Source organism: Dendrobates tinctorius, unplaced genomic scaffold (assembly GCF_039654945.1).
Source record: "Dendrobates tinctorius isolate UK_male_01 unplaced genomic scaffold, ASM3965494v1 ptg000196l, whole genome shotgun sequence".
Taxonomy (NCBI): Eukaryota; Metazoa; Chordata; class Amphibia; order Anura; family Dendrobatidae; genus Dendrobates; species Dendrobates tinctorius.
Window position 1 is genome coordinate 199,075 of NW_027361863.1, and position 288,358 is coordinate 487,432.

At 44.6% G+C, this 288,358-nt stretch overlaps 1 protein-coding gene across 2 annotated transcripts; it reads left to right on the top strand.

Moving 5' to 3' along the window:
* Positions 1-38,163: 38,163 nt before the first annotated feature.
* CUNH10orf90 (chromosome unknown C10orf90 homolog) lies at positions 38,164-226,082 on the top strand. 2 transcript variants are annotated; one of them, XM_073552758.1, is made up of 9 exons: positions 38,164-38,383; positions 110,016-110,086; positions 119,503-120,445; positions 123,080-123,283; positions 135,602-135,723; positions 137,143-137,326; positions 217,698-217,761; positions 225,796-225,895; positions 225,984-226,082. In XM_073552758.1, exons 1-9 carry the CDS (start codon positions 38,311-38,313, stop codon positions 226,020-226,022), a joined length of 1,800 nt encoding a protein of 599 aa, XP_073408859.1. In that variant the 5' UTR covers positions 38,164-38,310; the 3' UTR covers positions 226,023-226,082. The 2 variants fall into 2 exon arrangements, with proteins under 2 accessions (XP_073408859.1, XP_073408860.1); XM_073552759.1 differs by lacking the exons at positions 135,602-135,723; positions 137,143-137,326.
* The last annotated feature ends 62,276 nt before the right edge of the window (positions 226,083-288,358 follow it).

Consider the following 288,358-nt stretch of genomic DNA (forward strand, 5'->3'; position numbering starts at 1 on the left):
TTTTTATGCTCTTTGACAAGGTGATGTGGTTGATGGATCTTCAGGGGCGTGTCGTTATGCTGATCTGCATAATTACCATATGAGCAACACCTCCTTGTAAAAACCATAGAAATTAACACTGAATAAAAAGGTCCTTATCTCTGGAACTGTATGGCAGATTTAAAAAAACAAACAAAAGAAAACCCCTGCATGCTCAAGGGAGCAGCGGGAATAAAATGAGAGCAAAAATCAGACACCTTTGACCTGGAGACAGGTCCTATTTAAATGATTTTCTGCCGAGCTCTACTGCCTGTTCCTGGCAGATATTTTTAGGAGAGTTTCTCTGCTGTATGGAATTTTTTTCTGGTTCTCAGATGCTGTTCTTAAAGGCATTGTCCACTTTTGGGGACATTCTTTTTGTATTTAAATGCATGTATTTTGGCTTAAACTCCTTTTTGTGCTGTAAATTGTTTTCATTAACATTTTAGAGCATTTCCCTTCTTTAGCGTCTCTGTTGCACTGTCTATTGCTGGCTGCAGAATGAGTGAAAGGGGAATCTCTCAGTGAGCTCATTCTGACAGTCCAATGTGAGTCTGTAAAACTTTTATCTGAGCTCCCCTCGACTTGTTTATGAACTCAGACCACAACTAAGTTGAATGTTGTTGGAAATATGAAAAACTGTAAATGCCAAGCAGTGAAAAAAAATTATGAACTCAATTGCAAAAATGATTTTTAGCCAAAAATTCATGCAATTATGTAAACAAAAAAAAAAGTTTCCAAAAGGTGGACAACCCATTTAAGGCTGGTTTCACATTAGCGTTTGTTTAAGCAGCGTTTGATCTGCATAGGTCCGCATGCATCATGCGTACATATATTTAACATGGTGTACGCATGTACATACTGTACGTTTGCATGCGTTCACATGCTTTTGCGTACGTATGCGTCGTGTCGCAGTGTCCGGCGAATGCAACATGTTGCATTTTTTTGGGAGTAAAAAATGTGTCAAATATGTGCAGGCACGCGCATGCGGATGAGTGCGTCTAAAAAACGCATTACTGTCTATGGGAACACATTGGTACACAAGTACATGCGTACGCATGCGTTCGATACGCATGCATTATTCAAAACACATATAGAAATCACGCCCATTTTTGTCTGGTGTCATATCGAACGCATGCGCATGAACAACGCAAATGCATGCAAAAATGCATGCAAACGCATGCGCAAGCAGCGTTTTTCCCGTCATGCGTAAGATGATGCGCATAAAAACGCTGCGTAAGCATGTGTGTTGCATGCGTTTTTGCATGCGCTTGCGCATGTGGATGATACGCTGTGGACTCAAACGCTAATGTGAACCTAGCCTAAAAAAGTTATTCGTGCTAGAAAACAGATCTGTATTATGCCAATTGAAGTCTGTACTACGCTGTGTATCGGTCTATTATTTGTCATTTTAACTTATGGGAATATTATCCAAAACCTCAGAGACTGAAAATGTGAGTGCAGACTCTCCTCCAACAACAGGGTATGATCTCACAAATGCTCTTCTGGGTGATTGAGAGAATATTCCCACAAACATCACCAAAATGTTGTATAAATTCATCCTAGAACAGTGGAATCTAGAAAGAGAGGATCAGTGCCAGGTCGGTGCCGTCATACTGATTACATTGATACCTGGTGATGAAATCCGTCTTTTGGTTGTTGTTTAATCTGTGGGTGGGGCTGAGGGTGGGGCTGTGGGCAGGGCTTTATGTGGTGCTCTGCTTACATATGCATCTGTATGGCTTCTGACAGGTCACTGATCCCCCACTGACCTGCCCCTAGTTTACATACTGTATATCTTATTTTTTGGAAAACAGAAATGACATTCATCATGCAGGCTGCGCTACATGATCAGATCCATAATATCTAAATATTAATTTTATTTAGCGATCTAAATTTGTTGAGAAAAAAATGTCTTCCTCAAAATGGCGCCGGCTGCGCCTGTGCAGTAGCATATATCAGCAAACCGATTTGGTGAAGTCAATTTTTTTTTCCTCTAGCAAAATGGTGCCGGTGCTGGCACCTGCGCTTTAGCATCTATTACATTCCAAATTATGCTACTGCGCAAGTGTGGCTGGCGCCATTTTGAGGAAGACATTTTTTTTTCTCAACAAATTGATATAACTTTTTTTCCCCCCAAACAATAAGATATACAGTATGTAAAATAGGGGGCTGGTCACAGTGGGATCAATGACCTGTTATAAGCCAGAAGGATGACTATGTAAACAGAGCACCAGTTAAAGCCCCATCCACAGACCCACCCTCAGCCCCACCCACAGGCCACCCCAGAGCACCAGAATCTCATTAAATGAAAATAAAGATTAAACAACAATCACAAGATGGATTTCATCACCGATATCATTGTAATCAGTTTAACGGCGCCAACCTGACACTGCCTGTAGGTTACTGTGCACAATCCTGCTGACAGGTTCCCTTTAAATGGGATCTGTCACCCTTTTTATCCCCTATTAGCTGCCGGCATAGACATCGGGGGCTTATCTACAGCATTCTGTAATGCTGTAGATAAGCCCCCGATGTAACCTGAAAGAGAAGAAAAACACGTTATATTATACTCACCGAGGTGGGCGGTCCGGTCCGATGGGTGTTGCTGTCCGGTCCGGCGCCTCCCTTCTTCATGTGATGACGTCCTCTTCTCCTGTCCTGAAATGGCTCTGGCGCAGGCGCATTGCTCTGCCCTGTTGAGGGCAGAGCAGAATTCTGCAGTGCGCAAGCGCCAGACCTCTCCCGACGCCTGCGCACTACAGGACTCTGCTCTGCCCTCAACAGGGCAAAGCAGTGCGCCTGCGCCGGAGCCATTACAGGATGGGAGAAGAGGACGTCATCGCATGAAGAAGGGAGGCGCCGGACGGGACGGCGACACCCATCGGACCGGACCGCCCACCTCGGTGAGAATAATATAACATGTTTTTCTTCTCTTTCAGGTTACATCGGGGGCTTATCTACAGCATTACAGAATGCTGTAGATAAGCCCCCAGTGTCTATGCCAGCAGCTGCAAAGCCAAAAAAGGGTGACAGATTCCCTTTAATGTCTATAGATGTCGAATTGGATGTCCTAGAAGCTCCTCTAAGTGTAATGTGAAGGGGGTACATACTTGTCTTTTACTTTTTAGCTTATATTATTTTTTCCTCATCGTTTCAGAACCTATTCATCCAACGAAACAATCACACTTTGCAGTATTTCTTCCATTTTGCACTTGGCAGATTTTGCTAAATAATTCTTCCAGGGTTTTTAATAGACGGTTAGTTAAAATTCAGTTCAAGCAACTGTGTTAAAATATCTGTATTTGTGGAATAAGCCAAGAAAGAAGAATTTACAAAACAGAGATGCTGATTTCTATTCCTCTCATGCTCGTGTCCTTGAAGAAATGGATTTGGAGAATCATCTGTGCGCTTTGGTAACTGTTTAGAAGAGATGTTTTTTAATTAGTAATTTGGTGGTCCAGATAGCTGGGAAATATGATTTCCTATGATGCATCCAAAGTATTATAGGTTTATAATCTTATTCTGATGTTTATTTAATTGAAATATAGGAGACGAGCAGCGATGGGAGACAAAGCTGATAGTATCGCTGGGGACCTCGCAGACACTTTACAAAGTATTTAAACTATAGAATAACTCATGTAATATATGCTTTTTCAAATTTTGAGGTTCTAGACAAATTATACTGTACGTGTTTCCAAAAAGATACACTCTTTGTTTCTACAGCAATGACATGGCAACACTTTGGGTTCCAGGGATATTCTATACTCTTAAGGTGGTTCTAGATTAAAGGAGTGGGCCAGGCTTGAGGTTAACGTCTGCAGACACTCTGTGTGTGTGTGTGCGCTCTGTGAGGATTCACCGATGCCGGGATCTGGAGGGAGCGTGACTGCAAGTGTGCGATTTGCATACACGTGGTCACATGCCGACTAGACGTGTGCATCTTCGATGAATACAAGAGAATTGAGTGGGACTGGACACTTTGGATTTATTTGTCTATCTTGACTCCATTTTAGTTTTGTCTACGTGCATCCCCTCCCTTGTGAGATGGAGAAGATAGTGTATGTTTGTGTATGATAGTGTATGTTGTACACTTTTAGGGGTTTTAAGACAAGAGGGGTGCACGGTGACATGTGTCGTTTTGACAGAGATTCTTAAGAAAGTTGCACAACAAAATCATCTATGCGACTTGCTGTTGCCCGAATAATTTAGAACTTTGATTTTGTTGCAAAATTGCAGACAAGTCACATGGAATTTGCATGCTGAGTGCGATTTGCATTGAAGTCTATGGCAAGTACGTTATGTGAGACTTGCCACCAGCGACAGAAAGTCCAAACCATTTGGAAACATTTGCGTTGTCATATGGCGTAGGTCACAGCCGACACCATAAGAACTCATGACATGCCATGTTGCAATGTGTCACACAACACATGTCACCGTGCAGCCCAAGGCTAAAGGGGCTTCCAAGCTTAGAAATAATGATGATGATCTACTATAAGAATAGGTCATCAATATCAGATCCGTGGGGGTCTTATATATGGAACCCCATGATAATCTGTGATGCAAACACTAAACAGTGAACATCACAGCTCCATTCACCATGTAGTAGTATCCCATACGGAGTCACAGAGCAGCACCCGATTTTTATGGATATATTGCATATCACAAGCATAGGGAAAATGTAAATGGTCTTGTAAATGATTAATAGCTGCTGATGTAAAAACGGATAGCACAAGGATGACAAGTGAGAAAAAAAACTCCCACTTTTCTGGATCAAACTGAACTTTTTTGGGGGGTGAATCTACCCTAAGAGTTGCTGCACGGAATTACAATATTTCCTTTTGAGCTCGAGGACAAGTTTGCATGTTTATTAACATATTGTATGTCATTTTTGCAATTGGTTTTAATTAAATAAAAATTGTAACCATTTTTTCCTGCAGCTTGCATGTGTTACAAAACACCGCAAGCTGCTCAGTTACGTTCATTCTCCATCCTGATAGCTTGTTCCTTCTTGAGTTTCCAGCTGCTATCTCTACTTACCTGGATGCTTATCTAAGCTGAAATCTATTAAATATCATCAGTTGTGAGCTTAGATTTGTGCTTAGGAGAGGGGCTGCAGACTGATCCTAAAGGCAGAAACCTCGAAAAAACAGCAGTGAGACTGTTCATATAAATACTGCAAAATTTTATTGATACGACAAAGATACTACAACAATGGGGTAGACTAAAAAAGTGACAGGTACAAAAACCGCACATACTAGGCAGAAAAAAACACAAGAAGCATCCCAACTATGATAATGAGAGGACACCATATAGGGCAGATATGTAAATGACCAACATGAATAAGCATGATAATTCAAGTATCTCAGTCTTATGTGCACCACATGGATATCCAAGATACAAGACATAAGCATCACACCAACAATGGGCAATGATAGATGGTGGACATACCAGATGTAAGTATTCAGGATACCCCGCTGTCTCCTGCCAACCCCGACATGCGTTTCGGCACTTTCCTTCCTCATTGGGCGTGTTCCCTAAAAGGAACACGCTGTGAGGATTGAGTCTGAAAGGCATTGAGCAGCTTGAAGTGCATTGTAAGAAATAAAAGCTGCAGAAGATTTTTTTTTAAATTAAAATCAATTACTGATAATCACATAAGATATACAATGCATTAACGATTAAACATGCACTGGTGCTTCATAAGAAATCACTCTGTCTGCCTGTAGCCACCGCTAGAAGAAGCTCAGGAGTTTACTGCTCGGAATTATGAGGTTTGGCAATTGGTTTTAATTAAATAAAAATTGTAACCAATTTTTCCTGCAGCTTGCTTGTGTTACAAAACACCGCAAGCTGCTCAGTTACGTTCATTCTCCATCCTAGTAGCCTGTTCCTTCCTGAGTTTCCAGCCGCTATCTCTACTCACCTGGATGCTTATCTAAGCTGAAATCTAATACAATATTATCAGTTGTGAGCTTAGATGAGTGCCTAGGAGAGGGGCTGCAGACTGATCCTAAAGGGAGAAACCTTGAAAAAACCGCAGTGAGACTGTCCATATAAATACTGCAAAATTTTATTGATACTACAAAGATACTACAAAAATGGGGTAGACTAAAAAAGTGACAGGTGCAAAAATCGCATATACTAGGCAGAAAAAGACAAAAGAAGCATCTCGACTAGTATGTGTGTAACCACTCATATATCCCTAGCATGATAATGAGAGGACACCATATAGGGCACATATGTAAATGACCAACATAAATAAGCATGATAATTCAAGTATCTCAGTCTTATGTGCACCACATGGATATCCAAGATACAAGATATAAGCATCACACCAACAATGAGCAACGATAGATGGTGGACATGTCAGATGTAAGTATTCAGGATACCCTGCTGTCTCCTGCCAACCCCGATGCGCGTTTTGGCACTTTCCTTCCTCAGGATTGAGTCTGAAAGGCATTGAGCAGCTTGAAGTGCATTGTAAGAAATAAAAGCTGCAGAAGATTTTTTTTAATTAAAATCAATTACTGATAATCACATAAGATATACAATGCCTTAATGATTAAACATGCATTGGTGCTTCATAAGAAATCACTCCGTGTGCCTGTAGCCACCGCTAGAAGGAGCTCAGAAGTTTACCGCTCGGAATTATCAGGTTTGGCACAAACAAAATAAATAATTCTACATAATGAACACTTACATAAACTGTAATTGAAGCACAAAAACACAACCATGCACTGAATCAGAATGAGTTTATTTTTTTTTCCAGTGTTCCATATTTTTATTTGTAATGGACCTCCTATAGGTCTCCGGGTAGCAATATCCCTTGTGAGACAATTGCTTAGCACTTGGTCTTTCATGTACTGACAAGACAGTTTGAAGTTAATTATTAATAATCGAGTCACCAATTAATATTAACAACTTAAAGGAGATTAAACCAAATCCTTGATTAGCGGTTTCTTTAATCCAGCAATAATTATGTAGCAGGCTATCGCTGAACCACTTACCTCCCAAAAAGCTTCAGTTAAAAGCAGAAGGTAATTGTCTGACATTGAATATCAAGGTAATGGATGTGGACCCAGTCCAAGAGATGAGGCTTTTCTCCCTTACATTTTTCATCCTAATTATGACCATCCTTTAATTGACATTGTACCATGTACATTTTCCTTTCTTCTTTTTACAAAACAAGAGATCAATGCATTTTAAATACCATTGGGTTCCTCTGGGGCATTGAAATATAGTGCGGCCGCAGTAATGCTGTTTATGTAACTAAACCTTTAGTTTGTGCTTCCTCGGTCAGGGTTTTCCACTTTTAGGATTCTCTCCCCTATGGGCCAACCATTGTGTTAAAATAATAGAATCAGATGGTACTCTCCCACCGTGGGTGCAGCGCTTGCTCTCCACCATTGCTTCGGTTTCTGTGTATTGACTGCAACTGCGATGTTGCAAGATGACCAAGCGAGGTAGTCATGGGCAAGCTTCTATTCCCACTCGCTTTGGCATCCTACAGACATCTTGTGTCCCAATCCTGGTGTGCTGATCTGTGTGAGGTGCATCACACTTACTTTAGGGCCGCAGGCTTCTTCTGACTTCAGGAACCCCTCTTCTGGAACCAGGGCAGCAATTAATCCAGGAGAAACGAGGTTCATAAAAAACAACCAAACATTTACTTGGTGAATGGCAGTATTTACATGCAGGTGTACAGGATAAGGCCCAACGGGTTGTCATCATTCCAACAGGTACCAGACACAACATCAGCCCTGATTCTTGGTATAGGTAGAACATCCCTTTTACTCTCCCTTCCAGTTCTAGGGGATCTTCTCCTTTTCTAGCAGTATATCTGAATTCCATCTGATTCCTTCTCTAAAGATTTGAGTCCAATTTTTCCTCCAGCATTGCAGAAGGAGTGTGCCCTCAGGCTCCGACGTCTATCTCGAGGTTGCTAGGCTGGCAAAGGGGACTTGTGAGGGTGGGTTCTCTGGAAATCCACTGCCCTCAAGGTTCTGGGTTCACGCTGTCCCTAGCAACCCCTGTCTTCAGCCTGTCACTTGTCACTGCTCACCACTCACTGGTCCTGTCACTTCCTGTTCTTGACACTAACTCTCAGTTCGCCTTCCCAAACTGGGCTGACCATTACAGTTAACCCTGTCTAAGCTACCTGCAGCCCCAGAGAGTGTTACCCTTTTTTAACATACATGAACATTAAATACATTTAACCCTTTAGCGTGTCAGAGAGCAGACTGTCAGCTCCACCACTCCTACAATGTCACTAGTACAGCGCACATCACCCCTACAGACAATCACTGAGCTCAGCGGCTCGTATTGTCTACAATGGACCTAGAGAGCAGCAGTCTGATTTAATTATCTTAACACAATGCAAGCTAGAAAACAAAAAGTGGAAAACCCATTTATGCTGGCTACTATGCAGAATCTAAGGAAATCCATGGTTTTCGTCCTACAAGCATCTCCCAGGTTGTGTCTCCATCAATTATGATATCCCAAAGGTCTCAATATGACTGAAGCAGTATTGAGCATGTGCGACCAAGTGCTTCATTCTCTAGCTATTGGATAAGTGGTTGCACATGCTCACTACTAACTCTCCGTCTACACATTGGATTCTGGGCCCACCATTTTTGTGATTGCTGAAGGTTTTAGCAGCTGGATCCACAGTGATCATACATATGGTCTGCCCTGAATCCCTTCCAACTATCCAGCTCCACTCTTCCCTTCTGATCACTGCTCCTCTAGTATTCTTGCAGGTGATTGATTACCTCTGCAAATCATGGCTGGATATCTGGCAGGAAAGCTAGGCAAGTTGGGGCACCCATGCACAGTGAATTGCAGCAAAGTTTGTTCTTTACAACATATTTATATTTGCATTTATGAAATTTAAATGATTGGATGAGATTAAAAAAAAACATTGCTAGAAAAGTAAATTTTTCATTTCATCTGCATTCGTAAATTTTTCATTTCATCTACTTCTTTTCTTGCTAATCTGCAGAGAGTAGAGAGGGCAGAAAAAGGGAGTAAAACAAGACTGCCAGATCAGACTACACAGTGTTTCATTGTAGTCTGTACCCATGGAAACACACTGGTCTGCCTAGTAGGTGTCCACACAGAACGGCAGGAGACTTTTCATCAAAACTGTAGGCAAAGTAGCTATAAAGAACCTTGATATTTATTTCTCATTAGGTTTTCCAGGGCAACTTATGCTTCATAACTGGAGCAAGGGCTTCAATTAGAGCAGTAAAGGCGGCTCCTGCTGTCCGAGTCACAGGCACACTGTTATGTGCTCCTGGACAAGGTCAGCTGATTGCTCCTTTTTCACATTTTCTATTATTTGGCAATAATTTATGGTTGTGTGGTTGGCAAGTTTGTGTTATTCACTGTAGATTTCCCTTTTTTTGAACTGTAGAAACCAAATATCCAAATATGTGCTATGGAACTCACAGATTTATTGCCATGGTGTTTTGGAAAAGGGGACAACAATCAATAAAAATGATGAAAAAGTATTATGCAAAGTGTCACTCAAAAATAGATAATAGTGAGAGTAAACAATCGTCTATCCAGGGCCCAGAAAGTACTAAATACATCCCTGATTATGACAATATGAGGAATTGTCAGAGTGGCGCATTTCGCTATGCAGATACCAAAATATGGGTTAGACCTTTTTTTTATAAATTATTTATAGTTTCTATCTCTCAGCTTCTGCAAGAGGGAGCGGAGGAGGAGGAGTCGATTTATGTTATAGTCATGCTGTGACAGCATTACTCCCCTGTTTTGTGTCCGTGCTGGTGCTGCATCTTCCTACTGTCTCGGCTGGCCCATTCTACTCTTCTCTACTTTGGGTTGCAATGGCAACCAGATGCCCTCCTGTGATGTCACCTTATTATGCATTATAGGCTTGCTCATGGCAGCTGAAATCCACACTGCTCTCATGGACTTCTTCTCTGTCATAGAACCTGTCAAACTCAACCATGCCATAAAGCTGTGCCAACTCTACCTTGCACTCTGATACAAACTAAACTCAGCTATATCGCTGATTCAGTTCTGCCATACTGATTTTCCAGCACTGCATTGGACTCTGTCTGCAAATTTTGCTTTTCAATATTGCTAAGTCATTCTGCTGTGCAAGCTCTGCATTGGATTCTGTTGCAAACTCAGCTTTACCAGGCTGCTAAGACAACACTGCCATCACTGCCGTAACACAGCATTAGCTCTGCATTAGACTCGGTAGCAAAAATAGATTTGCTATAAAGCTAAGTTACTCTGCTACTTTGCTGGTCCAGTTCTGACTCTGAACCTCTTGTGCAACTCCACTCTGCTTCACCAGTTCCTTAAGGCTATGTGCACACGTTCTGGAATTGCAGCGGAAATTTCCGCGGGAATTCCGGAATTCCATTCCACGGTAAATATGCGAGAAAACCGCATTTTAATTCCCGCAAATTTCCCGCGGAAAAACTAGCGATTTGCAAGCGTAATTAGCTTGCAGAATGCTAGCGTTTTCCAAGCGATCTGTAGCATCGCTTGGAGAACTGATTGACAGGTTGGTCACACTCGTCAAACATAGTGTGACCAACTTTTTACTATTGAGGCCGCCTATGCAGCCTCAGTAGTAAAAAGATCTAACGTTAAAAATAATTAAAAAAATAAAAAATTGTGTTTTTCTCACCTTCAGACGTCCCACGCAGCGTTCCCGATCATCGCGATGCTCCCAGCAGGTCCCGTTCCCAGTGATGCCTTGCAACAATGACCTTTTAATGACGTCGCTGTCTCGCAAAACCGCTACGGTATCGCGAGACCGCAACGTTATCAAAGGTAATTATCGCAATGCATCACTGGGAACGGGACCTGCCGGGAACATCGCTGATGCCTGGTGATGCTGCGATGGACATCAGAAGGTGAGAATATGACGATTTTTTTATTTTAATTCTATTTTTTACAGGATTATGGTACCCAGAGCCTGGAGGAGAATCTCCTCTCCTCCGGACCGTGGGTACCATCCGCAAATGTTCTGCTTACTTTTCGCATGGTGTGCACAGCCACATGCGGGAAGTAAGCAGAACAATGCATTCCTATGTGTGCGGAATTTCGGGATTTTCCTGCAATTCCGCAAAATTAATGAACATGCTGCGTATTTTTCCACAATGCTATTCCGCCATGGAAAATTCCGCAGCATTAGCACAGCATTGTGGAATCCCATAGGATTGAATGGGATGCTTTTTTGGTTTTCGCGGTAAAATCGCACGTTTAAAAATGCTGTGAAAACGCAAAAAAAAGCTACATGTGAACGCAGCCTAACACTGAGTTAACGCTGCCAAACCAACTCTGCCTCTGAAGCTCCTGTGCAACTCAACTCTAATTTACTGGTTCCTCATTGCTGACACTTCTTTGCTTCCTTGTTGATTTTAACCCTGCTATGTCTGTTTCCCTACCTTTATCTCAATTTAATTGGCTCCTATGGTTCCAGTTTGACCCTCCAAATATCATCCTGCCTCATCAGCCTCCAAAGTACATATGGACTATAGGGCTCCAAGAATCTACCTCACCAGGTCCGACATAGTACTATACCAGTTCTAGTATACTGATGTGCCAGCTCTAGGACTCTTTCTGCACACTCAGCTTTTCTATATTGCTTAGTTATTATGCTATATTGCTGTGCAAATTCTGCATTGAACTCTATTGCAAACTCAGCTTTGCTGCATTGTAATATTCTGTGAGATACTGTGAGAGGGGAGAAGGAGGAGCAATTGCTTAGTTCATCATGATAGTTTTGCTTTAAGAAAAAGATAGCGCTGACATGCATATTCTAACACTGAGAAGGTCCTGACATCAGCACATGGTGTCACCCTATTGAAGCAAGTGTTGACAAACACAGATGAAATGTGAATTTCTGCCCATTTTTCATCATGACATCCCACAATATCACACATTAGCCTCATCTTGCCATTTCTGTCATGTTGTGAGGGTCTTCAGTAAGGAAGAGGGTACTCAAACTGTGCCTGGAGCTGGGATCCTGACTATCTCTGTCCTGGGGGTACTCTTAAAGGTAGAGAGGCCAGAGTCTATAACCTTACTATGCTACTCTAAAAACCCTAATCCGCCCCCTTCCCCCCATCTCATTTGGCATGGGACAGAAATGACAGGTAAACCAGACACAAAAACAAAACAGGCATAACAGAAAACATCTATCATACAAAAGCACTAACCAACAATAGGGAGGAGGATAGGGACAGGGAGGAATAAACTAAATGGGAAAAGGGAACAAGAGTTAAACACACATGTTTTGCAGCAACCTGCAGAACACCACAACTCCAACTCCAAACTTCAACTACTTAGCTTTAGCAAACAGCACAGGAAGAGGAATCTCCAATAGCAACAACAAACTCCTATTCAGCCCAGCGTCACCTAGGAGCAAGGAAGCAAAGCTTTCACAGGCTGGACAGAGAAGGTCTGGCCAGATTTGTAGGAAGAGCTGAGGACCAGATCAGAAGCAGCTAAAATGCAGCTACATGCTTCTGATCAGCATAAAAAGGGTCGTTAACCTCTTCAGCACCAAAGGAAACAAAATTTACTTAATATGGGATCCAAATACACAGGTTAAATGGAAGATCTGTGATTCACAATACAGAGTGCTCTTCTACCCCCAGATCTCCCAGGTTGGTGTGACACACTTGTGACAATTTCTAAGTGGATTAACAATTCAGAAAAAACAAGGTGGCTCAAAATCTTTTTAACACAGGCCGACATGTATATTTAGACCAGGACTGACATTTTCTGGGGTATACAACACATTACTGCTTTCCTGCCTGTTGTTAGTTTGGCCTGGCAATTTGTATATGTGATGCTGCTGAAGTTGCATCATACTTAATTAATTTCACTCAGTTTTGACAGTCTGGATAAATTTGCTGAGAAACGCTACAGCTCAATGAATCCATCTTAGAGTTTATGATTGCTCTTCTCCTCGGGCCCAATTCACTCGCCAAGAGAAACAGAGACTGAACGCTAGTGGCCGCCTAATTAAAAATCAACGAAGATGCTTCTCTATGAATAGAGTAGAAATCTACACGGGAATCTGAATGCTAACTATTTTATGCATCCTAAATGGAAAAACATTAACAAGTTGGCCTTCCGATGGAGTATGGCACCAAACCAAATTATCCAGAGTGAGAAGTTGTATGCTTACTAGACTTCTCTTTACCCAGGACAAAATTGGTTTTGCAGCCGTAGTCCTGTGTCCAAATACAATATAACAGTGCCAATATATCTTGCAGATGCTCCCCTGGTACCAAGCATATTTCCATCTAGTCCACCTCTTGCTATGTCCCTGTCCTTGCTCAAACCACTCTATCAATCCCATATAGGAGAGGAGGCCAACAAGAACAATCAGCAAGTCCATGTATGTTTGTTGGGATGAACCATGCCTAAATTCTAGAAGTATTGGGAAAAGACTAATATCATAATTTTCAAACCTCCAAAAATATGTGGAAGGCTCCAAATAAATAGTGAGACCTTATTGGTTCCCAGGTGCCACAAAACCTCCTGAGTTCCAGCATTTTTGGATGGTTTCTTGCACATGAACCTTGGATGTTCCATTACTAGACACAGCCCGATGTCAAAATGCACAGTATGTGGAGCATGGAGTGAAGGGTAGCTGAGGCAATGTGACCTAATAAAGGTGGCATAGGTGCCACTCTTAATATTCCGTCCAGACATGAATTCCAAAAAGTTGGTAAGTATGGATAACATGAATTGGGTCAGTCTCCTATGGCTTTACAGCAGTTCCAGTTTGCTATGTGCAAAAGGAAAGGCAGTGTATAAGCACCCACAAGAAATATTGCTCCCATGAAAAGATATTCCCAAGGTCCTGTGTCCTTTTATCTTGCATCCCTTGACAATGTATCAGAGAGTAATACACATCTGCCAAGGTTAAAATACAAGAATCTATCTGTATCAGGAAATGCATGGGAGAAGGGGAGAGTGAGGCCCGAAGCACTGAGAATAAACAGGGTGCTGTAGGGAAATGTATTTTTAGGAGATGAGAAAAGGACTGGCCATTCAGCTTTGTGAAGCTGGATGCACAAAGGGGCAGAAGAAGAAAAGACACACAGGTACAAGAAGGAAACTTCATGTTGGGCTTGTACAGGTAGTACCTGGCAACTGGACGAGAGGCTTTTGCTTAGCCAGGGCTGGTGGGACATCATCTGTGCATCATACTCATCTCTAATTGGGATCTATGGATTTATTTTTTGTTTATTCATTCATAGTCACAGCGGCCAGGAATTTCTCATTTTGATGCAATCTTCACTATATTGCTTTTTTGTGACTGTCAGGCCGTGTTCATATGTTGCATAATACTGTGTTTTTATATTCGCCTCGTTTTCTGCAAGTGTCTGCACCAAGCTGTTCAATAACAGTCTTCTCTGGTTATTGCATGGCCATGGGTTATAGATTCAGCTGCTGTCTGCAATAATATAGGTTGTGGGTTCAATTCTGGGAAAACCTGATCTCAAGAAAAAAAAAAAAGAGAACTGTTTATTTAATTAATGTAAGTGTGCACGGAGAGATGGCAATTCTGAGGAGGAGGAGATAAGGAGCGATGAAGATGCTGGAGAGCGTGAGTGGAAGTTGGGACAAATCCCTGACCTGCCAGGACAGTGGGACGTTCCTGTCAAGTTGAGACAGTTCGTGAAAATCCTGAATTTTTGGGAGCTATGTTGTATTGTAAATTAACAATAGTCACACAGCCACTGTGCATTATAAAATTTAATGCATTTGTGGGGATACTCTTTTCAATATCATATGTAATAATAAAATTAGAGTAAAATACAGCAACCAAATAACAGTTCATTAACGTGTCTAAATACTGTCATACGATGTCAAAATAATACTAACGTACAGTGGTCCAATTACAGCGGTGCAGAATTCCTAAAAAGTACTCTCTAAAGTTTCTAAAAGTTGCAAGCCATGAATGCCAGGTCATCTGTAACAACCCCCATTAGCAAATGATAGATCTGCGATCAATGATACATACCGTGGATAGAAAGATAGATAGATGCTACATGCTGTAGATAGACAGATATTGTTTTATAAGAACATCTACAAGAATCTAGGGAAGAATACAGAGACTTACAATACTCTTATGATTACTTTAGTATACTGTTCTTGTCCTGATCTTCTCAAAACCACATACAAGAACGGCCATTTTGGGGGGAGTCTCAAAAATGCTTTTTGGGGACATTGCTCTGTAATCATATATAAGGATTATAATTTACTATTAATCGCAGCTTATGACATATGCAGCTTACTTAGGCCCCCTTCACATGTCCTTATATTATCAGTACTGGAAAAACCAGTACCGATGCTCTCTGTGTCCATGTGTACCATACGTGTGGCATCCGTGTGCCTTCTGTGCGCTACATCAGTGTGACACATATCGGCGCCTAGGAAAAGCAGTACAGCCGCCAGATGCTGAATGCAGCATCATTGTCATCTGGTGTCCCTGCGATCAGCGCGTGTAGGCAATGCTGATGGTAGTTGGAGCACCCGTTGTGTCTGTATGTCATATATTAAAAAATAGCGTGGTGTGGCCCTTCATTTGCCCAACCAGCTGAGCTAAAGCCAACAGCCAACAGCTGGGGGGCTGATGTAAATATTCAAAGAAGGGGTCATTAGCGCTAAATGTTCCCAGCATATTAATAACAGCTCACAGCCATTTGCTTAGCCTTATTGGTTATTATAGGGGCACCCCAAAATAAATTATGTAGGTCGCCCCCTATACTTATTAACCAGCAAAGGCTAAACAGACAGCTGTAGGCTGATATTAATAGACTGGGACAAACCCTGTCTTATAAGGAAAGGTTGCAGGATTTGGGAATGTTTAGTTTGCAAAAGAGAAGACTGAGAGGAGACTTAATAGCTGTCTACAAATATCTAAAGGGCTGTCACATTGTAGAAGGATCAACTTTATTCTCATTTGCACAAGGAAAGACTAGAAGCAATGGGATGAAACTGAATGGGAGGAGACACAGATTAGATATTAGAAAAAACTTTTTGACAGTTAGAGTGATCAATGAGTGGAACAGGCTGCCACGAGAAGTGGTGAGTTCTCCTTCAATGGAAGTCTTCAAACAGAGGCTGGACAGACATCTGACTGGGATGATTTAGCGAATCCTGCTTTGAGCAGTGGGTTGGACCAGATGGCCCAGGAGGTCCCTTCCAACTCTACGATTCTATGATTCTATGACCATGGATATTGGCCTCTTCCCAGACTAAGAACATCAGCCCTCAGCCACCTCAGAAATTTTGCATCCATTAGATGTTTGCGGCACTTAGTCTCCATTCTTCACACTAACCCTGATGCAGTTGCAAGTGGGGTAATAGTTGTGGGGTTGATGTTGCCTTATGTAAGCTGACATCAAGCCTAGGAGTTAGTAATGGAGAGGTGTCTATCAGACACCCCTATTACTAACCCCATAGTCAAATGTAATAAAGACACAGACAGAGTATAGTCCTTTAATTGAAATAAACACTCCTTTTACCCATTGATAATCCAAAAAATAAAATAATCCTGACCTATGCTACAATCCAGATGGTTTGGTGAGCGGTGACATCAGTGATGCGACCATTCACCACTCCAGCCGAAACACACTGAGCTGAGCGTGAAAAAGAGGCTGCCTGTGAAAGTTGGTGACTAGGGATGAGCGAATAGCTTCAGATAAGTGCTTACCCAAATAGTTTTAGGGGGTTACCGAATAGCTGCATCGGGACATGGATACCTGGAGCGCTCCCGATAATCAGCGGCTCGGCGCCACAGCTGCATGTGTCACGGCTATGTGACAGTCACAACACATGCATGGAGAGCTTGTTTGTTGGGCTCTCTCTGCATGTGTTGTGACTGTCACAGAGCCGCGTCACATGCAGCTGTGGCGCCGAACCATTGATTATCGGGAGCGCTCCAGGTATCCGGGTTCCTGATGCAGCTATTTGGTAACCCCTAAAACTATCCGGATAAACTCTTATCCGAAGCTATTCGGTCATCACTAGTGGTGACATCATTAAAGTTACCGCTGGTCACAGGCAGCGCTTCTCACATTCAGTTCAATGTGTTCTGGTTGGAGTGGTGAGCGGTCGCATCACTGATGTCATTGCTCACCACACCATCTGGATGTAGCTGAGCTAGGGATCTTCGTGGGAAATGAGTATTATGGATTATTGGCGGAAGGGTGAGTATAACTTTGCTTTTTTATTTTTATTTCTGGTAAATAGATGGGTAAAAGAGGGTCGTAGAGTGTTTATTTCAATTAAAGGACTTTACTCTGTGTACTTATTAAATTTGACTATGGGGTAAGTAATAGGGGTGTCTTATAGATGCCTCTCCGTTACTAACCCCTGAGCTTAATGTCAGCAGACATAAAATAGCTGACATCAACCACACAACTATTACCCCACTTGCCATCGCAAAAGGGCAAGTGGGAAGAGCTGAGGCTAAGCTCCAGAACTGGTGCATCTAATAGATGCGCCATTTATGTGGCGACTGAGGGCTGATGTTCTTAGTCCAGGAATGGCCAATATCTATGGCCCCTTCCATGTCTATTAATATCAGCCCGCAGCTGTCTGTTTAGCCTTTTCAGGGGGGGGCTCCACACCATTTTTTTGGGGTGTCTCCCCTACAATAACCAGGAAAGGCTTTCCCTCATCTGGTTAGGGAAATGAAGGCGGACTTCACACTGTTTTTTTTAAATTATTTATTTCATATACGATATACAGATACATTGGGTGCTGACTCCGACTCCCATCAGCGTCTCCAGATATCACTGATCTCAGGGAGACCAGGAGACAATATTGAGTTTAATTCAGCACCCGGCACCTGGGAACAGCGATAACTGTGCTGCTTTTTCCCAGGCACAGGTATATGTCATAAGGATGTCACTGTATGTCATCAGCGTGCATGTGTGCAGCACGCATTTAGTCCGCAGTGTGTAAAAAAAACAGACATGTTTGTGGGATTTTGCACATGGACACCTGACATGCGTGTACCATCACTGGATATAATCGGTGTGCGTGTGTCCATATTTGTGGTCCTTAAAAACGGACCCCAAATGAAGATAAAAAACAAGCATGTGAATGGGGCCTTATAAAGTGCGGTCCTCGTATTTCAAAAAGAGCAAGAATACAAATCCCATAGAATGGACACATGAATAAGGAAATATACATTACATGTTAATGAGGCAGACAAATCCAAAGGCCTCGTAATTAATAAGTGAATCAGCCGGAGCCTGAACAGATGTTCAATCACAAGACTCGGATAATGGAGTTGGGCTGACACCAAAATGTGACTTGAATGCCGTTCACTGGCAAAGTGACCTTGTTTTTTTTATATTCATCATCTGTATCTATCATCAAATGGAAATTTCTATTAATGGAGAAAAAAAAATCCAAAAATTATTTCTGATAACAAAATTATAATAAAATGATTCTGCTGGACGAAGCTGCTGTCAGTATATGATATTTGGAGACAAAGGATCATCCCTGCCATGATGGGAATGAAGCTGGGGTTGTTAATGCAGCAGACAGAGGCACATACGAAACTCCATGGCCCCAATGCAAAATCTGTGATAGGACCCGACCGACCATGTGCTGTTTATACACACCAGCAATACCGGATTTCCAGAAACAGTCCCAGCAAATTTGAAAGTTTTGGGGTGGTTGGGGTTTACACAAACTCCGCCCGGGATGGATGGTCTCGGCCATGGAGTTGGGAAAATACTAACACTTTCCAAAATTGGCGACATCAATCATAGTATCTGAGCTTATATGACAGAGGGGCCTAAGGACCCCCTCAGGCCACAATAACTACTATTTCTGCATCCTCTAGAGCTACAGTTTTCCCTGGCTCACTTCAATAGCTAAGCCAGCCCCCTTCCCTATCATAACTAATGCAGAAACAGAGAAGAAGACTGGTTTTTCAACTGAAGACGGATATCCAGCTCCCTTCATCACCTGATAACAAAAAAAAAAGGGGGATCTTCTGATTATCTTGAGTCAAATGTAAAAATTGAACTGACAGGAGTGAAAAAAGATCAGAAGTTGGGACATCAGTGGTGATTTCATAATTAAAAAATATATTAAGTCCAATTAATTTCTATTTCCAAAAGATAAAAATGACTTTTTATGTCCCAAGATGATCCCTAAAAGTCAGATAAATGCTTAAAGGGAATGTATCCTTCTATAGGCAGCACTGAACGTCTGTTAGATATAGAGATAAAAATTAAGTTTTGTGTAATCCGCGAATGATCTGTTTTTCTTTTTGCTGATTTGAGATTGTGCACAAGTCTCTCTCCATGCTTGCTGGGTAGGTGAGCTCTCTTGGTGTATTTTGGGCTCGGATTCAATCACATTTTGTCCTGCTGCCCCTTCATGTTGTTTCACTGAAAAACAAACTGCAGCTGCATCCCCCTCCTTCCGCATCACCTATCTTCTGAGGATTCTACCTTACCATGTACTAATAACTTCTTTTAAAAATGTATAACTAATAGCATTGCTTTAAAGAAGACGATTTTTTTTCTATTTTTGTTTCCGCTGTTACCCTTGGTAATCCATTTTTTTAAAAAATCCACCATAAGATTCCAGATATATTGCATTTTTTAATATTTATGGGCTTTACAAACAGGATATAGCTGACAGGATCCTCTGGGGCGTGTTTTTAGGCTACATTGTATTGTTATCCTGGGAGTCACACCCACTTGGTAAATCCTAGCACTAAATAAAAAGGCCTGATATCTCTAGATCTATATTGGGGATTTTTAAAATAAAAAAGCGTAATACTCAGGGAAGCATGGGGAATAAAATAAGAGTAAAAACTAGAAATACCTCACCTGATGATAGGATAAAAAAATCAATCTGATCAAGGCTAAAACAGAATTAACATCAATCAAGTGCAAGCTACTGGACAAGAAACTGCAGCTGCATCCCCCTCCTTCCTCTGCCATCTGTCGATTAAGAAATACACTTTACCATGTATCATTGATTTATTGAAAAAAAATATAAATGATAGATATGCTTGAAAGGGTTATCCCATGATAATCAGATTCCAAGCACCAGTCACTGGATTAGAAACTGCACCTGCATCCCCCTCCTTACTTTTCCACCTATCTTCTAAGAATTACACTTTAAAATGTACCACTGATTTATGGGAAAATGTATAAAAGATTGATATGCTTTAAAGGGTTATTCCCATGACAGTTAAAACAGAAATAACAACATCCACAAGCCAGCCACAGTACAATAATCTGCAGCTGCATCCCCCTCCTCTCCATTTTACCTGTCTTTTAAGAATTTCACTTTACCAAGTACTACTGAATTATGCAAAAATGGATAAATGATAGGTGTGCTTTAATGATAATGGCTAAGATAGGAATACCAGTATCTAATCGTAAGTCACTGGATACAAAACTGCAGCTGCATCCCCCTCCTTCTTCTTCCCCCTGTCTACTAAGAATTACACTTTACCATGTACTTACTGATTTATGGTAAAAATGTGCAAATGATAGGTATGCTTTTAAAAAATATTTCTTATATCAGGAATAACAGCATCAACACGCTGGCCACTGGTTAAGAAACTCCAGCTGCATCCCCCTTCTCCCAATTTTACCTGTTTTCTAAGAATTACACTTTACCATGTACTTACTAATTTATGGTAAAAAAAGTATAAATGATAGGTATGCTTTTAAAGATTATTTCTTATAACAGGAATAATCGCACCCAGATGCTGACCACAGGATACAAAACTGCAGCTGCATCCCCCTCCTCCCCATTTTACATGTTTTCTAAGAATTACACTTTACATAGAATCATAGAATAGTAGAGTTGGAAGGGACCTCCTGGGTCATCTGGTCCAACCCCCGGCTCAAAGCAGGATTCACTAAATCATCCCAGACAGATGTCTGTCCAGCTTCTGCTTGAAGACTTCTCTTGAAGGAGAACTCAGAACCTCTCATGGCAGCCTGTTCCATTCATTGATCACCCTAACTGTCAAAAAGTTTTTTCTAATATCTAATCTGTGTCTCCTCCCATTCAGTTTCATCCCAATGCTTCTAGTCTTTCCTTGTGCAAATGAGAATAAAGTTGATCCTTCTACAATGTGACAGCCCTTTAGATATTTGTAGACAGCTATTAAGTCTCCTCTCAATCTTCTCTTTTGCAAGCTAAACATTCCCAAATCCTGTAACTGTTCCTCATAGGACATGGTTTGCAGACCGGTCACCATTCTGGTCGCTCTTTTCTGAACTTGCTCCAGTTTGCTGATGTCTTTTTTAAAATATGGTGCCCAAAACTGGACACAGTAATCCAGATGAGGTCTGACCAAAGAGGAGTAGAGGGCAATAATGACTTCACGTGATCTAGACTGCATGCTTCTGTTAATACATCCTAGAATTGTTTTTGCCTTTTTGCTGCTGCATCACACTGTTGACTCATATTCAGTCTGTGATCTATTAGTATACCCAAGTCTTTTTTCACATGTGCTGTTGCTTAGCCCTATTCCTCCCATTCTGTATATGCTTTTTTATTTTTATTGCCCTGATTTAGTACTTTGCATTTTTCCCTGTTAAAAACCATTCTGTTAGTTGATGCCCACTTCTCCAGTTTATTTATATCTTTTTGAATCCTCTCTCTCTCTTCTCCATTATTATCTATCTCTTCTAACTTTGTGTCATCAGCAAATTTAATCAGTTTACCCTCAATTCCTTCATTTAAATCATTGATTAAGATGTTGAACAATACAGGGCCCAGGACAGAGCCCTGTGGTACCCCACTTGAGACATTCTTCCTACTGGATGTGCAGCCATTTACGACCACTCTTTGGGTCCGATCACTAAGCCAGTTATGAATCCACCTAACAGTTGCCTTGTCCATTCCATACCTAGTCATTTTTTTCAATAAGGATTGTGTGAGATACTTTGCCAAATGCTTTGCTGGAGTCAAGATATACTATATCTACAGCATTTCCCTCATCCACCCAGTCAGTGATTCTGTCATAGAAAGAAATTAAGTTAGTCTGACATGAATTATTAATTCATTGTCAGCTTTAGATAATCTGATTCGTGCCCTGCAGGTTCTGGAGCATCTACTGTTAAGTTATGGGAGAAATGTATAACTGATAAATATGCTTTAAATGGTTATTCCCATCATGGCTAAAACAGAAAAAGTGTCCATGTACTGGCCACAGGACAAGAAGCTGTAACTGCATCTCCCTCCTCACCCTTCTGTCTACTAAAAATTACACTTACTGTATACTATGTATAAATAACAAGTATTTAGGCTTTAAAAAGTTGTTCCCATATTAACAGTTCATGGCAGGAATAACAACATCCAAGCGACACCCACAGGACATGGAGCTACGGAAGTAGCCAAGCACGGTTGAGCTACACAGTTTCCGTCACTACCATAGTAGTGAATGGGGCTAACAGATCCTGTTGTATCACAGCAGATATGCTTGATACAATGTTTGTGTTGGATTTACCCTGCTATTATACAGCCATGCCACATACAAGTCACATTTCCACGTAAATTTATGATTCTCGTGCTCTTTCGCATGAGAGCTTCTCACTTTAGCTATAATTTTCCTGTATCTGCTATAGAGTCAATCATTGTTAGATGAGAATTTACAGATCTCAGGGTCTGCAATGTGCTGGACACTTCTCAGTCATCTTTTAGATGATTGCAGACATCTCCGACCCTTGCTGATTAAGTGAATAAATAAGTCCGGCACGCTCCTCTCCGCAGCGTGTGGCAGACAGCGTTGTCATCATGCATAATCTTTTCATTCAGTGGCAATCTGCATATACCGTCTTCTGGCTGCTCAGAAATGATCGTCCCTGGATGCTACATAGAAAAACATAAAAACACATAACAAGATTCAACATGAAACAGCGGAGCATGCAAGTCATCCTAGAAAGAGATATCAATTGTCAGCTGCATCATTTCTTCTGCGGCAGAAACATCCAAACTTTATTTGGTTCCCACGATGAGCTTTCGATGTTGAAGATTTTTTGCCCCCGTTTTTAGGCCATGTTCACACAGTCAGTATTTGGTCAGTATTCTACATCAGTATTTGTAAGCCAAATCCAGAAGTGGGTGAAAAATACAGAAGTGGTGACGGGTTTCTATAATACTTTTCTACATCAACCTCGAAATCTACAAGGAGTTTCTACCGTAGCAGAACTATTGGACTGCCGGGGGCCCACATACTGTTCTTGTACTGGGGCCTTATTCTGTTTGTGTCTGATACTGGCAGAAATTCCAACATTTTGAGAAGCTTTTTATTTCAGTTTCTCAGGATTTGGAGTGGGGATGAGAAGTTTTTTTTCTGCCAAGGACAATTTTGATATTTATGCCTTCCTCGGGGGCCGTACTAATCGTGTTCTAACTCCACCCACAAAGAACGTCCTGATGTTGGCACTGGTGTCAGGACTTAATCTTTCATTGTGCGTGCCTCAGCGTTCAGTAGTGAACACTGCGTGCCAGTGCTAACAGAGCAAGAAGAAATTAATGGCCCGGCAGCCATCAAAATACAGCTGCTGGCCCTAGCAATGCGGTCCCCGGGAATGTGTCCGGGGGCTGCATAAAAGATCATTGAGGCCAAGGGACTGAGGCTCCCTATCCCTGATTTAGAGAGTTTCCATGCAGTTTATGCTACAAAAACTCCTAAAAAAACCCTTACGTGCACATCTAGCCTACGACTCTGAGAAACGTGATGTCATAGGATGAAGGAGAATTGCTGGCAGGAGCGGTCCGTGAGCGCTCTGAACTGGAACAGATCGTTCCACGGCAGAACAGGCGCTTATTTAGCAGCTACCTGCTTGTAATGTCTTCTTAGCCCAATAAAAACACTTAGAACTGTATTTTCAGCCCAAGTGCGATCCGACAAAACATCGTTTCTCGTTTGGACCAATGTTATTCTATGGGACTGTGAATTTTTTGAACAAATCACTGCATGCTCAAAAAATATCGCTGCGTGCCTGAGTTGGTTCCGATTATCAGATTGCACTTGGTCATGCAAGTTAATGAGGAAACCATTGGACTGCACGCAGATGGCATCTGAGTGCAGTCCGATTTCCACGGACTGAGGAATGGAGATGGATAAATTTTTTCTCCATCTTCTCATCCGAGAGAACCGGATCACGCTATGCTCACACGGATCAAACTCTGATCAGAATGTGATTTGCATAATCTTATGAGAGAATATGCCATCGCCAGCCCCCAGCCTAAGTCCCAGATAACCCCTTTAACTGACTTTGCTTTTTCGAAGCTGAAATGGTGTTTGTTACACCACAAAGGTTCACTATTCATTATAAGAAGCCAAATCCTCGGTGGTTTTGCCATTTGGGCACGATTGGGGCAGCTTTTCAGCCTCTAAACCGAAGAGGATCTATTCATTGACCGTAAGCAGAGATGCTGAAATGTTGTGAAATTAAAATGCAAAGTACAGTAGATTACAAAATTGCTGAATTTTTCATACAATACAATATATGCTTTCTTTTCAGCAATAGCGCCACTCTTGTTTATTAGGCTGTGTCTGGTATTGCAGCATTCAGGTGAACAAGGATGAGTTACAATACCCGACGTAGTCCATGAAGCAGAGGGGCGCTGTTTCTAGAAGAAATCAATTCTTTATGTAAATTGGAATACCCCTGTAAAATGACTTTGTGATGCAGAAGAATTCAAAGGGACGGGCGGCACAAGCGCAAGTCACCGTGCACAATATATCCCGACAGGTCCTTGAAGGAATGAGAAAGGTGGTCAGGGAAGAAATCTACCGATGCACTTGCTAATGGTTGAAAGCACCGTCGGCTATGCATGAAGAATTTAATTGAACCCATATTACAGGCACACAATTGCCAGAGTGTGGTCATTAATCTTTAGGGAGCGCCGTCTGCCCCAGTTATAATAAAACGCCTTAAACTGTTATTCCTCTAATGCGGTTTAGCATGCTTTTCTTTTTAGGTTAGGCTTGATGCAATGGTATTACTACATGATCCTGTATACTGAGCTAAAAGCAGGCAAATCAACAATTCTGAAGCTGCAATTCACATCGCAACCACTAGATGGCCACATGGAGTCACACCTGGCATAGACATCTCCTAACAGAGTATCATAAAATCAGTTTTTTTTCTTTTAAGGATGGTTGTTAGGAGCCGCTCATCTCAGGACTGTCAAGCCAAGGAGAAAGGCAAGAAACGATAGATCTGTATTGTTACCTTCTCGTAGGTGTGAACGTGAAACCTCAGGTGTATATAAGAGGTTGAAACAGATATATGATGATGACAGTCAATCGCTGTCAGCAGTGGTGATGTAGTATGGACAGTATGACCACCGTGTGTTGAGAAGATCAAACGATTGCCGAGGTCTAAGATCAGCAGGAACTAACTAAACCGATGGCACAGCCTAATGCTACCTGTGAGCAAATTTAATTTTACTGGTAACTTAAAAGGGTTTTTTGGGTCCAAAAAAATCCTGTCCATAACTGCAGTTTGTTTTGAAAAAAAAAAAAAAAAAGTGTGCCTTACTCACCCTTCCCTGGTCCAGTGGTGAGTCTCCGTCACTGCTCCCGGTATCTGTCATTGTCCGCAATGTGTCGAAGTGACGTCAACGCTACAGACAATAACAGACACCGGGAGCAGAGGCGGGAACTCAGCACTGGACCGGGGAAGGTGATTAAAGGCGCAATTTTTTTTTTTTTTTTAAAGCAAACTGCAGTCGGACACAGTGGAATTATCTGGGACAGCGTATAAACTTTGCACCAGTTTTGCAATGGGCCATCATATCTTGCTGAGATTATTCGCCAACTTTTACTGAAGACTTCCAGGGAAGCCCTTTAATACCTGTTTTGGGAGTTTTTAGCTCAAAAATTCGCAGTGTAAAATTTGCACGGAAATATCTGGAGTCTGTAAAATGACTCCATGGGGGGAGGGTTACTGGACTCCATTGTCACTAAATTTAGCAACTTCTTTAAAAAGTTGCAATTGATAAATCAGCAGAAAACAAAAAACACCATGACAATGGCAAAATAAGTGAACACGTAAAAAAAGGCACCAATTGAAAGAAGAATAAGCTGCATATAAAAAACAGGCGTAAAACACCAAAAACTAGACAAATTAATGATGCCAATGCCATAACGGATTGGGCCGTAAATCTTAAATTACCCCAGACGACTAACAAGGTTTCCATAGAATTCAAAGAAGTCAGTAGAAGGCAGCGATCAGAGAGCATTTTGATCGCTAGCTCTTCATCCATGTTTATTTTTGTTATATTTCTGCGTTCATAAATTGCATATAAAACAGCATATTCCCATCAATCCAGCACATCTGGTAACGTCTTGCTGCAGCGATTCTGTTCAGCATCTTAAGATCGCAATCTATGGACAATGCAACATCTGGACCGGAGCCCGTCACTCCGCGCAGACAATGAGTCCTAGAAATTGAGGCACAACATAGAAGGGCTTTCATGGCATCTCCAATAATGTGATTGTTATCTTGCTGCTCAAAAATAAAATAATGAATTGAATTTATTGTCCCTTTGAACAGTGAATTTTTAGTGCGACCTGGAGATAAATAATAATTATTTAACGGCGCAAAACATTTTGACATTAAAGCGGATCTATCACCAGATTTAAAGAATACAAGCTGCACACTTCACTATTTAGATCTCTTAGACCTGATACCGATTATGTCCTTTACTTTGATAATTTATGTCAGGATGGCTGTATAATCCTTTATGAAAGGAGTTTAACTAACGCTGTATCTGCTGTACATAACCTGATTGACTGCTCCTCAGTGTACTTCCTCCCTGCTGCTGCCTAATGGCTGCTCAGCTATCATGACTGACAGCTCCTCAGTGTCTCTTCTCCATGCTGTTGAATGCCCTCTCATCTAGTCTGAGTGACAGCTCCTCAGTGTCACTCCTTCCTGCCCATTTCTCTCACTGCTCAGTACAAGCTGCAGTTGCCAAACAGGCTTTAGAAACTGAATACACGTGGACTCATGAGCTCTTCCATAATTCATCAAGAGTTATAAGGATTAGGCCGGCATCACACACAACGTAGAGAAATACTGACTGTATCGTACGGCCGAAATACGCATAAATGGTCCCTAAATAGTGATCCGCATGTCATCCGTTGTCAGGGTGTGGCCGCATATTTTTCTCATGTAAGCATCCGTAAGTAATCCGTATTTGATCCGTATAGTGTATTTCTCTCGCAACCTTGCAAAATGGACATGTAACGGTTTTGAGGCCTGCACATAATTTAAATCATCATCACCAACCCATTTATTGCCTCAACATCAGGTGGCAGCCTCCAATCTGCCCATTTTGGTGCTGTGATTGTGTTGGTGTCTTGGTGGTTGTTAGCAAACATGTCATACACACTTCAGTTCACCGCAACTGACCATGTTCTGTTCAACTGGGTTTTGTTCCGGCGCTTTGGCCAGCCACACCCAGTGACTGTGGATCCGAGGAGGAGGAGACGAATGTGGGTGCATCCACATTTGAGGCAACGCCTCAATAATGGCCATTATCATAGGCTTTATGCAGCTCTGAGGACACATCATGACAAGTTTTTCCTCTATTGTCGGATGACCGTTTCTACCTTTGATGTTTTGTTGGAGACAGTGCGCCCAGGGATCACCTTCCAGGACACCCGGATGCGCAAATATATCTCTGCGAAAGAGCGGCTTCTCCTTACGTTACGGTATGTATTCCTCAGCTACAGAATGTATGTAGAGTTTCCAAAAGAAATCTCTTACTCAGTAACCCCTTTTTGGCCGAGTAACATTATGAATTGTTCCCAAATATATGCTCTAAAAGTTAGAAGACTTTGATGTGTTATTCCGCATTACATAGCCGTGGTACATGTGTATATGTATTGCTCGCCTAGCTTCTTACTTACACACTGTTCTGGTCTTCTATATGTAATGTGTGCATCTTTGACCATGTATTGATGTATATGTTTTCTCCATTTGTTTAATTGTAGGTTCCTCATAACTGGCCTTTTTTATGCCGCACTCCATCTGGAGTTTTTGATTGGGCGATCGACAATACCTGGCATCGTTCGTGCTACATGTTCGGAAATCTGGTCCAGACTTAATCAACTGGTCATGCCAGAGCCCAAGATGGGAGACTGGTTGAGGATAGCCAATGGATTGGAGTTGCACTGCCAATTCCCGAACTGTATTGGAGCCCTTGATGGGAAGCACATCCGTGTGCGTAAGCCGCCGAACTCAGGGTCCCAATTCTATAATTATAAACAATATTTTTCTGCAGTTTTGGTGGCTCTGGTTGACAGTAACTACAGGTTTATAATTGTAGACATTGGGGCTTATGGAAGAACTGGAGACTCTCGAGTCTTCAATTCTTCCATTATGGGTCGGCGGCTGCGCAATAACCAGTTGGACCTACTACCACCACGTCAACTGCCAGGCTCAAATCAAGAAGCGATACCTTATGTCCTAGTGGGGGATGAAGCCTTCCAATTGACCAGGCATGTCATGAGGCCATACCCGCGCAGAAACCTTGACCACCGGTGCAGGATTTTTAATTTGAGCCTTTCACGTGCCCGAAGACTGGTGGAGTGCGCCTTCGGCATTCTTTGTGCCAAATGGCGTGTCCTCCAGTCTGCCATTCAGCTGAGTGAAGCCAACGTCAATGAGGTCATCAAATCTTGTGTGGTCCTCCATAACTTCACTAGACTGCATGATTGCTCCTCATCTGATGTGACTGACGGTGTGGTGGACAATGGGAATAGGCCTACGCCACATGTGCTCCCTTTACGGCGTCCTCTTTCAGGACTCAAAGTACATAATGCGTTCACCCAGTATTTTGTTTCACCTCATGGTGCTACTACCTGGCAAGATCAGGCTGTATCTATGTTGTGATGTTCTTACAGTATGTGTGCGTGTATAAATAGTATTTTTTACTGTCCTATGATTTGTGTGTTCGGTTTATATGGCCTAAAGTTGTCTTACTTATTCGAATGCCTAAAATAATGAAAGGAGAGACCCAAAGTTGCATTTTCAAATTTTTAATAAATACAAAAAATAACTTAGAATACTGTTTACCATATTTTTGTCATATGGCAGATATTACCCTGGCCATTTAGGCTTTTCGGTATAGCACATTATATTATTTGGACCCAAAATAGGTGACAAAAAAGAAACATTTGCTAATGCAAAAACATAAACAACTTTTTGGTTTTATAACTGCTGGTAGCTTGGCGGAGATGATGGCGGGAGGCCTTCATCTCTTTGTTGGGGTTTGGGGTGCCCAGCTTGACCATCACCCTGTTGGGGTGGATGTTCTTGGCCCTATGGTAATATGTGGCCATGGTCATGTAGCTGCGCGCCAAAGAGACCATAAGGATAATGGCGATTAAACTCCTGTGGCTGATTGTAGCCACATCCATCATACCCCCCAATATGACCATGTCGTCCAAACCCAGGTTGGGGGGCCAGCCTTCAACACCGGGTCTGTACAAGTGGCCATATTGGGCAGGTTGGTTATAGGCTTCCATTTGGCCCTGTTGTGGCCAAGGTTGGTTTTGGGGGGAATGGGTGGAGGTGTAGGCACACGTGCAGGCGGAACTTCAGATCCTAATTGAGCATGCACAGCTGGTTGTCGGGCAAGGCGGAGACGGTTACGGGGTGAGAGCTGCCACCTCTCAAGATACTCAAACAACTCATATGGGTCATTGGGGTGTGTGCATGCATCAATTAGGATCTGAATGGATCCTCGCACACATAGCCTCACCTCACGGGGTAGGGGATGGAGGTACCGGGCCAGGCTTCGGGAATATGCCTCTTCACCCTCATCCTGGGCAGTCCTGGACAGGTAATTGAGGACACCTGTGTCTACATGCCTCCGGGTATCAGAGGTAGTGTTGTCTCTTCTCCGTCTCCCACAGCAGGCTGGGGGGATCCTTCAAGACGGCCAGTAGGGCTGCAGCTGTTGCCGGGGTCTTTAACGTTGCTGGGTGCTGTTGGCTCTTCTGGTTCTGGACCAGGTCCAGAACCTGATGCTGGGCCTGGTGGAGCTTGGGGGTTGCAAATGCTCGGGTCAGAACATGGGCCAGCCACCTCTTCACATCCCCCTGCCGGGTCTATAATGGCCTTAGAATCCAACCCTGTCTCCCTCTCTGTGAGGTTGGACTGAGTTCTGTTAGGAAATGTAAAAAAAAAAAAATGTAGCTCTGACCCTAAACAGCATATGTGTTATGTGGTGTGATGTCTGTACTTACAGTCTGAGATCCATAATGGGTGCCAAAAATGACAAGCGGTCAAAATATAGGTATTTCCGCTTGGTCGGTGCTGCTGCCCGACTCCTGGCCCTCTGCTGTCTTTCCCGCCGGTACTGGTCGCGGATGCTGCGCCAGCATCTCATCACATCCTCAACTGCAATGTGAAGGGAAAATGGACTTTAACCTTTCGGAAATGTGCCAAGCAATATTCCTAACATTTCACATAGTCATGTGGCCTAGTAGGGGGGAGCTTATTAGCAAACTTTTTCGTTAGCAAACAGGGATACCTACATACACAGTATAGGATTGTAGGGGCTACTTTAAAAAAGCTCACTTCTGGCCTTTAAGATGATTGGTAAAAAAGGCAAGTGACCGTTGGGCAAAGTCTGGAAACATCTGCACACAGATGCGCCTCCATGCCACCTCTTTTCTGGCCCTGTCGGAATAATGGGCATCCTGTTGGTCCCAAACTTCGGGCCTTTCCTGGACCAAAACAACAGCTACACATTAATATGGGTACACATGCTGCTGTACTCCGTGGAGGCGTACTTCCTGGATGTCTGGAGCGCTTTTTGAGCTAATTTGCATGCCTAAGCTTCCTGATGATGGATTGGCCCATTCCTGTCACCAGGAGAAGTTTTGCGTATTTCTCGCAAGTCACACATATGTTCAGAGTGTAATGTGTTTTTTTTTGCGCACCCATAGACTTGCATTGGCGTACTACGGTCATAGTACGCTGACAATTGCAGCATGCTGCGATTGGCTCGGCCCGTAAAAAATATGCGACAAAAATACGGCTGTTGGGAGCTGCCCCATAGAGAATCATTGGTCCGTGTGCAATGCGTGCTTTTAACTCCACTCACTCATCCGTATTTCTCTCTAGTGCAACGCCGGCCTTATACAGCCATGCTGTCACGGATTTTCAAAATAAGAACACCAGGTTCATCAACACTCATGTACATACACCCTTGAAAATGTGTACAGCCATTACTAGGGTTCCTGGGTAGCATCGGAATGAGAGCCCTAGGGTAAGAGCCGCATGAAGCGACTCGTAGTGGTGGTGTGATGCACACATGACATTGCACCAGGCTGGCTAATCGACGAGGATGCGGCCAGTGGGAAGAAGATCTTACGGTTCTCATTCAGAATCCATGGAACACTGACGACAATCATCTCTAACAATAAAAACATCAAACAAGATGTTTGTAAATAGATATCCAGGAACGGACTTATTTATCCACATCCTTGGGAACAGTAAAAAGTCTAGAAAAACTCCTCGGAAGAGGTTTGCAGCTCAAGCATTCTAAGTTTTGCTCTCTCCTTATGTTTTTTTTTTCCTTCATGTTATTTAGTTAAATCAGGTGTTCCCAGGGATCCTCTGCTTGTTAAACCGCGCTGCATAAAACATGCTGAGAATGTGTTTAAGCTGAATGGGCCCAATTTATCACTGTTCCTTCTACAAAGAGAGGACCCCCTTGGCTGCTCATTTGTCTACAGAGCAAGACTTGATGATTTGTCTGTACTGTGCTCACACCTTGTTTATTGCTGTCTTTGCTCCGCTTGGTTACACACTCCCACATAATACTGTACATTTACCTGCCTGGTATTTTTATTCACAGATTGTTTCCTTTCTCTGCCTTGATATGTCACTGACACAAAGGAGATCTTCTATCAGGACAAACAATAGTACGTCTTATGGAACCCTTACCCTAAGTGAATCCCAAAGATGGTCAACAGGAATTTGCCAATGCACTCACCTATAAACGTTTACCTGGATACAACTCCCATGATGGCCTTGTAAATGGCTTCTTTTCCCCTCCAAATCTATTGTAAAACTGAGCTTCAATTAAAAGCATCAACTGAACAGGAAAAAGAGAGGGATTTTTGTAGTCACTTCCAGGAGTGAAGACAACAATTTGACAACTTTTACTGACCAGTGGAGTTGGCATAACAAACCAAGTCTAAGGACTCTTTCTTCACCCTTAAAAGCTACGTATGTACAACTTTGCACAGATTTTTTTTTATTTTTAATTTGCTTTCTAAATGCAAAAGTTAAACAATCTTCTAAATAGTATTCATCAAAAAATGTTCTCCGATTTTTCTGCAGACCTCACGTTCAGCCTATATTACTGTGAGAGAAACAGTGTTCACATCCAGCCCATATTACTGAAGAAACACAGAACGCACATCCAGCCCTTATTTACTGGGAGAGACACAATGCTTACATCCAAGACATATTACTGGAAGAGACACAATGCTCACATCCAGCCTTTATTACAGGGAGAGACACACATAGCTCACATGCAGCCTATATTACTGGGAGAGACCCAGAACTCATCCAACCTATATTACTGGGAGAGATGTAGACCTCACATCCAGCCTGTATTATTGGAAGAGACACAGATATCATTTTTGGCTTATTTTACTGGGAGATACACACGGACCTCACATCCAGCCTATATTGCTGGGATAGACACACAAAGCTCACATCCAGCCTATATTACTGGTAGAGACACACAGATCTCACATCCAGTCTATATTATTGGGAGAGACACAGGGCTCACATCCAGCATATATTACTGGGAGAGACACACGGACCTCACATCCAGCCTATATAACTGGGAGAGACACCCAGGCATCACATCCAGTTTATATTACTGGGAGAGACACACAGACCTCTCATCCAGCCTATATTACTGGGAGAGACACAGACATCACAGCCAGCCTATATTACTGAGAGAAACACACAGCCCTCACATCCAGCCTATATTCCTGGGAGAAACGCACATACATCACATCTAGCCTATAATACTGGGAGAAACGCAGAGACATCACATCCCGCATATATTACTGGGAGAAACACACAGACCTCACATCCAGCCTATACTACTGAGGGAGACATAGAACCCACATCCACCCTATATTACTGGGAGAGACTCACAAACATCACATCCCTCCTATATTACCCGGAGAGACACAGAGCTCACATCCAGACTATATTATATTATTGGGAGAGACAATCCCACAAGAGAAAAATCTGAAATTTGAGTTAGGCTGCACACTGCTTGTCAGGGGATCTGAAAATGAAGGAAAGAAAATTGCAGGCAGAAGCTCAGTGCAGTTTTACTAACTAGAATTAACTACTAACATGTAAAAGTCATAGTTTTCAATGTCAAATCTAAGCATAGCCTTTCAAACTCAAAGGCACCAATTGACTATTTGCTTTCATTAGCAAAGGCAGGAACATAGCCAGGGTTTGTTGGAAAAATAGCAGCCGGGATGAAGCAAGCCAGAGGATGAGATGGAACTGTAGTCACGGACTGGTCAGGAGATAAGTCAGGGGTCAAGAACACGGACTGCAGAAACCAGGAAACATATTTGACGCCAAAGTATTTATTAGGATAGGATCAACATAGGAACAAAAGCCAAGCGAAGTATAAATTCTGAACATTAGTAAAGATGCAGATGCTGGAGTCTCTTTTAATTTGGCCTCCAGGGTCTAATGTAGTCTTTGGATGATGGTTGTATTGGCAACCTACCAACATCTCAAGGGTGAGGAACTAGCTGCATATTCAGCAGTTCTCGGAATGCTGAGCTCTGTTTAACCCCACCCACACTACTGATTGGCAGCTTTGTGTGCACACAGCACATAGGCAGAAAGTTTCCAATCAGTGCTGGGGGCGCGGCTGGACTACCTGGCAGCAGGTTTACTAGTCCTCCAGTGAAAAACTTCTGCTGATAATACAGTGATTTTATTAAAGGTACAGCAAGCAGCCCAGTAAGTGACACAACGCTGAAATCAGGGTCTCAACACCTACATTATGCTGCTCTCAGATTTGGTTGGAAAAAAAAATCTGCTGACAGATTCCCTTTAAATATAATACGATACCTTCAGAGTAACTGTCGAATAAAAATACGCTCTTCACTGTAGGTCACTGACTTGCATTTCTGGAACTGTGAATTCTCTGGTATTTAATGATTCAGTACAAAGGAAATGGTGAACCAGAAGGAAAAATTGCCCCCGGCATCTACGAGAAAAGCCATTTAAAAGCACAATGTGGCTACAACTGCTGGTGGCGATCTGTAATGCTGGTACAAAGGGGCCAACGGAGGCCTAATGAACCGAACAAGGCAAAGAAGATAACACAGTGCAAAGAAACCGGGAACGCTACAATATACCGGCATTAAACGCCGCAGAAGGCACTGCCGGTAACAAATCAGTAAAGCGTCACAGCCCCGGCTCATCACTGCTGTTTTTCCAATTTTCTGGGACAATTTGATTCTTCTTTGTGGCTTTAACCTCTATGTCTAATTATTTACACGTCTTTGTGTCGCTTTTTGTGTCATCTGTCTTGCATAAATCCTTTTGTATTTCTTTTCGATCACTTTACTTATCTGGATGGTTTAGACAGATATGTGAAATGCGCCTTTTACCAATTGTTACTTTTTTTGTTGTTTTTTGGTGAAATTTTCAATTTGGTGCATTTTTACCATCAATTTGAAGCACGTGCGACTTTTGGTGTTAAAAAAAAAATCGCTAAAAGAGGGTAAAGACAAAAACAAAGAGCGTTTTTTGATTCTGAGCTGAATTCGTGAAGCTCATGGATAATTTTAAAGAATCAAAATGGGAAAAATAAAACAAAAAAACAAAATTGACTTCTAGAAATCGCAATTGATGAACCGGGTTTTAAAAGGTAGAGATATTTAAAGGGAATCTGTCAGCAGGTTTTTGCTATTTATTCTGAGGGCAGCACGAGGTAGGGGCTGAAACTCTGATTTCAGCGATGTGTCACTTATTAAACTGTGTGCTGTCGTTTCAATGCAATGAGTGTTTTATCAGCAGGAAATTAACATTACAGGACTACAACTCACGTGCATCCTGGTCCATCCCCACCCCACCATTAATTAGAAGCTTACTGTCTGTATCTAATGTACACAGGCAGCTGCTAATAAGGAGTGTCGGCAGAGTCAGCTTTCTGAGCTCTGCTACATGTGACATCTAAAAACTGTGATTGTATTACAACTTCTGCACCCAGCAAACTAAGCGATGCATCGTTGGAATCAGGGTCTCTATTCCTATATTTTGTTTCTCTCAGCTCCCACTGTGGCCGGATGTACCAGAGCTAGAAGAGCACAGCTCCGTGCAGTGGTCATTCCTGGGTACTGCAGCTTTGCCCTGTTGAAGTGAACTGTAGCGGCTGAGAATAGTCACATCACAATGCACAGAGCTGTAATGATTTATCCAGATCTGTACTCTGTGTACATCCGGGTGCAAACACCTGATAGTGGTTGATGTTGGACCCCCAACAATTTTTATATTAATAAGTCCTATCCTAAGTATAGGACATCAGTATAGAAGTCATGGACCCCTTTCTCTGTTCAGGCTAGCCCACCATTCAGCTGACTTCTGCGGGACCAGCCTTCATAAACTCTATTAGCTGTTATTTATGGGAAAATCTCTGCCTGGATGATAATATGCTCAGCAGCATTCGATGCCATCTATAGCCATTTAATACATAAGCTGGGGACTCCACTCCCTCAATAACTATCATTTGACTTAAACTCTTTACTTTTTTTTTTTTTTTTTACTCAATTGCATGTATTTTGGGCTAAAAATCAGTTTTGCAATTGGGTTTTAATAAAAAATGTGGCCTTTCCAGGCTCTTTGTTACTCTGCACATTAAACATAGGATGTGGCGTGTGGTCATAAATCAGCTGAGAGGAGCTCAGAAAAACACAGATAAAAGTTACCGAGCCTACAGAATTATAAAACCCAATGACGGATTCTCAGCTAACTCATTCTATAGCCAGCAATAGGCAGAAAAGCACAGAGACTATAGCAGGCAAATCGTACAACATTTTTAATGTATCCCTACTGAAGAAAGAATATTTAGTCCAATATATTACTTTTAATTCAAAAAAAATATCCAAAGATGGATCACCCCTCTAAGGCTGGGGACTCACTTGCAAGAAACTGGCACGAATCTCGCGTCTCAATATCCGGCACTGCCACCGGCAGTCGGGACCGGAGCGCTCCGCTCAGCTGTATAGATAAACATGCAGCCACACACTCCGGTCCCGAGTGCCGGCGGCAGTGCCGGGTATTGAGACGCGAGACTCATGTGAGTTTCTTGCAAGTGTGACCTCGGCCTAAGTCAGACTTCATTCGCATCTGTTGCATGGATTCTATTTATTATGGAAGTTATAAGAATATGATGAATTCATTATTCACTGGATCCAAGCAATGACTGTGCATAGGAGATAAATGTATGCTGAAAGTTGATCCCCATCAGTCACAAGAACAGGGGGTCAAAAGTTCCTTGTGTGAATGTAATGCGTGACCTGTGCTAAATTCACTATCAGTAAGCCTGATGATGACTGCACAGTTCTGTGTCCTTCTGTGTCATAGAAAGTGAATAAATCAGTCATCTACAACTCCTCTACGTCTCATGATTGGTTGGGGGTCCCTATTATAGATGAGCGCATCGATTCCTATCTAATGGCATTTGCTATGAACTTTAAAAAAAAAATTGGATTCACCATAATTTTTCGGGATTCGATTCACACTGCAGCCATTTTGCTGCGTTCTTTTGTGTACCGGGAAGAGGTTACAATAAATCAAAACTGAATGCTCACTTTTACTGCCCTGATAATATGAGCAGCCTCTGAAAACTCATGACTTGTGTCTCCCCCTCATGTGACCACGTGAGGCCAATCACAGGACTCAGATTGACCTCATGCAGTCAAGTGGGAAGGGGGTGACGCAATTGATCACAGGGAAGAATAGAAGACTCTAGATCAGTGGTTCCCAAACTCCAGTCCTTGCGGACCCCAACAGGTCATGTTTTCAAGATTTCCATAGTGTTACACATGTGAGAGAATTCCTGATGCCTTGATGATACTTCCATCACCTGTGAAATACTAAGGAAATCCTGAAAACACGACCTGTTGGGGGCAGTGAGGACTGGAGTTTGGGAAAGAATGCTCTAGAACTAGCGTGGAGGTGTTGGAGGAGGTATAAGAAAGGGAAGGGAAAGGGGAAATATAAGGAAAAGTGGAGTATCATTTTTTGACCTTTGCCATCACGGCCGTTTAGATTCAGACCTGATATAATTGGACTAAATTGAACCTGTCTGCCGAATTAGAGCGAATCTGTCCGAATTAATTTTTGCAAGATCCGTATTCACCATTGTTAGACCCCAGCGATCATATATTTATCCCCTACATTGTGGATAAGCGATAAGTGTTCTTCCTGAGAGACCTCCTTTCAGTAGACTCATCAGCCAATATCTGGCATTTTTCGACAAGGGTTATTCAGAGTTCACGAGCCACAATTGCGTCAAATATTCATCCTCATCAGCCTAGATATTATCATTTCTTTATTATATTTGACAAAGCTTAAGTAAGTTGGATTTTTTAAGTTTCTGTCTCGTACGGCCGGAGCTCATCTGCCGAGATCTAGGGAATACGGCTTGCAATATTGTATGTGCAGGTATTAAGCTTCAAAATTCTGCTCTTAACTTTGCTGAAAGAAACAATCCGAACTAAGAGCCCGGACTTAAATATTAAAGTTAGGGGAAATGAAACATTTATGCCCAAAGCTTCCTTTATACATTTTGCGCTGGGTGAATGCGGGATCTGAAAAAGACGAGATCAAATCTAGGATGAAAAATTAAAATATGCGAGTTTAATTTGCTTATTGACAACTGACGGTCGGACAGTCGGAGCAGCGGTAGTATAACCTTCATGCGTCTGCAGGTTTAGGAGGAAGGGTAATATAGTCTCTGAATAGAATGAATAGGATTCCAGTGATGAGATGTGAACGGCATTCATTATTCATGGCTACAGCGCAGGCTCGGATAAAGGGCAGATCCTGGCGTTCCCTGTTACTAATGCAACAAGTTACAGTCCCGGTCACTGTAAACAGACACGGATGATTCCCCATAGAACGATCCTTTAAAAACTTACATCCCCCTTTTTCGCTTCCCGAAAGGTCTGATATGGGAAAGACTTTCCTTACACAAGTTCATCTCACCCGGTATTACTCCGTCAAGAAGAAAGAATGCTACTTTGGTAAGCATAAGCTTAATGGCTGCCCTGAACCGTTGAGTTTTATGTTGCTGTTCGTCATTGACCCTGCCTAAAGAATATCCGTCAATTTATTTGTTGTCCCATAAGAAAATTATGCACATGAAAATAAGAAACTTTAATATATATTAGAGAAATCTGCTTGTGGATTGATCTTTCACTCTAAATTCATGTTCTATGAATACAGATATTCACATTACTGAGATAGGAGATGACAGTTGCTGCTCATGAGATTCTATGGAGGGGGAGGAGCTAGTGGAACAAACAGACATTCCACTGTAAATCCTCTTGAAACTTTTGTCATGCAATGATACAAAAACAAGCAAACAAACAAAAAAAGCTGGGTCATTGAGGCCAAAATAGTTCTTGTGCTAAATGGCTAAGAACATTTCTTGATTTAGGCCTCATTCAGATATCCATTTTTTGCATAGGAGTTCTATCTGTGGTTAGCAGCACTCATACCTGTGTCTATGTGGACATTCACATGTCCATGATTTTTTGCAGACCAAGTGGTCCTTGGAAGATGTCAGAGATATGTCTGACTTTGGGTATGATCAATATTGACAATGGAAGTCTATTGGTCCTTAAAAAAAATTGTAGTGCACTCGGAGGACCTCTGAGTGCAGTCTGATTTTCACGGACTATCAGAAAAGAGAACGTGGAGGAACTTTTTGTTCTTTATTTTCTCCGCGTATGAGAAAAACTGATGACACTCGGACCGTACTCTTATCAAAGTAATATGTCTGCTTTTTTCGTTCATGGAAAATAGTGAGAGCGGCACGGTGGCTCAGTGGTTAGTGCTACAGCCTTGCAGCGCTGGGGTACTGGGTTTGAATCCCAACAAGGACAACATCTGCAAGGAGTTTGTATGTTCTCCCTGTGTTTGTATGGGTTTCCTCTGGGCACTCTGGTTTCCTCCCACATTCTAAAGACATACTAATAGGGAATTTAGATTGTGAGCCCCATCGGGGACAGTGATGATAATGTGTGCAAACCGTAAAGAGCTGTGGAATATGTTAGCGCTATATAAAGATTATTATTACTGACGTGTGAATGAGGCCTTACAATGCAGACAAAATGGTTGGATCCAATGTGCACCATGCTCTAGGAAGTGGATTCTACACAAACCAACACCCTTTCAGCCCATGTTAGTTTTTTTATGCATCGTAATTGATTGTTGATTTTTTTTTTACCAAGGAATCTCCAGCATAAATTCTGTTACCATTAAATCGTAGTGTATTATTTTTTTTTAGAAAAAAAAATGATATATTTCTTTTTTTTACTTTAAATAAGAACAATCTACCCAATTCAGATTTTGCCAAAGGTTTTCGTAAAAGTCTCCATGAAAAAACCATAATGACGACAGGAGCATCATTTATAACGGTTGTAAATTGTGCTGGGACTCTGTGCTTTTAAAATCATAAAAAAGCCATTTGTTAAATTGTAATTTATTGTCCCCCTCAGTTTGTGTCCAAGGCTTTCAACTTTCCAAACGTTTAAGATGATGGAAGTTGATCCATCATGTTAAATATTTTACAACCTAAGTTGCAAACTACTGTGAAGCCTTAAAGGGCTATTCCTATAGTGCAATGTCAATAGGATGTGCTGTGACAGTCTGATCAGTGGAGGTCAGACCTCTGGTTCCTGTACAATGCTCAAAATTAAAGGGGTTTTGAAAAACATCTGTCTCTCATCTGCAGTTTGTTTTTTTAAAAAAAAGCCTGTATACAGGGTTTTCCCACCATCCCCAGGTCCAGATATGAGTCTCTGCCCCTGCTCCCCGTGTCTGTTATTGTCTGCAGAACTGACATTATGTCAACAGCGCTGCCGCCAATAACTGAGTTCAGCGGCTTTGATGGCATGAACTGCTCAGATCTGTGGAGCTTACGGATTGTCTGCAATGCTGACAAGATGACATAAGTACTGAAGACAATAACAGACACTAGAAGCAGCAGCGACTCAGCGCTGGACCAAGGAAGGTTGAGAAAAGCCCAATTTAAAAAAAAGCAAAAAAAAAAAACCTGCAGCTGGGAGACAGTTTTTTTTACAAAAAAACAGAAAACCCATTTAGGATAGAAATTTTCATTTCAGATATTCCAATGAATATGCTAAAATTTGCCATTACTTAATGATCTAATGACCAGGGTCTGCCTCTGCAGTTGATCGGTGTTTCTGACCACTCGCTTGTATATGCAGTAGGGAAAATAAATATTTGATACACAGCCAATATGGTGAATTTTTATTGTAGATACACTTCAACTGTGAAAGACAGAATCTAAAAATAAAATCCAATATTTTACATTTTATTTGCATGAAATTTATATTTGATACAATAGAAAAACAGAACATAATGTTATACATGACCCCATTAATGCTTCCTTCAATATGGTGCAGTCTCCTGTCCCCTTTGCAGAAAAGTGCCCCCAAAGTATGATGTTTCCTCCACCATGCTTCACGGTTGGTATGGTGTAGTTAGGGTTGTACTCATCCTTTTTCCTCCGCCAAACACGGCGAGTGGAGCTGAAAGCAAAAAGTTCTATTTTGGTCTCATATGACCACATTCTCCCATGCCTCCTCTGGATAATCCGGATGGTCATTGATGCGCTTCAAATGGGCCTGGATATGTTCTGGCATGAGCATGGGACCTTGATTACTGTGTAGGATTTTAATCCATGACAGTGTAGTGTGTTACTAATGGTAATGTTTGAGACTGTGGTCCCAGCTCTCTTTAGGTCATTGACCAGGTCCTCCCATATAGTTCTGGACTGTTTCCTGACCTTTCTCAGAATCAGCCTTACCCCACGAGACAAGAACTTGCATGGAGCCCCAGACCAATGAAGATTGACAGTCATCTTGTGTTTCTCCCATTTTCTAATAATTCTGCCAACAGTTGTTGTCTTCTCACCAAGCTGCTTAACTATTGTCATGTAGCCTATCCCAGCTTCGTGCAGGTCTACAATTTTGCCCCTTGTGTCCTTAGATACCTCTTTGTTCTTGGCAATGGTGGAGAGGTTGGAGTGTGATTGATTGTGTGGACAGGTTTCTTTTATACAGGTCACGAGTTCAAACAGGAGCAATTAATACAGGTAATGAGTGCAGGGTAGGAGGGTTTCTTAAAGAAAAACTGACAGGTCTGTGGGAGACAAAATTCTTGCTGGTTGGTAGGCGATCAAATACTTATATCATGCTGTAAAATGCAAATAATTATGTAAAATCATACAATGTGATTTTTTGCTTTTTATTTTCAGATTCTGTCTCTCACAGTTGTAGTGTAACTATGATCAAAATTACAGACCTCTCCATTCTTTGTAGATGAGAATACTTGCAAAATTGGCAGTGTGTCAATTACTTATTTTTCCCACTGTATTTATAGTTAGACATTGAGCTGTGCGGTTTATAATGACCATTTACATGATTTGAGCAATTTATGGTGGTCATTTTCAGTTTATACCGGTGAGGCACAGTATGTGATTGTTATATAGACATCTTTATTATCTGGCCACTGTTATTGTTATGAATATGGTGCTTATAATTAGACCATGTAGGTGTTTTCTCCAGTTTTCTGGCATAAAACACTTTTAAACGCCGCAACAGTTTTATGTAAACTTTTCGTCATGTGTGGACCCAACCTTTTAATGGGTTTTCTGGCCTTAGGATATAAGTCTGCAGTCACTTTATGATGCTGCAGATTTGTGAATCCTCACATCGCACACACTGCTGGCAATGGGTGCATCCTAGGGGGAAACGAAGTGGCGCCCCCGCTCAACATCGGCTCACCCTTACTGACCCTGTTAAACCCTGCAAAGGAAGAACACCACCGTGAATAAACAGCAAGCACACAGTTAGACACAAATGAGGGTCATAGAATTGACTTCATAGAATCATAGAATCATAGAATCGTAGAGTTGGAAGGGACCTCCTGGGCCATCTGGTCCAACCCCCTGCTCAAAGCAGGATTCGCTAAATCATCCCAGTCAGATGTCTGTCCAGCCTCTGTTTGAAGACTTCCATTGAAGGAGAACTCACCACTTCTCGTGGCAGCCTGTTCCACTCATTGATCACTCTAACTGTCAAAAAGTTTTTTCTAATATCTAATCTGTGTCTCCTCCCATTCAGTTTCATCCCATTGCTTCTAGTCTTTCCTTGTGCAAATGAGAATAAAGTTGATCCTTCTACAATGTGACAGCCCTTTAGATATTTGTAGACAGCTATTAAGTCTCCTCTCAGTCTTCTCTTTTGCAAACTAAACATTCCCAAATCCTGCAACCTTTCCTCATAAGACAGGGTTTGCAGACCGGTCACCATTCTGGTCGCTCTTTTCTGAACTTGCTCCAGTTTGTTGATGTCTTTTTTAAAATGTGGTGCCCAAAACTGGACACAGTACTCCAGATGAGGTCTGACCAAAGAGGAGTAGAGGGAAATAATGACTTCACGTGATCTAGACTGTATGCTTCTGTTAATACATCCTAGAATTGCATTTGCCTTTTTTGCTGCTGCATCACACTGTTGACTCATATTCAGTCTGTGATCTATTAGTATACCCAAGTCTTTTTCACATGTGCTGTCACTTAGCCCTATTCCTCCCATTCTATATATGCTTTTTCCATTTTTATTGCCCAGATGTAGTACTTTGCATTTCTCCCTGTTAAAAACCATTCTGTTAGTTGCTGCCCACTTCTCCAGTTTATTTAAATCTTTTTGAATCCTCTCTCTCTCTTCTCTAGTATTAGCTATCCCTCCTAGCTTTGTGTCATCAGCAAATTTAATCAGTTTACCCTCAATTCCTTCATCTAAATCGTTGATAAAGATGTTGAACAATACAGGGCCCAGGACAGAGCCCTGTGGTACCCCACTTGAGACATTCTTCCAACTGGATGTGCAGCCATTTACGACCACTCTTTGGGTCCGATCACTAAGCCAGTTATGAATCCACCTAACAGTTGCCTTGTCCATTCCATACTTAATCATTTTTTCAATAAGGATTGTATGAGAGACTTTGTCAAATGCTTTGCTGAAGTCAAGATATACTATATCTACAGCATTTCCTTGATCCACCCAATCAGTGATACCGTCATAGAAGGAAATTAAGTTAGTCTGACATGACTTATTAGTTACAAACCCATGCTGACTTCTTGGCAAGTTGATGCACAAGATCATAGGTGGCATCAAATAACGGCAAGGGAGGGGTTGGATACTTGGAGAAACAGGTAATTAATGATCGTAATTAATAGTGATTTTAATTCAGAGCCTGGAAGTTTCCCTACCTGACTATGGAGGATGGCACCCTAAGAGTCGATATGGGCCCCCGCTCGACATCGGCTAGCCCTTAGTGACTGTAGCAAGACTCTGCAAGGGAGAAGTCCCCCCAGATGTTCATAATATAATATAGAAATAGATGTGGCAAATCAAATGATAAGTCAAAACCAATTCCAAAAAAGTGTATACAAAAAAGACTCTCAATGTGTCCATTCACATATACCTCATAGTATAGGGATAAACAGTAGGCATAGTGGAGGTTTGACCCAGATCAAAAAAATAATAATAATGTTCCCTAATGGTCCCTAAAAAGAGGTCTATAGGGGTAAATACTGCACAATCCCTATGGCCTTGGCAAAATCCTGAATTGATTTAGAACACCTTGGCCATAATACTATAGTTATTATAGAGAAAATATGCCCATAACATGAGACTGAATAGTCCCTAAATAACATATATCATCCAATTGCACATGTCCAATGGCCTCAAAAGGGTAAAAATCATATATCCTGAGATGCAAACTAATCAAACCTGGATAATAAGATAATTCCAGAATTGCTGTTATTAAATAGATCTATTAAGTAATTCATAATATGCCCAAGGATTGGGGAGTTGGACGTACGCTCACAATAAAACCACCATACGGGTAATGCAGAGACACAGGAACATCTTAAGGAATGATAGCCCCCCCAAAAAAAATAAGACACAAAACAAATAATATCTAAAGAGTACTTATCGTCATTAATGTTCCAAGTTTTCATACCTACGTGTTTCCCACCTCTAATAATAGGGGTTCATCAGGGGATCTATACAGGTAGAGGAAGATTTACAACAGGGCAGTCTTCCCAATGGAGATGATAGTGCCCAGCGCACTATTACATTCTGAAAATCTGGGGAGGCTGCTCCCTTGCAGGGTTTAGCTAGGGTCACTGAGGGCTAATGATGTCAAACAGGGCGTCATATTGATTTTTAGGGTGCCGCCAACCTCCGTGGTCAGGTAGGGAAACTTCCAGCCTCTGAATTAGGGTCAATATACCTATTATTTATTATCATTACCTATGTCTCCAAGTATACCACCCCTCCACCTTCCTCTTTACTATTATTTGGTGACACCTATGACCTTGGACGTATAATTACGTTTTTTATGTGCATTACTTGTCAAAACATCGATTATGACTCTCCTATGTGCCTAACTGTGTGCTTGCTGTTTATTCACGGTGGTGCTATTCCTTTACAAGGTTTAACAAGGTCAGTAACGTTGAGCGGGGGCGCCACTTTCCCGTTAGGGTGCCAACCTCAGCGGTAAGATAGAGAAACCATCAGACCATCACTAGGGTCAACACCCTCGCCCTCACCCATCCCTTTGACTAACCTCTACTTTAAGCCACCCTTTTAACATACATTTAATAAAATTTTGTATAGTGGGTGGGTCTTTTTAATTGTTTTGTACATTAAATGGATCAATATGGGAGTTGGATTATGCAAATATGGGTCAAAGTGAATAGGACATGGAATGACTAATTATTGACCCACAAATCATGACTCAAATGTTGGGTAAAATAGGATCAAGAAATGACCATCAAAAGGTCCCTGTCTTTCTGAGAGGTGGATTAGCCAATGGATTGGCAGGTCTAGACAGAGAAGTGGGTTGGAAGTTCTTTCAGTCCCTTAGTTGGTGGAGGCCTCTAGGCCCTTTGTGTTTTCCCTAGATTTCAGCAACAAGTAGGACATTTGGTAATAGAAGGTCCATACAATTGGCTGTGTTTTTAGACCCTTATAAATATTATGGGATAGGTTCTGGGCTGGTGGAAGTCCCGTAGGGGTGGAGACCTTTAGTCATGTGCCCCTTGTGTCCTTCTCATAATCCGTCCCGAGAAGGACATGTGAACACTACGGTATAAGCATTTTTTTTCTAGAACTGCTTGTTATGTTCAAGTTTAATAAAATCAGCAATAAACTATTTATATACTGGAACGTTGTTGTGACTATAAGAAGCTAAATGCATAAAGATAAATCTAACACAAGGGCAAGGCATTAAGCTTTATGATGCCAGGAAGTTTGACAAAAAAATCATCTCAAGGTGAAAGCCTTCCCCTGAGCACTGTGGCTTTGTCACATTGAACATCTAATGGAAAATCAAAAGGAAAAAACGATTGCGGGTGATAGGGTCACATTGCCAACGGGATTCATTTCAGGTGCAGATGAAGGTGAGGATACATTATAACGAGGGCTGAGATTTATGTAGGATGAGGTCTGAGATATGTGCGGATGAATTCTATAAGGGAGGGCTATCACACGTCCTCATCTCACATTCTTTATTATAGGTAAATGGCCGCGTTATCTCCCTTTAACAATTCGTTTGCCGTAATAAAACCCAGAATATCGAACATTAGCCCGGGTTCACACACAGTGTACACTGCCGATAAAAGCTACAACTTTAAAGGGGGCTCTGTCATCACAGTTCACAATCCAAACTGCTTACGTTATTAACCCCTCCCTGCTGCAGACAAATGTTATTTTTGCACTTACCTTTTTTTCTTCCCTTCTTCCAAGAGCTACGTACTATTACATCCTATGTTGGAAGGGGGTAAAAAAAAAATCTCTAAGACCTGATGAGGCTGGTATCCTTATTGCGATAAAGGAGAAAAAATGGTAATTACGGTAGTTAATCTTCCAAGGAGGACACCTCAATGTAAAGAACACCTTGTTTGGTTACGTTATGGTGCAGAACGTGTAGGAACTCACCAGGCTGGAATCCAGGTCAGAAACGGAAGAAAGGTTCATTTTCTCTATTCGTGCCTACATACTCGCATGAGGGTTTGTTTTCTTTTGCATGCTGCTCTGACGTTTATTCGGGCCATTATGGTACATTATGGTACATGGTACATTATGGTGTTGACTGTATAAAGGTACTGGAAGTGAAGTTCGTTGGATGCATTGAAGAGCAGGAGGCAGAGAAGGGGTTAACAAAGTTTACTTTGAACAGGTTATTAAGATACAAGGGACATTTCGCACAGGGAGATGAAATCAACAACTAAATCGCACACAAACACTGAGCGCAACAACAGAATTTTCACAAAAACACAATATTTGGGGAGTAGAGGGAATGTACGAAAGAGGTAAATTATCACTTGAAGTTCTTGTTGGGGTTAGGCTGGAATATCTCCCGCTGGCGTCATTGATCGTGGACAATGCCTCTGGCTCTGTTGCGAAGGAATGAAAAGCACTGTCTCCCGACCGTGCCGAAGTATCCGGGCTTGCTTGGCTTGGATGCGTTGGTAGGTAGAAACAGTCTCTTTTGCTGGTTCCTCTGGGATGTCGCAGAACACGAGCAGCATAAAAGCTTGCAGGCCACGGCAGCGTGCCAACCTCTGACTGGCTGGCTACGATCAGAGCGAGTAAAATTATCTTTCACTGCGAGCGATAAGGACCGGACCGGTATGGGAACGTCCAGGGGCTGCTCAGTCAGGATGGCTTCCAATGGTAAGTCAGTCTGCAGGGAAATAGCGTATGTGGCTTTCGGAGTCGGAGCAGTGGAGAGGGAGTCAACCTTCTCCTTGTACTCATGTCGCCTTCCCGCCAAATCTCCCCTGTTCCCGCGCTCCATCCTTTTTATCTCCCCCACGCACCCTACTGTCCAGTGCAAAGGTCCTCCCCAATCAGTAAAATCATGCTCTGGCAACAATGGTGACAGTCCCGATAGTTCCGGCCCCAAATTGCATAGAGAACTGCGGGCTCTGTTCTGGCTCATCTTCTTACAACTGCTTTTTATCCCATTTTTTTGGGGGGTTGCGAGCTTAATTTTTTTTTTTTATTTATAGCACGCGAGTTAATACATTTTTATAATTTCATAGATTGCACTTTTAGGTGATACCAAATGTGTTTATTTTTGTAATTTCCTAAATTTTTAAGAACTTTCTATTATTTTTTTTTAAGTTTTCTTTATGGGACTTGAACCTGCAATATTTTGGTATTGCAGGATATAGCAAAAATGAATGATGTCATATGAAGTCTATCCACTAACTGGGGTTTATGGAAATACAAAGATGACGACAACAACAGGAGGCCTTCAGTAGACTCCTGGGCGCAATGGTAACCCATCTGACCCACGTGACCTTCTGCAGGCCAATCGCAACCATTTAAATGCAACTGTCAATGACTGACAGCGGCATCTCTGGTTAAACAGCAGATATCATAGGTAGCTCCAGTTGCTGATGCTAAAAGCAGGTGTCAGTTGCATAACACAGCTGGCACATGTATGAGGAAGGCTCAGTTTCTGATGTAGAATGTACTATTACATCCTATGTTAGAAAGGGGTTAAAAAGATCTCTAAGGCCTGATGAGGCTGGTATTCTTATTGTGATTAAGGATGAAGAATCGCAATCAGTTCACCTTCCAAGGAGGACAATTCAGCAAAGCAGCAATGGTTTTCTAAACCTGCTCAATCCCTTTAAATGTGTTATTTTACAGCATATGCACTAAATTTAAAGACAAAAGAAAAACATGTAAGCCTATAGAATGTTTTTTTTTTTCCTTTTGAATATTGATTTTGGACAGTAAACTATCAAGGAAAAATGATTTATATTGTAGAAACTATATTTTTTTTGCATTGCTTTAACAATATCTATGTAATAAAAAGTCATATTTGTACTTTAAAATAATGAAAAAAAAATTGTATAAGAAAAACATAGATAAAAAAAGTTAAAGTGAACCTTCAAGTGCACTAGAGGCGTGTCAATGCACTTGGACTAATTGTTCCATGTGTATAGACACGCCCCCAGTGCACTTCCAGCTTGATTTGCATATGACTTCTATGATACATTTCTCATGACTGGTACGTTGGATCTCTGCAAAAATAGATATCATATTTTCTGAGGGACTAGCACCTACACAGCCAAGCCACAACTTCCATATTTAAAAAAGTGCTGACAGGTCGCCTTTAAGCAGGTGCCGGTGTCCGTTCCAGTCTTTTCACCCACATCGCCATTTCATTGCATGCATGATAGATGAGGAGTCACAATGGCACCAAACTCGTCCAATCACGGGACCTTCTGACGTTACAAGACAAGCATCTCTTTGTTTTTCCCTTGCAGCTATGGAAACAAATCTCCTGGGATCTGAATCAGAGGCACGAACAAAGGAGAAAAAAGTTTTCATGAAATTCGAAAGGTTGATGATCAATATCTAAATGATTAAATAATAAACGAGTCTATAATAATTGTGTGCCTTAAACAAGGTTTTCATTTATGGTAGGTTTATATTACGTGGGCATTTTGTGTATTTTTAAAACTATATTGACGTGTTAATATTTTTGATCAAATAAGCAGACTTTTTTTTTTGCTAATTAACTGGAATTTTTTAGTTTTACATTTTGAAACTAAATAAGTATTTAACTATTAGAATTTTTCAAACTGTTGGATCATTTTTTGACCTATACAGGCATTTATTTACTTATTTATATATTTATTTAAGAAGGAATTTTTGTGCATTTTTTTTTTTAAACTATCAGGCCCATGTACACTGGCTTTCTTTCCTGCTGCATTTTTGGGAGTGACGAAAATGTTCTGCATTTAATTGTCGAAGCAAAGTGATCTCATGAAAACTCTTTCCCTCTCTACATTTTAAAGACTGTTGAACAAGTGCAGGTTTTGTTTGGTGCTTTCTTTTATAAGCTTCTATAATTAGCCTGAAAAAAACCTAAAATATAAACGTGTAAAATAAAATTGGTTGTATTCTTAAAGGGAAACTGTCACCTATTTTTTGGCATAAGATGTGGCCACCACCATCAGGGGCTTATCTACAGCCTTACAGAATGCTGTAGATAAGCCCCTGATGTAACCTGAAAGAGAAGAAAAAGGAGTTATATTATACTCACCGGGGGGTCCGGGTCCAGAGGATATAGTGGTCCGGTCCGGCGCCTCCCATCTTCATACGATGCCGTCCTCTTCTTTGCTTCCCATTGCGGCTCCGGGGCAGGTGCACTGCTCTGCCCTGTTGAGGGCAGAGAAGAGTACTGCAGTGCGCCGGCGCTGGACCTCTTCCGGTGCCTGCGCACTGCAGTACTCTGATCTGCCCTCAACAGGGCAGAGCAGTGCACCTGCCCCGGAGCCGCAACGGGAAGCAAAGAAGTGGACGTCATTGCTAGAAGATGGGAGGTGCTGGACCAGACCGTGACACCCTCCAGACCCAAACCGGACCCGGACTGCCCCTGGGTGAGTATAATCTAACGCATTTTTCTTATCTTTCAGGTTACATCGGGGGCTTATCTACAGCGTTACAGAATTCTGTAGATAAGCCCCTGATGGCGGTGGCCACATCTTATATGCTAAAAATAGGTGACAGTTTCCCTTTAAAGAAACACTTCTCCTCCCATCAAAGTTATATCCTTTTAATATATTGCAATCATCATATTATAGATCACTGTGTACTTACAATTACTCATTTTGCCTTTCTACGTATCTAATTCTTCTCGTTTCCTTTAGCCTCATGACATGATTAAAAACAGGCTAGCTGAATTCCCTCTAAGCTCTAGAAGGAAGTCTCTTTTTCTCTGCATGAGTCATCACTAGAACTACAATTCTATCTCACTGTAAAGTCCCTGGCAGGGGGAGGATTGGAGCAGCTCGATCAGGAGTAGAAGAGGTGGCTGAGTCAGACTGCCAGGGACTTTGCAGTGATGGGGAATTGTAGTTTTAATGATGACTCATGCAGGGAAAAGAGGCTTCCTGTTTCTACATAATGCTTAGAAGGATTTAAAGGGGTTGTCCAGTCCAAAATAATAAGTTTGCAATCATTCTGTGTGATTGCAAACTTATGATTTCCCCCAGAGCACGCACTGTGTGTGCGCGGCCTCGCCTCATACATTTGCATTGAGCGATGCCGTGCCTGATCTAGTGACATCTTTGAAATAATATTTTGGGGAAAAAAAAAAGACAGATGGACAGATGTTAGGTTTAAGTAATCAGAGGTGAACAAAAAATACCATATATGCATGGAAAAAAACAGTTTAATGGACATAATAATCGGATAATGCTTGCACTTATAATTATGATGATTTATAGTTATGTTCCATTTGAAAATATATTCGACAGGTGAATAATAAATTTACTGCGAGCTGCAGGATGACATTGCTAGAATCATAATAATTAGCAAAAGTTGACCTTGAATTTCTTATGTGTGTCTATGCAGAAGTAGAATGGCTAAAATTGGTTTAATTTCTTTTTTTCCATTGGAAAATACATTGGTTTCCCTGTGTCTGCACTATATTACATGACAAATATTTCGATAAGGGATTTGTTGTGTGATTTGGGCTTGACAATAATTCTAATGATACACACAGTGAGATGGATCACTTCTATCCAGATGCACAATAGCCACAGCCTGAGCAATAGAATATTTTTGGGATGTGGATGGTTTATGAGTGAGTCTAGCAACATAATTGCTCATGTTCTTATGTGTAATGTGATAACTAAGATTAAAAGTCAGCCGAACATGGCAGAACTGTTTGCCCATTTTTAAGGTGGCTTACTGACTCTTCTCTGATAGATGATGTCAGAGGAAATATGGATTGAGCAGATGGAATTTCAAAAACTGATACAGTGCCAGAAGGGTTGACACTGGCTTTCATACGGATTCCTTGACATTGTCACACAATCCCTGAGACCAATCAGCACTGTCTTAACTCTCCCTCTCCTTTGGACATAATTGACATTCGGAGGTAGTGAAGAAAGCAGCCGCAGCTCTCACTTCCCCAGGATGTCTGATTTGTCCAAAGCAGGGGAGAGGGACGCGGATGCTAATTGGCCTCAGGGATCGAATAACATGACAAAGTCAAGTGATCTCTGGGAGAGCTAGTGCCAACACCACTGCACCGGTGCCGGCTTTGGAGGTGAGTATAGGTGTTGTCATTTTACTCGAGGAAACATGGGGATTGGGAAGAAGGCTTCCTGAGTAGTGGACAACCTCTTTAAGGGGAGATACACTTCCAGATAGATTTCTCCTCTCTCCCTGAGGCAAGCACTCAAGAGTACGGAAGAGTCGGGAAGGAAAAGCTGTCTACCCAATGAACGTTTGGTCTAAAGCTATCTCTTGTACAGATTATTCTCAACATTGCATGTTACTCAATTTCACACAGACAATGAGTGGAGTATGCGCATTGGCAGCTCCAACTTTTCAGAGCTTTGTTCTTGAGATTGTAATGCCGGCATCCCTGTACGCCTCTCCCCCCAACAGGGACACCGACATACTCATCACCCTGGGCGTAAAGCCACGTGCCTTGCTCCTGCTCTCCCCACACCTCCTGAGTCCCATTGCCTACAGATGCCACGTAAGTCTCCTGGCAGTACACTTAGAGTGTGCACATGTGTTTCACTGTTCCTAAAATGGTAGCGTGCAGACTCTTGATATGTTCCCAGTCAATAGCTGGGAGACACTAAGTATATAAGGCACCTTCCCCTGTAGGGAGCTGCCTGAGCAACATAAGTGTTTAGTGAGTTTTCAAGTTGTAAAGTCCATTGTCAAGTCCCTGTTACTGAACCAGTTCTGTTTGAACCTGAAACCTATCCCTGAACCTGTCCTGTCTGAATCAATTCCTATACCCTGAGTCCATCCTGTCTGAATCTCCGTTCCGGTTCTGCCTGGACCTTGATTCTGTCCGACAGTCCTAAATCCGCTCCATCTGAACCAGCTCTAATCCGTCCTGGCCATGATCCCGTTCCTGTCTTACCAGCTACTCCGAGTCTGTACCTACGTCCCTGTCTACTTGCAATCAGCTGCTGCGGTTCTGGGGTCTGTCCTGGCAACCACCTGCGGCTCAAGTCTAACCATACAATCGGGGACTCTAGTGAAGAACCAGGTGGTTTCTTAATTACGCCCCTCCAGGCTCTCCCTCGGCCCATAGCGCAGTGGGTCCATATCCACCAACATGATAGGGATCCCCCTATTTCAGTTTCTACCTATTAGCTAATTAACTCCCTTTCCTGTTGGAGGGTCCTTGCATAATACTCCATGACCGATGCTATCTTGTAAGGTGACTGCCAACGCCTAAAGACATCAGAAGTGAACATTCACATTAGATAGTTTAAAACATCTTTATTGTGATGCACAGCTAAAATCTTGAGAAGTTCAGTCTCCTGTCTGTGATGTAGTTAAAGTTTAATGCACGCTATCAGCAAGATGAAGCCTCGGCGTACGGTAACAATAACGCACTCAGAACATTCAGCAGCTCCATATTAAATGGAAAGCAATATCCTAGCACTTTGTTGCAGTTTCAATCATATAAAATCTTTTAAATGGGATTTATTTTATATCGATTACCCCGGCCGAGCATGTGAAGATTCCTCGGCCCACGTGAAAACAATGCTTCTTTTGTTGACTTCTTTTCAGTTCATCTTTCTATGGAAAATCAATATTTTGAAAGGAGGCTTATACATAATATGCTGAAATCAGATTACCATGGATGCATATCATCTCCAGCATCATATCTACACACCCTCTCATCTCGACATTTTTTTCTTTTTTAGTCTTTGATATGTCATTTCTAGAGTTGAGCGACTTTTGGTTTTTTAGGGTCGCGTTTCGTTTCGTGAAACCCGACTTTTCCAAAAGTCGGGTCGAGCAAGATCGGCCGATTATAGGGAAAAGTCGGGGTCGTCCCGAAACACGAAACCCAATGTAAGTCAATGGGGAATAAAAGTCGGCAGTGAGAGGAGGACAGGAAACACACCTACAGTGCCCATTTGAATGCCAAAAGCATCAATTCTTCTTACTTAAGCTTGTCAACCTTAATTAACTTCATAATACAAGTTACGCACTGAAAAATGGGGGTTATATGGCTACAGACTGTGGGGGGGAGGGCTGGCTCCAGGTTTTCATGTGCCCTGGGCGAAAGAGCGCCCCTTTAACACATACCACAACTCATCATGCTCCGATACGGCAGAGAAATAGCGGTATAGTACAATAAAAAATACTACACTTTTCACATCTCATGACGAGGCCCATCTATTTCTCCATACAGAATCATTGGTCCCATATAATGTTTGAAACAGTATATGATGAGCTCCACATAATGCTACAGTATATGTTGGTCCCCATGGATGAAGCTCCACTGTCTTATGGGCCCAAATAATGCTCCAAACATAATGGGCCCCATTTCTAATGCTCTAGTGTATAATGGGCCCTGTAAATGCTGCTCCAGTGTCTGATGTCCACCTTTGGAATGTTCCAGTGTATGGTGGGCCCCATCTATCATTCTCTAGAGTATAGTGCTCCCCAAAAATTGCTGTCCCAACATTGAAAACAATCAAATAAGTCTCCTCGCTAGGGAATCCCTGTACTTGTCTGGATTCCTCGTCGTCCCCATCTTCCATCTCACTGCACAGTATTTCAACTTTGCAAGTGCTGTGATCCTGAGCAAGCAGGGGGGCCCACTCGTTGGCGACGGCACTGGCACAGGGCCCCTGATAGTACGGTGGTGTGTCTGATGGCGGGTGGGCCGAACCTGCACTTTCATCTGCAGCTTCCTCTTTGTCACCGTGTAAGATGGAACTGTATATGGGAAGGGTAACCTGAGTTTCATCAGGGTCAGATTCAGGCCGTGTAGCGTGCGAGGGGAATGTAGTGGTCTGGGTCAATGTACCAGCAGATTCATCGAGCAGTGGCTGGGCATCAGTGCACTTGTGTCACCCCCAGGAGTACGGTAGCAACAGTGGCATTACCTTCTTCCTAGGGAGTGTGATGTCATGCTTGGGAGCAACGAAGGATCTCTCTAGCAGGTTAACTGATTGGGCGGCGTTATTCCCACGAGTCATGACCCTCCAAACAGCGTTCATGAAGGCAAAGTGTTTGTTTTACGTGGGCAGTATGGTTGCAAAGCTGAACCTTAAAGGAATGTCCAGAAGGGCACCACCAGGAGTGGAGCCTACGGTTAAATTCGACTCCACCTGGGAAACCTCAACCATGCCAGCTAGAGAACAGATGCACACATTGCAAGCTTAATTCCGTTAACGAACGAGACTCCGTCATGCCCCACGGTCCGAGTCCGGCTTACTAGAGGGACACGTGAGGCTCTGGCACATGAGATTGGCCAATAACTGGTGTGTCATGCCCTTACATGTCCGTGGCTGCATGTGCGCTACACTGAAAAGGCCAGCGTTTGTCGCTTACAGGTGCAGATAACCCGCTGAACAACGTTAGTGATGGGGGTCACTGATTACAACTATTACCCGCGAACAATGATTTCCCAGTAAGTGCAGGTCAACCGCAGTTCCGGAATTAGGCCTAACCGTCATTCCTGAAAAAATGAAAAACTTACGTGTGCAAACCACAGGTGCTGTAGCTTGCTTAACAGCTCGCCAGCCGTTCTCACGCCCAGTATGGATTGCACGTGATTGCACAAAGGTTAGAAAGGGTACTGTATCCCCAGATAACATGTATGGATAGCGTACACATTCAAAATATATGTCTATACATCAGGAGGCAGGCTCAGACGGTGTTAGGCCCAGTATGGATTGCACGTGATTGCACAAAGGTTAGAAAGGGTACCGTATCCCCAGATAACATGTATGGATAGCGTACACATTCAAAATATATGTCTATACATCAGGAGGCAGGCTCAGACGGTGTTAGGCCCAGTATGGATTGCACGTGATTGCACAAAGGTTAGAAAGGGTACCGTATCCCCAGATAACATGTATGGATAGCGTACACATTCAAAATATATGTCTATACCTCAGGAAGCAGGCTCAGACGGTGTTAGGCCCAGTATGGATTGCACGTGATTGCACAAAGGTTAGAAAGGGTACCATATCCCCAGATAACATGTATGGATAGCGTACACATTCAAAATATATGTCTATACATCAGGAGGCAGGCTCAGACGGTGTTAGGCCCAGTATGGATTGCACGTGATTGCACAAAGGTTAGAAAGGGTACCGTATCCCCAGATAACATGTATGGATAGCGTACACATTCAAAATATATGTCTATACATCAGGAGGCAGGCTCAGACGGTGTTAGGCCCAGTATGGATTGCACGTGATTGCACAAAGGTTAGAAAGGGTACCGTATCCCCAGATAACATGTATGGATAGCGTACACATTCAAAATATATGTCTATACATCAGGAGGCAGGCTCAGACGGTGTTAGGCCCAGTATGGATTGCACGTGATTGCACAAAGGTTAGAAAGGGTACCGTATCCCCAGATAACATGTATGGATAGCGTACACATTCAAAATATATGTCTATACATCAGGAGGCAGGCTCAAACGGTGTCAGGCACAGTATGGATTTGACGGCCCAGACTACACAGCGGAGGAGCAGGGAGAGGTAAAGATTGCAAATGCTGGGGCCCTGCCCAAGCAAGGGGGGCCCACTCGTGGGCGTCGGTACTGGCACTGGGCCCCTCATAGTACGGCGGTGTGTCTGATGGCGGGTGTGCACCACCACCGTCAGAGACACTTGATTGCACTATGAGGGACCCTGTGCCAGTGCCCGCGCCCAAGAGTCGGCCTACCCACCTGTTCAGGGCAACGGCACTCGCACGGTGTCGTGCGCTAGGTGGTGACCCCGGCCATGGGGGGGGAGGCAGCACAGTTAGGGAGTTTTAGAAAGTGGCATATGTTGATGTTGCACATTCAGCTGATGCAAAAGGTGAAATAGGTGAAGTCCCAGGAAGAGGTGGACCAAAGCAAGCCATTTTTCTCTCACCCTATGTGTCATCAGGGGAAGGTGGGACAAAATCCTTGGAAACCCATGCGTGGTTCATTTTAATGAAGGTTAGATCATCCACATTTTGGGTTGACAGACGGGTCCTTTTTTCTGTCAGGATTGATCCAGCTGCACTGAAGACTCTTTCCGATAGCACACTTGCAGCTGGGCAAGCGAGCTCCTGTAAGGCATATTGTGCCAATTCAGGCCAGGTGTCCAGTTTAGCGGCCCAATAGTCAAAGGGGAATGACCTGTGTGGGAGAACATCGATATGGGAGGAAAAGTAGTTTGTAACCATAGTTGACAACTGCTGTCTCCTGTCACTTTCCATCGATGCAGTATTACCAGTTGTGTGAGCGGTACTTGAAAAATCAGTCCACAACATTGTCATGAAACCCCTGTCTCCAACGCCACTTCTGCTGTGTGCACCACGAACACCTCTGCCAAGCTGACCCCGGCCCGTACGGCTCGTGTGAGAACCATCACCGCTGCTGTGTGCTGGGAATGCCTCAAGCAACCGATTTACCAGAGTTGCTTGTTTATTAGCCAATATTAGGTCAAGGTTCTCCTGTGGCATGATGTTTTGTAATTTGCCTTTATAGCGTGGATCCAGGATGCTGGCCAACCAGTAGTCGTCATCGTTCATCATTTTGGCAATGCGGGGGTCCCTTTTTAGGATCTGCAAGGCATAATCTGACATGTGGGCCAATGTTCCCGGTGTCAACGATGCACTGCGAGTGCTGGTTGGAGGAGCACTTTCTGGCAAATCCACATCCCTCCAGTCACACACAAACCCTGTACCAGACCTTGCCACGCCAACATTTTCACTTGCCCCACGAGATGCATCCTCCTCCCCTAAGTAATCATCCCCATCATCCTCCTCCTCCTCCTCTTCTTCCTCCACCTCGTCCAGGAGAGGTCCCTGAGCAGACAATGGCTGAATGTCATCAAGGATCCCCTCCTCCTCTTCCTCCTCATCAACATTGGCTGCAGAAGCCTGCTCCTTAAGGTGCGTCAAAGTTTGCATGAGCAGACGCATAAGTGGGATGCTCATGCTTAGGATGGCGTCGTCTGCGCTTACCAGCCGTGTGCATTCCTCAAAACACTGAAGGACTTTACAGAGGTCTTTCAGCTTCGACCACTGCACACCTGTCAACTCCATGTCTGCTCTCAAAGTGCCTGGCCGAGTATCCTCCCACAAATGCATTATGGCCTGCCTCTGCTCGCACAGCCGCTCCACCATGTGCAGGGTGGAGTTCCACCTTGTTGCAATGTCGATAATGAGGCGGTGGTTGGGAAGGTGGAGCAATCGCTGCAGCTTCTGCATACGAACGGAGTGTACAGGCGACCGGCGGATGTGCGTGCACAGTCTTCGCACCTTCTGGAGCAGGGCTGTTAACTCCGGATAATTTTTGAGGAAGCACTGCACCACCAGGTTCAAGGTGTGAGCCAAGCAAGGTATGTGGCTGAGTTTTGAAAGGGCTATGGCTGCCACAAAATTACGGCCGTTATCACTAACTACCTTGCCTGCCTCAAGATGTACACTGCCCAGCCATGACTCAGTTTGTCGCTTCAAGTACTCGGCCAGCACCTCGGCGGTGTGTCTGTCGCCGAAACACATCATCTGCAACACAGCCTGCTGACGCTTTCCATTAGCTGCTCGATAGGGGGACACCTCGTGTGCAACAGTGGCAGCTGCAGATGGAGTGCTCGTACGACTGCGCTCTGTGGACGAGCTTTCGCTTCTGGAGGAGGAGGAGGAGGGTCGAACGCCTACAGCCAACTGTTTCCTATACTGTGGGCTAGGCAGTACTGTCCCACCACCGCTGTCCCCTGTGGACCCTGCATCCACCACATTAACCCAGTGCGCAGTGATGGACACGTAACGGCCCTGGCCATGCCGACTGGACCATGCATCAGTTGTGAGGTGCACCTTTCCGCTCACTGACTGCTTGAGTGCATGGACAATGCGGTCTTTCACATGATGGTGGAGGGCTGGGATGGCTTTGCGAGAGAAGAAGTGGCGACTGGGTAGGTCATAGCGTGGTACTGCATAGGCCATGAGTTCGCGGAAAGCTGCGCTTTCCACCAACCGAAAGGGCATCATCTCAAACGAGATTAGTTTGGCAATGTGGGCGTTCAAACCCAGTGTACGCGGATGAGAGACTGAGTACTTTCTTGACCTACTCATAGTGTCTGGGAGGGTGAGCTGGACTTGAGAGCTGCATATGGTGGAAGTAGCGGTGGACAGGGCGGACTGAGAGAGGGTTGATGATGGTGATGGAGTTGGTGTTCTTTCTGATGGCCTAGAATCAGTCTTTCGTTGATATAACAGTGGGATTCCCTGACTGCTGTGGTCTTGCAACGACACCTCAATATTTGCTGCTGTGCTAACCGGTGGGCTTACAGTGGGGGAAACAATGTAGCGTTGCTGACTACCTTCGTTGTGATCAGTTGCACATGTGGCACTTGAGGTTTGGTGTTGTGTCCACGCTTGCAAGTGCATGCTGGTTAAATGTCTAAGCATGCAACTGGTATTCAAATTTTTCAGATTTTTCCCTCGGCTAAAGGTCTTTGCACACTTCTTACAGATAACCTTGGCCTGATCATGAGGATTTTGTTCAAAAAAGTGCCACACTGCACTCTTCCTACTTCGGCAGACATTTTGCGGCCTAGCACGCTGTGATGTTTTGACCCTCTGGACAAGCTGTCCAGCAACTCTTTTGATTTTTGGAACCTGTCTTTGGAGTGCTCCGGGCCTGCCAGATAACAGCTGTTGCGATGTCGATGTTTGCTGTGGATGCTCCTCATCTGAGCTATTGGAAGCAGCACCCTCTTACCCCAATGGATGCCAATCTGGGTCAACAACTGGGTCATCCATCACCTCCTCTTCAATGTCATGTGCACCTGCCTCTGTGTCACCGTGTATGGTGGTATAGTGTGTGGGAAGGGGCACCTGAGTCTCATCAGGGTCAGAATCTGGCTCTGTGCACTGCGAGGACAATGTAGTGCTCTGAGTGAATGTACCAGCAGAATCATCTATCAGTGCATCAGTGCACTCCATGTCAGATTCATCTTGGCCTGGGTCATTCACCATTTGACTTGATAATCCAGGCATGGTATGTGAAAACAGCTCCAAGGAGTAATCAGTAGTATGGCCTGCGTCATCCTTCAATCTTGGTTGGGGTGAAGGACACAAGGAAAGGTGTGGTTCATGAACATGAGCCTCCAATGACGACTCAGTGCTTTTACTTTTTACAACTGAAGAAGAGGAGGCGATAGAGCTGGAGGCTGAGTCAGCAATGTAAGACAAAACTTTTTCCTGATGCTCTGGCTTTAAAAGCGGTTTGCCAACTCCTAGAAAACTAAGCCTTCGAAGCCTTATGGAGCCAGACGATGACGCAGGCTCAACACCTCCTGCATTCGGTCCTATTTTGCTCTTGCCACTACCATCAGTTCCACCACCAACACCATCATTACCAGCTGCCAACCCCCGCCCAATTCCACGGCCTCTTCCACCAGCCTTCCTCATTTTTGGTAGAAATGTAGACAAAATCCAACAAACTATATAGTAATGTAAAACAAGGTACAAGGTGTCTATAGGACAGGGGAGATTTTGAATTTCTGCTCACACTAGTGGACATTGGACACTTTTGGATTGTGTGAGGCCCACTGAATATCTGAGCGCTATGTCACAGGCTCGATGGCACAGCTGTGACCAAAGTGACTAGAGGATAAGTGAGATTTTGAATTTCTGCAGACACTAGTGGACACTGGACACTTTTGGATTGTGTGAGGCCCACTGAATATCTGAGCGCTATGTCACAGGCTCGATGGCACAGCTGTGACCAAAGTGACTAGAGGATAAGTGAGATTTTGAATTTCTGCAGACACTTGTGGACACTGGACACTTTTGGATTGTGTGAGGCCCACTGAATATCTGAGCGCTATTTCACAGGCTCGATGGCACAGCTGTGACCAAAGTGACTAGAGGATAAGTGAGATTTTGAATTTCTGCTCACACTAGTGGACACTGGACACTTTTGGATTGTGTGAGGCCCACTGAATATCTGAGCGCTATGTCACAGGCTCGATGGCACAGCTGTGACCAAAGTGACTAGAGGATAAGGGAGATTTTGAATTTCTGCAGACACTTGTGGACACTGGACGCTTTTGGATTGTGTGAGGCCCACTGAATATCTGAGCGCTATGTCACAGGCTCGATGGCACAGCTGTGACCAAAGTGACTAGAGGATAAGTGAGATTTTGAATTTCTGCTCACACTAGTGGACACTGGACACTTTTGGATTGTGTGAGGCCCACTGAATATCTGAGCGCTATGTCACAGGCTCGATGGCACAGCTGTGACCAAAGTGACTAGAGGATAAGTGAGATTTTGAATTTCTGCAGACACTAGTGGACACTGGACACTTTTGGATTGTGTGAGGCCCACTGAATATCTGAGCGCTATGTCACAGGCTCGATGGCACAGCTGTGACCAAAGTGACTAGAGGATAAGTGAGATTTTGAATTTCTGCAGACACTTGTGGACACTGGACACTTTTGGATTGTGTGAGGCCCACTGAATATCTGAGCGCTATGTCACAGGCTCGATGGCACAGCTGTGACCAAAGTGACTAGAGGATAAGTGAGATTTTGAATTTCTGCAGACACTGGACACTTTTGGATTGTGTGAGGCCCACTGAATATCTGAGCGCTATGTCACAGGCTCGATGGCACAGCTGTGACCAAAGTGACTAGAGGATAAGGGAGATTTTGAATTTCTGCAGACACTTGTGGACACTGGACACTTTTGGATTGTGTGAGGTCCACTGAATATCTGAGCGCTATGTCACAGGCTCGATGGCACAGCTGTGACCAAAGTGACTAGAGGATAAGTGAGATTTTGAATTTCTGCAGACACTTGTGGACACTGGACACTTTTGGATTGTGTGAGGCCCACTGAATATCTGAGCGCTATGTCACAGGCTCGATGGCACAGCTGTGACCAAAGTGACTAGAGGATAAGTGCGATTTTGAATTTCTGCAGACACCTGTGGACACTGGACACTTTTGGATTGTGTGAGGCCCACTGAATATCTGAGCGCTATGTCACAGGCTCGATGGCACAGCTGTGACCAAAGTGACTAGAGGATAAGTGAGATTTTGAATTTCTGCTCACACTAGTGGACACTGGACACTTTTGGATTGTGAGAGGTCCACTGAATATCTGAGCGTTATGTCACAGGCTCGATGGCACAGCTGTGACCAAAGTGACTAGAGGATAAGTGAGATTTTGAATTTCTGCAGACACTTGTGGACACTGGACACTTTTGGATTGTGTGAGGCCCACTGAATATCACAGCGCTATGTCACAGGCAGAAATTGGCTAGTGTATGACAAACTACAAGGTGTATGTAGAATTGGGCAGAGTAGGAATCTCCCTAGAGTGCAGGTCTGTAAGAACGGAACATGTCCTCGACTTATTCTCACAGAGTGACACAGATAGCTTCACTGTGGCTGTGATAACAGCCGTTACACGGTACTGTGTGAGGAGCGTACACCGCTGTATGGTGTGAAAAAATGCACGCTCAGTACCTCAGCAGGACAAAAAAAAAAAATTGGGATTGCTTTTAAAAGAGCAGTTTGCAGCTCAGTACCTCAGCAGGACAAAAAAAAAAATTGGGATTGCTTTTAAAAAAGCAGTTTGCAGAGCAGTGGGTAAACAGCAATGCAGCTGTCAGGAAGCCTTAGAAGGCAGCCCAACAACCAACACCACTGATACACCACAATATAGCCTCCCCTTGCACTGCACACACAGTGACTGGTGTGTTGTACAGGCACAATCGCTAGCAGCAGAAGCAGTTTTTTTTTCGTCTTCCCTGCCTAACACTCTCCCTACAGAATCAGCAGCAACCTCTCCCTATGCTAAGATCGGCAGAAGTAAGATGGCGGTCGGCGTGCACGCCCTTTTATACCCCCTGTGACGCCCACCAAAGCAAGCCAATCACTTGCATGCCCTTCTGAAAGATGGTGGTGACCCGTGCCTATGTCATCACGTTGCCCACAGTGTCCGTGGATCCTGATTGGCTGAAAAAGAGCGCAAAACAAACTTTTGAAACGCGACTTTGGCGCGTAAGTCGCCGACCTCGTGGCCGACCTCATCCTAGGGTTGGGTTTCGTTTCATGAAACCCGACTTTGCCAAAAGTCGGCGACTTTTGAAATTTTTTGACCCGTTTCGCTCAACTCTAGTCATTTCTATTTGAGACTGTCATTGAACAATGCGCAAGTCCAGCCTTTTATTTAGCATCACATGTTTCAGTGAATTAACTGGTCATGTGTGATTGAAAGCTGGGATCGGAGAAAGCTCAAATCCTTGTCACAATCACTGAGATATTGATATCAGTAGTGATTATGGGATCAGGGAGCCTTATCAAATCATGTTTTGCCCTAACAGGCATTATGAGATGGCTCATTCTGCAAACCAACATGACTGGCCATTCTTTCCCTACTGTGCTATATAATAGTATATAATGCTATACTGTATTGCATTATTTTACTATTATTATTTTTATACTACAGTATGCTATTTTATAACATATTTTGTAATATTATACTTTGTGTTCTGCCCCCACATGAGGTGAATGGAGGTGTAGTTGAGTGGGGTTGGGAGAGATTTCTACCTTCCGTTTCCTCGATGCAGAGCAGACAGGACCATTGTTGCTGTTTTGCTGTTCATGCGTCCGGAGAGATGATACACACCAGATATTGTGAAGTCCAGACTTGTTTGTTGGAAATCTGGACATACTGCATATGATTGGTAATGCAGTACTTCTCCAGACGTGCAGATGTAACAACCAAGGTGGTACAGCAAGATGTGTGCAGCAAGGTATGCAGCAAGATGATTCAGCAAATTTAGCAAATTGTGTGTGGTCAAAAAACTGATGCCTTCCACAGCCTGGTAAGCGTGTCTCTCCCGGGTGAAAAATAAACTAGTAATGGCCACCGGCAGGAAGAGAAGGTGTCACTGACCTGGAAGTGGGAGGCATGTACTAGAATTAATTAGCTGCCGTCTGCTATACAGAAAAGGACAGCAGGTGGCAGCAGACCAAATGCAATACTGAATACAAAGAAAGGTAGCAAACACAATTATATAAGCATACAATCATAACCTTAGATGGAACAGCACACTCCCCGTCTGAAATTCCGTAAGTGATTTCACTATATTAATGTTTTTTGTTTAAGTAAAGTTCAATAACCTAGAAAGGAAACACAAATATGCATGCAATAATAACAACTTCAAAACGAGGTAGATGACAGTCAGTTCCTGAGACAATCCAATGGTACCCATCTTCGGATCAGAGAAGCCGCACTAGGCCAAACTGTCTCCTACCCAATGGTAATCCAATGGACGAAGTAGTAGGGCAGTGTTCTGTTTGTGGTTCATCCTACCGGAACGTCCTCGGGAGAGAGTGGTTTGTGGCAGACATGCCAGATGTGACAGTCTTTGTCTCCAAGTGAGTTGTGATACGATCTCGCAATGTGGACTAACCTTGCTATAGTCTTGACGAGTCTCATCCAATTGGAGAAGCGTTCGAAGCGCTGGCAACCGAGGCTGGAGGTTGGTTTAGTGTTCGTCGCCAAACCACTGACCTCGGAGCGGACTTCTGGATCGCCATCTGGTTCCTGGATGCTGAAGACTTCCTGGACACATTCACTTCTCTTCTGTTTCAACAGAAACTTAGGACCTGAAAGCCAAGAAGAGTTAGCAAAGGACCTTATAGACATAGGTCTAGTGGCATGGTCAGCTGGATTACGTTCAGATGGGATATAGTGCCATTGTTCAGGCTTGAAAGACCTCCTTATTCTCTCGATGCGGTTACTGATGTAAACGTAGAAGCACCTTGTTTGGTTGTAGATGTAACCTAAGACAGCCTTACTGTCACTGTAGTATTGCACATCATCTATGTTGGTGTCCATCTCATGCTGTATAAAGTCTCCGAGTTCTACTGCAAGCACGGTTGCACAGAGTTCAAGCCTAGGAATAGTGTGATCAGGCTTGGGAGCCAACTTGGCCTTGCCGAAGACGAATCCAACGTGATCTTGATTGTCGGGACCCGTCACCTTCAAGTAGGTGACAGCTGCAATGGCTTCTGTGGATGAGTCTGAGAGCACATGGAGTTCCGTCCTAGTGCTGGCAACAAGTGAGGTTCTGGTGTAGCATCTTGGTATGTGGATTTCATCCAAGGCACACAAAGACTGCTTCCCATTTCGGTTCCATCTCAGGAGGGAGTGGGGCATCCAAGTCCTTTACGGTTTCGGAAAGCTTTCTCAGAAGGGATTTACCTTGTGTGGTAATTGGTTCTACAAACCCCAGTGGGTCATATAAGCTATTCACCACTGACAGGACACCATGTTTAGTGAATGGTTTGTCTGCACAGTTTATTTGGAAACTGAAGGTGTCGAATGACAGGTTCCACCTCAAGCCTAAGCTTCTCTGCACAGGCAGACAGTCTGGGCCCAGGTCTATGTCCTTGAATCCTGGTGCGTGGTCACTTGAATCAAAGGCTCTCATGACAGCCATGCTGTTTGAAGCAATTTTGTGCAATCTAAGCTTAGCTTGGTACAGCATACCTTGGGTCCTCTTGAGTAGATCGATAGCCACTTCTTCTGTGGGTAGAGATTTTAGTCCATCATCTATATAGAAGTCTTTCTCTATAAAGTCTTTGGCATCTGTTCCATATTCGGTCTCTCCTTCTTGAGCGGTTCTCCGCAGGCCATAGGTTGCCACTGCTGTTGAAGGGCTGTTCCCAAATACATGCACCCTCATGCGATACTCCACCATCTCTTTGCTGGTGTCATTGTCCTTGTACCACAGGAACCTGAGGAAATTCCTATGGCCCTCTCTGACTATGAAACAGTGGAACATCTGTTCAATGTTGACGGTGATGGTAATGGGCTCTTTCTGGAACCTCATCAACACTCCTACTAGGTTGTTTGTAAGGTTAGGACCTGTGAGGACTGGAGGACATCGTTGAGAGATACACCTTGACGTTTGGCGCTTGAATCAAAGACAACTCTAATTTGCTTAGGTTTCCGTGGGTGATATACTCCGAATGAGGGTAGGTACCAGCACTCCTCATTTTCCTTTAAGGGAGGAGCTGGCTCCGCATGGTTATTCTGGAATATCTTGCTCATAAAGGTGACAATGTGTTCTTTCATCTCCGGTTTGTTGCTAAGTGTGCGCTGGAGAGAGTTGAATCTGGACAAGGCTTGTTCACGATTGTTTGGGAGTCTTACCTTGGTAGCTTGGAAGGGTAGGGGAAAAATCCAGTGATTGGTCTCGTCCTTAAGGAAATCATTGTCCCTTATCCTGACAAATTCCTTGTCTTCCATTGACGGGGCTACTTTGTTGTCATCCTTAGTTGAATGAAACACTGATCTTCCCAAGTCGTCTGCATAGGGAGAAGGAATGACATCAGGCAGCTGTACTGGATCTGGAGGCTTCTCTTTCACCTCGTAGTGATGAGGGCATGGTTTGCAGAGAGTAGCTCGTCCGTCTCTGCGTACATAAGTCTTAAAGGAATCGACTCTTGTTCGGTTCAAGCACACATTTCCTATGATTACCCACCCCAAGTCGAGTCTCTGTGCGTAGGGGGCGTAGTCAGGACCATTGAACTGTTGGCGGACCTTATGTATCCTTAAAATGTCTCTGCCGAGCAGAAGTAAGATTTCAGCATCTGAGTCCATAGGTGGGATAACACTGACTAGGTGCCTTAGGTGTGGTTGGTGGAACGCAGCTTCTGGGGTAGGGATCTCATCCCTTTGGCTGGGTATTTGATCGCATTCGATTAGCGTAGGTAGGGGTGTTTTTACGCCTCCGTTAACAGGAGAAGCAATGAAACCTTGTGCCCTTCTGCCGCTAGTCTCTATGCGGCCTGAGCAAGTGTTCATAGTATAGGGTGTTGCTGGTCCCTTGATTCCAAAGGCTTCAAAGAACTTAGGTCCAGCTAGGGATCGATTGCTCTGATCGTCAATGATGGCATACATTTTTACTGCCTTCTCTGATTGCCCTTCTGGATAAACTCTGATTAGGCATATCCTGGCACAGCATTTATCACTTTGGCTCTCCCCACATACCTCTGATCACAAGCAGGAGACAGCTGTGGTAGAATTGGCGTTATTCTGTGGCTCCCCGCCATGGCTTGTAGCCGGACTAGAGGTAACTGCGACTGCTGGATCGCTGGTGGCTGAGGTTGGATGCAAAGCTGATGGGTGTTTGTCACTATGACACTCTTCACACTTAATGGCAGATTTACAGTCCTTGGCCATGTGTTCTAATGAGGTGCATCACTTGAAACATACCCCAAGTTCGCTGAGGATTTTCTTGTGCTCCTGCATGGTTTTGGACCTGAAGCCTCTACATTTATTCAGTGAGTGCGTTTTTTTGTGAATGGGACACTCACGATTGAAAGACTTATCTCTCGATGGAATAGTGTACTGTTTATCGGCAGTTACTGCAGATGGTGGCAAGTTAGTCTTTCTGACACTTACACTGCTCCTCAAGTCCTTGTGTCTATGTGAGACGCTTTCATACCTTGATGACTGTGTTGCTGGAGCTGTAGTGTTAGACTCCAGGAAGTCTAGGCTAGGGTCGTTCCTCATTTGGGCCTGTTCGTTGACAAACTTGGAGAACTGATTAAACGGAGGAAAGGTGACATCATGTGACCTTTTGTACCTGGAAACGCATACTGCCCACTTCTCTTGCAGACTATGCGGCAGCTTTGAGACGAGTGGGTTCACCCCATGGGCAGTGTCCAGGTAGCATAATCCAGACAGACGAGGGTCTCTCTTTGCGAGTTCCAGTTCCATAAGCAGATTGCTTAAGTCCAGAAGCTTGTGGGCTTCCTTAAGGTTGATCCTTGGAACATTCTGCAGTCTCTTGAATAGGGACTTTTCTATGGCTTCAGCGCTGCCATAGGTTCTTTCGAGTCTCAGCCAGGCAGCAGCGAGACCTGCTTCAGCTTGCCCCACGTAGACAGTCTGAAGACTCTTGATACGGTTTGTGGAGTCAGGACCCAACCATTTTACCATGGGGTCCCGTTCTGCAGATAGATTGAGGTCAGCAATGGTGGCCTTGAAGGTTGCTTTCCAGGCTCTGTAGTTCTCTGCACAGTCGTCAAACTTTGAGAGGCTAGTGCTGATTAGATCTTTGCTCACCATAAACCTTGCTAACTCGGGCATATCCGATCCTTCACTCCTTGTTACCATGTTAGCTTGTGTTGCCTCTTGGGCGTATAAGCTGTGTGGCGTGGAAGGGTGAATTGTTTCAGGGTAAAATGATGTTGCTGCAGGGTTGAGCTGCGGTTTAAACTCTGGAGATTTTGATGACTGCGCCTTGAACTGTGGAGATGGACTGGAATGCATCTTGCGATCGTCTTGTGTTGATTGCTGCTCCTGAGGGGACACATTATTGTGTTGGTCTTGGGTCTCTGCAGATGCTGTGGGTATCACTGGCACCATAAGTTGGGCTGACTTGGCCGTTTCCACATTGTTGGGTTGAACGTCGCTGGAGGTGTGTGCTGCAGAGATCTGTTTCTGCACGTAATCACTGGTACGGACAGCTGGGTCCTCTTCTTCCAGTGGTGGTAGGCAAATCGGGTCGAGGTTTTGATTCAATGCTTGCTCGAGTATTTCTACTTCAGCTAGCGCGATTTCTTCCTCCATTTCTGTTTGAAGAATCTTTGCCCGAGCCTCTGCTTCTGCTTTCTTGGTTTCTGCCTCTGCTTCTACTTTCTTGGCTTCTGCCTCTGCTTTCTTGGCTTCTGCCTCTGCTTTCTTGGCTTCTGCCTCTGCTTCTACTTTCTTTTCTGTGTAGGAGCCTCTTAGCTTGGATCGCTCTGCGTTTATAACGGGCCTCTAGGATTCTGTCGCTGAGGGCTGAAGTTCTTGAGCAGGATGATTTGTATGACCGAGAAGAGTGTCTGGATGAGCCTGACCTGCGGGATCTTGATTCTTGCAGATGAGCAATACGGAGCTCCGCTTTATCTTTGGTGTCTTGTACGGTGGCGTCCCTTTCTCTGTCTGTGGAATCTACTTTGCTTAACTCTGATGAGGCTTCATCAATATTGGAGTCTTTTAGGAAGGCGGCGTACCTTGCGGACAGTCTCTTGTATCTTCCGTAGGCCGTGTCTAGCCATTTTATAGTGTCCTGTAGACCCGCTGCATCATTTTTGTGGCGTTGGATGCTTGACATGAGGGAGGTGACTCATTCCCATAGGTCGTCCAGGTTGTCATTGAACTCATCCTTTGTACTGTGATAGTTTTCGACAGCCTTTATGGTTGATCTGATAGAGCGTCTTGGTCGTGAGTCTTGGTCTGTTTCTGAAGCTGGCTCTGTTTCCCCCTCTTCATAATGGACAGTATCGGGTAGTATTTGCTCTGATTCTGCAGTGGGAGACTGTGCAGGGTCTTTTTCTGCCATTTTGATTTAAGGTGCACTGTCTCTTTAAGAAACTGAACTTTTGATTTGGGGGCTGGAAATCGCAGTGCAGCTTAGTTAAGACATCCTGACGAGATCCCCAATGTGGTTTTAGAGAATTGTGGGGTTTTGCAGTCCGACAATCTGCAGTAATGTTGTATAATATACAGACAGTCTCTATGCACAATGCAGTCTGGGGTGACGATGCAGAGTTTCTTATCAGAGCAGTGCTGAAGTATGTGAGCGGGCAGACAGGTTAGGATATAAGGGTGATTTTTTGCCGGGCTTCAAGGCAGTTTTTTGACTGTTCTGTCCCCACATGAGGCTAATGGAGGTGTAGTAGATTGGGGCTGGGAGAGATTCCTACCTTCCGTTTCCTCGATGCAGAGCAGACAAGACCATTGTTGCTATTTTGCTGTTCATGCGTCCGGAGAGATGATACACACCAGATATTGTGAAGTCCAGCCTTGTTTTTTGGAAATCTGGACATACAGCGTATGATTGGTAATGCAGTACTTCTTCAGACGTGCAGATGTAACAACCAAGGTGGTACAGCAAGATGTGTGCAGCAAGGTATGCAGCAAGATGATTCAGCAAATTTAGCAAATTGTGTGTGGTCAAAAAACTGATGCTTTCCACAGCCTAGTAACCGTGTCTCTCCCGGGTGAAAAATAAACTAGTAATGGCCACCGGCAGGAAGAGAAGGAGTCAGCTGACCTGGAAGTGGGAGGCATGTACTAGAATTAATTAGCTGACGTCTGCTATACAGAAAAGGACAGCAGGTGGCAGCAGACCAAATGCAATACTGAATACAAAGAAAGGTAACATAACACAATTATATAAGCATACAATCATAACCTTAGATGGAACAGCACACTTTGGTAGTCTATGATATACCACTATATTGCACTACTCTATACTATACTGTTACAATATAGAATCATAGAATCGTAGAGTTGGAAGGGACCTCCTGGGCCATCTGGTCCAACCCCCTGCTCAAAGCAGGATTCGCTAAATCATCCCAGTCAGATGTCTGTCCAGCCTCTGTTTGAAGACTTCCATTGAAGGAGAACTCACCACTTCTCGTGGCAGCCTGTTCCACTCATTGATCACTCTAACTGTCAAAAAGTTTTTTCTAATATCTAATCTGTGTCTCTTCCCATTCAGTTTCATCCCATTGCTTCTAGTCTTTCCTTGTGCAAATGAGAATAAAGTTGATCCTTCTACAATGTGACAGCCCTTTAGATATTTGTAGACAGCTATTAAGTCTCCTCTCAGTCTTCTCTTTTGCAAACTAAACATTCCCAAATCCTGCAACCTTTCCTCATAAGACAGGGTTTGCAGACCGGTCACCATTCTGGTCGCTCTTTTCTGAACTTGCTCCAGTTTGTTGATGTCTTTTTTAAAATGTGGTGCCCAAAACTGGACACAATATTCCAGATGAGGTCTGACCAAAGAGGAGTAGAGGGAAATAATGACTTCACGTGATCTAGACTGTATGCTTCTGTTAATACATCCTAGAATTGCATTTGCCTTTTTTGCTGCTGCATCACACTGTTGACTCATATTCAGTCTGTGATCTATTAGTATACCCAAGTCTTTTTCACATGTGCTGTCACTTAGCCCTATTCCTCCCATTCTATATATGCTTTTTTCATTTTTATTGCCCAGATGTAGTACTTTGCATTTCTCCCTGTTAAAAACCATTCTGTTAGTTGCTGCCCACTTCTCCAGTTTATTTAAATCTTTTTGAATCCTCTCTCTCTCTTCTCTAGTATTAGCTATCCCTCCTAGCTTTGTGTCATCAGCAAATTTAATCAGTTTACCCTCAATTCCTTCATCTAAATCGTTGATAAAGATGTTGAACAATACAGGGCCCAGGACAGAGCCCTGTGGTACCCCACTTGAGACATTCTTCCAACTGGATGTGCAGCCATTTACGACCACTCTTTGGGTCCGATCACTAAGCCAGTTATGAATCCCCCTAACAGTTGCCTTGTCCATTCCATACTTAGTCATTTTTTCAATAAGGATTGTATGAGAGACTTTGTCAAATGCTTTGCTGAAGTCAAGATATACTATATCTACAGCATTTCCTTGATCCACCCAATCAGTGATACCGTCATAGAAGGAAATTAAGTTAGTCTGACATGACTTATTAGTTAGAAACCCATGCTGACTCTGTTTAATCACTTCATTCTTATCCAGGTATTGACATACATGTTGTTTAATAATTTGTTCAAAGATCTTTCCTGGTATAGAAGTCAGACTCACCGGCCTATAGTTGCCTGGGTCCACCTTCTTCCCCTTTTTGAAGATAGGAACAACATTTGCTCTTCTCCAGTCTTCTGGCACTTCTCCTGTTCTCCAAGAATTTTCAAAGATTATGGAGAGGGGTTCAAAAATTTCTTCTGCTATCTCCTTCAGTACTCTGGGGTGTAATTCATCTGGACCTGGAGACTTGAATTCATTTAGGTTAGCTAAGTGTTTCCTCACTATCTTTCTGTTTATAGATATCCTGGATTCTTCTATTCCCTTAATAGGACAGTGAATAACAGTTGATGTTGCATTTCCTTTCTGAGAGAAAACAGATGCAAAATAGGAATTTAAAAGTTCAGCCTTCTCAACATCCTGTCTTACCATTTCATCATTTTCATCCTGTAAAAATCCTATAGCATCTTTGACTTTTCTTTTACTTTTGACACTATACACTATATATATAGTACACTATATTTTCATATAATTTTGTGCTAGAGTATACTATACCATACAGTGTTATATTAGTCTATTCTATACCATATTGCAATATTCTTTTATACAATTCTATATCATAGAGTGTGACCCCCAGATGAAGCAATGTGCGAAACGTGCCTTGGGTCAGAGGTGGCTGCCCAATCTTCAGTATTCCCTTACTTTAGTAATATTTATCTTACATACTTTTGTCCCCTACAGACACTCTCTAAATTGATTTATTACAGTACCACTTAGGTCCTCATGTAGTTTGTGCCTGAATCTGACAATTTGCATAAGCTAGTGTAAGCATAAAAATAATCTTTATAGAAGTGTATAAAATATATAAAAGGGACCCAGATGCTGCTCAAAGATGAGAAAAGAAAGGGATGTAGCCCAATCAAAGTACACAATAAGCAATATATGTATACATATACACTGTATATATTGTGACAAGGTCACTGACAATGTAAGGAGATATATGTCACAAAAGTTGCTCTCTTTCGTGATGTGAAAGCCCAAAAGTTTCTCTCCAGCATGTTATGTGCTGAGAGGGGTTAATCAGCCATGACAGGGTTGGGTTTTTTGTGAGTAGCTATAAGTGATGGGCGGGACGGATACTCACCATATCTCTTTCCCAAGGGTGTGGTTCAGCAAGTTAAATGTCCAGTCACTGAGTTTTTTTGTCTGTGGGTCTGGAGGCAAGAAGCTCCAGAAAAGTGTTTGTGTGCAGCTGTGCTGGACTCTGTTGGCGGATTCCCTCAGGCCATAGAATTGTGCTATATGTTATCTTTTTAGTTTCCCGGTTTTGCCAGAAAAGGCCATTGCACTGGTTTATGCCGTAATTTATATAAACCAGCAGAAGAGACATTCCTGTGTCTCCCTCTGTGAGCAGCTGAGTGAGTCGACCTCCCAAATATATATACATACATTGCTTATGGAGTGCTCTGAGTGAGCTACTTTCCTATGTATATTGCTTATGGTGCTCCATGAACGGGCTGCCTCTCTCCTCTCTCATTATAGTGCAGGTACCCTTCTATATCTTTAATATATTTCAATAAAGATTGCTTACGTTATTGGCTTTGTGTCTTATACTGCTCGTTCACATACGTTATTGACTTTACGTCTTACACTTTTTTTTGCATTATTTGCATATTGTATATGTTGGTATTCTTAGGCATTATAAATTAATCATTACTACTCTTTTGGAGTTTTGTTATATGACTGTACCCTTCTCTGTTGTATTAGGCTATGTGCACACGTTGCGGATTCCGCTGCGGATTTTTCCACGCGGAAACGCAGGTAAAGTGACCTGCGGTTTTCCTGCGGTTTGGTCTGCGGTTTTGCCCTGCGGTTTCACACCTCTATTATGGTAAAGGTGTGAAACCGCTGCGGAATCCGCACAAACAATTGACATGCTGCAGTTTGTAAACCGCAGCAAAACCGTGCGGAAAAATCCGCACCGTCAGCACAGCATTTTTGAAACCCCATAGGGTTTCATTGTACTGTACATGGTCAGCGGAACTGCTGCGTTTCCGCAGGGCCAAAACCACTGCGGAAACGCAGCAGAATCCGCAACGTGTGTACACAGCCTCATACTATAATGTACTGCTATATTATACTATATTACATAACCATTATTCTAATTCATACTATGTAACACTTTATTGTTCTATACAGTGCTTTATTATACTCTTCTTATGTATAGTATGTTATATTATACTATTGTATACTGTTTTATACTATACGTGTTTTATTATACTATTGTTACTATATTATGTATAGAATATTATAATTCTATATTGCTATTTTATACTAGGCTATTCTATATTAAATTGTGCACTATAGTGTACTATTATAATTTACTGTTATTTCATACTATGCTATTCTTTTCTAGTCTACTGTAGTATGCCATTACTATACTGTGCAGTATTATACTATTACTCTACCACACTATCTCTATTGTAATATTCTATACCTTGCTATATTATAAAATTTTATGCTATCATGTGCTGTATTATACTATTCTATACACCGGCAGACACAGACAGAAGAGGGCCCCTGTGCAGAAACAATATATGGGCCCTTGGCAGTCCCATAGCTGACTGCACAGGCTGCACCATTGTTATGTCCGCCCCTGATTCTATACCATTCTGTTATAATATACTGCCCCATGCTTACCTATATCATTACATATGATTGGATGATGAGCTGTCTTTCTCCACCATTAGTTGTATCTACAGTCAGTGTTGGACTGGCATGCCAATGCCCACCAGTAACCAACTCCAGGGCCCCAATTTTCAGCTACATGCAAATGTGACATTTTCCTCAATCACAAATGTATATAACAATGAACGGGGCAGATTGATAAATGAATAAGCTGCTGCCATTGTCTGTACATAGTGATTAAGGTACATTGTGCCAAGTACTGTTCATATAAGAGGGTGGTGGCCCATTCCTGCACAGGGGCCCACCGGAGTATACTCCTGCCCTCCTGTGGGCCAGTCCAAGCCTGGGTCTACAGTGCAAATAGTAGAGAATAAGTAAATCCAATTAATGCAGATTATGGATGTGATTCAGAGGTAAAGCCGCCTCTCATAACATTTTCTATTAGTAGCACACACAATCACACATTTTCTTGCAGTTCTCTTGGGCCCGATGTTCACTCAAGCGTGTTACACATAAAAGCAGCTGCCTTCCCCATCGCTTCTATCTACTGTGATGTTTTGCTTTCGTGCACAAATTAATTCAAGCAAAAGCAAATCCTAAGAACCAAACAATCTGCTCTTCTAGGTAACACTTGCCGGAAATCAGGGATGTTGTGAATGGTGGTTCAGACGGCACCTTTAGGCTATGTGCACACGTTGAGTAAATGGATGCATGTGAGAGCAGCCGCAGCCCTGACTTCCTGTTAATTACTTAGGCTAGTTTCACACTAGCGTTCCTTGGAGCTGTCGGCCGCCGCTTAGCTCCGCCCCCTGCCGCACCTCCTCCGGTCAGCTCCGCCTATGGGTACATGACGCTGCATGCGACCTGCGTACCCTATCTTTAGCATTGGGTACGCAGGCCATGCGCAGGTATGTGTTTGCCGGCGCATGCGTCCTTTTGACGGTGCGGCGACCTGTGCCAAACGCACCCTGTTGCATTTTGGTGCGCTCGGCGCACCGTCAAAGGGACACATGCGCCAGCAAACGCATACCTTCACACGGCCTGCATACCCAATGCTAAAGATAGGGTACGCAGGTCGCATGCAGCGTCATGCGCCCATAGGCAAAGCTGACCGGAGGAGGCGTGGCAGGGGGCAGAGCTTAGCTGTGGCTGTGCGCAGCCCGACGCAGCTCCAAGGAACGCTAGTGTGAAACTAGCCTTAACCGTACAAAGGCGGAGACACTAACGCCAGCACTAATTGGGGCACCGGGCTCACGTGTCATTCATAACAACCATATGTGAACCCTGGGAACGTGAATGTCGACTCCACTGGATCAGAGATGGCACAGGAGGTGAGTATAGTCTTTGTTATTTTATTGGCGCGCACAGGGGGTATGAAAAGGGCTTGTCCAGGTAATGCTCAACCCCTTTACTGTAGGCTATATTCAGCTATTTTTTCTTTTTTTTTTGCGCTTTTGCTTAGCTGCATAAGTTTTTTTTTTTTTTTTTGCAGCATTAATTTTTTTAAGAGGTCTACAGGACGAGGTGTAATTCTGAATGACTCCATTCTCTTTACTTTGAAATGTTTTGAAAAATGGGGCAAAAAAAATACATGTGAGGTGACATGGTAAAAAAAACCTGCAATTCTGCCATTGCTTTTATTTTTTTCTATTTTGTTTTTATAGCTTTCAATATGTAATACAAAATGTCCAGGAATCACGATTCTCCAGGTCAGCATGATTACGACAATACCAACGCTATACAGTTTTCTTTTTTTGTCATTTTAAAGGTTAAAAAAAATCTGAACTTTTTAAAATAAATAAATTTGATTTGTAGTGATATTTTTAAGACATTTTGCAAAACTTTGTGCCCTAAAAAGTCACAAAAATGGTTGAAGGCAGAAAAATATTTTTTTAGCTTTTGCGCAAAATTCCAAAATCTAATTCACCATTTTGATGTATTTGTAGCAAAAATCGTCAGTGAAAATCACAAGCAAATAAAATGAAATTACTTAAAAAATAAATGCAAATGATTTGGGCCCAATGTTTTGAAATGTTTTTGTTGGATTTTTTTGTGCGACATGTGCCAAACAAAAAGCAGCAATTCTGGCAGTTCAATTTTTTTCCTTCTGGCATTTATTTTTTTAGTTAAATCATTTTTATTTTGTAGATCTTGGTTTTACTTGCATAGTGGTACTGAATATGCTTATTTTATTTCTTTTTATTTATTTTTATATGGTGGGGGTAATTTGAATTTGCATGTTGTTTTTATTTTTTCTATATTTTTAGAAACATTTTTTGCTATTTTGCCATTTTATTATTATTCTTTGCACACAATTTTGGTTGACTATGAAGCTCAGCTTTGGGGTTGAGCTTTACATGAATACCAAGATGGCAACTCATTGATTCCCAGTGATCACATTGCAATGAGAAAAGGAACAAAGGGTGCCAGTAAGCATGTGACACTAACCCTCATACTAAACCTCTGAAATCCTGCTATCTGATTGCAGTAGTTTTGGGTGACCACTTATGTACAATGCACCGCATCAAAAGGATTGATATACTCTCATAGTTTGATTGGCAGGGTATTTCCTGCAAGGATTCTCACCAATCCCATGAACACGAGTGTTACAGAACCCCCCAGCACACCGAATAGGAGATGTATGCCCTTAATGCAGCATCCGACCAGCTGCGACCCCCTGGGCAGAGGTAAACACGATATCCCACTGCTGCCACCAGCGTAACGGGGTCTTCTGTGCTGTAAAGGCCCAGTCACACTAAGCGATATCGCTAGCAATATTGCTATAATGTCACTGGTTTTGTGACGCAGCAGCGATATCGCTAGCGATATCGCTATGGGTGATACTTACCTCCGACCGACTCGCCCCGCTGATTATCGCTGATCGCGCGAGAACGTCCTGGGCCATTTCTCGTCATCTGCTTCCTGCTGGGCTTCCTGCTGTGGAGACGAGCGATGCGTGGACGCGGGCGGGAGGACATCTTCATCGCCTTGTCTGACAGGTAAGTAGCGACCGCCAACCGCTGCTATGTCGCTGGTGAGATCTGCCTGTTTGGCAGCTCACTAATGACCACTTAGCGATGCACCAGCGATCCTGACCGCGTCATATCGTTGTTGGGATCGCTGGTGCATCGCTAAGTGTGACGGGGCCTTAATACCTCTTACATTACCACCCCATTTCTCAGGAGGTTCACTCTGCTTTTTCTCTCTCCTGAATGAAGGACGCTGGTTTGAAAGGCTTTGTAACATGGGAACATATAAAAGATCACTGCTGCTCCATGTATTTCCAGTGTGACAACATTTTACTCATCGGTCTCAGAATATATATACATACAGAGGGCAGGACAAACAATGTGTATCATGCCAGTAGATAACAGGCTCCAATTAAGACGCCAGACGTATATTACAATAGCCGTGGGACTTACAAATGTGGGGGAGGTCAGAAGTGGGATATCTTGTTTACTTCTGCCCAGGGGATCGCAGCCGGTCGGTTGCTGCATTAAGGGCATACATCTCCTATTCGGTGTGCTGGAGGGTTCTGTAACAACGAGTGCCAAGTTCACAGAAGAATAGTGTCAAGAAAGGACACCAGAGCGGTCATTCAGAATTTCAACGCTGCCCAATATTTGTCAAGATATCGCAGCCCAGGAAGGTCCTGCAGAAATCACCTGCTGTGATCTATCTGTCGAACAGCTTTCTTTTGCCTCTTATTGTCTGGACAATTACTTGATTGACTGACAATTAATGGTGGAGGCTGGTTATTGGTGAACTAACAGATTATTAGCTGCCACCATCAGTAATTTTGATTTTTATATTCAGTCCAACTGGATGCCTGTTAGGTAGCATTTGGTTTCGAGGTGTGGTTTACAGAAAAAAAGGAGCAGAACTATTAAATGTTATATTTAATACAAACAATAGGCATTGTTTATTAAAAAAATGTACAAACGATTTTAAAAAGGGTACAAAAAATAAAGCACATACAATTACAGAAAATAAAAAGACTTACTACACCTGTCACAGAGAAGATTCAGCTGGTGGACAGAAGTAATCTGATTGAAAACGTCTGGTTATTGGGATCAAGCCTAAACTGACATGTATCTTCCTCAGCACTGAACGCTGATCATAGTTTTTCTTGACCTTTTATCAATACCTTAATTACACTCTCACAACCCCGGTGATAGGCTCATGTGGGCCGGGTCTTGGGCTGTTCTCAGCCCCTGAGGATTTTATGAAATTTTCAACTTATGGGATAATTTCACTCCTGATGATCACTGAATTTTGAGATCACTGCCATATTTTTCATCGGGATTATACTTTTACCCACAGATCAAACATGACATGGCTATTGTCAGCCACCTGGCCACTATGGATTTGGGGCTTATAGTCAGGGGTTACAGTTATGAAAAAACATGCATATTTTTCCTTGATTAGTTCTGAAGCTGAAAATGTATGTCCCATCTGCATCGGATTTATGCCAGCCCCAATATTCATAATTTTCTACCGGTGCCCAGGCATCTGGCAAAGATGTTTCGATGAAAGAAATGTGCACCTATGAAGAACAATAGCTGTTTCTAATATTTCTAAAGGGTGTGAGATATTTGCTTCAATCCTATCAAAACCTAAGAGGCTTTTCCTTTCTTAACTACCGTATTTGTCCAATCTGTAACTCTTTGTCCATGCACCATAGATATCCTCGTTCAGTCACCTTGGCACTGTCGGGTTACTTCACTTTCAAAGGGGTCTGCATGCATGCTAATTAGGATGGTTCACTTCTCTTTGTCTGCAATCTAGACATCATAGTCTTACTCATTTCCCATATGTTAAACTGTGTAATTCACATAAAGGCAGCTCAGATTGCCAGGCCTTGTTTTATGCTGCAATTCTGTCTGATAGAGGAGAAGGCAGGGTAAGTAAATGCCCCCTCTCTATTGTGGCTTAGAGATTTTAGACACTATTAGAGTTGAGCAAATTTGATCAGGTCCCTGCTTATTCAACAAGCTATAGCGCTTTCCGAATAAGCTGCAGAGTGAACCCGGATACATAGAGCGTGCCGGCTGATCAGCTGTTTGACTCTACAGCTGCATGTGTCGCGGCTGTGTCACTGTTTCAGCACATGAATGGAGCGCCCAATAGACAGGCTCTCCATGCATGTGCTGTGACAGTGACAGCAAACATATGCAGCTGCGGCGGCGGGCAGCTGATAATCTGGCGCGCTCCATGTATCCGCTATGGCTTGCTCAATTTGCTCAATTCTAGACACTATGTGACTACAGAATTGTGAATCCTCACAGCATTAACGGAGCGCGCTGTCAAGATTCTCTGGTGCTGGCGCCTGGAAGCTGCCGGTCATGTGACATCAAGAGTGCGATATGCATACTTCCGGCCACATTCTGACTAGACGTGACGCCCTCGTTGGAATACAAGAGAATTAAAGGAGGCAAGGCATGTCTAGTCAGAATGTATCCAGACTTATACATATCGCACTTTTGCTGTCTCATGACCTCCTGCTTCAGGTGATGGCACCAGAGAATCATTCACAAGTTTGTGGTCACATAGAATTACTGCAGACTTTTGTGCCAAACCTGGACAACTCCATTAATGCTGTGTCTATTTCATTCTCAGGGATCAAATGATCACAAAGTCTTGATATATTCAAACAATACGTTATCGCTTTATAAGATGGGAATTATTTTTAAATTTTCCAATAAGTTCACGTAAACACAGGTAAAAGCTGACAACGACTTACAGATGTGTGCTCGTTACCTCCCGTATACAAGCGCTTCCTCCATATGGAGATCATTTCTTTTCTGCGATCCTCAGCAGTTATAGCTCCATATGTTTGTGGATCTTGTTGGCCGGTATACAGATATATGTACAAGAGACCACATAATCTGTGTATAATTGCGCATCACAAAGCGCTGATGATGCATTGTCCTGAGCATGGCCCTGCTTTTCTCTCATCTCAATTCTTGCTTATATAATGTTGTAATATTTATCTAGTTTATGCAATAGCTGAACAGCCTAGAAGTATTTCCAATGTCCTGCAAACACCATAGTGCTGTGCACAGTGCTGAATTGATCAGAACCGTTGCTCCCCTCTCGCAACATGCTGTTTCATGTAAAAAAGCACTGAAAGAGGGAAGCTACTGTTGATTTTAGCTAAGGGGTCCTTTCATTTTATTGCAGACCCCTGCTTGCTACAAAGTGATTCCCTATTTATGTAAAGTCATTTCATATGGCAGTCTTAAAGGGATTGTCCACTGCATATTATTAAAAATGGGGCCATGGAGGTTCTAAAACAAAAAAGGGTCAGATGCTCACCTACTGTACCTCCACTGTGCCTCATACCCAATGCCAGTCTCTTCACTTCTTCTTGCAGCAGCAAGCTCATGTAACCACTGCCACTGTCCATCTGAAGACATTTGGTTTGCAAAGGTGGACAGAGCTAGGTGGTTGTTTCTTCTGTCTCAGGCGGAACATTTAAGCCACAGAATAGCTGCACCTGTCACTTGACATTCTCTACCAGACCAGTGGAAGACACAGGCAGTGGTGCGAGAGTCTGTTCTTTTTTTGCTTTAAGACCCCGATGGGACATAAACCCGTTGAAGTTAGATGCATTCACGTCTTCATTAATTTGGTCCGTTTTTGTCAATCCGTGCGCTAGAAAAAGAAATGTACGCTGGCATAAATTTACTGTGTTTGAACCTCTCTCACGTTTGCCACATTTAAAAAGTATTGCGGAAAATGCAAAAATTGCAAAAACTTACAATTGAGGCTCTTGCAAATGTAGCTCGTAGATCCTGGCGCAAAGTTGATGGGAATATCCTTTATTAAAGAAGCACCTGTGGCGCCCCTGAGGGTTCAGTCGCCACAGAGGTACTACACTTCCTCCTGAGGTGTGGTACCCCACCATTCAGGTAAGGTGAAGACCCCTGACCACGCTCCAACACCTGCATCCCACACAACACAGTAGTGTAGCAAAGCACCCTTTGGTGGCTCCCTGCTTGGAACACAAAGTGTGCTGGGAGGCGAGTGGAGTTTAGTTTGCACTAAAGAGCGGGAAGAGGATAGGATATAGGGCGTTAGTCACAGGATTCTGAAGAGGTCGGACCTGTGTAAGGAGATCCCCTGAGAGGGATGAAGGAGGGAAAGTGCTGCAGCCGACCTCAGTGATCTGGGTCCGCTGGCACAGGAAAGGAACACTGAAAGAAAGCCTGACTCTCCATAAGAAGGAAAGGATTAGTACGGAATGTGAGGAGAGGAAGAGAACAGAGAATTGAGGGTTAGAAGAGAACCCCTCTCAAGTTCTAGGAGCAAGGCAGGGGTCCGGTCCCTGAGGTTGTTTGGATACTTATGGTCCCGCAAGAGACACCGGAGGAATAGAAGTTTGTCATCAGTTTATTCCCACACAAGACTTGGGGGCACAACAGCAACAAGATAGAGAGCCGGGACTTAGAAGCAGAGAGTCCCCGAAGCAGGCTACAACTGTCTGCCATACAAGTAGAGTTCATAGGAACATCGGACAGGAGGAACTCCATTGTAACACAGTACTAGGAGTACTTCACTTAAAGCCGCTAAGAGGGAGACGTTCAGAAAAGGCACATAAGTTGGAGGAGTGTTGGAAAGGTGTGCTTCATCTTGCCTGGAGGTTGGCTGGGCTCCTGACCTGGAGGACATGGCACCGATGCGGGCTCTTGAGCCACCACAGACTGTGAGTAAAGCTTTGGAACTACATGCCCTGGTGTCCTCCACTTATTCCTGCGTCAACCTGCACAGCACTGGATCCAGCTGTAGAAGGTCTTTGCGCTTAGCTCAACACCTTCTTGATTTTTGCATCTGTTATGAAGCGATATCCTTCTCCCTCTAGGACCCAATAATTACCACCAATTTCTGCTGCTAATCACACACCTGTGCTGAAGATTTAAATACATTCAATTGCTGCAGTATGGTGCAGATGTTAGTTCTTACTTGCCTCAGTCTTGTTGGAAGTTCTAGCAGTCGGCTGAGGACCCTTAGAGGATTGCTGGTGTGACATCTCGGTTGTCTTCTCAAGCTAATTGTTTTCGCCATCCGTCTTCGCTCACTGTTTTTAGTTTTAGTAGGCCCTCTCTAGTTTTAGTTTTAGATAGGCCCTCCCTATGTATTGCCTATCTCTAGGGTCAGGCAGGGATTAGGTTCCTGCTTGACGATAGGTGACCTATATAGGGACGTTTAGGGCAAAGAAGGTAATTTTAGATCTACCTTGGGTTCTCCAGTCCACTCTTCCCTAATGTTTCAGCTCCCCTTTCCCTCTTTCTGCTGTTGTGCACTTACCTATTCTTCACCCAGCGTGACAATTGACAATCAAAGGGGAAGCATTTTCTGGTTTTAGATAGAGTTCTAGATAGTGTTGATGTTATCAGATATGAGTGTTTGGAGCAGAATTTCAGGGCCAAAGGGCTGAAAGTCACGTGGATACTGACGGAAAGGGATCAGCATGAGGACGACCGTGACAAATTTTAGTGGTTCATCCTGTAACATCCGAGTCCAACATCCTGGAAAAGGTATTGAAGAGCTTGCTTACTTTCATCCCCAAAGCATAAAATGGAAGTGGTTCACAGACAGGAATCTGGAAATCTGTGGAGCCGGGTGGAATAGCCCAGGTTGAAGGAACGTTTACTATTTTAACATATTGTGCTGTATCCGTGACTAAGACTGAATTTGATCTACTGAGTAAAGTTGAACTATTGAAAAAGGATAGTCTGTTGATGACTGTGGTTGCACCACACACCAAAAGTGAGTGCTTTTATACAAGGCACCTGCTCTGCAGCATAATCGCATGTTTAGTGTGGCAGTAATGCATTTTCTTGATGTTATCCAACTAGGAAAAAAAAAATCAAATTGAAAATGGTGCCCACCACGCCTGAACAGTAGCAGCTATCAGTGTCTATAGCTGTGATCGGATAGCCGCTACTTGCGCATGCGCCGACGGCGCCATCTTACTGGAAAAGGAAAAAAAAAATCCTCCTCCAAGATGGAGCTGCCAGCGCAGTAGCAGCTCTCGGATCACAGCTATAGACACCAATATCAACTATTGATCCCTCACTGACCTGTCCCCTAGTTTTCATAATGAATGTCTAACATACTGAAAAAAAGAGACAAAAAACACATGCTGTATGGTGGCGGTGGTTCTCATCTAGGCTCTGGAACAAAGATTCTTCGCTTTATGATATGTTTTGTCTGCTCTTCATCCAAGTATTTATATCAATATGCTTAAACTATAAATGCGATTTTCAATGGCAATAAAAATACAGGAAACTTCCAAGTTTTCCAATTATTTCCATTCCTGGGAGCGCAGTTCTACAGACAGATGTGGATTCTGTTCCTTCAGTCAAAGCTCAGACTTATCGGAGGGATATTTTTAGGTATAACAGTTTGCTAAATAAAACAAAAATTAATGGCGCCCACATTGCAGGGCGTAAAGGTATTTTACATGATCACGCTACAGGCAGAGGAAATGGTTCCAATCTGTGTCTTAATAAATGTAATAAAAGATTTCTTGCTTTTTGGCACACCTTTATCATTTCCAGGAATACCGTAATCATCAGACCCAACGATTGTAGATGACAGAATAGCAGGACACACCACACTCCCCGCTCCACCGCCTACTTAGGGTATGTGCACACGGTGCGGATTCTGCTGCAGATCTGCAGCGGATTTGCCTCTGCAGATCTGCAAGCAGAGTACAGTACAATGATAATCAATGGATTTTAACCCCTTTACCCCCAAGGGTGGTTTGCACGTTCATGACCGGGCCAATTTTTACAATTCTGACCACTGTCCCTTTATGAGGTAATAACTCTGAAACACTTCCATGAATCCCAGTGATTCTGACATTGGTTTCTTGTGACCTATTGTACTTCATGTTATTGGTAAAATTTCGTTCATATAACTTGCGTTTATTTGTGAAAAAAACGGAAATTTGCAAAAATTTTGAAAATTTTGCATTTTTCCAAATTTGAATTTTTATGCCCTTAAATCACAGAGATACGACACACAAAAAACTTAATAAGTAACATTTCCCACATGTTTACTTTACATCAGCACAATTTTGGAACCAACATTTTTTTTTGTTAGGAAGTTATAAGGGTTAAAAGTTGACCAGCGATTTCTCATTTTTACCACACCATTTTATCTTTATGGACCACATCACATTTGAAGTCACTTTGAGGGGTCTATATGATAGAAAATACCCAAAAGTGACACCATTCCAAAAACTGCACCCCTCAAGGTGCTCAAAACCACATTCAAGAAGTTTATTAACCCTTCAGGTGATTAACAGGAATTTTTTGAATATTTAAAAAAAATGAACATTTAACTTTTTTCACAAAAAAAATTTCAGGTTCAATTTTTTTTATTTTACCAAGGGTAACAGGAGAAATTGGACTGCAAAAGTTATTGCGAAATTTGTCCTGAGTACGCTGATACCTGATATGTGGGGGGGAACCACTGTTTCGGCGCATGGCAGAGCTCAGAAGGGAAGGAGCGCCGTTTGACTTTTTCAATGCAAAATTGGCTGGAATTCTGATCGGACGCCATGTCACATTTGGAGAGCCCTGAAGTACCTAAACAGTGGAAACCCCCCACAAGTGACCCCATTTTGGAAACTAGACCCCCAAAGGAACTTATCTAGATATGTGGTGAGAACTTTGAACCCACAAGGGCTTCACAGAAGTTTATAACGTACAGCGGTACATATAAAAAATCTTATTTTTTCCACAAAAATGATCTTTTCACCCCCAATTCTTACTTTCCCAAGGGTAACAGGACCCTAAAAGTTATTTTGCAATTTGTCATGGGTACGCTGATACCCCATATGTGGGTGTAAACGACTATTTGGGCGCATGGCAGAGCTCGGAAGGGAAGCAGCGCCATTTGACTTTTTTGGCTGGAATTGAGATCGGACACCATGTCGCGTTTGGAAAGCCCCTGATGTACCAAAACAGTGGAAACCCCCCACAAATGACACCATTTTGGAAACTAGACCCCCCAAGGAACTTAACTAGATGTTTGGTGAGAACTTTGAACCCCCAATGGCTTCACAGAAGTTTATAACGTACAGCCATACAATTATAAAATCATATTTTTTCCACAAAAATGATCTTTTCACCCTCAATTCTTACTTTCCCCAAGGGTAACAGGACTGTAAAAGTTATTGTGCAATTTGTCCTGAGTACGCTGATACCCCATATGTGGGGGTAAACCACTATTTGGGCGCATGGCAGAGCTCGGAAGGGAAGCAGCGCCATTTGACTTTTTTGGCTGGAATTGAGATCGGACACCATGTCGCGTTTGGAAAGCCACTGATGTACCTAAACAGTGGAATCCCCCCACAAGTGACCCCATTTTGGAAACTAGACCCCCTAAGGAACTTATCTAGATGTGTGGTGAGCACTTTGAACTCCCCCAGTGCTTCACAGAAGTTTATAACGCCCGGGCGTGAAAATAAAAAAAATCATATTTTTTCCACAAACATGATCATTTTGTCCCCAATTTTTTTATTTTCCCAAGGGTAACAGGTGAAAATTGACCCCAAAAGTTGTTGTCCAATTTGTCCTGAGTACCCTGATACCCCATATGTGGGAGAAAACTACTGTATGGGCCCACGTCGGGGCTCGGAAGGGAAGTAGTGAAGTTTTGGAATGCAGACTTTGATGGAATGGTCTGCGGGTGTCATGTTGCCTTTGGAGAGCCCCTAATGTACCTAAACAGTGGAAACCCCCCACAAATGACCCCATTTTGGAAACTAGACCCCCTAATGAACTTAACTAGATGTGTGGTGAGCACTTTGAACCCCCAAGGGCTTCACAGAAGTTTATAATGCCCGGGCGTGAAAATAAAAAAAATCATATATTTTTCCCACAAAAATGATATTTTTGCCCCCAATTTTTTATTTTCCTAAGGACAACAGGAGAAATAGGACCCCAAAAGTTGTTTTGCAATTTGTCCTGAGTAGGCTGGTACCCCATATGTGGGGGTAAAACACTGTTTGGGCGCATGGCAGAGCTTGGAAGGGAAGGAGCACCCTTTGACTTTTTCAACGCAGAATTGGCTGGAATTGAGATTAGACGCCATGTTGCATTTGGAGAGCACCTGATGTGCCCAAACAGTGGAAACCCCCCAATTCTAACTCCAACCCTAACCCCAACACACCCCTATCCCTAATCTCAGCCCTAGCCCTAGCCCTAGCCCTAACCCTAGCCCTAACCCTAACCCTAGCCCTAACCCTAGCCCTAACCCTAACCCTAGCCCTAGCCCTAACCCTAGCCCTAGCCCTAGCCCTAGCCCTAACCCTAATGGGAAAATGGAAATAAATACATTTTTTAAATGTTACTATTTTTCCCTAACTAAGGGGGTGATAACAGGGGGGGTTGATTTATTATTTATGGCGGTTTTTATTTTTGGCAGCTGTCACATGCTAAAAGACGCTTTTTATTGTAAAAATAGTTTTTGCATCACCACATATTGAGAGCTATAATTTTTCCGTATTTTGACCCACCGAGTCATGTGAGGTCTTATTTTTTGTGGGACGAGTTGACGTTTTTATTGGTATCATGTTCGGGCATGTGACATCTTTTGATCGCTTTTTATTCTGATTTTTGGGGCGCAGAATGAACAAAAACCAGCGTTTCATGAATCTCTTTTGGGGGGTGCGTTTACACCGTTCCGCGTGTGGTAAAATTGATAAAGCGGTTTTATTCTTCGGGTCAGTACGGTTACAGCGATACCTCATTTATGTCATTTTTTATGTTTTGGTGCTTTTATGCAATAAAAACATTTTTAGATAAAAAATAATTATTTTGCATCGCTTTATTCTGCGAGCTATAACTTTTTTATTGTTTCGCTGATGATGCTGTGTTGCGGCTCGTTTTTTGCGGAACAAGATGACGTTTTCAGCGGTACCATGGATATTTAAATGAGTCTTTTTGATCGCGCGTTATTCCACTTTTTGTTCGGCAGTATGATAATAAATCATTATTTTTTGCTTCGTTTTTTATTTTCTAAGGGGTTCGCTAAAGGGGTTAACTAATGGGACAGTTTTATAGGGCGGGTCGGTATGGACGCGGCGATTCCAAATATGTGTACTTTTATTTATTTTTTTTATTTCCAAAAAATGAATTTATTAGGGAATATTTTTTTTTTTAAATTTATTTAGCGATTTTTTTTAAATTATTTTGACACTTTTTTTTTTTTAACTTTATTAGGTTGTCCCAGGGGGGACATCACTGTCCTGTGACAGATCGCTGACAGATCACTGTGACAGATCAGCAATCTGTCACAGGCAGTGTGCAGGTTTCCTCCTTGCCTGCGCTTTGCAGGCACTGAGGAAGCCAGCTTGGATCCGGGGACCTGCAGGGAAAGAGCCCCCCCGCAGCAGCGCTGCACATTGTGCTGCTGTGGGGGGCTCAGGCCCCTGACACATAGTGCTGGGTGTCAGCTGTGATAATCAGCTGACACCCGGCCGCGATCAGCTGCGCTCACCACGTGGGCGCCGCTGATCGCGCTAGACGTACTATCCCGTCCATGGGCATAGGGGCCCGGGTCCCATGGACGGGATAGTACGTCTTATGTCAGAAAGGGGTTAAAAACCGCAGTGCACATGATGCGGATTTTTCCGCACAGATTTGCTGCTGTTTTAAATCCGCAGCATGTCAATTCTTTCTGCAGATTCCGCAGCGGTTTGACACCTGTTCCATTGTACAGGTGTCAAAACGCAGGGGAAAACCGCAGGCAAATCCGCAGGTAAAACGCAGGTCATTTTACCTGCGGATTTACCTGCAAATCCACGGGGAAAAATCCGCAGCACAAGCCGCACATTGTGCACTCTTATAGTGCAAAACATTACTCTGTGACCTCTATCGAAAATCACTATACATGTTATGAATGGCTGAGCAGAGTTCAGTGATCAGATGAAGTGATCACACAGAAAACACGTATGGTCCAGAAATAAAAAAAGAAATAAAAACACCGGGCTTTAGCAAAACAGTTGTGATTTAAGATACGTAAGGGCCCTGATTCATCATTTTTTGTCTTTTTTTCTTAAGTCATTTTTTCTTTGTTTTTCTTTTTGCCCTGGTGTTTTTTTGTGCCAAATTGTTCAAAACAGTGCACAATGTTTGACGGCCATTTTTTGGCAGATTCCAAGATGTTTTGTTTTATAGTAATAATTTTATTTCTATAGCGTCAACATATTCCGCAGCACTTTACATTTTAGAGGGGACTTCTACAGACAATAAAAGACATTACAGAATAGCACATTATTCAACAGATACCAAGAGGAGTGAGGGTCCTGCTGATCACAAGCTTACAATCTATAAGGAACTAGGGGAGACACGGAAGGTGGATGGTATCAATTGCTTTCATTGTTAGGATCAGCCATAGTTTAAGAATTCACGTGTTCCTGTAATGCTGCATGAACCGGTTATCAGCTAGAATGTATAAAAGTACAGACACAGAGAGCTAGTAATTGCATAAAAACAGATGATACAAGGGTCCTGGTTATGAAGAAAATTTGGAATGGGCAACACAGGGATAGTTAGATAAATGTGTTGAGGCGGTAGGCCAGTCTGAAGAAATGTGTTTTTAGGGCACGCCTATAACTGTGGGGATTAATCAAATTTTCCTGGATTGTGCATTCCAGAGAAGTCTTGGAGATGGGAGGTTCTGATTATTGAGGATGTTAACCTCAGGTCATTAGCAGAACAGAGGGCACGGGTAGGGTGGTAGACTGAGATGAGGGAGGAGAAGTAGGGTGGTTCTGAACTGTAGAGTGCTTTGTGGGTGAGAGTGATAAGTTTATATTGAACTCTGGAGTGGATGGGTAGCCAGTGTAATGACTGGCACAATGTAGTGGCATCGGTGTAACGGTTAGTGAGGAATATGATCCTGGCTGCAGCATTCAAGAAGGATTGGAGAGGAGAGAGTTTGGTAAGAGGGAGACCAATTTAGTAGAGAGTTACAATAGTCCAGATGAGAATGAATAAGAGCAACAGTAAGAGTTTTTGCAGAGTCAAAAGTAAGAAAGGGTCAAATTCTAGAAATGTTTTTGAGGTGTACATAACAAGAGCGAGCCAGTGATCTGATGTGGGGGGGTGAATGAAAGCTCGAAATCAAGTATGACCCCAAGACAGCATGTTTCTGGGGAGTAATGGTAGAACCACACATGGAAATGGCAATGTTGGGCATAGGTAGGTTAGTGGAGGGAGGAAAGACATGGAGTTCAGTTTTTGACAGGTTCAGTTTCAGATAGAGGGAGGACATGATGTTGGAGACAGCAGTAAGACAATCACTAGCGTTTTGTAATAATGCAGGCGTGATATCAGGAGAAGAAGCGTATAATTGGGTGTCATCAGCATAGAGATGGTACTGGAAGCCAAATCTACTGATGGCTTGTCTAATAGGGGCAGTGTACAAGGAGAAGAGGAGGGGGCCTATAACTGATCCTTGAGGAACCCCAACAGTAAGGGGAAGGTGAGAGGAGGAGGAACCGGCAAAAGATACAGTAAAGGAGCGGTCAGAGAGGTAGGAGGAAAACCAGGAAAGAACGGTGTCCTTGAGGCCGATGGAACGGAGCATAGTGAGGAGGAGCTGATGATCAACAGTGTCGAATGCTGCAGAGAGATCCAAGAGAATTAGCATGGAGTAATGACCATTAGATTTAGCTGTTAGTAGATCATTAGAGACTTTAGTGAGGGCAGTTTCAGTAGAGTGTAAAGAGTGGAAACCAGATTGTAGAGGGTCAAGAAGAGAGTTATCTGAGAGATAGCGTATTAGAAGGGAGTGGACCAGGCATTTCAGGAGTTTAAAGATGAAGGTAAGATTAGAGATGGGTCTATAGTTAGCAGCACAGTTTTAATGGGAGGGATGGTTTTTAAGTACCGGTAATGGATGTATGATGGCATGTTTAAATGAGGGAAAGAAACCGGAATAGAGAGATGTTTGTTCTTCCATCTTTTTTTATTTTACACCTTCTTAGAGATAAATGCTGCACCCTGCTATGAAATGTTACTGTTCGACAGCGCAAAAATGAAAAAAAAATGTGAAATATACCAAAGCTATTCTAGAATACATTTGTTTGAAAAATGTGTGACTTCTTAAAAAGTCACAAATGATGAATTAGGCTAAAACATCTGGGATTATCTAAACATGCAAAAAACTGTCAAACAAGAAATAAAAGTGGCAAAGAGATTAAAAAAGGAGCACATAAAATGCAAAAACATATCAAAAAGTAGGCAAAAAATCTAGTAAAAATAGCTTGTTAATGGTTATAGGCAGCAATTGATTGCAGTTGTTTATTCCAAAGGGTTGTAGGGATTCGACTCGCTCAGGTGCAGCGGGAGACAATCATGAGACAGGTTCTTCCAAAGTTCATGAGGTTTATTTGCGTCATAAACACATAAAGCAGCGTATCACCAAAAATAGCCTCTAGTTTAGGCAGAAAGAACACAAACGGCCGTTGCTTCAGACTCAGACCTGGAGTCTCAGCACACATGGGAGGCTTAGTCCTCCCCACCTACAACTGCCTGGTTCAGGAGCAGGCTACATTATAAGGGTGTAGCCACATCCACGAACCCAGCAGCTGACTGGTCACGTGACTGTGACCTCACCTCAGGTCCTTGCAAAATATTAGTAATATAGCAATATCTGTCATGCCTTACATTGCGGAGACAAGCCATCTCTGAGACACATATCTCCCATCCATTATACAACCCCTAGCCACGCCACAGGGTGTACGACCAAATATTAAGTTGAGGGTCCCAGCAATATTTCATTTTCAGGAACAATTTCAAGGGTGCCAACACTTTTGACCATTACTGTAGCTTTGTTGAAAAATTAAAATATGTCTTCTATTTTACTAATTTACACCTTTTGGTCTTTCTTTGCCTTGGAGTCCAGTAGGCGATCACCAATTAGGACCACCCACTGGCCTCTTGAGCATTAATTGAATAAATGACATACAGGTTATACTAAATCTTTTAATAAGAAAAATATATATCATTCTGTTCAGCCTCTCCTGCTTTACAATATGACCCCAGCAGAACAGGGTCCAATGGGTAACACTTCTCCTTATGGAGGTGACATGAATGACATGCCAGGGTAAGGAGGCTTATAGGCCATGCAATGCTTATATGGAAAATTGAATATAAAATTGAATATAATGACACCTATTGGAAGTAGCAATCCTAAAAGTCAATATCGACCCTTTAATCGGCCTTAACACATGACTCAGGATAAAATCCAAACTATAATCTCAATTTGCAGACATGTGTTTTGGTGTTGTCCCTCCTCAGGGCAAAGCAAGAGATCTGATTTGACTATATGACAGACTTCTGACTGAGGGTAATTTGTTTCCTGATGGAGAGTGACATACCTGACAATCCAAGGTAAGGAGGCTTAAAGGCCATGTAATGCTCCTCCGGAAAATTACATATGGAAATTGCCTCTTCAAAGAGGAAGAGGACTTGAACTCTAAGGGCGGGATCACACACAGCGAGATACGGCCGAGTCTCTCAGGTTAAAACCAAGCTCTGGCGCCGGCACTCCGGAGCGGAGTGTGCAGCCGCACAGCAATACATGGAGCTGCACGCTCCGCTCCGGAGTCCTGGTGCCAGAGCTTGGTTTTAACCTGCGAGACTCGGCCGTATCTCGCTGTAGTGTGACTCCGGCCTAAGACCACTTATTGGAAGCAGCAATCCAAAAAGTCAATGTAAACCATTTAAAGAAGTTTGCCACATGATTTCCATTACCCCTTAAACCCCAGTCAGAGGAATCACATACAGCCAAATCAGATAACACACTTTGCACTGATGAGGGGCAACCCCCCAAAACATGTGTCTGCAAATTGAAATTCTGATTTGGCTTTTATCCGAAGTGATGTGGCAAGACTCGTCAAAGGGTCGATATTGACTTTTAGGATTGCTGCTTCCAATAGATGGCTCTATAGAATTCTAGTCCTCTTCCTCTCTGAAGAGACAATACTTATCCAGCAGATCAGAAGCCATATTTAATGTCACAGGTTCCCTTTTAAGAGTAAATGGATATATCCAATGAAGAAGAGAAATAAATTATTAGTTTACCTTAAAGTAAAAAATTATAGTGGAGCCTCAGAATGCGAATCTGCCCAAAAATGCCTATATTTGTCCATCCGACAATTCAAATTTCATGAAATTGCATAAAAAATTCCATAAAAAATGCAGTTAATTGAATAAGTAAATTCATGATTGCTATTTTATAAAAAATACCTAAGATTAAAGTCTATAAAAAGTTTACGCAGAATATGATAAAGGCCAAGGTTGGTTCACTAGCTCAAGTAAGAAGCAACGAAACATATTATAGGATTGGCTCTAACTTTAAACCCCTGGATCTTTTCCTTGGATATCAAACTCATTTTCCGGTTAGAAAAAAATCTTGATAAATTCCCAGATCAGTTCTGTATGGTGCAATCTGTTATTGTAATTAACTGCGTAATTTAGGATACAAGTTCTATAAATGGCTTCCTGCATTATTTTTTTCTCCTAATCCCTAAGAATTGTAAAATGAGACAAAGCTAAAATGATAAAAAAAAAACAAAAACAAAACAAATGACTTTGACCTAAAAGGAATAAAATATTTCCGTGGGTGTATCCTGTGACATTAAATTCCCTTAAGTGAGTGTTAGAGTCGGGTCAGAAGGAGTATACATGAGCATTAGAAACATCATCATCGGGAATCAGGAAACTACTGAAAAGGAGAGAAAAATCCGTCCAGAAGTGAAAAATAAAACGTGATAATAAACTGCATGCGATTGTGTGATAAAATAAACGTAGTCCCGCACATTGTAAAGTTATAGGTTACCTTTGCGAATGTCAGCAAGGGATTCATTCCTCATTAGAGAAACCTACTTGGATGGGAAATTTATTGTCTTTAGTTCCTACATTGTTATTTTGTATTTTTTATTTATTTTGAATTTATTGTTGTCTTGTTGTACTTTTGTTATTTTGTCTTAAGGTTAGATAGGGGCAATTTTAGGTTTCCTAGACTAAATTGGAGATAAATCAGTGAATAAGGGTTAGGGCTCACACTCGCATGCAAGAAACTCAGCCGAGTCTTGCACATCAATACCCGGCACTGCCGCCGGCACTTGGATCGATGCGTTCAGCTGCCTAGAAATACATGCAGCTCAACGCTCCGATCCGAGCGCCGGCGGCAGTGCCGGGTAATGACATGTGAGACTCGTCCGAGTTTCTCGCATGTGAGTATGAGCCCTTATTATCAGACATGAGCTCTTTCATGGATATTCTCAGCACAACTTGGTCACACCCTAAAGACCCTATAATATTAGACCTATAGTACCAGTCATATAATAAAGCCTAGAACACTAACGCCAACGAGTCCTGTAGCTCAAACCTCACATTTCTCACAGTTAACACAGTTATAATGTTAAAATAGAAATCCGCCCTTTAAGTCTAAATCCTAATATATTAATCAGAATAAACCTAGGTTCAATGACCCATCACCTGAATCTACTGCAATATTTATTTTTCAAGAAAGGCATCCGGGCCCTAGTGAATCAACCATTACAACATTGTGTTGCAGAGATTTCCACTGTATCACCGCAATTACAATAAAGAATCCATATTATCATAGGTCTTCCAGTAAATAATCCATAGTCTCACAAAAGTAAAGAATTAGTATTTTCACTGCTTCTTTAGTTAAGAAACTATAATCTCAGAGCTTGAACTGTAAAGAATCTATAGCTTCACTGCTTTTACCGTAAATAATCCTCAGCCTCACTGCACTTACAGTGAATCTATAGTCTCACTGCTTGGCTTGCACAGTAAAGAATCCATAGTTTCATTGCTTATGCAGCATAGAATCCACAGTCTTGCAGTTCTTACAGCACTGAATCCATAGTCTCACTTCTCGCTTGTTATTCAATAGTGCCTCAAATTCCAGTTCCCCAAGTGTGTCCTCATAGACACATACGGAGGCAAAGCTATGTCCTTGTCATGAGCATCTCTGCTTCTTTTGATGTTTCCCATGATTTTATTTTACCTTGAGGCTTACCTTTGACTCTGCAAAAATTCTTACTGTTTCTCTTATTCATTCTCATCTCGACTATTGTAACTCTCTTCTAATTGGTCTCCCTCTTACCAAACTCTCCCCTCTTCAATCTGTCTTGAATGCTGCAGCCAGGATCATATTCCTCACCAGTCGTTACACCGATGCCTCTACCTTGTGCCAGTCCTTACACTGGCTACCCATCCACTCCAGAATCCAGTACAAACTTATTGCCCTCACCCACAAAGCATTCCATGGCTCAGCACCACCCTACATCTCCTCCCTTGTTTCAGTTTACCACCCTACCCGTGCCCTCCATTCTGCTAATGACCTGAGGTTAGCATCCTCGATAATCAGAACCTCCCACTCCCATCTCCAAGACTATACACGTGCTGCGCCAATTCTTTGGAATGCACTACCCAGGTCAATACGAGTAGTCCCCAATCCCCACAATTTTAAGCGTGCCCTGAAAACTCATTTATTCAGACTGGCCTACCGCCTCAACACATTAACCTAATCTATCCCTGTGTGGCACAGCCAAAAGTTTTACCATAACCAGGTTCCACGCATCATGTTCCCACATGCTTTATGCATCCATTAGCCCTCTGTGTCTGTACTGTTACACACTTAACATTATGGCTGGTCCATACAATCAGGGCAACTGTTATCACCCACCTTTCGTGTCTACCTGTTTCCTCATAGATTGTAAGCTTGCGAGCAGGGCCCTCATTCCTCTTGGTATCTGTTATGACCTATGTGATTATTGTTATGCTGTAATGTCTATTGTCTGTACAAATCCACTCTGAACTGTAAAGTGCTGCGGAATATTTCGGCGCTATAGAAATAAAATTTATTATTATTATTATTATTATGTGCCCATATAAACAGAATTTTCCTGAGCAAAACCGAACTCCGCAGGAAATCCGCATTTTTTTTCGCGTTTTTACCGTGTTTTTTCCTGCGTTTTTTGTGCCGATTTTTCGCGTTTTTTTCTGGAGCATCCTAATACAATGAACATAGTGGCAAATCCGCAGCTTTTCCACAAAATTAATGAACATGCTGCGTTTTTTCCGCAATGCGTTTTTTCTGCGGGAAAAAACGCAGCATGGGCACACAAATTGCGGAATGCATTCTAATAATGGGATGCTTAATGTATGCGTTTTTAAAGCGTTTTTGCAGCGAAAAACACCAAAAAAAGCGAAAAATCCTGAACGTGGGTACACAGCCTAACAGCAGCTGACTGGCCTTGGTCAAAAACAGAGATAGCACTCGCATGGAAAAAACATACAGTGGGGAAAAAAAGTATTTAGTCAGTCAGCAATAGTGCAAGTTCCACCACTTAAAAAGATGAGAGGCGTCTGTAATTTACATCATAGGTAGACCTCAACTATGGGAGACAAACTGAGAAAAAAAAATCCAGAAAATCACATTGTCTGTTTTTTTTTCATTTTATTTGCATATTATGGTGGAAAATAAGTATTTGGTCATAAACAAGCAATCAAGATTTCTGGCTCTCACAGACCTGTAACTTCTTCTTTAAGAGTCTCCTCTTTCCTCCACTCATTACCTGTAGTAATGGCACCTGTTTAAACTTGTTATCAGTATAAAAAGACACCTGTGCACACCCTCAAACAGTCTGACTCCAAACTCCACTATGGTGAAGACCAAAGAGCTGTCAAAGGACACCAGAAACAAAATTGTAGCCCTGCACCAGGCTGGGAAGACTGAATCTGCAATAGCCAACCAGCTTGGAGTGAAGAAATCAACTGTGGGAGCAATAATTAGAAAATGGAAAACATACAAGACCACTGATAATCTCCCTCGATCTGGTGCTCCACGCAAAATCCCACCCCATGGGGTCAGAATGATCACAAGAACGGTGAGCAAAATTCCCAGAACCACGCGGGGGGACCTAGTGAATGAACTGCAGAGAGCTGGGACCAATGTAACAAGGCCTACCATAAGTAACACACTACGCCACCATGGACTCAGATCCTGCAGTGCCAGACGTGTCCCACTGCTTAAGCCTGTACATGTCCGGGCCCGTCTGAAGTTTGCTAGAGAGCATTTGGATGATCCAGAGGAGTTTTGGGAGAATGTCCTATGGTCTGATGAAACCAAACTGGAACTGTTTGGTAGAAACACAACTTGTCGTGTTTGGAGGAAAAAGAATACTGAGTTGCATCCATCAAACACCATACCTACTGTAAAGAATGGTGGTGGAAACATCATGCTTTGGGGCTGTTTCTCTGCAAAGGGGCCAGGACGACTGATCCGGGTACATGAAAGAATGAATGGGGCCATGTATCGTGAGATTTTGAGTGCAAACCTCCTTCCATCAGCAAGGGCATTGAAGATGAAACGTGGCTGGGTCTTTCAACATGACAATGATCCAAAGCACACCGCCAGGGCAACGAAGGAGTGGCTTCGTAAGAAGCATTTCAAGGTCCTGGAGTGGCCTAGCCAGTCTCCAGATCTCAACCCTATAGAAAACCTTTGGAGGGAGTTGAAAGTCCGTGTTGCCAAGCGAAAAGCCAAAAACATCACTGCTCTAGAGGAGATCTGCATGGAGGAATGGGCCAACATACCAACAACAGTGTGTGGCAACCTTGTGAAGACTTACAGAAAACGTTTGACCTCTGTCATTGCCAACAAAGGATATATCACAAAGTATTGAGATGAAATTTTGTTTCTGACCAAATACTTATTTTCCACCATAATATTCAAATAAAATGAAAAAAAAAACAGACAATGTGATTTTCTGGATTTTTTTTTCTCAGTTTGTCTCCCATAGTTGAGGTCTACCTATGATGTAAATTACAGACACCTCTCATCTTTTTAAGTGGTGGAACTTGCACTATTGCTGACTGACTAAATACTTTTTTTCCCCACTGTATGTCTGAATGTGGCCTTAATGTGTTGGAACCAGATTCTATGGCACTTACTAATATATAAGCTTCCTCTCAGACTCCACAGCTCTTCTACTATTTATAAAAATGTCTGCTGATGGAGGAGCCTGTGACCAGACCTGTCTTAGCATCCTATTTATTAGTAGTTACAAAAAAAAGTCTTCAACACATTTGATAAAATAAAGATAAAATTAACAGCCCATTTAAAATGGAGCGATACTTTCAACAAACTTTCCATAAGTCAATACTACAGATGAATATATGAATATTTGTAATATATTTTGTAAGAGAATCAGCTTTCTTCCCCATTTATCAGATACTTTCTCCTTTCCCGTGTGTCTCCTGTACTTGTGATACACTCTCAAAATCTAGCTCAAATTTGTCTTGCTGAGACAAGACGGACTTGCAGCTCACTTATAGTATCATGTGACACAGCCCATTGTACTGTATGATGAGGGGAAGGAAAGAAGTAGGGAGAGGAAACAGGCAGAGGGAGAAATACAAAGATCGTGCTGAGCTCTCTAACAAGTCTTTTACCTCACTCCTGAGCTGGATTCATATCACACTGCTTAGTACTATTGCATAATGTCCTCCATCCTGCTGCTTGTCTATGTGTACTAAAAAAAATGAATGAAGAGCAGGAATTCATCTGTGTTATGTGCTGTGTATGGGAAAGATCACCGGAGCTAATCTCGTATCCCCTCACCAGGTCAGAATGGATTGCAAATTAGAGATTGAGAGAAAGTAGGTGACAATACTGGATAAGGGCCAGAAATGATGGTCCAGAGATAGTGTTATTCCTCATGTACACACAAGAAGAATGAAAAGCAGGAATCCCTGTCTGTATTCTGTGCTGCGTATGGGAAAGATCACTAGCTAAGAGAGGATTGCAAATTAGAGATAGAGAGAAAAAACTGGTGAAAATGCAGGATCATGGCCAGAAATATTGGCCAGAAATAGTGTTATTCCTCATGTATACACTGAGGAAAAACTTATTCTGAAATGTTTTTTTGAAAAGTATAGTTACCCTTTAATGATAAACTGATAACTGATTGACTGACAGACCATTCTGGCATCTTCAAGAGATGATACAGTTTTGGAAACCTCTGTCTTGTTGGTGGAATTTAAAAAAAAAAAAAAAATGAACTGGCGTGTTATTCACCCTCCCCGGGTCTAGCAATGATTCACTCAATTCAATACCAGATTCTGAAAGCATAGGAAGACACTCAGTTCCGGACCTGGGAAGAGTGAGTAAGACTTTTTTTTTTTTTTTTTTTCAAAACTGATGCTTTTGAATAACTCCATCAAATCCAAGTATTTATATCAGGTCACACAAGAAAACAAAAGCCGACCGCCATATCTTAGTATTTCCATATAAATGTAAATTCCCCTCTAACTTGTATATATTTTTTTTTTGTACTATAAGAAACATTGGATAAAAGAATATCCAGATAATTCTAATATTCCTCGGTTTCAAAGTTCGGAACAAAACTATTAACATGTATTAAAGGGGATTCGGAGCCAGTCTTCTTATAGAGAGAGTTTAATTCTGTTTTGAAGTCAGCATTAGCGCGTCTCAGAGGTTTAAGGTTTGCATAGGGGGATAAACTACAATCATGAATTTGGTGTGTTGCCCAGCAACAGAATTTTTTTTTTCCCCACTCCTTCTTGGAAATGTTACAAGTATTCAACTGGAGAAAATAATATTGCTTCAATGGATGGATTTTATAGGATCATGAACAGCTGGGACGTGCTCGTATTATTTATACTTAAGTAACGGCATCGAATCCAATGCCAGCGTGTTTTATCACAAAATATATATGAAGTGTAATATACGGGCGTAATAAAATTCAGCAGAAAAGCATTAAGGCGATCGAATGAAAAACACTTTTTGTTTTGAATTTTTTTTTTAGAATTTGATTTTGTATATTTTAAAAACGTGAATGTTACATTTAATGGGACGATATCATTAAAGACTTTATAGTCTTATTTTACTTTATACATATGCATTAAGAGCACAATTTCCTTTTTCTTTTATAAAGGAAGTTTTACCGTGATCGTAGATTGTGTTATACGCTTTTAGCGTTTTTTAAAAAAGTTCCATAAAATAAATAAATATAAAAACAAAGTATTGACGAGGACCTGTGAGCTGGTCAAAAGTGGTCAGCTTTGGCTATTATTTTATTCCCGCTGCTCCCTATGGCATTCTTTGTTTTCTAAAAATCCGCCGTACGGTTTCAGAGATTTGGACCTTTTTATTTAGTGCAAATTTTTATTGTATTTACAAAGAGGGCGTGGCTCACAGGGTAATTATGCAGAGCAGTCTATTAACATGCCCCAGAGGATCTTGTGAGCAACGTTTACTGGGTAAACACTGTTAAAAACTTAGCAATGAACGAAAAACATTAAAAGTTTTTATGGACCCTTCCTCAAACTCCCATCCTGCCCCTTCCGGGTCGGCTGCTGCCCAGGGTGCATGCACTCCTAGCAGGTCTCCGGGCACTGTGCTTAGAGCACGAGCACACATCCTATCCTCTTTCGTAAAGGGGCAGCACAATCCTCTAAAGTGTTCCCAGCCAATTGTTGGAGGTCTCTTTCTACTTAAACTGCCTTCTCCAACATGGAGGTGCCTGAGTAATGTTGTGAGTTTGTCCCTAACACCCTTATTAGTTCTCAGGTTCCTATACTTGCATCCGAGTCTGCTGCACCTGCCAGTGCTTCCTTCAAGGGTAGCTGAGCCAGCTGCACCCACTAGTGCTCATCTCAATGGCAGCAGAGCCAGCTGCACCCACCAGTGCTCACCTCAACAGCAGCAGAGCCAGCTGCACCTGCCAGATCTCACCTCCACAGCAGCAGTGCCGCCTGCACCCGCCGGTGCTCACCTCAATGGCTGCAGAGCCAGCTGCACCCGCCAGTGCTCACCTCAATGGAAGCAGAGCCAGCTGCACCCACCAGTGCTCACCTCAATGGCTGCAGAGCCAGCTGCACCCGCCAGTGCTTACCTCAATGGAAGCAGAGCCACCTGCACCAACCAGTGCTTACCTCAATGGCAGCAGAGCCAGCTGCACCTGCCAGTGCTCTTCTCAACAGCTGCAGAGCCAGCTGCACCCACCAGTGCTCACCTCAACGGCAGCAGAACCAGCTGCACCCGCAAGTGCTCACCTCAATGGCTGCCGTGCCAGCTGCACCCGCCAGTGCTCACCTCAACAGAACCAGAGCCAGCTGCACCAACCAATGCTCACCTCAACGGCTGCAGAGCCAGCTGAACCCACCAGTGCTCACCTCAATGGAAGCAGAGCCAGCTGCACCCGCCAGTGCTCACCTCAACGGCAGCAGAGCCAGCTGCACCCACCAGTGCTCACCTCAACGGCAGCAGAGCCAGCTGCACCTGCTAGTGCTCTCCTCAATGGCAGCAGAGCTCGCTGCACCCGCCAGAGCTCACCTCCACAGCAGCAGAGCCAGCTGCACCCACCAGTGCTCACCTCAATGGCAGCAGAGCAAGCTGCACCCGCCAGTGCTCACCTCAACAGCTGCAGAGCCAGCTGCACCCGCAAGTGCTCACCTCAACGGAAGCAGAGCCACCTGCACCCACCAGTGCTCACCTCAATGGCAGCAGAGCCAGCTGCACCCACCAGTGCTCACCTCAACAGCTGCAGAGCCAGCTGTACCCGCCAGTGCTCACCTCAACGGAAGCAGACCCAACTGCACTCACCAATGCTCACCTTAACGGCTGCAGAGCCAGCTGCACCCACCAGTGCTCACCTCAACGTATGCAGAGCCAGCGGCACCCGCCAGTGCTCACCTCTACGGCAGCTGAGCCAGCTGCACCCACCAGTGCTCACCTCAACGGCAGCAGAGCCAGCTGCACCTGCCAGATCTCACCTCCACAGCAGCAGAGCCAGCTGCACCTGCCAGTGCTCTCCTCAATGGCAGCAGAGCTCGCTGCACCCGCCAGAGCTCACCTCCACAGCAGCAGAGCCAGCTGCACCCACCAGTGCTCACCTCAATGGCAGCAGAGCAAGCTGCACCCGCCAGTGCTCACCTCAACAGCTGCAGAGCCAGCTGCACCCGCAAGTGCTCACCTCAACGGAAGCAGAGCCACCTGCACCCACCAGTGCTCACGTCAATGGCAGCAGAGCCAGCTGCACCCACCAGTGCTCACCTCAACAGCTGCAGAGCCAGCTGTACCCGCCAGTGCTCACCTCAACGGAAGCAGACCCAACTGCACTCACCAATGCTCACCTTAACGGCTGCAGAGCCAGCTGCACCCACCAGTGCTCACCTCAACGTATGCAGAGCCAGCGGCACCCGCCAGTGCTCACCTCAACGGCAGCTGAGCCAGCTGCACCCACCAGTGCTCACCTCAACGGCAGCAGAGCCAGTTGCACCTGCCAGATCTCACCTCCACAGCAGCAGAGCCAGCTGCACCTGCCAGTGCTCACCTCAACGGCAGCAGAGCCAGCTGCACCCGCCAGTGCTCACCTCAATGGCAGCAGAACCAGTGGCACCTGCCAGTGATCACCTCAATGACAACAGAGCCAGCTGTACCCGCCAGTGCTCACCTCAATGGTAGCAGAGCTAGCTGCACCCATCAGAGTTTATCTCTTCGTTAGACTGTCCTGTCTGCGTCTGCAGTTCCTGTCATCCTCTCTACCTGCCTGCATCTGTTGGACATTCCCAAGGGCCATTCCAGCTATACTGCACCTAGGGGTCAGCCGCTATCTACCCAAGGTCAGTTCTGGAGTAGCACCTGGATCACCTCCCTGGTCTCTCCACAGACTGTGGTGTCATTAGCTGCTGCATGTCCGTGGTCGGATTGGGTGAAGCTCCTAGTCACGCCCCTCCAGGTCTTTGTTGGGCTTTGGCACAGTGTTTCCACCACCTAGCCCGTTACATACATATGTGCTCTTTGCATTCATGTGTCTGTATGAAGGTGCTCTTTGTATACACGTCTATTTTTATGTATGTGCTCTGTATTCATCTATCTGTATGTATGTGATCTGTGTATACTTGTGTGTATGTGGTCTGATAATAGAGCACATACTGTTAGGAGTCGGATTCCTGCGTTTACTCAGCAGGGATCCAGATCCTCACATTCTGCACTCTCCTCCTATTTTGCCACTGCAGAGGAGATTGCAGAGGAGATTGCCTTGCAGCAAATCTCTCCTGAGGCTAAGTCCTTCTGTCCTCTTACTGGGCATGCTCATGGGACGATCTCCCATTGGAGATCGGGAGTCATGTGCTCAGGTCCCGCTCCAGTTCTCATTGGTCCATCTCAGAGATCTGGAAGCGTGCAGAAGGTCCCGGCTACTATAAAAGGCGCGCATGGCTGTTCCGCCATGCGCTAGTACAGTCATACTTGCTGCTGTGTGTATGAGGATGCATGCATGATTCAGGTGACTGACTCATTTGAAACCCCTTCCCTCTGATATTACGCATGTGAATAGGGACTGAGTTAGTTTCAGCGCCAGCGCTCCTCTGCTTCAACTCGCACAGCTGCTAGCGTCCGACATTGCGCTTGCGCCTTGCCTTTGTCGTTTGGTGGCAGTGTCCACGCCGCGCTACAGTAGCAGCCTCCTTTGCGTTTGCAGTTGCAACACAGCGCACATGGTAGGGCTAGATGGACGTAGTGCCGCCGTCTTGGGCTACTCCTGTGACCGTATACCGTGTGTGCATTTTTTACTGAGTTCTGTGACTACAACAGGCTCAGTTATTTGTGTTTTGTACTTTTGGCATCTCCGTGAGTTTAACTGAGATTGCTCTGCACACCTGGGTGGAGTTTAACCCCGTGTGCAATTCCGCCATATTGCTCCTGCCAGCAGCGGTTATTTCACCTACTGCACGGTGGACCCAGAGCGTCGATCGCACTTTATTTATATTTTTATTTAGTGCGTTCCGCCGTTCCTAACACATACACACCCGATAGGAGATAATTGATTGCATATTCTATGCACAACAATGCCACAGCACTGCTTTCCATAACTAAAGTCACAGTCTCCAAGCTGTCCCCCAGCTGTCATGGCATCCCATTGACACCCTGCAATCACATCGCGGGGATGTGCTATTCTAACCATCCATCAGTGTCTCACCGCATGCTGTACATGCTGCTTTCACAGATTGACTGTGACATTTAACAGGTCATCAGCTGTGGGCGTAAATCCACTAGCAACTGTTGGAGGCAGATGATGGCTAAATAACACAGCCATCATCTGCTGGCAAAGATGAAGGATCGGTTCTTCAAGGAGCAGACTTTTGACATACCAGTAAGTCAAATGATGGTAAGGGGTTGAATAAGTCCACAACACCCCAAGAATAATTATTAAATAATGCTCTACTGGGGTATTGTCATATAATAACTTCTTGTAAAATAACACCCTCTTGAGTATGATCATTTACACCCCCTGCAGGGAAATGATGGCCATTGGAGTGTAATGTGTTCCTTGCGGGGGCATGTGCAAGTTGCATTACTGAGTGCCATTCACTTACCGCTATCAGTTTCACGTTACGTATGTGTGTGCATGTGGTCGGTGTATACATGTGTGTATACATATGTGTGTGTCACATACTGTGTGTAATTAGCATCCATTTATAACTCCCGACTGCACAGACAGGAATAGATAAGTGTAAACATGTTGACAATTACCCAACAAACTCAGCGGAACATTGAATGGCGTAAACTGCAGAAGTGCTGCTTATAACATTATATGTATGGGGACAGATTGATCTTCTAGTGATCGTTTTGCGCCCATAATTGTTCGTCATCTGGTGTAAAGAGGCCGGTAAACAAGCGCCGAATATTGCCGATCTTGCTCGTTTAATGGTCTGAGCGCATGTAAATACAACCTAAATGTTTGAGTGTGAGTGTGTCCTTTTGCCTGGGCCCTACTTGGTCTCAAACCTGCCATGGGTACATCTGGTAGGTTGTCTATTACAACTAAAGTGTCCGGCCACCAATGATTTACAAGATTATGATTCCCGTAGAGCTCTAGTTCCAGATTACTTCTCTATCACCTGGTTGAGGATGTGTTGCTTGATCCAACAACAACACTGAGTCTTGTTCTGAGCCCCAGTTCGCTCTGCAGAAACTTTAGAAAGGTGGTACGGTCCCCTTAGCTTATTGTTCAATTTAAATACATATATTCATCAGGATTAACCCTTGATAGTTCCACCGAAAACCAAGCTTCTTGGCCAATCATCGGGTAGTTGGGGAGAAACCCATTTGATTGAATATTCACACAGTTTTATACGCACGCACAAGCAAACTTAGGTGTTCGCTCCATTGCTCTTTCTTTTTGGGGTGCCCATCATATTCAGGTGGGTCTGATTGAGCCCCTTTGGTTGAGGATCTTTCTGGTGGTGGAATGTTGTTGTGTATTATTGATAATTGCGCGCAAGTCTTTGATGAGTTGACGTTCAAAACCCTTACAGATGCTTCTCACTAAATTAGAATATCATCAAAATGTTAATTTAGTTCAGTTCTTCAATAAAAAAAGTTAAATCGAATATTCTATAGAGTCATTACAAACAGAGTGATCTATTTCATGTGTTTATTTCTGTTAATGTTGATGATTATGGCTTACAGCCAATGAAAACCCAAAAGTCATTGTCTCAGTAAATTAGAATAATTAACAAAAACACCTGCAAAGGCTTTCTAAGCATTCAAAAAGGTCCCTTTGTCTGTTTCGGAAGTTTCCACAATCATGGGGAAGACTGCTGACTTGACAGATGTCCAGAAAACAGTTATTGTAGAGCTGGATGAAACCCGGTCAGCAGGAGCGCAAGAACAGGGGATAAATTATTAGTAAATCTTCTTTTATTGAATCCACAACACGTTTCAACAGATAAATCTGTCTTCCTCAGGTGACAATGTGAGGAAGACAGATTTATCTGTTGGAACACGTTGTGAATTTAATAAAAGGAGATTTAATAATTTATCCCCTGTTCTTGTGCTCCTGCTGACCGGGTTTCATCCAGCTCTACACCTCCCTTCCTCATCTGAGGCACCCAGTTGGAGCTGCATCACAACACCTAAGGCAGCGCTTGGCTGGTGCTCCCCTTTGACCGTCCTAACCTTTGTCTGAACAGAAAACAGTCATTGACACACTCCACAAGGAGGGTAAGCCACAAAAGGTCATTGCTAAAGAAGCTGGCTGTTCACAGAGTGCTATATCCAAGCATATTAATGGAAAGTTGAGTGGAAGGAAAAAGTGTGGTAGAGAAAGGTGCACAAGCAACCGGGATAACCGCAGCCTTGAAAGGATTGTTAAGAAAAGGCCATTCAAAAATTTGGGGAGTTTAACAAGGAGTAAACTGCTGCTGGAGTCATTGCTTCAAGAGACACCACACACAGACGTGTTGTGAACTCATTTTCTGGTTTACCTCTGGCTTCTGGTGAGGGTGGTGGAGCTGGCTGTGTTGACAGAGGAGTCGTGAGTTCTCCATCCTGGCTCCCTCTGGTGGTGACAGCAGGTAATGAAGCTGATCTAAATGGCAGAGACCTACCACCTGAGGAGGAGGACTGTGATTGGACATCAGGAGTCTCTGGATTTAAGACAGCCGACGCCCTAATTTTGTGCTGGTGATTTTTTTCCTGCCCTGAGGTTCTGGTTTCCAGTTCTGTTCCTGCCTTCTCAAGCTAAGTGTGCTCTGCTATTTTTTATCATGAGATTTGGTCTGGTTTACTCAGTTTTTGTGGTCAGCCAGCTCCTGCTGGGGCTGTGCTGAATTTCCATTCTTATGTCTCTGTTTATGCCAGTTTGCTTTTTGTCCCTGATCATATTGGTCTCTTTTGCTCTGTCTTCAGAATATACCAGAGTGCTGATATAGGGATTTGAAGTCTAGCGACTTCAGGGTTTTTGTTATCAGAAAGTGTTGGACATTTTTTGGCAGGGTTTTGTGCGTGATTGCAGACAGCATCTTTCCTTTCCTGTCCTTTCTAGTTAGTGTGGGCCCCATCGTTTGCTCAGCCTATTTTTCTATCTGTGTTTGTGTTTTCATCTTGTCTCACCGACAATACATGTTTGGGGGCTGTCTATTGCTTTGGGGTCTGATGTGGGGCAGTTTAGATTTCCCCTTTTCTTGCTTTAGGCTTATTTAGTTCTCCGGCTGTGATGAGGTTTCTAGGATCATCGTAGGTACGCTCCAAGGCTACTGCTAGTTGTGTGGATAGGATCAGGGGTCTGCAATCTGCTTAGTTCCCAACCTCTCTGGTTTTCTGGGGCTTAGCTTGTTTTTGTTTTTCCTCCTCGGTGACTCATTCATAACACAGACATATCCAGGACATGGGTTACAAGTGTCTCATTCTTTGTGTCATTCCACTCATGACCAATAGACAACGCCAGAAGCGTCTTACCTGGACCAAGGAGAGAAAGAACTGGACTGTTGTCAGTGCTCCAAGGTGTTGTGTTCAGATGAAAATACATTTTTCATTTCATTTGGAAATCAAGGTCCCAGAGTCTGGAGGAAGAGTGGAGAGGCCACAATCCAAGCTGCTGGAGGTCTAGTGTGAAGTTTCCACAATCAGTGATGGTTTGGGGAGCCATGTCATCTGCTGGTGTAGGTCCGCTGTGTTTTATCAAGACTAGTGATGAGCGAGTATACTAGTTGCTTCGGTTTCCCAGAGCATGCTCGGATGATCTGAGTATTTTGGCGTGCTCGAAGATTTAGTTTTCGTTACCGCAGCTGCATGATTTGCAGCTGCTAGGCAGGCGGAATACATGAGGGGATTCCCTAACAAACAGGCATTCCACACATGTATTCAGACTGTCCAGCAGCCGCAAATTATGCAGCTGAGGCGACGAAAACTAAATGTCCAAGCACTACAAAATACTCGGAGACCACCTGAGCATGCTCTGGGAAACCCGAGTAACGAGTATAGTCGCTCATCACTAATCAAGACCAAAGTCATCGCAGCCATCTACCAGGAAATTTTAGAGCACTTCATGCTTCCCTCTGCCGACAAGCTTTTTGGAGATGGAAATGTCATTCTCCAGCAGGACTTGGCCCCTGTCCACACTGCCAAAAGTACCAATACCTGGTTTACAAACTACAGTATCACTAAGCTTGATTGGCCAGCAAACTCGCGTGACTGTATTGTCAAGGGGAATATGAGAGACACCAGACCCAACAATGCAGACAAGCTGAAGGCTGCTATCAAAGCAACCTGGGCTTCCATAACCCCTCAGCAGTGCCACAGGCTGATCGCCTCCATGCCAAGCTGCATTGATGCAATAATTGATGATAAAGGAGCCCCGACGAAGTACTGAGTGAATTTACTGAACAGACATTTCAGTAGGCCAACATTTCAAATTTTAAAATCATTTTTCAAGCTGGTGCTGTAAAGTTTTCTAATTTACTGAGATAATGAATTTTGAGTTTTCATTGGCTGTAAGCCATAATCATCAACATAAACATATATAAACACATGAAATAGATCACTCTGTAATGACTCTATATAATATATGAGATTCACTTTTTGTATTGAACTGAAATAAATTAACTTTTTGATGATATTCTAATTTTGTGAGAAGCACCTGTATTATCTACAGTCTTGGACTGGCCCACAGGAGAACAGGCGAATTCTCCGGTGGGCCACCACCCTCTTATATGAGCAGTACTTGGCACAAAACACTTGAATCACTATGTACAGACATAGGCAGCATCTTATTCATTGAACACTCTACCCAATTTATTATTATATTAATTTGTGATTGAATATAATGTCAAATTTGTATGAAGCTGAAAAGTGGGACCTTGGAGTTGGTTACTGGTGGGCCCTTAGCACCCCAGTTCCACATTGCTACTAGGTACAGATTTCTAAATCAGAAGCCGGCGTCTACAAGCGTAGTCGTACAGTTCATTGTATCTGTTACACAATATGTGATGCGACTCCATATCTGCCCTTATAATAAGCGTCCTGCACAGTCTATCACACCGCTGCCTCTCTCCACAGAACTTTAGGTTTCCTTGATAAAAATGCAATTACTACTTATCATCTGCTGTAGAAGCTGAAGATAAAATCAAAACCCTCTCATATGTTTCTTAGATGACGATAATGTTGACATTTCTTTGATACAAGACATCAAAAAATGATTCACATAATCTTGTAATGTAGGAAAGAAACACAAATCTCTCTCTGACCCTTTGTATTGTCCTGGAACAATTCATCTAAAGTGCGGGATGGAATTATTACTGTGTATGGATAAATGCTCAGTGGACAGCATCAGTTAAGGGGCTAAAGCACTCAGCACCATTAAGTTTTGCCATTTTAAGGTTCCCATAAAGGTGAACTTGACTTCTGTATACTTCTGATTTACACTAAGGCATACGGGAGTTATTTCCTATATAAGGCTAGTTACACACTAGCGCTTTGGAGCGCAGCGACGGCCTGCGCCAAACGCAACCTGCTGCAGTTTGGTTGCGCCGGCGCACCGTCAAAAAGGCGCATGCGCCGCCAAACGCATACTGCGCACGGCCTGCGCCCCCAGTGATAAAGATAGGGGACACAGGACGCATGCAGCGTCATGCGCCGGTAGGCGGAGCTACCGGCGGAGGCGCGGCAGGGGGCAGGGCTTAGCGGCGACCGTGCGCAGGCCGTCGCTGCGCTCCAAAGCGCTAGTGTGAAACTAGCCTAAGACAGAAAAAAAACAAGTGACATGTTTTTCTGGACTCCTAATGTTCAAAGGTATTCTCCACTGGAAATGTATTACATTTACTCATAAATATATTATAAATATGTGACTAATCCTAAAAAAAATCCAGGATTCACACTGGCCACCAGTGTAGACAAAATAGACACACAGTTTTTCTGTGTAGACTGGAGCAGAAGAAGCAGTCTTCATATTTGTCACAAAAAGGGTCTTACTAGGTGAAATTGATACTTTAAGCCCAAGGTCTGGGTGGTTGCACCAGTATGGGTGTTGGAGCAGCCAACGGGTGAGGCACACACGGCAAGTATAGCAGACAGGAGACTGTTAGCAGAGGTACTGAAGGCAACATTCTGTCAGGTAACTGAAGAACTGAAAGCCGCAGACAGACAGGAGATGCCCTGGACACACCAGACAGGGAGCAAAGTTATTGGATGCTGTAGCCAGTCATGAGACATCCTGGAAACTGCAGACAGGAAACTGTGAGACTGGACGCTTCATACAGACAGGAGGCATCCTGGATAAAAGACAGCAGTAGTACTGAAAGCTGCAGTCAGATAACTCAGGTACTGGAAACCACAGGCAGTCAGGAGATGTCCTGGAGACTAAAGGCAGGAACTGTGCACAGACAAACTACAAGTCTTACTAGGAAGTCTAAATAACAAGACACAGCTGTGTGCCTTTTGAGGCTTTATATAGACCTAGGAGGATCAGCACATGGGAGCACGCCGGGCTACTTGCAAAACCCGACAAGGAGCACAACAAAGTTCAGCAGATCGTGGTAGGGAACAGAGCCCAGATAAAGGACATGTGTGCAACAATATTATTTTTTTATTTAAAGACTGCAAATTTATTAGCACATCCAGTATAAAGCTGTAGGCTTAAAGCAGATCTGTCACTTTGTTTCACAAATTAAGCTGCATGCATTATTTAATAGATTTATGAACATGGCATACTAACTTTGAAAATCCAGGTCAGAAAGCTGTTTAGCCAGATTTTAAAATGAGCAGGTAGACAGACTTATCAACTTTTAAAGTGGATAATATAAACTTTTAAAGTATGTACATACATCAGATATAAACTCAGTGAGTGGCTGCAGATATGTCAACGGCGGTGGATGGGTAAGTAAAGCGCACTTTGTTTTATTATACAGTACATCTTTGAGCCAATGGAATAAAGTTAGTTTCAAGGGAACAACCCATTAGCGGAAACTAAAATTAAATATACAAAATGATGGTACTACTTTTTTAGAAAGGTCTCTTGACAATATGCAGTTGACATAGTGTAACATTACTTGGATGCCGAATGACCAAATGTTATTTATTCGGAAACCAGAAAACAATGTTTAATTTCCCTGCAGCGCCACCACAGGTTAAGTAAAGCATTACACAATGCAAAGGTTTGTGCACTGCAGGCTAGGACAGGTCCTCCAGAATGAGAGCTGCTTTGGGTATCTGCTCTGGCTTAGAGATGACGGACCTCTCTAGCATTCCTTAGCATTTTGTAATTGAAAGTGGGTTTTCTGAACTTCACGCCACTTTTAAGATAATTTCTTCATCAAATCCACAGGAATATTCTGCTGTATTACTATGAAAGTTCAATCAGTCAGTAATGACAATTTTCTGATTGTTTTATTGAACCAGGACTGCCGGACTGCAAGGAGCCTTGTGTCAACATAGAACATAAAGATGATCAAAATGAGCAAAATCTGAAGGTAAGAATGAAGAAATATGAACCCCACCATCTCGTAAAAAGTTACATGAATTTTTTCTGAAAAAAAACTAAGAGAAAAACGACGTTGCGCTTTGAGTTCGGTGCGATACAAGATAAAGAATTAAACATATTCATGACCCAAGTTCAAATCCACTAAACACATACATTTTTTTTCTGTTCTTTTTTTCCTTTTCTTTATCTTCACCCAGGAATCAATATAAAAGAATATATGTTATAGACGTTAATAGTTTGTATATTATTTTTCTATGTCATTTCTATACTACCAACTTGTAAAATACTGTTTTTCTTTTTTTTCCCTGATGAACTGTGATGAACCTTCACACATCATGTCTCTATCTGGCGCCAACATTTGAGCTTTCATCACTGTAAATGTGACTGCATTGTGGTGTGAACTATGGTTTTCGCATCCTGATGAAGAATTCTGTAGTATTTCCAAACGCATTGATTGAATAAAGAAAAAAGGCAAAAACTTTCTGTCTGGACTCGGACTATTATATGTGACACCAGCAGCGCAGATTTTCCGCATATTCTCCTTATCTACATGATTTTTTTTTGTGGCAGGAAAGTCAGCAGCTTTATTAGATTTCTGTATATTTACATATAATAATGCCATAAAAATTAAATGGGGTTGTCCGAGATAAATACCATCTACACTGGTAACTTGGGTTCTATGAAGAGAACAAAAATTCCCCACTCACCTGCCTTCACCCCCTCTTCCAGTGGATCCAGGGAAGGTTCGGTGGTTTGCGCTATCACCGAAAGTGATCACTGTTGCATTGTCACATGAGCGTTCGGGGCCTGTGATTGGCTGCATCGGTCAGGTGACTAGAATAGCGTAACATCAGAGAGACATCCGGTGACGCACTGTTGTAGTCACCCGACCAATACAGCCAATCACAGGAACAAGGGAATAGAGGAGAGCAGCCTCCGGAAATGACAGCAGACACTGCAGAAATTATTAAATAAGGACAGAGAGGGACAGGAACCAGAAAAGAGCAAAAATGGATTTGATGCGGACCAAAGAAAATTTGGTCCGAAACAAGAGTGCTCCGTGAAAAGATGTTTTTTATACTGAGCAGTCTCTCCAGACTCCAAAATATAATAAGAGAGAAGAGGAGAAAAATTGTGAAAATACATTATAGTTACCTGTCATTGTGCCACCTTTGCTATAACTGAGCCTCTCTGGTGCTCCTCGTGGGCAGGTCTTCAGTTCCTCTCCCGCAGAGGCTAGTGATTGGCCATACAGTCACATGTTGGGTGGGACAAGGCATATCACTGAAGTCAATGGTGTTCGTCACCCTCTCTGTGACTGCATGAGAACAATCACTGGCCTCAGTGGCCGAACAACTGAAGATCTGTGCAAGGACCGAGAAGCTGTAACGGCGGAGTAAGGAGGCAGGTGACAAGTGAGTATAATTTTTTTTTTCTAATTTTAGCCTCTTTTCAACCTTTGAATGAAGAGGCATTGTATGACGCTGCAGTTTGTAAAAACTAGGGGAGATAATATAAGACTTGTTGGTCATGTGTGTATGATTAAGATTAAAGTCCACTCTGTGGATGTTAAAGTGGCTCTGACACTAAATTTCACAATACAAACTATATACATCTTCTACATCTGATGAGGCTGGTGTATTTACTAAGATAATCCATGTCAGAATGTCTGTATAATCCATTCCTATTAATAAAATGAGTCCAACTAGATATCAAGTCGTAAAACTTTCAAGAAAAGATCACACAGCCATTCTTATGTTGATTTTCAAAGTAAGCACACCGGCCTCTTCAGGTCTAAGCTCTATTTAATAATATCTGAAGTCTGTATTGGGAAATCTGATTACACAGAGGCTTTAATAAACAGGTCAGGAGCCTTTCCCTCTACAGTATTGCTGTTGTCAGCTGTGTTTCTAATTGAATGATATTATCCCATGGGGCTTAGCTGGGAGCCCGACATCAATAATCTTATATACAATGTGCAGAATAGTATACAAAGCTTTTAACGTCTCGCCAATGTGTGCATCGCCAGTGTCTAGATATTAAGTGTAACTGAATTTCCGTGAATGTAAATTTTATTATCAGTTTGCATCACATGTAGAATATGGATGATGCAAGTATTAATCACATCGGGGGCCACAATATTTACCTAAACATTTTGCCAGCAGATAATCATCAGTTTATGTTTTATTAATTAATGCTATAAAGCAGACATTATCTCGCACCCTCGAGGCATTTAAAACAGAATGGATAATGAAACTACCATAAAATTAACACGCAGAATTAATTTTCTGAGTGCAATCTCACAGAATTTCCCGGTACTAAACGTATCCCTAAATTCTTTTGACTTTTCCATAGTAGCCTCAAAAATAACATCTGTCTGGGATCCCTGCTGGGCTTTGTAACCCTGACCTACTGTACGTAAATGATATATAAAGGGGCTTGTATCCCCTATAAGAATTGTTTATTTTATTTTATAGTGATTGTAACTAATTTTTAACTTTAATTTTTAACTCCATCCCCAGTACAGTACTATGGAAAAGGCAATAAATGGACAAAAGTACTGGGATACCTACACCCAATATTGAGTTGGTCTCTCCTTTGCAGCTAGATCAGCTTCCACTTTTTTGGTGCTTGATGCTTGTCATTGAGCTTGGTGATGTGAGGCTTAGCATTGTGCTTGGTGATGTAAGACTGCATTCAGCTGCTCCGGAGGATGTCTGGACTCTGCAGTTATGGAGTTAGCAGAGTGTTGGTGACTTTTCTTCCCTCTGCTCCTCTGCGCTCGGCACCTCACTCTGTAACGTTATAGCCGAGTTGCTGCAGTTCCTTTTGGTGCAGATGTGACATTTATTACAAGGCGAACTATAAATCAATAAAAAAGCACCCCCATGAAACCTCATGAAAGTACTGAAAATCTGGGCAAATTTTAGATTGATAAACGCTATGGATTTCAGTTTAGAAATCGGAGCTTAAAATCCTCATCCGGTTTATCATTTACAATTTCATCATGTGGTATTTTCTGCCAATTTTTGCACCAAATGTTTCAAAATATCATAATAAGTTCATCAATTTAGTGCAAGAAAAAACATGTTCTTCTTTCTTTAACTATTTCTTTTTTTTAACTTTTTAGCCCCAAAAGATGTAAATCCTTTAAAAAAATGCGCCAAATTGAAACTTCCAGAAACATTACTCCAGCAGGGAATTAGAGTGAGATGCAACCCAAAAAGAAATGACATTTGGTTACATTTTTTATGAATCAGTCTAAAATATCTGGATTAATAAAGTTGTAGAGAGAAAAAAAAAAAAATGGCACCAAACATACAGGCCCTGATTCATCATTGTGTTTTGTCTTGTTTTGAGCCTTTTTTGTTTGCACTCAATTCATTAACCACTTCACAACAAATATGCTGAGGCCGCATCTTTCCCTGCACATGACAGATGATTTCATTAAGTGCTTTTAACAGCCGCGGGTGGATCGGAGCTCCAGCCGCGGCTTTTAACCAGTTAAATCTGCTGTCAATCTCCAACAGCAATGTAAAGGCCCCGTTACACGCAACAATGTCCCAGCGATCCCACCAACGATCCGACATGGATGGGATCCCTGGGACATTGTTAGGATGATCGCTGGTGACCTGTCACAGACAGACTCACCAGCAATCAGGACCAGCGAGCAAGCTGGTTTCCAAGGTAAACAGCGGATATCTAAGAGCTGATCGTTGGTCTCTCGCTGTCACACGGAGCGATGCGCGCTGGCCAGCGGGAGACCACCGATCAAAAAACGGCCCAGGACGTTCGAGCACGATAAGCGATACCCGCTGGTGGGCCGGTCGCTGATACATGTTACACACAGCGATCTCGCTGACAAGATCGCTGTGACATCACAAAATAAGCTATCTCGCTAGCGAGATCGCTGTGTGTGACTGGGCCTTAACACATTCTAGCTGGAATATGGTATCAATAAAAACGATGACTCAAGTCGCAAAAAATAAGTCACCACACAGACCTAGATACTGAAAGATAAAAATGCTAAAGGTCTTGGAAAATGGTGACCAATTCATAAACTTGCATCAATTTTTTTTCATACAAATTTTGGAATTTTTTTTCACCACTTAAGGTTGCTGGCGGTGGCGCATGCGGAGATTGAGATCTCGGGAGACGAGATCTCTTCTTCCAAGATATCATCTCCCAAAATCTCAATCTGTGCATGCGCTGCTTCCGGTGTTGATTTTCGCAAAGCCCACCACAGGGAAATCAATGGGAAAGGGGACTCCACTCATGGGCGCAAACATCGCTGCCAGCATCCTGAAGCATTGACCCTTCCTCCTGTGACGCCATCCCCCGGAAAGCTACCACTAAACCAGACAAGAAGACACATCCGCATGTTATTAAAAATTTTTGCTTTCATATTTTCCACTTCAAAAAATGGGGTGAATCTTATAGCCCATGACATAGACATCCCTCTCTACCACTAAGCTTGCTTCCGGGATGGACCGTGCTCTCCGGTCTTTCAGCATCAGTCTTACTCCAGTAGGGGACCCTCTTAACCATTTAGCTCCAGTCTCAAGAATATCCACAGATGAAATAAGCTGCCACATTCTGAGTGACCTGCCCATACTGCTTAGTCTTCTTCTGACAACTGCAGACCCACTAATTCTGCACTGTCAGCACTTCTCCTGGTGTTACTCCCCGATGAGATACTGGCCCAAATTCTATATGACTGGGCTCTTGACTTTAACGTTACGAAGCTAGCAGCCCTATCAGGGCGCTCCTGCCCAACTGATTCAAATTCCAGATGCTCCCTGGCTTAACAGCTGTTAACCCCTCCTGCTTTAACTATTTACAAGCTGAGCATCTCTAACCCCATCTAGTGGGCAAACTAATAGACATTTACATGGCATGTACAATAAATATGAATTACGCTAACGGGAAAGGGTACATAACATCCAACATTAAATATATATATATACACGTATATATATCTGTACACTTATGGACACTTCTTTGTGTCCCTTACATTCTCCCTTCCTTTTAATATGGTTGTCCCGAACCATTAGAACATTTTAATAAATATGGGAAATATAATAATATCATTAAACTAAAAATACAGTACTCAAAAAATATATAAATTATTATTTTTTTTGTACATATAATACTCCAAACAGGGAGGCACTTAAAATAGTCCAACTTAACTCAACATAAGCAATTTCCTATTTAATCTCTTACATTCTTCTTATCAAAGGTGCCTGGCTCACAGTCCTGCAGATCACCTACAGTCCAATACAACTATCCATGGTATGGAAAGTCTCATTCCACGACAGTGTACGTCGACTACGGTCCCATCCGTCCACGGGACGCAAACAGATATGAAAAATAAAGTATACATGTTTGGTATATGCATGCTTGTACTGACCAAGGGAATCATATTGCCAGGTTGGTTTTACCATATAGTGAACATGGTAAATAAAATCCTCCAGAGCCCTAAAAAACAATTGTGAAATTACACTGTTTTGCAATTTCACCACACTTTTTCCCCCATTTTCGAGTACACTACATGGTAAAATCAATGGTCACATAGAGAAAGAGAAAAGCTAGATCACCGAACTCCAAGTGCATGGAACTCCATCCTCATGAGACGTTTTAGTATAAGAGGAAAAAAAGGCTTTGTTTCAGCTCTCTTTAAGTTTATATTCAAATAATTTAAAACATGGTAGAAACCTAGACCGCACTAAATTGCACAATGGGACACAAGAGCGACGCGTTTCGATTGCAGAAGCGATCTTTATCAGAGCTGCTAACCTTGAGACATACACATTGTTATAGGAAAATCAAACCAATTAGACATCCGAGTGGTATCACATGGTGTGTAAGGTCCTGACAAAAACGTTCATGAAAAACAGACAAACATAAAAAAAGAGAAAAACATATCAATAAATGAAATCATTTAATGTAACATGACATTATTAAAACACAAGCAACGATAGCTGTTAATAAAGAAACATAATTTCATTGCGTCTGTCCAGTCCATTTGAATACCTGGTGCCTAAGTTGTAGATCCAATAGGCTTCATGAGTGAGTGAGCAGCGTCTATTATCGCCACCCCGCAAAGGTTTGTTAACCCGTTCAGCTCCGCAAACCCGAAGAGACATACTGTTACGTACGCGAGTGTTGTTGTACAAAATGTTTGGCCACTGAAGATACTGTATATTACAATTGCTATTAATGTTAGCAGTATTGTTTATATTGTTGAAATGTTCAGCAAGGCGAGTTTTTAATTTCCTCCCTGTACATCCCACATATGCTAGATTACATGCCGTACAATCAATTTTGGAAATGAACTGACTTGTGTTACAATTAATGAATTCTTTTATATTAAATTTTTGAGTATTGCTGTAATAACTAAAACATTTTGTATTGTTAATGTATTTACACGTTTTACAGTTTGGAGTACCGCATTTTCAGGAACAATTTTCTCTCCTGACATTGCATGAGTTAAATTCTGAGGATATTCGATTGGTAGATCTAATTAACCAGTCAGAAAATTTAAAAGTGAAGAACCCCTATTTTTTTATCCGTTCCAACCAGGTCTGTGTGCATGAACAGGTTCCAAGAAATTGTGGAGCGTGAATAATCACTGAAGGACAATTTGGATAATAATTCCACTTGGGGTAATCTCTCCAAAAAACAACTTAGAGCTTTACAGGAACTAAAAAATATGACAGATATAATTATAAATATGTCCGATAAGGGTGGCGAGATAGTAATCATGATCTCTGAAGATTATAAAAACAAAACTGAAGAAATACTTTTGGATGTTTCTACATATGAAAAATGATCTCAAAGTTTAAGACGGAGGTAGATCAAATAATCAAGGATAGATTGAGTCTTGGAGGTTTGACAAAAAAGCAAGCAGAATTCTTGGAAGTATCACATCCTATACTACCGATATTGAATAGATTACCAAAAAATTCACAAACAAGAATATTTTCCACCCATGAGGCCAATAGTGTCTGGGATTGGCTCACCAAATCAACATTTACGTGAATGGTTGGACTCTTTATTGCAACCACTTGTTCACCTTGTTCCGGGATCATATCAAGGACTCAAGAGATATACTTGATGCTTTGTCATGCAAAGTGTGGTCATCTAACTATACTTGGTTGAGCTGCGATGTGATGGCACTATATACAAGTACACCTCACACTATAGCCATGGAATCTCTAAATTTTCATCTTGTCAAATATAGTAGTTATACTCAGGATTTGATTAATTTTATTTTACAGGTAACTTTTTTCTTATTGACTCAAAATTTCTTCTCATTTGACCAGCATTATTATTTACAGCGTACTGGAGTGGCCATGGGTGGCAAGTTTTCACCTTTTTTGGCAAACCTAGTCATGGCTGGAAGTTCAAATATTTGTTTTCTGTTTCTAATTTATTTATGACATCCATTGTCTGGTATGGCAGATACATCGATGATACCCTCATTGTATGGAGGGGTGGTGTATCTGCCATACCAGGCTTTATTGAATATATCAATTCTAAGAATATGAATCTCAAATTTACGCATGTTGCTGATTTTCACCAAATTTCATTTTTACATTTAAAACCTGTTGGTGTGCATGGTCAAAGAATATTAACAAAAACTCATTCAAAACCAATAATTGGTAATACAATCTTACATGCTGGTAGCAGTCATCCCAAGCATACAATCAGGTCCATCCCCGTTGGGGAATTTGCTAGGATTAAAATAAACTGCAGTGATAACAAGACTTTAGATGAAGAATTAAAGCCATCATGTAGGAAACTTAAAAAAGGAATAATCTCAATTGGAAGTTAAACAGAGCTTTAAATATAGTTTCATCAAAAAATCATGAGGAATTAATTTCTCCTCCGCATGATTACCATTCCAGTAATAAAAAAAGTGAAGTCCCTGGATAATAAATCTTTTTTATGTCTCCAATATAGCCCTCAGTTTTATCATATAAGGTGTATTATCAATAAGTTTTTACCAACACTCCATGAAGATCCCATCATGGCCTCCATTTTAAAATCTGGATGTAATGTAGTTGCGAGGAGAGCCCCTACTTTGGGGAATGTGCTATGTCCTAGCATCACAAAGAACGTGGCTAGCTATAAAAGGGAGTTATAAATGCGGTACTGCAAACTGTAAAACGTGTAAACACATTAACAATACAAAATGTTTTAGTAATTACAGCAATGCTCAAAAATTTAATATAAAAGAATTCATTAATTGTAACACAAGTCAGGTTATTTACAAAATTGATGGTACGGCATGTAATCTAGCATATGTGGCATGGACAAGGAGGAAATTAAAAACTCGCCTTGCTGAACATTTAAACGATATAAACATCACGGCTAACATTAATAGCAATCGTAATATATCTTCAGTGGCCAAATATTTTATACATCAACATTCGCGTAACAGTATGTCTCTTCGGGTTTGCAGAATTGAACGGGTTAAGGTTAGCAGCTCTGATAAAGATTGGTTGTGTGATCGAAACGCGTCGATCTTGTAACCCAGTGTGCAACTTAATGCGGTTTAGGAGCCTACCATGTTTTAAATTATTTGAATAAATTTGAATAAATTTTATCCAAAGAAGCTGGAGCAAAGCGTTTTTTTTCCTCTTAAAATCAATGGTGCCCCATTCAAAGTACAACTCGTCACGCAAATTCTTTATTGACGAAAAAACTGAAAATGGCCTTGGCGTGAAGAGATTAATTCATCTACACCTTTTTTTTAAGGATACTCTATATGTGATCACCTGTCTTTTTTTGTTTTGTTTTTGTTTCCGCTTTATGGGCAGAATTTACCAATTCCAGATGTTTATGCTTGATTCCTCAATCGTAAATTTTTAAAAAGTTGTAAAATTTGACCCAACTTTTCTCCAGTCCCACTCCGGTGTAGTTTCAGCGTGCCAAAAGTTGCAAAAACAGTTCGAGCCAGTAAGAGAGTCCATTTTTGACTTTGTGCTAAATTCATGAACTGCGTGTGCCATTTTGATTAATTTGGTGCTGGAAACACCAACTAACATCACAAGACAGAAAAGGAAAGTGACTTTAAAAAATCGCAAATGATGAGTCTGGACCGTGGAAAATTTGGAAAGCCATTAAAAAAGGAGCAAACTTCTCAAGTAAAGTGGAGAAACAACAATGATGAATCGAGGCTGCAAAGTATAAATCAAGCCTTATTCTTTGTACAACTAGACGTTCTGCATCTTTTTTTAGTTTTGGAATTATTCCGTATCAGACCGGGCACCTATATTTCACACTCATAATCCCATATGAAAAGCTCCACGATAGGTTTTGAGAACTTGTTTTTTTTCCTAGAGAAACTTTTTGAATTGTATAAATTTAAACTTGATTTTATCCCTCCTCGTTTTGCAGATGATTGATGAGACTGAAGCTACAGACGATAGGAAGCTCCATCCATCACAATCCTTGATCACCGAGCCTATTACGACCCGTATGAGGCCGTCTATGGTTAATCAGAATTCTATCAGCATTAAAAGGACATTGTCATCACTTCCCGGCAAATTAGAGATTGTAACATCCTCCGACAGAACAGTGTGTAGAACAAACCTCCATCCTGCCAAGGAAAAACACAGCCTGGATGAGAAGAAAGGATTTTCGTCTATTACAATTACAGCCAGAAGACACATTACGTCTTTATACCATGCTCCCAAGGAAATTACCTGTGACCCAGCTTCTTCTCTGTGCAGAAGTAATGACTTATTAATGAAGGCTCCAGTTTCGGCAGTTGAACACAATCAGCAATGTGGATTCTTAGATAATAGAGCTGATTGTAGCCAGAATTTTAAGCCTTTTGGGTTCCCACATTCTCAGGAACTTCCATGTCGACCCTCTCGGGTTTTGAACATGTTGGATGATCATCAATATTTAAAGGACAGTTCTAAGAAAAACAACCATACGACATATATTTCAGGAATTCACATTAAAAGGGATGAAACATATCCAGAAACTATTTATTATAGAAACAAACTATTTTCCTTGTCACTTGGTCAATGTCATGTAGCCAACCCAAGGACTTACAAGTCAGAAATATCAGTCAGGATAAAACGTCCCCGAAAAAATAGACTTGACCCAACTTTTGATAAGAACTCCGTGGAAGCCCCAAGTCACTTTTTAATAAATAAATTTGCAGGGCAACGTCAGAAGAGTAGCCCAGTTGACTATGAAAGACCAAATCCGTTTTGCGAAAGTCAACATGAACCATTGAAAGAACATCAAAGAAATCAAGAACATCAAATCAATGGATACCACCATGATGACCCTTGCCAAGAAGTCTCCGGTTCTCTTAATACAGATGGTGAGCTAAGAAATAGGGTGCCATTATTTATCATTAAAGGATTTGCATAATTAAAGGGAATATGTCATCAGGTTTTCATTATTTAATCTGGGAGAAGCATGATGTAGAGACAGAGAGCCTGATTCCATGGATGTGTCAGTTGCTCAAAGGCACCTGTAGTTACAAAGCAATCAGCGTTTTATCAGCTGGTGACTATCACCACAGGACCAGATGTCAGGTGCAAGCAAGTCCAGATAATCTGTGTAACCCTGCCACCCCACTGATAGGCAGCTTGCTTACAGCACTGCTACATCTACAGCAGAGAAAACAGGGATCAAAACTACATCAAGAAGCCCCATAAGTGAAACATTGCTGGAATTAGGGTCTCTGCCACTACTTCATGCTGCACTCAGATTACATTGCCAAAAAATCCTGTAAGTAAGATTGATCATAGCAGCAGAAAAGGAATCTACTGATTTTGTTGGAGGCAGTGACCTATTAATTTATGTCACGTTAATGAGGACAGATATAAAAGAGATAAAATTAGTGTCAGCTAGTTGACCAAAACATAATATGTTGCTGCAAAAAAGTTCAAGAGAATTCTTACAAAAACTGGGAAGGAGTGTGTTAATCTTTTGGCGGGCGGTAACCTGCCTATCCATGTTGCATTAGTTGCAGTACAGGGATACATGTGGCATGAAACGTCAAATGTGAATCATAGGAATGATTATATCAGCAAAAGAGGAGTGTGCTGATCTTGTTGGAGACAGTGACCTATCGACTCATGTACAGGTGCTTCTCACTAAATTAGAATATCATCAAAAAGTTAATTTATTTCAGTTCTTTAATACAAAAAGTGAACTCATATTATATAGAGTCATTACAGAGTGATCTATTTCACGTGTTTATTTCTGTTAAATGTTAATGATTATGGCTTACAGCCAATGACAACCCAAAAGTCATTATCTCAGTAAATTAGAATAATTAACAAAAACACCTGCAAAGGCTTCCTAAGCATTTAGAAAGGTGTGTTTCAGGAAGCTCCACAATCATGGGGAAGACTGCTGACCTGACAGATGTCCAGAAGGCAGTCACTGACACACTCCACAAGGAGGGTAAGCCACAAAGGTCATTGCTAAAGAATCCGGCTGTTCACAGAGTGCTGTATCCAAGAATATTAATGGAAAGTTGAGTGGAAGGAAAAAGTGTGGTAGAAAAAGGTGTACAAGCAACCGGGATAACCGCAGCCTTGAAAGGATTGTTAAGAAAAGGCCATTAAAAAATTTGGGGGAGATTCAGAAGGAGTGGACTGCTGCTGGAGTCATTGCTTCAAGAGCCACCACACACAGACGTATCCAGGACATGGGCTACAATTATCACATTCCTTGTGTCAGCCACTCATGACTCATAGACAACACCAGAAGCGTCTTACCTGGGCCAAGGAGAAAAAGAACTGGACTGATGCTCAAAGTGCAGGACTTGGCCCCTGTCCACACTGCCAAAAGTACCAATACCTGGTTTACAAATAACAGTATCACTGTGCTTGATTGGCAGCAAACTTGCCTGACCTTAACCCCATAGGCTATTGTCAAGAGGAAGATGAGAGACACCAGACCAAACAATGCAGACGAGCTGAAGGCTGTTATTAATGCAACCTGGGCTTCCATAACCCCTCAGCAGTGCCACAGGCTGATCACCTCCATGCCACGCCGCATTGATGTAGTAATTGATGCCATGAAGCCCCGGCCAAGTATTGAGTGCATTTACTGAACATACATTTCAGTAGGCCAACATTTCGGATTTTAAAATCATTTTTCAAGCTGGTGTTATAAAGTATTCTAATTTACTGAGATAATGACTTTTGGGTTTTCATTGGCTGTAAGCCATAATCATCAACATTAACAGAAATAAACACTTGAAATAGATCACTCTGTGTGTAATCACTCTATATATGAGTTTCACTTTTTGCATTAAAGAACTGAAATAAATTAACTTTTTGATGATATTCTAATTTTGTGAGAAGATTTTTGCTAACTGTATGTTAACAAAGACAGATCGGTCACCTCGTAGTTCGAAGTACAACACTTAGCATCCAATAGATCTAAAAAACAAAAACGAAAGATGCCAAGGAGGGTGAACACTTTCCCAAGCCACTGTATGAAATAATGAACGTCATTTAATGGTCGAAAATAGGACACTCTTGTAACCAGATTGTGAAAGGTTACAGCAGCGGGAGAGGAGTGTGTTGATGTTGAGGGAAAGCAATGACCTCTCCACACAACATGATGGAATTTAAGATGAGATTTACCATTTTAAGAAAACATTTTTTTTTTTAATCTTCAACGCAGATATAGGAACGGATTTATGAAGTTTTTGTAGCAACAAAAGATGCAGTTATATAAAACAAGGATGAATTACGAATGCAGATAGCAAAAAATTCCCTGTTTATATCATCTTTGCCTGTGGCTTAAACATTTACTGCATTTATCCGCATCATCTGATTTCATAAAAAAAAAATTATTCCAGCCAACATACCAGGGGAAATTACTAGACTCAGTTTTCCTCCCGTGTACGGTCTCAGAAGCCTCACTTTTTTTAAACACTATTCTCTTTTATAGCCTCGCTAAGATTAACTATAAACTTTTATATCCGCAGCCTTCGATTACCCGCAAACACTGGAGAAGGATCCTCCGCCTGTTAGAGAGATTTATTTAGGGACAGGTTCTCCTCTCCGGAGCTTTGGTCATCCTGGTGCGGAAAGGTCAAACGTAACAACCTTCAACTTCATATTTGGAAAACAGATTTCCAACCAGGGAAAGAATAAGCCGAATCTGCAGAAGGAAAATGTTCCTCTGAAAAGTAAGATGACATTCTGCTATTAACGTATAGTTATTGTTTGTGCAGCTCTGTGTATACTGTCTTATTACCAAAGGGACCATTGGCAACATACACGGGACACTAAAAAAAAAAAAAAACTTTATAAAATACCTCCTGATACAATTCATAAAATGAAATAAAAACTTTCAAGAAACCGTCGAGATGGAATAGATAGAGTTCAGCACCCAGAGGACGTCTAAAGTCGTGCGTCCTTTTTTATCGCACCCTTAGTAGGCGATTGTATATTTTTGCTCTTTCATTTTTTCCTCTTCTTCCTCCAAGAACCATAACTTTTTCATTTTCATTTGATGGCTTTTGTTTTTTTTTTTTGCAAGTCAAAAGTTTACAAAAAGCCAACGCTATTCCACCATTGCTCTTTTGTCAGGTCAGTGCGATCATGGAGATGCCAATTGTAAAAGTTTTTCTTCTATTTCAGTGGTTAAAAAAAAATTCTAAACTACGTAAAATTTCTGAGACCCATAACTTTTTTTTGTATTTTTCAATTGATGAAGTTGTGTTTATTTTCTGGCAAGCTGATATTTTTATTGGTAACATTTTAGGGTACCTACCAGGCTTCGGTGGCTTTACATTGCGCTTTTTGGGGGTAAATGCGGCAATTGAAAATGGCAAGTCTGATGTTTCAATTTTTTTTTCATTTTGACGTCCATATTATGGGATAAATATTTTTACATTGTATTAATTTGGACAATTATGCATGTGGCCATGCCAAGTATGTTATTATTTTTTTCATTTTGCTTTTTATGTCTGGTTAAAACATATGTTTTCATTTTTTCATTTTTCTTTTTACGTTTGTGGTTTAAATGTATATATATTTTAAAATATTTTGCAATGTTTTTTAAATTTTTTTTACACTTGGAATTTGTCTCCTAAGGCTGGTTTCACATTAGCGTATTTTACTTGCAGTGCACGGCGCCGCTAAGCCCCACCCCCTGCCCGCCCCATCCGGTCATCGCTTCCTACTATCGCACACGGCTGCATGTGATCTGCGCACCCTATCTTTAGCATAGGGGGTGCAGACCGTGAACTGGCCATGCGCTAGTAGGATTTTGGGGTGCGCTGCGCACTTTTGAAGGTGTGCCGGTGTGTGCCGAACGCACCATGTTGCATTTTGGCGCGCTCGGCGCACCTTCAAAAGTGCACAGCACACGCCAAAATCCTACTAGCGCACGGTCTGCACACCCTATGCTAAAGATAGGGTGCGCAGATCGCATGCAGCCATGTGCGATAGTAGGAGGCGATGACCGGATGGGGCGGGCAGGGAGCGGGCAGGGGGCGGGGCTTAGCGGCACCATGCGCTGCATGTAAAATACGCTAATGTGAAACCAGCCTTAGAGGACTTAAAGGGAATCTGTCACCCCTTTTTTTTGAATATGAGCTGCCAGCACCGACATCAGGGGCTTATCTACAGCATTCTGTAATGCTATAGATAAGCCCCTTGATGTAACCTGAAAGATAAGAAAAAAAAGAGATAGATTATACTCACCGGGGGGCGGTCCGGTCTGATGGGTGTCGCGGTCCGGCGTCTCCCATCTTCATACGATGCCGTTCTCTTCTTTCCTTCCTGTCGTGGCTCTGGCGCAGGCGCACTGCTCTGGCAAAAATTAAGAGACCACCACATCAAAACCCTGTTATGGGCAGCCCATACTCCAGACCTGAACCCCATTGAAAACCTCTGGAATGTAATCAAGAGGATGATGGATAGTCACAAGCCATCAAACAAAGAAGAACTGCTTAAAGTTTTGCGCCATAAGCAGTGTGAAAGACTGGTGGAAAGCAGCCAAGACGCATGAAAGCTGTTTTTAAAAATCATAGTTATTACACAAAATATTGATTTCTGAACTCTTCCTGGGAAGGTCAGTTGGGACGTGAACAATAATTCACAATTTCTCTGTAACACCCAGGCCAGTAATATCTCTGCAGAATTCATTCCTGGGTCTTATCTGCCCCCAGGTGATCACCCAACACATGGGAATGAGCCATGTCTAACACCCTGCTTCTATAAAGCCCTGGTACCAATAGCTGCTTTATTACCTCACCTTTTGGTTTGGTTACCCAATAAAGAAGATCTCCAATCACAGCAAACTGAGGGAACAGACTGTTGTCCCCCAGCTGCTGAAGCACACCATTTAATACAGTTACATTGTCAAATGCCCCTTTAAGAGTTAGGTCCCTGAGTTAGGCGGTTCCAAAGTTTCTCCCGGACACCTCCATCTCAGGGACGTTTGCCTCAGTGGATGCTGCCTCATCCTCAACAAGTTCACAAAATGGAAACCTGTCATTTGTAGTCTGCGATAAGGTTTCTTTGGGAGCAACCTGGCTATTGTCTGGACAACCAGACATCCCCCTTTTCTCCGCAAGTCCCAAAATAACACAAAGTCCCGCCCAATTATAATAGGGTACAAGAGGTCCTTGACCACACCTACCTTATGGGACTCGGTGCCACAGACGGTGTTTTCGACCACTTGGGCCACAGAGTGGATACAACGGACACTCACCCTCTTTCCAGGAATCAGCTGATGGGGAATGGTGGCCCTCACTACGGTTACCAAACTCTGAGTCAATCGCCATTCTAGGCTGCAGTCCATTGTCTCGGTGGTCATGGGTCAACTGTCGGCTACGTGACCTGGGGTATGATACCTTCAACAAATTATACCATTGGACGGGGCTTTTGCCTCAGATACCTCCTGGGTTCGTGGACGTCTCACCCCCTTTTTGGTATCTGCCCTCTTTTGAGACCCCCAGTATGGGGAGGATCCACTCCCTTGCTTCCCCAAGAACCTCTCAACCACTCTTTACCTCTCCATCAGACTCACTAGGTCATCGGCATTACGGGGATCTCCCTGGGCAACCCAGGATTGTACTGGCCTTGGTAGGGAGTGTATTATCCTGTCCATGACAACCTTCTCCACCATCTGTGCTGGGGAGGAAGATTCAGGCTTCAACCATTTTTGGACAAGGGGTAGGAGATCGAACTTTTGTGACCAGGGAGGTTTATCACTGCAATACGCCCACTCATGCACCTGTTGTGCCCTGACAATCATAATCACTCCTAAGCATGACAAGATCTCAGCTTTTAACTTGGCGTATTCTTTTGCGTCCTGCAACGCCAAGTCATAATATGCCTTCTGCAGTTCACCTGTCAAATATGGCGTCAGAACCTCCACCCACTGCTTCAGAGGCAAATTTCTCTATCCCTGGGCTTGGGATATGTGAGCGGTCATTCCCATCCATCTCTTATGACTGCTTGTAAAACCCAGCACTGGAATCGACAAATAACTCTCTCAGCACTATATGTTCTGGAGCATGCTTCCGGGCTCACATCACTGCAGCTAACAGCCACGATGACACATATCTATATTATGCATATGAGAGACAGTGTGTGTGTATAGTGTATATATATAGTATATACATATTTGTCCACGTATAAACATAGATTGAAACCTTGTATTTGCTCCACCACAGACTAAAAGAATATTGACAACTTTTTTGTTGAGAGCTACGGTAAAATAAATTCTAGACCGTTAATAGCATTTACAACTTGTTCAATCCCAAACCCTTCAGTACAGGGGAATTCTCTCTGGATAAATCATTGTCGTGTTCACTATTTGTGTTGGAGGAATAAATACTCTTTTCAGAAGACAACACATTACAATTTGTTTATTGATCGCACCGTGGCCAGACAATAGATCAGTGACAGCATTTACATCTCTAGACCTATTAATTGTACAAATGCCCCATATAATCACATTGGCATTAGGATTCCTGTACAATAAAGTAGATCTGTCCTCAAATTTCACAATACCGATTATATTATTAATATATATATGTTAGACCTGATAAGGCTGATGTGCTTACTATGAAAATCCACATCAGAATGGATAAATCTTGGTACTGTAAAACATTTTTAGACAAATCTATGTGGGCCCAGACTAAGTATTTAATATATAAATAATCAAGACGGCTCTGTATAAAAATGAGCTTGCAAATGTTCCAGCAATTCACACTAAACCTAATTAATGTTGCCCCCTTAAGCCCCCGTCACACACAGCGATCTCGCTAGCGACATCGCTGCTGAGTCACAAATTTTGTGACACAACAGCGCTCTCACCAGCGAGATCGCTGTGTGTGACATCTATCAGCGACTGGCCCCCCTTCCGGGAATCGCTGATCGTTCTTGAAAGCTGTGGACTTTTTTTGGGTCGTTGGTCTCCCGCTGGCCAGCATGCATCACTGCGTGTGGCAGGCGGGAGAGCAACGACCAGCGAGCTCCCAGCTCGTATCTAAGGTAAACAGCGGGTTTCTAAGTACCGCGCGGCGCTTAGAAACCCACTGTTTACCTTGGTTACCAGCTCCCTGCACCAGCGCTCTGGTACCTAAGGGACACAGCGACGCGTGCGCTCGTCGTCGCTGGTGCTGATCGCTGGTGAAGCTGCCTGTTTGGCAGCTCACCAGCGATCATGTAGGGACACACCAGCGATCCTGACAAGTTCATATCGTTGTCGGGATCGCTGGTGAGTCGCTATGTGTGACGGGGCCCTTAGCGTTCATGGCTTTACCATTGTAATATTTACTGTGATCTGTACTTAAATCTCGCACAGGCACCTTGTGTTCTCTGCCCAGTGCCCTCCCTGCTTTGTGCAACTGCCCCACTGACATTTGCATAAGTTCTATGATTTGGCAGCGCAGTCAATCAACAAGCTTTGCTGTGTGGGCACTTCTGGCTCAATCACAGCTATATCAAATACTGTCATGGCCGTGACTAGCTGGCAAAAAAAAAAAAGATGTGGGGTCTTGTCTATTTTTGATAACCAGCGCAAGTAAAACTGACAGCTGTGGGCTTTAAAGGATGTGCCTTTTCTGGGGAGGCTGCTATTTTTAGGCTGAGGAGGGCCAATATTCCTGGCCCCTTCCCAGTCTGAGAATACCAGACCCCAGGTGTCAGCTTTATCTTGGCTGGTTATTAAAAATAAATAATTTAAAAAACAGAGAGGGGTCTCCCCCAATTTTTCATAACCAGCCAAGCTATAGCAGCCAGCCAAGCTAAAGAAGTGTCTTATAGACACCTTTCTATTGCTAAAACCTGGGCTTGATGTCAGCAAACATAAAACACCTGACATCAACCCCAAAACTATTACCTCATTTGCCAGCACAACAGGGCAATTGGGAAGAGCCTGGCAAAGTGCCAGAATTGAGGCATATAACGGATGTGCCTTTTATGGACAGCTGCGGGCTGCTATTTTTAGGCTGGGGAGAGCCAATATACATGGCCCCTTTCCAGTCCCCAGCTGTCTGGCTTAACTTGGCAAGTTATCAAAAATGGAGGAACCCCATGCCAGTTTTTTAAATTATTAATTTAAATAATACAAATCAGCATGGGGACCTCTCTATTTTTGATACCCAGCCAAGATAAAGCTGGAAGATGAGGGCTGCAGCCCACAGCTATAAGTTTTGCCTGTGCTGATTATCAAGAATAGACTCCATGCCATTTTTTAGTTTTATTTATTTTTTAGGTAAATGCTCAGGTGCCGGCTGGTGAATACATTCATCATCGTATGTCTGCTCTCGCTGCTATCAGTGAGACCAGGCATACGATAATGAGAGTAGTACTAACATCAGCCAATGCCTGTGACTGGTGGTAACCTTGTCAGCGCTGGTCACAGCTGCTGGCTGACAGCGTGGGAAACGCCGGATGTTCGGGCCCCCCATTCATTTGAATGGGCTCCAGGTTCGAGTTTGAGTTGAGGTACCATTCTAGTCCCCTAACCAAACTTTATTTTATGGTTAAGCCTAACACGATAGACCTGAACAACCATGGGTCCACCCATCAGTTTATATAGGCCATTTTCAGCCTTTGACAGTAGAAGTGGGCACCCTTACCTCCTGGGCGGCTGCGCAGGTTGCATCAATGATATCTCCGCCCCTGGAATCAGCTATCTTCTCTCTTTTTTTCTATTCCTGAGTCTTGGTTGATGCCATTCTTTACTTGACCCCACACTGCCAGGGTAGGTGCAACACACCCCATTGACGTTAATGAAACACATCAAGCCACATGCACTTTAATGGAGCGTGTCGAACAGACTAACATCAGTGGCGTGTGTTGCACCAAGCCTGATGGCTTAGTGAAGAATGGAAACCCAAAAGAAGAAGAAACCAGGGGAAGAGTCTTGAGGAGATCATTTGCATATTCCCAGTGCCTTCTGGGATAAGTGAAGAGTCTCCGCGAGCTCAACGATCACTGGGTTTTGGCCGTTGCAGCTGAAAAGAGGAAATCGGAAAACCAGGGGAAGAGTCTTGAGGAGATCATTTGCATATTCCCAGTGCCTTCTGGGATAAGTGAAGAGTCTCCGCGAGCTCAACGATCACTGGGTTTTGGCCGTTGCAGCTGAAAAGAGGAAATCGGAAAACCAGGGGAAGAGTCTTGAGGAGATCATTTGCATATTCCCAGTGCCTTCTGGGATAAGTGAAGAGTCTCCGCGAGCTCAACGATCACTGGGTTTTGGCCGTTGCAGCTGAAAAGAGGAAATCGGAAAACCAGGGGAAGAGTCTTGAGGAGATCATTTGCATATTCCCAGTGCCTTCTGGGATAAGTGAAGAGTCTCCGCGAGCTCAACGATCACTGGGTTTTGGCCGTTGCAGCTGAAAAGAGGAAATCGGAAAACCAGGGGAAGAGTCTTGAGGAGATCATTTGCATATTCCCAGTGCCTTCTGGGATAAGTGAAGAGTCTCCGCGAGCTCAACGATCACTGGGTTTTGGCCGTTGCAGCTGAAAAGAGGAAATCGGAAAACCAGGGGAAGAGTCTTGAGGAGATCATTTGCATATTCCCAGTGCCTTCTGGGATAAGTGAAGAGTCTCCGCGAGCTCAACGATCACTGGGTTTTGGCCGTTGCAGCTGAAAAGAGGAAATCGGAAAAACCACGCGCCTATCGGCGCGCGAATTTGGGCTCATCTTTCATCGTTTTTAAGAAATCTCAAGATGGAAGAGGCCAGGAGCCATTTGGTGAGCTGCATTTCTTGCTACATGTTCACAGACTTACCAGTGGAAAAGCCAAACTTCACATGCCACAAATGCAAGCTTGTGTCCCTGTTGGAGGAAAAGTTGCAAAATCTCGAAGAGAGGTTAGCTACGTTGAAGATCATTAAGGAAGGTGAAGAGTTCTTGGACAGAGCAGAATTATCTCTTCATGTTACAGAAAGAGAAGAAATTCGAAGTGCACCTGAAGAAACAGAGGAATGGAGACATGTGACCCAGAGAAGCAGGAGGATCAGGAGGCAGTCAGCACCCATACTGCTCAGAAAAAAGTACCAGGCTCTCACGCAGGAAAACAATGAAGAAATACATCAGGATAAGACTTTGCCAACAAACAGCAACCTTGTACGCCTTCAGAGTCCTCCTGGATGGAGAAAGAAAAATGTTGTGAAGAAGAAACGGAGAGTGGTGGTCATGGGGGATTCCCTGTTGAGAGGAACTGAGGCCGCTATCTGCAGACCGGATATAACTTCAAGAGAAATGTGTTGTCTTCCAGGTGCAAAAATTAAAGATGTGTCTGACAGGATATCAGGACTCTTCAGACCTACAGATGACTACCCATTCCTGCTACTACATGTGGGGACAAATGACACTGCAAGAAACGACCTGGAAACCATCTGCAGAGACTTTGAAGACTTAGGTAAGAAAGTGAAAGAACTGGGAGCGCAGGTGGTCTTCTCTTCCATCCTCCCAGTGGATGGCCATGGAACAAGGAGGTGGAATAAGATTCTGCAGGTGAACAACTGGCTACGTCGATGGTGCCGTCAGCAACGATTTGGATTTCTGGATCACGGAGTGAACTACTTATACGATGGACTACTTGCTAGAGATGGGGTGCACCTTACGAAGACTGGTAAGCATGTATTTGGAAGTCGCCTTGCTACACTTGTATGGAGAGCTTTAAACTAGAACAACATGGGAAGGGAAGCAAAAGACCAGAAAAAGCCATACACCTGACAAATGCTATTGAGAACTCTGCTATTAGAAGTGGAAAGGAAGAACAAAGACGAAAGAATCTAATTAATACAAATATTGGAGAAAGAGAAACCAATCACAAACTAAAATGTTTCTATACTAATGCACAAAGCATGGGCAACAAACAAGGAGAATTGGAACTACTAACACAGGAAAAGAAATATGATGTCATTGGAATCACTGAAACTTGGTGGGACAATACACATGATTGGAATACAAGACTAGAAGGATACAACTTATTTGCAAGAAACAGACTTGATAAACGAGGAGGAGGTGTCGCATTGTATGTTAGAAACGCGTATATCTGCACAGAGATTGAAGCTTCAGAGACTGGGAGTTCTGTGGAAACTGTTTGGGTAAGAATACAAGGACAGAACAATGGAAAGGACACCATTGTAGGCATTTACTACAGGCCGCCTGTGCAAGCTGAAGCTATGGATGAACTCTTTATGCATCAAATGGCCAAGTTCTCCAAAAAATATGACATAGTTGTCATGGGAGATTTCAACTATCCAGACATTTGTTGGGAATCTCTCTCAGGCAAAACTAACAGGTCAAGGAAATTCTTATCCTCTCTTGCTGACAACTTTATCTTCCAAAAGGTAAGGGAGAAAACAAGGGGAACTGCTACCTTGGATCTAATCCTTATAAACAGGGAGGAAATGGTTGAGGAGGTAAAAGTGGCTGGGACCCTAGGAAGTAGCGACCATGCTATTTTAGAATTTTGGATAACTAGAGGCGGAAGACCTGTGAAGACTCAGACGTCAAGGTTAGATTTCAGAAAGGCAGATTTTAAGGGATTCAGAAAGAGAATTGGAGGGATCCAATGGCTGGATATCCTTAAAGACAAAAATGTCCAGGAAGGATGGGAAATCTTGAAAAATGAAATTCTCAAAGCACAGTTGTTAACAATTCCGAAAAGAGGGAAGAATAGGAAGCAGTTAAGGAAACCAGGATGGATGAACACAGAACTTAAGCACATGCTAAAAAGGAAGAAAAAAATGTTTATAAAATGGAAAGAGGGAGGCATATCTAAAGAAGAATATAATGCTGTCTGCAGAACCTGCAGGGCACAAATCAGATTAGCTAAAGCTGAAAATGAATTGAGGCTTGCAAGAGATGTCAAAAGCAATAATAAAGGATTTTGGGGATATGTCAAAAGTAAAAGAAAAGTCAAAGATGCTATAGGATTTTTACAGGATGAAAATGATGAAATGGTAAGACAGGATGTTGAGAAGGCTGAACTTTTAAATTCCTATTTTGCATCTGTTTTCTCTCAGAAAGGAAATGTAACATCAACTGTTATTCACTGTCCTATTAAGGGAATAGAAGAATCCAGGATATCTATAAACAGAAAGATAGTGAGGAAACACTTAGCTAGCCTAAATGAATTCAAGTCTCCAGGTCCAGATGAATTACACCCCAGAGTACTGAAGGAGATAGCAGAAGAAATTTTTGAACCCCTCTCTATAATCTTTGAAAATTCTTGGAGAACAGGAGAAGTGCCAGAAGACTGGAGAAGAGCAAATGTTGTTCCTATCTTCAAAAAGGGGAAGAAGGTGGACCCAGGTAACTATAGGCCGGTGAGTCTGACTTCTATACCAGGAAAGATCTTTGAACAAATTATTAAACAACATGTATGTCAATACCTGGATAAGAATGAAGTGATTAAACAGAGTCAGCATGGGTTTCTAACTAATAAGTCATGTCAGACTAACTTAATTTCCTTCTATGACGGTATCACTGATTGGGTGGATCAAGGAAATGCTGTAGATATAGTATATCTTGACTTCAGCAAAGCATTTGACAAAGTCTCTCATACAATCCTTATTGAAAAAATGATTAAGTATGGAATGGACAAGGCAACTGTTAGGTGGATTCATAACTGGCTTAGTGATCGGACCCAAAGAGTGGTCGTAAATGGCTGCACATCCAGTTGGAAGAATGTCTCAAGTGGGGTACCACAGGGCTCTGTCCTGGGCCCTGTATTGTTCAACATCTTTATCAACGATTTAGATGAAGGCATTGAGGGTAAACTGATTAAATTTGCTGATGACACAAAGCTAGGAGGGATAGCTAATACTAGAGAAGAGAGAGAGAGGATTCAAAAAGATTTAAATAAACTGGAGAAGTGGGCAGCAACAAACAGAATGGTTTTTAACAGGGAGAAATGCAAAGTACTACATGTGGGCAATAAAAATGGAAAAAGCATATATAGAATGGGAGGAATAGGGCTAAGTGACAGCACATGTGAAAAAGACTTGGGTATACTAATAGATCACAGACTGAATATGAGTCAACAGTGTGATGCAGCAGCAAAAAAGGCAAATGCAATTCTAGGATGTATTAACAGAAGCATACAGTCTAGATCACGTGAAGTCATTATTTCCCTCTACTCCTCTTTGGTCAGACCTCATCTGGAATATTGTGTCCAGTTTTGGGCACCACATTTTAAAAAAGACATCAACAAACTGGAGCAAGTTCAGAAAAGAGCGACCAGAATGGTGACCGGTCTGCAAACCCTGTCTTATGAGGAAAGGTTGCAGGATTTGGGAATGTTTAGTTTGCAAAAGAGAAGACTGAGAGGAGACTTAATAGCTGTCTACAAATATCTAAAGGGCTGTCACATTGTAGAAGGATCAACTTTATTCTCATTTGCACAAGGAAAGACTAGAAGCAATGGGATGAAACTGAATGGGAGGAGACACAGATTAGATATTAGAAAAAACTTTTTGACAGTTAGAGTGATCAATGAGTGGAACAGGCTGCCACGAGAAGTGGTGAGTTCTCCTCCAATGGAAGTCTTCAAACAGAGGCTGGACAGACATCTGACTGGGATGATTTAGCGAATCCTGCTTTGAGCAGGGGGTTGGACCAGATGGCCCAGGAGGTCCCTTCCAACTCTACGATTCTATGATTCTATGATTCTAAGAAGACAAGCACTGGTAGACAGAAAACATAAGAAAGAAAACAGAAGAACCAATCGGAGGAGTGGCAATGCAGTAAAGCTAAGGCAAGGATAGGTTACAATTTTTTTCTTAACCTATTACCAGCCAACAAAATTCAGAAAAATAATGATCGGCTGGCCACCAAAATTAGAGAAATTTAAGAAATCAAATCTAAAAAACTTTGAATTCTGGAGAATCTAATTTTTCAGAGCACTCATAAGGAATTTGATTTGTTAGCTAGCTATCTCTACTCTATATAAACATAAAATACCCAAAAATTGGTGAGTTGGGCCAACTTTTATCTAGTCCAGCTTTAAAGGAATCCGTGAGCAATTTTTTTCATATGCAATCTGAGGGCATCAAAACATAGGGACAGAGAGTCTGATTCCAGTGCTGTGTCATTTATAGGCTGTGTTTTTCAGTTACAATACAATTAGTGTTTTATCAGCAGGAGAATTATCACTAAAGGACTAGGTGTCTAGTGCCCCTTGTCCAACCACACCCCCACCACTGAGCAGCTTTTTGTCAAGATACAATGTACACAGAAAGCAGCTGATCAGTGGTGTGGGCGAAGTTATACAGGGCTCCACACTGAGAGCTCTGCTAGATCTGCAGCGAGGAAAGCTGTGATTGTATCACAACTGCTGCACCCAGTAAACTAAGTGACACATCACTGGAATCAAGGTCTCTGGCTATACATCATGGTGCTCTCAGATTACATAGCCAAAAAACTGTTGACAGATTCCCTTTAAGAGAGCAATGGCATTTAAGACCAGAGAAGGTCATGTTATTTAGAGAGGGAAGTGCAACTAAAGACATTGCCTTATATGAAACCACTCCACCTTTGGAATGACCAATGATCTGCTGCCATAATCAAAATTTGTGTAAATGACAATCCAACATCATACTGAAATTTAGGGATTGACAGTGGTGAGCCATATTCTGAACCAACATTGTGCAGTATGAGACCATGGAATAAATGGACAAGATGGGACATCCAGATGGGTTTTCTTTTATGATTTTCTTACTTATGACACTGGACTCTGGGGTACCAAAGAAGTGACCCCACTTTTTGATATGCCTTTTTGAGACAACCCCTTTAATATTCACCTATATACAGTAGTTTCTCCATTATTTACATCATGGATTAGAAGTGAAGGAGAATTTTATGACTTATTCATTTATCAGTGTCCACACAAGCAGCTGCAAGTAAAGAACACTTTGTGCTCCTTAGCCATAATATTATGCTAATTAGCACCCTGTAGTCACAATCCGTAGGGATAAAATAATACCTTTTGTATTTGAATAGTTACATTTTCCTTTTGCAGGTTACAAGTGGAGGAAGTCGTGTGGAAATATTGGAAGGAGTGATAAAGAGAACGTGCCGGTGCCAGAACTAACGGAAAACAAGCCAGGTGGCAAACCGCTTCACGAAAGCCTGAGCCTACAGGTACAGTAGATAAAGTTTAGGTTGTTTTTAACTTTCTTCACAACCAGGTCATCACTTCTAATTCTGTCCGATTCTGGATTCTTACAGATCCTCTATGGTTCTTCTTATTTGTCTTACAGTAGAAACCTGATGGAAGTGGGTCACAATTTTACTGGATCCTTTCATACTGTAGATAAAAGTGCAATCTGCGGTTCACACATATTGTTTCTCCCTTTCATACAACGGATACAGGACAGGCCATGTAAAAGAGGCTAAGCAATAGTTAAACATATAAATTCATCTCTTGACAACTGGCCAAGTGTGGGCCATCCTACGTAGAAAGGTCTACTGTAGATAAGACTTATGAAAGCAACAGATTTCAGAGCAGTTCTTCCTGCTTAAAGGGAATCTGTCACCCATTTTTTGACATATCATGTAAAGATATCATTCAATTGTGTGTTACATAAGGATTCTAGTAGTACTTTTGATCCCCCCTGACCCCGCACCTTTAATGCATAACAGCCTTTTTTATCACTCTTGCGATGTATGTAAATAGCTGCGGTCCGGTCCGATGGGCGTGGCTTATTCTCCTTCTCCCCCCTCTCCTTGGCTTGTTGGACATAATTTCATCTGTGAAAATCACAGATGCCATTGTGTATTCGCGCCTGCGCATTGAAAAGGCTGCTCGCGCATGCACAGTATGCTTTGTCGAGCTGTGGGCAAGGCATATAATAAGTACTGCGCATGCGCCGGTATTTTTCCCTGCCGTCTATGATGACAGAAGTCTTCACATGCAAGACACACTCTACCTGGACACCGGATACAAGAGTAAAGCCCTGGGCATTACACCGGAAGCTGAGGAAGAAAATCATCTATTGAACTATTTTCTTCCTCACCTTCCGGTGTAATGCGCAGGGCTTTACTCGGCTATCCAGCATCCAGGCAGAGTGTGTCTTGTATGTGAAGACTTCCGGGTCATAGACAGCAGGGAAAAATACCGGCGCATGTGCAGTACTGATTATATGCTTTGCCCACAGCTGGGCAAAGCATACTGCGCAAGCGTGAGCAGCCTTTTCAATGCGCAGGCACGAATACACAACGGCATCTGTGATATTCACAAAGTAAATTATGTCCAGCAAGACAAGGAGGGGGGGGGAGAATAAACCACGCCCATCGGACCAGACTGTGGCGATTTACATACATCGCAAGACTTATAAAAAAGGTTTTTATGCATCAAAGGTGCGGGGTCAGGGGGGATCAAAAGTACTACTAGAATCCTTATGTAACACACAATTGAATGATATCTTTATGTGATATGTCAAAAAATGGGTGACAAATTCCCTTTAACTGTGTAAGTGATGCCATGCAAGAAGGTAAATGCGCACCATTATAGACAGCACTCAACGTAAAGCCTTATATATTTTTCTCTTCCTCGTAAAGGAAGCTCTAGAACATCACAGGCCGGACTTCATCAATAACTCGCAAGAGCGTGTTCAAAAACTGGAGCTTATGGCACGACACCGAAAAAAAAAGAAGCAGGATCAAAAGTCAACTCTTCAAAAGCATCCATTAATATTAATAAATGAAAAGAGAAAAATCTTCACCATTCCTCATCCCCTAAGTGGTACGTTTAATACACATTGAATTAGAGAGTCTATTGCATAAATTGAATTGCTTGAATAAAATTTACACTATGGTTTCATGATCAATTGGGATCCCAGTGGTTGGTCCTCCAATGATCACACTATTAATAATCCAGTGGATAGATAAGCTGCAGAAAGTCAGCAGGATATACCCCCTAAGCTGTGTGTTGGGACATGCAGGTCATTTAAAGTTCAATGAAATTATACCTTGATATCTTCAATCCGATGTCTTACTGTAGGAGAATACAATGAGCTGTTAATATCTATGGGCGCCTGCATCCAGAGCTCGCTAGTAATGGTCGTTACCAGTATAAGATATGTAGGCAGGGCACAATTAGACTCCTTTGCCTCCATCAAGCACATTAGTGGTGAGGAAGTGGAATGCATTATTAAATATATAGCACCTCACTAGTGTTAGTCATAGCAGGATGATGTTACCTCTGATGGTGACACCATTAGAGATAGGCAGACCCCTGGATATTCGAGTCCTGCAGGTTTGGCCGAAAAGTTACAAAAAGTTCAACTTCAGGTACCATAACAGTACCCGAGCCCGGACTCCATTCAAGATGGGGGACCCGAACATCTATTGTTTGCCACGCTGTCATGTGCATGACAGCGCAGCAAACACTGCTTCTGATCGACAGGGAAATTATCCCCTCCGGTCAGAGAGCCACAGTTCCCATGCTGTCAAAAGACTGCATGAGCGCTCAGCTGTGATTAGAGGTATAAAGTTACCTCCGGTCACTGGTGTCAGCTGATGGGACTACAGCTCCCATCATAAGACACCTGCTGCCACTAATAACAGGAAGAGCAGGAGCTGCTGCGTTGTAAATAAATAATTAAAAAAAATTACATGGGTTCCCCTGTATTTTTGAAAACCAGCCAAGTAAAACTCACAGCTGGGGTCTGCAACCCTCAACTGGCAGCTTCAACAATGCTGCTTATCAAGAATAGAGGGGTCCCCACACTGTTTTTTTAATTATTTAAATAAATAATTTAAAAAAAAAAAGGCTTGGGGTCCCCCATATTTTGACAACCAGCCTTGCTAAAGCAGATAGCTGGGGGCTGGTGTTCTCTGACTGGTAAGGGGCCATGGATATTGCCCCCCCAGCCTAAAAATAGCAGCCCGTAGCTGCCCAGGAAAGGCACATATATTAGATGCGCCAATTCTGGCACTTTGCCCGGCACTTCCCACTTGCCCTGTAGAGGTGGCAAGTGGGGTTCATATTTGTGGGGTTGATGTCACCTTTGAATTGTCCGGCAACTTCAAGCCCATGGCTTAGTAATAGAGAAGAGTCTATAAGACACCTTCATTACTAATCATATAGTTACAGGGTAAATAAAGACACAGCCAGAATAAAGTCCTTTATTACAAATAAAACAAAACACACTTTTACCTTTTAATTTAAAAATAACAAACATAGTTATACTCACCTAACGCGTATTCCACCAAAGACCTCGATATCCTGTAATAAACAAAAAATAAAAAAACAACAGTATACCATACCTGTCTGTCATTCTGTCCCACGCCGTAATCCATGTCTGGGAGAAAATTAGTTTTCAACCTGGACAGTGCCAAGATGCGACCGTCCAGGCTGAGAACCACTGGGTGACTAAACTGCTGCGAGCACAGCCTCAGTGACTAGCGGTGACGTTATTAAGGTTACCTCCGGTCACTGAGGCTGCATTCCCTGCCGGCCTGAACTGCCGTGATCTCGTTGAGATTCCCGCTAGCACGTGACAGTTTTTCTCATGTCTCTCTGCTGTCTGTAATATCATGTCCTCCCTCTGTTTGAAACTGAATCTCTCCAAAACTGAACTTTGCAATTTCCGTGGGTGGTTAAACCATAACTCCCAAGCAGCAAGCTTGCTTTATTGGGGTCATATTTGACAAAGTACTTTCCATTATTCCCCATATCCAATCACTCAGTCGCTCGTGTCACCTACACTTAAAAAACATCTGCAGAATCTGACCTTTTCTCGCCTTTGAAACTGCAAAAACTCTTACTGTCGCTCTTACTCACTCTTGTCTGTACTATTGCAACTGCCTTCTGATCAGTCTCCCCGTAACCAAACTTTCTCACCTCCAACTCCTCCTAAATGCAGCAGCCATGGCCGTATTTCTATCAGGCCGTTTCCCTGATGTCTTTACCCTGTGCTAGTCATTGCACTGGATACTCATTCGCTACAGAATACAATACAAACATATCCCTCTTACCCACGAAGAACTCCACAGTTCTACACCATCCTATATCTCATCTCATTTCTTTCTATCGCCCTACATGTGAGCTTGGTTCTGCAACTGATCTAAGACTAACATCTTCCATAATCCGAACCTCTCACCTTCATCTCAAAGACTTCTCTCGTGCTGCGCCAATCTTCTGGAATGCACTACCTCAAATGATCCGACTAATATCAGGCTCATATGTTTTTAAGCGCACTTTAAAAACACATCTGTGCAGACAAGCCTATCGCCTCAACTCACTAACCTAACTCTCCGCTGTTCCCTCCTAAATGTTAATATCAATCTGCTCCTGCCTACTCATCTGTCTCCACATCCGCCATGCACCCATTAGCACACGGTAACTGCACTCAGACACAGACAGATCCAGGCTGATGACCAGATCATGAATTTATGTGAAAACCCTCATTTATTATAATGATGGCTGGACCATACATAACAGCATGTTCTGCCTATTGTGTCCCCCCTATTTCCTTACAGATTGTAAGTTTGCGAGCAGGAACCTTACTCTGTATTGTTTTTATTGTCTGTTGTCTGCACATGTTCACCCTTAACTGTAAAGTGTTGCGGAATATGTTGGCACTATATAAATAAAAATTATTATTATATTATTATATGGAGAAGAATGATTAGTCACTGCACAGAACACATTTACTGCAGAGTCCAGTCGTGGCGGCTTTACACCACTCCCTCCAACGCCCGGTATTGTGCATGGTGATGTAAGGCTACATGCAACCATGAAGCTCCTGGAGGCAAAGCGTTAGGGAATTCTCTGCCCTCTGCTCTTCAGCACTTGGTGTCCCCACTCTGTAACTTTACGGGGACTCTACTTCATGAATGAGTTGCTGCGGGTCCTTCCACTTCTCAATAATATCACTCACAGGTGATGGGGGAATATTTAGGAGGAATAAATTAAATGTCAAGAACGGACTTGTTACCCTGGTGGCTCCAGATGACTGTGCTGGTATCAGTAAGCTTATTACTACAAGCCTTTTTCTCACAAATGGTTGTAAAAGCAGATGGCATGACGAGGGGTCGAACTGTAGGCTTAATATTAGAGAGATAGATACAATGATAGATAGGTATGTAGATAATGGAAATTTTTGGTTTTACTTTAGCAATAAGCAGGGAAATATTCAAGGCCTCACTAAACAAGTATATAGCAAACATTTTCTCCTGGATTTAGTGCTGACTATAGAGCGGAGATGCAGATGTGTTCTCCCATGCGCTGACTCAGCATTACCCACTTTCTCAGTAGGCTTTTTTCCCGGAATCTCAAACTAAAGGATAAAAGCATGATCCAAAACTCCTAATGTGCTGGGGGAACAAGGGACACATTGAAGGTGCATGGATCTGCACATAAAGCTATTCCTGCAAATCACCAACTGGTGGTCAACTGACCCAAATTAGCAGCATTTTATTCATAAGCTAAATTATTGATAGTACCGATAATTGACTGCATCCCTGGCAGTGCCATTTGGCACTCATCAGTGGCACACCAGGAAAAACGGAACATGGGTGAAAGTTTGCCCTGCTAGAAGAGATCATAAATAATCCCTGAATTCATCTCCTTGATAATCCGCCCTGGTCTCGCCATGTGCAGTGACTTACGATAACGTTAATGCTTTCCAAAAACTGCTGCCAACATTTCCATTGTCACAGTGAAGATAAAGGGCTGTCATCTAACCTTCCACTAAAACATCTGCTCAGTGTTTACATATCAGCAAGGCCAAAAAACAATTTCCAGGCATCTATCAGATGTGCACAGTGTGCGGGCGACAAGCATGTCGTGTCATCAGTGAATGGTTCTTATTAAAAAAAAAAGGAGATACTTGGAGATTTACACTCAGGGCTGCAAATCACGGGAAATGAAATATTGCCGGTCAAATAGTGTAAATCTGCCCAGGTTGGATCCTACAGCTGGAGGTATACACCAAACATCTCTGTCATAACATGGGGCTCAGGATCAAGGCTCAGTAGTTGGCACTGATGCCACCACCAGCTTTTGGTCCTGAGTCCGAAGTTCTTGTCTAATATCGCCCTAAAGTGTAAGAAATTAGAAATTAGATTACAAGTCCCACTGAGGCTGGAGAATGTTTTAGAATTTCTTGGTATTTTAGGTGAATCATAAATGAGAAGATGGTTACTATTACATTTCTGAGTGTAATTAGTGGTAGTGGTTTAGTTGGAGGACTCACTGCAAGACCAGGCCTTGACCAACTTCTGGGATTAGTTAGATGTTGAGTGTTCCAGTTCAGTCTATCCCTTTTATCTTTTAAAATTTTTTTTGGGGGTCTACGATATCTATCCTGATTTGTCCAGGAGAGGTAAAGCTGATAGTTAAGATTCCATCAAAGAAAGGGATGACTTGACATGGCTGGTGGGCACAGACAAATTGACCACTCTGTGAGCTAAATATCTAATCTTTATAAGTATAGTCTACATAGCAGTAATACAGTGTAAATTTCATATATTAAATGTTTGCATATATCTTGGTGCACAGAATGTGTTGTACCTGTCATGTCTTTTAAAGGGAATCTGTCACCCCTTTTTTGAGATATCATATAATGATATCATTCAATTGTGTGTCACATAAGGATTTTCTTAGTTCTTTTGCTTCCCCCTGACCCCGTACCTTTCATGCATAAATACCTTTTTTATATCGGTTCAGATGTATGCAAACTGCCGCTGTTCGGTCCGCTGGGCGGGGCTTATTCACCTGCTCCCCCCTCCCTGTCTTGCTCTACACAAGAAGAAATGCGTAGAGCATGACAAGGATGGGGGGAGCAGGTGAATAAGCCCCGCTCAGCGGACCGGACAGCGGCAGTTTGCATACATCTGAACCGATATAAAAAAGGTATTTATGCATGAAAGGTACGGGGTCAGGGGGAAGCAAAAGTACTAAGAGAATCCTTATGTGACACACAATTGAATGATATCATTATATGATATCTCAAAAAAGGGGTGACAGGTTCCCTTTAAACGCTTGGTGTCTTTTTTTTCCCTGCACTTTCTATGGAGAAAGATGCCATATGAACACACTAAAAATTAGCAAAGTACATTAGATAGATCAGAGGAGTTCTGGATTAGTAAAATCTACTCTAAATATTAGACATCATCACATTGGTTGTACATTAAGATATTGTATTCTGTATTCTCTGCTTTTTCTGTGATATGATCGTTTTTATTAGACTGCTCCTCCTGTGTTTGAAGTTTGGCAATAACTTTTGCATTTCTTGACATTTTCCTGCCGTTGCTTCCTAAGCAGTTTTGTGTCCAATATTATTATTGTTTTACCAGACTGGTTCTGAAATGAAGCAGCAGAAATTTATAAAGTAATTAGAATATACCTGCGAGGCTGTAATCTCTTTACCCTAATGTTCTACTCGTGGAGTCGGGACGTCTCTAGCAGAAGCCGCCATGTCAATGTTCTTTTTCTTACTTAATATACATTTCTTATTTATGCATTTTGTTGCTTCTGAAATAATGTTTCTATAACACTAGGGTTTACATTTTTTTTTTACAGCGTAGGAGAGCTGAATTTGTTATTTAAAGATATATTCACATATCACACAAATCACCTTTTTTCAAAATTACTGGTATTGTGAACAGTTAAGCAAGATGAAGATGAAATAATCTCTAAAAGGCCTAAAATTAAAGATGATGCATTTCCTTTGTATTTTTGGGAAAAAAATAGATTGCCATTTTTTTTTCATTTTAAAAATTACAAAAAGGAAAATGGGCCTATGCAAAAGTTTGAGCACCCTTGGAGATTTGAGTGCTCAGATAACTTTGACTAAGGTTTCAGACCTAGTTAGTCTGTTAGGGTTATGGCTTGTTCACTGGTTGCGCTTTCCTCATTTCGAAATGTAATTTAGAAATGACAGTTAATAGGAACAGTGGAGGTCAAGATAAGGTCTGGAAGACTAAACATAATTTCAGTGAGAGCTACTCATATGATTACTAGAGAGTAGAGATTGGCAAAACCAAAGAGTAAAGTTTGCAGTCCATACCGAACACCTACTATTTGCTCACGGACCCCGAACACAGACATCACCAGGAAATCCGTGTTACTGTTCGGGTTTGGCACCTTGAACACTGGATGTTTCATGCACTGTCAGCGCGAGAAACGCTAGCGGCTCTGATCATCAATTAGATAATTACTGCGCAGTCAGATGACAGCATAAGCTCGCAGCTGTGACCAGAGGTAAAAATGTTCCCTAATGTCGTAGACGTCGGCTGATGGGACTACTACTCCCATAACAACATTCACTCATGTTGCAGGCGTTGGCTGATGGGACTACTACTCCCATCAGCCTACGCCTGCTGTTGCTGATAATGGCGCCTGAACTATAAATAAATACATTTTAAAAAATGCCATGGGTTCCTCTGTATTTTTGATAACCAGCCAGGCAAAACTTAGTGTTAGCAATGTTGGTTATCAAGAATACAGGGATTCCCATGCAGTTTTTTTTTTAAATAATTTAAATAAATAATTTATTTAAATAAATAATTAAAAAAAAATTGCTTGGAATCCACCCTATTTTTTACAACCTGCGAAGCTAAAGCAGACAGCTGGGGACTGGTATGCTCAGGCTGGTAAAGAGCCCCAGGAAATGAGAATGTTCTAGAGCCACCAATTCTGGCGCTTTGCCAGGCTCTTCCCACTTGCTCTGTGGCGGTGGCAAGTGGAGTTAATATTTATGGGGTTGATGTCACCATTGTTTGACAACACTGTTTACATCTGTAAAAATTCTGACGTTGAAAAGAAGATTGCTTCTACAAATGGTTAATGATCCTAAACACCGGTCAAAATCCACAATAGACAACAACCTCAAAAGGCACAAGCTGAAGGTTTTACAATGGCCCTCATAGTTCCCTGATATGAACATCATTGAAAATCTGTGGCTAGACCTCAAAATAGCAGTGCATGCAAGACGACCCAGGAATCTCACGGAAATGGAAGAATTTTCAAAGGAAGAATGGATGAATTGAACATCCCTCAAAGAAGAAATGAAATAATCTTTTCTGGCTACAAAAAGCATTTACACGCTGTGACTTTTACTGATAATTTTACCTTCAATTTGTTTGACTGAGCACAATAACAGTAATTGTGACCAGGGGTGCACAAGCTTTTACATGCACTTTATAGTGGAACTTGAAAATATCAATATGGTAACAGCATTTTTTATTATATCATGTGCAGCATTATTGCCATATGGCCTTTCTGTGCTTTCATGGGTTCCATATTGTATATCTGGAAGGTTTCTGTATCAGACATAAGTAACTGCTTGGTACTGCACATATTGAACTTGTCATAGACTTCTACAAGTTCTATTAAAGTCAATGCAGTCCATAGAAGTCATTGCACGTTAGTATATGGATGTTAGCGAGCAAAGTAACTGAGAATATTTAGTTTCTCATAGACTTTAATATGCCCTATTAACTTCAATGAAACTTGGAGAACTCTATGAGCGAACCCGAACGGGAAAGTTCAAGGTCCATACAGGACACCTAGTGTCCACTACTGAACACCAAACATGGACTTTTTAATGTACGTCCTGTTTCCCGTTCAAGTTCACCAGTCTAAGAAAGCTTGTTGAAAGGCTGCAGCACCACCAATAAACAAGCTTTTAGACTGTGGGGATTTACAGAGCCATTACAGCCATGCCAAGTATTGGCATGACTTTGCTTGGCTGGCGCACCACGTGACCTGGCCTGTATAAAGGCCGGATCACGAGTGCCACCACCATTCTGCTCTTATTAGTGTAGGAATTGGACGCAGATGGAGTGAGTAACAGATTGTGACTGTGCATTCTGCAAAAAAGCTTCTGTGTATACTCTGTAACCCATATCTGTGGAATTACTGTGCTAAAAGCCGCTGTGTGTATTCTGCATCCCATATCTGTGAGAGTGCTGTGCTAAAAGCTGTTGTACATATTCTTCGTCCCCCTACCTGTGAGAGTACTGTACCTTTATGTCGCTGTGGGTACTCTGGACCACTCTGCTTGTGGGAGTATTGTACCTTTCAGCCACTATGTTTACTCTGTCCCCCCTGCCTGTGGGAGTACAGTACTTTTAAGCCACTGTGTGTTTTCTAGAAATCTTGAAAATAAATAATTGGTATCAGCTGTCACATTTCCTTTTTCCAGGGCAAAGAAATAATTTTTCTGAACCGATGTGTGTTTTCTAGTAGTTTGGGAAATAAATAATTGGCATGAGCCATCTTGTATGCCATTAGTAGGCAAAATAAATATTTTTTAAGCCAGTGTGCGCTTTCTAGTAGTCTAGGAAATAACTAATTGGCATCAGCCATGTTGTTACCATTTCTAGGCCAAATACATAATTTTTCTAAATCTGTGTGTATTTTCTACCAGTCTAGGAAATAAAAAATTGAAATCAGCCATCTTGTTGCCATTTTTATGCCAAAGAAAAAAAATTGTGCTTTTTCAAGTAGTCTTGGAAATAAATAATAAGCATCAGCCACCTCGTTACCATTTCTTGGCCAAATAAATAATTTTTCTAAACTGGTGTGTTTTTTCTAGTAGTCTGGGAAGTAAACAATTGGTATCAGCTTTCTTGATGCCATTTCTAGGCCAAAGAAATAATTTTTCTATACCGTTGTGTGCTTTATAGTACTCTGAGAAATAAAAAATTGGCATCAGCTATTTCATTGACATTTATTGGCCAAGTTAATAAGTATCTCGCTGCCATTAGTAGGTCAAACAGATATTTTTTTCTGGACTGGTGTGTGTTTTCTAGTAGTGTGTAAAATAAATATTTGGCATTAACCATCTTTGTTGTGAGTTCATTTTCCCCTCCGTCACTGAGGCCTGGTGAACTCCCTATTCTAGTGAAGGAAGGTAGTGAGCCTGATTATCAGGCACCTGGGACTAATGAAGACGATTGGCTGAGTGGAGTCACTGACTGGATTTAAGGCAGCCTACGCCCTTTCTGCCCTGCGGGTGATTTCTCTGTGGACTCTTGGACACCAGTCTGATTCCTGCTCTCCTAAAGCTAAGTTTTCTGTTTTGCCTTTCGCATCTAAGATTTGTTTTTGTTTTTTCTTGCTTTTTGGATTCTGCCACTCCCTGCTGGAGTGTGCAGTGTTCCGTGAGCTCTGTCTTCTGAAAGTACCTGAGTGCTGATTTAGTTTTTGAAGCTTAGTTGCTTCAGGGCCATTTTTATATCAGCTTGTTGGCTTTTGTCTCTGATAGGGTTTTGGCAGATTGCAGACAGCAGCCTTCCTATCCATTCCTATCTAGGTAGTTTTTGGCCCCATCTTTGCTCAGCCTGTCTTTCTGTCTGCGTAAGTGTTTTCATCTTGCTTCACCGTCATTATATGTGGGGGGCTGCCTATTGCTTTGGGGTCTGCTCTGGGGCAGTTAGATTTCCCCTTTCCTTCTTTAGGCCTATGTATCTCTCCGGCTGTGATCAAGGGGTCTAGGTCATCGTAGGAACCCCCCACGGCTACTGCTAGTTGTGTTGATAGGTTCAGGGGTCTGCAATCTGATAGTTGCCAACTTCTCTGGTTTTCAGGACTTAGCTAGCATTTCTGTTTTTGCCTCCTACGGTGACTCAATCATAACACATCTTGCTGCCACTTCTAGGAACAAGAAACAATTTTTCTGGACCGGGGTGTCTATTCTAGTCGTCTGGGGAAAAAAAATTGGCATCAGATGTCTTGCTGATATTTCCTGGCTGAAGAAATAATTTTTCCTAAGCAGTGTGTGTTTCTAGTAGTCTGGGAAAAAAAAAATTGGCATCTGTGGTCTCATTGCCATTTCAAGTCCAAAGAAATAGTTTTTCTAAACTGGTGTGTGTTTTCTAGTAGTCTTGGAAATAAATAATTGGAATCAGCCATCTTGTTGCCATTAATAGGGCAAGCAATATTTCTGAACCGATATGTGTTTTCTAGTAGTCTGGGAAATAAATAATTGTCATCAACAACCTTACCATTTCTAGGTCAAAGAAATACATTTTTAAACTGAAGTGTGTTTTTTAGTAATCTATTAAATGAATATTGGCATCAGCAGTCTCGTTCCCATTTCTAGGCCAAAGAAATATTTTTTCTAAACCGATGTGTGCTTTTTACTATTCTGATAAATAATTGGCATCAGTCGTCTCGATCCCATTTTTTGGCTAAAGAAATAATTTTCCTAAACCAGTGTGTGTTTTCTAGGAGTCTGGAAAAAAATAATTGGCATCAGCAGTCTCATTGACATTTGTAAGCCAAACAAATAATTTTTTTGAACCGGTGTTTTTTTTATACTAGTCCGGAAAATACCGGTAAATAATTGGCATCACCTGTCTCATTGTCATTTTTAGTCCAAATAAATAATTCTTCTAAAGCAGTGTGTGTTTCTAGTAGTCCTGGAAAAAGCAGCTGTCTTTTTGTCATTAGTGTATCTAAAAAATGTTTTTACTCTGCAGCTGTGTTTTTAGAGTAGTGTATCTAAAAATTTTTGCACTATGCAGCAGTATCTTTGCCATTTGTGGGCTGAAAAAATTATTTTATTGTACTGCTGGGTCTATATGAGTAGTGTTTTTTAACCCCTTTACACCCCCAAGGTAATTTGAACCTTAATGACCAGGCCAATTTTTATAATTCTGACCACTGTCACTTTATGAGGTAATAACTCTGGAACGCTTGATTTTTCATGACATATTGTTCTTCACGATAGTAGTGACATTTCTTCAATATAACTTACACTTATTTGTGGAAAAAAAAAACAGATTTGTCACACAAAGTAGTTATTAAATAACATATCCCACATGTCTATTTTACCTTGGCATAGTTTTTTAAACTTTTTTTTATTGTTAGGAAGTTATAAGGGTTAAAAATTACCAGCGATTTCTCATTTTTCCAACAAAATTTATAAAACCATTTTTTTAGGGACCACCTCACATTTGTAGTGACTTTCAGAGGCCTATATGATAGAAAATATGAAAAAGTGACACCATTCTAAAAATGTGCTCAAAACCACATTCAAGAAATGTATTAACCCTTCAGGTGCATCACAGGAATTTTTGAAATGTGGAAAAAAATGATCATTTAACTTTGTTCACAAAAAATTAACTTTAGAATCCAATTTTATTTTTATTTTCATAACTGTAACAGGAGAAATTGCATTATACAATTTGTTGTTCAATTTCTCCTGAGTATTCCTGAGTATGCCAATGTTTCATATGTGAGAGAAAACTACTGTTTAGATGTGTAGCAAGGTGGCACGGGGTGGTAGCAATGGCGAGTTTACTAAGACACAGTCAGTGAGCACCCAGGCCCCTTGCACACAGAAAAGTGAAGTCCCAGTCCTGCGGAACAGTCAGTTACCTCCATCACATGTCTACTCCAGCTGCTGGAAACAAGCACTCAGGAAAACACCACAGTCCACACTTCTGTTCCAACGGGAAAACTTTACTGTGACAACTCAATGCTTCCTGCTCTGTTCCTGCAACTTTATGAGATGGCACAGTTTCGATAGCTCCCATCCAAGCTTGGGAGCCACAAAAGTCCTTCTGGGGTCAGTCCCAAAACATCAGGGCCCATCCACACTGCCCGACAGTCCGTGGCAGCTTGTATCCCCCTGACTGGGGGACTTTCGGCTCCAGGCTGAGAAGAACGTCCTGCCCTGGGCAAGCCTGCCCTAGCTCTGCTGTAGGAACAGGAAATCCCTCTCCTGTAAGGCTAAGTGCACACGTACCGGAACTCTCGCAGAAATTACAGCGAGAATTCCGGAATTCCAGTCCGCGGGAAAATCGCATTTTAAATTCCCGCGATTTTCCCGCGGAAAAACTAGCATTTTGCAAGCGTAATTAGATTGCAAAATGCTAGCGTTTTCCAAGCGATCTGTAGCATCGCTTGGAGAACTGATTGACAGGTTGGTCACACTCGTCAACCATAGTGTTTGACAAGTGTGACCAACTTTTTACTACTGAGGCCGCCTATGCGGCATCAGTAGTAAAAGATAGAATGTAAAAAAAAAAAAAAATGGTGTTATTCTTACCTTCCGACGTCCCGCGCAGGCGTTCCCAGTAATCCTTTGCGAAAATGCCCACGATGACGTCCGTTCTCGCGGGATCGCGATGTCTCGCGGTAATTCGCAATGACGTCGCGCGAATGACCGCGAGACTTCGCGATCCCGTGAGAACGGACACCATCGCGGGCATTTTCGCAAAGGATTACTGGGAACGAGAGCGTGGAGAGAAGCGGGAAGGCTGCGCGGGACGCCGGAAGGTAAGAATAACAATATTTTTTATTTTTAAATTCTACTTTTTACAGGGATATGGTACCCAAAGCCCGGAGGACAGTCTCCTCTCCTCCGGGCCGTGGGTACCATCCGCAATTGTTCTGCTTACTTTCCGCATGGTGTGCACAACCACATGCGGGAAGTAAGCGGAACAATGCATTCCTATGGGTGCGGGATCGCCGCGATTCCGCAAATTAATGAGCATGCTGCGGTTTTTACCGCGAAGCGATTCCGCCGCGGTAAAAACCGCAGCATTAGCACAGCATTGCGGAATCCCATAGGAATGCATGGGATGCTTATTTTTTGCGTTTTCGCGGCAAAATCACGCGGTTAAAACCGCCGCGGAAATGCGAAAAAAACGCCACGTGTGAACTCAGCCTAAGCCTGTTGGACCATCCCCCTTCTCAGCTCCCCCAACAGCTTAACTCTATGTTGCCTTTCTATCCCTAAGCTTGTGCATAGCAAACACAGCACATGACACATTGCGCATTACACATTAATAGATGACATATCAATATACAACATTAGCGAGCCATCAGGGTGTGCATGGGACACATGTGCCCGATATATTTAGGAAAGAGAAGCAGTCGAGGGTCCCCGCCACCTCCTTGCAGGCGCACGACAGGGCTCGGAACGGAAGGAACGTCATTTGACTTTTTGAATGTAAAATATTCTGGAATCATTAGGGGACGCCATGTTGCATTTGGAGAGCTTCTAATGTGCCTAAATAATGTAACCCCCCCACAATGACATCATTTTGGAAACTAGACCCCTCAAGGAATGTATTTAGATGTGTGGTTAGCACCCTGACCCCCAGGTGCTTCACAGAAGTTAATAACATTGAGCCATGAAAATAAGAAAAAATACATTTTCCCCACAAAAATGTTATTTTAACTCCCTTTTTTTATATTCACAAGGGTAAGAGAAGAAATTGCACATGCAATTTTTTATGAAATTTTTCCTGAGTACTCTGATACCCCATATGTGGGGGAATACTACTTTTGACGCACAGTGCAAAGTTCAGAAAGGAAGAAGCGCAATTTTGGAGTTCAGATTTTGCTGGAATGGTTTGAGGTTTGAGGGTGCCATGTCACATTGGCAGAGCCCTTGAGATGACAGAACAGCAGAAATCCCCCATATGTGAACTCATTTTTCAAGCTACATTCCCCAATAAATTAATCTATGGGTGCAGTGATTGTATTGACACCACTTGTGCCTCATAGAATCACAGAATTTTATACCATCGAGCGGTGAAGAAATAATAAATTACATTTTTACCACAAAAATGTTGTTTTAGCCCAGAATTTTTTAATTTTGCTAAGGGTTAATAGGAAATTTTTTTTTACAACAAACTGAAGTCCATTTTTCCTGAGTGCGCCAATACCCTACATGTAATCGGGAAATATTTTTCAGGCACAGTGCAAAGCTCAGAAGGGAAGGAGCATCATATTATAGTGCAGATTTTACAGTAATAGTTTGAGGGTGACATGACTCACTGGGAGAGCTCCTGATTTGCCATAACAGCAGAAACTCCCATAAGTGACCCCATTTTACAAACTACTTTTCTCAACGAATTCATCTAGAGGTGCAGTGATCATATTGAGACCACGGTTGTGTCACAGAATTTTATGCCATTGAGCAGTGAAGCAAAATAATTACATTTTTGCCACCAAAAAGGGAACACCTACCCTGAAGAAGCCACAGATGTTGGTGGCAAGACGAGCGGGGTCTGCTCCTCCATATGCTCCTTGTGGGCTTCCATGGCTTCAAATGCAAACCTCGCATTTAGGCTAAGTTCACACGTACCGCAACTCTTGCGGAAATTACCGCGAGAATTCCGGAATTCCATTCCGCGGGAAAATCGCATTTTAAATTCCTGCGATTTTCCCGCGGAAAAACTAGCATTTTGCAAGCGTATTTAGCTTGCAAAATGTTAGCGTTTTCCAAGTGATCTGTAGCATCGCTTGGAGAACTGATTGACAGGTTGGTCACACTCGTCAAACATAGTGTTTGACAAGTGTGACCAACTTTTTACTACTGAGGCCGCCTATGCAGCATCAGTAGTAAAAGATAAAATGCAAAAAAAAATAAAAAATGGTGTTATTCTCACCTTCCGACATGCCGCGCAGCCATTCCCAGTAATCCTTTGCGAAAATGCCCGCGATGACTCGCGGTGATTCGCGATGACGTCGCGCGAATGACCGCGAGACTTCACGATCCCGCGAGAACGGACGCCATCGCGGGCATTTTCGCAAAGGATTACTGGGAACGAGAGCGTGGAGAGAAGCGGGAAGGCTGCGCGGGACATCGGAAGGTGAGAATAACAATATTTTTTATTTTAAATTCTATTTTTTACAGGGATATGGTACCCAAAGCCCGGAGGACAATCTCCTCTCCTCCGGACCGTGGGTACCATCCGCAAATGTCCGGCTTACTTTTCGCATGGTGTGCACAGCCACATGCGGGAAGTAAGCGGAACAATGCATTCCTATGGGTGCGGGATTGCCGCGATTCCGCAAAATTAATGAGCATGCTGCGATTTTTACCGAGAAGCGATTCCGCCGCGGTAAAAACCGCAGCATTAGCACAGCATTGCGGAATCCCATAGGAATGCATGGGGTGCTTATTTTTCGTGTTTTCGTGGCAAAATCGCGTGGTTAAAACCGCCATGGAAACGCAAAAAAAAGCCACGTGTGAACTCAGCCTTAGACACCCGATCGTTACCCACAGATGCGATTTTTCTTAGAAACATTTCTTTTTGCGAACATGTTTCATCATGCATCTGAGAGGATCCTATAGGGTCATTTGATTCTGTACACTTCATACTAGCTGCACTTATGTACTTCATAGTTTTGTGTATGACCTTGTTGAGGCGATCTCCTAAGGAGAGATCTTAGTGATTGCCTGCCCCTGACCTGATAAATATGAGCCAAGGGCATGCATAGAAGAAATACATTGGACTTAGGCTACTTTCACACATCCGTTTTTGCTATTCCGGCGGCTTGCGGCGAAAAGCCGGAGTGCCGGAAGTGGCCCAGAATGGATGCATCAGAGAGAGATGCGTCTGAAATTCCGGCGCTCTGTATGGGCATGATCCGGGCATGCGCAGAGGGAAAATGCCGGAAAGCGGTGGCCGGATCAGGCGAAAGACTGATCCAGCGGCCGGAAGTCCTCATTCGCTTTCATTGTGACACTGTGCCGGGAGCGCCGCATCCACGCTTGTCCGGCTTTTTACGCTGGAGAAAAAAAACGTAACAGCATGCGTTCTGTCCGGCTGCCGGACACCATGTTTTTTTCGCCGGATCCGGCAAAAAACGGAACAAACGCTGGCACATGCGGCGCGATCCAGCGCATGTTATGATCTATGAGAAAAAACCACATCCGGCGGCAAAAAAAACCGGATCCGTTTTAACACACACATGCCGGATCTCGCCTGACGACGAAAACCGGATGTGTGAAAGAGGCCTTAATGTCAGATGTGTGCTCCTCTCTCGGCAAAAGCTGGCACAGAACTTTAGGGCTCATACTCTTCTCTTGCAAATCTCTCGCATGAAAACCTGGCACTGCCACCAGCACTTGGACCGGATCGTGCGGCTACATGTATTTCTATGCAGCCGCACACTCCGGTCCGAGTGCCGATGGCAGTGCCAGGTTTTCATGTGAGAGACTTGCACTACTTTCATGTGTTAAATAATAAAATGTGTTATTTTTGCTATATATTGGGTGTCCCTATTTTCTAACATGCATCTTTTTGCCTTCGGCTGTTAAAATGGATGGAAATGTAGGAACATCGTGAGCCCGGCAATGAAGCTGTTGTCACGCGCTATTTCCATCTAAATATATCAGTGAACTCTTTTCTCACCTTGTGCAATACAAGATCCTGCCATCGTAATGATGATTCACAAACAAAAAGCCGAGTCCGAGATGAGATCGATATCACCGTTTACTCAGAAAATAACTCATCCCATGGAGGAGCTGCCCTCAGATTATTTATCTCACACAAGTGCTTTCATACCTTAATTTAGAAACTAATTTAAAGGGGTTTCCCACCTTTTATAGACCTTTATCCATTGGCTACAACATAATCTTTTATAATCTTTACTCAATGTGTTTCCTCCTGGCTGACCTCAGTATTTCCAATCATCTGCAGATAAATGATTCCAATCCCTCTAAAAAGGTCCTGCCGGCTCCCCTGACATGTCCATTAGAAGGTTCTTGTATTCCCCATGAAATAAAAATCCCACAGCATGCTTTCCTACAGATGTTGAATTGCAGAGGCGTATCTAGGCTTTCTGGCACCCGGGGCAAGAATTTGGTTCGGCGCCCCCCCCCCCAAGTACATATGCGACTTGCACACTTAGCCATGTACCCACGAGCTGCCCTCCCTAATGCTCTCAATGTTCAGTAAAAAACTGAAAGCAGGAAGAGAAGCTCGTTGTCACAGGACCATAACTATGAAAATCGCATATGAGTGAAGTGTCCATGTGATGAGTACTGGAACCTGCAGAGCTGAATCCTGACATTGCAGCTTCTGAATCTCACAACGAATGCACTGCACACTTTTGGGATTCTCCCTTGCTGATGTACAGTCATGTCAGCACAAGTATGTGATTTGTATACTTCTGGCCACATTCCAACTAGACGTGCCCGATCTCGCTCCGTTCACTTTCATTGAGTGAGGCCACACATGTCTAGTCAGCATGTGACCGTATGTATGTAAATTACCGGCACGAGAGAATCCTGACAGCGTTCAGTGAGCACTGTGAGAATTCAGAAGTCTGCAGTCACATAGAATGTCTGCAGACTCAGCACAAACCTGGACAAACTCTTTAATGTTCCTAACAAATAAAAACATGAGAATTAGTCAGTATCACAAATATTTACATCCAGGTACCTTATAGATGACGTCGTCTCTGCAGTCGGTCTCCTTTTCTTCTTCTTGTCCAGACCCCATGATGAGTTTTCTCATCCACAGCCGTCTCTGCAGACTTCCATCTTCTCCGGTCTTCTGCAGCAAATCCCCACACGATGCCCTTAAAGATAGAAGTGTCATTATAATGCCCCTAAATACAAATATCTGCAATATACTGTCACCAAACACTATTACCCTCCCTCCTCATGCTGTCTCCTCTAACATCCCTCCTGTTCACCATACTGTCTCCTCATATATTTACCCCCTCACTCTCTATACTGTCTGCTCACACATATCCCCGACTCCTCATACTGTGTCCACATGCATTCACCCGTTCGCACCCCTTACTGTCTGCACCCATCCCCCATACTGTTTCCTCATACATACTTCTTCATTTTGTGTCCTCAAATCTCCCCACATACATTAAATACCATCCCCACTCCAAATCCCCCCATCCCCAATCCCCCACACACATTAAGTACCCCCCATCCCCACTCAATAACCCCTCGTCCCTACTCCCAAATCCCCCCACACATTATGTACCCCCACTCCAAATACCCCCACACATTATGTACCCCCCACTCCAAATCCCCCCATCCCCAATCCCCCACACACATTAAGTACACCCATCCCCACTCAATAACCCCTCGTCCCTACTCCCAAATCCCCCCACACATTATGTACCCCCACTCCAAATCCCCCCACACATTATGTACCCCCCACTCCAAATCCTCCCATCCCCAATCCCCCACACACATTAAGTACACCCATCCCCACTCAATAACCCCTCGTCCCTACTCCCAAATCCCCCCACACATTATGTACCCCCACTCCAAATCCCCCCACACATTATGTACACCCATCCCCACTCAATAACCCCTCGTCCATACTCCCAAATCCCCCCACACATTATGTATCCCCACTCCAAATCCCTCCACACATTAACCCCCATCCCCACTCATTAACCCCTCCACACATTAATCCCCCATCTCCACTCATTAACCCCCACACTCATTAACCCCAATCCCCACATTAACCCCCCACTAATTAACCCCCACATTAATCCCATCTCCACTCATTAACCCCCACACATTAACCCCCATCTCCACACATTAACCCCCCACTCATTAACCCCCATCCCCACATTAATCCCATCTCCACTCATTAACCCCCATCTCCACACATTAACCCCCCCACTCATTAACCCCCATCCCCACATTAATCCCATCTCCACTCATTAACCCCCACACATTAACCCCCATCTCCACTTATTAACCCCCACACATTAACCCCCATCCCCACATTAACCCCCATCTCCACTCATTAACCCCCATCTCCACTCATTAACCCCCATCCCCATACATTAACCCCCATCCACACATTAACCCCCATCTCCACTCATTAACCCCCATTCCCACATTAAGCCCCATCTCCGCTCATTAACCCCCATCTCCACTCATGAGCACCCCCCCATCTCCCATCTTCGGTGGTTCTTCAGCTCCACAGAGGAGCACACTTACCACCAGCGTTCGCTCTGGGAGCCGGGAGTGACGTCAGCAGCGTGATCACATGACCTGATCACGCTGCTGACGTCGCTCTAACCCGGCGGTCAGAGCTTCAATTGTACTGGCGTCTGTATAGACGCCAAGTACAATTGCTGCCTGGGAGTCGGCGTGGCCTCCTTCTCTGCGTCGGCTGTCAGCTTGACAGCCGACACAGAGAACCGCCGACTCCCAGGACTGGTAGCGGCAGAATGCAGCCGCCGGGGGGGGGGAGATACTGCGGACCGCTGCATTAGGCGGCCGGGCGGCCTGACTGCGCCCCCCTGCTGCCTGCGCCCGGGGCAACTGCCCCGGCTGCCCCCCCTGGATACGCCACTGTTGAATTGTGCTCTTCCTCTGTTATTCCTCCTGGAAATGTATGAATAAATTGACAACTGGGTGTGTCTGTAAAGTTTGATATTGTTTGGACGTTTCGTAGTGTGTAGAGATATGATCCAATGACAAGGGAAATAGCAATTAGTTATTAATTCATTCTTACATTTCAAAGAGGAATGACAGAGGAAAGGAACAATTCATCATTCTAAGAAAAGAGTCCAGAGTCGGTAATTATGAGTAATACAACAATTTACTAACTCAGGATTCTCCTGATCAAACTAAAACCATCTAGTATTAGTCAGTGATGTATAGTGGTATTATTTGAGCTGAATTACGGTATTATTTGGGAACCATAACAATATTATGTGTTCTTTTATGAAGTATTATTTTCATATTGTTTATGCACAATATGGTGGAATTAAGTGGGCTTTACTTGGCAGTATTATCTTGGCACTAAATGGTGCGATTTGGTGGGCTTTTTATGGCAGTATTATGGTGGGTTTAGGTGGGCTTTATACGGCACTATTATTTTGTCACTAAATGATGGGTTTAGGAGGGATTTATACTGTATGTCATTATTATGATGGGATTTGATGGGCTTTATATGACAGTGTCACATTGAGTGAGGGATTGGCTCTGTGGTAGACGTTGGTTCACACACGGGACTTAGGTCTTTGGGTCAAACAAACAGGTGGTTTATTAAAAGTTTTTAAGCCTACAGCGGTATCAAATGAAAACTGCCTCTTCCAGGTAAGCAAAAAGTAAAACAGAACAAAACGGAAAATAACTAATCCATATGCAGCACGGGCGCAGCCGTTTAAACAAGTCTTTTCCTCTCAGACTGCAGTAGTGTTTGGGCAGCACATACAAGGCCTCCTCACCTTGCAAAACACACAGACAAAGTGAGACAGCCCCAGCTTCCTTATATCAGGCTATCCAAGACCTGGCCCGGAGGTAAGTGAGCAGCCAATCGTTGCATCCTATATCTCCGGGTCCTATATCACCGGGTTCTATATCACCAAGGCTTGGAACCTCAGGGACACATACCTACCATCCATGACCTGTCCAACTGCCACCTTACATATCCCCCTCTGCCAAAGCTGTGGGGCTTGGCACCTTCTGCCAAAATACAGTAGACTCTTGATAGAGCATCTGCATTCCCAAATTGTTTCCCATGTCTATGCTCCACCTGAAAACTAAAATATTGTAAGGCTAGGAACCACATAGTTACTCGGGCAATGTTTCCCTTCTTCTCTCGCATCTACCTTATTGGAGCCTGGTGCTACACTAACCTGATCCTTCTACCTAACACGTAATACCTCAGTGTCAAACGCCCACTTCATGGCCAAACATTCTTTTTTTACTATAGAGTAGTTCTTACACATGTGGACAGCTTCCGACTGAGGTACATTACAGGGTGTTCTTCTACATTAATCTCCTGGGACAAAACTGCTCCCAACCCGACATCCGATGTGTCTGTCTGGACCACAAACTCTTTGGAAAGTTAGGCACCACCAAAACTGGCTGTTTACAGAGGGCCAGTTTCAGTTCCTGGAAGACCACCTCAGTTTCCGAGGACCACTTAACCATAGCCGACTTCGTCCCTTTCAGAAGATCCGTCAGCAGGGCTGCTATCAGGGCAAAGTTAGGGACAAATCTTCTATAGTAGCCCACGATACCTAGAAATGACTTGACCTGCTATTTCAAGAGGGGTTTTGGCCAGCTCTGTATCACTTTCACCTTATTTATTTGAGGTTTTATTTCACCTCTACCTAAAACATAGCCCAGATACTTGGCTTCCTCCATACCCATAACACATTTTTTGGGGTTGATGGTAAAGCCTGCCTTTCTTAAGGTGTCAAGTATGGTCTGAACTTTGCCAAGATGACTTCTCCAGTCCTGGATGAAAATGACAATGTCATCTAGGTACGCCGCTGTATACTTTTTGTGGGGTGCTAAGATCCAGACCATGGCTCTCTGAAAATGGCTGGAGTTGCCTTTAATCCAAATGGCATTCAGATGTACTGATAACATTCATCTGATATTGAGAAGGCCATCTTCTCCTTGGTCTTTTTGGACGGGGGAATTTGCTAGAATCCTTTAGTGAGGTCCAGTGTGGTGATGTACCGAACTGGTCCTAGCCTCTCAATAAGCTCATCTACCCCAGGCATTGGGTAGGTGTCGGACTTTGAGACCTCATTGAGCTTACAGTAGTCATTACAGAACCGCCACTCCCCATCTGGTTTTGGCACCAACACTATGGAACTGGACCAGCCCCTATTGAATTCTTCAATAATCCATAGATTCAGCATGCGATTCACCTCTTTCGAGATCACCAATACGATACTGCTTCAGATTGACGCAAACATGAGGTTCTGTGAGAACTCATGCTCTATAACCTGACTTAGGCCTGGCAACTCAGAAAACAGGTATTTATTCTGCTGCAACAGCTCCCGACATTGCTGTTTGTGTGAGCAGGACAAGGACTCTGCCACCGTAACATCTTTCACACTGACATCAGACTTGGCCACCATCCAAGGAGCTTCCACGGTTCTATGTCAGGCCATGGTTTAATCAGGTTAACATGGTGAACATGGTAGGGCTTCCTCTTCCCTGGTTGTTAGATTTTATAGATGACTTCACTAACTTTCTAACCACTTCATAGGGGCCCTGCCATTTGGCCAGGAACTTGCTCTCCACTGTGGGCACCAGCACAAGTACTCGATCCCCTGGGTTGAATTGTCTCACTCTGACTGACCTATTATACACCCTGGACTGTGCTTCCTGTGCCTTGAGGAGGTGCGCTTTCATAATGGGCATCACGTTGGCCATGTTCTCTTGCATTTGGGCAATATGCTCCACCACACTTCTATAGAGTGTGTGTAGGGTCCTAGCAGGTTCTCAGGATGCAGTGACGAGACACGAGATAGGGTATGACTGGTATAATAAACTTTTATAAATTTAAGCCACTAGGGCTATGCTGAACGGGCAAACGGGGTAACAAAACAATCTGTCCTCGCAGGGACTCAAGAAAATAAACAGTACTTTTTTGTGTTACTGAGAGCAACCCAGCTAGTCTGGGTGTCAGAGGCCAAACTATGGCCAAACTATATCACTTATTTCTAAAGTCTACTCATCCTTCCATGCGTCGCTCGGGATTGCAGATGCAGCCGCTTAGGGGTCGTTGATGCGGCTGCCCTGACGCCTTGATCTTCCTGGAAGGTTTGGGCTCGTCGGGCCCTGAAGAAACTGTACTGGTGGGGGTGCAACAGCCCTGAAGAAACAATGCTGGTGGGGCATAACCGGCTCTGAAGAAACGGTGCCGATGGGGAGCAAAAGGCCCTGAAGAAACAATGCCGGTGGGGCGCAACAGTCCCTGAAGAAACAATGCCGGTGGGGCGCAACAGGCCCTGAAGAAATGATGCCGGTGGGGTGCAACAGGCCCTGAAGAAATGATGCTGGTGGGGCGCGGTGATGACGCAGTGTCGAAATGTAACCGTTCACCAGTCTCTGCCCAGAGTCCTTAAGCAAACCGGACGGGGGCCTCTACTGCCGCCTGTAGCGATGGGTCGCCCCCTGGGCCGTTGATGACAGGGCCGCAGCTGTGGGAGAAGGCAGGGGGGCAGTGTCCTGATCGCTGTAAAGGAATGGTCCCTAGTCGCAGCGGTCAGTGAAGGTCGTGAACTTGTCACAGCAGGACGGTAAACAGCGGGGGCGGCTGTATGCGACCGTATGAGGGGAGCGGCCGCCAGTGCAAAGCTCTCACGTGTCACTAGTCGGTAAGTTTGCAGCTTTCCTTTCACAGGGCCCTGTCAGTCTCTCCACAACACACCTTCCGCTCCCTCGGTCCTCTCTTTCTCACCCGACTTCTTGGTCTGTTGTCCTGCTCTCTGTCAACTGCCACTTCAGCGCGCCCCCTGCTCCTTTTACTCTTGCCCCGCCCCCTGTTTCCCTGACAACTTCAGTCAAGTCTCTCCCTTTACTGTTCTCCCAGTATCGTTCCCTCAGGAACCCTGATGGCGGTCCCCTGGGTACCTGCCCGGTCACTGCATGGGAGTCCTCCTCCCCACATGTGTTCTCAGCTTCCCAGGACTCTTTCGCTACATCCAGGAGTCCTCGAGGGTGTCGGCCATAGACTAGTTCAAATGGGGAGAAGCCTGTGGAAGCTTGGGGAACTACCCTGATTGAGTACAACAGATAGGGAAGCAGACAGTCCCAGTCTCGGCTGTCCTCCACTGTTTTCCTCAACATAGCCTTCAAGGTTTTATTAAACTTCTCCACCAGTCCATATGTCTTGGCATGGTACACTGGATTTCTGAGTTGTGAAATCTGCAGTGTCTTGCACTCCCTCATGACCTTTGACATGAACGGGGTCTCTTGATCCATCAGTATCTCCTTCTGCAGTCAGGTTTGAGAGAAGATATGGAGCAGCTCCCGAGAGATATACTTTGCTTATGAATTCCTTAATAGTACCGCCACTGGGTACTGGGTAGCATAATCCAGGACCAGCAATATACACTATATTGATGCCCTCTTGTTGACTTCACCAGGGGCCCCACTAAATCCAATGCTATGCGTTCAAATGGAACTTCAATGATGGGCACCGGTACTAGAGCACTGCTGAAGTTGGCCACCTGGCAGGTTAGCTGGCATGTGGGGCAGGAATGACAATAGCTCATAATTTCTCTGCAACACCCAGGCCACTAGAATCTCTGGAGGATGCACTCCTGGGTCTTATCTGCCCCAGGTGACCACCCAACACATGGGAATGAGCCATGTCTAAAACACTATAGGGCGGGTGTGCTTTATGATACAGTATTATCGTGGCACTAAATGGTGGGATGACGTGGACTTTATATGGCACTAGTATCTTGCTACAAAATAGTGGGATTAGGTGCCCTGTATATGACAGAATCATCTTGGCCCTATATAGTTGGATTAGGTGGACTTTATATGGCAGCATTCATTTTACACTGTATAGCGGTATAGCTGTATTATGTGAATTGCAAATATGAGATCTGTCTAAAAATGACAAGCAGAGAAACTTTACTTTTTTTCACTTGTGTGAGGGATCTCACAGGGGTAGGGGGGCATCGACTTCGCTTACCTCGGAGGAGGGGAGAGAAGGACCCGCAGGGATCGGCTCTCTGGCACCACCACTTGCTCCAGGTCTGTCAGGGAACTGCACCGAGGGAAAATAGTCACCAGAAAGGCTTCCCTTATAGGTACGAGTTAGTGAGGTGCTCTCAGTGAGGGGGAATATATATATATATCACCAGTCCAGGCTGGGGATATATATTTAAACGTCCTGGCCGTCACTGTCAGAGTTCCTCACTTAAACAATATGGTATTCTGCCACCAGTTCCTTGTTCGACCTAAGCCCCGTCCGACAACAAGCTTATATCGGGTCAGAAACCAACCCGGGTAGCGTACAATTGACCAACCGAGTGTGCGGATGTGGGGATTCATGAATAGAGATAAAAGTGCAGCCCAAGATTAATTTTATATTTAATCACCGAAAAGGCACACTAGAAATATATAGGTACAGTATATATTTACAAGAACAATATACAGGTATACAGTCACAAGTGTAGTACAAGGATAGGGTATAGATAGGTTGCAATTACCATGTTACAGTATGTAGCATGTGATCACAGGAAGGTACTGATGGATCACAGGTCCATGTTAGAATCTGCTCAGTTTGGGACTATCCGCCATTTTCTTGTAGTGTTCTGGCTGCTGGTCTTTTTCCCCTGGTGCTGGGTTTTGTCTTTGGTCAGGTGATTGCATCACCCTTTATTAGCTTGCACCTGTCTTCCATTCCTTGCTGGACAACAGTGTTAATTCCCTTGAAGTCTGGCTTGGAGCCTTGCTTTGCTTGCTGTGTGTTTAACTAGTGCAGTTCTGGGAACCCCGGTTCTGCTGGTCTTAGTTTTTGTTTTCAGTTTGTTTCTGCGGCTGTCTTTGTGTTTTCTGTTAGGAGGTGACCCGTTTTTGTACCCAGTCCTTATATCTTTCAGGGACCCCCTTCCCCCTATCTATTGGTCTTCGCTTGAGATTAGCCTAGAATCGTCGGTGGGTCTATTCACAAGGAATGGGTCGCCCACTCCATCGTAGGGCATCAGCCTAGTCGCAGTGCAGGGTCAGTTTTCCCCCTCCTAGCCTAGTCCTGTGCTTCAGAACCATAACAGTTTGTCCAGCCCGAGAAAGTATATTAAAAAAAACCCTCCTAGATTTCTGCAATTTGAACAGCGTTCAAGATCTCGCTCAACACTTGCAACAGTTAATGTTGAAAGTTTCCGGCTTACAACAGCACGTAACTGCCCAGGGGTCTGCCCCGAAGAGCCTAAGGTGAGCTTGCCTGAATGTTTTTTTGGGCAAACGGCAGGAATTTTTTTATTTCAAAAATGCATGTTTACTTTATTTTCGGCTTAGACCCAGGTCTTCAGGAGCTGAATTACAGCGTGTGGGGACTATTATGTCCTTATTGCGAGGGGAGCCGCAAGTTTGGGCATTTTCATTGCGTCCAGATGGCCCTTGTTTGATGTCAGTAGAAGCATTTTTCTTTCTGCTATGGGGTTAATTTATGACGATCCGGATCGGGTCACTACAGCTGAGGCAAAACTCAGATGGCTGAAACAGGGTTCTAGTGACACTGAAGGATATTGCACCCAGTTCAGACGATGGTCTGCAGAAATCAGCTGGAAAGAAAAGGCCGGAGCTGAGCCTCCCCACCCTCCCAAAGGAGGCATAGGTGGAGGCCAGCATGACGGGGGGGTGGTCAGGAACACAGGGGGAGTACCCGGGAGGAGGGGAGTTGGGGGAGTATATAGTGGAAGGGCGGGGGTGTCCCCCTCCTCTTTGGATCCGGCTCCCCAGCAAGAAGCAGTCACCACAGAGACAGCGAGTCCACTTTCCATGTCCGAGGTGGAGCGACTCCTGGAGCAGTTGCGGGCGGCGGCGCGGTCGCAGCCCCTGGGCTGGCTGGCATCACAGGTAGCGGGGATCGTGCCAGGCACCTCCGGGCAGTCGGCTTCAGGAGCGGTGAGGGAGTGGTGTTACAGGCGGGTGAGGCCTTCCAAGCGGCTCTCACCTGATTCAGCTCCCAGGGCCTCGCGGCACCGCAGGAGCCCCTCCCGGGACCCTCCAGGCCGGGCGCTGCATTCTGCTCCCACCGCTGCAACCCGACCTGGGAGGAATCCGCAGGCCAGGTGAGGGCCTGCGGCGGTGACAAGGCCGCAGCCTAGATCCAGGCGGGGGGCGGAGCTGTCATGTGCTTGGCGGCGGCAGGCACCAGGGACCGCAGCGGTAGCATCCACGCCATGCGTCCTGCCTCCCCCTCAAGCAGGGGGGAGAGTGATGGGGAACGATCGGCCTGCAGCCTGGCAGGGCTGCCATCACCGTCCTCTAGCAGTGGGGGGACATCGGGTGCGGCAGGGGGCTGCGGCGAGGGGGCTCCGGATCGGTGGTCCGCTTCAGTGACTGCGTTGGGAGGACGAGGACGCTACAGCAGCAGGGTCGCGGCCTGCTCCCCTGCAGGGCCGGCACCCAGGATGCCCATGGACGGAGGTGATGGGCTCTTTCCGGGTGGCCTGGAGGCGCAGCGGGGGGCCATACATGTTTCCCTGCTGGATCCAGGTGTGGCAGCAGGCACTCGACGCATGGTGTCCCGGCTGGCATCCCTATCCGAGGTCCCGCCATCGGGGTCCCCCGGGGGGCTCAGTCACCCCCATCCGGCTCCTCCCATGGGGAGTCCCAGAGGTCGACAGCAAGCTGGCGAAGTTGCACCCGCGGATCCAGGTTTTCCAGCTGGAGGGCACACAGCCCCCTCGCAGCCTGGTGAGTATGGTTCTGTGTCCCCTGTTTGTCATCCCGTTGCGACATCATCTTGGTTAGGCGGGGGGCCACTGGCAGAATCCCTCTGTGTCAGTGGGGGGATTGGGGTTCGGTGGCGTGGCCGCAGTCGGCGGTGTCAGCGACGTGCTTGCGGACATGCGTAATTTGGTGTCCCGTCTGGAGCGGGGTCTCATCTCGCCTTCACCGGTAGCGGCTTGGGTAGGGGTACAAGATGGGAGTCCTGCGGGGCAGAGCGGGTCGGATACGGCCGGGAGCGCAAGCGAGGCGGTGTCCGTATCGGTGCAGACCGAGAAGGAAAAAGAATGTCGCATGCTTTTGGACGACAGGGCGCATGGGGAGGTGTACGTTTGTTTTGAAGGCCAGTTGGGGGCTCACTTAAAGAAGGAAGTAAAGGAGCGCATTTGGAAGGACGAGTACGTGGAAATATTTTCCTTGTTGCCACTAGAGAAATTTAATTTGGATAAGGGGAAGAAGGACGATAGCATAAAGGAGGATGAAGAAAAGTGCAGGTGGCGTCTGATCCCTCAAACGTTTGTTAATTGGCAACAGGCGCTCGCTATCTTGGCGAGCGTCATTGGGGAAAAGTCCCTCGACAATTGCTCGGCGTTATTTTGTTACTTTGATGCCATCGGGGAGGCCTATAGGGTTTACGGGGGGCAGGCTTGGTTGCATTACGACGAGTAATTCTGGCATAGGAAGGCTGTCCGTCCCGCTATCTGTTGGGACCAGAAGGATATTGGGTTGTGGATGCGGGTCATAGCTCAAAATAAGTTTGGGAGCTCCTTTCACGGGAGGGCTGGGAGTACCAGCCAGAGTAGCAGCAGTTCCAGTGTCTCAGGCGGAGGCAGGCAAGGTCAATCGGGGAGTCATAAGTTGGGGGTGTGCTGGCAGTTCAACGATGGCCAGTGTAAGTTCGGGGCGAACTGCAAATTCAAACATCTTTGCTCCAACTGCAATAGCGCTTCGCATGGAGCCGCTAAGTGTTTCAAGAAACGGAAGCCCAGAACCAGCGGTAGTAATTCCCAAGGGGGAGACTCCAGTGAAGCTGGAAAGGATTGTCCCTTATCTAAATAGATATGGGGACAGGGAGAAGGCGGCGTTGCTGTACGCGGGTTTTAAAGACGGTCTTTTTATCCCTCACCCCCCTTTTGCAATTCCGCGGGTTTTAAAAAATCTGCGTTCAGCCTTGCTACATGGCTCAGTGATTTCAGAAAAACTGGGTAAGGAGGTTTTGTTGGGCCGTATGGCTGGCCCCTTTGTTTCTCCCCCCGTTTTCGGATTTGGTGGTTTCCCCTCTGGGAGTGGTTCCGTAGAAAGAGCCGAATAAGTTTCGGCTTATTCAGCATTTGTAATACCCACGTGGGGGGTCGGTTAACGACTGTATTGATCCAGAGATCAATACAGTGGTTTACTCCTCCTTTGATGACGCAGCACGGTGGGTGCGTAAATGTGATCGGGGGGCCCTCATGGCTAAAACGGACGTTGGATCTGCATTTCGTTTGCTGCCGGTCCACCCGGATAGCATGAAGTTGCTGGGTTGCTACTGGGAAGGGATGTTTTTTGTGGACAGGTGTATACCCATGGGATGTTCGCTGTCCTGTGCATATTTTGAAGCCTTCAGTTCATTTTTGGAATGGGTCATGCGTGATGTTTCCGGTTTCGATTCGGTCATTCATTACTTGGATGACTTTTTGTGTGTTGGCCTGGCGGGTTCTTCGCGTTGTGAGAGAATGTTACAGGCCATTGAGTGGGTGGCAGAGCGTTTTGGAGTTCCACTCGCGCCTGAAAAAAACGAAGGCCCCAGTACGTGCTTGCGTTTTTTGGGAATTGTCATTGACACGGTGAGTTGGGAGTTCCGGCTGCCTGGAGGATCAGTTGGCTGATTTGCGGGCGAAGGTGGTCCGAGCGCGCCGCGTAAAAAAGTTGTCACTGCGTGATCTCCAGTCTTTGTTGGGGAAGCTCAACTTTGCATGTTGAGTCATGCCGATGGGGCGAGTCGTTTCACGTCGTCTGGCAAGTGCGACTGGTGGGATTCGAGCCCCGCATCATTTCATCAGATTGTCGGCGGAACTCAGGGCAGATTTGGTGATTTGGGAGTCTTTTCTGGAAGGGTATAACGGCCATTCGTCGGTGATGGAAGAGGTGGTCAGCAGCGACGCGTTGCAGTTGTTCACGGATGCAGTTGGCGGTGTCGGATTCGGGGCTTATTTTCGGGTGCAGTGGTGCGCGTCCCAATGAGTGGATTACGGACGGCTTGGTACGCAACATCACTTTGTTGGAGATCTTTCCGATTCTCGTAGCCATACATCTGTGGGGACGGGAGTTTCGGGATCGGCGCGTGCGTTTTAATTGCGATAACATGGGCGTGGTGTGTGCGATCAATGGTCTTATGGCATCGTCCCCCCCCAGTCGTTAGGGTGTTGCAACAGTTGGTCTTACTGTGTTTGGATCTGAATGCACATGTTACCGTGACACATGTTCCACGTGTCAAGAACGATATCGCTGACTCTCTTTCTCATTCACAGTGGGATCAGTTCTGCTCTTTGGCGCCAGAGGCAGAGATCATGGGTTTAGCTTGTCCAGAGGAGCTGTGGAAAGTGGCTTACGGGCCGCGGAGTCGTTGATTGAGTTGTCTTTTCGGGCCAGGGCTGAATCAGGAGGGAATTTTGTTGTCTTGGTTGGGTAGCGGGGCCTCCGAGGGTTGGTCTGGTGCGAAAGCCACGTGTATTTTGGCAGGGTTGTCTTTTGATTTCCGTTTGCGCGGTTGCCGCGATTGGACAAAGACATTTTTGGTGAAACAGGTGGCAAAAGGGTTTCGTCGTTTGAAAAGCGGGGGCGATTTGAGGCGTCTAATATCTTTTAGTGTACTGGAACGCCTGGGCGGCATTTTGGAGTCGGTGTGACCTTCACGCTACGAGGTTTTGTTATTTTGCTTAGCTTTTTTTTGGCATTTTTTGGCGCATTGAGGGTAGGGGAGCTAGTGTCGGGTAACAAGGAGTCAACTGGGGGTATATTGGCCAGGGACGTTGTGGTTACTGCATGGGGCATTGAGTTTTGGCTGCGACGGTCTAAGACGGATCAGGCAGGAGAAGGCCGCCGAGTGGTGTTAGGCAGTGTGCCCGGGTCGTTGATGTGTCCCGTTCAGTGTTTGCGGGGTTTTTGGGAACTTAGTCCTAGTTTGAGCGGTTCCCTTTTGTGTCACGTTGATGGCTCTAGTTTGTCCAGATACCAATTTGGCGCTGTTTTTAAGAAGTCCATTCGATTGTTGGGTTTGGATGAATCTCGTTTTGCTTCTCATTCGGTCAGGATAGGGGCAGCGTCAGATGCGGCAGTTCGGGGTTTGGATGCGGCTTCGATACAGCGCATTGGCGGTTGAGCGTCCAATCGTTACCGAAGTTATGTTAGGTCGGTGGGTGGTGATGCAGAGGGTTGCATTCACATTTAAATTAGGTTGGTTTTGATGTTGGCATTGCCTTTTTTATTTCAGGTGTCGAGCCGTTGCTGGTGTGGATTTTTGGTCATTCCTTCGTTTACTGGGGAGCATTGCGAACCGATGTCAGGAACGAAGGCAGACAGCTCGGTTTTTCCAAGAACACGGCCTTGTTACGTTGGTGTGGTTTTAGGGGGATGGAGTGGAGACGGGTCTTGCAGAAAATACACGAGTGCGTTCAGTTGGACCGCGCCCCTGACATCCTGGTGTTACATGTCGGAGGCAATGACTTGGCGGTTCGACCTTTCCGGGAATTGATAAGGGACATCAAGCAGGATTGTCTGCGCCTGTGGTTGCTATATCAGGGGGGTCATTATTGTTTGGTCCGACATCGTACCTCGTAGGCGATGGCGTTCCATGACGTCTCTCACAAAGGTCAACAAGGCCAGGATAAAAGTAAACAGGGCTGTGTCTTTTGTCATCAGGAATGGGGGAGTGGCTGTGCGAAACTTTGATTTGGTAAAGGGCGAGGGTGATTTTTGGCTGGCCGATGGGGTTCATCTGAATTCGGTTGGTTCCGATATTTGGGCTCTCGGTCTCCAGGAGGGTATTGAGCGGGCCATAGCATGGCATGTTCGGGGGGTCTCGGGTCGTTGAGGTGTTCAAGGGCCCTCGTTGTGGCGGTTTCGAGAGGGGGGAGTCCTTGAAGTCGGTGGAAATTTGGTTTTGGAGACTCAGTGTCTAGGGTCTCCTTAGTTCAAAGGCATGTTGGGGGTGATCTGGTGAAAGGTGGATGGAGAGTTTCCGACAGAAGTGGGCGGATCCCCGACTAGCTTAGTGGACAATATATATCGATGTTGGTGCTCCCGAGCCAGTGGGGTAACGGCTGGGAGCAATCATGATGGGTTGGTCCACAGTATTTTGGGCTTCTTTACCAAGATCTTGGGGCTTCAAGGACTCCTTCTCAGTGTTCAAGTTATTGTATACGTGATTTATGATTCACTGTTTGTTGTTTACAATTTAATAAAGGCTGCTGTGGCCATAACATTCCAAAAGAAATCCCTGGTCTCCGTGTTTTTGGTATGGGTAATGGAGGTGACGCAGGGGGAGGCTAGGGGATGCTGAGATGCTCGTTTCCCCCTCAGGTAACAACTTGACACTACCAACGTCAAGAAATGGCCGGAGCTGAGCCTCCCCACCCTCCCAAAGGAGGCATAGGCGGAGGCCAGCATGACAGGGGGTGGTCAGGAGCACAGGGGGAGTACCCGGGAGGAGGGGAAGTATATAGTGGAGGGGCGGGGGTGTCTCCCTCCTCTTTGGATCCGGCTCCCCAGCAAGAAGCAATCCCGCACTCCCTCCCTTCTGTTGGTATTTGTTGATGGTTACTTTTATTTTGGGTCATGGCGGTTTCGAGAGGGGGGAGTCCTTGAAGTCGGTGGAAATTTGGTTTTGTACACTCAGTGTCTAGGGTCTTCTTAGTTCAAAGGTATGTTGGGGGTGATCTGGTGAAAAGTGGATGGGGAGTTTCCGACAGAAGTGGGCGGATCCCCGAGTAGCTTAGTGGACAATATATATCGGTGTTGGTGCTCCTGAGCCAGTGGGGTAACGGCTGGGAGCAATCATGATGGGTTTGTCCACAGTATTTTGGGCTTCTTCACCAAGATCTTGGGGCTTCAAGGACTCCTTCTCAGTGTTCAAGTTATTGTATACGTGATTTATGATTCACTGTTTGTTGTTTACTATTTAATAAAGGTTGCCGTGGCCATAACATTCCAAAAGAAATCCCTGGTCTCCGTGTTTTTGGTATGGGTAATGGAGGTGACGCAGGGGGAGGCTAGGGGATGCTGTGATGCTCGTTTCCCCCTCAGGTAACAAATTGACACTACCAACGTCATAACCCTGCACTCAGGAGTCAGTTTTTGGCAGGTCTGAATGACAGGGTTAAAGACTTACTCATTGCATCCCCTGCACCTGATACACTTGAGGCTGCAATGCAGTTAGCCATCAGTGTGGATAGAAGACTGAGAGAAGGGCAGAATGAAGATTCAGTTCTGCTGTGTCCTGTCTCTCAAGAGACCCCCGTGGACTACGAGGAACTGATGTAACATGGTGCGATGTCCTATCGTTCCCAGGAAAGGGAGAGAAGGTTCTATCAGGGGCTATTCCTTTATTGTGGTAAGACTGGCCATTTTATCAAGCAATGTGAAGGTCGCATAAATCAGGAAAAGAAAAAAAAAAGGGCTCAGAGTAACCCTCCCATTCGTATTGCATTTTTACGGTCCGCCAGAGTTTCTTTTTCTGGTAGTTCTATCTGTCATGGTCATTCTATTTGTTAGGAACCTGGTTTCTGACACGTCTATACAGAAACCCAGATTCTCACATGCTGCAGTCTCTTGCCCATCTGCTGCAGCAGAAGGGATTGCTGAGGAGATTGTCTCACAACAACTGTCTCCAGAGGCTAAGTCCTTTATTCCATCTATTGGGCATGCTCACGGGACAAGCTCCTATTGGACTTCGGGAGTCAGGTGTTCAGGTCCCGCTCCGGATCCTATTGGCTCTTCCTGGACTCCTGGAGATTTCCGGAAGGTCCCGTGCGCTATAAAAAGTGTGCATGGCCGTTCCGCCATGCGCTAATGTAGCCATACTGCTGCTGTATGTTTGTTGATGGATGCATGGACTGGTGACTGACTCATTGGAAACCCCTACCCTCTGATACTACGCATGTGTGTTTGTGTTAGTGCCAGTACCCAGCGCCAAGCACCAGCGCGCTATGCTCCATACTACAGCAGCCTAAGCTTCAGCATTGCGTCTGCTAGTCAGCAGTGTCTTTGCAGCGGCTCTGCTATAGCCATGCTGCAGTTGCAGCTCCTAGTGGCGTTCGCGGTTGCGACGTCTTGCACACGTTTCCGGTAGGTCCTTACGGAGTTAGTATCGCTACCTTGTGTTTCTCCGGTGACCGCATACCGCGTGTGTTGCGCTGAGATTCTGTGTCCTGAACAGACTCAGCGTCTTTTTGTGTTACCATTTATTATTACAGCTCTGTGAGCTCAACAGAGCTTGTTTGGTGCACCTGGTGACGCACTTAAACCTGTGCACTCTACCGCCATATAGCTCTGCCACCACCTAGCAGCGGTCGTTCCATCTACCGCATGGTGGACCCCGAGTGGCGAAGGCACTTTATCTATATTTTTATTTTAATGTCTTCCGCCACTCCTAACACTATGGATTTTCAAGTGATGGTGGACTGTGGGTCTGCACTGAATTTGATTGATCAACAATTTCTTGAGAAGTATAAGATTGAGTCTTTACCTTTGTCGTCCCCTTTTCCTGTAGTTGCGATTGATAACACTCCGCTAGAGCATGGGCACGTTTCCCGAAAGGTCACCGGGTTTCCACTCACTGTGAATATGGAGCACCAGGAATTTTTAGATTTGTTTGTACTTGATAAATTGCCTTTTCCAGTCATTCTGGGGTTATCCTGGTTAAAAGTGCACAATCCTGTACTGGACTGGTCATCATATACTATAAGATCCTGGGGTCAGGGGTGTTATGGGAAATGTTGTGATGTACACATCGCTGTGGTGGTGAATAATGAGCTACCTGAACCCATTCAGGAATTCTGGAAAGTATTTTCTGAAGTTGAGTCACAAGCTCTGCCACCGTATAGAGATTACGATTGAGCTATTGAGTTCATCCCAGGTGTCACTCTCCCTAAGAGTCGTTTATTTAATCTGACAATCCCTGAGAGGGAGGCTTTAAAGGAATACCTGCAGACTAGTCTTGCTGCAGGTCATATAAGACCCTCCAAGTCCCCTGTGGCTGTGGGATTCTTTTTTGTCAAAAAGAAAGATGGGGGTCTTAGGCTGTGTTTGGATTTCAGGGAGATTAACAAGATCACTGTGCGCAATCCTTACCCCTTTCCGCTGATTCCGGATTTGTTTAACCAATTGGCTGGAGCCAAGTGGCTCTCTAAGATTGATCTCCGTGGGGCATATAATTTGCTGCGAATTAAGGAAGGCGATGAATGGAAGGCAGCCTTTAATACCCCAGAAGGTCATTTTGAGTGTCTGGTAATGTCTTTTGGCCTTACAAATGCTCCGGCGTACAATCAAAATTTCATCAACGACATTCTGAGACCGTTGATCGGTAGGAGTGTTATCATTTATTTGGATGATGTTTTGATCTACTCGCCCGATCTGGAGTCGCATTGGCAGAGAGTCCGTGAGGTTCTGCAGATTCTGAGAGAAAACTCACTCTTTGCTAAACTGGAGAAATGTGAGTTTGCTGTACAGAAAATTAGCTTTTTGGGGTACATTGTTTCAGTGATGGGTTTGAGATGGACCCGGTGAAGGTTCAGGCGGTATTGGAGTGGCCAAGACCTGAATGCTTGAAGGCAATTCAGAGATTCTTGGGGTTTGCTAATCATTACAGAAAATTCATAAAGAATTTTTCTGTTATCACCAAACCCCTTACTGATCTGACTAAGAAGGGTGCCAATACTGTCCAATGGTCCCCTGAGGCTGTCAAGGCCTTTGAGCATCTCAAGGAGAAGTTTAGCTCTGCTCCTGTCTTGATCCAGACAGATGAGACTAAGCCCTTTCTGGTAGAGGTGGATGCCTCATCAGTAGGAGTGGGGGCTGTTCTGTCACAGGAGGGAGAGGATGGGGTACATCTCTGTGCGTTCTTCTCTAAAAAATTTTTGTAGGCGGAGCTCAACTACGATGTTGGGAACTGAGAATTGTTGGCTATTAAGCTTGCGTTTGAGCATTGGCACTAGACATCATATACAAGTCTTTACTGATCACAAGAATCTGATCTATCTGGATGCTGCCAAACGTTTCCATTTTTCTGTGACATATATCCCTGGGACAAAGAATGTTAAAGCTGATGCTTTGTCTCAAAGTTTCTCCCCAGCGGTTAATACTGAAAAGGAGGAATCTATTCTGCAGAAAGGGGTGGTGGTGGCAGCTTTAGGTTCTGAGTTGGAAAATAGCATTCTTAAAGCCCAGGATGCAGCACCAACCAACACTCCATATGGGAAATTATTTGTGCCTAAAGCCCTGAGGAGAGCTTTGTTTAACGAATGTCATGAGTCTTGTCTGGCTGGTTATCCAGGGATTGCCGAAACGAGAAAGTCGATCGGTCGGAATTTCTGGTGGCCGGGGTGGCTAAGAGCAATCGTCAAGTGGGTGTGTCAATGTACCATGTGCGCTAGGTCTAAAGCTTCTCATGCTCCAGCGGCAGGGTTGCTGTGCCCATTAGAGGTTCCTAGTTCCCCATAGACGCATCTTGCAATAGATTTTATCACCGACCTGCCGGTCTCTGAGGGTTTTTCTGTCTTCTGGGTTTTGGTAGACCGGTTTAGTAAGATGTGTCATCTGGTCCCGTTCAATAAATTACCCTGTGCTAAGACACATGCCAGGGCATTCGTGAAAGAGATTGTCAGCCTCCATGGTGTCCCCACGGACATTGTCTCCGATAGGGCACCACAGTTTGTGGTCGATTTTGGCGTGCCTTTTGTGACAGACTTAAGGTTCATTTGTCATTTTCATCAGGTTATCATCCGGAGTCCAATGGACAGGCCGAGAGGAAGAACCAGGACGTTGAGCAGTTTTTGAGATGTTTTGTAGCAGACAATCAGGAGATGTGGTCGGAATATCTACCATTAGCTGAGTTTGCTCTCAATAATCATACGTCTTCTTCGGCTGGGTGTTCTCCTTTTTTTCAGTTGTACTGGGAAGCATCCATCTTTCAGTCCTTTTTCTAGGATTGGGGCAGCGGTGTCTGAGGAGGAGAATTTTTCTGGAAATTTGGAAAGGGTTTGGACCAGTGTACGCCATAATCTGAATCAGGCGAATAGGAGGTCTAAGAAATATTTTGACAAGAAAAGAAGGGAGGCGAGGTTTGTTGTTGGGGATATGATTTGGTTGTCCTCTAAGAATCTGCGTTTAAAAATCCCTTCCGAAAAATTGGGGCCTAAGTTTGTTGGATCCTTCAAAGTGGTTCAGATTGTCAACTTGGCAGTGGTCAGATTGGACATTCCTTTGTCCTGGAAGATTAATTCAGTTTTTCATGTATCTTTGCTGAAGAAAGTTGACACGCCTGATAAGGTGGCTATGCCGTCTGCTCCTCCAATTGATGAGGACTGTGAGTTTGAGATTTCACACATTCTTGATTCCAGGTGGCACAGAGGAGGCTTACAGTATCTCATGTCCTGGAAGGGTTTCAGTCCCGAGGACAATTCCTGGGTGAAAGCTGTGGACGTCTCAGCCACAAGATTAATTAAGGCTTTTCACAGGAGATTTCCAAATAAGGCTTGGCATAGAGGATCCGGGGGGACCCTCGTTAAAGGGGAGGTACTGTTGGAATCTTCTCAGTTTGTGACTATCTGCCATTTTCTTGTAGTGTTCTGGCTGCTGGTCTTTTTCCCCTGGTGCTGGGTTTTGTCTTTGGACAGGTGATTGCATCACCCTTTATTAGCTTGCACCTGTCTCCCATTCCTTGCTGGACAACAGTGTTAATCCACTTGAAGTCTGGCTTGGAGCCTTGCTTTGCTTGCTGTGTGTTTAACTAGTGCAGTTCTGGGAACCTCGGTTCTGCTGGTCTTAGTTTTTGTTTTCAGTTGTTTCTGCGGCCATCTTTGTGTTTTCTGTTTGGAGGTGACCCGTTTTTGTACCCAGTCCTTATATCTTTCAGGGACCCCCTTCCCCCTATCTATAGGTCTTCGCTTGAGATTAGCCTAGGATCGTTGGTGGGTCTATTCACAAGGAATGGGTCGCCCATTCCATCGTAGGACATCAGTCTAGTCGCAGTGCAGGGTCAGTTTTCCCCCTCCTACCCTAGTCCTGTGCTGCAGAACCATAACAGTCCAAATCTTAGTTACAGGCTTTCCTGCCTGCGTCAGTTAACGTAACCTCCTGCCATTAGAAAACCCGAGTCCAAAATGAGGGACTGCCTTATATCTCCTAGGCTGTTCCCTCCCACACTCTGCTGCCACCCCTGGGCGGGCTGCCTCCCTCCTTCCATGTCTGAGAATAAGATTTTCTGTCCAGAACCGTGGCTGGCCCATAACCTTGTGCCCAAAGCTCTGATTGGGTTGGTTGTGCAGCCACTTGGTTCCCCTGAATTTTATCTGCACATAGAGACCAAATGTGCCTACCGTATGTAATTCCTGTTAGCTATGCTTTCTAACTCCATAATGCAGGGTTCTGGAGGTGGCTAAATAATATGGGCGAGTGAGGAAAGGAATACCGATTCTGGTAAGGTACTCGGCTAGGCTCGGAGATATTGCATTCTGTTATTATAGGTAATTTTCCAGGTTAAACACCTTACAGCCTGCTGTGACTTGTACGATGGTGTCTCCATGTGCTTCAGTCACGCAAAAGAAATCTAGTTTGCTGTGAAGCTGCAGAAAAAAGTTCACACCCTTGTGCTAATTGGTGGGGACCCGAGCTTCAAAGAGCTTGTCATTGGATTTTTAATTACGAAAACATTGCATTGCCTTTTATGCCCTGGGGGAACACAAGGGTGGAGGCACTTTCCAGGAGTGGACTGAGATGTCCTGAACTTATAGTCCCTCAGAAATTGTATGCAGATTTTGTGACTAGGTAATTAAGTACATCTCTCTGAACCCTACAAAATGGCTCCCTAGGAATCTCTTGTCCTGAGTTACACTAGGAACATCAGCTCTGGATCACAAACTGCTTCTCTAAGTGAAATTCTGAACAGGTGACAGGAATTGTCCTGACAGTAAAAATATCTTTAAACGTCTACGTCTGCATGCGGACTGCGTACCTATCTTTAACATTGGGTATGCAGGCCGTGCAGATGTATGCGGATGCGTCCGCATGCGTCATTTTGAAGATGTGGCGACTGCAACAATTTGCAACACGCTGCTTTCGATATGGGTCGCCGCAGTGTCAAAACGACGCAAGCAGACACATCTGCATACATCCACACGGCCTGCGTACCCAATGTTAAAGATAGGTACGCATGCTGCATGCAGATGTAGGAGGTGCGGCAGTGGGCAGAGCTTCACGGAGGAACTACGCAGACCTCCGCAGCTCTTCCAAATGCAAATGTGAAGCCGGCCTTACAGTGATGGGTTATTGCAGTTCCAGTTTCTGTGCGGGATCATGCTATGTATGAAGGGGGCTGGCTGACTCATTTCAGTCATTTCCTATGTCTCGGCCACTGTATAGACACAGAATGGGTCTGGCTTAGCTGCTGAAATTAGCCAGTCAGCCAGCCTCTTTCACACACAGTCCTGGTAGCGTATCAACATCGGAAACTCTCTTGTGTTAAAGGAGTTGTACCAAGATTGATAATTATTCACTACAGAATAGAAGAAAATTTCTAGATCACTGTGGCTCCAACCGCTCGGACCAACTCCATTCCTGAGACGTAGCTAGACTCCTAGAGAATCAGTGGAGTGGAGATGTATATGCTCAATGTCCGCTCCATTCTGAAGAGCAAGTTTTATAGTCCATTCTTGGGACTGGAGAAAGTCTGACCTGTCAGACCCTTAGTGTTCAAAGAGTTATCCCCTAACCAACGGATTGGTGATAAGTTTAACGCATGGGCGGACATACCACCTGTGCAGCCTGTGTGGCTGCACCGGGGCCCAAAGGCTCCAGGGGGCCCCTGCAGGGTGGATAATAATGTGGGAAATCTGGCCTGTTTCTCTGGGCCCTAGGCTCCGGAGGGCCCCTGGCTAGATTGCCCTCATATGCGACGGGTAGGGAGTGATCTCAGCAGCTCCGCTGCCTACAAGAGAAAATAGCAGCGGAGCTGCAGGGATCTGTCCTGCTTCCTGCCCGGCGCCCACGCTTCCTGTGTCTGACACAGAGAGCAGCGCTGCTGGATGATGTCGCTGGTCATCGTTCAGTGGCTGGCTGTGCCAGAGAGAGGAAGCAGCCAGAAGCGTTGATGATGTGATTGCGGGAGAGCGTGCGGACAAGTGAAAGGTGCTGTGTGTGTGGTTTTTTTTTGTATTGACGTGTGTTGTGTGTGTGTGTAGAGATGAGTGGTGGTGATGTGTGTATGTGTGCGTGCATGCATAGCGCTGCGGGGGAATTTGCAGAGAGGTGAATGGTGCTGTGTGTGTCTGTGTGTGTAGGTGGAGGAGAAGGCAATGATGGGTGTGATGGGGAGAAGGCAATGATGAGGAGAAGGCAATAATGGCGGTGATGGAGAGAAGGCAATAATGGGGGTGATGGGGAGATGGCAATAATGGGGGTGATGGAGAAAGCATTGATAGGGTGATGGGGAGAAGGCAATGATGGGGTGATGTGGAGAAGGTAATGATGGGGTGATGGGGAGAAGGCAATGATGGGGGTGATGGGGAGAAGGCAATGATGGGGGTGATGGGGAGAAGGCAATGATGGCGATGCTGGTGGAGGAGGAAATGATGGAAGTGGTGGAATTGGCAAGGATGGGGATGTGGGGGAAATGATGGAGGTGGTGGGAAAGGCAATGATGGAGGTGGGGGACAAGGTAATGATGGAGTTAGTGGAAGAGACACTGATGGGGGTGAGGTGTAAGGCGCCAATGATGTGGGTGGTGGAGGAGAAGACAATGATGGAGGTGGTGGAAAGGGCAATGATGGAGGTGATGGAGAGGGCAATGATGGGGTGGTAGGGGAGAAGGCAATGATGGAGGTGGTGGGAAGGGCAATGATGGGGTGGTGGGAAAAAGCAATGATGATGGGGTGGTGGGGGAGAATGCAATGGTGGTGGTGGAAAAGGCAATAATGGGGGTGGTGGAGGAGGAGGAAATGATGGAGGTGGTGGAATGGGCAATGATGGGAGTGGTGGGGGAAGACACAATGATGGGAGTGGTGGGGGAGGAGGAAATGATGGGGTGGTGGAATGGGCAATGATGGGGTGGCAGGGGAGAAAGCAATGATAGTGGTGGGGGAGAAGGCAATGATGGAGATGGTGAAGAGGGCAATGATGGGGTGGGGGAGGGGACAATAATGGGATGTGGGGGAGGAGGACAATGAGGGGTGTGGTGGATTGGGATGGGAGGAAGGGGGACTTATAATGGACTTAGGAACAGGGGGAGGTGGAGGAAGACATTATCGCTTATTATGTCTAACAGTCCTTTAGTATATAGTGTACATACTTATTATGTATAACACAGTCCCTTAGTATATAGTGTACTCACTTAATATATCTAACACAGTCCCTTAGTATATAGTGTACGTGCTTATTATGTAAAACACAGTCCATTAGTATATAGTGTACTCACTAATACTGTATAACACTACCCTTAGTTACATACTTTCCTCTTTTATTATGTATAACACCGTCCCTTATTACGTACCATCCTCTCTAGTTATATATGGTGCTGTCCCTTATTATATAGCTTCCTCTGCTGTTATGTACAGTGCTTTCTCTTACATAGTGTATTCTTGTTAAGTTTATTATTCACAGCGCCCTCTTTTATTACATAATCCCCTCTCTTTTTAGATATAAAATGACTGCTGATGGAGGAGCCGGTGACCAGACAACCAGTCCATCAGCTCCACCATTAGAAAGGAAGATTTCCCATGCTCCATCAGTCATCATTGCATTACACAGCTAACATGACAGGACAGTATGTAATAAAAAGCAGGACTCTATATAATCCAATATGTAAGGGATGGTACTGTACATAACAAGAGAGGGCACTGTATAAGGGACTGCAATATACATAATAAAGGCGACTAATATCTCTATATATAAAAATGAATGTGTGTGTATCACCAACCAATCACGAAGCATCTTTCATTTCACCAGAGCTGTTCAAAAGAAGCTGAGCTGTGATTGGTTGCTATGAGCAACAGTTTTCCTTTCAACCGATCACTAAGCATCTCTCATTTCACCAGAGCTGGTTAAAAGAAGCTGAGCTGTGATTGGTTGCTATGAGCAAGTTTTCTCACTTGACAACACCTCAGCAGACACTGACATGGTGGGAGAAATCTAGCATCCCCGTAAACATAAGCTCCCAGCCAGAAAGGAGCAGAGAGCAGATGACAGAAATGAATCCCCCCTCCCGTGCCTATATCCCCATCACACATCCTCCATCCTATAGGCACATCTTTCCCTCTTAAAGGAATCACTGGTATGGAAGTTAGGGCAAATCCATCCAGCGCTTTGGTTTTGACCCCAGGCCTCTCTTAAAGGGATCTCCGGTATGGAAGTCAGGGCAAATCCATAAAGCGCTTTGGTTCTGACCCCAAGGCATCTCTTAAAGGGATCTATGGTATGGGAGTCAGGGCAATTGCCTTCAAATGCTCTGGTACTGACCCCATGCTCTCTTAAAGGGATCTCCTGTAAGGAAGTTAGGGCAAATCCCTTAGCACTCAGAATCCTGGGGTCAGAATCAATTAAAGGGATCATTGGTATGGAAGTTAGGGCAAATCCACTCAGTGCTCTGGTTCTGTCCCAAGGCCCCTCTTAAAGGGATCCCCGGTATGGAAGTGAGGGCAAATTCACTCTGCGCTTTGGTACTGATGTGGGAGAAGGGGCCCCCGTTGAGTGACTGGGCCGGAACCAAGGGGACTGTCATTTAGGTTCCGGGGCAGGTTGTTTCCAAGGGACAGAGTTCAGGGCCGGACCCTGGAGACTGACAGATGGGGTGGGGGAGGAGCCGATATAAAAGGGGAGAACGCCAGTCAGAGTGAGTCAGCAGAACGGGGAAGAAGGAGCAGGAGACCGTGGGAGTGTGTGAAAGCCAGAGCGACGTACAGAGGCCCGAGAGGAGGACAGAAGCAAGAGGGACACTTACACTGGACAGCAGGGGAACGCCGCCGAGTCGGCAGTCAGAGAACCGCTGCTCCGCTTCAACCCGCGGCCTGCCCGTGGACACCTGCGGCTGTTGCCGCCACACTCCAGCCCGCGCTCTGCCCGCGGATGCCTGCGGCTGTTGCCGCCAAACTCCAGCCCATGGCTGTGGCCTGCCCGCGGTCATCTGCGACCGTTGCCGCCACACTCCAGCCCTCGGCTGCGGCCTGCCCGTGGTCACCCGCGGCCGTTACCGCCTCACTCCAGCACGTGGCTGCGGCCTACCCCTCGCCGCCCGCAGCCGCCCCGCTGCCGACCATGGCTGCGGCCAGTTAACTGCAGACGGCAGCCACTAGTTCCCTGCTCCAGTCCGTGGCAAGAGTTAGGCCGTCGCCCGCCGCGGACTCCCTGTTACTGCCGCTGACTGCGCCGGTGGCTTGTCAATCACCACCCTACTTCGTGATCGCTTACCCCCGTCCGGGGATTGCGGCCCACCTGTTCAAGAACTCTTCCGGGGCCTGTTGTGCCTCTGTTTCGCCTGAGCGTCGGATCACTCGAAGACTCCGCCAGTACTTCAGCAGCTGGGCCCAGCGGCTGCTACGCCGAAGAACCATCACCCAGGATGCCGAAGATGTCAGGACGGATAAGTGACATCATATAACTAAGGACCCATAGTCGGCCATACTGCGGCCCTATAGTGACCGGCCATTGCCGGGGTAGTCGTGTTCATATATATCTGTGTTTGCTTGTGTTGAGTCCCTGCGAGGACAATCCCTGTTACCCGTTTGGTTGCTTAGACTAGTCACCTGATCTATACTTATAAAAAGTTAGCACCAAAAGCATAAATTCTCGCGTCTCGTCACTGCATCCCGCGTACCTGCCAGTACCACCCTGACCCCAGGCCTCTTTTAAAGGGATCTCCAGTATGGAAGCTAGGGTAAATCCCTCAGCACTCTAATTCTCACCCCAGGCTTCTATTAAAGGGATCATTGGTATGGAAGTCAGGGCAAATCCACTCAGTGCTCTGGTTCTGTCGCCAGGCCTTTCTTAAAGGGATACCCGGTATGGAATTTAGCACCATTCCACTCAGCGCTCTTGTTCTGACCCCAGGCTGACGGGATGTTGCGGGATATTAGGGCTAGTAGTCCGGTGCCTCTGGCTGAAGGGATGATGTGGGATATTAGGGGTAGTAGTCCAGTGGCTCTGGTTGACGGGATGATGTGGGATATTAGGGGTAGTAGTCCGGTGGCTCTGGCTGACGGGATGATGTGGGATGTTAGTGGTAGTAGTCCAGTGGCTCTGGTTGACGGGATGATGTGGGATATTAGGGGTTGTTGTCCGGTAGCTCTGGATGACGGGATGATGTGGGATATTATAGTGAATGTGGTATGCGGAGTGTGCGGGGCTATACACTCAGCTTTATATATAATCATTGTAATTTGCTATGACTAACCGTAGTTAGTTACTATGCCTGGGCAGCACCGGGCTCTTCAGCTAGTGTATATATATATATATACATGTATGTGTGTGTGTGGCTATATATATAATAATAATAAATTTTATTTCTATAGCGCCGACATATTCCGCAGCACTTTACATTTCAGAGGGGATTTGTACAGACAAACAATAGACATTACAGCATAACAATAATCACATAGATCATAACAGATACCAAGAGGAATGAGGGCCCTGCTCACAAGCTTACAATCTATGAGGAAAGAGCAATGGCGGATCTTAATAGGGGCGGATGGGGCGGTCACCCCGGGCCCAAGGTTTTTTGGGGGCCCAGGGCACTGGCGTAGCGTGGTGGGGGGGCGGTCCGCCCCAGGCGGCATGTGTGTGGGGGCGGCGCGGCAGCAGCAATTCCACCCTGCAGTGCAGTGCAGCGGCGGGCAGGGAGCGATGCGATCACGGCAGCTCCGCTGCCTGCAAGAGTGAATAGCAGGAGCGAAGCGGCAAGGGTCCGTCCTGCTTCCTGCCCGGAGGCCGCGCTTCCTGTTTCACACAGAGGAGCGCCGCTGAATGACGTCATCATTCAGCGGCCGCTGCTGTGTGAGGGAGGAAGCTCGGGCGATGCTGCGGACAGGTGAGAGGAGAGAGGTGGTGTCTTGTGTGTATGTATGTATGTCTGTGTGTGTGTGTGTGTGTGTGTATGTCTGTGTGTATGATGGAGCAGGCAATGATGGGAGTGATGGTCTAGAAGGCAGTGATGGGGTGAAGGAGCAGACAATGATGGGGTGATGGAGCAGGCAATGATGGGGGTGATGGAGCAGGCAGTGATGGGGTGATGGAGCAGGCAATGAGGGGAGTGATGGGGTGATGGAGCAGGCAATGATGGGGTGATGGAGCAGACAATGATGGGGTGATGGAGCAGGCAATGATGGGGGTGATGGAGCAGGCAGTGATGGGGTGATGGAGCAGACAATGATGGGAGTGATGGGGTGATGGAGCAGGCGGTGATGGAGCAGGCAATGAGGGGAGTGATGGGGGTGATGGAGCAGGCAATGATGGGGTGATGGAGCAGACAATGATGGGGTGATGGAGCAGGCAATGATGGGGGTGATGGAGCAGGCAGTGATGGGGTGATGGAGCAGACAATGATGGGAGTGATGGGGTGATGGAGCAGGCGGTGATGGAGCAGGCAATGAGGGGAGTGATGGGGGTGATGGAGCAGGCAATGATGGGGTGATGGAGCAGACAATGATGGGGTGATGGAGCAGGCAATGATGGGGGTGATGGAGCAGGCAGTGATGGGGTGATGGAGCAGACAATGATGGGAGTGATGGGGTGATGGAGCAGGCAGTGATGGAGCAGGCAATGAGGGGAGTGATGGGGTGATGGAGCAGGCAATGATGGGGTGATGGAGCAGACAATTATGGGAGTGATGGAGCAGACAATGATGGGAGTGATGGGGTGATGGAGCAGGCAATGATGGGGGTGATGGAGCAGACAATGATGGGGTGATGGAGCAGGCAATGATGGGGGTGATGGAGCAGGCAGTGATGGGGTGATGGAGCATGCAATGATGGGAGTGATGGGGGTGATGGAGCAGGCAATTATGGGGTGATGGAGCAGACAATGATGGGGGTGATGGAGCAGGCAGTGATGGGGTGATGGAGCAGGCAATGATGGGGTGATGGAGCGTGATTTTGTGCGTATTGGCCGTAGGCCTACAGCTTATGTGCAACGTCTTTTTAGGCCATGTCCACATGTGGTGGAATGGTGGCGGGTTTTCCGTATGGACCCGCAGCAAACCAAGTGCTGCGGTCCGTACGGCTGTCAATTCCCGCACGGGGACCGCAGCGCTCAGGTGGGAAGGGGGGTACAGGGGCCCAGGTTTTATGAACAGCCCCGGGCCCATAGTCCACTTAATCCGCCACTGGGAAAGAGGGAGACACGAAAGGTGGGTGGTAACAGTTGCCCTGATTGTTTGGATCAGCCATAATGTTAAGTGTGTAACAGTACAGACACAGAGGGCTAATGGATGCATAAAGCATGTGGGAACATGATGCGGGGAACCTGGTTATGGTAAAACTTTTGGCTGTGCCACACAGGGATAGATTAGGTTAACGTGTTGAGGCGATAGGCCAGTCTGAATAAATGCGTGTATATATATGCAGCTTTGTCGCCATAAAAGGAAGGGGACCCACACACATTTCTTGCACAGGAGCCCCGAGCTGTCAGTGTCCGCCCCTAACGTCTAAGAACTTCGTACAGCCCCTTTACACTTGCCCTCAATTCACATCTATGGGAGTCCCCCCAAAGAATGGAATATTTAGATTATTTTTGGATCTTTCGTAGAAAGGAATAGAGATGGTAGATGTCAATTCCTTTTATTTAATGTCTGGGAAAAAAAAGAAATCCTAAGCCAATGTTGTAAGAAACATTTACAAACAGTAACTATGACATTTTGCTGTCCGGCTTACAAGGCTATGCCCTTTGCTTGTGCTAATTATGCCACAGGGGTTGTTACATGTCCTGTGCCAGGAAACACTGGCATGCAATATTAGGAGCAGATGTCGGGCACACAGGGCAGTACGAGAGCCCTCGTAAATGAGAAGTGCTGAAGGCTGTCTTCTAATACGAAAGAATCAAAGGATCCCTCGCATGGTGTAATCAGTATGCCAAACATCTGCTCTAGAGCAGCTACTGATCTCCCACATGCCAGAGCCTACCGGCTAATGGTTGTCTCCCTGCACCCATAGATGAGAGTGATCTGAGGCAGCGATCGCTACTTAAAGGGGTCGTACCACAATCACAGCTAACCTCCTATCTACATTAGAGGTGCTCTCTGGGACACTCACCAGCCATAAGAACAGGGGTCTTTTGTCCCCCCATTGATTACAATGGTGGTTACGCTTGGTAGCTTGCTGCAGCTTTATTCATAGTCTGTGGGACTGATAGACGTCCCATGGACAATGAACAAAGCGAGACCGCCATTCTATTCATTGGGACATCGAACATCCATTCTTGTGACTGACGGAGGTCCTAGTGTTCAGCAACTAGACACTTATCCTTTATCCATATAATTCCAACAAGAGTTGTCCTATCAAGCGATCTGGTGTGAATATGAACTATTAAAGGGAACCTGTCACCAGAAAACATGCTATTAACTGGCAGATATGACTTTAAGCTGCAGGTTAATAGCATTACTGACCTGCACTTAGCCGAACGCTGCGGGGAGACAATTAACTTAATTCTTCCTGGTGACGGCGCGGGTTCAGTCTGAGAATACATATTGGCACCAGTAAAGATGGAGCGTGGTGGAGCAGTGGGGCCATGGCTCCCGGCTCAACCATAAGATCCAGCTGCATTGGCGCCATGAATACAAGGTGACACTTGCTCAGAGATCTGGGGCGCCCAGACAGAAGTTAGTGCCATGTGCATTGCTCTAGATCTTTGGTGCTAGTGACTGCACTGCAATATTCTTTTTTTTTTCTTTTAAGTTTTGTGCCCCCAAGAACTTTCTGCTCACAACCATGTTATACCATTGCTAGAGGCCAAACTCTCCTTGTGGCGTGTGCCAAGATCAGGGAGATTTGTATGCCATGCAATGCTCCCTGGGAAAAATATATGCAAATGGCCTCTTCCAAGAGGAAGAAAACAGCTCTCTAGCACCACCTCTTGGCGGTATTGGATATTCTGTATTTTATATATATTGCTTGTATTATTTTATGCACATATTATAGACTGTATCCTCATATACTATGCATGGCAGGGAGCGCTAATGCGCTATAAAGTGATTTCCTACAACTTGATCAGTGCTTTCATTACAAAAACACAGCAACCGAGATGTAATATTGACAGAACACCCTGCGGTCGGGCCGGTGCCCCTCACTAATAGCATTCCTCCCTCTGCTGCATGTACCTGGCATTTATTATCAGCTGACTCCAGATATAAAACATGCACAGAATTTCTTCCGGTAGTTTATTTCCATGGATTTCACAGCGATTGGATCTATATTTCTTTAATATATGGTCAGGTGAGGGCAGGCAGTGGAAAGCACTGCATTCAGGAGAGCCATCAATCCTCTATGTAAAGATCCGAGCTCTTCTGTAATGCAGGACACTTGCGGGAAATCAATTCTGCAGGACTGCATTGGAAGCGGGATGCAATATGCATTATTCATACGTCCTGCATTAAAGGAGAACTACGGACATTAGATATAAATTATCCCGAATAGACAGGGAGACCCTGTAACAAATGAGGTCTGCTGCGAGAGCGCCAGATGAGACCGCAGGAGAAGTGGGATAACGAATATCTATGCAGGAAATGGAATTAGGAATTATGAGACAAGACAATGCAGCAAAGGATAGATAGATAGATAGATAGATAGATAGATAGATAGATAGATAACAGATAGAGAGACAGATAAAGAGATAGATAAATAGAGAGCTCGATAAAGAGATAGATAGATAGGAGAGATAGATGATAGATAGATATTGGATAGATGATAGATATATAACAGATAGATAATATATGGATAAATACAGTAAATGATAGATAGATAATAGGTAGATGACGGATAGATACTGTAGATAGATACTATACATAGATAATAGATAGGTGATAGATAAATAGTTATATAGATGATAGATAATAGATGGATAGATGATAGATAGATAAATAGCTAGATAATAGAAAGACATACAATAGATAGATAGATAGATAGATAGATAGATAGATAGATAGATAGATAATAGATGGATAGATGGATAGATTGATAATAGATAGATAATAGAAAGATAGACGATAGATAGATAATAGATAGATGGATATATAGATAGATAAATAGATACATGATAGATAAATAGTTGTATAGATAATAGATAGATAATAGATCGATAGATGATAGTGGGTCGCCCACCAGAGCCGTGGGGTACTCGGAGCCGGGCCCGCTGACCTCAATGGGAGATGTCACAGTGGCTGTGACCCGGTCCGTGGCCCTGGGCGTTCATGTAAAAGGGGTTGGTGTTAAGCGTGGCTGATTAAAGTTTATAAGTGATTCGTGACGCCACCTGTGGTGTTCGGCGATGAAGGTGTTAAGCCGACGCTGCAGACAGATCATCTGGGACAGATGGTGTGGTGCAGCAATGATGTTGTGGCCCTCCACAGGTAGGGCTGTAGTCCCAGGGCAGTGTAGATGAAGAGCTAGTGAGGAGAGCGTAATGGTGCAGTGTTAAGCACAGAGATGTAGCAGTGCTGAGTGGGTTGGCGCAGGAATAAGCGGAGGACACCAGGGCATGTAGTTCCAAAGCTTTACTCACAGTCTGCTGTGCATACAGGTGCCCGCATCCATGCTGTGTCCTCCAGGTCAGGGGCTCAGCCAACCTTCAGGCAAGATGAAGTACTCCGTTCCAACACTCCGCCAACATATGCCTTCTCTGAACGTCTCCTTTCTAGCGCTTGTAATGAAGTACTTGTGGTTGTGTGTTAAACCCAAGTTCCTCCTTTAAGATGTTTCTTTGAACCTCTACTTGTATGGCAGACAGCTTTAGCCTGCTTCGGGGACTCCTTGCTACCAAGTCCTGGCTCGCTCACGTTGCTGCTGTGCCCCCAAGTCTTGTGTGGGAATAAAGTGGTGACAACTTCTATTCCTCCGGTGTCTGCTGCAGGACCATTAGTATCCATACAACCTCGGGGACCGGACCCCGGCCATGCGCTTAGAACTTGAGGAAGGGTTCCACTCCGACCCTAGTCCTTAGTTCTCTTCTACTCCTCACATTCCATACAAATCTTTCTTCCCTATGGAAAATCAGGCTTTCTATATCTCTTTCCCTTGCCAGCAGCTCCAGGTCACAGGAGACTGCTGCAGCACCTCCTTCCATCCATCCCACTCAGGGGATCTTCTCTCACAGACTGACCTAGTCCTAATATTCTCCCACTCTCTTGTGCAGACTAAGCTTCACCCACCTCCCAGCACACTTCGTGTTCCAAGCAGGGAGCCACCAAAGGTGCTTTGCTACACTACTATGTTGTGTGGGATGCAGGTGTTGGAGTGTGGTCAGGTGATGATGGGGCACCACACCCCAGGAAGAGGTGCAGCACCTCTGTGGCGACTAAACCCTCAGGGCTGCAAGTGAAACAAAGATGTTACAAATTAAGGAACATACAAAATTTTTGAAATGCTTGATAACAGATTTTAAACTAAACTTCCCAAAGTGGGAGGCATTGATTCTTGAACGTTGCAGAACAAGTTAACATACTATCTATAATTTAACATTTTACCTAATTTAAAGTGCTGTTGGATAATAATAATTACTAAGAAATTTACTGCTAATTCAAGTACCATCATCAACGCATTTTTCTTCTTTTTGTCTTTCACATTTTCCACATTTTACTCCTCCCTCTAGACCATGAGTGACAACCGCTGATGCCTGGTTCGTCACCTGCATTCAAATCTTTATTCAAATTTCACATCTTTATTCAAACATTACTACAAGACTAAATTCTATAACTCTGTTGCTATCAATATCTTTATCAAAAACTATCATGACAACCTATTCTTATCCTTCACTATAAAGTACTAAGCATTAATTATTAAGACATTAGTGATAAACTAGACACTGATCCAGCTTGAAATGTCCTTATGATAGGAGCAGAGCTCCCAGTCCGAGGTAGTTCTTATTTAAAGAAGGTCTATGTAAAACCAAGAGAGAGCACCTTAAGAGGCGCAACTATTTACAGGAAAGTTTGTGAATCATTTCAAGTTCATGATAACTGCAGTTCTGATTTCAATGCAACTAATGCCAAAAACTAGGCAAAACTGAAGAAAAGGAAAAATCAACAATGAGGGCACAACGGTGCCAATACCCTCCTGGGTAACAGTTCAGTTAGTTATCTGTGGGCATGTTCTTTATTGGTGGTCCCCTCCTGGGGTAGTGGAAGCTGGTTTCTTTTGCTGCTTCCAGGGAAGACTTTCTGCTTTTCCACCTCCTGGTGAGTTAGCAAATTGTTGGTATTCCTTCTGTTGGACTTTGGGGAAGGCTGCCTGTGCAGATGAGGTGGCAGCTGGTGGAACCGCTGCCTGTGGTACAGCAGGGGTAGCAACTTGTACCTGGGGATGTTGTACTCTGGTGGACGTGGCCTGCTTTGCCTTTGTGGGTACAACTACCAAGGTGGGAGGCATCCCTGCCGGGGGAATGTAGGCTTTCTCCTTCTTGTAGGCCGCTATAGAATCCTCCGGTATGCGGCGCACGTTCATGGCATACCAGCCGCAAAGCCCCTCATGCCGGGTGAAGGTAACATAATCTCCCGGGTACAGGTCACAAGCGGGGTGTCCCCTCCAGAGGTGGGACTCTACATCCCTCCGGCTGAAGAAGAGGTCAGAAATCCTCTGGGGGTCTGAGATAAAGCCAAACCCCCGTTCCTGGTTGACATTAAGGACCTGACCCCATCCTGCTGCGTCTTGTGGACCATAGTGACCAGCACAGACCCTTTCTTTCCGGTCCATGTCAGGGCCCAGCACTGCCAGTCTCCGCTGCTCCCGCTCTCTCTGCTCGGCTGCCAGCTTGCAGAGAGTCTGTTGGCAGTAAGGCTCGTCCTCCTCCACCTCTTGGGGTCGGCCTCTACCCACCGTGAACAGGGGCACCACTGCCAGGGGTTCAGGTGTTCCCCCCCCCAGGGAATAATATCCCGGTCCCAGACTAGGTCCAGCACGACCTGCCCGGACGTTGTAGCAGACGGGCTCCCAGTGGTCTTCCCAGATGCAGGGGCAGCGGGCATACCTGGCGCCTCCTGGTGGTGTACTGGCTCAAGTGCAGGCATTGGACGGCGGCCGGTGGCAGCGGTGGTCACTGGAGCTGCCTGGTCAGAGGCCAAAGATGGTGGTTGAGCGGATGGCGTCTCCGGGTCCGCAAGGGCCTCCAGAGGGACCTGCGCGGCCGCGCTAGGTCCAGGCCGGAGCACAGCTTCTTCCTCCTCAGGTCCCAGGCCCTCGGGTAACTCCTCCTGGCAGGCAGCGCTCAGCGGCGGCTGCAGCGTGGAGGTGGTAACAGGCGCTGCCGATGGCATCGCAACAGCCGCAGGTGCTGCCTGTGGGAGAACCAGTGCAGCGGCAGTGGGTACCGGTGGTGAAGGTACCGTTGACGTAGGCCCCTCCTGGGCGCGCTGCAAGTTCAGAGTCCACAAAGCCTCCTGCTTCAGCCGCAGACGGTGGGCCAGCTGGGCAATTTTGTCCTCCAGCTGCTGGTGGTCCATTGTGGAAGCGGGGTCGGAGCCTTCAATCAGTGCACCGAGAAAGATCAGCTAAGCCTCCTCGCGCTCTTCAGGCCTCCATGCTTCTTCCATTATTGTTCCTGGCGTTCTCTCTCCTTTCTGGGCTCATGTCAGGAACACCGCACTGCACTTGCTCACTGTGCCAGTGCGGGTGTCCTGAGTACAAAGACAGTACTCACAGATACCTGTGGAGCAGGGCAGCAGCGGTGACGATGCGTGCTTCAGAGTATCAGGACCTGAAGCACATGACTGCTGGGGGCGTGGCTTAAGCTCCACAGATCTAGGAGCTGCAGGGAAACTCCTAGAAAGGTAACTACGGGGCAATGTTACCAAGGGGCATAGACAGAGACAGAAACCAGACGAAGCCAGGGTCAAAGCACCAGATAGCAATACAGTACCACGGGGTTTAGACAGAAAGGATAGTCAGGACGTAGCAATAGGTCAGAAAACCAGAACGGGCAATAGACGGTACAATAGGGACAAACTGTAACGGAGTAACGATAGCCAAGCCAGGAGGTCAGAACCGGAGAAGACAGTAGTACCAAAGCGAGAGACAGAGTACAGAGTGAGGGAACAGGCCGGGTCATACACGGGAATCAAACAAGCAACGCAGAATACATGCACACCAGGGGTCAGACACACCAGAACAACAGTATAGCTGACAGAGAACCCTGGTAAAGAGTGAGTATAAATACCCCTCCCAGATCCAGAAAGAGGCCATGAACACTTAACCCTGTGAGTGCAGGGCAAGAACCCTGTTCAAACCATGACAGTACCCCCCTCTTAATGGGGGGCCACTGGACCCCCAGGCTTGTCTGGGTATCTGGCGTGGAAAGCCCGCACCAGACGATCGGCATGCACCGAACTGGCCGGAACCCATGACCGATCCTCCAGAGAGTACCCCTTCCAGTGTATCAGATACTGGAGTCTCCGGCACACCCACCGGGAGTCAACAATGCACCCTACTTCATACTCCAGCTGCCCCTCTACCAGCACTGGCGGAGCATTTGATGAGGGATCCTCTCTCACCGTCCCCACAGGCTTTAACAGTGACCTGTGGAAGACATTAGAAATTTTAAAGGAGGTGGGCAGCTGCAGTCGGTAGGCTACTGGGTTAACAACCTCCACAACTTTGTATGGACCAATAAACTTGGGGCCCAGCTTTATAGAAGGTATCTTATGCTTGATATTGCGGGTGGATAGCCACACCTTCTCCCCTACTGCAAATGCTGGACCTGGCCCCCTCCTCCTGTCAGCAAACCGCTTATAGTTTTCCTGGGCCTTGGAAATATTCCTCTGAACCTCCCTCCAAAGAATTCTAAGACGTTGTGTCACCTCCTCAGCACCAGGACAACCTGAATCCATACGGGAAAACTCTCCAAAATGTGGGTTAAAGCCATAGTTGACCTGAAAAGGAGACTTCCCAGTAGACTGACTCACACGACCGTTGAATGCAAACTCTGCCATGGGCAATACCTCACACCAGTCCTCCTGCCTGGAAGAGGCCAAGCATCTCAGAATCTGCTCCAACGATTGGTTCGTGCGCTCGGTCTGTCCATTAGACTCTGGGTGGTAGGCAGAGGAGAAGGACAACAAAATCCCCAGCTTTTTGCAAAAAGCCCTCCAGAACCTGGCTACAAACTGTACCCCTCTGTCTGACACCACATTCATAGGCACTCCATGTAACCTAATTATATGCTGCATAAATAAGCGGGCCAGGGTTTCAGCAGATGGTAACGCGGGGAGAGGTACAAAGTGAGCTTGTTTTGAAAACCTATCCACCACCACCCATATCACTGAGTTGCCCCTGGAAGGAGGAAGATTTGTGATAAAATCCATGGACAAATGTGTCCATAGTCTATCCGGAATTGGCAAAGGCACCAATTCCCCGGCCGGCCGGCCCTGAGAACTTTTAGAACGAGCGCACACCCCACATGCAGTCACAAACTTTTTAATATCTGTTACCATAGAGGGCCACCAGAAATCCCTCGCAATTGCCCCCCGGGTAGCTGCAATCCCAGGATGAGCACTCAACACAGAATCATGAAATTCCTGCATAAGTCCGAGACAGAAACGTTCCGGTACAAACAATTTACCTGGGGGTTTACCACCAGGAGCCCGAGCCTGGGCCTCCAAAATCCCTCTCTGTAACTCAGATGAGATTTCGGCCACCACTACTCCTGGCTGAAGAATGGAGGAGGGAGGTTCTGGAGGGGACACTGAATCAAAGCTTCGGGATAAGGCATCAGCCTTGATGTTTTTAGATCCCGGGCGGAATGTGATGGTAAACTGAAAACGAGAAAAAAAAAGTGCCCACCGAGCCTGTCTGGGGGTCAATCTCTTGGCAGACTCGATATAGGCCAAATTTTTGTGATCAGTGATGACTGTAATGGGATGAACAGACCCCTCCAGGAAATGCCTCCATTCTTCAAAAGCCAACTTTACCGCCAACAACTCTCTATTGCCGACATCGTAATTTCTCTCAGCAGAGGAAAATTTTTTAGAGAAGAAGGCGCAAGGCCTCAGGTTAGTAAGGGTAGGAGGGCCCTGAGACAAAACTGCCCCCACCCCCACTTCCGAGGCGTCAACCTCCACGACAAAAGGTCTTGACGGGTCGGGTTGTACCAATACAGGGGCTGAAGAAAAGCACTTTTTTAAGGTCATGAAAGAGTTTTTTGCAGCTACAGACCAATTTTTTACATCAGCTCCCTTGAGAGTGCGGTCCGTTAGAGGCTTTACCACCTGCGAAAAGCCCTTAATAAATTTCCTATAAAAGTTGGCAAAGCCCAAAAATCGTTGCAGCCCTTTCAAGTCATGAGGTTGCACCCACTCCGTAATAGCCTGGACTTTCTTAGGATCCATGCGGAACCCCTCTCCTGACACAATCAACCCCAGAAAGGATACTTCTTGCATGAAAAATGAGCATTTTTCCAGCTTGGCATACAAATGATTCTCCCTCAGTCTCATGAGAACCATCCGCAAATGGTGCAAGTGAGATTGACTGTCCACCGAGTACACCAGAATGTCATCCAAATAGATAACCACAAAACGACTGATTAAATCAGAGAAAATTACATTGATAAAATTCTGAAAAACAGCAGGAGCGTTGGTGAGACCAAAGGGCATAACCAAGTTTTCGAACAGCCCTTCAGTCGTCAGGAATGCTGTTTTCCATTCGTCCCCTTCACGGACTCTTATAAGGTTATATGCCCCACGTAAATCCAGTTTAGAGAACCACTTGGCCCCGGTGAGTTGGTTACATAGATCAGGAATTAGGGGGAGAGGGTATGTATTTTTCACAGTAATTTTGTTTAATTCCCGAAAGTCGAGGCACGGCCGCAAACCACCATCTTTTTTCTTAACAAAAAAGAAGCCCGCTGCCACAGGTGAAACAGAAGGCCTAATATGCCCTTTGCGGAGACTCTCAGTAATGTACTCCTTCATGGCTAGACGTTCGGGCCCGGACAAATTGAACAGGCGAACCTTGGGTAACTTGGCTCCAGGGACTAGATTAATGGCACAATCAAAGGGTCTATGTGGTGGTAGCGCCTCAGCCTCACTTTCAGAAAATACGTCTTGAAAATCTTTCAGGCACTCCAGAATACCTTCCAGATCAACAGACGACACTGACACAGATTTTACTGGGGTGACAAGGGTTGTCAAGTTACAACATAGACCATTAGCCATACAACCCCACTGAATGATCTCCCCTGTGACCCAGTCAATAGTAGGATTGTGACGTTGAAGCCAAGGCATACCCAGTATCAGTCCAGCCGGCAGATTATTTATGACAAAACATCTTAATTTTTCCACGTGAGTGGAACCCACTTTCAGAGAAAAGGAATCAGTCATGAAACAAATTCCCTCCTGGGTGATAGGAGAAGAATCAATTGCCACGATTTTAACAGGATCTTTTAACCTGACTGTCTCTATCTTATGAAAAGTCACAACTTTGGCATCGATCAGATTAATAGAAGAACCACAGTCAACAAAGGCGGTAGTCCCAACCGGACCGCCTGTAAGTTCCAGTTCCACCGGAAGCAGAATTTTAGTAAGCGAGTAAAAGGGTACCTGGGAGTCTGGGCAACCTCCTCGATTGTTACCCAGACTCAGTCGTTTTCCTGACGGCTTCACTGAAGAAGGGCAAGAAAGACAGTTCCTTCTCCAAAGTCCAGCGGATCCACAGTAAAAGCACAATTGGTTGTTTCTTCGGTGTCTCCTCTCTTTTTCCTCCAATGACGTTGCACCAACCTCCATGGGCTCAGGACTAGATGCAGAGTCTCTCAGATTGGAGAATAAAGGGGTCTCCTGCAGCATGACCCCTCTTGCCCGCAGCCTACGGTCCATGCGGACAGCCTGGATCATAGCCTCCTCCAAAGAATCTGGTGGAGGATGAAGGGCTAGGGCATCTTTCAAACGTTCGGACAGGCCTCTACAGAACAAACCCCGGAGGGCAGCGTCATCCCAGGAGACTTCTGCTGCCCAGCGTCTGAACTCAGAGCAGAACCATTCAGCAGAGTTCCTTCCCTGTGTCACACTCATCACCATATCCTCTGCCAGACGCACTCTATCAGGCTCATCATAAATGTGCCCCAAAGCCTCAAAGAACAAATTCACAGACATGCGTTCAGGAGCAGAGGAAGAGAGAGAGAAAGCCCATGCCTGTGGAGCCCCCCGAAGTAGGGAAATGACGACCCCCACCCTCTGGAACTCATCCCCGAAAGAGCGGGGCCTCAGAGAAAAAAAAAGCTTGCATCCTTCTCTGAAAGACCTGAACTCCTTTTTATCCCCTGAGAAAAGGTCTGGCGATTTGACCGGAGATTCTGGGAATGCCAATGACACATCTCTATCCCCAGCACAAGAATCCCCTGTAGAGGCAGCCCCCTGTACCGTATCCACCAACTGTTGCTGGGTCTGGGCCATCATGCGCTGTTCCACATTAAGTTTGTGGAACATTTGGGTCAGGTGCTTGACCTGATCAGCCAAGGCTTGTATGGGATCCATGAGGATAACACACTTTTTTTTTTTTTTTCTCAGAGGGGGAAAAAAAAACTGAAATGGTCAGCTATAATGTCAGGAACACCGCACTGCACTTGCTCACTGTGCCAGTGCGGGTGTCCTGAGTACAAAGACAGTACTCACAGATACCTGTGGAGCAGGGCAGCAGCGGTGACGATGCGTGCTTCAGAGTATCAGGACCTGAAGCACATGACTGCTGGGGGTGTGGCTTAAGCTCCACAGATCTAGGAGCTGCAGGGAAACTCCTAGAAAGGTAACTACGGGGCAATGTTACCAAGGGGCATAGACAGAGACAGAAACCAGATGAAGCCAGGGTCAAAGCACCAGATAGCAATACGGTACCACGGGGTTTAGACAGAAAGGATAGTCAGGACGTAGCAATAGGTCAGAAAACCAGAACGGGCAATAGACGATACTATAGGGACAAACTGTAACGGAGTAACGATAGCCAAGCCAGGAGGTCAGAACCGGAGAAGACAGTAGTACCAAAGTGAGAGACAGAGTACAGAGTGAGGGAACAGGCCGGGTCATACACGGGAATCAAACAAGCAACGGAGAATACACGCACACCAGGGGTCAGACACACCAGAACAACAGTATAGCTGACAGAGAACCCTGGTAAAGAGTGAGTATAAATAGCCCTCCCAGATCCAGAAAGAGGCCACGAACACTTAACCCTGTGAGTGCAGGGCAAGAACCCTGTTCAAACCATGACAGCTCCTTTTCCGCCACAGGGCTTTGCTCCTCCTTCCAGGGGCGGCGTCTTCTTCCTCTGCCTCCATACCAAGCCAGTATTTGAACCCCTCTGGGGGTGGGCCATGTTGCTGTTGCATAGAAGTTCAGGCAGGGGAGGCCCAGGACAGTTCACGCTCTTTTCTTAGGGCCACCCATGTTGTCACGCCCTTCTTCACCGTGACGGCGGCCATTTTGAGAGTCCATTTTAGAGTCTATCAATTTGGTTATTTTGCACATTCTCAGCAATTTTAAGTCCAATGTAATAAATCTTCAGCACACAGGACCCGGTGGTACCGGGCTTCGTCATCCTGTTCATGATGCCAAAAATGGGTCGCCCACCAGGGCTGTGGGGTACTCGGAGCCGGGCACGCTGGCCTCAATGGGAGATGTCACAGTGGCTGTGTTAAGCATGGCTGATTAAAGTTTATAAGTGGATGATTCGTGATGCCACCTGTGGTCTTCGGCGATGAAGGTATTAAGCCGACGCTGCAGACAGATCCTCTGGGACAGATGGTGTGGTGCAGCAACAATGTTGTGGCCCTCCACAGGTAGGGCCGTAGTCCCAGGGCAGTGTAGATGAAGAGCTAGTGAGGCGAGCGTAATGGTGCAGTGTTAAGTACAGAGATGTAGCAGCGCTGATTGGGTTGGCGCAGGAATAAGCAAAGGACACCAGGGCATGTAGTTCCAAAGCTTTACTCACAGTCTGTTGTGCATACAGGTGCCCGCCTCGGTGCCGTGTCCTCCAGGTCAGGGGCTCAGCCAACCTTCAGGCAAGATGAAGTACTCTGTTCCAACACTCCGCCAACATATGCCTTCTCTGAACATCTCCTTTCTAGCGCTTGTAATGAAGTACTTGTGGTTGTGTGTTAAACCCAAGTTCCTCCTTTAAGATGTTCCTTTGAACTCTACTTGTACAGCAGACAGCTGTAGCCTGCTTCGGGGACTCCTTGCTACCAAGTCCCGGCTCACTCACGTTGCTGTTGTGCCCCCAAGTCTTGTGTGGCAATAAAGTGGTGACAACTTCTATTCCTCGGGTGTCTGCTGCAGGACCATTTGTATCCATACAACCTCGGGGACCGGACCCCGGTCATGCGCTTAGAACTTGAGGAAGGGTTCCACTCCGACCCTAGTCCTTAGCTCTTTTCTTCTCCTCACGTTCCATACAAATCTTTCTTCCCTATGGAAAATCAAGCTTTCTATATCTCTTTCCCTTGCCAGCAGCTCCAGGTCACAAGAGACTGCTGCAGCACCTCCTTCTATCTATCCCACTCAGGGGATCTTCTCTCACAGACTGACCTAGTCCTAATCATCTCCCACTCTCTTGTGCAGACTAAGCTCCACCCACCTCCCAGCACTCTTTGTGTTCCAAGCAGGGAGCCCCCAAAGGTGCTTTGCTACACTACTATGTTGTGTGGGATGCAGGTGTTGGAGTGTGGTCAGGTGTCTCCACCTTACCTGGATGATGGGGCACCACACCTCAGGAGGAGGTGCAACACCTTTGTGGCGACTGAACCCTCAGGGGTGCCACAATCTATCGATAGATAGATAGATAGATAGATAGGTAATAGATAATAGAAAGATAGATGATAGATAGATAACAGATAGATAAATAGATAGATGATAGATAGTTATATAGATAATAGATAGATAGATAGATAGATAGATAGATAGATAGATAGATAGATAATAGATCGATAGACAGATAATAGATAAGTAGATAGATAACTGCAAATACTCATTGTCTTCATCATCTGACTTCAGAGTTTTATCCCCAATTGCTTTTCAGCATTTTCTACATGTAAAAGGTTTTTTTGTGATCACCAATTGCACCAATCTTAGTATGAAAAGTGTTTTTATTTTTTGGATTTCTAGATAGATAGAAACATAATAATGTTCAGTATACCCATATCATAAGTATTCAACCTTTCTCAACATGCATTAAAAAAATGGATCGATTTTCATCAGTGTGTAAGTTTTTACTATCAGCGTTTCATCATTGATTTTCTCTTATGCTGAAAAAAAATTACAAAGTTTCTTCATATACATTTCAATGTAAAAGCTCATTCAGGTGTCGGTGATTTTTCTCGTACACAAAAAAAATGGTCTAAGTTTCACCAGTTTGGTCAGTGTGTCCATTCTTACCATCAGACTGCAAATATACAGGGACATGTGAACAGCTCCATAGACTATCATAGATAGGTATGACTAACAAATTAATGCTGCACTCTGAAATGCTATAACATGCAAACATTGAATATATGAAATTAAAACTGAATTACTTCTGTAGAAAACATGTTAAAAAAATGAAGGTACCGTATATACTCGAGTATAAGCCGACCCCAGTATAAACCTAGGCAACTAATTTTGCCATGGAAAATTGGGTAAGCTTATTGACTCGAATATAAGCCGGGTACATTGTCCCCTCATCCCTGTCCTGCTCAGTGTTGCTCCCCCTGTCCTGTCCTGCTCTGTGTGTCTCCCCCTGTTATAAGCATGGCTCCCCCTGTCCCATATTGTATGCATGGCTCGGCTCGGCTCCCCCCCATCCTCCCCTGTCCTCCTCCGTCCTTCCCCTCCTCATGTCCTCGCTGCGCGTCCCTGCATCTCTGTTGTCCCGGCGCGGCAGCCCTTCCTGTGCTCATTGGTCACGTGGTACCGCTCATTAAGGTAATAATAATAATAATTTTATTTCTATAGCGCCGACATATTCCACAGCACTTTAATTATTGAGGGGACTTGTACAGACGATAGACATTACGGCATAACAATAATCACATAAATCATAACAGATACCAAGAGGAATGAGGGCCCTGCTCGCAAGTTTACAATCTATGAGGAAAAAGGGGAGACACGAAAGGTGGGTGGTAACAGTTGCTTTCATTGTTCAGACCAGCCATAGTGTAAGAATCGGGTGTTCCTGTTGCTGCATGAACCGGTTATCAGCCTAAGTACCTAACAGGACAGACACAGAGGGCTATTAATTGCATAAAGCATGTGAGAACATGATACGAGGAACCTGGATATGGTAAACGATTTTGAATGGGCCACACAGGGATATTTAGGTTAATGTGTTGAGATGGTAGGCCAGTCTGAATCAATACGTTTTTAGGGCACGCTTAAAACTGTGGCGATTGGGGTTAATCATATTAACCTACGTAGTGAATTCCAAAGAATTGTCGCAGCACGTGAAAAGTCTTGGAGACGGGAGTGGGAGGTTCTGATTATTGAGGATGTTAACCTCAGGTCATTTTCAGAACGGAGGGCACGGGTAGGGTGGTAGACTGAGAAGAGGGAGGAGATGTAGGGTGGTACTGAGCCATGGAGAGCTTTGTGGGTGAGGGTGATAAGTTTGTACTGAATCCTTTAGTGGATGGGTAGCCAGTGTAAGGACTGGCAAAAGGTAGAGGCATCGGTGTAGCGAATGGTGAGGAATATGATCCTGGCTGCAGCATTCAAGACAGATTGGAGGGGGGAGAGTTTGGTAAGAGGGAGATCGATTAGTAGAGAGTTACAATAGTCCAGACGAGAATGAATAAGAGAAACAGTAAGAGTTTTTACAGAGTCGAAAGTAAGAAAGGGTCGAATTCTAGAAATGTTTTTGAGGTGCAGATAAAAAGAGCGAGCCACTGATCGAATGTGGGGGGGTGAATGAAAGCTCGGAGTCAAGTATGACCCCAAGACAGCGAGCATGTTGCTGGAGAGTAATGGTGGAACCACACATGGAAATGGCAATGTCGGGCATAGGTACATTAGTAGAGGAAGGAAACACAATGAGTTCAGTTTTGGACAGGTTCAGTTTCAGAAAGTGGGAGACATGATGTTAGAGACAAAGGTAAGACATTCACTGGTGCTTTCTAAAAAGGTTGGCGTGATGTCAGGAGAAGTGTATAATTGGGTGTCATCAGCATAGAGATGGTACTGGAAACAAAATCTACTGATTGTTTGATCAATAAGGGCAGTATACAAAGAGAAGAGGAGGGAGCCTAGAACCGATCCTTGACGAACCCCAACAGTAAGGGGAAGGTGAGAGGAGGAGGAACCAGCAAAAAATACAGTGAAGGAGCGGTCAGAGAGATAGGAGGAAAACCAGGAGAGAACCGTGTCCTTGAGGCCGATTGAACGGAGTATAGTGAAAGTGTCGAATGCTGCAGAGAGATCCAAGAGCATTAGCATGGGGAGGTGACCATTAGATTTAGCTGTTAGTAGATCATTAGAGATATTAGTGAGGGCAGTTTCAGTAGAGTGTAAAGAGTGGATACCGGATTGTAAAGGGTTGAGAAGAGTTATCTGAGAGATAGCGGATAAGACCGGGGTGGACCAGGCATTCCAGGAGTTTAGACATGAAGGGAAGATTAGAGACAGGTCTATAGTTAGTGACACAGTTTTGGTCGAGGAATGGTTTTTTTAAGTAATGGATGTATGATGGCATGCTTAAATGAGGAGGGAAAGATACCAGAAGAGAGAGGTTGAATATTTTTGTTAGGCGAGCAGTGACAGCAGGGGAAAGGGACTGGAGGAGATGTGACGGAATGGGGTCACTGGTGCAAGTGGTCAGGCGAGAAGATGCAAGTAGCCTGTTTACTTCTTCTGTGATTGGTTCAAAGTCAGAGAGTGAGCTAGATGCAGTGGGGGAGGGAAGACAGTGCATGGTATGAGGGGATTGGGAGATAATTTTCTGTCGAATATGGTCAATTTTTCTTTGAAATAATTGGCCAGATAGTCAGCGTGGAGTTCCGTGGTTGGGGCCTGCACTCTTGGGTTGAGTAGGGAATGAAAAGTGTCAAAGAGACGTTTCGGGTTATTGAATAGTGAGGTGATGAGGGTTTTAAAATATATTTGTTTGGAGAGGTGAAGGGCAGAGTTGTATGTTTTAAGCATAAACTTATAATGGATGAAATCTTTGGGTAGATTGGATTTTCTCCACAGACATTCGGCACACCTGGAGCACCGCTGCAGGAAACGTGTTTGCAGCGTGTGCCACAGTTGTCGCCCTCTGTGCCGTATTGTTCTATGTATAGGAGGTGCAGTTTCATCCAGGGCACATTGAAGTGCTTCTTTGTAATGTTTCAGTGCAGTGTCAGGACATTAGAAGGAGGCGATTGAGGCCAATGATGCCTGCAAGTTCTTCATAGGTTTCTGGGTGTTAATGGCCTGTATGTTTCTATAAGTGAAAAGAAAAGAAAAAAAAAAAAAAAAATAAGTGTGGAAAGTCGGGGTGACCTGGGTGGGATGGCAGTTCTTGATAGAGAATGAAAGAAGGTTGTGGTCAGAGAGCGGGAGAGGGGAGTTGGTAAAATCATCCACTGAGCAAATCCGGGAGAAGACCAAGTCGAAGGAGTTTCCGTCTTCATGCGTGGCGGAGTTAGTAAGCTGCGAGAGGCCGAAAGAGGAGGTTAGAGATAAAAGGTGAGAAGCAGATGGGGAGGGGGAAAAGCAATGGGGATGTTGAATTCACCCATGATGAGGGTGGGGATGTCACAGGAGAGAAAGTATGGAAGCCAGGTGTCAAGGTGATCCAGGATCTGATAGAAGGGGCCCAGAGGACAAAACACAATTGCAACTTGCATGGAGGGGGGGATGTAGAGTCTGACAGCGTGGACCTCAAAAGAATTGAAGATACAATATGTGAGGGTACTTGAGAGATAACCTGTAAGGTATTTTTGGGTGATAGGAGCAGACCAACGCCTCCACCTACTCTGTTGTCCGATCTTGGGGTATGAGAGAAGTGTAGTCCACCATATGAGAGAGCAGCAGCAACGGTTGTGTCTGACTGCTGGATCTAGATTTCAGTAAGAGCCAGGATGTTAAAAGAATTAGAAAGGAAGACGTCATGGATGAAGGAGAGTGTCACGCTCACCTCCTCCCCGGCGCCTGGCACGCTCTGCGGCATCTGCGGCCACTGTCCCGACCGCCGCTGTCTCTGCTACCTCTGCCCGGGTCTCTCCATCCGCTCCACCGCTTGCGGCGCCTTCGGTCCCCGCCGCCTCCCGTGCCTCCACGCCGTCTGGGCCTCTCCGGCACGTCCGCATCTCTCGCTGGCACCTGTCAATCATCCTTCCTGCGGCCGGCTCCTGCGGCCGGCTCCTGCTCCTTCACACAGGCGTACTGCTAGATACGCCCCCTAGACCTGGTGTCCTATCTCCTGGTCCCATGGTTCAGCTGCACTCTGACCAGGAAGTTCTCTAGCATGTCCTATATCAGGCAGTCTCACCCTATGTTCACTGCCTGACTATCATTTGTGGTATCGGGTCCACGCGCTCCTGCATTCCTCTTTGTTCCTGCGCTGTCTACCTCTTCGTGGCCACCGCTGTTCTTCCTGTTTGTGACTTTCCTGTGTTCCCTCCTATATCCATTCCTGCTTCCGTCCTCCTGTGTCTGTGTCTTGTCCTGTACCGGTTCCTGCCTCCCGCCATTGCCAGTCTCGTCTGCCATCCACCACCATTCCCGCAGTCTCAGCAGCCATCCCTGTGGCCGTCGTCATCTCTCATCTGGTCGCCAGTAATTCCCTGCCTGCTTACTTACCCGGCTGTTCCCAGGTATCAGCTTCCGTGGCGATAGTCTCCCTTGGGTCTGCCCCTAACGCTCCCTGTATAGGGGGTGGTCCACCTGGTTCAGCTCGCCCAAGGGAGGTTCGTCGTCGCGGTCCTGAGGGTTCACTCCGGAGGTCCCCAATCTCACAGTATAGTCAGGCCATGGACCCCGCTGGTACCCTGACCCCGACCCAAAAGGAACTCCTGTTCCTGCGAGAGAATCAGACGAGGATAAGGTCCTTCCTCAAGTCTATGGAGTCTCGTCTGTCCTCCCTTCAGTCCTCAGATCCCACCAGCGCTTCCCAAATGGCGCGACACTCAGGCCCATATTTTAAATTATATGGCCTTGGTGGATAACTGTCTCCTGGCCCTCCAGTCCGCAGCCTCTGCTCCGGTCCAGGCTGTAACCCCCCCACCCCTCACCCCGTTTGGCGAGACCTCCACGGTATAATGGGGATCCCAAATTACCGTATTTTTCGCTTTATAAGACGCTCCGGATTATAAGACACACCCCAAATTTTGAGGAGAAAAATAGGAAAAAAACTTTATTTTTAATAAAATGGTGGTGCATCTTATAATCCATGCGTCTTATTGCTTTCCAGGGGTGGTGATGGAGGAGGCCGGAGTGGAACATTGCTGCTGGGATGAGGGGGTGTTTTGATGTGCAGCGTGCCGCTGCCGGTGTCTGTTACTGCCGCCGCCCTCTGTCCCCTGATGCTTGCCACCACCGCCACGCTCTGTCCCCCGGTGCCTGCTTGCCACCACCGCCGCACTCTGTCCCCCAGTGCTTGCCACCACCGCCACGCTGTCCCCCGGTGCCTGCTTGCCACCACCGCCGCGCTCTCCCCCGGTTCTTACCGCCACCACCGCGCTCTGTCCCCCCGGTGTTTGCCGCCATCGCCGCGCTCTGTCCCGTTCTGAGGGTACTTGCCGCGGCACTCTGTGCCCTGATGCTGCCGCTGCGCTGTCCGCCACCGCCGCGCTCCTGTCCCCCGGTGGTTTCTTCCGCCCCACCGCCGCCGCCGCGCTCTGTCCCGTTCAGCGTGGGGGGGTCTCTGTCGCTCCATGCCTGCTTTCTTCCTGGAAAATGGCCGCCGCGCATGCGCAGACGGACATCTCGGCACTGAAATCTCGGGAGATGAGATTTCAGCGCTGAAATCTCATCTCCCGAGATTTCAGTGCCGAGATGTCCGTCTGCGCATGCGCGGCGGCCATTTTCCAGGAAGAAAGCAGGCATGGAGCGACAGAGACCCCCCCACGCTGAACGGGACAGAGCGCGGCGGCGGCGGTGGGGCGGAAGAAACCACCGGGGGACAGGAGCGCGGCGGTGGCGGACAGCGCAGCGGCAGCATCAGGGCACAGAGTGCCGCGGCAAGTACCCTCAGTGGCAGCGCAAATGTATATCCTCTTTGTAAGACGCACCCCCTTTTTCCCCTCAATTTTGGGGGAAAAAAAGTGCGTCTTACAAAGCGGAAAATACGGTATGCAGAGGGTTCCTAAACCAATGCCTGCTCCACTTCGAGCTGTCTTCCCTGCAGTACCCTACGGATTGGGCCAAGGTGGCCTTTGTTGTATCTCATTTGGAGGGGGAGGCTCTAGCTTGGGTAAATCCTCTCTGGGAGCGAGACGACCCCATTGTCTCCCAACTCTCCAATTTTTTGGACACCTTTCGGAAGGTGTTTGATGAACCGGGACGTTTGGTCTCCACTACCGAAGCGTTGTTTAATCTCCAACAGGGCACGCTCTCAGTAGGCCAGTACGCCATACGCTTTCACACCCTATCCTCTGAACTGGGGTGGAATAACGAGGCCTTGGTAGGAGCTTTTTTGCGGGGGCTCTCTGGCCGAATCAAAGACGAGCTGGCGGGACGAGATACTCCAGCCTCCTTGGAGGATTTGATCTCCTTGGCAATCCGTATCGACCTCCGCTTTCAGGAGCGATCCCGAGAGGCTGCTAGAGAGAGGAGGTCTCATGTCCTGCCAGCCTCTCGAAGTCCACCTCGCTCCCGCTCAGTGATGTCCTCGGCGGCTTCTGCACCGGAACCCATGCAAGTGGATCGTCTCAAGCCGGTGGAGGAGCGTCGGAGAGAGAGGATTGATCAGGGGCTCTGTTTCTATTGTGGGAGTGCATCCCACTTTCTCCGTTCATGTCCCATACGCCCGGGAAATGCCTCCGCCTAGGTCAGATAAGAGAGGCCTCCCTAGGTGATTGTGATTCCTCTCTACCCCTGATTCTTTCCGTTCTTTTGCACATAGGCTCCAAACGATCCTCTGAGTGGGCCTACATTGATTCGGGTGCTGCCGGAAATTTTATTCAGTTTGAGGCGGTTAAAAGACTTCGGATCCCTGTCCGATCCCTGGAGACTCCTCGGCAGATTGCTTCGGTCGACGGTCGACCCCTGCGGATGTCCGTCACTCAGGTCACTGAAGACGTGGAACTGCAGATTAGAGCCTTACACCGAGAGAGGATAGTCTTTTATGTTCTGCCTTCGTTATCTCACACCATCCTCTTGGGCCTGCTTTGGTTAAGAACTCATGAGCCTGTTTTGGATTGGCGCTCTGGGGACATCCTGCGTAGGGGACAGTCCTGTCAAGCCGAGTGTCTGTCTGCCTTTCAACCGAAGAACGTCAAGCTTTCCGCTCCAGTCCCTACAGGATTACCTTCGGCCTATTGGGCCTTCGCGGACGTCTTCAACAAGAAGGAGGCGGAGGCTCTGCCCCCGCATCGGCCCTATGATTGCCCGATCGACCTGGTCTCTGGTTCTACTCCACCCCGTGGTCGGATCTATCCTCTATCTTCCTCCGAGACCCTGGCCATGACCGAATACATCCAAGAGAACCTGGCCAGAGGTTGTATTCGCAAATCATCTTCACTGGCAGGAGCAGGGTTCTTTTTCGTCAAGAAGAAGGATGGTTCCCTTCGTCCCCGCATTGAATACCGGGGTCTCAACGATATCACCATCAGAAACAAATATCCGTTGCCTCTCATTCCGGAGCTATTCAACCGTCTACGGGGAGCACGAGTCTTCACTAAACTGGATCTCCGAGGGGCGTATAATCTGATCCGCATTCGCCCCGGAGATGAATGGAAGACCGCCTTCAATACCTGAGACGGCCACTATGAATATTTAGTCATGCCCTTTGGCCTGTGCAATGCTCCCGTGGTATTCCAGGAGTTCGTCAACGACGTCTTTCGAGATCTTCTCTACTCCTGTGTGGTGGTGTATTTGGACGATATCCTTGTGTTCTCTGCGGGCCTGGCTTCCCACAGAAAATATGTTTGCCAAGTTTTACTACGCTTAAGAGAGCAGCGTCTCTACGCCAAACTTGAGAAGTGCGCCTTCGAGCAGTCGTCCCTGCCATTCTTGGGATACATCATTTCTGACTCGGGTCTCCGCATGGACCCTGAAAAAGTGTCCGCCATGCTCAAATGGCCACGTCCTCAGGGAGTCAAGGCGATCCAACGATTCCTTGGGTTTGATAATTATTACCGGAAATTCATCCAACACTTTTCTTCTCTGACCGCTCCTATCTCCGCCTTGACCCGTAAAGGAGCCAACCCTCACCTCTGGTCCTCAGAGGCTGAAGATGCTTTTCTGTTGTTGAGATAAGCTTTCACTTTCGCTCCCGTCCTACATCTTCCTGAAATTAACAAGCCATTCATTCTCGAGGTGGACGCGTCAGCCATAGGAGCCGGGGCAGTTCTTTCCCAGAAATATTCCTCCGGTCGGCTACTCACCTGCAGTTTTTTCTCTAAAATGTTTTCCACCCCCGAGAGAAACTACACTATTGGTGACAGAGAGCTACTTGCCATCAAGTTGGCTTTGGAGGAGTGGCGGTATCTCCTGGAAGGAGCTGTTCATCCGTTTAAAATCTACACCGACCACAAGAATCTGGCATACATCCAGTCAGCACAAAGACTTAACCCCCGACAACCCAGATGGTCGCTGTTCTTTGCCCGGTTCGATTTTGAGCTTCATTTCCATCCCGGTGACAAGAATCTGAAAGCTGACGCTCTATCCAGGTCTTTTCTGGTCTCCAATACTGAGGAAGAGCCATCACACATCGTAGATCCTGGTAAAGTCATCATGGTTGCACCCATTAACCTGACTTCTTTGCCGCCCGGTAAGACCTTTGTGCAAGAGAGCCAGAGAAAGCGAGTGTTACACTGGGGTCATGCCTCCAAGCTGGCCGGCCACATGGGTCTCAAGAAGACACTCCTCATCTCTCATTTCTATTGGTGGCCATCTCTTCATCAGGATGTCCGAAGTATTATCGCCTCCTGCCCGTCGTGTGCCAGAAACAAAGTTCCTCGGCATCTACCGTCTGGTCTCTTACACCCACTTCTGATTCCTTTGGTCCCATGGCAACACATCGCAATGGATTTTGTTACTGATCTGCCACGATCTTCTGGTCACACCGTCATCTTGGTTGTGGTGGATCGATTTTCCAAAATGGCCCATTTTATTCCGTTGCCAGGGTTACCCTCTGCACCTGAATTAACAAAGATTTTCATCACCCATATCTTCCGGATTCATGGCTTCCCCAAGCATATCGTTTCCGACAGAGGGGTGCAGTTCACCTTGTGGTTTTGGAGGGCCCTATGTCGTATGATGGAGGTAACGCTGGATTTCTCCTCTTCCTACCATCCTCAGACTAACGGCCAGGCAGAACGAACAAATCAAATTCTTGTGACCTATCTCCGGCATTTTTCCAATGCTCACCAGAACGACTGGTCCAACCTGCTCCCATGGGCCGAATTCACCTACAACAATCATTACAGTGAGTCCTCCTCCAAGTCACCCTTCTTTATTGTCTACGGGCAACATCCTTTGCCGGTACGTCCTGTCTCGGGTGTGCCGGCGGCCGATCTTCTGACCGAGGAGTTCTCCAGGATCTGACAGGAGACCAAAACCGCGCTTGATCAGGCTCAAGGCCAGATCAAGAGACATGCCAATAAGAGACGCCTGGATTCCCCACGGTACCAGCCCGGAGATAAAGTATGGCTGTCTTCTAAGTTCGTCCGCCTGAAGCAACCCTCGTATAAACTGGGTCCTCGGTATATAGGTCCGTTTGAAGTCTCGGCTCGTATCAACGACGTGGCCTACAAGCTGAAACTTCCCGCTTCGCTCAGGATTCCAAATTCTTTCCATGTCTCTCTCTTAAAGCCTGTCGTACTTAACTGCTTTCACCCCACCACCGGCCGTCCTCCTCCGCCTGTATCTGCACAAGATGTCTTTGAAGTCAAAGACATTCTCGCAATGAAAAAGTCCAGAGGTAAGACCCTCTTCTTAATTGATTGGAAGGGTTTCGGTCCTGAGGAGAGATCTTGGGAGCCTCGGGAAAACATTCAGGCTCCTCGTATCTTGGCCAGATTCTTTTCCGGGCTTAAGAAGAGGGGGCGTAAGGAGGGGGGTACTGTCACGCTCACCTCCTCCCCGGCGCCTGGCACGCTCACCTCCCCGGCTCTGGTCCGCTCTGCGGCGTCTGCGGCCGCTGTCCCGACCGCCGCTGTCTCTGCTACCTCTGCCCGGGTCTCTCCATCTGCCGATGCCGCGGCTCCACCACTTGCGGCGCCTTCGGTCCCCACCGCCTCTCGTGCCTCCACGCCGTCTGGGCCTCTCCGGCGCGTCCGCTCCTCTCGCTCCGCCCCCTCTGCTGGCACCTGTCAATCATCCTTCCTGCGGCCGGCTCCTGCTCCTTCACACAGGCATACTGCTAGATACGCCCCCTAGACCTGGCGTCCTATCTCCTGGTCCCATGGTTCAGCTGCACTCTGACCAGGAAGTTCTCTAGCATGTCCTATATCAGGCAGTCTCACCCTATGCTCACTGCCTGACTATCATTTGTGGTATTGGGTCCACACGCTCCTGCATTCCTCTTCGTACCTGCGCTGTCTACCTCTCCGTGGCCACCACTGTTCTTCCTGTTTGTGACTTTCCTGTGTTCCCTCCTAGATCCAGTCCATTCCTGCTTCCATCCTCCTGCTCCTGTATCTTGTCCTGTACCGGTTCCTGCCTCCTGCCAGTCTTGTCTGCCGTCCACCACCATTCCCGCAGTCTCAGCAGCCATCCCTGTGGCCGTCGTCATCTCTCATCTGGTCGCCAGTATTTCCCTGCCTGCTTACTTACCCGGCTGTTCCCAGGTATCAGCTTCCGCGGTGATAGTCTCCCTTGGGTCTGCCCCTAACGCTCCCTGTATAGGGGTGGTCCACCTGGTTCAGCTCGCCCGAGGGAGGTTCGTCGTCGCGGTCCTGAGGGTTCACTCCAGAGGTCCCCAATCTCACAGAGAGTTTATTACACAATCAGCGAGAATTCCATTGTGTGACTTATATTTGGCATTTTTCACAAGCTTTCCCGTCTGTAGGCTCGATTTCTAATTTTCTATTGTCCCTGAGCTAGTGGATGTAGACTTGTTGCTATGATGTCTCCCATAAACAGAGGTGGGAAAGCAGGAATCCCTACATCTGTGTGTAATAAGTATCAAATGTTCAGAAGCAGCAACAGCATCAAAGACTTTGATATGGCAGTACTGAGTGGTGCAACTGTGAATCCAGCTCTGAGGTAAGATAAAACATCGTGCAAAAGCAGCACTATCTCTTTGTGTCACTCTAATTTTTTTCACTCTGCTTCCCCTCTTTTCAATAAATTTCAATAAGCAGGTTCTGATCTAATCCATCAGTGAGCTGGCATTATCTTATTTTGAAATAGGCAGATTTTACCTGCATTTCTGAGTCAATTATGAGTTCAGGCGACGCGGGATGAGAATATGACTCATAACTAAGTGAAGAAAGAAGCAGATTTCTCTGATAAGATATAATAAATAGTTTCTTATATTCTCTTGACCTATTGATTTATGTATAGTTTGCTGAAAGGACAGAAACCATTTAAGAGGAACCTTTAAGTTAAAGTTGACTCTCCATAGACATTAATCTCCACTCGTTTGGTAATTTATTGGAGTGTGGCTGCAAGCAAAGTCATAACACACGTTGTAAATAATTGGGAAAGGGGAGCAGTCATGCATTTTATCATCCACCTCCAGCAAATGGGTCTGCTGGATGGTTTTGTCCTTGTTAATTCACCCAAAAAGGTTTTGATGTGCTGCATTATCCAATTATAACCGCTGGCGGCTCTAAATGAAACAGATATCCAAAAATAGTTACGCATTTTTACGGTGAAATACAGCTAGATTTTCCACTGGGGGCTGGGTTTTACATAACATGAACAAGCAACACAATGTGAGCAAACACTGTTGTTTGGCATTTTACAGAGAGCACAAGTCAAGATGATCGAGTCCACCCGGGAGACGATTGTCTGTTTCCATCAACCCTACTTACCGCATCTCACAGCCATCAAAGCTGGAAAATCATCCTGCCTTTCTTATATTAAGTTTAGATTGCTTAAGAAAATATGAAATGACTACGGTATATTCTTTCTGTGTAGGGGGTTATTGACAATTATGTATTTCTTGGAAGCAAATTTTTGCAGCATTACACAGATAGCTTATGACCTAGATCACCAGCTGGCACCGGCACTGTACTGAATAGACATAGGAGCCAATTTATCTTGTGGAGTAGAAGGTGCCAAATTTTTGAATCCACCCCATAGAGATAAAGGATACAATTCTGTCTGTCTACAGTCTCCACTAGAGGGAGCTTAGAACTTTAAGGAGCAGATTAATTCTGACAGGACATACTGGTGCAATTACCTCCAAGATTGGACAGTTATGAAAAGGGTACCCTACTACACTGTGGCAATTTATATATTACACTAAGCTAATTCTCTAACCTAACCCAGCTTTTATGCGTCCATACAGAAATATAGCTTTTAGGGAAGCCTATCAGTGTTCCCACACAGTACAATATCCCTTTCATGGCTCACACAGTGCCCTCCCTCCCACGCAGTATGATACCCCCACCGGAAATTGCATGATGCATAACAGCTTCACCCCCACAAAGTATAATATCCCCACAGTGTATTCCCCAACACAGTATGATGTCCCCACAGTACATTCTCCTCACAACCAGAATGATGTCCCCACCGTACATTACTCCATACAAATTATGATATCCCACAGCATATTCCTTCACACACAGTACATTCCTCCACACACAGCATGATTTCCCCACAGTACATTTCCCAACACACTGTATGTCCCCACAGTACATTCCTCCCCACACACACAGTATGATACCCCCACAGTACATTCCTCCCATGCATATGATATCCTGACAGTATACTCTCACCACACACAGTATGATGCCACCACTGTACATTTCCCTTACACACAGTATGATGTCACCACAGTACATTCCTCCCATGCATATGATATCCTGACAGTATATTCCCCCCACACACAGTATGATGTCACCACTGTACATTCCTCCCACACAATATGATATTCTGACAGAACATTCTCACCACACACAGTTTGATGTGGCCACAATACATTACCCCTACACTGCCATGCTATGACTGTTCGTGATTGGAGAAAGGGAACATGAACCATCCCTAGGACTGGGGACCTAGCAATTCCTGCTCACAAAAGGTAACTCTAAAAGTGATGAGGTTTGGGACACCAGCCGTACTGTTCTTCTGTTATTCCCTAAAATTTCCCCTCCCCCAGGAGGCCCAGGACAGAAATGCTAGTGTATCAACACATAATTAAGACAGGGATAACAGAAAGCAACAAACATACAAACACTCACCAAAGGTAGAGAGGTATAAAGGGGAAGATAGCAATGTACCAACCAAATGAGAATAGGACAATGAGGAAAGCTTGCACCTAAGAACAGCACTCAACAATCTGAAGTAGTAACAAGGATCTCCAAATCAGCACAACATCTGCAAGTAGCAAGGAAGCAAAGCTTTCACTGGCAAGGAAGAGAAGGTCTGGCCAGGTTTTTAAGGAAGAGGTATTGACCAGATCAGAAGCAGCCGAAATGTAGATGCATGTTTCTGAATAGCATAGAAAGGGTCATTAACCGCTTCATCAGCAAAGGAAACCAAATCCATGTAATATGGGACACAAACACATAGGCTTAATGGAAGATCTGCGATTCACAATATGAGGCTATCTTCTAACCCCAGATCTCATAGGAGGATGTGATACACTCATGACATACATACAGTATGATGTTCCTAGAGTACATTCCCACTATACACAGAATGTGCCCATAGTACATTACTCCTACACACACTATGATGTCCCCACAGTATATTCCCTCTACACAAAGTATGATGTCCTAACAGTACATTCCCCCTACACACAGTATGAGGTCCCCACAGTACATTTCTCCACACACAGTATGATGACTGTACAGTACATTCCCCTACACAAAGTATGATGTCCCCACATTACAGTCCCCCAGCACTCAATATGATGTCACCACACATTTTCCCTACACACAATATGATGCACCCACAGTACATTCCCCTGCATACAGTATGATGTCCCCACAGTACATTCCCCCTACACACAGTATGCTGTCCCCACAGTATGTTTTCACCACACAGTGTAATGTCCCGACAGTACATTCCCACTACACACAGTATGATGTCCCTACAGTACATTCCCACTACACACAAGTATGATGTCCCCACAGTACATTCCCACTACACACAGTATGATGTCCCCACAGTACAGTCCCCTATAAAAGTATGATGTCCCCAGAGTACATTCTCATCACACCCAGTATGATGTCCTGACAGTACATTCACCCACATACTATGTGATGTTTCCACAGTAAATTCCCCCTACACAAAGTATTATGTCCCCTCAGTACATTCCCCCTACACACAGTACTGTATGATGTCCCCTCAGTACATTTTCCCTACACACAGTATAATTTCCCCCAGTACATTCTCCCCACACAGTATGATGTCCCTACAGTACATTCTTCCCACACACAGTATGATGTCCCTACAGTACATTCTCCCCACACACAGTATGATGTCCCCACAGTACATTCCCCGACACACAGTATGATGTCCCTACAGTACATTCTCCCCACACACACAGTATGATGTTCCCACAGTACATTCCCCGACACACAGTATGATGTCCCTACAGTACATTCTCCCCACACACATTATGATGTCCCTACAGTACATTCTCCCCACACACAGTATGATGTCCCTACAGTACCTTCTCCCCACACACAGTATGATGTCCCTACAGTATATTCCCCCCACACCCAGTATGATGTCCCTACAGTACATTCTCCCCACACACAGTATGATGTCCCCACAGTACATTCCCCGACACAGTTTGATGTCCCTACAGTACATTCTCCCCAAGCACAGTATGATGTGCCTACAGTACATTCTCCACACACACAGTATGATGTCCCTACAGTACATTCTCCCCAAGCACAGTATGATGTCCCTACAGTACATTCTCCCCAAGCACAGTATGATGTGCCTACAGTACATTCTCCACAAGCACAGTATGATGTCCCTACAGTACATTCTCCCCACACACAGTATGATGTCCCTACAGTACCTTCTCCCCACACACAGTATGATGTCCCTACAGTATATTCCCCCCACACCCAGTATGATGTCCCTACAGTACATTCTCCCCACACACAGTATGATGTCCCCACAGTACATTCCACGACACACAGTTTGATGTCCCTACAGTACATTCTCCCCACACACATTATGATGTCCCTGCAGTACATTCCCCCCACACCCAGTATGATGTCCCTACAGTACATTCTCCCCAAGCACAGTATGATGTGCCTACAGTACATTCTCCCCAAGCACAGTATGATGTCCCTACAGTACATTCTCCCCACACACAGTATGATGTGCCTACAGTACATTTTCCCCAAGCACAGTATGATGTGCCTACAGTACATTCTCCCCACACACAGTATGATGTCCCTACAGTACATTCTCCCCACACACAGTATGATGTGCCTACAGTACATTCTCCCCAAGCACAGTATGATGTCCCTACAGTACATTCTCCCCAAGCACAGTATGATGTCCCTACAGTACATTCTCCCCAAGCACAGTATGATGTGCCTACAGTACATTCTCCACAAGCACAGTATGATGTCCCTACAGTACATTCTCCCCACACACAGTATGATGTCCCTACAGTACATTCTCCCCACACACCGTATGATGTGCCTACAGTACATTCTCCCCAAGCACAGTATGATGTCCCTACAGTACATTCCCCTACACACAGTATGATGTCCCTACAGTACATTCCCCTACACACAGTATGATGTCCCTACAGTACATTGGCCCCACACTGAACAAACACACACATCTATTGACTGTGTCTCCACTGTCAGTCGCATGACTTGAAAATGTCACGTGACCTAAAGGTCCTTTAGTCTGTCCATAGACTGAACAGTGTAATAGGGATCCTTTGGTTTTCTACTTCACAGTTATATTCAACTATATTTGTTCCTGAGACAGCAGGACAGCTCCTCAAATTCAGGACTGTCCTGCTGGATGTGGGACAGTTATGAGATATGTTGATCCATCTTATGTTGGGTGCGAATATACGGAGTGGGCCCAGGAGTTTTACACTGTGCTATACAGCCAGCACCTACCACTAATGGCAGCAAACGGCGATCGCCCTGATCACTTATTTAACCGATTAATTGCCGTTGTCAATCTCTGACAAATCAAATGGTGTGGTTGTGTTTCACAATCTTTCTGGTACCCATTGGCCCTTTTTATGAGGTTCAAGATGAGCCGATGAATTGTCATGGTGCAGGAAGCATAATGAATTCCCCCATTGCCAGTTTGGATCAGTCATTTTACTTTATACTGTGATATTATAGAATTGCGGTATATAGTAAAAGAAAAAGTGGCCCAGATGGGAAAAGTCTTTTTAAGGTGGCTATATGGGATTAAAATGTTGGAATAACCCACTGATTTTGGCTTTCTGGGTGACTGTGTAATGTGTTTGAAGGCGTTCTAACATTATTCATGGCAATTGTTTGGGAAAAGGATTGAATAGTTGGATTTCAACATGCCCAATCTTTTGCTGTCTGGGATCTAATAATAATAATAATAGTAATAATAATCTTTATTTATATAGCGCCAACATATTCTGCAGCACTTTACAGTTTAACAGTTCCAAACATAAGTCATAAGTAACAGCGTTAACAATACAATAATTAAAACACAATAAGACGACCCTGCTCGTGAGAGCTTACAATCTACAATGAGGTGGGGGAGATACAAAGTACAGGTGTGTATTTACAATGATGGTCCACCCATATTGAGGGAGTGAAGGATGGATGGAGATAGTGAATGGGCTACACATGCTCACTTACACATAGAATGACTGTGATTAGGGAACATGATAGGCCACTCTGAACAAATGTGTTTTGAGGGAGCACCTGAAACTACGCAAATTGTGGATAATCCTAATTTCTTGGGGTAGAGCATTCCAGAGGATTGGCGCAGCACGGGAGAAGTCTTGGAGTCGGGAGTGGGAGGTACGGATTAGTGCAGAGGTTAGTCGAAAGTCGTTTGCAGAGCGCAGCGGTCGGTTAGGCCGATAGACAGAAATGAGGGAGGAGATTTAGGGGGTGCTGCACTGTGGAGAGCTTTGTGGGTGAGAACAAGTACTTTGAATTGGATCCTATAATGAATGGGCAGCCAATGTAAGGACTGGCGAAGAGCGGACGTGACCGAGTACCGATTAGCCAGATGGACGATCCTGGCCGCTGCATTAAGTATGGACTGAAAAGGGGATAGTCGAGTAAAGGCGAGGCCAATTAATAGAGCGTTGCAGTAATCCAGGCGGGAGTGGATCAATGCTACAGTGAGGGTTTTTGTTGTTTCCATGGTGAGAAACGGGCGGATTCTAGAGATGTTCTTTAGGTGTAAGCGGCAAGAGCGGGCAAGAGATTGTATATGGGATGTGAAGTAGAGATTGGTGTCAAACATAACACCCAGACAGCGTGCCTGCTGCCGGGGTGTTATTGTGGTGCCACCCACTGAGAGGGAGATGTCAGATTTAGGGAGGTTAGTAGATGGCGGAAGCAGAAGAAGTTCAGTTTTGGAAAGGTTGAGTTTCAGATAGAGAGTGGACCTGATGTTTTAGACTTCAGACAGACAGTCACTGGCGTTCTTTAGTACAGCGGGGGTAAGGTCGGGGAATGACTTATATAGTTGTGTGTCATCAGCATAAAGATGGTACTGAAATCCAAATCTGCTGATGGTCTGTCCAATTGGGACGGTGTAGAGAGAGAAGAGAAGGGGGCCAAGGACTGAGCCCTGAGGTACCCCGACAGTGAGAGGAAGAGGAGATGACGTGGAGCCAGAGAACAAAACACTGAAGGAGCGGTCAGAAAGATAGGAAGAGAACCAGGAGAGAGCAGTGTCCTTAATGCCTAGTGACTGGAGCCCAGAGAGTAGAAGATGGTGGTCAACAGTGTTGAAAGCTGTGGATAGGTCAAGAAGAATGAGCAGAGAGTGGTCACCGTTACGTTTTGCTGTCAGAAGGTCATTGGTCACTTTGATGAGTGCAGTTTCAGTCGAATGTAGGGTGCGGAAGACGGACTGTGAAGGGTCTAGGAGGGAGTGAGTGGAGAGGTAATGGGTAAGGCGGGAGTAAACTAGGTGCTCCAAAAGTTTAAAGATGAAGGGGAGATTGGAGACTGGTCTGTAGTTGTTTGTGCAGGATGGGTCGAGAGCGGGTTTCTTTAGTAATGGAGTAACGATGGCGTGTTTGAAGGTGGATGGGAAAATGCCCGAGGAGAGGGAGAGATTAAAGATTGCAGTTAGGTGAATTGTGACGACTGGAGAGAGCGACTGGAGGAGATGTGAGGGAATGGGGTGGTAGTGCATGTGGTCGGTCGAGAGGGAGAGAGGAGACTGGAGACTTCTTCTTCTGTGATGGGATCAAATGTGGAAAGTGAGCCAGGCGAGATGCAGGAAGGGATGGGAGTCACAGCACTTGGTGGTTTGGAGCAGATTTCCTGACGGATATTATCTATTTTTTCTGTAAAGTGGGAGGCCAGGTCGTCAACACAAATGTCTGTGGGGCTTGTGCTTTTGGCCTGAGGAGAGAGTGAAAAGTGTCAAAAAGTTTCTTGGGGTTGTTGGCTAGTGAGGAGATCAGGGTGGTGAAGTAGGTCTGTTTGGCGAGGTGAAGGGCAGCGTTATAGGTTCTTAACATAAATTTAAAGTGGATGAAGTCTTCTGTGGGCAGGTTTTTCTCCATAGGCGTTCAGCACTCCTAGAGCATCGCTGGAGAAGTTGAGTTTGCAGTGTGAGCCAGGGCTGTTTTACTCTTTGCTTGGAGGTTCTGAGGGTGATGGGAGCTACTTGGTCAAGGGTGCTTCTAAGAGTGTTGTTGTAGTGATAAACAGCCAGTTCAGGACAGGAAAAAGAGGAGATTGGGGACAGTGATGAGTGTAGGGAGTCTGAAAGTGTCTGAAGGTTAATGGCTTGTAGATTTCAGAATGTGTGGTAGGTAGGAGTGAGCTGGGGTGGGTGAGGATTTGTGAGCATGAAGGAGAGAATGTTGTGGTCAGAGAATGGAAGTGGTGAGTTATTTATGTGGAAGATTGAAGAGAGCCAGACAAAGACCAGATCAAGGGTGTTACCGTCCTTGTGTGTTTCAGAGGTTGAAAGCTGTGAGCGGCCTAGAGAGGTGGTTAGTGATAGAAGCTGGGATGCAGATGTGGAAGTAGGGCTGCTGATGGGGATGTTGAAGTCTCCCAGGATAAGAGTTGGTAGTTCTGAAAAATGAATTGCGGCAGCCGGGCTGAAAAAAGGGGTCAAGGAAGTGGGTGGCTGAGCCTGGGGGTCGGTATATGACCGCTACTCTGAGTGAGAGGGGACGGAAGAGCCTGATGGTGTGGACTTCAAAAGAAGGAAATGAGAGTGGTGGACCGGGAGGGATGACCTGGAAAGTGGATTGTGGGGACAGGAGTATGCCGACTCCGCCACCATGTCTGTTTGTGGGTCTCGGGGAATGAGAGAATTGTAAGCCACCATAGGAAATGGCAGCAGGAATCTGCTTATTCCCTTCTACACATGCATGCTCACCTGAGCCAAGTGTGCATGCGTATGAAGGGTTTGGAGGAATACAATCAGCAGAATGTGTGACTTTAGTCTCAGTAGGGCATTGATCTGTAGATACAGAAAAAAAGAATATGTTTGATTTACTGCTTAATTACATACAGTAGGTTGAAAAAAGACACAGGTCGATTGAGTTCAACGTTTTTCGACCAGTTATACATTCTCGATCACTAGATTATTAATATCTTACAGTGCCATTTACTGTGAGAGATTGTGTCTACCATTACTAGCTCTTGTGGTCGGGCATTCCACAGTCTGACTGCTCTAACTGTAAAGAACCCTTTCCTATTCAGCTGTCAGAATCTCCTTTCCTCCACACGTAGGTTATAGAGTAGCAACGGAAGGGTTAAACCAGTTTCAAGGAGAAGATCCCATATTACATTTACTGTGAAACCAGTAAGTCACTCCAAACTTAAACTTTTGCAACATAGTGGAAGTTCTCAGGCAAAGTACATAACACTAAAAAACATCCTCATTTATTCCACATTTAAATAATTTATACACAGAATTGCAATTCAGAACACAAGTTGTCATCTTATCAAGTAATAATTCTTAAGTAATCAGCCCTTAAATCTTTAAGTAATTGAACTGCCTGTAAATAGAATCACTTATCATAATTACTCTCTTCTATTACATTGTAATCCCCAAAAATGAAAAACAGGTCCCACCTGTAGAGAAGGGAGAGACACATAACTCAAGTGATTAAGTGGTGTGCGTGTCATTATAATGAGGGTTTATGAAGTCTGTAACACTCACATATAAAACGGTACAAATCTCTATTACAATGCATTGCAATTATGCTGTAGCGGAATAGTATACTGCATTGGACTCAGCTACCAAGTGATGCCATGATATCATAAGTGGAAAAGCCCTTTAAATTAAACATAGCTTTTGTTTTGTGACCACACAGTGCAATATTATTTTCTTCACTTTTCTTTCTATTTTAGATAATTTGTTCAAACCAAAGGAAAGAACAATTTCAGAAAAGGAAATGCAACAAAGATCCAAAAGGTATAAGACATCTCAAAGTAATATCGCATTACTGTGGTCATTGGATGAAATTCATTTTCTTTATCTATTATAGCTGGATGATATTCTGGGAGGTTAAAAAGAGTTAAAAAAAAACCCAGGATTTTGTGATGATTATGCTATATGTTTCTATATATGGTCACTAAAGTTGAGCAAATTTTGCAAAATTCGGTTCAGGTTATGATATATTGTATTAGGCCGGTTTCACATTTGCGTTACAGGCCGCAGCGCCTGCCTGCGCAAGGCTGCCGCTAAGCCCCGCCCCCTGCTGCGCCTCCGGCAGTAGTTCCGCCTCCGGGCGCATGGCGCTGCATGCGTCATGCGTCCCCTATCTTTATCACTGAGGACGCAGGCCGTGCGCAGTATGCGTTTGGCGGCGCCTGCGTCCTTTTGACAGGTTGCGTTTGGCGCTGGTTGGCACACCGTCAAAAGGACGCCTGCGTCCTCAGTGATAAAGATAGGGGACGCATGATGCATGCAGTGTCATGCGCCCGGAGGCGGAGCTACTGCCGGAGGTGCGACAGGGGGCGGGGCTTAGCGGCGGCCGTGCACAGGCAGGCGCTGCGGCCTGTAACGCAAATGTGAAACCGGCCTTTGCAATATTCGCCGAACTCAGCCGAACGTCATTGGAGTCCGTAGGACTGAAGTAGAGTGGATATGTTCGGAACCGATTATCAAAAATAAATTTGGCACGAATAGCATACCAAAATGGAACGAATATGACAAATTCGGATTTGGCGGTCGTTTCCGATCAACTCTAATGGACACCCAGTAGTTGTGATTAGAATTGAGCGAATATGTTCGGATGCGATCACCGAATCCGAATTTGCCATATTCATGCCATTTTGGTACTTTATTCGTTACGAATTTATATTTGATGATCAGTTCTGAACAAATTCGCTCAACTCTAGTCCCATAAACTCCAATGACGTTCGGCTGTGTTCGGCAAATGTTGCAAATGCAATATTCGCCGGCGATCGTAATCTAAACCACATTTTGCAAAATTCGCTCAACTCTATTTGTGATGTGAAGTGCAGACTTTTGAGAGTTTTGCCAGCATGTAATGGTAATGTGTTCAATTTGTTCTTTGAGAAATTGGAGTTAATCGCAAGAGTTGCCAAAAGGAAAAGGTTGATACATCTGCAACTTTCCGTTATTCAATTCAGTATTTTCATATAAAAATGGCTTCCAGAATTCATTGTAAAAATTCATGAGTCCTGTTTTCCCTACCCACAATGAACAATAAGTTTTCCTGTATGAGTGTGTATGCCGAGGGAGCTGTCAATCACTTGGTGTGGGCTATGGAAATAGGACCTGCATATATATGTTCACGGAGTGACCAGGGGAAACAGAACTCAGAGGCGTTATCTATGAGTGGGTGGAAGAAGCAGGAGTCACAGACATTCTCTGTGAGTGGCTGGAGAATCAGGACTCAGATGCTCTCTAAGTGGTTGGGGAAGCAGGAATCACAGATGCTCTCTAAGTGGTTGGGGAAGCAGGAATCACAGATGCTCTCTAAGTGGTTGGGGAAGCAGGAATCACAGATGCTCTCTAAGTGGTTGGGGAAGCAGGAATCACAGATGCTCTCTAAGTGGGCAGGGGAAGCAGGACTTAGACATTCTCTATCAACAGTGGAGGGAAATACTTTACAAGTGAGCATGGAAGAATGTCTCACAGGCTTTATGGGTAAGCAAGATTCACAGAAAATCTTTGTGTAAGCGTGAGATTTTCGATAAGTGGGCACGGGAAGCAGGACTAAGACATTCTCTATGAGAAGGAAAGGAAATCTTTACAAATGAGCGGGGGAAGCAGGTCTCACAGGCTTTATGGGTGAGAAGGGGGAGCAGGACTCACAGAGAGTTTTTGAGTGAACGAGAGAAGCAGGATTCACAGATTTTCTATAAATGGGCAGGGGAAGCAGGAGTCACAGATTTTCTATAAGTGGGCAGGGGAAGCAGAAGTCTCAGATTTTCATTCTCTTTGAGCAGTGGAGGGAAATTCTTTACAAAAGCGTGGGGAAGTACGCTCTTAGATGTTCTCTGTAATTGGAAAGGCGGGTCTGAAATTTTTTTTTCCACCACACTGGCACTTATTATACCACAAATCTATATCTGCTCATAGGCAAAGATCTCAATTTCTGACTCACAAACAGCAAAAGTTGAGACAATATTAGTAAGAGGCGAGTTCCTCTTAGTAAATTTTACTCCAATGTGCTATGATCCACAACTAGACAAACCATTCTTAGGCTACTTTCACACTTGCTTTTTTTTGCAGCACGTTTTTCCCGCAAAAAAATGCATGGAAAAAACGCATACAAACGCATACAATTGCTGCGTTTTTTTCAAGCATTTTTATGCACATGCATGAAAAAAACGCAGCGTTTTTATGCGTTTGTATGTGTTTTTAGTGCGTTTTTACCGTGTTTGCGTTTTTTTCCAACATTAGTTGGCCCCTCACACTAACCCAAACCATGACTTTACTAACCCTAACCCTAACCCTTAACCAAACCATACCCTAACCCTAACCCTTAACCAAACCTAACCCTAATCCTTAACCAAACCATACTAACCCTAACCCTAACCCTGACCCTAACCCTAACCCTTAACCAAACCATACAAACCCTAACCCAAACCCTAACCCTAAACTCTAACTAACCCTAAACCCTAACCCTTAACCAAACCAACCCTAACCCAAACCCTAACCCTAAACCCCCTTAACTAACTCTAAGGCTGGTTTCACACTTGCGTTTTTTTTTCGCGGTATTTTAGTGCTAAATAGCGCATGCGTTTTTTTCCTATACTTTGCATGGGATGCGCTTATGTGCGCATACACATGCGTTTGTACGCGTTTTTCCGCGCATGCGTTTTTTTGCGGTATGCGCTCGGGCGCACAAAATGCAACCTGTTGCATTTTTTGGGCGTCCGACTTGCCTAAAAAAAACGCATGCGCGCGCAATGCGTTTTTTTACAGCAAGACACCCATTATAAGTCTATGGTGAGCATATGTGCGCATTGGCATGCTTATGTATGCGTTTTTTTGCACATGCGTTTTTTTTTTACCATTAGTTTAGACAATGGAATTTAGGGGTTTGGGTTAGAGTTAGGGTTAGTTAAGGGGGTTTAGGGTTAGGGTTAGGGTTAGGGTCAGGGTCAGGGTTAGGGTTAGGATCAGGGTATGGTTTGGTTAAGGGTTAGGGTTAGGGTCAGGGTCAGGGTTAGGGTTAGGATCAGGGTATGGTTTGGTTAAGGGTTAGGGTTAGGGTCAGGGTTAGGGTTAGGGTTAGGGTCAGGGTTAGGGTCAGGGTTAGGGTTAGGGTCAGGGTCAGGGTTAGGGTTAGGGTTAGGGTTAGGGTTAGGGTTAGTAAAGTCATGGTTTGGGTTAGTGTGAGGGGCCACCTAATGTTGGAAAAAAACGCAAACGCGGTAAAAACGCACTAAAAACGCATACAAACGCATAAAAACGCTGTGTTTTTTTCATGCATGCTCATAAAAATGCTTGAAAAAAACGCAGCATCTGTATGCGTTTGTATGCGTTTTTTCAATGCGTTTTTTTGCGGGAAAAACGCACTGCAAAAAAAAGCAAGTGTGAAACTAGCCTTACTCTAAAAAAATGCATGCGCAAAAAAACGCATACATAAGCATGCCAATGCGCACATATGCGCACCCATAGACTTATAATGGGTGTCTTGCTGTAAAAAAACGCATTGCGCGCGCATGCGTTTTTTTGAGGCAAGTCGGACGCCCAAAAAATGCAACAGGATGCATTTTGTGCGCCCGAGCGCACACCACAAAAAACGCATGCGCGCAAAAACGCATACAAACGCATGTGTATGCGCACATAAGCGCATCCCATGCAAAAGATAGGGGAAAAAAGCATGCGTTTTATAGCGCTAAAATACAGCACAAAAAAACGCAAGTGTGAAACCAGCCTTAAACACCAAAATTTCCCATGTAAAATTTAAAACAAAAACATATAACCACTTCTCGAACTTGCAATGTATGAAGCGTGGAGTCTGCTGGCATTCATGTGACATGGTTATTTCTCGTGAGCTCTGCCGCCTCAGTGACCACCGGACGGCTGCAGAGTTCTGTTGGATGGAACTCCGTCAGATGAAACTGTGAATGTTGCAGCCCTTCAGTGGCCGCTGATAGGCTACAGTCCTCATGTGGCATAACGTCTCATGGGAACTGCAATGGATTGTATACGGCACTCATAAAGTCATTGGAATAGGTGCTCAAGTAGGGTATCCATCCCAATATCAACATGATTTATTCATCAAGCGGAAATCAGAATATATAATAGGTTCTCCTATTAACGCTAACCGCTACACCGGGCTACATTTACCAGTCTGATTATCAGACCCTCGGCACTGGTAATTTTCCCTGTGCTAGGACACGTGGTTCCCTAAACAAGCAGCATACAATTTCTGGTGGCGGTCTATACCCAGACCAAAAACGTTTAATTGATCACTGTATGCAAAATAAATTGGAACCTTTTTTTCAACACAATACATTTTGAGTGCCAAGTTTTTCAAGTTTTTTACTTATAGTCACATGGGCACTGGCGGACATGCAGCAACATTGCCTGGATTAGCCTATGTCTGGCAAGTGAGTATAAGTTTTTTCATTTTTTTTTTTACTTGGGGAACTTTAGCGTACTGGACAAACCCTTCAAAGCCTGAGATATGAAATGCCGGTCTTAGTAAATTTGTGTTAATAAGTAAGGAACTCTTGACAGCTCCTTTAAGCCAACATTCCTACTACATTACTTCCAGTTTTCTGCTCTTGCTTTTTTGTTGTGCAATAGGGAAACCGTGAACGGTAAATGAGAGGGACATTGCTCATTTATTAATGAGTTTCCTAATATATAGACTCATCTGCACTGTATGTTAGTCCAGTCTCTCAGCATGTCTGTACATTATATTGATGGCAATTGTGCATTGCCTTATTTCACGTGGGGTGATGCTGTAGGGGAATTGATCACTTGCTACTTGTTCATAGCAGACTAAGCTTTAAAAGTTCTCTTCTGCATAAATGTATGAATTTTACCTCTCGGGAGCCTATAGGCACAGTTTTTCTAACCGGTCTTTTCTCCCCCAGAGCTGCCCATAGGGACATGACTATTGTGCCCACAGGTTAAAATCCAATCCTGATCCCGTTCTTCTCCTTCCTGTGTAACTAGAAAGACACAGACCTCGGATGTTGGATGTGGAAATGTTGCAGTCAATTGGTTCTTACATCAGTAAGAAGCTTAAACTTTCCAATTCCAACCCAAGAGATAAAATATGTCTCTTTATTCCGCAGATTCAGTAGAAGATTGAGAGGGGTTTTGTTGACCCGGGGCGAAGAATCGGTTGATTTTCTCTTTATATATTGCAGGAAGAGCAGCAATTTTTCAAATGAACAGATACATTTTACCTGAAGTGACTTTCCCGTTATGTTATCGCCATGTCAAGCTAATAAGTCTAGGATAGGCTTGGGGGATCTTTCTGCTGATCATTTGTCTTCTTCTCTGATATTTTTATGACCAGCCAAACAGTGTTGTTTAAATCTTGTGCTAACCAGGGCGTACAAAGATGTTAAAAGGCTTCCTGTCTGCTTTTCCAGTGCTTTATATCACATCCTATCATTTCTATTGACAAGGATGATTTATGGTCATGGCCTGGAAGGCAAAGAATTTGATCCTCGGTTATATCTCGGGATGGTTTGGTTCATTGTCGGAACAGCAATTCTACCTGAACCCTGGTGCTTTAAAGGGATTTCCAAATTTAAAAATGAGTTGAAAGCGCTGCAGCCAACCGGTGAGCTCAGCGACTGGGAGTGGCTCGCGCCATCTATTCAGGCAGAGCTGCTGCACTCACATGAAGTCAGTGCTGCAGACAATAACATACCAGAAAACCCCTTTGCGTAAAAAAAAAAATATCACTAAACATGTCCATTTTCTTTAAATTATGGGCAAAGAACCTCCAACTAGAAGTCTAAGTTTAAAGTTTTGGCACCCAAAACCAAATCTGTAAGATGGCCCCCAATGTAGTAATGTATAGTTCTAGATTATTTATAATTCACAGTGCCATGTGTTGTGAGAAAAGCCTCCGGCCCTATGAGTCCTGTGATACTGTCTGCCATTACTACTGTCACAACTCTGTTGTTGGGTGACCAGAGGCTCCTTCCCTGTCTCTAACGCTAGGGGGCACCCTAGCTCACCCCACTCCCCGGGTTACTTCTGAAGGTGAAGATGCCGGGACCACGTACCTTGCCTTATCTCCTGAATTTGCCCTCCGTCTGTACCCTTCCCCCACCCAAGGAAGAGTAGAGTAACATGGCAACGTAGAACGCCAACCAGACAAACAAGGAAACACAAACAGGGAAAATAAAAACTACCAGGCATACAAATATACATTCACATATAACAGAGGAATGCACCACGGAGTGGAGGATGGGGTAAAACAAAAGTAGGAGAAAAAAGGGAATTGGCACACTCACTAAACCAAGCAATAGTCACAGATACGTCCACCAAATGCCTAATCTTATACCCACCAACTACTATCCTCCCAGCCATGCAGCATAATCTAGCTCTGATAGATGTATGTCAGTCAGGAGCCAGATTATATAGGGGATTGGAGTGGCTAACCGTGCTCAGGTGAGAGCCCTAACACCCAGGGCTCTCAACAGAGTGAATTAGCCCCTGAACTGCCAAAAGAAATTGACACCATTTAAAATGAAGGTGACATGCTTCTATTCAGTGCAGGAGTAGAGGGAATCAGACGCTGCGGTCTTCTGGCTCCTCTCTGTCGCGGTAACACCGTGACAACTACCTCTTGCAGTAGGGCATTCTACGGTCGGACTGCTCTAACTATAAAGAACCCTTTCCTATGTAGCTGTCGTATTTTATTTGTCTTTCCTTCTCCCTCCAGTCCTTTTGCAAGGTCTTTGGAAGTTATAAATCATGTGCCAGTCCTTTGTATTGACCATGTATTTACACATATCAATGAGATCTTGATGCCTTGCTATGTGGAATATGGGTCTTTGGACTCATTAAAGGGGCTTCCAATTTTTTTAAAAAGTGGTCCCCAAAAGCTTTAATACTTTTAAAATAACAAACAGAGCAGATACTCACTGTCCTCAAATCCAGTGCTGGCTCTCCACCCTGCTGTCCTGATATCTGTGTTTTATATGCAGCGGTGATGTGTGCTGTTGATAAGATGTCACCACTGTATTTTATATTTTATATTGCATTAATGATATATGCCAGTCGCGGGGCATTGAAGGGAATCATATACAAGGGTTGTTATGTGTCCCCAAGGATTTGTGTGGAAACATACTGAACCCCATTGTAAATGTGGACTTTGTCAAGCTATTTGACAAAGTCAAATTTAGGAAAGCCTGGCATGTGCTTTTACTTTTGGAGAGATCTGTAGGAAGGTAGTGGGGCGGATTTCTCCCTCCATCGGGGGTCTTGTATGTGGCCTATGGCCACAACTCACATTAAGGGTTGGGTGTGTCAGTCAGTATTGATTTCAAGCAGCAGAGCACGAGGTTCTCTGCATGCCTGTCTGTGTGAGGTTGTACACACATCAGAGCCATAGACTTGAGCAAAGCCATTACCGCACCCACGAGAGTTATACGGTGGTGCAGTCGCCCACGGTATCAGAAGGGATATGGATGTTCCGGGTGCGAGTCGTATGATAAATATTTGAATTTATTTTTGCAAGTTGGCAATAAAGACGTTTAAGTTGAACTTCTTTGCATCACTGTCTCATTACCGTACTGACGTGAAAACCGCTGCCTTACACATCCTGTATGATAAGCATAAGGTAACTGTGTGTCCATAAGTTTAAATAAATGTAATTGGGGTGATACATACAATACATGTGGGTTTTATTATACATTGTATGTTAATCATCCATCTATCTGACCTAACATGTAATAAATAATTCATGATGACTCTACGTCAAGCATATGGCAGCTTTACCTGAGATCTCACATAATAACATTGCGTCACTGTAACATGTTGCAGAATCTATAACAGCTTGCCTGAAGTAAAGAAGAGGAAAGAGGAGGAAGAGAGGAGAATGATAACACAGAGCAATAGAGCGCGAGCCCAGCTATTCAAAAAGGTAAAACCAGGTCCCACTAATGACATGTAGTGAGTCAGTGACGCAAATCTGAGGTTTAAGATTGACTATTTGTTTTGTTTTGTTCTAGAAAATCCTGGATCAAGTCCTACAACGAACCTCTGATTGAATTGTCCTCGTGAAATGTTGGCTTATCGTTATTATATTATTAAAGGGTCTGTGTATGAGATTTTTGACTGCATAAATCAGTAGTACAAGCAAATTTAGGAAACTTTGCAATATGTCTTAAAAAAGAAATTATAGCTTCTTTCTCCATTTATGAGCCGTTTCTTCATCACTCTCATCTCATTTTGAACTTATCATTCACTGTGAAGAACCGCTAAAATCTGTCAAGACAAGATAAACTGACCATCTCTCCAAGTGGTTAGATTACAGCTGCCTTTTGAATTCTATGTAAAGGGTAGGAGTGGAGGGTGAAATTGAGGCAAAGAGAAACACACGTGTAGTTCTGTTGTATGGAAAAGAAAAAAAGGGATGGCACTCACCGTTCTGAAGACCCGTTGAACCGGGACCCGTTGAAGCGCAGTTGGCGTGAAACGGCTGTTGTCCACAGTTCACACACCTCTCCCGAGCCTATGCTCTTTATCTGAAAATAAATTCACTTCTTCAGAACGGTGAGTGCCATCCCTTTTTTCTTTTTCATACAATGTAGCCATGCATGTCTTTCTTTTGATTGAGCACCCGTTCTGTGGGTAGCTGGCGTACAGCCCAGGTGTGTGAGTTTGTATCGCACTATAGTGCACATCAAGGTGGCAGCAGTGGTGCCGAATTTTCTTCTTGGACACGTATAGTTCTGCACAGGGGCGTATCTAGGGGGGGGCAGCCGGGGCAGTTGCCCCGGGCGCAGCCAGCAGGGGGGCGCAGTCGGGCCGCCTAATGCAGCGGTCCGCAGTGTCCTCCTTGGCGGCTGCGTTCTGCCGCCCCCCCGGCCTGGGAGTCGGCGGTTCTCTGTGTCAGCTGTCAAGCTGACAGCCGGCGCAGAGAAGGAGCGCGTGCCGGCTCCCAGGGAACAATTGTACTGGCGTCTATACAGACGCCAGTACAAATGAAGCTCTGACCGCCGGGCCAGAGCGACGTCAGCAGCGTGACATGTCATGTGATCACGCTGCTGACGTCACTCCCCGGCGCCCAAAGCAAACGCTGGTGGTAAGTGTGCTCCTCTGTGGAGCTGAAGAACCACCGAAGATGGGAGATGAGGGGGAGTTAATGAGTGGAGATGGGGGGGATTTGTAGAGGGGATGGCGGTTAATGTGTGGGGGTATTTAGAGTGGGGATGGGGGTTAATGTGTGTGGGGGTTAATGAGTGGGGATGCCATGGGGTTAATGTGTGGGGGGATTTGGAGTGGAGATGGGGGTTATTTAATGTGATGGGGGTTAATGAGTGGGGATTGGGTTAATGTGTGCGGGGGTTAATGAATGGGGATGGGGTTAATGTGTGGGGGCGTTAATGAGTGGGGATGGGGGTTAATGAGTGGGGATGGGGGTTAATGTGTGTGGGGGTTAATGAATGGGGATGGAGGTTAATGTGTGGGGGGATTTGGAGTGGAGATGGTTATTTAATGTGTGGAGGGATTTGGAGTGGTGATGGGGTTAATGAGTGGGGATTGGGTTAATGTGTGCGGGGTTAATGAATGGGGATGGGGGTTAATGTGTGGGGGCGTTAATGAGTGGGGTTGGGGTTAATGTGTGGGGGTATTTGGAGTGGGGGTGGGGGGATTTGGAGTGCTGATGGGGGTTAATGAGTGGGGATTGGGTTAATGTGTGGGGGGATTTGGAGTGGGGATGGGGGGTACTTAATGTGTGTGGGGGATTGGGGATGGGGGATTTAATGTGTGGGGAGATTTGAGGACACAAAATAAAGAGTATGTATGAGGAAACAGTATGGGGGATTGGTGCAGACAGTATGGGGAGCGAATGGGTTAATGTATGTGGATGGACACAGTATGGGGAGTCAGGGGTATGTGTGAGCAGACAGTATAGAGAGTGAGGGGGTAAATATATGAGGAGACAGTATGGTGAACAGGTGGGATGCTAGAGGGGAATAGTGTGAGGCGACAGTATATTGCAGATATTTTTATTTAGGAGCATTATAATGACACTTCTATCTTTAAGGGCGTCGTGTGGAGATTTGCTGCAGAAGACCGGAGAAGATGAACGTCTACAGAGACGAGATGTGGATGAGAAAACTCATCATGGGGTCTAGAAGAAAAGGTGACTGACTGCAGAGATTACGTCATCTATAAGGTACCTGGATGTAAATGTTATTTGTGCTACTGACTTATTCTCATGTTTTTATTTGTTAGGAACATTAAAGGGGTTGTCCAGGTTTGTGCTGAGTCTGCTGTCATTCTATGTGACTGCAGACTTCTGAATTCTCACAGTGCTCACTGAACGCTGTTAGGATTCTCTCGTGCCGGTAATTTACATACATGTGGTCACATGCTGACTAGACATGTGTGGTCTCACTCAATGAAAATGGACAGATCGAGGCCGGGCACGTCTAGTCGGAATGTGGCCAGAAGTATATAAATCACATACTTGTGCTGACATGACTGTACATCGGCAAGGGAGAATCCTAAAAGTGTGCAGTGCATTCGTTGTGAGAATTCAGAAGCTGCAATGTCAGGATTCAGCTCTGCAGGTTGCAGTAGTCATCTTTAGGACACTTCACTCATATGCGATTTTCATAGGTATGGTCCTGTGACAACGAGCTTCTCTTCATACTTCTCTCAGTTTTTTACTGAACATTGAGAGCATTAGGAAGAGCAGCTCGCAGGTACATGGCTAAGTGTGCAAGTCGCATATGTACTTGGGCGGGGGGCGCCGAACTGAATTCTTGCCCCGGGTGCCAGAAAGCCTAGATACGCCTCTGGTTCTGCAGCTTACTAGTAAGTGCTTATCTCAGTATAGTGCTGGATTCACAGCTATAATGTTCAGCACTTCTGTGTAATATCCTCTATACTGCTGTTGCTGCTTCTGAACATGTAATATAGAGATGCGAGAAGGAATGTGTGATGTGTATAGGAATTATCAAAGCAGCTAATCTCCACCCACTAGCTCAGAGACAATTGAAAATTATAGATAGTCTGCAAAAGGGGAAAACTACTGAAAATGCTGGAAACATCATTTAATAGTCAGAAATCGTACTATTTCTCAAGTCCATACACAGAGCAGTCTGTTCTGAAAAAGCCTTTAATATATTTTGATACATATTTATAGCAAAATGTTCTGCATTTTTTTAATACACAGCTCCAAATACCATTCATATATACATAGGGTGACATGACTGACTTGACTGTCATCCATCACAACTAGATTGAGCTTAATATATACAGTTTGCAGTATATCCTTTACAATGTAAATACTGTGTTAGGCCCCTTCACACGTCCTGATATTTATGGTACTGGAAACACCTGTGTCCATGTGAAACTTACGTGTAGCATCCGGGTTCTGCATCAGTGTGATACCTACAGGTGCCTGGGAGAAAGCAGTACAGTTAGCGCTGTGCCAGGTGCTGAATGCAGTTTTCATCATTGTCGCCCCTACGATCAGCATTATTTTCTTAACCAGCTGAGGGAAAGCCGACAGTGGCCAATAGCCATAAAGGCTCCCAGCGTATTGATAACAGCTCACAGCTCACACGGACACAGGTACGCGTCACACTAATGACACACGGATATCCTCCGTGTGTCATCACTGTGCTTGTGTGCTGATGTATTGCGGACCCTGCTGCAAGCAAATAACGGTCATATTAACGTCCAGAGGCCTTAGGAGTACTGTTTCTTCTTCTGGAGAACACACCTCCATTTCTCCTTGTGGAGAACCAGCTTTCCCATTTCTCCTTATACAAAGTCAGCTTTCCCAATTTTCATTGTAGAGAGGCAGCTTTCCCCTGTTCCTCATTATGGAGGGCTGGCTTTCTCCAGCTTCACCTCGTAGAGAGCAAGCTTTCCCCCATTTCTCCTTGTAGAGAGTCAGATTTCCCATATTTCCTTGTATACAGCCAGCTTTCCCCAGTTTCTCCTTGTAGAGGGTCAGCTTTCTCCATATTCTCCTTGCAGAGCTTCACCATCTCCCAGTTTCTCCATGTAGAAAGCCAGCTTTCCCCAGTTTCTCCTTGAAGAGGGCCAGCTTTCCCCAGTTTTTCCTTGTAGAGAGCTAGCTTTCCCCAGTTTCTACTTGAAGAGAGCCAGCCTTACCCAATTTCTCCTTGAAGAGGGTCAGTTTTCCCCAGTTTTTCCATGTAGAAAGCTATATTTCCCTAGTGTATCCTTGTAGAGAGCTAGCTTTTCCCAGTTTCTACTTGTAGAGAGCCAGCCTTCCCCAATTTCTCCTTGTAGAGCTTCACCATCTCCCAGTTTCTCCATGTAGAAAGCCAGCTTTCCCCAGTTTCTCCTTGAAGAGGGCCAGCTTTCCCTAGTTTCGCCTTATAGAGAGCTAGCTTTTCCCAGTTTCTACTTGTAGAGAGCCAGCCTTCCCCAATTTCTCCTTGTAGAGGATCAACATTTCCCCAGTTTCTCCTTGTAGAGAGCTAACTTTCCCCAGTGTCTCATTATAGAGAGCTAGCTTTCCCCAGTTTCTGTTTGTAGAGAGCCAGTCTTCCCCAATTTCTCCTTGTAGAGGGTCAGCTTTCCCAGTTTCTCCTTGTAGAGGGTCAGCTTTCCCAGTTTCTCCTTGTAGAGGGTCAGCTTTCCCCAGTTTCTCATGGTAGAGGGTCAGCTTTTCCCAGTTTCTCCTTGTAGAGAGTCAGCTTTCCCCAGTTTCTGATTGTAGAGGGTCAGCTTTCCCCAGTTTCTCCATGTAAAAAGCCAACTCTCCCCAGTTTCTCCTTATATAGGGTCATCTTTCCCCAATTTCTCCTTGTAGAGAGCTGGCTTTCCCAGTTTCTCTTTGTAGAGAGCCATCCTTCTCCAGTTTCCCCTTGTACAGGGTTAGCCCTTCACATGTAGAGGGTCAGTCTTCCCCAGTTTCCCTTTGTAGAGAGCCAGTCTTCCCCAATTTCTCCTTGTAGAGGGTCAGCTTTCCCCAGTTTCTCCTTGTAGAGGGTCAGCTTTCCCCAGTTTCTCCTGGTAGAGGGTCAGCTTTCCCCAGTTTCTCCTTGTAGAGAGTCAGCTTTCCTCAGTTTCTCATTGTAGAGGGTCAGCTTTCCCCAGTTTCTCCATGTAGAAAGCCAGCTCTCCCCAGTTTCTCCTTATATAGGGTCATCTTCCCCCAATTTCTCCTTGTAGAGAGCTGGCTTTCCCAGTTTCTCTTTGTAGAGAGCCATCCTTCTCCAGTTTCCCCTTGTACAGGGTTAGCCTTTCACATGTAGAGGGTCAGCCTTCCCCAGTTTCCCTTTGTAGAGAGCCAGCCTTCCCCAGTTTATCTTTGTGGTGGGTCAGCTTTCCCAGTTTCTCCTTGTTGATAGTTGTCCTTCTCTAGTTTTCCCCTTAGAGAGCAAGCCTTCCTCAGTTTCTCCTTGTATAGAGTCAGAATTACCAGTTTTCCTTGTAGAGAGACAATTTTCCCCAGTTCTTCAAAATTTTCCTTGTATAGAGCCATCTTTTTTTCAGTTTATTCTTTTATAGAGCTAGCTTTCCCCCACTTTCTCCTGGGATATAGCATTCTTACCCCAGTTTCTCCTTGTAAAGGGTCAGCTTTCCCCAGTTTCTCCTTGTAGAGAACCGGATTTACCCAACCAGCATTTTCCTATATCTCCTTGGAAAAATCCACCTATTCCATTTCCTCTAATAGAGCAAGTTTTTTTTCCTTCTGGAGAACTAATTTAGATAACTTTTTTTTTTACCAGGGAGGACTGATTGGCCTAAAAGTCTCACTACATCAGTTAGCGGTCTCCACAAAAAATAAGAGTACCCTCTAATCCTCCATCAAATTCCCTTGACTGTGATAACAAGTACTCTACAGTAGTCTGCACTGATGATATGAAAGAACACTGGAACAGCTGTCTGCAAATCGGTGCACTTTTCTTATGGATAAGACCATGATCTTGGCTATATGTCCTAAGTCATGTGACTTGTTAACCCATTACTTGCCAAATGAGCAATTTTCATTATTTTTTTTAAATGACAGATTTTTAATGATTTGGGTCCTAATGAATCAGAAACATAATTTGCCAAATTTTTACAAGTACGGATTTTTCAGAAATGGGCGTCCCAATTTTGCGAAATTGGCAGATAGTGATAGCAAAAACTCAGAAAAGATAGAACTTATTCAACTTTATTTTTTTTGCATTTTTTGCTTACAAACTATTATGCAAACAATATGTTTATGCACTTTTTTTCAAAATATTATATTACAAAATTATCCAAATAACTCAGTTAGGGGAATGGAATACAGCAAAACAGTTAGCATGAAGGGAAACATCAAACCGTTTGCAAATTCTGGTTGTTTTTTTCTTACATAAAGCACACCTTCTTTGTGTAGCAATTGGCTCTATCAAATGATTACCAGGATCAAATCTGACGTCATCACTAAGTCGGCCAACTAATAGTTTACTCCGTTGAGGTCCACATTGCTTTGGGGTTGATTGTGTGCTTTTGCTTAGATAGGCCAATGCAATCCTCCTCCTTACAGTTAGCAGTGGCACACTTTCTTCTTTTGATATTCCCTCCAGGTGTTGACAACGGCAATGTCTATCATTTGAGTGAAAAGGGGCCACCACCACTTTTTGGAACGGATTCCGACACGGTACAGGGAGATTTGTTTGTCCAATAAATCAACTCCCCCCATGTGGGAATTATATTCCTGAGCCATCAGCGGCATTGAGATTTGGACATGATTTTTCTGTTTTTGAGAGTACCTACGAGCAGTTGACACAAAGGCTCTATTGTGCTGAAGTTCATGCCAAACTTGACAACCTTATTATCCTTCCATTTCACCACAAGAATGTTATTTGCTTTATCAAACCGGTAATCACAAAATCCTCTTTCCTTTTGTTTTTCAATCTCCTTGCTTGGCATAAGAGGACACTGTGTTGTGCGATTTTCTCTCATAGTGCCAGTAGCTTGGATGTTTTTGTTTTTCAGCATCACCAGAGCATCAGTACTTGTAAAGAAATTGTCAAAAAATAACTTGTACCTGAATGACTGGGAATTAGGAATTACATTTGTAAGTTGTGAAATTGCTCTCAAGCCTAACGGTCCTTTCTCTTTGTCAGACTTACCACAGTATGGCACAAATTTGTAGAGGTAGCCGTTGGAACTGCACAGACACCAAATTTTGTAGCCGAATTTTATTGGCTTACCTCGCATGTACATTTTTGTAGGGTGTTTCCCATAGTAGCGGACCATCATTTCATCTAAGGAAAGTTCCTGGTGGAATACACCAAATTTCAGGAATTCTTTCCCCAGTACTTCAAAGAATAAACTAACTTTGTACATCTTGTCAGACTTGTCAATTTTAGAATTGTCATTTAGGTGTATATATTTTTTAATTTCCCTAAAACGGTTCTTTGACATTGCTTTGTACACCAATGGAACTCCAACATCTTGAGCTTGTTCCCAGTACATGTCCTCTTGGGGGAGAGAATGACATCCAGACAGTAATAATATGCCTAAGAAAACTTGTAATTCTTCCTCGCTGATGGAAAAGGAGGGTTTATTTTTTTGGTCTGCACATAGCATGCTTTGGGTCAAAATAATATCCATAACATGATGGGAAAAAAACTCTTCAAATACTTCAACTTCATTTTTATTTTCTAAAAGGTCACAAATGTTGCTTATTTCGGACGTATCCTGGTCCGCACTGCTTTCATATGATGGTTGACATTTTTTCCATTTTGGAGTTGCTGCACATTGTAATATTTCTGTTGCATTTTTTTTTTCTTGCTCACAACTGGTTTTGAAGTTTGATTCCTTGGTCGTTTTCTGCTACTGGTACTTGAAGCTCCTGCTGAGGTGAATGGTAAATTCTCAGTTGATGCTACCTCAGGAGCCTCTTCAATTTCTGTTGAAGTGTGCAATATCTCCAAAGTTCCTGCTACATCATTCAATTCATGAGCAAGAAGCTCATTTTCCTGAAAATCTTCCTCATCAGTTGCCTCATCAGGGTCAGGGGGCACAATCACTACTTCAACATCAGAAACTTCCTCTTCTTGGTCATCTAATTCCTCAAGATAACCGAGTATTTCATCAACAGTAAGTCTTTTTTATATCGATATGCCATGTTCTTACTGCTGATACAACAAAAACAAAAATTACTATAGTAACATTTAGAAAACTATAGATAAAAAATATATATTATTATTTTAAATATATATATATATAAATATATTTCACATTTCACTATCCATTCATAAAACAAGCTAAATAAACAATTGTTATGAATAAAAACATAAAATACCAACCTTATAACAATGTCTGACAAGTCAGCAAGTTACAGGGTCTGTTCTCCTGAGTGTCTCCAGTACAGCTGAGATATCAGGTTTCACAAAGCATATATAGTCAGAAAGGTACTGGGGAAGGGGGGTGGAGGGGTGAGGGATTTCCAGACTATCTGGTAAGAAGGAAGAAATGAAACTAAAAGACCTCTGCCTGCCATATCAGTTGTAAATGATTTAGGGATATGTACAAAAACTAGTGAATCATACAAAAATTTCCATGTAAAAAAACCATCGAAAATAGATAGTGCATTCTGCCAATGTCCCAAAAATGGGACGGCAATTTCACTTGAATATAACTCTGGCCTTGGTAAATCTACATCAATGCCATTGCATTATATACCTTCCTTCAAGTATAAACAATAGTTCTAATAACTTTGTGATCACAGAACTGTGATTTTAAATAATCATTTCAGCTTATGATCCTAGTTTTGAAAAAACCTCGAAAATAGGTACTTTGAAAGCTCTCTGGGTGGAAGAATATTCAATTAAAAATGACAATGACATGATTTCCTGTTTTGAAAACATTCATTTTACAAACACAACACAAAAAATTGGACCTAATTATAAAATAAAATCTTAGTTGCTAGAAGCAAAAGATTAGGCGTCCCAAAAAAAGGACTTTGGTAGATAATGGGTTGGACATTAATTTATTGGAAGTTACCTTCTGTAGGCAGTTCCCGGAGATCAGGCCTTCTATCTCCTAAAAGATAGCTAGTTGGTGTTCTGACTGCTAATAGCGATCTCTTAGTGGTGGCTGCAGACAGTCAGAATCTTAACTCTAAAGTTACTCAGAGGATTTAGGCAGTGTCGGACTGGAGTGCCAAGGGCCCACCAGTACCACTGACTTTGTGGGCCCACTTGCATACAAATATTACACGATCCTCGTTCACAAATTGACCTATATCTCTATATAATAATAAACTGGATACACAATCAATTGAATTATGCCAAGAACTTCTCATACAGTGGGGTTGGGGGCCCAGATCTGCACAGGGGCCCACCAGGGGAATCCCCTGCTACCCTATAGGCCAGTCCAAGCCTGGATTTAGGGCTCTATCAGAAAAATATAGATCCATCTGAATAAAAAAAAACTATATAAGTGACTGAGCTGTTTTTTATTTCTCTTAACTTTTTGTCTTATTCTCATTGGTTGTAACTTTTCCATTAGTGGATGTTGTAATATTATAGATCATGTTTTACTAATTAGTAAAGGTTTTCATATAATTTCGGCAGAACATGTCTCATCAATGTGAAGAATACTTGTTCTTGGCCTGTCAACATCTCTGCGAGACTAGGCAGGTGACAATTTAGCAAGGTTAAAGAGCCATTTAAATAGAAAAATTAATGGCAAAACTCATTGACTAATTAGAGAGAAGGTTCGGCGGCAGGTTTTCAAGATCACTTATGTCTCTTCATTAAGAAAGATATATTTAAGACAGTGAGAAATTTTAAAGTGTCCTTTCCACGTACAATCTGAACTTATGCAAAACTATTTCTCCTGTGTAAATTACTGCTGACCAAATTATACGGCATCGCGTGAATCAGTCCAGTTGACAATATGTATTTTTTTTATGGATGGAGCACTCACAGTATAAGAATGTCCATACCTGATATTAAAAGTTTCCAGTGCAAATTTGCTCCTGAAGGTGCCAGTGCTTATATTAATTTTCTATAGGGATAAATGTGGCGCCCCTGAGGCTCAGTCGCCACAGAGGTACTGCACCTTCTCCTAAGGTGTAGTGCCCCACCACCTAGGTAAGTTGGGAACTCCTTTCCACACTCCAACACTCGCATCCCACACAACAGGGTAGTTCTGCACATCCACAGTGAGGTGTCTCTCTCCTCCTAGACATTGGGAGTGCCTTGGTGGTTCCCTGCATGGAATACTGGATGTGCTGGGAGGTGGGTGGAGTTGAGATCCATATAAAGGAGGGGGAAGGTTTAGAATTACAGGTCAGTCAGACGAGGGTCTGAGAGAGAGAGAGGGCAGGCTGACAGCAGGTCAGTCTGAGGGGAGCTCAAGGCGGAGGAAGGCAGTCAGTCAGAAGAGGCTGAGGACTGGTCTTAGTGGAACGAGCTCCCCAGAAGAGAGATAGAGGAGAGAGTGCTGCAGCTGCCTCAGTGATCTGAGCCAGCTGTCATGAGAGAGAGAAGAGAAAGAGAAAGACGTAGACCTGCAACCTAAGCTTCTATAAGAGAGAGAAGGAACAGCGTGGAACGAAGGAGTAAGAGAACAGAGAGGAGTTGTGGGTTGGAAGAGGAACCCTGCCTATAGGTTCTCAGCGCAAGGCCGGGGCCCGGTCCCCGAGGTTGTATGGACACTTATGGTTCTGCAGCAGACACCGGTGGAGTAGTTGGCTGTAAATGCACTACTCCCATCCAAGACTTGGGACACAACAGCAACCGATTCGCGAGCCAGGACTCTGAGAGGAGTCCCCGATAGAGGCTACAGCTGTCTGTCATACAAGTGAGGTTCTAGGAACATCTGACAGGAGGAATTCCAGAGAACTACGGTACTGGAGTTCTTCACACTAAAAGGCGCAAAAGAGGAGTCGTTCAGGAAAGGCACATGTTGGCGGAGTGTTGGAGAGGAGAACCCTGACTTGCCCGGGAGGTTGATTGAGTCTCTACCCCGGAGGACACGGCACGGAGGCAGGCACCAGTGGATACCACGAACTGTGAGTAAAGCTTTGAAACTGCAAGCCCTGGTGTCCTCCATTCATTCGTCGCTACATCTGGGTAACAGCATCTATACCATTCTGCGCCTCTCCTCATCCATTGCACCTACATTGCCCTGGGACTACAGCTCCACCTGTGGGGAGCTATACCATCTTTGCTGCACCACACCATCAGTCCCAGTGGATCTGCATGCAGCGTTGGTTTACCATCTCCCTTGCCAAACACCACGGGTGGCGTCACAAACTATTCCAATAAACTTTAACATCACCACCATTGATATTGGGCGCCCAGGGCCACGGACCGGGTCACCGCTGCTGTGACACATTCCCCCTGACACCGGCCCGGTTCCGAGTACCCCGCTGCCCTGGGTGTGAGGGGCGACCCATAATATTAGTTTGAGGTCAATGTGGAAAGTGATCAGTGGTTGGGAACAGTGATGAGCGATTGTGCTCAGATAACGTCTTTTCTGAGCATGCTCGGGTACTATCCGTCTTCGGGGTGCTTGAATAACATGTTTGAGACCCCGCGCCTGCGTGATTCGCAGCTGTTAGACAGCAATAACACATGTAGTGATTGCCTGTTTGTTAGGCAAATTCAGTGATCTAGCCAGCTTCAGAGCAGCGCTTACAAACCCTATAGCAAAGTGCCTGTAAGTGCTGCACTCTTTATCCTTTTGACCGGCTGTCACTGATAGACTGCAGGATCTAGTCAATGAGCAATCCACAAGAAAATAAAAAATCCATGAGTTCTTGAACTTGCAATTTATTTGTTATAAGAAATCGGCTCTAAAGTTGTTTATTTTTACAAGCACTTTTCAATTTTATTTATTTACTATAATGAGGAAAGCTCTACAGGGACTCCAATTTGTCATGATACAAATTCAATAAATTATTACAATATGCCAGCAAAACCATTGAAAGGCTACAGTTCACTTCACAACTAGTGGATGGCAAGATGAAGGCACTTAGATCATAAACATCTTCCGACAGAAACCCCAAATCATATTTTTTTATTCAAAACTAGTCAACTTGCATCATTGATCTCAGGATATGTCGAGCCAAGAGGATAGGTAAGGAAGGACATATCTGTATATCGAAAGAGCCATCACCCAGAGAAACAGAAAATCTTTGAGTCGGAGGTGTATGATGGATGGCTCCCCCGATCAGCTGCCGCACCGACCGCTAGCTAAACACCCTCACTGGGCAGGAGTTGGAAATGCAATTCGGCAGCAAAAATCCCTATGCGTTTCAGGGACGGTCCATCTGCAGTGCCCTCTAGGGCCGGGGTTACTCAGTACCAGGCAGGTCAGTTCTTAAAGGGGATATCATGGCAGCAGTGACACAGTCCGTAGCCCTGGGCGTGCAATGAAACATGATGATGAAGATGATGATTTTAGGGAACAAAGATTTGGATAATTCGTGACGTCACCCGTGGTGTTCGGCAAGGAAGGTGATGGCCGACGCTGCAAAAGAGACCACTGGGGCTGTTGGTGATGCAGCAGAGTTGTTACAGCTCTCCACGGGTAGAGCTATGCCCCAGGGCAGTTATAGGTGTTAGAGATGATGATAATTGTGATGTTGGTCAGAGGACACAATGGAGTGCAGTCTTCACACTTTTATTCACAGTTCTCCAGTTATATTCCCTAGCCGGGGTGCAGTGTCCTCTGGGTCAGTGGTCCAGCCAGTTCCCAGGTAATTTGTGGTACATGGTTTCAGAACCCCCTTCAGATGTTCCTTCCCTGGCAGTCTCACTGCACTGGCTCCCTCCTCTCCTGCCCTGTGCCTTCACACACAGTGTCCCAAGCAAGCAGCCCTGGATCTTGTCAGGTGACGTGCTCTAGGTCCCATTGAACCTATCCGGCTGCCTTTTCAGCAAATTTGTTGGATGTGGCTGCAGCACATGCAGATACTGCAACCTCCGGTTAACTAGCTGAATCCTTATTTTCTTCAATAGTCTGGGGCCGTTCCCCTACTGCGAACTGGTCCCTCCACCCGACTATGGTCGGCGTGGATATGGGCCCCACAGGTGGATTCCTCGCTACCCATGCCCCTAGGACCCCTTCCTCCTCTCTTCCACTGAAGCTGATCTTTCTGTTCTTCTGTCTTTTCTCTTTCTACTGTCTTCTGGTCTAGGGACGAGCTCCTCACTGCTCAAGTCCCCAGCTCCAACTGTCTCACTCTCTCAATGTCACTTCCTTCACCTCTCCCGCTGCTGCTTTCTCCATCCACACCCTCTGCCTAGTCCCTCCCTGGCCTGGAGAGATCTGGTGTTGGATTTAAGTGTCTGGGTTCTGGGTAGTGCCCCCTCTTTACCTGAGAGCGGAGTACCACACCTCTGGATGAGGTGCAGTACCTCTGTGGCAACTGAACCCTCAGGGGCGCCACACATCCCCTTCATCTGTGTAACCAGATGAAGGGTACAGACCATTCCTGAAATGCGTAGTGCCATTAAATGTCTCATCTTGTAGTAGACTTGTCTCATATCCGCCCAATTCTTGTTCCATTCTTCTCACGAATTCTACTGAAAAGTAGAAATTTGACCATTATATATACGCCAATAGAGTTGAGCGACTTTTGGTTTTTTAGGGTCGCGTTTCGTTTCGTGAAACCCGACTTTTCCAAAAGTCGGGTCGAGCAAGATCGTCCGATTATAGGGAAAAGTCGGGGTCATCCCGAAACACGAAACCCAATGTAAGTCAATGGGGAATAAAAGTCGGCAGTGAGAGGAGGACAGGAAACACACCTACATTGCCCATTTGAATGCCAAAAGCATCAATTCTTCTTACTAAAACTTGTCAACCTTAATTAACTTCATAATACAAGTTACGCACTGAAAAATGGGGGTTATTTGGCTAAAGTTGTGGGGGGGAGGGCTGGCTGCAGGTTTTCATGTGCCCTGGGCGAAAGAGCGCCCCTTTAACACACACCACAACTCATCATGCTCCGATACGGCAGATAAATAGCGGTATAGTACAATGAAAAATACCTCACTTTTTACATCTCATGACGAGGCCCATCTATTTCTCCATACAGAATCATTGGTCCCATATAATGTTTGAAACAGTATATGATGAGCTCCACATAATGCTACAGTATATGTTGGTCCCCATGGATGAAGCTCCACTGTCTTATGGGCCCAAATAATGCTCCAAACATAATGGGCCCCATTTCTAATGCTCTAGTGTATAATGGGCCCTGTAAATGCTGCTCCAGTGTCTGATGTCCACCTTTGGAATGTTCCAGTGTATGGTGGGCCCCATCTATCATTCTCCAGAGTATAGTGCTCCCCAAAAATTGCTGTCCCAACATTGAAAACAATCAAATAAGTCTCCTCGCTAGGGAATCCCTGTACTTGTCTGGACAGGTGCTTTAGCTTGCTTCATAGCTCGCCAGCCGTTCTCACGCCCAGTATGTATTGCACGTGATTGCACAAAGGTTAGAAAGGGTACCGTATCCCCGGATAACATGTATGGATAGCGTACACATTCAAAATATATGTCTCAGGAGGCAGGCTCAGACGGTGTTAGGCCCAGTATGGATTGCACGTGATTGCACAAAGGTTAGAAAGGGTACCGTATCCCCGGATAACATGTATGGATAGCGTACACATTCAAAATATATGTATCAGGAGGCAGGCTCAGACGGTGTTAGGCCCAGTATGGATTGCACGTGATTGCACAAAGGTTAGAAAGGGTACCGTATCCCTGGATAACATGTATGGATAGCGTACACATACAAAATATATGTCTCAGGAGGCAGGCTCAGACGGTGTCAGGCCCAGTATGGATTGCACGTGATTGCACAAAGGCTAGAAAGGGTACCGTATCCCCGGATAACATGTATGGATAGCGTACACATTCAAAATATATGTCTCAGGAGGCAGGCTCAGACGGTGTTAGGCCCAGTATGGATTGCACGTGATTGCACAAAGGTTAGAAAGGGTACCGTATCCCTGGATAACATGTATGGATAGCGTACACATTCAAAATATATGTCTCAGGAGGCAGGCTCAGACGGTGTCAGGCACAGTATGGATTGCACGTGATTGCACAAAGGTTAGAAAGGGTACCGTATCCCCGGATAACATGTATGGATAGCGTACACATTCAAAATATATGTCTCAGGAGGCAGGCTCATACGGTGTTAGGCCCAGTATGGATTGCACGTGATTGCACAAAGGTTAGAAAGGGTACCGTATCCCCGGATAACATGTATGGATAGCGTACACATTCAAAATATATGTATCAGGAGGCAGGCTCAGACGGTGTTAGGCCCAGTATGGATTGCACGTGATTGCACAAAGGTTAGAAAGGGTACCGTATCCCCGGATAACATGTATGGATAGCGTACACATTCAAAACATATGTCTCAGGAGGCAGGCTCAGACGGTGTTAGGCCCAGTATGGATTGCACGTGATTGCACAAAGGTTAGAAAGGGTACCGTATCCCTGGATAACATGTATGGATAGTGTACACATTCAAAATATATGTCTCAGGAGCCGGGCTCAGACGGTGTTAGGCCCAGTATGGATTGCACGTGATTGCACAAAGGTTAGAAAGGGTACCGTATCCCTGGATAACATGTATGGATAGCGTACACATTCAAAATATATGTCTCAGGAGGCAGGCTCAGACGGTGTCAGGCACAGTATGGATTGCACGTGATTGCACAAAGGTTAGAAAGGGTACCGTATCCCCGGATAACATGTATGGATAGCGTACACATTCAAAATATATGTCTCAGGAGGCAGGCTCAGACTGTGTTAGGCCCAGTATGGAATGCACGTGATTGCACAAAGGTTAGAAAGGGTACCGTATCCCCGGATAACATGTATGGATAGCGTACACATTCAAAATATATGTATCAGGAGGCAGGCTCAGACGGTGTTAGGCCCAGTATGGATTGCACGTGATTGCACAAAGGTTAGAAAGGGTACCGTATCCCCGGATAACATGTATGGATAGCGTACACATTCAAAATATATGTCTCAGGAGGCAGGCTCAGACGGTGTTAGGCCCAGTATGGATTGCACGTGATTGCACAAAGGTTAGAAAGGGTACCGTATCCCTGGATAACATGTATGGATAGCGTACACATTCAAAATATATGTCTCAGGAGGCAGGCTCAGACGGTGTTAGGCCCAGTATGGATTGCACGTGATTGCACAAAGGTTAGAAAGGGTACCGTATCCCTGGATAACATGTATGGATAGCGTACACATTCAAAAAATATGTCTCAGGAGGCAGGCTCAGACGGTGTCAGGCCCAGTATGGATTGCACGTGATTGCACAAAGGTTAGAAAGGGTACCGTATCCCCGGATAACATGTATGGATAGCGTACACATTCAAAATATATGTCTCAGGAGGCAGGCTCAGATGGTGTTAGGCCCAGTATGGATTGCACGTGATTGCACAAAGGTTAGAAAGGGTACCGTATCCCTGGATAACATGTATGGATAGCGTACACATTCAAAATATATGTCTCAGGAGGCAGGCTCAGACGGTGTTAGGCCCAGTATGGATTGCACGTGATTGCACAAAGGTTAGAAAGGGTACCGTATCCCTGGATAACATGTATGGATAGCGTACACATTCAAAATATATGTCTCAGGAGGCAGGCTCAGACGGTGTCAGGCCCAGTATGGATTGCACGAGATTGCACAAAGGTTAGAAAGGGTACCGTATCCCTGGATAACATGTATGGATAGCGTACACATTCAAAATATATGTCTCAGGAGGCAGGCTCAGACGGTGTCAGGCACAGTATGGATTGCACGTGATTGCACAAAGGTTAGAAAGGGTACCGTATCCCTGGATAACATGTATGGATAGCGTACACATTCAAAATATATGTCTCAGGAGGCAGGCTCAGACGGTGTCAGGCACAGTATGGATTGCACGTGATTGCACAAAGGTTAGAAAGGGTACCGTATCCCCGGATAACATGTATGGATTGCGTACACATTCAAAATATATGTCTCAGGAGGCAGGCTCAGACAGTATTAGGCCCAGTATGGATTGCACGTGATTGCACAAAGGTTAGAAAGGGTACCGTATCCCCGGATAACATGTATGGATAGCGTACACATTCAAAATATATGTCTCAGGAGGCAGGCTCAGACGGTGTCAGGCCCAGTATGGATTGCACGTGATTGCACAAAGGTTAGAAAGGGTACCGTATCCCTGGATAACATGTATGGATAGCGTACACATTCAAAATATATGTCTCAGGAGGCAGGCTCAGACGGTGTCAGGCACAGTATGGATTGCACGTGATTGCACAAAGGTTAGAAAGGGTACCGTATCCCCGGATAACATGTATGGATAGCGTACACATTCAAAATATATGTCTCAGGAGGCAGGCTCAGACGGTGTCAGGCCCAGTATGGATTGCACGTGATTGCACAAAGGTTAGAAAGGGTACCGTATCCCCGGATAACATGTATGGATAGCGTACACATTCAAAATATATGTCTCAGGAGGCAGGCTCAGACGGTGTCAGGCACAGTATGGATTTGGCGGCCCAGATTACACAGCGGAGGAGCAGGGAGAGGTAAAGATTGCAAATGCTGAGGCCCTGCACAAGCAAGGGGGGCCCACTCGTGGGCGTCGGTACTGGCACTGGGCCCCTCATAGTACAGCGGTGTGTCTGACGGCGGGTGTGTACCACCACCGTCAGAGACACTTGATTGCACTATGAGGGACCCTGTGCCAGTGCCCGCGCCCAAGAGTCGGCCTACCCACCTGTCCAGGGCAACGGCACTCGCACGGTGTCGTGCGGTAGGTGGTGACCCCGGCCATGGGGGGGAGGCAGCACAGTTAGGGAGTTTTAGAAAGTGGCATATGTTGATGTTGGACATTCAGCTGATGCAAAAGGCGAAATAGGTGAAGTACCAGGAAGAGGTGGACCAAAGCAAGCCATTTTTCTGTCACCCTATGTGTCATCAGGGGAAGGTGGGACAAAATCCTTGGAAACCCATGCGTGGTTCATTTTAATGAAGGTTAGATCATCCACATTTTGGGTTGACAGACGGGTCCTTTTTTCTGTCAGGATTGATCCAGCTGCACTGAAGACTCTTTCCGATAGCACACTTGCAGCTGGGCAAGCGAGCTCCTGTAAGGCATATTGGGCCAATTCAGGCCAGGTGTCCAGTTTAGCGGCCCAATACTCAAAGGGGAATGACCTGTGTGGGAGAACATCGATATGGGAGGAAAAGTAGTTTGTAACCATAGTTGACAACTGCTGTCTCCTGTCACTTTCCATTGATGCAGTATTACCAGTTGAGTGAGCGGTATTTGAAAAATCAGTCCACAACATTGTCATGAAACCCCTGTCTCCAACGCCACTTCTGCTGTGTGCACCACGAACACCTCTGCCAAGCTGCCCCCGGCCCGTATGGCTCGTGTGAGAACCATCACCGCTGCTGTGTGCTGGGAATGCCTCAAGCAACCGATTTACCAGAGTTGCTTGTTTATTAGCCAATATTAGGTCAAGGTTCTCCTGTGGCATGATGTTTTGTAATCCCTGGATAACATGTATGGGTAGCGTACACATACAAAATATATGTCTCAGGAGGCAGACTCAGACGGTGTCAGGCACAGTATGGATTGCACGTGATTGCACAAAGGTTAGAAAGGGTACCGTATCCCCGGATAACATGTATGGATAGCGTACACATTCAAAATATATGTCTCAGGAGGCAGGCTCAGACGGTGTTAGGCCCAGTATGGATTGCACGTGATTGCACAAAGGTTAGAAAGGGTACCGTATCCCTGGATAACATGTATGGATAGCGTACACATTCAAAATATATGTCTCAGGAGGCAGGCTCAGACGGTGTCAGGCACAGTATGGATTGCACGTGATTGCACAAAGGTTAGAAAGGGTACCGTATCCCCGGATAACATGTATGGATAGCGTACACATTCAAAATATATGTCTCAGGAGGCAGGCTCAGACGGTGTTAGGCCCAGTATGGATTGCACGTGATTGCACAAAGGTTAGAAAGGGTACCGTATCCCCGGATAACATGTATGGATAGCGTACACATTCAAAATATATGTATCAGGAGGCAGGCTCAGACGGTGTTAGGCCCAGTATGGATTGCACGTGATTGCACAAAGGTTAGAAAGGGTACCGTATCCCCGGATAACATGTATGGATAGCGTACACATTCAAAACATATGTCTCAGGAGGCAGGCTCAGACGGTGTTAGGCCCAGTATGGATTGCACGTGATTGCACAAAGGTTAGAAAGGGTACCGTATCCCCGGATAACATGTATGGATAGTGTACACATTCAAAATATATGTCTCAGGAGCCGGGCTCAGACGGTGTTAGGCCCAGTATGGATTGCACGTGATTGAACAAAGGTTAGAAAGGGTACCGTATCCCTGGATAACATGTATGGATAGCGTACACATTCAAAATATATGTCTCAGGAGGCAGGCTCAGACGGTGTCAGGCACAGTATGGATTGCACGTGATTGCACAAAGGTTAGAAAGGGTACCGTATCCCTGGATAACATGTATGGATAGCGTACACATTCAAAATATATGTCTCAGGAGGCAGGCTCAGACTGTGTTAGGCCCAGTATGGAATGCACGTGATTGCACAAAGGTTAGAAAGGGTACCGTATCCCCGGATAACATGTATGGATAGCGTACACATTCAAAATATATGTATCAGGAGGCAGGCTCAGACGGTGTTAGGCCCAGTATGGATTGCACGTGATTGCACAAAGGTTAGAAAGGGTACCGTATCCCCGGATAACATGTATGGATAGCGTACACATTCAAAATATATGTCTCAGGAGGCAGGCTCAGACGGTATTAGGCCCAGTATGGATTGCACGTGATTGCACAAAGGTTAGAAAGGGTACCGTATCCCCGGATAACATGTATGGATAGCGTACACATTCAAAATATATGTCTCAGGAGGCAGGCTCAGACGGTATTAGGCCCAGTATGGATTGCACGTGATTGCACAAAGGTTAGAAAGGGTACCGTATCCCTGGATAACATGTATGGATAGCGTACACATTCAAAATATATGTCTCAGGAGGCAGGCTCAGACGGTGTCAGGCACAGTATGGATTGCACGTGATTGCACAAAGGTTAGAAAGGGTACCGTATCCCCGGATAACATGTATGGATAGCGTACACATTCAAAATATATGTCTCAGGAGGCAGGCTCAGACGGTGTTAGGCCCAGTATGGATTGCACGTGATTGCACAAAGGTTAGAAAGGGTACCGTATCCCCGGATAACATGTATGGATAGCGTACACATTCAAAATATATGTCTCAGGAGGCAGGCTCAGACGGTGTTAGGCCCAGTACGGATTGCACGTGATTGCACAAAGGTTAGAAAGGGTACCGTATCCCTGGATAACATGTATGGATAGCGTACACATTCAAAATATATGTCTCAGGAGGCAGGCTCAGACGGTGTCAGGCACAGTATGGATTGCACGTGATTGCACAAAGGTTAGAAAGGGTACCGTATCCCCGGATAAAATGTATGGATAGCGCACACATTCAAAATATATGTCTCAGGAGGCAGGCTCAGACGGTGTTAGGCCCAGTATGGATTGCACATGATTGCACAAAGGTTAGAAAGGGTACCGTATCCCTGGATTACATGTATGGATAGCGTACACATTCAAAATATATGTCTCAGGAGGCAGGCTCAGACGGTGTCAGGCACAGTATGGATTGCACGTGATTGCACAAAGGTTAGAAAGGGTACCGTATCCCCGGATAACATGTATGGATAGCGTACACATTCAAAATATATGTCTCAGGAGGCAGGCTCAGACGGTGTTAGGCCCAGTATGGATTGCACGTGATTGCACAAAGGTTAGAAAGGGTACCGTATCCCTGGATAACATGTATGGATAGTGTATACATTCAAAATATATGTCTCAGGAGGCAGGCTCAGATGGTGTCAGGCCCAGTATGGATTGCACGTGATTGCACAAAGGTTAGAAAGGGTACCGTATCCCTGGATAACATGTATGGATAGCGTATACATTCAAAATATATGTCTCAGGAGGCAGGCTCAGATGGTGTCAGGCCCAGTATGGATTGCACGTGATTGCACAAAGGTTAGAAAGGGTACCGTATCCCTGGATAACATGTATGGATAGCGTACACATTCAAAATATATGTCTCAGTAGGCAGGCTCAGACGGTGTCAGGCACAGTATGGATTGCACGTGATTGCACAAAGGTTAGAAAGGGTACCGTATCCCCGGATAACATGTATGGATTGCGTACACATTCAAAATATATGTCTCAGGAGGCAGGCTCAGACGGTGTTAAGCCCAGTATGGATTGCACGTGATTGCACAAAGGTTAGAAAGGGTACCGTATCCCCAGATAACATGTATGGATAGCGTACACATTCAAAATATATGTCTCAGGAGGCAGGCTCAGACGGTGTTAGGCCCAGTATGGATTGCACGTGATTGCACAAAGGTTAGAAAGGGTACCGTATCCCTGGATAACATGTATGGATAGCGTACACATTCAAAATATATGTCTCAGGAGGCAGGCTCAGACGGTGTTAGGCCCAGTATGGATTGCACGTGATTGCACAAAGGTTAGAAAGGGTACCGTATCCCTGGATAACATGTATGGATAGCGTACACATTCAAAATATATGTCTCAGGAGGCAGGCTCAGACGGTGTCAGGCCCAGTATGGATTGCACGAGATTGCACAAAGGTTAGAAAGGGTACCGTATCCCTGGATAACATGTATGGATAGCGTACACATTCAAAATATATGTCTCAGGAGGCAGGCTCAGACGGTGTCAGGCACAGTATGGATTGCACGTGATTGCACAAAGGTTAGAAAGGGTACCGTATCCCTGGATAACATGTATGGATAGCGTACACATTCAAAATATATGTCTCAGGAGGCAGGCTCAGACGGTGTCAGGCACAGTATTAATTGCACGTGATTGCACAAAGGTTAGAAAGGGTACCGTATCCCCGGATAACATGTATGGATTGCGTACACATTCAAAATATATGTCTCAGGAGGCAGGCTCAGACGGTATTAGGCCCAGTATGGATTGCACGTGATTGCACAAAGGTTAGAAAGGGTACCGTATCCCCGGATAACATGTATGGATAGCGTACACATTCAAAATATATGTCTCAGGAGGCAGGCTCAGACGGTGTCAGGCCCAGTATGGATTGCACGTGATTGCACAAAGGTTAGAAAGGGTACCGTATCCCTGGATAACATGTATGGATAGCGTACACATTCAAAATATATGTCTCAGGAGGCAGGCTCAGACGGTGTCAGGCACAGTATGGATTGCACGTGATTGCACAAAGGTTAGAAAGGGTACCGTATCCCTGGATAACATGTATGGATAGCGTACACATTCAAAATATATGTCTCAGGAGGCAGGCTCAGACGGTGTCAGGCACAGTATGGATTGCACGTGATTGCACAAAGGTTAGAAAGGGTACCGTATCCCCGGATAACATGTATGGATTGCGTACACATTCAAAATATATGTCTCAGGAGGCAGGCTCAGACGGTATTAGGCCCAGTATGGATTGCACGTGATTGCACAAAGGTTAGAAAGGGTACCGTATCCCCGGATAACATGTATGGATAGCGTACACATTCAAAATATATGTCTCAGGAGGCAGGCTCAGACGGTGTCAGGCCCAGTATGGATTGCACGTGATTGCACAAAGGTTAGAAAGGGTACCGTATCCCTGGATAACATGTATGGATAGCGTACACATTCAAAATATATGTCTCAGGAGGCAGGCTCAGACGGTGTCAGGCACAGTATGGATTGCACGTGATTGCACAAAGGTTAGAAAGGGTACCGTATCCCCGGATAACATGTATGGATAGCGTACACATTCAAAATATATGTCTCAGGAGGCAGGCTCAGACGGTGTCAGGCCCAGTATGGATTGCACGTGATTGCACAAAGGTTAGAAAGGGTACCGTATCCCCGGATAACATGTATGGATAGCGTACACATTCAAAATATATGTCTCAGGAGGCAGGCTCAGACGGTGTCAGGCACAGTATGGATTTGGCGGCCCAGATTACACAGCGGAGGAGCAGGGAGAGGTAAAGATTGCAAATGCTGAGGCCCTGCACAAGCAAGGGGGGCCCACTCGTGGGCGTCGGTACTGGCACTGGGCCCCTCATAGTACAGCGGTGTGTCTGACGGCGGGTGTGTACCACCACCGTCAGAGACACTTGATTGCACTATGAGGGACCCTGTGCCAGTGCCCGCGCCCAAGAGTCGGCCTACCCACCTGTCCAGGGCAACGGCACTCGCACGGTGTCGTGCGGTAGGTGGTGACCCCGGCCATGGGGGGGGAGGCAGCACAGTTAGGGAGTTTTAGAAAGTGGCATATGTTGATGTTGGACATTCAGCTGATGCAAAAGGCGAAATAGGTGAAGTACCAGGAAGAGGTGGACCAAAGCAAGCCATTTTTCTGTCACCCTATGTGTCATCAGGGGAAGGTGGGACAAAATCCTTGGAAACCCATGCGTGGTTCATTTTAATGAAGGTTAGATCATCCACATTTTGGGTTGACAGACGGGTCCTTTTTTCTGTCAGGATTGATCCAGCTGCACTGAAGACTCTTTCCGATAGCACACTTGCAGCTGGGCAAGCGAGCTCCTGTAAGGCATATTGGGCCAATTCAGGCCAGGTGTCCAGTTTAGCGGCCCAATAGTCAAAGGGGAATGACCTGTGTGGGAGAACATCGATATGGGAGGAAAAGTAGTTTGTAACCATAGTTGACAACTGCTGTCTCCTGTCACTTTCCATTGATGCAGTATTACCAGTTGAGTGAGCGGTATTTGAAAAATCAGTCCACAACATTGTCATGAAACCCCTGTCTCCAACGCCACTTCTGCTGTGTGCACCACGAACACCTCTGCCAAGCTGCCCCCGGCCCGTATGGCTCGTGTGAGAACCATCACCGCTGCTGTGTGCTGGGAATGCCTCAAGCAACCGATTTACCAGAGTTGCTTGTTTATTAGCCAATATTAGGTCAAGGTTCTCCTGTGGCATGATGTTTTGTAATTTGCCTTTATAGCGTGGATCCAGGATGCTGGCCAACCAGTAGTCGTCATCGTTCATCATTTTGGCAATGCGGGGGTCCCTTTTTAGGATCCGCAAGGCATAATCTGACATGTGGGCCAATGTTCCCGGTGTCAATGATGCACTGCGAGTGCTGGGTGGAGGAGCACTTTCTGGCAAATCCACATCCCTCCAGTCACGCACAATCCCTGTACCAGACCTTGCCACGCCAACATTTTCACTTGCCCCACGAGATGCATCCTCCTCCCCTAAGTAATCATCCCCATCATCCTCCTCCTCCTCCTCTTCTTCCTCCACCTCGTCCAGGAGAGGTCCCTGAGCAGACAATGGCTGAATGTCATCAAGGATTCCCTCCTCCTCTTCCTCCTCATCAACATTGGCTGCAGACGCCTGCTCCTTAAGGTGCGTCAAAGTTTGCATGAGCAGACGCATAAGTGGGATGCTCATGCTTAGGATGGCGTCGTCTGCGCTTACCAGCCGTATGCATTCCTCAAAACACTGAAGGACTTTACAAAGGTCTTTCAGCTTCGACCACTGCACGCCTGTCAACTCCATGTCTGCTCTCAAAGTGCCTGGCCGTGTATCCTCCCACAAATGCATTATGGCCTGCCTCTGCTCGCACAGCCGCTCCACCATGTGCAGGGTGGAGTTCCACCTTGTTGCAATGTCGATAATGAGGCGGTGGTTGGGAAGGTGGAGCAATCGCTGCAGCTTCTGCATACGAACGGAGTGTACAGGCGACCGGCGGATGTGCGCGCACAGTCTTCGCACCTTCTGGAGCAGGGCTGTTAACTCCGGATAATTTTTGAGGAAGCACTGCACCACCAGGTTCAAGGTGTGAGCCAAGCAAGGTATGTGGCTGAGTTTTGAAAGGGCTATGGCTGCCACAAAATTACGGCCGTTATCACTAACTACCTTGCCTGCCTCAAGATGTACACTGCCCAGCCATGACTCAGTTTGTCGCTTCAAGTACTCGGCCAGCACCTCGGCGGTGTGTCTGTCGCCCAAACACATCATCTGCAACACAGCCTGCTGACGCTTTCCACTAGCTGCTCGATAGGGGGACACATCGTGTGCAACAGTGGCAGCTGCAGATGGAGTGCTCGTACGACTGCGCTCTGTGGACGAGCTTTCGCTTCTGGAGGAGGAGGAGGAGGAGGAGGGTCGAACGCCTACAGCCAACTGTTTCCTATACCGTGGGCTAGGCAGCACTGTCCCACCACCGCTGTCCCCTGTGGACCCTGCATCCACCACATTAACCCAGTGCGCAGTGATGGACACGTAACGGCCCTGGCCATGCCGACTGGACCATGCATCAGTTGTGAGGTGCACCTTTCCGCTCACTGACTGCTTGAGTGCATGGACAATGCGGTCTTTCACATGATGGTGGAGGGCTGGGATGGCTTTGCGAGAGAAGAAGTGGCGACTGGGTAGGTCATAGCGTGGTACTGCATAGGCCATGAGTTCGCGGAAAGCTGTGCTTTCCACCAACCGAAAGGGCATCATCTCAAACGAGATTAGTTTGGCAATGTGGGCGTTCAAACCCAGTGTACGCGGATGAGAGACTGAGTACTTTCTTGACCTACTCATAGTGTCTGGGAGGGTGAGCTGGACTTGAGAGCTGCATATGGTGGAAGTAGCGGTGGACAGGGCGGACTGAGAGAGGGTTGATGATGGTGATGGAGTTGGTGTTCTTTCTGATGGCCTAGAATCAGTCTTTCGTTGATATAACAGTGGGATTCCCTGACTGCTGTGGTCTTGCAACGACACCTCAACATTTGCTGCTGTGCTAACCGGTGGGCTTACAGTGGGGGAAACAATGTAGCGTTGCTGACTACCTTCGTTGTGATCAGTTGCACATGTGGCACTTGAGGTTTGGTGTTGTGTCCACGCTTGCAAGTGCATGCTGGTTAAATGTCTAAGCATGCAACTGGTATTCAAATTTTTCAGATTTTTCCCTCGGCTAAAGGTCTTTGCGCACTTCTTACAGATAACCTTGGCCTGATCATGAGGATTTTGTTCAAAAAAGTGCCACACTGCACTCTTCCTACTTTGGCAGACATTTTGCGGCCTAGCACGCTGTGATCTTTTGACCCTCTGGACAAGCTGTCCAGCAACTCTTTTGATGTTTGGAACCTGTCTTTGGATCACTCCGGGCCTGCCAGATAACAGCTGTTGCGATGTCGATGTCTGCTGTGGATGCTCCTCATCTGAGCTATTGGAAGCAGCACCCTCTTCCCCCAATGGATGCCAATCTGGGTCAACAACTGGGTCATCCATCACCTCCTCTTCTATGTCATGTGCACCTTTCTCTGTGTCACCGTGTATGGTGGTATAGTGTGCGGGAAGGGGCACCTGAGTCTCATCAGGGTCAAAATCTGGCTCTGTACACTGCGAGGACAATGTAGTGCTCTGAGTGAATGTACCAGCAGAATCATCCATCAGCGGCTGTGCATCAGTGCACTCCATGTCAGATTCATCTTGGCCTGGGTAATTCACCATTTCACTTGATAATCCAGGCATGGTATGTGAAAACAGCTCCATGGAGTAATCAGTAGTATGGCCTGCGTCATCCTTCAATCTTGGTTGGGGTGAAGGACACAAGGAAAGGTGTGGTTCATGAACATGAGCCTCCAATGACGACTCAGTGCTTTTACTTTTTACAACTGAAGAAGAGGAGGCGATAGAGCTGGAGGCTGAGTCAGCAATGTAAGACAAAACTTTTTCCTGATGCTCTGCCTTTAAAAGCGGTTTGCCAACTCCTAGAAAACTAAGCGTTCGAGGCCTTATGTAGCCAGACGATGACGCAGGGTCAGCACCTCCTGCATTCGGTCCTATTTTGCTCTTGCCACTACCATCAGATCCACCACCAACACCATCATTACCAGCTGCCAACCCCCGCCCAATTCCACGGCCTCTTCCACCAGCCTTCCTCATTTTTGGTAGAAATGTAGACAAAATCCAACAAACTATATAGTAATGTAAAACAAGGTACAAGGTGTCTATAGGACAGGGGAGATTTAGAATTTCTGCACACACTTGTGGACAGTGGACACTTTTGGATTGTGTGAGGCCCACTGATATCTGAGCGCTATGTGACACGCTCGATGGCACAGCTGCCTGTGACCAAAGTGACGAGAGGATAATGAAGATTTTGAATCTCTGCGCACACTTTTGGACACTGGACACTTGTGGATTGTGTGCGGCCCACTGATATCTGAGCGCTATGTGACACGCTCGATGGCACAGCTGCCTGTGACCAAAGTGACGAGAGGATAATGGAGATTTTGAATCTCTGCGCACACTTTTGGACACTGGACACTTGTGGATTGTGTGAGGCCCACTGATATCTGAGCGCTATGTGACACGCTCGATGGCACAGCTGCCTGTGAACAAAGTGACGAGAGGATAATGGAGATTTTGAATCTCTGCGCACACTTTTGGACACTGGACACTTGTGGATTGTGTGAGGCCCACTGATATCTGAGCGCTATGTGACACGCTCGATGGCACAGCTGCCTGTGACCAAAGTGACGAGAGGATAATGGAGATTTTGAATCTCTGCGCACACTTTTGGACACAGGACACTTGTGGATTGTGTGAGGCCCACTGATATCTGAGCGCTATGTGACACGCTCGATGGCACAGCTGCCTGTGACCAAAGTGACGAGAGGATAATGGAGATTTTGAATCTCTGCGCACACTTTTGGACACTGGACACTTGTGGATTGTGTGAGGCCCACTGATATCTGAGCACTATGTGACACGCTCGATGGCACAGCTGCTTGTGACCAAAGTGACGAGAGGATAATGGAGATTTTGAATCTCTGCGCACACTTTTGGATACTGGACACTTGTGGATTGTGTGAGGCCCACTGATATCTGAGCGCTATGTGACACGCTCGATGGCACAGCTGCCTGTGACCAAAGTGACGAGAGGATAATGGAGATTTTGAATCTCTGCGCACACTTTTGGACACTGGACACTTGTGGATTGTGTGAGGCCCACTGATATCTGAGCGCTATGTGACACGCTCGATGGCACAGCTGCCTGTGACCAAAGTGACGAGAGGATAATGGAGATTTTGAATCTCTGCGCACACTTTTGGACACTGGACACTTGTGGATTGTGTGAGGCCCACTGATATCTGAGCGCTATGTGACACGCTCGATGGCACAGCTGCCTGTGACCAAAGTGACGAGAGGATAATGGAGTTTTTGAATCTCTGCGCACACTTTTGGACACTGGACACTTGTGGATTGTGTGAGGCCCACTGATATCTGAGCGCTATGTGACACGCTCGATGGCACAGCTGCCTGTGACCAAAGTGACGAGAGGATAATGGAGATTTTGAATCTCTGCGCACACTTTTGGACACTGGACACTTGTGGATTGTGTGAGGCCCACTGATATCTGAGCGCTATGTGACACGCTCGATGGCACAGCTGCCTGTGACCAAAGTGACGAGAGGATAATGGAGATTTTGAATCTCTGCGCACACTTTTGGACACTGGACACTTGTGGATTGTGTGAGGCCCACTGATATCTGAGCGCTATGTGACACGCTCGATGGCACAGCTGCCTGTGACCAAAGTGACGAGAGGATAATGGAGATTTTGAATCTCTGCGCACACTTTTGGACACTGGACACTTGTGGATTGTGTGAGGCCCACTGATATCTGAGCGCTATGTGACACGCTCGATGGCACAGCTGCCTGTGACCAAAGTGACAAGAGGATAATGGAGATTTTGAATCTCTGCGCACACTTTTGGACACTGGACACTTGTGGATTGTGTGAGGCCCACTGATATCTGAGCGCTATGTGACACGCTCGATGGCACAGCTGCCTGTGACCAAAGTGACGAGAGGATAATGGAGATTTTGAATCTCTGCGCACACGTTTGGACACTGGACACTTGTGGATTGTGTGAGGCCCACTGATATCTGAGCGCTATGTGACACGCTCGATGGCACAGCTGCCTGTGACCAAAGTGACAAGAGGATAATGGAGATTTTGAATCTCTGCGCACACTTTTGGACACTGGACACTTGTGGATTGTGTGATGCCCACTGATATCTGAGCGCTATGTGACAGGCTCGATGGCACAGCTGTGACAAAAGTGACTAGAGGATAAGGGAGATTGGATTGCTTTTAAAAAAGCAGTTTGCGGAGCAGTGGGTAAACAGCAATGCCAGCGTGTCAGGAAGCCTTAAAAGGCAGCCCAACAACCAACACCACTGATACACCACAATATAGCCTCCCCTTGCACTGCACACACAGTGACTTGTGTGTTGTGCAGGCCAAATCGCTAGCAGCAGAAGCAGTTTTTTTGTCTTCTTCCCTGCCTAACGCTCTCCCTACAGAATCAGCAGCAACCTCTCCCTATACTAAGATCGGCAGAAGTAAGATGGCGGTCAGCGTGCACGCCCTCTTATACCCCCTGTGACGCCCACCAAAGCAAGCCAATCACTTGCATGCCCTTCTGAAAGATGGTGGTGACCCGTGCCTAGGTCATCACGTTGCCCACAGTGTCCGTGGATCCTGATTGGCTGAAAAAGAGTGCAAAACAAACTTTTGAAACGCGACTTTGGCGCGTAAGTCGCCGACCTCGTGGCCGACCTCATCCTAGGGTCGGGTTTCGTTTCATGAAACCCGACTTTGCCAAAAGTCGGCGACTTTTGAAATTTTTCGACCCGTTTCGCTCAACTCTATACGCCAACATTTAAATCCTTTATCACTGAAAATTTTAACCTCTGCCCATAAAATAACAGACATACTCCTTTCGCAAAATTTACCAAAAACCGCAGCATTGTTGGAGTCCAATTTAAGGGACGGTCCAACCATAACCAGGACAGTGGATAAGCAATTTTGGTTGGCTACATTGACACATTCTTGACCACAGCCTCAATTTTCCATGGAAAATCCTTAGAATTGGATGAAATATTTGGAAAATTTAAATAAGCCATCACCAAAAGTGGGTGGTCAATGTGATAATGGGGGCAAGGCGTAGTATAGCGACATCTCGTCCCAGCAAGTACTACCCGGATGCCCCTAGATGGAAAGTAGTGTAGTAATATGTTTCTTTCCATCCTTTTCTGGGGATGGGCGCCCTTTAATATATATATATATATAAAAAACTTATTGTACAATTTTATTATTTCCTTCCGATGTGATGCCTGTCATTGTGACAGCTGTATAGAACGTAGCCATAATGCATAATCCATGTCACTTAATGCTCTTTGTAAAGAGACTTCGGCAGGAATACACATGACAAAGTGGGAGCAAATTGACTTCACTTGTATCAAGATATCTGTCTGACAGCAAAGGACATGTCTCTAATGTCACATCCCATCCATAATGGAATAAGTGGACCGGGGTGTGGAAAATATCACATCAACCAGAGGAGATGAAGAGGGGGTTCAATACGTAATTGTATCTTATAAAGTAAAAAATCTTGAAATGTCTCCAGTCAGAGGAAAACAAATAATCATTACAATTCCACAATAAATAGATGTGTCCATATATAACGGATCTCAAACTATTTCAATTAATTTATTGTGCAAAATGTGGTAAAAGTGCAACAAATAATAGAAGAGTTATAAAATAGACATTTTTAGGGGGTGCAAAATTTTGGTTTACATCAGCCATGGATCTAACTAGTCTAGAAAATTGTACCAGGTTTATCTTGCCATACTTCCTAACTTACTATACTCCTTTGGACGAAAAGCTAATTGCTACTGATATAACTTGCTCCATATATCCGCAAATGGGTAGCACAAGATGACCAGCTTTAGAGAAAAAAAAAAATTTTGTGATACTCTGTCGGGAGATACTTGTGCTATTAGTGTCCATGTATGGCCAATGAGTGGTTGTGATGTGAATTGCAGTTAGGTTTACTAATTTATCCAAAGAATTGGCCCAGTGTTGAAATAAGAGGGCCCTATAGTGAAATGTAGAAAGGTTCTCACTCCCAAAAGCAAAAGTTAACTAAAACTAGTCAGTAAAGCTGTATCTACACTGTGTTTTTTGTGTATTTATTACTTTTTCTGAAAGATGGAATTAATTATTGGAGACATCAGGGAAGCAAAATTTTATTATTTTGCTCAATGAAAAGAAGCAGTATGAGCTGAGGTGAGTACCGGGCTCCTTCCCGCCATAGCAGTGAGGGGGTCTGGCACTTGGTGATGCAAAAATGTTTTAAAAGAACAAAATTCTGAGGCTGGCAGTGTAAGACCAAAGGGGTCTTACTACAGAAATTTTGCAATTTGGCTGCTGTGTTTTGCTACTTTCGAAAGGAATAAAGTGAAAAAGTGTATGTTCAGCTCAGCTCTCATAACGTCGTTAATCTGTAAGGGGGACAACGAGACCACGGGTACCTGCGTGCCGGGCCCAGAACTAGAAAGGTTGCATCACCTGGTTCCTGGGGAAAGCTTTAGTGAGGCGGACCTTCCCCTTTTGCCTGGGCTGGACCTTCCTCCTGACAGAGGGGGCGGGGACACAAAAGGGGGCTTTCGGCGCAAACCTGGGGCAGTGCGTGATGAGAGGAGCGCTGCGCCCCGTCCCTCCACACAGTACCGGTGCTGCCACAGGCCCCACCCTCTGCAGAGGGGTCACAGCAGAGAGAAGATCCAGGATTGCTGCAGCAGACCAGAAAGAGAGGGACTGCTGCACTGAGGGGAGCAGTGTGTCCAGCAGCAGCTGTAGCAGCCAGGCAGAAGAGTGCTTCATTCTGGGAGCATCAGAAGCGTGCAGGCCAGTGTCCGCCATCTCCCGCCACCAACAGCGGGGAACAGAGAGGGAGAGGAACGTGCAGTGTGTGCCCGGTGACTACAGAGAGAAAGGCGCCGTACGCTCAGTGTCGTGAGTACAGTACACGTGCCCCATAGGAGGGACCGCATGCGGGACTGACACTTGCACCCTGATGTTTCCAGCAAATATTTGCCCAGACACTTGTACCCTGACTTCACCAGAGTATATTAGCAGGGGGCTCGTATAGGACTGTGGCTCGCACCCTTGTCAACCACTGCAGTATATGGACTAGGCTCAGCGGAAGGTATCGTAGACTGACTGCTGCCACCAGAAGACGGGGCATTGTAGCCCACAGGACCTTCCTGGAAAAGACACCGCGCCAGCCGTTGCTATTGAGTTCCCAGCAGGAATTACAGTTTGAGGTACTCCTGACACAAGTACAACCAAACTGCCGTTATCTCCTCATCATATCCTTTAATCCACTGTTTATTCCTTTACCTCCCTGCGTGGAGTATCCCCCTGTTAAAAAAAACTGTTAACCCTTGCTCTGCCTCCTGTCCGTCACTGCATCCCGCTACCTGCTCACAAATCCATGACGAGTGCAAGGATGAGGAATCCCGGATTGTAATGGATGGCTGCATATCCTGAAAAATCGATGAGAAAAATCCAGCACTTAATTTCCCAAAAATTAAAAACAATGATATTTATCGAGACATCTAAAAATAAAATTAAAATTTTGTACATGTTAAAAAAGGACATCCTTGAGAAAAGGACACTGGCCTACGTGTTTCGAACTGATATATGTGAATATTTTTTAATCATGGCATGAGTAAGAGCCATACACATCAGTTCGAAACGCATTGGCCAGTTTTTTTGTTTTTTTTTTAATTTTTTTTTGGGGGGGGCACATTTTTTGCATCTTTTTAAAACCATTAAGCAATGAATAAAATGTTATTTTTTTTTAGATGAAAATGCTTAAAAAACACCAATATGATTATGTATGGTCGTCCTGAGGAAGGAGCCAGTGTAACTCTGAAACGCATTGACAATAAACAATCATACTATATTCAATTATGGATGTCATCCTTCCAGTAAGCGCAGTACACTTCCATTTTCCTGGCAGTCTCATTCCAAAATGCCAAAAAAAAAAGACACCCAGGTATTTTCTGGAGTTTTTTATAGTCTTTCCAGAGGCTTCATAGAAGAAAATGCCTCGAGAATTGTCGGCTCACTTCTCTTAATTCTTGGCATTTTTGGAAGCCTGAAGCCAATAGAAAACGTTCAAAAGTCTGAACGTATTCATTTCAATCGAAATGAATAGGAAAAGTCTTTTCAAGTGTTTTTGAGCACTTTTCGGGTGTTTTTTCAGAGGGGAGTGAAAAAAATGGCCAGCAAACGATATTTTAAAATCTTAAAAAAAGACTTAAAGAATTTAAAAAAAAAGTGAGAAAGTCCTCCAAAAAAATGCTATCGGCCAAAACCAGAAAAGAACATGCTTTAGGAATAAAAAACGTCAGAGTTCCCTGAAGCAGTTTCTGATGGAAAAACTCATGTTTTCGACCTCATCAAAAAACTCATTGTCATCATAGTCTTTTAGATGCCAGCATACCCACAGCTTTTTTTCCTGCAGAAAACACGTCAGGGAGAACACCAGTTTTGCTTCTCCTTAGGCATCTTTTGTGAGTTTGTGACGTCTTTTTGGACATTTTTTGCTTTGCCCCCAGCATAATTTTTCTACATTGTATATATAAAAGAGGGGAAGTCGCCAGAAGAATGAATGGGTCACTTCTTTTAGCTGCTTTCGAAGCCTGGAGCAGTTTAAAGAAGTTTCAAAAGACGGAACGTGCGCAAAAAGTCAGAATCTGCCTGAGAAAGACTTTGTCTGCATATATCCTTAGGGTATGTGCACACTGAATTTTTTTGAGGAGTCTTTTGTTGTGGGTTCGCTCCAATTGATGCCTGAAAAATCAATCAAAAACTCTTTTTATTACTTTCTATTGTAAGACAACATTGCTGTTCTTATGTTCAAGGTTTTGAACATTTTTGTTCCACTTCATGTTTTATAAAACTCCTACAGGGATGAAGTAAAGTGCATGTCGCTTTTTTGAAGCGGATCCTGATGGAAAATACTGGTTTCTTTCCCAACATTCCTTCGGCGGTTCGCCGCAGGCGTCTTTCTCTTTATGCTGTGAAGTGTAGAGAGCGGATGGCTTTGAAGAGGAAACCGCCCGAAGAATGAGCTGTGGTTTTCACATTGCTATGCATTATTTCCATTTTTGGGGCAGCTTTTCAGCACTTTTTCGGGCACATTTCAGGCAGAATCTGAAAAAGATGTCATGTACGCAAAGCACCAAAAACGAGCCTTTCCTGAATGGGTGTCTACTAGAAGACTCGACGAATTTAACTGCATCAAAAGAAAAATTCTGTGTGCACATACCCGCCCACAGAGTATTTTTGCAGAGTTTTCAATGCTGAAACTGGCTATGTGTTCATGGCCTTTTTAGGCGTCAGCACAGCCTCCGGAGTTTTTTTTCACAAAAGCCGCTTCTGTAAACCACCAGTGTCTTTTTACTATATCTTCTATTAATACAGTGGGCAACTTCCAGTGGAAACCACAGAAACAAATCAACATATACAGTTGAAACCAGAAGTTTACATACACTATAAAAAAACACATATGCATGTTTTTCTCAGTATCTGAAATGAAATCAGAATAAACGTTTCTCTTTTTAGGTCCATTAAGATTACCATAATTATTAATATTTGCGAAATCCCAGAATAATGAAAGACTGTTTAAGGCATTTTTATTACTCACTGCAAAGTCAAAAGCTTACATACACTAAGATTACTATGTCTTTAAAAAATTCTGGACTGCCCATATGATGATGTCATGTGTTCGGAAGCTTCTGATAGATTTTTTGGCAACATCTGAGTTAATTAGAGATACACCTGTGGATGTATTTTAATGCACACCTGAAACACATTGTTTCGTTGTGTAGCATCATGGGAAAGTCTAAAGAAATCAGCCAAGATATCAGGAAGAGAATTGTGGACTTGCACACATCTGGTTCATCCTTGGGTGCGATTTTCAGATACCTGAAGGTGCCTTGTTCATCTGTACAAACAATTATACGCAAGTACAAAAAAGATGTGAGTGTCTAACCATCATACCGCTCAGGAAGGAGACGGGTTCTGTGTCCCAGAGATGAACGTGCTTTGGTCCAACATGTTCATATCATCCCAAGGACAAAAACAAAAGACCTTGTGAAGGTGATGGCAGAAGCTGGTAAGATTGTGTCAATATCCACAGTGAAACAAGCACTGTATCAACATGGGTTGAAAGGCCACTCTGCCAGGAAGAAGCCAATACTCCAAAAGAAGCATAAAAAAGACAGATTGTTTGCAAATGCACACAGGAACAAAGACCTTACTTTATGGAGACATGTCCTGTGTTCTAATTACACTAAAATTGAACTTTTAAGGCATAATGACCATCGTTATGTTAGGATTAAAAAGGGAGAAGCTTGGAAGCCTGAGAACACCATCCCAAGTGTGAAACATGTAGGTGGCAGCATCATGTTGTGCGGTTGTTTTGCTGCAGGAGGGACTGTTGCACTTCACAAAATAGATGACATCATGAAAAAAGATTATGTTGCAATACTGAAGCAACATCTCAAGACATCAGCCAGGAAGTTAAAGCTTGAGTGGAAATGGGTCTTTCAAATGGACAATGACCCAAAGCATACTGCAAAAATGGTAATAAAGTAGCTTAAGTATGACAAAGTCAATGTTTTGGAGTGGCCATCACTAAGCTCTGATCTCAATCCTATTGAAAATTTAAGGGAAAAGCTGAAAAGGCAGGTACGAGCAAGACGACCTACAAACCTGGGTCACACCAGTTTAGTCAGGAGGAATGGGCCCAAATTCCAAACAACTGTTGGGGGAAGCTTGTGGAAGGATTACCCAAACATCTGACCCAAGTCATTCAGTTTAAGGGCAATGGTACCAAATACTAATGAAATGTATGTAAACTTTTGACTTTGCTATAAGTAATAAAAATGCCTTAAAACTTTCTCTCTCTCTCTCTAATTATTCTGGCATTTGGCAAATATTAATAACTATGGTAATCCTATTTGATCTAAAACGGGAAAGTTTTATTCTGACTTTATGTCAGATATTCAAAAAACATGTATATGTGTCTTTCTATATAGTGTATGGAAACTTCTGGTTTTAACTGTATGTGTGGTCAGTACAAAGGACTGGCACATGACTTATTCCTTCCAAGGACCATACCTAGAACCAGTGGGCACTCACTACAGGTGGAAGAAAGACAATTCCGGCAGTAACATAGGAAAGGGTTCTTTACAGTTAGAGCAGTCAGACTGTGGAATGCCGACCACAAGATGTGTCAGACACTAGGATAGCTTTTTAAAAAGGGCTTCATGATTTCCTCACTACACATAACATTGTTATAGTTAATTTTGTGACGAAATGCACAATTGGTGGAGAAAAGTTTAACTTGATGGACCTAGGTCTTTTTTCGACCTAAGTAACATGAAATTTATTTTAGTCTCTCCAGGGTTTCTGAACCCTTAAGGTGTCAAAAAAGGTCCAAAAGACTATTTTTTTTCATAGACATGCATATTTTGATTCCTATGAACCTTTTTTGCAAGCTTTTCAGGTGGGTTCCGAGACAGAAACCTCCTGAAAGAGTCGTCATTTGCACATAGCCACAGAGCAGAACCTCATAGTTTTTTGAGCAATTTTGACATTTGGAGCGTTTCTGCTCAGATTGTGCTCCTAAATCTCCTCCAAAAACTCAGTGTGCACATTGCCTTTACGGGGGAACCTATGAGCCCTGTTTGACAATTCATGCTACATCCCTATGGAAGTATATGAAAAGGTGGCTACTAGAGTTGAGCGAAACGGGTCGAAAAAATTCAAAAGTCGCCGACTTTTGGCAAAGTCGGGTTTCATGAAACGAAACCCGACCCTAGGATGAGGTCGGCCACGAGGTCGGCGACTTACGCACCAAAGTCGCGTTTCAAAAGTTTGTTTTGCGCTCTTTTTCAGCCAATCAGGATCCACGGACACTGTGGGTAACGTGATGACATAGGCAGGGGTCACCACCATCTTTCAGAAGGGCATGCAAGTGATTGGCTTGCTTTGGTGGGCGTCACAGGGGGTATAAAAGGGCGTGCACGCCGACCGCCATCTTACTTCTGCTGATCTTAGTATAGGGAGAGGTTGCTGCTGATTCTGTAGGGAGAGCGTTAGGCAGGGAAGAAGACAAAAAAACTGCTTCTGCTGCTAGCGATTTGGCCTGCACAACACACAAGTCACTGTGTGTGCAGTGCAAGGGGAGGCTATATTGTGGTGTATCAGTGGTGTTGGTTGTTGGGCTGCCTTCTAAGGCTTCCTGACACGCTGGCATTGCTGTTTACCCACTGCTCCGCAAACTGCTTTTTTAAAAGCAATCCAATCTCCCTTATCCTCTCGTCACTTTGGTCACAGGCAGCTGTGCCATCGAGCGTGTCACATAGCGCTCAGATATCAGTGGGCCGCACACAATCCACAAGTGTCCAGTGTCCAAAAGTGTACGCAGAGATTCAAAATCTCCATTATCCTCTCGTCACTTTGGTCACAGGCAGCTGTGCCATCGAGCGTGTCACATAGCGCTCAGATATCAGTGGGCCGCACACAATCCACAAGTGTCCAGTGTCCAAAAGTGTATGCAGAGATTCAAAATCTCCATTATCCTCTCGTCACTTTGGTCACAGGCAGCTGTGCCATCGAGCGTGTCACATAGCGCTCAGATATCAGTGGGCCGCACACAATCCACAAGTGTCCAGTGTCCAAAAGTGTACGCAGAGATTCAAAATCTCCATTATCCTCTCGTCACTTTGGTCACAGGCAGCTGTGCCATCGAGCGTGTCACATAGCGCTCAGATATCAGTGGGCCGCACACAATCCACAAGTGTCCAGTGTCCAAAAGTGTACGCAGAGATTCAAAATCTCCATTATCCTCTCGTCACTTTGGTCACAGGCAGCTGTGCCATCGAGCGTGTCACATAGCGCTCAGATATCAGTGGGCCGCACACAATCCACAAGTGTCCACTGTCCACAAGTGTACGCAGAGATTCAAAATCTCCATTATCCTCTCGTCACTTTGGTCACAGGCAGCTGTGCCATCGAGCGTGTCACATAGCGCTCAGATATCAGTGGGCCGCACACAATCCACAAGTGTCCACTGTCCACAAGTGTACGCAGAGATTCAAAATCTCCATTATCCTCTCGTCACTTTGGTCACAGGCAGCTGTGCCATCGAGCGTGTCACATAGCGCTCAGATATCAGTGGGCCGCACACAATCCACAAGTGTCCAGTGTCCAAAAGTGTACGCAGAGATTCAAAATCTCCATTATCCTCTCGTCACTTTGGTCACAGGCAGCTGTGCCATCGAGCGTGTCACATAGCGCTCAGATATCAGTGGGCCGCACACAATCCACAAGTGTCCAGTGTCCAAAAGTGTACGCAGAGATTCAAAATCTCCATTATCCTCTCGTCACTTTGGTCACAGGCAGCTTTCCATCGAGCGTGTCACATAGCGCTCAGATATCAGTGGGCCGCACACAATCCACAAGTGTCCACTGTCCACAAGTGTGTGCAGAAATTCTAAAACTCCCCTGTCCTATAGACACCTTGTACCTTGTTTTACATTACTATATAGTTTGTTGGATTTTGTCTACATTTCTACCAAAAATGAGGAAGGCTGGTGGAAGAGGCCATGGAATTGGGCGGGGGTTGGCAGCTGGTAATGATGGTGTTGGTGGTGGATCTGATGGTAGTGGCAAGAGCAAAATAGGACCAAATGCAGGAGGTGCTGACCCTGCGTCATCGTCTGGCTACATAAGGCCTCGAACGCTTAGTTTTCTAGGAGTTGGCAAACCGCTTTTAAAGGCAGAGCATCAGGAAAAAGTTTTGTCTTACATTGCTGACTCAGCCTCCAGCTCTATCGCCTCCTCTTCTTCAGTTGTAAAAAGTAAAAGCACTGAGTCGTCATTGGAGGCTCATGTTCATGAACCACACCTTTCCTTGTGTCCTTCACCCCAACCAAGATTGAAGGATGACGCAGGCCATACTACTGATTACTCCATGGAGCTGTTTTCACATACCATGCCTGGATTATCAAGTCAAATGGTGAATTACCCAGGCCAAGATGAATCTGACATGGAGTGCACTGATGCACAGCCGCTGATGGATGATTCTGCTGGTACATTCACTCAGAGCACTACATTGTCCTCGCAGTGTACAGAGCCAGATTTTGACCCTGATGAGACTCAGGTGCCCCTTCCCGCACACTATACCACCATACACGGTGACACAGAGAAAGGTGCACATGACATAGAAGAGGAGGTGATGGATGACCCAGTTGTTGACCCAGATTGGCATCCATTGGGGGAAGAGGGTGCTGCTTCCAATAGCTCAGATGAGGAGCATCCACAGCAGACATCGACATCGCAACAGCTGTTATCTGGCAGGCCCGGGGCACTCCAAAGACAGGTTCCAAACATCAAAAGAGTTGCTGGACAGCTTGTCCAGAGGGTCAAAAGATCACAGCGTGCTAGGCCGCAAAATGTCTGCCAAAGTAGGAAGAGTGCAGTGTGGCACTTTTTTGAACAAAATCCTCATGATCAGGCCAAGGTTAACTGTAAGAAGTGCGCAAAGACCTTTAGCCGAGGGAAAAATCTGAAAAATTTGAATACCAGTTGCATGCTTAGGCATTTAACCAGCATGCACTTGCAAGCATGGACACAACACCAAACCTCAAGTGCCACATGTGCAACTGATCACAACGAAGGTAGTCAGCAACGCTACATTGTTTCCCCCACTGTAAGCACACCGGTTAGCACAGCAGCAAATGTTGAGGTGTCGTTGCAAGGCCACAGCAGTCAGGGAATCCCACTGTTATATCAACGAAAGACTGATTCTAGGCCATCAGAAAGAACACCAACTCCATCACCATCATCAACCCTCTCTCAGTCCGCCCTGTCCACCGCTACTTCCACCATATGCTGCTCTCAAGTCCAGCTCACCCTCCCAGACACTATGAGTAGGTCAAGAAAGTACTCAGTCTCTCATCCGCGTACACTGGGTTTGAACGCCCACATTGCCAAACTAATCTCATTTGAGATGATGCCCTTTCGGTTGGTGGAAAGCACAGCTTTCCACGAACTCATGGCCTATGCAGTACCACGCTATGACCTACCCAGTCGCCACTTCTTCTCTCGCAAAGCCATCCCAGCCCTCCACCATCATGTGAAAGACCGCATTGTCCATGCACTCAAGCAGTCAGTGAGCGGAAAGGTGCACCTCACAACTGATGCATGGTCCAGTCGGCATGGCCAGGGCCGTTACGTGTCCATCACTGCGCACTGGGTTAATGTGGTGGATGCAGGGTCCACAGGGGACAGCAGTGGTGGGACAGTGCTGCCTAGCCCACGGTCTAGGAAACAGTTGGCTGTAGGCGTTCGACCCTCCTCCTCCTCCAGAAGCGAAAGCTCGTCCACAGAGCGCAGTCGTACGAGCACTCCATCTGCAGCTGCCACTGTTGCACACGATGTGTCCCCCTATCGAGCAGCTAGTGGAAAGCGTCAGCAGGCTGTGTTGCAGATGATGTGTTTGGGCGACAGACACACCGCCGAGGTGCTGGCCGAGTACTTGAAGCGACAAACTGAGTCATGGCTGGGCAGTGTACATCTTGAGGCAGGCAAGGTAGTTAGTGATAACGGCCGTAATTTTGTGGCAGCCATAGCCCTTTCAAAACTCAGCCACATACCTTGCTTGGCTCACACCTTGAACCTGGTGGTGCAGTGCTTCCTCAAAAATTATCCGGAGTTAACAGCCCTGCTCCAGAAGGTGCGAAGACTGTGCGCGCACATCCGCCGGTCGCCTGTACACTCCGTTCGTATGCAGAAGCTGCAGCGATTGCACCACCTTCCCAACCACCGCCTCATTATCGACATTGCAACAAGGTGGAACTCCACCCTGCACATGGTGGAGCGGCTGTGCGAGCAGAGGCAGGCCATAATGCATTTGTGGGAGGATACAAGGCCAGGCACTTTGAGAGCAGACATGGAGTTGACAGGCGTGCAGTGGTCGAAGCTGAAAGACCTTTGTAAAGTCCTTCAGTGTTTTGAGGAATGCACACGGCTGGTAAGCGCAGACGACGCCATCCTAAGCATGAGCATCCCACTTATGCGTCTGCTCATGCAAACTTTGACGCACCTTAAGGAGCAGGCGTCTGCAGCCAATGTTGATGAGGATGAAGAGGAGGAGGGAATCCTTGATGACATTCAGCCATTGTCTGCTCAGGGACCTCTCCTGGACGAGGTGGAGGAAGAAGAGGAGGAGGAGGAGGATGATGGGGATGATTACTTAGGGGAGGAGGATGCATCTCGTGGGGCAAGTGAAAATGTTGGCGTGGCAAGGTCTGGTACAGGGTTTGTGCGTGACTGGAGGGATGTGGATTTGCCAGAAAGTGCTCCTCCACCCAGCACTCGCAGTGCATCATTGACACCGGGAACATTGGCCCACATGTCAGATTATGCCTTGCGGATCCTAAAAAGGGACCCCCGCATTGCCAAAATGATGAACGATGACGACTACTGGTTGGCCAGCATCCTGGATCCACGCTATAAAGGCAAATTACAAAACATCATGCCACAGGAGAACCTTGACCTAATATTGGCTAATAAACAAGCAACTCTGGTAAATCGGTTGCTTGAGGCATTCCCAGCACACAGCAGCGGTGATGGTTCTCACACGAGCTGTACGGGCCGGGGGCAGCTTGGCAGAGGTGTTCGTGGTGCACACAGCAGAAGTGGCGTTGGAGACAGGGGTTTCATGACAATGTTGTGGACTGATTTTTCAAATACCGCTCACACAACTGGTAATACTGCATCGATGGAAAGTGACAGGAGACAGCAGTTGTCAACTATGGTTACAAACTATTTTTCCTCCCATATCGATGTTCTCCCACACAGGTCATTCCCCTTTGACTATTGGGCCGCTAAACTGGACACCTGGCCTGAATTGGCCCAATATGCCTTACAGGAGCTCGCTTGCCCAGCTGCAAGTGTGCTATCGGAAAGAGTCTTCAGTGCAGCTGGATTAATCCTGACAGAAAAAAGGACCCGTCTGTCAACCCAAAATGTGGATGATCTAACCTTCATTAAAATGAACCACGCATGGGTTTCCAAGGATTTTGTCCCACCTTCCCCTGATGACACATAGGGTGACAGAAAAATGGCTTGCTTTGGTCCACCTCTTCCTGGTACTTCACCTATTTCGCCTTTTGCATCAGTTGAATGTCCAACATCAACATATGCCACTTTCTAAAACTCCCTAACTGTGCTGCCTCCCCCCCCATGGCCGGGGTCACCACCTAGCGCACGACACCGTGCGAGTGCCGTTGCCCTGGACAGGTGGGTAGGCCGACTCTTGGGCGCGGGCACTGGCACAGGGTCCCTCATAGTGCAATCAAGTGTCTCTGACGGTGGTGGTGCACACCCGCCGTCAGACACACCGCTGTACTATGAGGGGCCCAGTGCCAGTACCGACGCCCACGAGTGGGCCCCCGTTGCTAGGCCAGGGCCCCAGCATTTGCAATCTTTACCTCTCCCTGCTCCTCCGCTGTGTAATCTGGGCCGTAAAATCCATACTGTGTCTGACACCGTCTGAGCCTGCCTCCTGATGTATAGACATATATTTTGAATGTGTACGCTATCCATACATGTTATCCGGGGATACGTTACCCCTTCTAACCTTTGTGCAATCACGTGCAATCCATACTGGGCCTAACACCGTCTGAGCCTGCCTCATGCTGTATAGACATATATTTTGAATGTGTACGCTATCCATACATGTTATCCAGGGATACGGTACCCTTTCTAACCTTTGTGCAATGACGTGCAATCCATACTGGGCCTAACACCGTCTGAGCCTGCCTCATGCTGTATAGACATATATTTTGAATGTGTACGCTATCCATACATGTTATCCAGGGATACGGTACCCTTTCTAACCTTTGTGCAATGACGTGCAATCCATACTGGGCCTAACACCGTCTGAGCCTGCCTCATGCTGTATAGACATATATTTTGAATGTGTACGCTATCCATACATGTTATCCGGGGATACGGTACCCCTTCTAACCTTTGTGCAATGACGTGCAATCCATACTGGGCCTAACACCGTCTGAGCCTGCCTCATGCTGTATAGACATATATTTTGAATGTGTACGCTATCCATACATGTTATCCGGGGATATGGTACCCCTTCTAACCTTTGTGCAATGACGTGCAATCCATACTGGGCCTAACACCGTCTGAGCCTGCCTCATGCTGTATAAACATATATTTTGAATGTGTACGCTATCCATACATGTTATCCGGGGATACGGTACCCCTTCTAACCTTTGTGCAATGACGTGCAATCCATACTGGGCCTAACACCGTCTGAGCCTGCCTCATGCTGTATAGACATATATTTTGAATGTGTACGCTATCCATACATGTTATCCGGGGATACGGTACCCCTTCTAACCTTTGTGCAATGACGTGCAATCCATACTGGGTCTAACACCGTCTGAGCCTGCCTCATGCTGTATAGACATATATTTTGAATGTGTACGCTATCCATACATGTTATCCAGGGATACGGTACCCTTTCTAACCTTTGTGCAATGACGTGCAATCCATACTGGGCCTAACACCGTCTGAGCCTGCCTCATGCTGTATAGACATATATTTTGAATGTGTACGCTATCCATACATGTTATCCGGGGATACGGTACCCTTTCTAACCTTTGTGCAATGACGTGCAATCCATACTGGGCCTAACACCGTCTGAGCCTGCCTCATGCTGTATAGACATATATTTTGAATGTGTACGCTATCCATACATGTTATCCGGGGATACGGTACCCTTTCTAACCTTTGTGCAATGACGTGCAATCCATACTGGGCCTAACACCGTCTGAGCCTGCCTCATGCTGTATAGACATATATTTTGAATGTGTACGCTATCCATACATGTTATCCAGGGATACGGTACCCTTTCTAACCTTTGTGCAATCACGTGCAATCCATACTGGGCGTGAGAACGGCTGGCGAGCTGTTAAGCAAGCTACAGCACCTGTCCATACAAGTACAGGGATTCCCTAGCGAGGAGACTTATTTGATTGTTTTCTATGTTGGGACAGCAATTTTTGGGGAGCACTATACTCTGGAGAATGATAGATGGGGCCCACCATACACTGGAACATTCCAAAGGTGGACATCAGACACTGGAGCAGCAATTACAGGGCCCATTTTACACTAGAGCATTAGAAATGGGGCCCATTATGTTTGGAGCATTATTTGGGCCCATAAGACAGTGGAGCTTCATCCATGGGGACCAACATATACTGTAGCATTATGTGGAGCTCATCATATACTGTTTCAAACATTATATGGGACCAATGATTTTGTATGGAGAAATAGATGGGCTTCGTCATGAGATGTAAAAAGTGAGGTATTTTTCATTGGACTATACCGCTATTTCTCTGCCGTATCGGAGCATGATGAGTTGTGGTATGTGTTAAAGGGGTGCTCTTTCGCCCAGGGCACATGAAAACCTGGAGCCAGCCCTCCCCCCCCACAGTTTGTAGCCAAATAACCCCCATTTTTCAGTGCGTAACTTGTATTATGAAGTTAATTAAGGTTGACAAGCTTAAGAAAGAAGAATTGATGCTTTTGGCATTCAAATGGGCACTGTAGGTGTGTTTCCTGTCCTCCTCTCACTGCCGACTTTTATTCCCCATTGACTTACATTGGGTTTCGTGTTTCGGGACGACCCCGACTTTTCCCTATAATCGGACGATCTTGCTCGACCCGACTTTTGGAAAAGTCGGGTTTCACGAAACGAAACGCGACCCTAAAAAAGCAAAAGTCGCTCAACTCTAGTGACTACACTTCGAGAGAGGCCGTGATAGAAATGGAATGAGTCACGCATCATACATATACAAATATACTTTAATGTCATTCCAAGTAAAAACAGATGAGAAACATTTAAGTGAATAATCCAAAAATATACTATACAAAAGTCAAAAAGTGTTGCAATGTAGCAGCTCCCAAGAACGCAATCCGATTCTCCTGAAATATTTTACAGAATGCATTTATAGCTCTCCATCTTTATTATTAAACTCGTATCTGATGACAAAAACGGCAATAATCCGCTCTCTATATAGAACCAGTGCAGATTTATTTCGTTCGGCTCCATAATTGCTATGTGTGCCTGGCACACGAAGAGATGGAATACAAAGGAGTGGTTTTACCCATTGATTAGACATGTAACTTATCCAGAAATCTTTAGATTTAGCTGTAAATGCAGAACTCAAACATCAAAAAAAAAGATAATGGAAGACCCAGCGAACTATATAATTGTAAGAATGCTACAAATCAGTGCCAAGAGTGACGGAGGTCACGGGAGCATCTGACTGATGGATTATCTTGTCAGTCTCTCTTGTCTTTGCGCTTAACCTGAACTGACTTGATTGCAGAAAAGTCTTATTTTATAGATACTTAGATCTCATTTTATATATAGAAAAAAGAAAAATGAGTCAATAATAGGAACCAATCAGGTTTTTAAAAACTGGCAGCTTGAATCTGATATTTCTCTATGGATAACTGGTTCGCTTGCTTAACCCCTTAATGGGGCATCCAAGAGCCATGCCTTTTCTTTTTTTGAGTTGTAGTTGTGATTGACACCATTACCATAAAAAGTATTGATAAGGGAAAAAAAAGCAAAGAAAAAAGGTGAAAAACATCTTTTTTTGGGGTTTAATTTTTTTTTTACGACATTCATTGTAGGGTGAAAATGGCCTGGCATCAAGATTTTTCTGAACAGTACAATTTCAGCAATGACAAACTTACATAGGTTTTTAATTATGATTATTATTTTAGTCACTTAAAAAATTCTGAAGTTTATACATTTTTCAATGTTTTTCTGTCATTGGAGCTGTGCAGGGCATTTTTGTTGCACTTTAGGTAGGCATTAGATAAACCAGAGAACACTGTGAAGACGCCATCAAGAAGAAGATTAAATTTGGCACAGCAGGGATATTACTTAGAATTGAACGTCTTTCAAAAATTGATGAAAAGGCAATAGGAAAATTGTTATGGGAGGCTGTTAAGAAGCCTACAGCAACATTAAAGGAGCTGCAGGAATTTCTGGTTGTGTACTGCATGTTACAACAATCTCTTGTATTCCTCATATTTCTGACCTGTGCTATGGTCTGACTAAGATTGACATTTTTGGTCATAACTCCAAACAGCACATTTGTCACAAACCACACTATAAATCACCAAAAAAAACCATACGCACAGTGAAGCATGGTGGAGGCAGCTTTATGATTTTTGGCTGTTTATTGACAGCTGGAACTGCGTCAAGGTGGACGGAATATGTATGGTTCTATATTCCAGTTCCATATTCTCATGAAAAAATCCAGTTACAAATTCCCATAAAAATCTTCAGGCCTCTGCTAAAAAGCTGAAGATGGATTTCACCTTCTGCACAATGACCCTAGGCGACCTCCTAATCAGCAAAAGAATGGCTAGACCTGAAGAATTCCAGAGTTTTTGAATGGCCCATCCATAGGCTCAACTAGAATACAACTGAAAACCTGTGGGTGACCTGAAGAGGGCGCTGTACACAGGAGATGTCCCTGCAACCTGACAGCCGTGGAGCTACTGCAAGGAAGAGGCAGCATAGACTGACAATTGTAGATGTGCTATGCTGATAGACTCCTACCCAAAAATAGAGAATGTTCTAAATTCAAAAGGTACTTCAACCACATTATTTTAAGCTTTTATTTTTATTTTTCCAACAATTGGTGATATTAAAGATAGAAAAAGTTCTGAAATGTTTATTCGTGATCTAATTTTTTCACATGACAAAAACCTGTGGACATTCCGGTGTCTGAAGGCTTTGTTTCTGTAAGGGTTTATCTTCTAGTAAAGCTTTTCCTCTGGGTTACGGTACATTTTTTCTAGTAGTTATCTCGCTCTCCCTCTTTGCACCATATTTTTCCTTTCGCAAATGATCAGTACTTGTAACAACCATAGAAAGAGGACATTTGGCTTTCAAATCTGAAAATATTACTGGATAAAGTGGTATAAAAAGATTTTTAATCCCTAAGCTCCGAACCATTTATTTCACTTCAAGATCTGTGAGTACCTGGAAAATCAGCGATATTTTGGAATATATAGCGTGCATCCTGCAAACTGAATACTAAGTGTCTGGAGAGGATCTGACTATAAGACTTTATGATGAGGCATACCGGGAAGAAGGACACGGTAGGGCAGAACGCAAACTCCCTTAGGGTACATCCCCACGAGACAGATCTTCCATGGACTTTCCATATTTAGGAATAGGGCAGCATTCTGAATCTCTGCCCCAGGTGATGGAAAGTCTCGCTAACAATAGACCCTGCATATTTTTTTTGCGGTTAGTATTCCTTTAAAATAAAATGAGAAAAACATGAACTTCTGCTAAGTAACAGAGAGTAAGACAACCAACAGAGAAAAATAATATATCACAATTAATTAATTATGAACACCACGCTTCACTTACGGTCTCGAAAAACAATGTTAGAGTTCTAAGTGTATCTAGCGGTAATGTATGAGGGTTTCTCGTGTTAGTTCTGCTTGTCTTGTTTGATTATAGACTCCATTGTCAGGTTACAAGATACAAAGCCATCGTTAAAAAGACAGCATTAGTAATGCGAGTCATACTTCCTCCTTTCCGCCAGTAATATTAATGTTGCCTTTATTTTCTTAAGTCATAAGTAAGGTCGGATTTATACTCATACATGCATTTAAATTGAAGGAGGTCTTTTATGTTCAGCATCCATTTGAGCTGTTCTCCTACAAGTGTTTGTATTCCTCATGATCTAACAACTAGATGGTGGCCCGATTCTATCGCATCGGGTATACTAGACTATGTATGTAGTTTATTTATGAAGTTTTATTAATAATGCAATAATGCACCCCCCAATCCTGATATGCATGGTCCTCTCACCACCGAATCCTGATATGCATGGTACCCCTCCCCCCTATCCTGTTATGCATGGTCCCCTGAACCCCATCCTGGTATGCATGGTCTCTGCTAAAATAAAAAATAGTTATATACTCACCTTCCGACGGCGTCCGATCTCCTTTCCACGTGCCCGGCCTCGCGGTCCCAGTAATGCCTTGCGGCTTAGACCGCTGATGACGTCGTGCTCGCACAAGAGTGACATCATCTCCGGTTTAAGCCGCAAGGCATTACTGGGACTGCGATGCCGGGCACGTGGAAAGGAGATCGGACACCGTCGGAAGGTGAGTATAACTTTTTTTAAATTTTAATTCTATTTATTACAGATTAAGCGATGCACCTGATTGAGCGCTGCGCCCGACTGCACCTGCTGCCGCGACCAATCAGTGGCAGGTGCAGCTTACCATTACAAATAGCTGCGCCTGTCGCTGCCAGTCAGCGCAGCGGGATTTCGGTTACAGACAGACAGACACCATAAGACGATTATATATATAGATTCAGGGATAGCTTTTCTTAAAGCTGAGCATTATACTGTGCTTCTGTTATTCCTCCTGAAAATGAATGAATAAACGGACAGATGGGTGTTACTGTACCATTCACCCTCTCAGCACCTTCTGATCTTCTAGACAAGGGTTCCCCCACTCCAGTCCTCAAGGCCCACCAACAGGTCATGTTTTCAGGATTTCCCTTGTATTGTACAGGTGATGCAATTATCACCTGGGCAATACTAAGGAAATCCTGAAAACATGACCTGCTGGTGGGCCTTGAGGACTGGAGTTGGGGAACCCTGATCTAGACCTTTCTCACTTTTTGGGCTGTCTATTCTCATGGACTTTCACACACAGACTTCAGTGGGAACACTCTCCCTATCACCAGTCCTACCGTGGTGGCAAATTATCACGTACTACTTAAGTCTTGCTCCTCTAAGGTGTGGCCTCAATATCTCTCCCACCTGAATACTGTGGAGCACTTTCCTCCAGCCATTCACAGGGCTTGCATCTCTTCTTCACTCCCTCAGGACCACATCCTCTGACTCTTGGATTTGTCAATGCATTGCCGTGCAAAGGTTTGGACTATCCTTGGCTCCTGTCTTGAAAAGATGGTGACTGCTTCTGGGCAGATCATCTCTTCCACCGCTTTCTACTGATGGTCATTTTTTTATTCACCAAGGACAATCCCTACTAAAACATGTTGCAGTGTAACAATGTCAAGTACGCCCATCATCCCCTTTACTCTGTTGTAAGTCACATTCTGTAGCATACTTTCTTACCCACTCTCCTGCTCTTGGCGACTGACCACAATGGCGAGAAATGGCAGAGCCTGAAACGCTGCGGATCCGCAGCAGAATCCGCAATGTGTGCACAAGGCCAAAGTAATCTCATGAGGCTTTGTCAGCCCTCAGAAGATCTAGACCTATGCTTCCTGGCCATAATATGGCCGTGAGAGGACACCCATTCAAAAGCATGGGGTCATTAATGTATTTCCATATGCATTCATAGATCACATGTGCAGAGTTTTACCACCGAAAGCAATGCTATGGGTTTCATACATTGGTCTGCCTCCATTGTACTCTCTCCATGCACCTGGCTTTGCAGTTGCATGAGGCATTCTCTGGAGTGTATGGGTGTGCATGTAATATGCCTGGTGCCATGAGTAACATACTATATAACCTGGGTAATAGAGGAAATTTTTTATTGGGGCTGCGCTTTTACCTTCGTGAATCGTAAGGGTATGTTCTCACTGAGTTTTTTTCAGGAGTGGTTTCTGCTCCAAATCCTCCTGAAAAAAACCCTCCGTGTTGGCATACATTAAGGTTATGTGCACGTGCCATGAGGGCTGCCACCAGGAATTTCAGGGCCTCACACTGGCCAAATTTTCAGACCCCCTTAAGACTGTACCCAGGCTCCACCCTAGCTCTGCCTTCACCTCTCGAACATTCCACAGTCCCACCCCCACTGTTTTAAATGCTCCACGTGTGCACTACATCTTCACCATTCACACATTAACAGTTCCCATCGAACACCATTTCACATACATAGCCATCAGCTTTTGTATTGGTCTAAAGATTTTTTAAGCCACCACCACAACAAGGTAGACTCTTTTGGCAGAGCCCTACTCTACTCCAATATTTTAAAAATTTCTTTAAATATCCAATACTCTTTTTAGGTTTATTTTGATTTATTTCACTTTAAGGGAATCTGTCACATCCATTTTATAAAACGACTATTAATACCGCAAACATGGGACAAATACCATCACACCATGCCCGACCACATATTACCACCACATAGTGACCGAATAATAACAAAAACAAGAAACAAATGCCACCACACCATAGCCGGACCACATATTACCACCACATACTGACAGTTAATTCCACATACAAGGAACAAATACCATCACACCATGACCAGATCCCATATCATCACCACATAGTGACTGAATAATTCTACATACAAGGAACAAATACCACCACACCATGAACAGACAACATATTACCACAACATAGTGACCAAATACTACCATATACAAGGAAAAAATACTGACACACCATGACCAGACCACATATTACCAACCCATAGTGACCAAATAATACAACATACAAGGAACAAAAACTACCACAACATGACCAGATGACATATTACAACTACATAGTGACCAAATAATACCACATATAAGGGTCAAATACCATCTCAACATGACAAGACCACATAGTGGCACCACATAGTGACCAAATACTACAATAGTGATCATTAAAAAAAAATGCTAATATTACCATAAGTGCCATTATACACAGGAGCTCTGTACATAGTATATAATGTATAGTGTAAGTGTACAGGTAATACAGTGATCACCAGTGACATTATACACAGGAGCTCTGTATATAGTGTCAGTGTACAGGTAATACAGATATCACCAGTGATATTACACACAGGATCTCTGTATATGGTGTGAGTGTACAGGTAAGGCCTTCTTCACATGTATTTTTTTATGTCCATATGCAGTCCATTTTTTAAGGACCACAAATACGGACATAAGCACACCTATTGTATTCAATGGTGGTGCGCACATATCCGATTTTTAACATGGACAGTGTGTCCATGTGAAAAACCTGCAGACATGTCCCTTTTTTAACATGCCATGGGCAAAAAGCGCGCTGCACACGTACACACTGATGACACACGGATAACATCCCTGTCTCATCAGTGAGACATGTAGCAGGACCTGGGAAAAAGCAGTACAGTTTGCACTGTTCCCAGGCGCCAGGTACTGACTACAACTGTCATCATTTTAGATGCGATTAGCGAGACCAGGCGAGATTGATGATAGTGGTAGTCAGCGGCTGCCATCTTTGTCTAGCTCATATTAAATTTTTTTTTATTTTTAAATGGAGAGGGGTCCCCTGTATTTTTATTAACCAGCTGAGGGAAAGCATGGGGCTGATGTTAATAAAATGGGAAGAGGCCAATAGCCACAAACGTTCCCAGGATATTAATATCAGAGTGCAGAGATTGTAAACCGGTTCCAAAAACACCAAGCCAAGTCCATATGAATTAAAAAATAAGAAGGAAACAGGTGGTACTCACCGAGTCCTTTCAAAATCTAAATTTATTATTCAAGAAATCGCATTTTAAAACTGGCCACAGGGGAAAGTGAGACAAATAGGACAACTGTCGGCCGTTTTGCTGTTGTCTGCACTTCAGCGGATATTGACCATACACCAGTAAGGGCAGTAATGCCCTGATGGGGGCCCTGCATGCTATCAGTTGGATGTCAGCGCAGCTGCTCAGGTTCGCCGGGCAAAACAGCTTCAGGAAAACACCAGGATATGTTTTCCAAAGGCAGCTTCGCTGGAGGTTTTGCCCTCGTTCTTACGGCAGCTCCACCGCCGGCGGATTTCACTTTATGCTGAAAAGTGTAAATGAATGGGAGGCCCAGGACTTATCAGGATCCTGTCAGCACCGGCGAACTGCCACAGCTGAGCAGGGTGACTCACCCACACTGCGGGAGGTCCCGGGGTCCGATACTGCAGGGAAAGTTCAGGCAGATGGGACCTGCGACGCTGAAGGTAGCAAGCAGTGAAGGACCTGCGATCATGTGACCGCAGGGGGCGGGGCTTAGCGTCCCATTGCTGGAGATGACTGTAGGATTCTACTGCAGGAATCCTGGAGTAGAGGCGAGGGGAACTCGGGTCAGACAAGCAGAGGTCATACACGGAGAGGGTGCCACGGTACTAGAGGGGTGAGCAGAGAATGGTCAGAATGTAAGCAATGAGTCATACATGGAGATAGCTGCACAGTACAAGAGGGGCAATCAGAGAATAGTCAGGTCATAGGCAATGAGTCATACACGGAGATAGCAGCACAGTACAAAAGTGACAGGCAAAACTCGTAACAGGGATGGAACCGGATCAAAACCAAACAAGCAAAAAGTATCACAGTCACAAAGCACACCAGGGTCACACACACTCGGGTCTGAGTATAAGCGACGAGGAATGAGCCCACAATGAGGCTATAAAAAGCCTCCCAGAATCTCAGAGTGAGGCCGTCCACGATAACTTGAACATTCTCTTTAGTTAGAACTTCACGCATTATATCCACAGTTGGCACATCATGGAATTCACATTCAACTTCACTTGTTTCCTCATCTTTCCCTACTTCACTGACACTTCTGTGCGGCACATGTCCTGACCAGACCGTCTTAGACTGCTCCCCAGTTTCTTCCTGGCTTAACCTCGCCATGATGACAATTCCTTCTGCCTGTTTCGCCCCAGCCTCAAAATCATCAGCCACCCGGTTTGGTTGCCTCTGGTAAAGCATCCGGCCTGTCTGTACCATTCCCTTCGAAGCTCCAACTTCCTTCAGTTCCTCACTCCAACAGACTCCCGCCCTAAAGACGTCTGTCCAGGCTATGAGTCGCCACATCTTCCTTCTCCTGTACTGGCCCACTGCACTGATGCCCAGTGGCCGTGGATAACATGGGCTGCAGCTACTTAACATTGCGTGGTTGCCAAACTGTCCTGGGCCTATAGCCCATGTGAACATTTCGGGCACCCTGGCCTCGTCTCCCTAACTTCCCCTCTGCTCTAATCTTATCTCTCGGCAGCCCCTTCTACACTTAACCCTATACTACCTTCTAACTATTCTGTATGCTAGAGTGCCCCCTCTAGTGTCCAACCAAGAGTACCATGCTTTACTATACATGAAACATGAAAACATTAATACACTGTATACAATCTTGAACATGAAAACACAGTAATGGTAATACCCACAAGGGGTAGCAGTACCATAACATAAATTAGGTAGTACATAAAACAAGTAACAATACCAGTAATACCTCCAATATTGCTGGTATTTTCCCATTAATGTACTTTTTTTTCAAACTAGAAAATGACTATGTTCAAATTTCAATTTACAGACAGGAATCACTAAAGAACTTGTACCATGTACAGGATGATATGATTAAAGCTGCTGGAAGTTTTTATTGTTAAGGAATGGACTGTAGCAAAAACTCATTTGCATATATTATCCTTTCTCTATAGCACAAGTAGCTCTTTTAGAGAGATACGTTAGAGGTGGGAAAGACACATCATAAAACCCATCAACACTCTTGTCGTTTCCTGTGTTTAATATACACCAGTGAAATAGATGATGAAAAATTGTCCTTTTTTTTCCCTTATAAGCATATTCACAATGTTATATTACTTCTAGAATCGAAAATGGAAAAGGTCTCACGGGAAAATAATGTCGTTATATTAGCCTGCGAAGCCACGTACAGAGAACTGAATATATTAATGCAGTCTCACTTTCATCAAAATTAAAGGGAATGCGACGTCTAGATTTTTCAAGATACTAAGACATAATATTTATTCCTAATTCTATATGTTTATTCTTTTATTTTTTTATATTTTATTGACTTGTATAGAAGAGGATTGTGGGCCTACTCTGAGATCTGTACTCTGGAGATAACACATTGACCTCATTTGCACATGGAAACACGAGAAGCAATGGGATGAAACTGAACGGGAGAAGATACAGATTAGATATTAGAAAAAAGTTTTGACAGTGTTGAGCGAAACGGGTCGGTGACATTCAAAAGTCGGCGACTTTTGTTGAAGTCGGGTTTCAAGAAACGAAGCCAGACCATAGCGTGAGGTCGGCGACCAGAGCGCCAAAGTCGCGTTTCAAATGATGCTTCCAGCGCTCTTTTTCAGCCAATGATGGAGGACGCACACTGTGGGCAACGCGATGAATTGGGCAGCGGTCACCACCATCTTTGAGAAGGGCATGCAAGTGATTGGCTGGCTTTGTGTGGCATCACAGGGGCTATAAAAGGGCGTGAACGCTGACCGCCATCTTACTTCTGCCGATATTAGCATAGGGAGAGGTTGCGCTGCTGATTCTGTAGGGAGAGCGTTAGGCAGGGAAGAAGAAAAAAAAAACTGCTTCTGCTGTTAGCGATTTCCACTTACAACACAACACTTTGTGTGCAGTGACAGGGGAGGATATATTTTTTGTGCATCAGCTCTGTTGGTTATTAGGCTGCCTTATAAGCCTCCCTGATAGCTGCATTGCTGTTTGCATACTGCTGTGAAAACTGCTTTTTTAAAAGCAAAAATACTTTTCTTCCTCTTTTCTGCACAGTTACCAAGCGTTCATTTTTCCACCCTTTTGTGTGCAGCGGTCCTGCTTATTAGGCTGCCTGCTGCCATACTTGGACTGAGAGCATCATTGTCAGCCTCCTAAAATCTCTAGTGAGATCCAAATTCTCACCAATACTATAGACACCCTCCACCTTGTCATACACCATCCAATTTCAGCCTGTTAAATTGAGGTGTAATCTATAGTGGAAGTTCCTTACACTTGCCAGTCTTACTCTAACATGAAAACCACAGAAAGAGGAAAGAATCCTCCAATATTTGAGAAAAAAACAAAACAGGCAGAGATGCTTACTTGTGTAGACAGGCCTCAATACAAATGCACTAACAGAGTGCAGCGGACCCAAGTAAAATGGCAACTGCTCCGAAGCAATAATACCTAATGAAACAGCCAGCCTACAATCAGGGATTGGCCGTGCGGCACACCAGTGCAAAAAAATAATCCGTATGTGGCAGTGTTCACACAGGGAATGCAGAGCATATGGTTCACAGCCTCTTAGTAACACCATGTAGGGGGGCTGCCCAGTGCTAGCTATAATGCATCCCGTGTGAACAGAGGCCACAGTTTACAGAACCATTTGGGCCCAACTGCACCCTGAAAAGATAAAAAGTGCACAAAAACATATCAATATATGTAAGGTATTGGTTAATATTATGGCCATAATACATAAGCTGGCAAACTAACGTCAAAGTTCCTTACACTTGCCAGTCCAACTCTATGAAAACCACAGAAAGAGGAATAACATGAAAACCACATAGTAGTACGCAAAAGTGCCTCCCCCCACCCGCCATCAGACACACCGCCGTACTTTGTGGGGCCCTGTGCCAGTGCCGTCGCCAACGAGTGGGCCCCCCCTGCTTGCTCAGGATCACAGCACTTGCAAAGTTGAAATACTTACTTCTCCCTGCTCCACCGCCGTGACGTCTTCCGCGTTTCCTGACAGTGACATTCTGGTCAGAGAGCGCGATGACATCACGTCTGTACGCCCTCTGCCTAAACAGTCCAAGTGCAGAGAGATGGAAGATGGGGACGACGAGGAGTCCAGGCTAGTACAGGGATTCCCTAGCGAGGAGACTTATTTAATTGTTTTAAAGGTTGGGAGCAATTTTTGGGGAGCACTATACTCTGGAGAATGATAGATGGGGCCCACCATACACTGGAGCATTCCAAAGGTGGACATCAGACACTGGAGCAGCATTTACAGGGCCCATTATACACTAGAGCATTAGAAATGGGGCCCATTATATATGGAGCATTATTTGGGCCCATAAGACAGTGGAGCTTCATCCATGGGGCCCATCATATACTGTAGCATTATGTGGAGCTCATCATATACTGTATCGAACATTATATGTGACCAATGATTCTGTATGGAGAAATATATGGGCCTCATTACTCTGTATAGCGCACTATGCGGTGCCCATAATACTGTATGGAGTAATATACTGTCCGTTTTTGGAGCTATTGGAGAATTAAAAATGGATATCAGTCATGAGATGTAAGAAGTGAAGTATTTTTCATTGTACTATACCGCTATTTCTCTGCCGTATCCAAGGATCATGAATTGTGGCATGTGTTCAAAGAGCCCAGTGACACTCTTTGGCCCTGGGCCCACGAAAATCTGGAGCCAGCCCTACCCCCCCCACAACTTTAGCCAAATAACCCCCAGTTTTCAATGCATAACTATTATTATAAAGTAAATTAAGGTTGACAAGCTTAAGTAATAAGAATTGATGTTTTTGGCATTAAAATGGGCACTGTAGGTGTGTTTCCTGTCCTCCACTCACTGCCGACTTTGCTTCCCCATTGACTTGCATTGGGTTTCGTGTTTCAGTCGGCATTCGACTTTTCACGATAATCGGCCGATTTCGTTCGACCCGACTTTTGCGAAAGTCGGGTTTCATAAAACCCGACTCGACCCGAAAAGAGGCATACTCGCTCATCTCTAGTGGTGAGTTCTCCTTCAATGGAAGTCTTCACACAGAGGCTGGACAAACATCTGTCTAAGATGGTTTAGTGAATCCTGCTTTGAGCAGGGGGTTGGACACGATGACCCCGGAGGTCCCTTCCAACTCCAACATTGTAGGATTCTATGAGATAACTCACTGAATTCTATTTAGACATGTTGTGAGCATGCTCTGGGACAGGGATAGGAAAATGAGCCACACATCCATCCACAATGTATACAAATTAATGCTTTATTAAAGATTCATCAAAAACATGCATTTCTGGCATCCAAGCGCCCTTAGTCATAGGATATGACTACCCCCCCCCTCTTTCCAACATGCTCTGGGACCTACAATCCAGAGATAGCTCATTGACCTCTATGGGGAAGCGTTGTGGGCATGCTCTGTTACTTGTATGACTTGTATGAGAGAGTGCGGTTTGTACATTCTTTCAGTTGTGCTGAGGCAACTTTCAGAGCTGGAAAGGAGGCGATATGTCACCATTACCTATCCTAAATGGTAGATGCTGCGTTAATTGCATAGCAGTGTTACCTTTCACTGTAATCATGCCTGTGATGATAATGAGACTGCTGAAAAGTGATCTTTGCAGAACAGGCCCATTGGGGAGAAAGTAAGATCTACTGCACAAAGGCAACAATTTGAGAAAAAAAATCATAAGGATATTGAGATGTATTGCTATAACTCTGAGAATAAAACCCAACCAGAGTTTTCCTAGGCACAGCTACATCAGGAGATATAAAAACAATAATTATGAATCAAATGTATTATTATAAAAGAAAATCATACTGTAATTCTACAGAGTAACTCACAAGTCATAGCTGAAGAATATCAATACTGGAGCTTTTCTGTATGATATGGCAGCACCATCCTTCAGACTCACACTTTGGAGCTCTAATATAACACTGTGACATGTCTGTAAGACAAAAAGCAACAATTCATTTCTCAAAAGTGTCTAATAAAAAACAAAACAAAACACAAAACCTGTCTGTCTGTGCAAATAGCTCCATGTTGGGGCTTTATAATCATGGTAGGTACTAATGTGGTAATGAATTATGGAAGCTGTGCAATCTGTTCCTCTAGTTCTAAGTTTACCTTCCACAGCATAATACACAAATAATATCTATATACTGTACAATGTTCCAAATTACCAGCACACAGTACATAAACATAGCCAAAATACAGAGTATAGATAATGCACAAATACAGTGCATAAATGATACTATCATATAGTAATACATAATACCAGCATGCAGTGCATAAATGATACTATCATATAGTAATACATAATACCAGCATGCAGTGCATAAATGATACTATCATATAGTAAAACATAATACCAGTATACAGTGCATAAATGATACTATCATATAGTAATACATAATACCAGCATACACTGCATAAATGATACTATCATATAGTAATACATAATACCAGCATGCAGTGCATAAATGATACTATCATATAGTAAAACATAATACCAGTATACAGTGCATAAATGATACTATCATATAGTAATACATAATACCAGCATACACTGCATAAATGATACTATCATATAGTAATACATAATACCAGCATGCAGTGCATAAATGATACTATCATATAGTAAAACATAATACCAGTATACAGTGCATAAATGATACTATCATATAGTAATACATAATACCAGCATACAGTGCATAAATGATACTATCATATAGTAATACATAATACCAGCATGCAGTGCATAAATGATACTATCATATAGTAAAACATAATACCAGTATACAGTGCATAAATGATACTATCATATAGTAATACATAATACCAGCATACACTGCATAAATGAAAGTATAAGATAGTAATAAATAATACCAGCATACAGTGCACAAATGATGCTATTATACAGTAATAAATAGTACTAGCATACAGTGCATAAATTATACTATATGTCATGGGTTTACCACAACAGAGAGGAGCCAAAAGACTGCAGCGTCTGATTTATCCTGCTCCTGCACTGATTAGAAGCACTTCAACTTCATATTAAATGATGTAAATTTCTTTGAGCAGTGCAGGGGTTAATCTACCCTGTTGAGCGCTCCTGGAGGCTTAAGGCTCTCAGTTGAGCAATGTAAGCCACTCCCATCTCCTATATAATCTGAGTCCTGGCTAGCACTCATTGTCAAAGTAGCTTATGCCGCATGGCTGGAGGTTGTTTGTGGTTGTTGTTGGAGAAGACAGTTGATGGATTTATCTGTCACTAGGTTTTGAGTGTGTGATAATTACCTTTCTTCTCCTACTTTGGTGTAACCTTATTCTCTGCTCCCCAGTGCATATCTCTGTTACATGTGTGAGTATGTTTGTATGTATGGTATTTTTCATTACACCTGTACGTATTACCTTGTTAGTCTGGTTGGTGTATTATGGTACACTACTACTTCACACTCCACTCTTCCATAGGTGGGGGATGGGTTCAGACTGAGGGCGAATTCAGGAGCTAAGGCAAGGTATGTGGCCCCGGCATCTTCACCATCAGAAGTAATATGGGAAACGGTGAGCTAGGGCACACCTAGGGTTAGGAACAGGGAAGTAGCCCCTGGTCCCGGGACACCCGACAACAGAGCCGTGACACTATGATATAGTAATAAATAATACTTGCATACACTGCATAAATGATACCATAATATAGTAATAAATAATGCTAGCATACAGTGCAGAAATTATACTATAAGATAGCAATAAATAATGCCAGCATAAGGTGCATAAATGCTACTCTCATATAATAATAATAATAAATAATACCAGTATACAGTGCACAAATGATACTATAAGATAGTAATAAATAATACCAGCATAAAATATGTAAATAAAACCAGAATCCAGTGCACAAAAATATAATCCTTGAATACATAAATAATACTAGCATGTAGTGCAGAAACTATCAGAGTATTAAATAATACCAGTGTACAGGATATTAATATTTCTAGAATGCATTGCATAAATATGACCGCCATCAAGTACATAAATCATACCAACATACTGTGTAATTAATATTGTCATTGGAATAAAGAAGGTAGATCCAGCTTTCAGAAACATCTATGTAAAATCCAATTATTTATTGTAGAAAAACATATATAAAAACATCGCAGCTACATGCACAATTGCAACAGCAAACGGGTTTTAGACGCAAACGTCTTTAGACATTACAATAACTAAAGACGGTTGCGTCTAAAATGCGTTTGTAGTAGTAATTGTGCATGTAGCTGCCGTGTTTTTATACAATGTTTATCTGCAATAAATAATTGTATTTTGTATGGCAAATTGTGCATTACTTGTGCCTCAATGTAGTACACAACAGTACAGAAGTGCACATCGAAGTTCTAAATTTTTTTTAAATGTTAAGGGGAATCTGTCAGAAGGTTTATGCTATTTAATCTGAGAGCAGCCTGATGTAGAGGAAGAAATCCTGATTCCAGTTATGTGTCACATACTGGGCTGTGTGTTGCTGTTTCATTACAATCAGTGTTTTATCTACAGAAGAGTATCATTACAGGACTAGGTGTCTCATGCCTCATAGTCAACTGTTTGGTGTAACCCCAAGCCCAGCACTGATTACCAGCTTTCGCTCAATATAAAGGAAATAAAGAAGGTGTGTGGGCGGGGCTATACAGAGCTCAGCATTTGAGCTCTGCTAGATCTGCAGCAGAGAAAACTGTGATTGTATTAAAATGACAGTATGCAGACCAGCTAGTGATACACCGCTGGAATCAGGGTCTCTGATCCTATATCATACTGCTCTCAGATTACATAGCAAAAACTTGCTGATAGAATCCCTTTAAAAAAAAGTATGTACTAAAGGGGTTGTGTAGGATAGTTCTATCAGTATCAGATTGGTGAAGGTCCTGTCTGGCATCTCCACGATCAGCTGTTGGCAGGTCCCGCGGCCCCAGAGTACACAATGTTCTTTAAGCAGCACAGCTTCTTAGACTGTATTTGCACTGGTCATGGGACCTGATAACAGCTGGTCGTGGAGTATTCTGGGTTCTGGATTGAAAACCTGAATTTAGAAGTGATTGATATGGTATTCTCCAGCATGAGCGCTGCAGCAGCAGGTCACCTTACTCATAATATGCTACATGTTAAATGGGCTATTTAACTAGCCCGTAATGGCTGATCTGAGGCATCCGGAATACAGATGGAACTCGGGAGCTTTGTTTATTTATTTTTAATTATTTCTCTCCAAGTGTAAAACAAATTTACCCTAACGGCCTCTAAATAACACACTCAGCACATTTTACTTTGCAGATGAAGTTTAGCAGTCTTTCGTTGCATAGAAATTCTCAAGCTGAGCCAAATAGATCAGTCATCTACAATGCTAGTACTAATGTCACGTCATAGCTATCCAGATCAGCATTTAAAATTATGCTGGCTAGACTTTCTTCCTCTTTCTATCTCCCTTTTTTCCCTCCCTTTTTTCCTTTCTTTCTCTCTTTCTTCCTTTGTCCTCTTTCTTCCTTCCTTCCATCCACCATCTCTATCTTCCTTCCATCCTCTCTTCCTTTTTCTTATTCTTTTTTCCTTCCTTCCCCTCTTCTTTCTTTTTTATTAATATTATTACACTCCCTCCTCTCTTCTTTCCTTCCTCCCTTCCATTTTTTTCTTGCTTCCTTCTTCTCTTTCTTCATCTCTTCCTACCTTCCTCTCTTCCTCTTTTTATTCCTCCTTTCCTTACTTCCTTTCTTCATCTCTTTCTTCTCTTTCTTCCCGCATCTCTTCCTTCCTTTCCCTTTTAATTCCTCCTCTCCTTCCTTCCTCTCTTACTTATTTCCTTAATTCATCTCTTTCTTTCATCCTTCCTCTTATCCTTTCTTTATCGCTTCTTTATTCTCTTTCTCCCTTCATCTCTTCCTTCCTTTCACTTTTAATTCCTCCTTTCCTTCCTTCCTTTTCTCTTTCTTATTTCCTTCCTACATCTTTCTTCCTTCCTCTCTTTCTTATTTCCTTCCTACATCTTTCTTCCTTCCTCTCTTTCTTATTTCCTTCCTACATCTTTCTTCCTTCCTCTCTTCCTCCCTTCTTTCCCTCATTATTTTTTTCCATTATTACATTATCATGCAGTTGCCTGAAGTGAACAGTGATCCACTATTTTACTTAGCTGCAACAAACGGTAAAACACCATAACTAATTGATCCATCTGGTTCAAGACACTACGTCTTTCTTCGCTTATGAACCACTTTTTCCCTTCCACCTTGTCTCATAAACTCATCATCCCATCTGAAAAACATATAAAATCCATCTTGTTAAAGATAGACTGCCAACTCACTAACTGACTGGATTCCAGTTGTCTTTTGAAGTCTGTAAAGAGGGGTGGAGAAGAGTGTGACACAGAGGCAGAAACACTCAGATGCTGCTGCTTACTAGTAAGTGTTTCTCACTCCAGTGCTGTATTCACAGCTACACTGCTCAGAACTGCTTATAATGTCCTTCATGCTGCTGCTGCTTCTGAACACGTTACACTGTGACAGGAGAGTAAGAATCTCTTATATGTGTGCTGTGTATTGGAGCTATTATAAATGTTAATCTATCCACTAGCTCAGAGACAACTGAACATTGTGATGAAAACTGGTGAGAAATGCAGAATACAACTCATATAATGGCCTGAAATAATGCTATTCCTCATGTACATGAGTCTATGACAGCTTATTCTGAAATGTACATGTTAAAGTCTATGTCTACCTTCACAACTAACTATTTCCCATAACCCCAATTCATCTACGATAAAAAATATATCAACT

Excerpts from the sequence above, each read along its gene's own strand:
- CUNH10orf90 (XM_073552758.1), top strand. The coding sequence starts at position 38,311 with ATGGGAAAGACTTTCCTTACACAAGTTCATCTCACCCGGTATTACTCC. Across the intron at positions 38,384-110,015 it reads GAAGAAAGAATGCTACTTTG|GACTGCCGGACTGCAAGGAG; the intron begins GTAAGCATAAGC and ends TTATTGAACCAG. Across the intron at positions 137,327-217,697 it reads CATTCCTCATCCCCTAAGTG|ATAATTTGTTCAAACCAAAG; the intron begins GTACGTTTAATA and ends TTTCTATTTTAG.